Source organism: Dama dama, chromosome 23, assembly GCF_033118175.1.
Source record: "Dama dama isolate Ldn47 chromosome 23, ASM3311817v1, whole genome shotgun sequence".
NCBI classification, from domain to species: Eukaryota; Metazoa; Chordata; class Mammalia; order Artiodactyla; family Cervidae; genus Dama; species Dama dama.
In genome coordinates this window covers 54,140,706-54,402,406 of record NC_083703.1, presented here as the reverse complement: position 1 = coordinate 54,402,406, position 261,701 = coordinate 54,140,706, and the positions used below count along the sequence as shown (strand labels likewise).

Here is a 261,701-nt window from a genome sequence, read left to right as displayed (position 1 = left end):
AAACTGGACAAAACACCTTGACTCACATCTGCACACTCCACGAGGGCTGACCCACCCCATCCTGCTGAGGGGAGGCCTCCCGGCCCCTGGGGTTCCACCTGAGCTAGGCACAGTCCCTCCCTGGGGTTGGATGGGAGAGCAGAGTGGGCTCATGGTTGGGGGGTTCACAGAGGTGCACCTGGGCAGGTGCATCAAGACAGGAGCAAGCTGTGGGCTCTGCGTCTGAGACCCTGAGCAGGAACAGAGACCGGAGGGGCCCAGCTGCCTCCACCACCTCCTGGGGTGCCAAGAGGGAGCACCGCCTCCCAGCTGAAAGGGGACCAGGCTCAAGTGCAGGCCCCTGCTTGCTTGTCTACGGTGGTATTGGTACCAGCAGCTTCACCGCATCTCTCGGAGGTTCTGGAAGGTGAACCCTGTGTTGAGGTTTGAAAACCTCTGCTTCTGCTGTTCAGGGCTCCTTCCTGTAATCATTTGTGTTTTCAGTTTTGTGTCTTGCACAAGTAGACTGCGCACCGTCCAGTGCTCCCACCCCTGCCACCCAGACAAAACAGGTCATTGGAAACAGTCAGTTGGGGTGAATTTCATGCAGGCGACAGGAATTCCATTTATTTAAAAATAGATGGGAAAAGCTTTCAGGCTCAAGCCATCTTTGCCAAGACTGCACTGACAGGATCCAGAGAAGAGGAGTGGAAAAATTCAGATGCACATGATGCCCAGCTTCAGTTTGGGGAGAAAGCTTTCTCCTGCACTCTTGAGCCGGGTGCTGTCCTTTCAGCACCACCTCAGAGCCTCCTGAAACCAATGCACACTTTTGCCCTCTCTCTTGGCTTCCTCCTCCCATCCCCCACATCACTGGCTACACTGAGCTGTCATATTCCCATCGGGGAGCTGGGCACACAGGGCTGTGACCCTGTTTCCTGGCCAGCCTCCCCTGCCTTTGGGTGCGTCTCATCCACCATCATGTCCCTCAGAGCCTGGCACACGTGAGGCCTGCACTGGGAGTGGGGACATCATAGCTGCCAGCGGCAGAGGCCATCTAGAAGCAGGTCTGGATCATCCCCTCTTTGGGAACCTTCATGGTGACCCATACCATGGCTCAGATCACGGCCTCAGCATTTCCCAGGAACCCATTTCTCCACTAGCCTGGGGGTGGTGACTCTAGCTTCACAGACTCAACATCAGACAGTGGGGCCTGAAGACGTCAGAGCATAGGGGAGTGAATGGAGAGGAAGCCGGGTTTCCCCTGGCTGTTCATCCTGGCAAAGGGCCATCAGCACTGAGGTCCTGCAGGACGTCCCCAGGGGAGGTGGCTGTGGTCCCCTGCTGTGGGAGCCCTTTTGTTTGAGCCCCATCTGTTGCTTTGTTGACACCCTGCGGTCACAAAAAACGCATGACCTGAGGGTTCTTGCATTCAGCCCCTGGATCCATGGCCAGTGACCACATAGACATGGGGGGTAGACACTGAAAAGCAGAGCTACCTACTTCACCACCACCCCTTTTCCTCCAGTGGAAAAGGAGCAAGTTCCCTCCCCAACCACAATGCCTTCAGAAAAACAGATGGTTCCTCCGAGGCCCAGAGGGAGAGCTCCACCAGGCCAAGAAGCAAGACTTAATTTGGGAAAACGAGGAGAGACAGGTCCTCAATCATACAACCTGGGCCTGAGCTGCTGTCGTCTCAGCGCCTTGATCTGGGGCAACAGGAAGTGCCTGCCCAGACAGAGTCCATTCCCCCACCCCCACCCCCACCCCCACCACTTGCAAGGAATTTTCCGTTATTCAGAGGAAGGGCTGTGTTATTTCTCCAGCTCATGGAAGGAACAGGGAAGTGAGGAAAAGATTCAAGACATGGAAGAATTGATTTCTTTTTAAACATCTTACACACTAAAGTCAATATAAATTTAATTTATAGGTTCTTTTTAAAGGGTCAGATCTCTCAACAAGCTTCCCTAGCCCCTGGCAACTCAGCTAATTGCATGCAGGAGCTGACTTGCGTTCCTCAGCCACCAATAACACCTTGATGCCAGGAGTCCACAGTCGCCTGTGACAGTGGGGAAAAGATCAGGCAGCAGAGTTGGCCCTGGACACATACAGATGGGCAGAAATCAACATGGAGATTCTGGGAGGGGCTGGTAGGCTGTGCATTTTGCCATCGCCAGCCCATAGTTTCCTTATGAGGCATCCCACATTCCCCTTCTCACACCTCCAGGCAAATGAGCAGTCTATAACCCCCGTCCTCATTCAAGTTCATGTGTTCTTGTTTGGAGGTGTGATCCAGGGCCCCTGGGTTCTCTGCATGTCAACGCTCCCATTGCAAGTCGATCCCCACTTTCCTCGCCATGGCCTTTTCATCTGGGTGATCAACTCGCTCCCTACCCTCTGAGCTCCTCTCCCTGGGCACATGATGCTCCAAGGATGCTCAAGCAGGTGAAGCAGGCTTCAGTATACTGTTCCCTCTGCCAGGAATGCTGTTCCCTCCATTAGCACCAGAAGGTCCCTGCTTGTGGGTCTCCCCTGAGGTGTAACCCCAGCCCCCACTCTCAGCTCTGGTTCACAGTCACAATCGGAAACTGTGCTACTTATTAGCTCATCTCCTGTTCATCCCCCACCCACCCAGACAGGGAGATCAAGAAGAGGGCAGTGCCACACTCACATCCCTGTGTGCGTGTGCACACACACAAACACACACACAAACACACACACAGCTCTGTTCACACACTCACATCCTCCCACCCACACACAGAACCACACACACACACAAAGCCCACTACATACACACAGCCCAGTGCACACACTCACATCCTCCCACACACACTCACATCTTTGTGCATACACACAGACCATTGCATACACATCACAGCCTCTGGCCCCGCCCACAGGAGGTGATGAATGAGTGAACAGTCACTTTTCTCTAGAACTGGAGGTTGCTTGGAGCCTCCAGCCAGGATGCGCCCTTGATGACTGGCCTGGGGCTTGTGTGGCTGGGGGGCAGCCCAGTAGACTGTGGGTGGATGTGCACTGGAGTGCAATGCCGTGGAGACAGGCTCCCTACCAGCAGAGTGGTCAGCCGCCCTGCCTACACACAGGCGTCGGCATCTGGGTCCTGGCTGCCTGCCCACTGTCAGCCCTGGCTCACTTGAGTGCCTGGCTTGATTGGCCAGATGTCCAGTAGGCTTTGGACAGAGCTGTCCAGCCTGGGGCAGGGCCTGTGGGCTGTCAGAGTCCCTCCCCACAGCCCCTCACCCAGGACAAGGTCACCACACTCTTAGCCAGGGAGATGGGACAGAAAGACTGGATTCCTGGACCAGTAAACAAGGACACACCTGCCTAGACAGAGCTGGAGCCCTCAGCCCACACTGAGAGCTCTGGCGGGGTGGCCCTTGATGAATTACTCCACCAGAAATGCAGTCCACCCCATAGCACTGCCAGAGGCAACCTCACGGGTTTCTCTCAGCTGTGTGACCTTGGGCAGATCAAAGGATCCTTGCAGGGGTTCTCACTGATCAAGTGAAGAGACATGGCTCCCACCTTACAGGGCTGTTGGGGATTCTGAACAGAGATGATCCTGTAAAGCATCACCCAGCACAGAGCAGCATCCAGGAAAAAGCAAGGAGATGCATGACAAGCCCAGTCCTGGCTTACAAGCACTCTCTTTCTTGATTTCTTATAGACCCTCCCCTGTGGAGGGTCTCCCAGCTCAGATACACTGATCCTGTCCCCTCCTGGTGTCCACCCACAGAGATAAGATCCAGTTAGGCCAGTCACTCTTAACTAGGGCAGGTGCAACTGGTATCTGGGGGTGGGGGGAGGATAGGACAGGCTCCCCACCCCCACAACAGAGAATTCCCTACCCCCTGATGTTACTAGCACTGAGGTTAAGACACTATGATTTGGGGACTTCCTGGTGATCTGGTGGTTAGGAGACCGTCCTGCAATGCAGGGGACACGGGTTTGATCCCTGGTCCAGGAAGATCCCACATGCTGCAGGGCAAATAAGCCCACAAGCTGCAACTACCAAAGGCCATCCGCTAGAGCCAGTACCCTGCAATAAGAGAAGCCACCACCATAAGCCCATGCACTACAACTAGAGAAAGCCTGTATGCGGCAACGAAGACCCAGCACAGACAAAAATAAATAAATATATATATTTTAAAAAGACACGATGATTTAGGTTAACAAGATTTTCTCTTAAGTTGCAAATATTTCTGGGAAGCTAGCCATTCACTCCTTAGTATGAAATAGTGCCAACAAATGAATTTTCTCCCTAAAGCTCCTAATAATACCTAAGCCAAGGAATGAAAATGCTCATGGCAAAGAGGCAGGAGTCTGGGGTGTTGGGGAGGAGAGCTGCTCTCCCCCAGGAAGGGTTTTGGGTGGGGCAAGCATCTCTGGGGGGCACACTGGCCAAGTGGCCACAGAACAGTCATTATCGGAGTTCCACAAAGTAACCTTGCGTTTTCTACCTGATGACAGTCTCTACCTTCACACCATCACAGAGCACTGCAGTTTTTGCTTCTGTTGCATGGCTCTTGTCTGTAACTGGGCACAGTGCTGGACATCTCTGCCCCTCAGTTTCCCACCCTGTACATGGCGAGTAATCAGAGTAAATACACCATAGGACTGTTATGACCGTGCACAGAGTTAAGGTTTGCAAAGCACTAGAACAATGCCTGGCATGAGTAAGCGTTATATAAGCTTTAAAGTAAAACTAAGTGAATCGATTCCAGGGCTGGCTCTGCAAATTTGCTTTTCCAGTGTGTGTCACCTTCCGCAACATGGGGACGAGGACCCTGGGTGTTGGGAGACACACTGGGAAGAACAGCATGAGAGGATACCAGAGGCACAGGGCGTCCCAGGAGCCCCAGCCCCACCCCAGCAGGGGTAGCTGCAGCCTTCCAAGAGAGCTGAGGTCTGCGGGAGCCCCATCCAACCCAGACCCCAGCGCTTCTGGTGCGTGGAGCACCCTTCCAGGCCTTGCCTACTCTGTGGAACAAGAGGGCTGCTCAGAGGCCAGAGATGGACGAAGAAACTCATGAACTCCAACACGGGATGCAGAAACATGGTCGCGTCCCCTCCCCACCCTGGTTCTGTCCTCCGCCTCCCCATATGCTCAACTTGACCGCCCCATCCCCCCACCCTCTAGGCAGCTGAGCCCTGGAGCCCAGGACGTCAGCCAGCTAGACAGACCTAGCTTCAAACAGCAGCTGGCAACATTCTAGCCACCAGAACCCTGGGTGGACTCTCTGGCTCAGGGAGCTGGCCCTTCAGACACTCCGGGTTGGCATGAGCCCAGCCCCAGCCCAATGCCCCCCAGAGTTGCCAGCATCCCTGATGAGATGGTTTTCAGAGGCTGGGGCCACTTCGCCAAGCCTCTTCAAAGAGACAGTCCAGAAACTGTGATCTGGTCTCTGCCCCGCTGACCCTTCCAGGCCCACCCACTCTGCCAGGGCAGACCCCAGACAGGCAGAGCCTGGATGCCATCATCTCCAGAGACTGTGACCTGGTCTCTGCCACCCTGACCCTTCCAAGCCCACGCACTCTGCCAGGGCAGACCCCAGAGAGGCAGAACCTGGACACTGTCACCTCCCCCAACCCTGCCTCAGGCCCCAATCGGCACACAGTCCAGACCCTGATCTTGGTATGAGCTGACTGGACCTCTGTGCTGCCCAGGTTCCCAGCCACAAGCCCATATCTGAGTGGCCCCCTGGCCTTCCTCTACCTCCTCCCCAGCCGACTTCCACAGAGAGACACCAAAAAGCAGCAGCTCCTCCGGACACAAAGCTCCATTCCTCCATGACACACCCAGACCCACCCCAGCAGAATTGGGAGCAGCCAGCCCAGCCACTTGGCTGGTTTCTCCCTGCATGGCTGCAGGGCCGGGAAAATTGCCCAGCACTGCCGCCATCCAGCCACGCACGGGTGCCCCCAGGAGCTCAGACCTGATTCCAGACAGCCAGCCAGCAGTGCAGGTAGAGCCAAGACATAGCCTGTGTAGGTGTACACGCACATTCATGTACATATGTGTGCATGCACATGCGTGCTCCCTCAAGCATGCACAAGATGCACGCCTGCACACACCCCTGCACACACGCAGGCTTCCGTGGGCTCCAGGACAGGCCACCACGTTCCCCTCACACCCCACACAGCTACACACAGGCCCACAAGCTCCACAACCAGGTCACACTCGCACACGTGTGCACAGCTGGGTACACATACCGGGGACATTCATGCAGTCTGGCACAACCATGGCCCCAGGGCACCCAGGAGGAGACACGCCCACAGCCATCCCCGGGGACAGTCTGAGGCTGCTCCCAGGACTGTCACCACCAGGGTCACCCACATCCCTGGGGGAGAGAGGGAAGGTGCTTCCTGCCTTGAGGGAAGGCATTGGGACCCCTGGGGAGATGAGGGCAGGAGATAGATCAGATTCGGCCAGCTCAGCAGGACCCTGCTGCCTCAAGGACTCATGAATTTTTCAGAGGCATCCAAAGTGCAGACTGAAGCTGCCAGTCAGGTCCTGGTGGTTCCTGCTTTCAATTATTCACCAGCCCACCAGAGGGCAGGAGAGCAGCCCCAGGCCCCAGCTTCAGGGACCACTCACCAAGCCCAGGCTGCAGGCACCAGCCCCATGGCCAGCAGGAAGGCTGCTGTCTGAGTCCCCACATTGTCCGGGGAAGCCTGGGTATCTAGGCCAGGTGTGAGAGCTGGTCTGTGTCCCATCCTTGGGCCCCAGTCCTGAGGCTGTACCACCACCCCCATCCCAGGGTGCACTCTCTGGGCTGTGGTGCCCACCCCGTCCACCCACCCCCTATCCAACCACCCACCGCCTCTGAAGCTGATGCCCTGCCCCACCGACCCAGTGGACTCCACCCCCTCCTCGGCTCCCCTGCCCCAAACTGCGGAGGGAAAGGGCCCACCTACCATTGAAACAAAGGAAGGGCCCTCCATCTCACCCTGCGGCCTCAGCCTGAACTCGGATGGCCGCACCAGGAACTGGACAGCAGAGAAGGCAGGTGTGGAGGCGGCCACATGATGCCCGCAAGCGCCTGACCTTAGGGGGTTGTCCACCCACTGCCTGCTTTCACCCGGCTCCCATCGGGTGGAGAGGGCAGCAACCTGACCCTTGCCAGCTGCACTGCTGCCCAGATTAAAGGTTCTCAAAATTCCATCCAGACACCCCGGGCCCAAGAACCCTCCAGAAGGCCCTCAGGGTTAAACTATTTACTCAGTAACACCACTGCTTGTCTTTGTCCCTCAGGCCCCCCTCCTGCAGTGAGTGGAGTTTTCAGAGCCACGTGCTGTGTGAGGACTGCACCGTGTGACCCTGAGTTTTAAATATTCCTGCTTTCATCTCCAGTGCACTGAGCCCCTGGCTGTGACCTCAGCAGCATCCGACCCTGTGAGGGTCTGAGAACTGACGCCCAGGGTAATGCAGGGGTCAGCCGTCTCACCCAGCCGCCTCTCCTCACTGCCGGTCCCCGGGTGTGGCCAGTGCCTCCCCCTGAAGCCCCTTCCGTTGAGTGGAACAGCCCCAAGATCCAGGCCCCTGCCTACCCCAGCTCTGCAGGGTGCTGACCCACCCCCAAGGTCAGCCAGAAAGTCCTGGGAGATGTGCTGCATGTGCTGCCCTCACGTGGACACTTGGAGGTACTGCACATCCGGATCAGTGAGGTCTGGATTTCTCCTCCTCCGCCTCTCCGCCCCTAACCTGGAGCAGGGCATCAGGGATGCAGAGAGGCATAGGACCCTGCCAGGAATCATACGAGGAGCTGGCACCTTCCTGGGCCTGCCTTAATCTCTGCATCCCCAAGGGAGCCCAAGGCACTGAAACCCTCCGAGAAACCCCACCCTCCACCATGGCAGGGACCCCCGACTGGCTCAGACTCTGTGGGAATGGGATACTGCTTCCACCTCTGTCCTCAAGCCATCCTGAGAGCCCACCAGCCTGGAGCAATCTGTGTCCCCATTCCAGAAACACTCACCTGGGGGGCGAGCAGTGTGGCCCAAGGACAGCCCTCTGGGGAGCAGGACAGGCTTACAGCCCCCAGCCTTGGCATCTGAATGACCAGAATTTGTAACAGCCACTGGGACCAGAAGGTGAGGGTCTCCACAGGGACCACGCTCGGCGGCTTCCTTTGACCCCAGCCAGGGGCTGGTTTCATTCTTAGCCTGTCTCGAGCTGACAGGTTTTTCCTGCTTGACCCCAATTCTAACTGGGCCAAGTGTGTCAGGATACTTCCTGGGACAGACAGCCAGTGGGGTCAGCCCAGGCTGGCCTGAGGGATGGGCCACATCTCAGCAGAGTGGCAGGAGGCATCCACTTTCCTCTGGTAGGGCCTCCAGGTAAAACACACCATCAAGTTTGAATCTCAGGTGAGCAACAAATATTTTTTCGGTGTAAACAGTGTATAGGACATATTCATGTTAAAAATTATCCACCATTTCTCTGAAACCCATATTTGACTAGGGGAGCTGTGTCTGTGGGTTCCCCTAGTGGCTCAGATGGTAAAGAATCTGCCTGCAATGCAGGAGACCCAGGTTTGATCCCTGGGTTGGGAAGATCCCCTGCAGGAGGAGGTGGCTACCCACTCCAGTATTCTTGCCTGGAGAATCCCATGGACAGAGGAGCCTGGTGGGCTACAGTCCATGGGGTCGCAGAGTCAGATGTGACTGAGCAACTAACTCTCTCCTTACTCTCTGTGTCTGAATTTGCCTACTCAGGCTGCCTTCCTTGGAGGCCTCTGGGGGTCAGCCCAGATGGTTCCCGGGAGGTCTGCAGGCTGCCAGCACAGGAAAGTGGGTCCCCATGCAGCCTGACTAATCTGGTCATCCTTTTTCTGGTCCTACTCTCCCTTCATGCCGCTCCGGGGACCCAGCCCCACTTTGGGACTTGGCGAGGAGACACCACAGCCCCTCTGTAGACCCCCATGAACTCCATGCACCGTTCTGTCCCACTGGCCCCTCCTTGGGCTGCATAATTCCCATCCCCACCCAGGGTGGTGGGCTGGATAGGCTCCCAGAGTTCAGGAGCCTCAGGCCTCAGGGAGCCTGGAACCTGTGACATGACAAGTGAGAAGAAAGCATTTTGCAGAGGTGACTAAAGTAAGGATCTTGAGCTGAGATGATCATGGATGATCCGGGAGTGGGGAGGGTCTTCAGTGCGCTTCCTTATAAGCGGGAGGCAGAGGAGGTTTGACTCAGAGAAGAGGAGGCCATGTGACCATGGTGACAGAGGCTGGGGGGATGTGGCCATGGGCCAAGGGACTTCAGCAGCCCCCAGAGGCTTCTAGAGGCCGGACTCTCCCCTTGATCCTCTGGAGCAAGCAGGCCCACGATGGGTCTTGTCCCAGGGGTACTGGACTGTGAGAGAGTCCACGTCTGTGGTTTTAAGCTGCCAGCTTGGGGCCCATTTGTTGCTGCGGCCCCAGGGGACTCCTACACTGGGGGACACTATGGCCCTGCTCACCCTGGAAGGGACAACCCGCAGCCCAGTTCCACTGCAAACGTGCAAGTGTGCACTGCGCCCGTGGTGGGGGATCGGCTCAGCCCTCCTGAGCTCTGTAGGCAGTGCCAACACCCCCTGGGGCTGGGGGCTGCTTTCTGGGGCAGGGCTGGCTGGGCAGGGAGTGATCCTGCCATTCCTCCCCCCTCCCTCCTCACTGACCACGGTCAGGGCTTGCTCTGGGGTTTCTGGGGCCACAGTTCCTGGCTGTTTTATGAGCCCCACTGAGGAGCAGGGTGGATGTGGCACAAGTGACTGGCTTGTGGGCATGGGGTATAAGAGCAGACTTCTAAGAGCTTGAAAACCCAGGAGAAGAACAAGGTGTGTGTGACAATCACTCGTGCAGGAGCCTTCTGCTCATCCCGTTGTCAGAGAGACCCCCCAAAACATTCACCCCCCTTCTGCGGATCCGAAGTGACCCATTCTTTGTCCTGGATGCCCCCATTGGGGGAACGCCAAAGCCCCCTCACCAGCTGGACTCCGAATTCAGCGACCCACCGCCCACCTGGTTAGTGTGGGTGGACGCCTGGGCACATAGCCAGCAGGGGTGATGGCCGCCGGGGTGGACGGGGTGGCAGCTTGGTGGGAGGCCAGGAGGGGTCCTAAGGAGCGCCCTCACGCAGTGCAGGTCCCCCACCCCTCAGCAGCAGACACACACGGTTCTGGGGTCGCTTAGTTTATTGGTAAAACGGGCACTGAGCGTGACAAAGGCTGGACGCGGAAGCCGGGGCGGCGGGGACGCTTTTCCTCTTAAAGAACTTCCACTGGACCTTGATGGCGAGCATCCAGTCGCTGACGGAGAGCCTCTTACAAGCGGAGGTGCAGACATGCGCCTGGCGGGGGGGCGAGGCGCCGGGGCCGCGCCGGGGACGGGGCCGGGGGTAGGGGCGGGGGCGGGGCGCGGCGCCGCCGGGGAGGGTCGCGCCGCGGGCGCCCGCGCTTCACTTGCCCGCCTTCTGCGCCTTCTGCGCCGACTTGGTGACCTTGCCGGCGCCGCCGCTCTTCTTCTCCACGTTCTTGATGACGCCCACGGCCACTGTCTGCCGCATGTCGCGCACGGCGAAGCGGCCTGCGGGGAGGGAGCGTGAGGCGCAGGCCCGGATGCAGCGCGCAGGCGCACTGGCGCCGGCAGCATCCTCCCCCAGCCCCTGGCCCTGGGGCGGGACCCTGGCGCGGAGCTCTGTGAGCCTGTTTGACTGTTTCCGGAGTGGAGGCAGGGGGCAATGAGGTGCTAGGCTCCCTTCTCCTTAGATGGCAGGAATAACATATATGGGACTCCGCCAAGGCGTCGTTGTGGGAATTAAATGGCATGTAAACAGTCCTTAGAGCAGCCTGGTGCAGAATACAGTTCACCCTTAAAGTATTCTGACGGTGGCCAGCAACCTTGCACAGGCAGCTCTCCGATATAGATCTGTGGGTCATCCCTGGGGTATCAGTGGGGCAGGCCAGCTGGAGGCCGGCGGTCAGTCCTCACTCTGCCAAGCTGTGGACCTTGAGTGAGTCCCCTAGGGGACTTCATCTGCAGGGGGGGATACCATCCCCCGCCCACCCAGTGGGGCCACCTATGCTCTGTGAGACAAAGACCAAGGCTGGGTCTCCTCTAAGCTCTAAGCCACAGCAGGAAAGTCCAGGACCCTCCATCCACCCCACCCCCACAGCAGCTCTCTGCCCTTGGCCTGGACTGGCTGCCACCTGATGGCTGCCCCTCCCCCATCACCCAGCTCACCGAGAGGCGGGTACTGGGAGAAGCTCTCCACACACATGGGCTTCCCCGGGACCATCTCCACAATGGCTGCATCACCGGACTTCAGGGACTTGGGGTTGTCCTCCAACTTCTTGCCGGAGCGACGGTCAATCTTCTCCTTCAGCTCAGCAAACTTGCAGGCGATATGGGCTGTGTGGCAGTCAATGACTGGTGAGTAGCCAGCGCTGATCTGCCCAGGGTGGTTCAGAATGATGACCTGTGGGCAGAGGTACACAAGGCCATCAGGCATGCCCAGGTGGGTACTGGGGGAGGGCCCTGAGCTGGAGGAGGCTCTGCCCACCCCAGGTCCCTGGGGCCCAGATGCTGTCCATGGAGGGAGGTCAGGATAGGGAGAATCGAGGCTCCCAGACCTGAACCCCAGGGTCCTCTTTGAGCATCTGAAAGGCCACAAGAGATAAACAATGACAAGGGCATAGTTTGAAAGGGCAGCACCAGAGCAGAGGCCGGGACATGACAACACTACACCTCAATTATCATATTTCAGTTATATCTCAATAAAGCCAATTAAAAAATCTTACTCACCTACATAGGTCACCAAAGAGGGCACAGTAAGCATGTAGAGGACAAAGTACCACAGGCCTGTTCCCAGCAGTAAACTGAGAACAGCCTTTTCAGGACCAGAGCAGGGACTCAGTGAGGCTAGGAGCACCCTGCCTGCTCTTCCTGCCTACAACCCCGCCAGTCCTTGGGGACCTGCTCTGCAAAGTGAGGATCTCGGTCCTCCCTGGCACCCAGCAGCCCCCTCGCTGAGGACAGCCCTGGTACTGCCTGGGGTGGGCCCCGCTGGCCACCGGGCTGCCCACCTGGGACGTGAACTGGGCGGCTTCCTGGGGTGGGTCAGACTTGCTGTCCCCACACACGTTGCCCCGGCGGATGTCCTTGACTGACACGTTCTTCACGTTGAAGCCGACATTGTCCCCGGGCAGGGCCTCACTCAGAGCCTCGTGGTGCATCTCCACTGACTTCACCTCCGTGGTGATGTTCACGGGCGCGAAGGTCACCACCATGCCAGGCCTCAGGATCCCTGTCTCCACTCGGCCCACGGGGACGGTGCCAATGCCTGGGCCGAGAGGAAAGGGGCCGTGAGGGCAGGCTGGGGCCAGGGGTGCCCTGTCCTCCCTAGCAGGCAGGGAGTGGCCATGTGGTGGGAGGGAGGGGATGGGAGACCCTGGGCAAGGCGGACGCTGGGACCTACACAGAGGTGGAGACCTTTCTCCTGCCCCATCTGGAGAAAAAGGGCCTGAGGAAGCAAGTTCCCAGAACACAGGGAACACAGGCACCGAGAGGCCCATCTACCCCCAGGGGCAAGTGTCCCAAGAGGAGGCACCACAGGACCCTCCTTGTGAGACAGCAGCACTAAGTGGGCTGTGGACAGCCCCCCCGGGGTGGCCCACCCGGCACCGGTGCTGCCATCTCAGGTGTGAGTCCCAAAGGGGCATGGTGCCCCCACACTTCTCAGGATCTGCTTACACTGTGTGGCCAAACAGTGGGGGTGTGACGCCCCCCGCAAGACATGGGGCAGGGGGCTCAAGCCTGGCTTCCCTGGCTGTGGCAGAGGCTCCTATGGCATTAAGGAGGCTGATGGCTATGCTCTGTGCCGGGTGAGCGTGATACTCCACCTGCACCCAGGTCCTCAGCATCTCTGGCCACAGCCTCCTGGCTGGGAGTCCCCCACTATGGCCCCCTGTGGGCCTCACGCTTGTTTATGGGTCTGCATCATTGCGTGACCAGCTCTTCTCATTCCTAGAGTGGATGGTGTCTCTTGCAAGTCAGGGATCTCCAGGTGGAGGGTGATAAATGACTCTCCCTGTGCCACTGGTGCTGGCATAGGGCTGGGCACTTGTCTGGAGGGAGGAAGACCCCGGCAGTCTTGGGATAGATGGATGAACAGATGGATGGATGGAGATAGGTGGATGGGTGGTCCCCTAGAAAGTGTGCAGCATGGTGGGAGAGGCAGAAATAACTGGCCCTGGATGCTCCTGGTCTGGGGGCGGTTTTCAGGAGGGGGTCTGAGGGCAGAACTGGCCAGGTGGGCAGGAGCACTGCAGCGGGCAGTGGCCATGGAGCCCTCACTCACCACCAATCTTGTACACGTCTTGCAGCGGCAGACGCAGGGGCTTGTCTGTGGGGCGTGTGGGGGGCAGGATAGTGTCCAAGGCCTCCAGGAGGGACACGCCACTGGCATTCCCTTCCTTCCTCTCCACTTTCCAGCCCTTGAACCAGGGCATCTGGGCAGGAAGAAGAAGGCACCGTCATAGCACCCACCTCCCCCCACCCCATGCACCCCACAGCCAGGAGTGGGCAGATAAGCCTGGGCCTCAGTGGCCACTGCCCCCACAATGTCAATCTGGGGGTGTCCCTGGCCAAAGAAGGGGCTGCAGTGGCTTTGGCCAGCTTCCTGGAGAAACTGAGCTGAGGGCAGAGTGCCTGTACCCAAGGAGGCTGTGGTTCCCACCAGCACAACACCCACAGAGGGCTAGTACCACAGTCATAGGGCTGAGAGCAGCCTGGGGACAGCTCCCTGACCCCCCACTGGCCATCTGTGCTCACCCTGACCCAGGGCCCTTGGGGAGCAGCCCCACCACTGTGGGGCACTTACGTTGGGTGAGGGCTCCAGCATGTTGTCCCCGTGCCAGCCTGAGATGGGCACGAAGGGCACGGTGGCCGGGTTGTAGCCGATCTTCTTGATGTAGGCGCTGACCTCCTTGACAATTTCATCATAGCGCTTCTCGCTGTAGGCGGGTTCCGTGGAGTCCATCTTGTTCACCCCCACGATGAGTTGCTTCACGCCCAGCGTGTAGGCCAGCAGCGCGTGCTCCCGGGTCTGCCCATTCTTGGAGATGCCTGCCTCGAACTCACCCACTCCTGCGGCCACGATCAGTACGGCGCAGTCCGCCTGTCCAGAAGGTCAGGCAGGGTGAGCTCGGGCCCCTCAGGGCAGTGGACAGGGGCCTGGGCAGTCGCCTGGGGATGGAACCTGGGGGTCTCACCCTTAGAGGCAGTGTGTGTCTGTGTGAATGCCCTGGCAATGTTGAATTGTCTGGGGGGGGAGGGGTGCATTTCTGTCTACGTTCAGTGTCCCCATCCTGGCCTCTGCGTCCACTCTCTGTGAAGTCGGCCCTGACAGTGGCCAGCTGTCCTTATAGGCGCTCTTGCCTGGCTGAGATGCTGGGGCGCTTACTCAATTCTTTGAGGGGTGAGTGGTGACAAAGGTGAGGGGTCTCATGCCCTGGCGAGGAAGCAGAGGAAACCCAACCACCACTCACCAATTCCAGGGCCCCCAGAGTCTCCCAAATGGTGCCCTTGCCCCACCTCCAGATCCCCCAGGACCCCGAAGCCCCGCCCACCTGGGATGTGCCTGTGATCATGTTCTTGATGAAGTCGCGGTGGCCTGGGGCGTCGATGATGGTGATGTAGTATTTGGTGGTCTCAAATTTCCAGAGGGAGATGTCGATGGTGATGCCGCGCTCCCGCTCTGCCTTCAGCTTGTCTAGTACCCAGGCATACTTGAAGGAGCCCTTCCCCATCTGGAGGGGCGGGGGGGTGGGGGGGGGGGGGGGCGTGGCTCAGGACGGACCCGGACCCAACGGCCTGGTCACGGGTCCGCCTGAGCCGTGGGAGCAGCATGTCACAGCGGAGAGGGCCCTCGCTCCTGCCGGGACCGGGGACTCTGGACCCAGCTCTGGAACCAAGGACACCCAGACCTCGTCCCTGCCTGCCCAAACCAGCCTCCCTGCAGTCACAACGGGCGCCATCTGAGCATCCACCAGCAGGGGGCGCAAGGGCCTGGGAGCCGCCCTGGGAGAGAAGCCGCGGGCGGTTTCAAGCCCTCCCCCGGCTGAGGGCTCCCCTTTATCTGAAGCCAGGGTCTCCCCTCCCCCAGATAGATCTCTGAGTCAGCCGACGACACCACTGGGTTTCACACTGTCCAACCAAAAAAACCCCTCTGTGATTTTTTTTTTTAAAGAAAGAAAGAAATCAGATGAGGTCGCAAGGAAGGGCCTGGCTTTCCAGCTCTTTCTACAGATAAAGCTCCCCAGTGGCTCCGAGGCTCCTCCCCCCACCCCCGCCTCACCTGAGCAGGGGAAGCAAAGCCGGGCCACCCTCTACCAACACCTGCGCCGCGTGCAGAGCGAGACCCCCAGGCTCAGGGCCAGGGCTGCGGTCAGGACTGTGTATTCACTGTCCAGCTGGGCAAAACCCCCCGCCAGGGCTGCACAAGGACCGAACTCTGCCCTCCGGGGAGGCTACGCAGACAGACACCCTGCGAACACCCTCAGCGCGCCCCCCTACCCCCCCCACCCCCACCCCCGCTCCAGGTACCAGCCCGGCAGGGAAAGAAAGACACAGCTTCGGGGCCCAAGAGCACCCCCACCCACTCTGAGAACAGGGTTCATCCCAGGCCAGCAACTGCCCCCTCCTGAGCCCTGGCACCAGTCATCCAGGTGAGACCCTTGACAGCTTCCCCAGACAGGGGTCTTCTCCCAGAGCTCAGGGGTAAAGGTAGGGGGCACAGAGAGCAGACCCCTACTTCATAGACACCTCCCACCCATGGGTCTCAGAACTCAAGAAGATCAGCCTCCAGAAATGGGGGTCCAGCCATCAGGGCCCCTTAAAAAAGGGTGCCACCCTGGATGACTGGCCTGCCCCAGCCCAGCACGAGAAAATGGAGCTGATGGGCTGGGTGCCCATCAATTGGCTATTAATAGCCACTCTGAGCCCTGGCCCTGCCCTGGGACAAGCGAGGACAGCGCCACCCTCAGCCCCAGACTCAGCCCTGGGGCTACAGGAACCCAACTGTGGGGCTCAGAGACAGTGACCAGTACTGGGAGAAGTGCGCCTCCCCCTGCCCCGGGGCAGGTCCCGCAGGTTGGTCCACCTCCTCCACAGGCACCTTCTCAGAGAGAGGTGCCCCTGCTCCCCTGCCCCCTGCCTCTCCCATCTGGATGCTCTGACACACACATCCTCTTGCCCTGGAGGAGATCATCTGAGCTTCATGCCCCAGGGTCAGGGAAGTGCCAGTCGGGCTGCCACATGGGACCCCAGCCTCACGGTGGAGGCGAAACGGGGAGCTCCCCCAGGGCTCACCTCGGCAGCCTCCTTCTCAAACTTCTCGATGGTCCTCTTGTCGATGCCCCCGCATTTGTAGATGAGGTGGCCAGTCGTGGTGGACTTGCCCGAGTCCACGTGGCCGATGACCACTATGTTGATGTGGGTCTTCTCCTTGCCCATTCTGCCTGGGGCGTGGGGAGGGGCTGGCACGACCTGGGGTGCTCTGGCTCAGGATGAGGGGACGCTGAGCAGTGAGTCTGTGGGTTGAGGCAGGGGCACAGGTGATGGGGGGCCTCCGGGAGTAGCCCAGCAGACACTGCCCTCCCCAGGTTGGGAGCACACCCTGCCCCACAGAACAAGACCCTGAGGCTATAGCCAGGTCTCTGCATTTAGCTGAGCGGAGCCCAGGGGCAAGCCCAAAGGGCCCAACAGCTGGAAATGTCTGAGTGTCGTGGCTACAATCACCCCCCTCCCCCGAGAGAGGTTATCCCCCCTCTGGAGAGACAGAGAAACACCAGGCTGGTGAGCCCCATGACCAGTCAGGAGCCTGTTGATGAGTCACCCTGCCCAGCTCTCCAATGCCCTGTCCCCGGTGTTTGCTCCCCCACCCACGGTCTTGGGCTGGGACACTGCACCCAGTCCCAGCACCCCTCCACCCCCCGCCGAGCTGTCACAGTGGAGAGATGGTCAGGGCTTCCCACTCCCCTCCTGGAGCAGCGACGGCGCCATCTTCCTCTCATCCCTGCCCGGCAGGCTGGCACGGGGAGACAGCCTGGCCCAGACCTCAGGCAGGGTGATGCAGTGCCCAGATCAGGGGCCCAGAATAGCTCAGGCCCTCCCCAGATCTGGACAGGGGGCAGACAGTAGGGCAGGGAAGTGGGGGTCCCTGCTCTGTCCAGAGGGTGAATCTGGCCCTAGCAGCCAAGCTCAGCAAATGACAGACAGATGCCCTCAGCCTGCTGGGGGCAGGGGGCCTTCCCCTCCCCCTCCCCTCTAATCACAGAGTCGCAGCCCCTGCTCCATCCTGGAGGTCAATGGGGAAACCTAGGTAGCCCAGGAGGTGACAGGCAGCTGGGGGAGGGAAAGCTGGAGAAAAAGGTGCACCCTAGGGTGCGGATACCAAGTGGACATCGCCAGCGCGGGTGGGGGCGGGGTGGCAAGGACCCTTCAGGTCTGACCTCCTGCCGCTCTCCCGCTACATGGCAGGTACCCACAGCGCCCACCCTCACCAGCCCCTAGCGCTGACGACCCTTCCTCAATCCGGCAGGGCCCTAGGCGGTCCCAAGGTCACGGCTGCAGGTCGATCGCCACTGTCCAGGAGACTCGTCCCCGCCTCAGCCGCCGCGTAAACAAGCGATACCACCGTGCCCCCACCCCACCCAGGGCCGCCCCGGGGACTGACCCCGGTGCTGGTGCGGGCGCGTTGGGCGGGCGGCAGATCTCCGCAGGGAGGACCGCAGCCTCGCCAGAAGCCGGGACGGGCCCGTCTATGCCCCCAGGATTGGTCCCCCGGGAAGGGGCCCTCTGCGGAAAGCTGGGGGCGGGAATGGGGACCCGGAGGCCCAGCGTCCTTACCCAGAGCCGAGGTCTCAGCCAGAGGGACTGGCGGCTCCGGCGCCGGAGGTTTTATCTCTCCAGGAGGGGGGTCCACCTATCGCCCGAGCAGGCGCAGTGCACCGCGCCCCTGCAGTACGGCAATGCGGTACCGGCGCGGGCGGGGCCGGGGGCGGGGACGCGAGGGATGCAGGGTCCTCGGGCGCGCGCGAGCGCGACAGGGACGCGAGAGGAGGATGCGGCGAGGGAGCGAGCTACAAAGGCGGAGACGAGACGCACCCGAAGAGAGCGCAAGCAACGAGGGAAAAACAGGCGGAGGCGGCGGAGAACCGCGACGAGACGAGAAGGGAAAGGGAGGCAGAAAAGAGGGAGGGCGGAGATGGAGAGAGGGACCAGGAGAGAAAGAGCTGGAGGCAAAAGACAGATAAAGCTAGCCTGAAACGCAGGCTCAGGCCCGCAGGGAGAGAGGATGGGTGCGTCAAGCACAAGACAGGAAGACATTCGAATCATAAGAGGAGGTCCCAGGGACGGGCCCAGTCCTCAGGAACCCGGCAGGCAGGGGCAGGGTGGGAGCACAACAGGTCGAGGGTGGTTGTTGAGGCTGGGGTCTGGGCGGCTGTAGCGTCTGCCCCTTGGTTTACAATGGACCTGTGTTCTGAAGTGTCTCCCCAGGGTGGCCTAAGGGGTGCAGGCCCCCCTGGTGGGACTCTAGAATCTGGCCCCTGTCCCCACATGTCTGCCAGAGAGGTGTGCCCCAGCAGGCCCCCAAAGCCAGACTTCTCCCTGTTGGACCCCGTGGTTCCCTGTGACCTTGGAACTGTGGCCTCCAGGGTCCCCTCAGCTTGGCCAAGTGGCGTAAGGCTCCACCACCAGATTCTGAGGCCCCGGGAAAGAACTGTTCTCCACGCTGGACCCCTCTGTGTAGAGGGTACACTTGAAGTCTGCCCCCAGAGCCCACTGAGACCTTCAAGGGCTGCCCTCGTCTGCATACATGGGCAGGGTTCCTAAGGACGCAGAGCTGACATAAAAACAAGGCTCCCAAAGAGAGTTCCGGGCCGTGGCCCTGGCAGGGTCAGCGTGCCAGGCCGCAGGGAAGTGGGGTGGTCACAGGCCAGGGCAATGACCAGAATGGGTTTCAGGGAGGGGGAGGGGTCAGTGAAGACCACAGTCATGGCCCCTTCTAGGGACCCCCGACCTTGTCAGCTTACCCATGATTATGCCTCCCCAGGGTCATCTCTCCCATCTCCCTCACATCCTGAGGACACTCAGGTTAGGACTGGGTCTGGGAGAAGGTCAGGCAGGGTCTCAGAAACATGTGGTGGGAGCAGAGGCCCAGGGCTCAGCACCTTATGATGGGGCAGTGCCCACGAGGAGCCCCCAGCAATGGGACCCCCGGCAGGCCAGGAAGTAGAGATGGGCTGGGGGCCAAGCAGGTCTCCCTTGCCCTCGGTGAAGGTTTCTCCGGGGAGGGGGGGGAAGGGCCCTTCTTCCATACTGTCCCTGTGTCCTCGGGTAGGCAATAGTTGGCAAGTGACCCAGCACTTCCTCGCGCTGCTGATTCCATCAAACAGGAGCCAGGAATTAAAAATAAACGCCTGCAGGGAAAGCGCAGCCCAGCCCGCCCAGCTGAGCTGGTCTCTAGGCTTAAGGTGTCCCATCCTGCTGAAGGTTAGGCAGCATCTGGGAGACTTTGTGACTGGCCAAGTCTGGGATGGGACAGGCAGGAGGCCCGGGCCCCTGTGGACACCACCCCAACTTCCTCCAGGGGACCTCCAGCTGCCTGCAACCTCAGAGGGTGTTTATCAGACACCCCCACACAGGTCCTCACCTCTCTGCTTCAGGCTCACCCACAGCTGTCAGCTGGCAGGCACCAAACCGCAGTGGGGTGCCCGTGCCAGAGGCCAGCCGGTGCTGGAACCCCATGCTGCTAGGAGCAGTGGCCACCGCTGCTGGAAGGCAACATCCTTCCCAAGGGTCTGCTGGCTGACCCTAGGGAGGAGTCTCCAATGGCTTCACCAAGAGGCCTCTGTGTCCTCGGCAGAACTACCTGCAGGGTCCTGGGAGTCCCCGGAGATTCAGCGTCTGGAGACACTGGGCTCACAGAGTAGTGAGACACAGGGAGGTATGATGCTAAATAACGCCCACCGGCAGAGTGGAGCACTAACCATTGCATGGTACAACTCACTGGCAAACAGCTGCTAACTATTGCTTAGTGTTTGATGCCTACTAACTACTGATTCATACTTAATAACCACGGAATAGTACTGAATAAGTACTAATCACTGACTAGTACTGAATAACCACAAAATACTAAGCAGTACTAAACACTACATGATGTACTAGACAGCCACAGTCACCCAGCCTTGCATGGTGGGGCTCCCAGGCAACCTGAGGGTCCATGGATCAAGAATCAACTGGGCACAGAGAGGCAAAGCACAGTGCCTGAGGTCACACAGCCAGGAGGGCAGAGCTTGCAGATGACTTGGAAGACCTGAGCCAGGTCAGTGCTGCTTCTGGACAAGCCCATCCAGATCCCACCTGTGCTCTGCCCCTCCCAAGTCAGGCTCCGCCCCCGTAGCCTCCCTTTCCCACATCTGTGCCATTGGTCACTGTGGCCCCCAGTAGCAGCCAAGGTTATGGGTGGGGGAGAGCAAGGAAGGGGCTCCAGCTAAGGAGGTTGGTGCTGCCTCCCAAGGCAGCTTCTGGGGAGCAGGCAGAGGGAGGGGTACAGGCCCTGACTCTTCAACGCCCCCCCCCCAGCTCCCAGGCCCAGTGAGCTGTTTGGGGCGACACATGCAGCCCCCTCTTTGGCAGGCGGGGTTTTCACCAGCCTAGGGAAAGAAGATCCAGCTAAAATTAACCGTTATCAAGCTGTCAGCCCTGGAAATAAACCCGCCTCCCATTGGCTGCGGGTGATGTCACCGCCGGGTTAATAATAACCTGCGAATGCAGAGCATTCCACCTGTGCGGTGCGCTTTCCTGGGGGGCCGCGGCCGCAACAGGTGGGGACGGCCACCCGGGTGATGGTCGCGAATAGCGGCCTGGGTGGGTGGGACAGGGAGAGGGAGGGCTGCGCGGTGTCTCAGAATGACTTCACCCCCTGCCCTTGGGCTACACTGGCTGCCCTCTGAGCCCTGGGCATCGGTGAGCATCCTCACGTGAGGGGTCAGTCGCACTTGTCTCCGTCTAGCTGGGCAGTGGGAGCCTGGACGGCCTCGGGGACACGTGCCCCCGCCCTCAGCTCTCAGGCCAGGCACTCAGGAGACCGAGCTACCCTCGAGGCTGCAAATTAAGTGTCTCCATGGCGAGGAGGCGCTCTCGGCAACTAGCTCCCCGCAGAAGAGCAAAGTCACGGCCCCTAATCAGAGAAGGGGCGGGGCTGGGGCGGGGCCAGGGCACGTGTACGCCAGCAAGACCCCCAAGACCGCCGAAGCCCCACCAGCCTGCCAGCCCTGGGCTGGGTCTCCGGGTCTAGTGAAAGAAAGGGGACGGCGGGTGGGGGAGAGTCGGGGTGACTTGCTGGACAATGCAGGCCCCCAAACACATCACCTGCCAAACCGAGAGTGTCTGGAAGGATGGGGCTGGCCTGAGTCAGCCAGAACAGCTTAGAGAGGGGGACACCATCCCTTAGAGAGGGGGAGGGCAGCCAGCCCGCCCCGCCCCCACCCATCCTGGGGCCAAGGGAGCTGTCCGCCCACTGGTACAACGGCAGCAGCAGGGAGCCGTAGCCATGGTGATGGAGCCTTCAGACTCCTCCCCCCAGGCCCTCAGGCTCCTCCCCCCAAGCCCTCACTCCCCAGCAACCAGGGCGGCCCCGCCTGCACTAGAGTAGCACCGCTGCTTCGGGGAAGCAGAAGAGGGGGTTCCAGTAGGCTGGGCCCCCCAGGCTCTGTGTCACTGGGAAGGGGAGTGGGGGCTCCAGCTTGGTGCTAGGAAGAGGGAGTGGCCAGGTCCCCCCATTCAGTTCACTGCAGGTTGAGAGGCCAACTGAGAGATGGAAGGATCAGCCAAATCTTAACTCAGAGTTCTTGGGTTAAGAAGGCGCGGCCCTGCCATGGGCCAGGGAAATAGGGAGAACCAGGCGAGGGTCTGCAGGCCCGACGGCCCCTCACGGACAGTGTTCTCTGGGCCCAGGTGGGCATGTGCTGTGTCATGGACTCCTTTCACACCTGGATGGGTTACCTTGGGCCCCTGCCCTGGCGTGGGGGAGGGAGAGGTCTCAGCCCTAAGCCAGCCTCCCATTCCCAGGTTCAAAAATTTCCCTGGGGAACAGGCAGCTCCTTAGCAACCCTGGAGCCCTCATTTTCTGCTTTTGAATAGAGCTCCCCTCAGTTGCACAGTTGGGAATAACCTGCTGAGGGCGCAGAGGGCCTCGGGAGATGTTAGAATGAGTGATGCAGCAGGGCAGGGAAAGGACTGGGCACTGAGGGAGGCAGGGCTCCAGCCTGTCTTCGAACCACTTCGGGAAACTGCATGAAGCACAGTTGTGCTTGACCACCAGGTCAAGAAATAGAACACTCTGTTGTGCCCTCAAAAGCACCCCTACTTGGGTTTCTCCTACCAGACATCACCTTGCTGGCTCTTAAGCTTTGCATGAATGGCCCACGTAACTTCTCTTCTTTTTTCTGGCCTCTTTCACCTGCCACCACATGTGTGACGTGCACCTGTGCTTCTGCATCTGGGAGGTGTTTGTTTCTTCACTGCTGTGTAGCGTTCCATTTTCACTGCTGTGTAGTATTCCACTCCCAGTTCTGAGTTGCTGAAAATTAAGCTGCTATGAACCTCTCCTGCGTGCCACTTATGTGAGCATTTCTGTCTGCTATAGGCCCCATGGGTGGGGCCTTGAGCTGTGTGTATGTGTGTACATTATTCCAGTCATTTGTGTACTGCCTCCTGGCTGCTAAATTCAATCCCTGGTCAGGGAACAAAGATCTCAAAAGCTTTGTGCTGCAGCCAAAGGGGGGCAAAAATGGTTAAGATGGTAAATTGTTATGTGTATTTTACAGCAGTAAAACAATTTTTTGGGGGGGAAAAAAAGTGCTGATGCATGCTGCAATGTGGATAAACCTTGAAAACAGTATGCTGAGTGAAAGAAGGCATGAGTAAAAGGCCAGGCAAAGACTATGATTCCACTCATATGAAATGTCCAGAACGAGTAAAATCATAGAGACAGAAAATGGATCAGTGGTCACCAGGGACTACGGGAGGGGCAAAGGGAGGGGAGTTGCTTAATGGATAAAATTGGTTTCCTTTTGGGGTGATGAAATGTGGGGGGATGGTTACACAACTGTCAATGTATTAAATGGTTGCTGCTGAGTTGCCCACTTTAAAATGGTTAGTTTATGGGAATTTTACCTCAATAAAAAGATTTGGGTATTGCTATTTCTCTATTCTTATTTTTCAAACATATTTTAGTTATCATAGTTCATCTGTGTTAGTTTTAGGACCTACATCTTCAAAGACCTTGCTGAGATTTTTACTGGAATTGCATTAAATATGTACATCAGTTTGGAGGGAACAGACATCTCTACTGTACTGAATCTCCATTATTTAGTCCTTCACTGGTCTCTGTCATTAGCATTTAATTTTTGGCATACAAGTCCTATACTCATTTTGTCAGGTTTATACCTAAGTGTTTCATGGCAGAGTGTGGCTATTATATACGGTGTTTTTCAACTTTCTGCTTCTAGTTGTAAATCACTAGTAAATCAGGAGTACAACTGGGTTTTGTGTGTTGACTGTGTCTGGCTAAATCTGATTCGCTCATTAGGTTTTTTGGTACATTCCTTGATGACAACCACCATGTTGTCTTGGAGAGGGACAGTTTTATTTCTCACTTTCAATCTGGATGCCTTTTCTTTCTTTTCCTTGCCTCATTGCACCCGCTAAGACTTCTGGTAGACTTCGAATAATCGTGGTGAGAGTGGACATCTTTGCTGCCTGCCTGGTGCTGGGAAAAGACCCTGTCTTTCTCCATCAAGGACCACACTGGCCTACTTGCCAGGAGTTGGTTGGTTGTAAGCGATGCTCTTTATAAGACTGAAGACATTCTTTTCTTTCTTTTTAAAAAATTATTTATGAATTATTTTTGGCTGCACTGGATCTTCATTGCTGCCCCTGGGCTTTTCTCTAGTTGCAGAGAGGAGAGCAGGGGCTACTCTGCAGTTGTAGTGCATGGGCTTCTCTTTGCAGTGACTTATTGCAGAGTAGGGGCTCTGGGGGCGTGGGCTAGGTAGTTGTGATGCACAAGCTTAGTTGCCCTGAGGCATGTGGGATCTTTCCAGACCAGGGATGGAACCTGTGTCCCCCGCATTGGCAGGTGAATTCTTAACCACTGGTCCAGGGAACTCCCAAGGACCTCCTTTTTTTATTTCTTGTATGGTTTCGATCATAACTGGGTTTGTCAACCTCATTCTCCATCACTTGACGTGAATGCTCACAGTTGTGTGTTGGTGCATTTTTACATCAGTTGCTTTACAGCCTTCATTTAAAGATGCTGGGTTGGTCACTACAGCATCTGCCATCCCAGTAAACCTGTTTGCCAGGTGTCATTTCTCATGCCCACTGGGGTTCTCCTGGTGCTTTTTCACTGAGGAATTTTAGATCTTATCCTAACACTTGGTATTCTTGATGAATAAACACTTTGTGGGTTGTTTAATGCCTTGGATGGAATTCCAGGGCATTGCATGCTTGTTCCTCGGTTTGTATTTGCTTTTTAAGGGAGAATCTTTTTGACCTCCTCACTCCTTCATGCTGGAAATCTGTCATGTCTTTAGGTAATTCACCCTTTCATCAGATATATTTCTTAAATGCCTACAACAGGGCCAAGTCTTTCTTAGTTACTGGGGACAGAACAGGTGCAAGCTCAGCCCTCCCAGATTTTACTTAACCAGCAAAAAAAACAATTAGGTTGTTTTCAGTAGCAAAAAGTGCTATAAATAGTGACTTTTAATAAGCACCTGCTATGTGCTAGGTCCTGGTACTTTCCTATTTTATCAACAAGGACACTGAGGACAAGTGGATGAGTGATCAGCTGGCCACACAAAGTGCCCCCCACATAGTAGGCATTCATTACATATTAGTCAGTAGTTTTATTTCTTCTGCAAGTGGTGATGTCACTTACAGAAGCTCCAGCTAGGGCTGAAACCTGGCATAGCTGGGACCCAGGGAAGAGGGTGTTCTGACCTGAAGGGCAGGGGCAGGGCCTGGGCTGGAGTCCTACTGGGGAGCCCGTTCTCCAGGGGCAGGTGGAGAAGCCCTGAGGGCCCCAGCTCTGCTCAGTCTTTGGCAGAGCCCTCACCTCACACCCAAACACCTGCGGCCAGAGCAACGACACCGGGCCTGTGACAGCAGCAACCTGGGGTTTGAGCCAGCCCCTTGCCGCCCTGTCTGGTCTTCACAGAACGCCTGTCAGGAAGGTGAGGCCCCATCAGTCTGCGCAGGAATGGATGGGGCTCAGGAACCCTATGAGGCCCTGTTGCTCAGCTGGCACCCCATCCCCAAGCCCAAGTCTCGCCCCGAACCCAGGGAGCCCATGGCCAACAGCCGTCCTGCTCCCTCTACAGTGAGGACGTCCTGCTTGTGACTGTCTCCAGCCTCCCTACGGCTTTCATGCCACTGCTTCCCCAGGTGACTGGAGGCTCAGGCACTGCGTCCTGACCCCCCACTCAGCCTGCCCACTCTGAACACCGGACTCTGAGCCCCCAAGCACTTCGGCCACTATCCCCAAGGGATGGTGGAAGGCCCGATCCAGCCTCTCCCAAGCCTAGCCCCTGTCACACCCACCCTAAAGTTAGAGCAGCCCCAGCCCAGGCCTCAAGGCCCAGAGCCTGTGTTCCCCCAATGCTGGAGCCGCACCCAGGTGTGTCAGCAACACAAGGACCTTGAAGTCCACTCAGCACCTCTGAGGACCCCAGACAGGGGTGTAGCCCATCTGGGGATCAAGCCATGCTGTCCACAGGCTGGGGCAAGACTAGATGGAGGCCGAGATCCCTACCCCTTTCCCCACTCTAACCAGGACATGCTACCATCCACTCAGAGGTCCCCAAGGCCAGCTATGGGGAGTGCCTGGCAGAACCCCTACCTTCCTGGCTTAGTAAATGCAGCCTTTACATTATTGCTTTAAAAAAAAAAAACAAAAAAAACTACCCTTTTTTTGGATTATCCCACTCTTGAAATCATTGGTGAGGCTGAGACTGGGGTGGATGGCAGCAGGCTGGCCAATGGGCTGCTGAAAGGTGGCCTGGGAAGATGGGGGACGCCCCCACCAGAGATTTTTCAAGGAAGGCCTCAGTGCCTAGCTGGGAGCGGCCCCCACTACCCCCTCCTCTAGGGCTGGCCTGGGCTGCAAAGCTGCCATGCCCAAGGGCTCAATTCGCTGGTTGGCTGCCTGGGGCTCAATGCAGTTCAACCCTAATGATCTCTCCTCACTCCAGGACTCCTGATGGGCCCCATTGCAGCCCCTCTGGGCCAACCATCTGAGCTGACACCACCCCTCACCCAATCCTGCATCCCTCAGCTCCCTCCCAGGGTGCTGGTCACCAACACACATCCTGACCCCACCCTCTGTCTCAGCAGCTGCTCCCAAGACACTCCTACAGGAGGGAGTCCCAAACAGGAGCCAGCCACAGCAAATCACAGCCGAGTGCCCTGCCAGCCCAGGTTCCTAGATCTGGGCTCCCAAGGTGACCCTAGGGCATTGCTGGCCTTGACCTCAGCCCCCCAGGTACAGGCTCAAAGGCTCTGACCAGTGAGGGGTGTCACTGGGCCTGATCAGACTGAGCAGAGCCCTGCTGGCTGGAGCCAGGGGCCGGGGGTGGAGAGAATGGAGCCAAGTTGAGGACCACTGAGCTCTGAATGTGGGAGAGGAGCAACAGCCTCTTGGGGGGTCTCAGCCCTGAGCTGGAAAGAGGGCAGCCTGAGAATTCCTCCCAGTCTCTCCCTTGAGGGTCTGAAGCTTCCCATCACCCTGAGAGCTGAGCTCTGCTTAGGGGTGGGAGCCTCATGGTTTCTTGAGGCCAAGAGGAGGGGTTTCAGGATCCCACCAACCCTGCACATCTTCCCTTCTCCCCTAGCCCTCCAACCCAGCTGCTCAGGCCTAAGCCAGGCCCAGGGAGCCCCAGGGAGGCAGGGGTCTGGGTCCCTCAGGGAACAGATGGGGATGTGGCTGCCTCAGGGCCATCCCAAGGGCCTGGCACTATTTGGGATCCCTGAGAAAGAGAGGCTGCCGAGGTCCCAGGGGCAGGACTGGAAGGCTGTGAGGCCTGCCTGGAGTGACTAAAGTGCCACATGCTCAGCCACCCCTGCGGACTCGCTGGGACATCTCATCCTCTGCTCCCCACCAGGAGGCAGGACTTAACATCAACCTCCCCACCCCCACAAGTCTGGGCTTCCCAGGTGGCACTAGTGGTTAAAAAAACTGCCTGCCAATGCTGGAGACATAAGAGATGCAGGTTCAATCCTGAGTGGGGAAGATCCCTTGGAGGATGAAATGGCAACCCACTCTAGCATTCTTGCTTGAGAATCCCATGGACAGAGGAGCCTGGTGGACTACAGTTCATAGGGTTGCAAAGAGTCAGACATGACTGTAGCAACTTAGCATGCACACACACCCACAGCCCAGTGCACCAGGGCTCCCTCTGGCCCCAGGGCCTCTGCATCTCCCTGCACTGGTGCTAAGGCAGCACTGTCTCATCTTCAGGACACTGAGCCTGAAGAGGGCAGGGTCTCCCACTCACTGCCCCCAGTGCACACGTGGGTTATCCACGAGCTCTGGGTGGTAGAAGCCACAGCAGCAAGGTCAGCACCAGCCTCCAGCTCTGAGCACCTCCCAGCAGAAGCCCTGGTGGCCCCCTGCCCCTAAGCTCTCTCTGCTCAGACCCCACCATGGAATGGGTCTGCCCCAGGGGTTCCACTCCTCACATTGCTGCCCCTCTCCCCCAGGGGTACTCTGTGTCCCTCCCGGGCCCCCAGGAATGGCAGCAGCCCTCAGTTTCCCAGCTGTGCTCCCTCCTGAGTAACCAGCAGGCCCAGGATCCAGAGCAGGCGCCTTGCCAAATCCTAGCCCCACTTCCTGATCACATGAACTGTCCATGGTCCTGGACGGGCCCCTCAGGCTGGCCTCTCCAGCTTTGGTCCCTGGAACCCCAGTCCTGTTGGAGGCACGAGTGACGGGCACCCACGAGATGCCCACACACTTGGACACCAACTACAGGGATGTGAGAGTCCAGGGAAGGGGCAGGGCCCAGGGGCTGAGGGTCCTTCACACCAGATAGAGGGGCTAGACCAGGCCTCCGCCAAAAGCCCTACCTTTTCTCCGCTCTAACCAGGACATGCCACCATCCACTCAGGGGCCCAAGGCCAGCAATGGGGAGTGACTGGCAGAACCTCCACCTTCCTGGCTTAGTAAATGCAGCCTTTACACTATCACTTAAAAAAAAAAAAAAAAACTACCCTTTTATCGGATTATCCACTCTTAAAATCACTGGTGAGGTTGAGACTGGGGTGGATGGGGGCAGGCTGGCCAGCGGGCTGCTTGAAAGGTGGCCTGGGAAGGTAAGCGAGAGCGAGACAAGCCTGGGTCTTGCCCAAACAGTCCACCCTCTTGGTGCCAACTGCACTGACCTTATCAATGATCCCTCAGTGAGCAGGAGGCATGCCTGGCTGCCACTTCCATCACAGGTCTTGCCACGGACCCCTGTCCAGGCCCAGCGGGCCCCCTGCTCTTGCAGCTCTGAGCACTGGGCCCTACCTCACCTCCTCCTTGCTCAGCCCTCAGCTTAAGCCTGACACCCCCTCTCCTGTGGAGAGCAGCAGAAACAGACTGGAAGTGCAGGGGCCACCGTCCAGCACGCTTGCCGCCTCCAATAAGCTGGAAAGGTGGAAACAGGCTGGACTAGCAGGGGTCCTGGGTCCCAAATGATGGCCAGAGCCCAGGAAGCGGGGATGGGAGGTGGGAGAGAGACAGGGCCTGCTTTCAGGCTGGGGCGGCGGTTATTTAACCACCTCAAGCCCAGATGCGCTGCCAGGCAGCCCAAGTCAGACAGACAACAGAGATGGATTTCCTCCGGGGCGGACCAGCTAGGGCCGCGCCACGGGGGCGGGAATGGGCGGGGCCAAGCTGAGCTTGGGGCGGGGCCTAGTTGGCCTCGCAGCCAACTAGGCGGGGCGGGACCGAGCCTAGCTGGGGCGGGGCCGATATCGGGGCGGAGTCTCGCCAGGGCTGGGGCGGGGCCGAGAGCGGGGCTGTACCGCCTTATAAGGGGGGGGGGGGGGGAGCCGCGTCCGCGCGTGCGCGCCCTGCGTGTCTGGTTTCTGGAGCGGCCGTCCGCTTTTTCTTACGCAGATGGGCTCTGTGGCCTAGCGCCCCTGTGCCCACCGTCCGTGATCGCACGCCGAGGCCCGCGAGGGGTCGCCGCCGAGGTGGGGCCCGGGCGGCGCGTGGATGAAGTCGAGCGGCCCGAATGGGCAGCAGGGGGCGGCTGGTGCGCGACGGCTGGCGGGGCTGACCACCGGGCGACCGGGAAGTCGGAAGGGTGCGGGTGGGCAGGGGGCGACGGATAGGACCTGGGGCACGGAGCTGGGGGCCCGCCGGCCACAGGTAGGGCCACTTCCCGGAGCCCCAGGCCGGCGACCCAGCGCACAAAGCGCCTTTATTGTCCCTCGCGGCCGGTTCGGGCTGGTTGGAGCCGCCCGCGAGGAGAGGGCGGGCCGAGAGTTCCGGATCCCCGCCTCGACTTGGTAAACAAACCCGGCCTCCGCCCCTCCCAGGAGCCCACGGGGCTGACCTGACCCTGGGGTCCGAGCGGGTCTACTCAGCCCGGGTGGGGAGCACCCTTCTGCGGAGGCAGCAGTGACCGAAGGGGCTCCCCGACCCCGCGTGCGCAGGTTTCCACCAGCCCGCAAGCAAGAGCATGGCAGCCATCCCCTCCAGCGGCTCGCTCGTAGCCACCCACGACTACTACCGGCGTAAGTCAGCCCCTTGCCCGCGCCCTAGTCCGTCCCGAGCTCCCCCGCCTAGAGCTTGTGGGGTCAACTCACAGGTTGCTTGAGAACCTGTATCCGGGTGGGGAGCGAGCTGCTAAGGACCCTTGGCACCGGCCTGCGCTGCTGGTGAAGCCAGCGCTTGGCCGGGTGGACTGGAGGCCCGGTGCCCCGTGGAGCTGAGTGGGCCTCTTCTCTCCAGGCCGCCTGGGCTCCACTTCCAGTAACAGCTCCTGCGGAAGTGCCGAGTACCCTGGGGAAGCCATCCCCCACCACCCGGGTGAGTGCAGTGTCCCCTCTGTCCCCAGGGCCATGCCCAGGGAGAGACAGCTGCACTCTGACTTTGCCTCGCTCCTCTTAGGTCTCCCCAAAGCAGACCCAGGACACTGGTGGGCTAGCTTTTTCTTCGGGAAGTCCACTCTCCCGTTCATGGCCACAGTGCTGGAGTCCCCAGAGCAGTGAGTGTGCCTTTCTGGGGACCAGTGTGAGGGGAGGGGCGGGGGCAAGTGGAAACAGCCCCTGACTTCCTGCTCTCCCCCAGCTCGGAGTCTGCCCAGGCCTCCACCAGCACGATCACCTGTGACCTGGCTCGGGAAGCTGTGGGGAAGCAGCAGCCCAGCGGCCAGCCTGGCAAAACCAACTGCAGGCCCCCGTCCTGAGTGACCACCACCAGCTGCCAGGCTTCCTTTCAAGGCGCTAGGCTCATCAGAGCCCTCTTGCTCCCCCTGCCCTGTACCCTCCCTTCCCTTCCTCTCCCCAAGACCAAGCAGGCTGCAGTCAAGGGAAGCAGTTCGGTTTTTAATATCAAAACACCAAAAAGGAAGTTGAGAGAATCCCACTCTCTGCTATCCGAGCCACACGAACGCGCCTTCCTCACACCCCGGAACCCTGTGCCTTGTACCAAGTGGACAATAAACTCCAAGAGTGAGCAGCCTGGTGTGTGTGTGTGAGAGAGAGAGAGCTGTGTGCTCCCCCGCCCCTGAGGGAGAAGTCACTAACCCCTCAACCTTCTCATTTCCAGGTGTGAGAGAGCTGGCCATGCTCCTTGGGCCTTCCTGGAACCCCTCCTAGGGGCCTCCTCTGAGGTCTGACCCAGGTTCATGTGGGCAGACAGCTCCAGTGAGTGTGGAGCCTTGCATCTGAGAAGGGGTGGGGTGCCTGGCTATTTTGGGAAACCAGGGAAAGCAGGCAGTCCAAGAAGAAGCTTCCAAGGCAGCTGCTGAGGTCAGAGCCCTCTATTGTGATTCCACCCCTGGTCCCTCTTGCTGCTGCTATAGGAGGCCGGCGGGGTCTCTACCTTGGGGTCAGAGGGATGCCAGTGCCCCCTGGAGGACCTTGAGGAGGCAGTCCTCAAACTTGGCTTGCCCTTTCTCCCATGTGTCTTCTGTTAAGGATGTTGCCTCCTCTCTTCTCTTGTAGGACACACGCTGGACAGGGCCCCCAATCCCCAGAGTGGATCTGAGGCCCCGGCACCCCACTGAGGCAGAGGGGAAGCAAGTGTGGGAGGCTCCTGTGGGTCGCTCTCAGCAGGGAAGCCCAGCTTTGGGCAGAGTCTGACTCAGGAGGCCTGTGTGGTGTTGCGAGGGATAGGTCCTCATCCTCTGCCAGCCTCCTGGGACAGGCCTGAGGGGTGGGCTAGTGGTATCCACATTCAGTGGCCAGCAGAGTTTGACTGGGGTGTGGGGTCAGGAGAGGGCAGTTCAGTGAGGCAGTGGATAGAGCTTTGGTGTGAAGTCAGAGGCTTAGAGGGGTGGCCTCCCCTGCTTGAAGGGCCAGGCTCTGCTGGAGGGGCCCATCCTCCTCTGGCCGCCCCACCTCAACTCTGTTCTAAGTCACATAAGTCATTTGGGTGGCTAGTAGCTCCCAAAGCCTACACTGTCTGTCCTGCCTGCCCTCCATGTGTCCAGGCAGGTTGCAGGCTGGGGGGCAGGCTGTCCTGTGGTCCCAGGGAAGGCTGGTCAGTGCTAAGGCTGGGTGGGCGGGTCCACCTCAAGGATTAGCCTGACCCCCACCCAGTCCTCCTGGCCACAGTGTCCAGATGAGGCCCCCAGACACCCTGGGGCAAGTGTTTGCCAAGGCAGGTGGACAGGAACAGCACTGGCCCCAGGGAGCAGGTGTCAGTGCCCCCTCTCTGCAGAGGACTGGGGGGTCACACCCCCTCAAGTCCGAGGCTCAGGCAGGGCCAGGGGGCAGAGGAGGTGCAGCCAAAGCCTAGGTCCCCACCACACAGCCAGGGAGGCTTGACCCTGGTCCTGCTAGTTGGGCTTCAAGTCAGGACCAGGGACAGGTCCATTCTGAGGAAAGAGGGGTGATCTGGCTCCAGGGAAGACGTTGACTGTAGAGTACCTGGTACTTTGCAGGCGTTGGTATCAGGGGAAGGGACAGCCCCAGCTCCAGGCTGCACTGGGGAAGGGGTAGGCCCAGGTCTGCCAGAGCCCCTTCCCAGGAGTGTCCAGATGGTTCTGGGAGTGGTCCGTACCTTCGGCAAATCCTCAGTGAACTGGGGTGGTCCACAGCCATGATCTGAGGTCCTCAGGCCTTGCTTGACTCATGAGGGCTGACCTGGCCTCTGGGCAGCTGCTGGGAGGCTGTGAGCTCAGAGCGGGTTCTCGTACCTCGTTAGGCTGGAGAGCTTCTCCCACAGCCCTTTGAAGTAGGGTCTCTGCTCAGGGTCCTTGTGCCAGCAGGAGAGCATCAGCTTGTGTGTGGTGGGCGGGCACTCTGGGGGGCAGGGCATGCGGTAGCCGCTCTCCACCCTGAGGAAGGCCTCGTGGTTGGACATGCCTGCGGTGAGTGGTACAAGGGGGCTCTGGAGGCAGGAAGCCAATGCCCTCTGCACCCCTGGCTCTCTTACCGCCCTCTGGCTGGTGGCCCTGAAAGATACTCAGTGAGTGGTGCAAGGGGTGTGACCAGGAAGCAGCCCCCCACTGCCCTGCCGACAGTCTGCAATGCTGGGGCCCAGTACCTGGATAGGGCGTCTGACCCCTGCTGAAAATCTCATGGAGGAGAACCCCGAAGGACCAGATGTCAGACTTGATGGAGTAATGCCCTCGGGAGAGCGCCTCTGGGGCGGTCCACTTGTAAGGGACGTTGTGGTCATAGGAGAGATAGATGTCCTCCTGCAATCAGACACATGCTGGGGGTGGGCCTGGGGGCTGCCCCTGCAGCAGGGACAGGGCAGGGGAGCCTGGCATGTGGTGGGCAACTGTGCGGTCAGGACCCACACCATGTCATGGCTTCCTGGGAGCTGGGCTGGCAGACCCTGCTTGGATACCCACAGGCCGTGCCCCGGAAAACCACAGTCACAGAACCCAGTGGAAAGCCTCCCAGAACAAGGGGCAGAGAATTCTTGAAAGTGAGCTTCAAGAAGACTTTGGCGGGGACAGCAGGTTAGCAGCCAAGCTAGGGGGATGCAGGGTCTGCTTGAGGAGCAGTCAGGAACGGCTGACACTTAGCTCTGGGTGTCATGACTGAAGGAACCCCCTCAACTTCTCAATGTGTTAATGGGAGTCCTGGAAGTGCTTGTGTCGCCAGCCTGCTGGGCCAGGCACCTCCCCCACACCCAACTTGCCTGTGCGCCCTGCCCTGCTGTGCCCCGCTCAGCGGGGACTTCCGTGTTCACAGCTTCTGGGCACAGAGCTGTCCTTCTAGATTCGTCCAAGGGCCTGCACTGCCCTCCCAGGAGCCTCCTGACCCTGTCAAGGGACAGCTTGGGCTCCATAGCCCATATCTCACCTGAGAACGGGAAGGCCACAGGAACTTCTAGTGGCTCGTGCCCTCATTGCCTGTGCCCCGCCCCCTCAGCTCTCCACCCTGCCCCGCCCCTACCTTGATGAGCCTGGCCAGCCCGAAGTCCCCAACTTTGCAGATGTTGTTTTCCCCAACAAGGATGTTCCTGGCAGCCAGGTCCCGGTGTATGTAGTTCTGCGATTCCAGGTAGCACATGCCCTCGGCCACCTGTGCTGCAAAGTCCATCAGCTCCGAGACGGGCAGGGCTTTCTCGTCGGAGTCTGCAGAGGCCAGGGGAGGGCAGGGTGAATGGGACCAGCCAGGGCCAAGTCCTCTGCAGACTCGCATGCTCAGGGGAGGGGTTGGGACAAAGGGCAGATGGCCTGATTTCATATTGGAACTGTGGAGCCACTGCAGGCCTTGTAGAGGCTGATAGAGTCAGCATATAGCCCTTTGGAATTTCCTTCTGGGAATCCACACGAAGCAGAAAGAACTCATATATGTACACAGGTGTTCGGCCCAGCATTATTTACATGAAAACCTCAGAAGGTTTCAATAACAGGCACCTAAGTGGACGTGGTACATCCATGTGGTAGCCCACAGACTATCAGGATTTAATTTCTGATGAACATTTAATGATATGGGAAACTGCTTACAATGATCAAGTGGAAAGTATTCCCAATGTGCTGTATTAAAATAGACCCCCCAATGTGCACACATGCATGTTGGGTGTAGTTTATCCTGCATGCACACTTCTTCCTTTTGCAGCATCTCTGCAGTCAGGCCACATCTGCACACAGTGGCATCTCCGCTCACTTGCTGCGGTTGTCTGGTCTGGGTGTTAAGTGATGGCTCTTTTTGCAGATGATGAGGTCTGTGCGTCAGTGAGATACACGGCATGAGAGTGTGTGCGGGTGTATGGCTGTGTAAGCATGTTCAGAAACACCAGAAGATGGGACAACATCTTCCAGGAAGAGAAGACAGCAGTGAGACCAGGCTGTGTGTCCCAGTAGCAGGAGGGGTGGGCAGCCACACCAAGCCTTTGACTAAAGAGGCCTCCGTTCACTGTGGGTGCAGGAGTGATGGGTGGCTTTTCTTGTCTTTGTTCTTATCTGTATTTTGTCAAATTCCTACGACGAATGGGTGGTACATTCATCATAAGATATTTTAAATCATTTTGTATGCAGAAAAGTGCTGAGGAAGCTCCCAGAACCCCAGGCTGTCCTGTGCATGGTATGGAGTGCACATCTGTGCACGTCTCCCATTCCCTCCAGTGGGCACAAGTCACTCTGGTGGCCCTACTCACCCCGCAGCAGCTCCAGCAGGCTCCCCTTGGGCATGAGCTCCGTGACGATGTACACTGGATCCCCCACGGACGCCACCGCGTACAGAGCCAGGATGTGCTTGTGCCGCAGCTTCTTCATGGCCTGGATCTCTGACTGGAACGTGTGCTGGTGCAGAAGGTCGGCTGCGGGGGTGGGAGGCCTCACTGGGTGTGGCCCCTGGAGAAGCTGGGGGCCCTCTGCCTGCCCCTCCACCCAGCCACACCAGCAGCAGCTCAGGAAAGGTGTGCACCCTTCCAGATACCCCATCTCCCAAGCCAGGATGCCAGGGCAGACACAGCTTTGTCCCCACTGTTCACATGGGGGGGTCCACTGTGTCCACCAGCGGCTCTCCCTACACCCCGGGCACCACAGACACCCCCATGGGGTTTACCCCTGACCCAGCCTGATGTGAAGCTAGAAATCCCCCTAAATGTGCTCCCTTGCAGCCCTGGGTCCCTGGTTCCTGAAGTGGGTGATCCGAACCTCTGGTGGTTCATCTAAGAAGAGTCTAGATGAACCTTTTCAGATATCTGGTGATTACTTAACAGCTTTTCTTCCATTTACATTAAGAATTTAAAATTTCCTGTTAGGATAAGTGCACTTGGGTCGCAGCATGAAAGGAGAAAGCCACCCAGATGCTGCTGCGGGTGCCACACGTGGTCCAGGTTAGGGTGCTGAGTGGTGGGCGGGGAGTCAGGGCGCAGTGCTGCTGGGCCACCTAACGAATGCCTGTAAGCGAGGTTGGAAGTCCCTGGCCTGAGGCCCACTGACCTCGGGCGATCACCTTGATGGCCACTCGGACCTTGTCCTTCCAGAGCCCTTCAAAGACCTCCCCGAAGTAGCCGGAGCCCAGCTTCCTGCAGAGCGTGAACTCCTCCCGTGGCCTCTCCCAATCGTCACAGTGGGGCAGGGGCTGTGGCTCGTGCTGCAGGGACATGGGGCGGGGGCACCCGTCCACGCGAAGTCAGCCTCAGCCACGTCCTGCTTCGGAGGGTCCTGGTGTCCTGCACGTGGCCCGGCTCACAGAGGCTGCCTCCAGCCAGGCTGACCCCTTCTGTGTCCAGCAGACAAAAACTACCCTCCATCTGCTCTGAACCAGTGACACTGGCCTGAGTGCCATTCAGACAAAAGTCCTGTCTGCTGCCAGCCAGGGCATATGGCCAGAGAGCCTTAGGACATGGCAGGAACACAGCTGACCTCTTGCTGGCCCAGGGGTGAGAGTGCCCACCCTCCCCCCATGCCCGGCTCTGTACAACCACAGCTGCCCGGCTGCCAGAATCCCCAGACAGTGTCCCTAAGGGTTCCCAGGCAGTTGAGGCAAGGACCCACACCCATCTCCACTGGAGGGTTTGTGTCCCTGTAAGGGGCAATGGGGAGGCCAGGGTCTGGTGTGGGGGTCAGGAGGCTCTACCTTCCGGCAGGGCGAGGTCAGCCGCAGGCCGTGGGACAGGCTCTGGACCTTGTGGTGGTCCACGAGCTCGGACAGGCCAGGAAAGGACACAGCCTCGTTGAGGTGCAGCCAGCCGGCCCGCCACCAGATCTTGTAGTGGCGCACGGTCTGCTGGTCCCGCACTGGACGGAGGGGGGCACTCGTGAACAGGTGCCAAGAGGGGCCCCCAAGGGGGAAGGTGAGGACCCAGCAGGACCTTGGGACAGGGGCCTAGACAGTGGGGCCCGCGCCCACCAAGGGTCAGAGCTCCCAGGGCAAGGTCTGGACGTCCCAGGGATGGGGAGAGGATAGGCCAGAGGAGCTGAACTCTACATGCACAAAGGGTTTAGGGACCAGGAGTCCAGAAGTCAGGCCCGGGGGTGGGCGGGGGGACTGTGGAGCGGGGAGAGCAGGAAGTAGGTACCTGAGAGGACATAATCGGCGCCTGGCTTCTCACTGATGCGGATCAGGAAGGACCCCTGCTCGTTGCCCATGGCCTGCAGTCGGTGCAGAGCTTCCGAGCGAGAGATTCGGCCAAAGAACCACCTGCAGGATGGGGGCACCCTGAACAGAGCAGATCCCCCCAGTGCCCCTACCTTAAGTCCCAGCCCCCACCTGATCTGACCCTCTGCCTCAGATCCCAACCCAAATGCACAGTTACTCTCTGACACTCACTGATCCAGAGTACCCTTCTTTGCGCACTGCCAACTCCAAATGTCCCAAGTGGCCAATTCTGGATACCAGGAAAGGCCTGGAGATCCAGAAGTGGGAAAGGCCCCCCACCACCCTGCCGGGGGCGTCCCCTGTCTGTGGGGATAGAGCCCCCCATCCTGTGGGTGCAGCGACCCATCCCCAACTTCAGCTGTGACTCTGCAGCCATGCACTTGGACCCATCTTATTTGGATTTTTTGTGGGTTTTTTTTTTTTAGTTTTGGCCTTGCCAGACAACATGCAAGATGTGGGATCTTAGTTCCCTGACCAGGGATGGAACCCACACCTCTGCAATGACAGAGCGGCCTCTTAAACACTGGACCACCAGGAAAGTTCCTGGGCCACACAGTCCTGTGACCCTGTGGCACCTTCTACCCTGGGGCCACAGACACACGGTGCTCCAAAGCCCTGGGACCTGAGGATTCACACACACCAGCACACACCCATTCTTACACCCCAGCCCCCAGCGCCAGGACAGGGACCAGCCTGGACTCTGGAGGGCGGGGTGGGGCCAGTGGGACTCCCCCCAGGGCACCTCTGCTGCCAGCCGCTCTGCCTGCTGCACCCTCGACTCCTCAGGCCCTGTTGAAATGTGAGCCCCCGCACAGAGGACCACTGCCCAGCACTGAGCCCTGTGGGGCTCACAGCCCACTCCCACCCACCCACCCAACACCTCTGGAGTCTCTCCCCTTTGCTCCCTACCCCACCTCCTTGCCTCCTTCCACGTCTCGATGTGCTGTGTTCCCAGGGACTCAAGGCCTTTGCCCTGGCCATGCTGACCCCGCCTGAGGCCGTCCAGTGTGTGCTGTGTCCCTCCGGGAGGACACAGTAGGCACTCCATCAGTGGGGCACATGGGCACCCAGGGACTTCCTCCTCCAGACCCTCCCCCCCCCCCCAGAGCTCACAGAACCTCCTCGGGTCATGTGAGCACGCCCAGGCCAGGCTGCTCCTGTGGCCCAAGCTTCCTGGGCAGCCCCTCAGGACTGTAGTCACCTCCCAGAGCTCCCTTGCCAGTGACAGGCAGCCATGCTGACACAGGAAGCATGTCTGTGGCCCACACCCCGGCCGGCCTGTCGCAACAGCCTTCCCACTCCCTCTGATGAGGCCACATGTCTGGTTTTGGGTATTTGGAAGGGGAGCAAAGCTCCACTCCCCAGAAGGCCCAGACTCTGCCCTCTCTGGGTCCCACACGGTGCATTGACCATCGGGAAGCCCAGGGGAGGGGCCACAGTCTCAAGACCCCCTCCCCAGAAGTCACACACAGATGCCCAGCCAGGGATCCCAAGACCAGGATGGTAGGCCCCACCTCTTGGGGGCGCAGGGGCAGGGAGATGGAGCCATGGATTCCCAATCTGTGGCAGCCCAGGGCTCCTGCCCACATCCAGAGCCCGGCCACAGAGACACAGAGCTCTGTCCCCACAGACCCCTGCCCCAAGCTCATGAGGGGCTGCATGGCCCAGGGATGGGGGTGGCTTGGAGTGACCCACCAGGGCCACAGGGACACTCACGGCTCTGACTCCACTGTCTCCTTCTCAGCCAGATAGTTGTGGGGCACGTAGCCCTCAGCCAGGGCCCGGCCCGCCCCATCCAGGTGCACGGCCCACCACCACTCCTCCTCCTTTCTGGCCACATGGAAGAGGTCCCCTGCCCGGAAGCTCAGCTCCTCAGCAGTCCGAGCCTCAAAGTCCCAGAGGCCCACGTACTTGGGGCCCAGGGGAGCCTGGCCCTCGGACCCCATGGCTGGTGCAGCGGCAAAACTGGGCCGTCCGGCCTTGCCGCCTTCTCCGGTCCAGCTGGGAGCAGCATGTGGGCAGGGCTGTCCCCAGCAGTCCGTCCCTGCCCCACTAAGCCACCACCCATTTCCCTGTGACGAGGTGGCAGGGCCAGCCACACCTGTGCCACCAGGGACGGCCCCTCTCGGGCCTTCTCAGGCAGCCTAGGCTCCACCCTGAGGGCCACCCCCTGGGCCAGGTCAGTCTGGGCACTAACTGATCAGTTAACACCTGCCAAGAAAGCTGCCCACTAAGTCGTCACAGGTGCCACTGGCCACATGGCCAGACCTAAGCGCCAGGAGAAGGGAGAGGGGAGTCACTGATCAGGCAGGAGGTGTGGGACTTGGAGCTGGAGGGGAGGGACAAGGCACGCCCTCCCCAAACCACCCCCACCCCACCGGACTGTTGTTGCTGAGCCTGGACCTCAGGACGACCAGTTCCCAGCAGGGTTCCGACCAGAAGCCCAGGGCTGCTTCTCTGCTTCTCCTCTCGGGGGAGCTCCCCGGAGGCCCAGGCACCTCCTCCCCAGCTGGAGGCTGGGGTGCCAGGGACTCTGCCCAATGGGAGGGCCATGAGGACAATGAGCAAGGGAATCACACACTCATCCTGCTTGTGGGCGGGTTCCCTTTTATTGAGAAGAGACTAGGCACCACCCGCCTCTCTGAGATCAAGAACAAGCCTGCTTGGCTCTGACCAAGGAGGGCCCAGAGGGGAAAGACAGACGGCTGGGCGGTGAGAAGTTCTGAAGCCCCCACCCCCGCACACCTACCCCCTCACCATTGGCCACAACTCTCTGACACTCCTTGGCCTTGGGCCCCGCCCCTGAGCCATGTCCCGGGGCCTCTGGTTCTGCCTGTGTCACACCAGCAAATGGGAGGGATCTGAGGCTGAGGCCCGGGCCCTCCTAAGGCACCAGTGTCAAACCTGTTTAGCTTGTGCTGATGACGTGCTGGTGACCCCCACGCACATCTGCCTCTCCTGTCACCCCACCCAGCATGCTCCCCCCCGCCAGGACGCCTGCCAGCCCCAGTTCCCACACACAGCAGGAAACAAGAAGGTGAGCGCTTCAACGGGGCTGGAGCCCGAGCCCCACAGGCTTCTTGGTCTGGGAACCACCAGAGCCAGAGGAGCCCAGCCCTCACCTTCGGGCCCTCCAGCTCTCCCAGGACAGGATAGAGAGGGGTCAGGGACTGAAGGCCAGGGCAGAGCTGAGGCCCAGCTGCCTGGTGTCCCAAAAGGCTGAGGCCAAACCCTCCTGCCCCCTCCCCCATCTGCCTGGGGAGGGTGGGCTAGGGACTGTGTCTCAGGCTCTGACCCACAACCAAGGTGACTGGGGCACAAGGGGTCCCTCACCCTCCCCACGACCCCCTCCCCTGCCCTCTGGGAAGTTCTCTGCCCCAATTTCTCCAACCCTGCACAGACTGTTTTTCTGAGCATTTGAGCAGCTCCTGGGGAAGGAGGGTCACTTATCTGAACCCTAGGGTCCCATCTTCCTGCCCCATGATGCCTCTGTCCCTTCTGTCCCACAGCTGCCAGCCTGGGGCTCCCACGATGAGAGTCGGGAACCCTGAGGGCAGACCCCACCTGCCCAGTCCCTGTCCGTGTCCATCTCGGAGGACTGGAGCCGGCAGGGTGAGGTGAAGCCAACAGTGCACGTCCTGTGACAAAGCCGTGCTTGAGATCAGCCCCGGGGCAGCAGCTGCACCTGGAAACTGGCTGCTTCCTGTCACAGGAGGGCCAGTGGTCACCGGGTGCCCCTACGCCAGAGCATCCACGTCTGCCCCACCCCGACCCTGCACAGTCAGCCAGCACCCAGGACCCCAGCTCTGAGGCACAATGCCTCCCTGACCTTTGCCGACCCACAGAGAACCGCCCGGAGTGTCACCCAGTCACCTGGTCACCAGTCTGAGCTCCCTGTGGCCTGACAACCCCCTCCCTCCCTCACTCTCTGCTCCAGCCCCAGGGGCATGGGAAAGGCCGTTCACCTGGCCTCTGCAGCCTCCCCCGCCATCCTGTTCCTGCCCACAGCCCAGGGGGTGTGCTGCCTCTGAATCCCCGGATGTGGGCGCCAAGATGCCCTGGGGTGGAGGTGGGCACGTGAGAGCCAGCTCTTCCTCGGGCACGATCCACCAGACGGAGGGCTGAGCCGTCAGCCCCAGGTCCTGTTCTGGTTAGGGGCTCAGGCCCAGGTGGCCCACAGGAGGGAGCGGCTATGCCAGTCTGTGCCACGTGGGGCCAGTGCCACGGGCTTGCCAAAGCCCTAGCACCGACAGCTGCAAGAAGGCCACAGCAACCCACCAAGGCTCCTGACTGTGGGAGGGGGCTCGATGAGGCAGGCACCGGCAGGAGGCCTCTCTGCCCCATGTCTCCCTGAGGTCAGGGCGAATGTGGGCTCTGTCTGGGCTTCTCTGCTGAGACCCTCCCTCTCTGGGGAACACTGGTCACCCTGGTGGAGGACGCTGGTCCCTCTCCTGTCTGAGCGGGTATTCGCATATGTCTGCCTCGTGTGCACAAGCCGTGTGTGCCAGCACGTGTCAGGGTGTGAGGCCCACAGCCAGAGGCTCTGTGGGCTGGCACCAGTTCTGAGCAGCAGGTATTGTTGGCAAACACTGTCCCGTGAGGGGGGTGCCTGGGCAGGGGCCCGGGTCATGTGAGGGCGGGGCGGCGGCGCCTGCTCGTGGCACCCAGCTTCTCCCGCAGTGTGGTGAAGTCCGGCCGCTCTTCCGGGCAGCGCCTCCAGCACCCCAGCATGAGCGTGTAGACCTCAGCCGGGCAGGCGGCTGGGCGCGGGAGCCGGTACCCCCGTGAGATCTGCTGTAGAGTCTCGTGGTTGCTCATCCCTGGAGAGGGGCAAGAAGACAGGCTGGGCAGGTGCTTCCTCCCTTGGCCTGGGAATCACCCTGGAGCCCACCTCCAGCCCTGGGCAGACCCTGCCAAGCAGGCAGCCACCAGGCCTGGTACCCCTTCCAGGCTCAGCGACCCCCGGGCAGAGGGTGCCTCCTCCTCCAGGTTGGCTCCCACGCTTCCTTCCTTGGACTACCCTTCCCTCCTGCCCTGTGCTGCCTGGAGGCCCACCTTCATAGGGACACCGGCCATACGTGAAGACCTCGTAGAGCAGAACCCCGAAGGACCAGACGTCAGACTTGGGTGAGTACACGCAGTAGTTGGCTGCCTCGGGTGCTGTCCACTTGACAGGGATCTTGGAGCCGCTGCGCGGGGAGTAGACGTCATCCTGGGCAAGGGGAGACCAGTGGTGCAATGGGTGGAGAGGCAGTCTCCCCTCAGCGCCTGAGTCGCCCAGCAGCCCGTGGCTAGAGCCCACACTGACCTTGAGCAGCCGGGCCAGGCCAAAGTCGGCCACCTTGCAGGCCAGGTTGTCGCCCACGAGCACATTCCTGGCAGCCAGGTCCCTGTGCACGATGCGCTGCTCCTCCAGGTAGCTCATGCCCTCGGCCACCTGACAGGCAAAGGTCAGCAGGAGGGGTGGGCTCAGGGCCTGGCCTTCGGGGCCTGCAGGCGGGGCCGACAGTCAGGCGGCAGGCGTCTGCGCTAGTCACTGCCCTCCGCGCCTCGGGGTCCCCAGCTCTAAGTTGGGTGAGGACAGCACCGCCTGCCAAGGCCACAGGGGGGCACTGTGTTGTGGTTCCAGGTCAGCCTGGCCCTGGTTCCCAACCAGGAACAGAAACAGACCAGAGTTGGGGAGGGGTGCACTCCGGGTCTGGTGGGGTCCATGCCAGAACGAGTGAAATCATGTAGGATTAGTGACCCAGAGGGGCCCCACCTGGAGCTGCAGTGTCCAGACCCCACCCAACCTCACTCGTGGCCAGAGCCCACCCTGGTCATCTGGGCTTTGGACAATCGGCGTTCAATAAAAAGGCCTGGAGGACCATCAGGAAGGGTGAGGCATCCCCATCCCCACAGCGACACTCACTGCCCAGGAAGGCCTGCAGGCTGCCTTTGCGCATGAGCTCCGTGACGATGTAAACGGGTTCGCCCGCCGAGCACACTGCATGAAGCCGGATGAGGCGCTCATGCCGCAGGCTCTTGAGCGTTTGGATCTCCTGGGCCAGGTCTGTGAGCTTCACATCGCCTGCAGGACAGGGCAGCGTTCCAGGACCTGCCATAACCACCGCCGCCCACCGCTACCGCCCTGGGCTCCGGGGTCCCACCCACCTGGTCTGATGACCTTGACCGCCACGGGCATGGAGCCCAGCCACAGGCCTTCCCACACCTCCCCGAAGTAGCCTTCGCCCAGCTTCCTCCGCAGGGTGAACTCCGAGTGGGGCCGCTCCCACTCGTCCTGCTCAAGGGACTTCTGCAGGGGTGGGAGCACTCAGGGCCTCTGCCTGTGGCTCCCTGAGCAGAGTCCACAGCTTCTCCTGGGGCCCCAGGCCTCCAGCTCTCTGCCCCTGTGCCCCAGCACACACTCGCCTCCGACCCTGCTCAGGGCCAGGGGCACAGGTGCTGACCTCTGGAGGCCTGGCCCTAATTGCTTCCGGACCTAAGTGGCACCTTTGCCAGTGCAGGCATCCACCCACACTCATTAGTGTCCCATCCAGGCTGTCATTAAGAGACCAGAGGAACCAGATGGCTGCTCGGCCCCTGGCAGGACTGCTTGACTGGGATCATCGCAGATACCATGGCTCCAGCACAGGTGTGGCTGTCCTGACAGGCATCTCTTCCCACGGCTTCCACGCTGGCCTGGGGCTGCTGTGGGTGCCCTCCCTGGACGCCTTCCCCAAGCTGCCTCCCTCCCACCCTCCTGGTTGCTCCATGGCAGAGCTGGGCAGGAAGGGAGGGCATCTCACAGGACTCATTCCCCTTCCCCCTCAGAGAAGAGAATGCCATCGGGATGAACCTGTGAGAGCAGACCCAATCCCAGGGCAGGGTCGCAGCCAGAGTGCAGAGGAGTCACAGAAGCTTCACCCAGGGTTGGGCCGGGCCAGCTGGACATGTGCTGGGAAGTGTCACGGGCCTGGTGAGGGGCAGCCTGGCGGAAGGGGTGGGGATGGGCCCACCTGGGGCGGGCAGGGCAGGGGGGAACAGGCGCAGCTGGGGCATGCACAGCAGGGGAAGGGATGGGCCCACCTGGGGTGTGCAGGGCTGCAGCAGTGGGCTCTGGATCAGCTTCCAGTTGGCCTTGTAATATGCCAGCAGCTCATCCAGACTGGGAAAGAGCCGGTCCCTCTGCAGGTAGAGGCTGCCATCGGCCGCCGTGGAGATGCGGTAGTGGCAGACTTTGGTCTGGGCCCGGACTGGGAGGGCGCAGAGATGGAGACCCCGTCTTGGCTGCAGCCCTGACCCTCCCACCATCCCAACCAAGCGACCCATACCATTGGGCCCAAGGTGGGCTGGGGGCTGGCACTGCCTGGGGAAGCCACCACCCCAAGGTCAAGGGCACTCTGGTACCTGACAGTGAGTAGTCCCCATGGCTGCTCTCACTGGGCCGGACAAGGAAGGCCCCCGGTGCATTGGGGGGGGACAGGAGCAGCTGCTGGGCCTGGGTTCGGCTGATGCCACTGAAGTACCAGCTGCAAAGGGCAGACACAGCAGTCCCCATACTGGCCCAGCCCTGAGACACCCATGACTCCCATGGGTTGGGCCCCAGATGCCCACTCCACTCAGGAGGCAAAGAGAGGAACCTGGTGCCTGGCACTGGGGACCCAGTCCAGGGTCTGCACATACCCCAGCCCCAGGGCCCAGTCTCTGCAGTCTGTGGGGACTGGGCACAAGGTGGGGGCCCCCAAAGAAAGGACTGGATAGACAACCTGGGACGGGCTGCTGCTGGAGCCTGGGGTGAGAATGGGGCCTGGAAGAACAGGGGTAGAGACAGGCCTACCCTGGCACAGATAGACATCTGTGCCCACTCTGGTGCTCTGTGGGGAGTGGGCTAGCAAACAACATGGCCAGAGTGAGCAGTGGGGCTGGGCTGAGGCTGAGGCAGGATGGGGGTGGGGCAGGGTGATGGTGGGAGAAGCACAGGTTTGTTAGGAGGTAAAATCAGCGGACATCTGGGGAAGGGTCAGGGACCTGTAGGATGTGGTTCCCCCAGACAGGCCCTGGGTGGACGGCAAGCCAGAGACACACTGATTCGGAAGCAGGAGGCCCAGACCCAGGCGTCTGAGGGCTCCATCCACCAAGGGCCTCCTGCAGTCAGCCCCTGCCTCGGGGACCCTCTACCCAGGAAAGGGGAGGGGCAACAGAGGACAGTCCCAGGGCAGCAGTGCTTCTACCTCCCCCGCCCCTGAACCCACAGCAGGGCCTGGGGGGGCAGGGCTGAACCCCCATGCACACCCAGACTTCTGATATGTTCTTGAACTCTAGGCCCTGGTTGTGGAGCAGTGGGTGAGATAAGCGTGGGGTGTCCTAGCATCTTGTAAAGTTGAGGGGTCTCCTCCTGCCTGGCTGGCCTGGGTGACAGGCAGCCAGGTGTCCGAGTGTAATGACACAGCAAGTGTGGCAGCCCTTTCATGTGCAGCCCAGACAAACAGTCATTAGCTAGTCTTCCAAGCAGCCCTTCCCCTCCCCCAGACTCTGCCCACCTCCAGGAGCTGCTGACCCAGTCTGTCTTCCACCTGGAGGGACTGTGGGCCCCCTTCCCATCAGAATGGCTGGGGGTGGGGCTGGAGTCCCTTCCGAAGGCACCTTCCTGTGACTCAGGCTTTCCCCCAGATGTACATTTCCAGGAGACGGTGGGCGCCCCAGGGGTCCCCAGGATGCCAGAGGTAGCCTGAGTGACATGAGACCTACTTCTGGTCTGCAGAGACACAGCTGGGTGCAGGACCTGGGGCCCATGTCAGGGCAAGGTCTGGGCAGCCTCCCTTTGCTAGCCCTGTTCACCAGCCAGTTTCTGGCCTTTCTCAGCCAGCATGTCACCTCTGTAGCACCAGGACTGGGAAGAAGTGCCTCTGCCCCAAGGGTTCCCCAGGCAACCCCTCCTTCTAGAAGGTAGGGATGACAATGGCCAAGATATTCAGAGGAAAGACAGGTAGGGGCCATGCCCAGAGTTTGGGTCAAAGGCCCATGTACTCTGTCCATAGCCACATGGTGGGGACCAGCCCGGCACCAGCACACACTGTGTCCTGTGGACCCTGAGCCTGGGCCGAGAGGTCACATCCTCTGAGGAGCCTGCTGGGAGAGTGCCCAGCCTCTGCTCCCTGCCATGACCACACAACTGGCATGCAAACAGCCAAGGGTCCATGCGAGCCACTCCCCATCTGTGGACTGCCCTGGCCCTAGGGGCCTCAGACACTAAGGGGAATGGGTGGGCTCTCCCATCTGTACCCACTCCCCAAACGAGCCTCTTTGGGAGCAATCCCAAAGACCAGGGCAGTGTCTGCCCCATGCCTGGCCCAGAGCAGGAGGGAGGAGGCCAGGTGAATGTGGATAGGTGAGGGAGTGAACAAAGGCACAACTCTGACCCAGCTTATCACCCCTTCCACACTGAGGTCACTATCTCACCCCTCACAGCACAAGGACGGCCTCTCTGCTCACTCATGTCCTCACCACCTCACTGCACCCCAGTCCTCAGCCCCCTGCCCCCAAGCAATGACCACTCAGCAAACACTGCAAGACACCAGGTCTGAATCCCCGTGTGCCAGCAGGCAGGAGTGGCGGGCGCAGTAAGCACACACTGTCCAGCATGCACACACCGTCCCGCTGGCTCGCGGCCCCACCTAACCACTCCTGCCAGAGTCCCTGCCCCTTCCTCTCCTAGCGGAATCAGGCGCCTATCTTGCACACCATCCCGGTACCACACCTGCGGAACTTGCTCACCGCTGGATGGCGGGGCCTGAGGAGTGATGCTGGATGTGCGGCCTCAAACTACCCTGCACTTATTACTGACTCCCTAGAGCAGGTGGTACTCACGGCTGGTCCGAGAGCGTCTCAGGGGCCACCTTAGCCACGTAGGTGATGGGCACCAGGCCAGTGCAGGGCCAGCCCGAGAGTTTGCGGGCCAGAATGTAGCCGCCCTCCTCCCTGAGGGCGTGGAGCCTGTCCCCGCGGCTGACGCTCAGCTCCTCCGCGCGCCGCGCCGTGAAGTCGGACAGCGCCCTGAAGAGCTGCGCGGGCGCCGGTGGACTGCAAGGCTCCGCGGTACTGGGTTCCTCTGCGGCGGGCTCCGGTTCCAGGTCAGCGTCGGGGTCCGGGAACCGCGGCGCGTCGGTCGGCCAGATCTTCTCCCAGAAAAAGGACAGGAAGGCCAGCCTCTTCCTGAGGAAGGGCTCCATGCCTGGTTCTGCAGGGGGCGGAGGGAGCGCAGCGGCGGGGCTCCGGGGCCCCGACGGGGAGACACTGGAGGGGCGGTGGGATGGAGAGCGCTGGAGAGGGGTTGAGGGGGGCAGGAGCTCCAGAGGCCACCGTCGGCTCCCTGCGGTGCTCAGAGCAGCGCTGGGTGGCCCTCCAGCGCCGGCCACACGACAGCGGTTGCTCTCCTCGACCTCTAGGCTGTCTCACCGGCAGGACTGGTCCCCAACTGCTGCAAATCTTGTGAAGGTGGGGCGGGCCCAGTCCCGGGACAGGCGTCAGGGCGGGACTATCGGGCGGGGTCCCGAAGTGGGGCCGTGATGGGCGGGGCCTCAAGGGTAGGCCCGTGGTGGGCGGGGTCTCTCGGGTGGGGCCGTGGTGGGCGGGGTCTCGGTGGGGCGTGGTGGGCGCGGTCTCGTGGGCTGCGGAAGGTGAAGCTGGGAGGTCGCTGTGGGGAAGGGGCCGTCTGCGTTTTGACGGTCAAGGTCACTCACGTGGTGTGATCTTGTAGGACAGTTCTGCAAACTGGTCCCCTCAGGAAACGGGCAGAGGATACTTGGGATCTCTGTGTTATTTCTTACATTGCAGCTGAATTGCTGCTGAATCTCAAAATTGAAAGTTTAATTTTAAGAAAATAGCTGAGAACGAGAAAAAAAAAAAAAAGGACGGAGTCAGAGATGGCAGAGGTGAGGACCTGCCTGACCCAGAAGAGGAGGGGAGACTGCTCTGTCCCCCACACTCTCTCTGTGGGTGGGCTGCATGGGTGGACGGTCTTTCTCTCGCTTCTGTTCATTCCTTTCCCCACTTTCCAGCTCCCCGCCTCTCCTTCAACTTTGAGACAGCATCCCCTTTCCAAATAATTCAACTCTTGCTTCTCAGACCCCTAAATAATGACATAACAACAGCTACAACATATAGACTAAGCGCCCAAGGCACCCCCCACCCCCACACGGTGATGGGCGCTTAGCCTGGCAAAGCCTTCTCCCATGAGTGAGGTCACCAGGAGGGGTGGGGGAGGGGCACCGTGGAGAGGGAGGCTCTGCCAGGGGAGGGGAATTCAGAGACAGACACCCTATGCTGGAAGGTACCCACCATTGACCTGCAAGGGGGTGGAGGCAAGGGCCCTCCCTTGACTTCGGGAGGCTTCTGGGTCGCGACCGGGAACGCGCCCCCGCAATCTCCCCGAGTCGAGGGGGCCCGATCCCCACAGTATGGGCTCTCCGCCCACCCCGCCCTCTGGGCGGAGCGTCACAAAGACCCGCGGTCCCCATGGCAACCCGGGAGACGCCGCGGTGCGAGGTTAGGCGCCCCTGGTTCCGTGCACAGTAGACAGCGCTGCTCCGGAAGGCAGGGCAAGTGGGCGCGCCGGGAGGCGGGCGAGGGGGGTGGAGGACGAGGGGAGAGTGGCGGAGGTGGGCAGGCGGGGGCGGGTGGGGATCGGTTGAGGGGAAGTGGGCCCAGGGCCAGGGGCGTGTAGGGGGTCCCTGAGGCGGAGGAGGGTGTAGGTCTGGGTAGCGGGCCAGGGCAGGCAGCTTCTTTCCTGAGTTTACCAGCAACCCCTCCTGGCTTTTTCAACGGAGAAACTGGGGCCGTCTGGAAGCACTTCTGACCTGTAGCCCTACCTGGAGCTAAAGCTCCCTCCAGAGGCGGCTTGAATCTGCCCCAGCCTTGGGGCACTGGGCCACTGAAGGACACAGGCCAGCAATCCTGGTCCTGGTCTGTTGCACCTCAGCCCAGACATTGGTGCTGCTGTGCCCAGGGTTGGATCTGCCGCCTCCATCCCAGGAAGGTCAAGTACTGGCATCTGGGGAGGGAGACCGACTTGGGTCCCAACCTCACTCTGCCCCTTGGGACTCTCACTCAGCCTCTCAGCTCCCATTTGTAACTCATCCAACTTTCTGGGTACTGCACAACCTCAGACCTCCCAGTGAAACCACTGAGTCTGTTTTGCTGTCCTTGGGGGTGGCTGGGACCTGGGTCAGCAGCCAGGAATGCTGACCCCCTTTCTCCAAGGAGCCCCAGCCTTGTGGTCAGGACCTGGCAGGGCTGGGAGCACAGCTATGCCCAGCTCTGGGGCACACTGGACCCTCCTATAGCGGGGAACCTGGGTGGAGGAGGGGTGCAGAAGGAGATAGACTCTGGGGTCTACCGTGGGCTTAAAGCCTGGATTGAGGGCAAGCTACCAAGTGTTCTGGGCTCAGGCACTCCATCTGTGAGCAAGGGGACCGTTCAGGGACTTTTCTTATGGGCTCAGAAACATCCTGAGGCCGCAAGATACAGCAGGACTCCATAACGAGGAACTGGCCTGATTGCTCCTCAGAGCTGAGGCCACCTTGCCTGCTGGGCTGGCCCTGGACCTCTGCTCTGCATCTGCAGTGGGGTGTGGACGGTCTGCAGGACAGTGGGGTCCCCAGCTGGGGTCTGGTGCTATTCAGACAGGATCACTCTGAATCCTGTCAACAGCTCCAGGGCACAGTGTGACCCCATTCCAGATGGGGCTACACAGCTAGGCAGTGGCTGGACTTTCCAAAGCACAGGCCCAATGCCCCCGTCTCAGCCCTTCCCTGAGGGGCTGAGGGGAAGGGTCCCACAAAAGACCATCAGTAGAGTGTCGGCCCTACAGTGTCCACTTTTATCCAGATCTGCAGCCTGCCCACCTGGCCCTCCAAGCAGCCTCTGTCCAGAGAGATGAGCCCACCTCACGAGCTTCCTCCCACTCCCGGAGGCCAGAGGGCCCAGCATGGGGGCCAGTGGGACTGAAGTCACACCACACAAACACTGCCCTGAGTGGGCCCCAGGTGGGCGGCAAAGGCCAGTATGAGCATTCTATTCACTCCCCGCCCTCTGTCTCCTGCTCCTAGACCATGAACTTCCAGGTGACAGGCCTGGGCCTGGACAAAATGAAGCTGGACAGTCCCCAGTCCTTCCTGGACCAGGAGGAGGTGGAAGAGGCCGAGGATGGGCAGCTGCTGGAGCCTGAGGCTTGGCGAACCTATGTGGAGCGCCGCAACGCTCTGCAAGAGTTCCTGACCTCAGACCTGAGCCCCCACCTGCTCAAGCGCCACCACGCCCGTATGGAGCTCCTCAAGAAGTGCTCCTACTACATCGAGATCCTCCCCAAGCACCTGGCTCTGGGCGACCAGAACCCACTGGTGCTGCCCACCACCATGTTCCAGCTCATTGACCCCTGGAAGTTCCAGCGCATGAAGAAGGTGGGCGCCGCCCAGACCAAGATCCAGCTCCTGCTGCTTGGGGACCTGCTAGAGCAGCTGGACCACGGCCGCTCCGAGCTGGATGCCCTGCTCGAGTCGCCGGACCCTCGGCCCTTCCTGGCAGGCTGGGGGCTCGTGGAGCAGCGCCTGGCGGACCTGTCGGCTGTCATGGACAGTTTCCTGGCCATGATGGTGCCGGGGCGCCTACATGTCAAGCACCGCCTAGTGTCTGACATTGGCGCCACCAAGATTCCCCACATCCGGCTCATGCTGAGCACCAAGATGCCCGTCATGTTTGACCGCAAGGAGTCCGTGGCCCACCAGGACTGGGTTAGCCTGCGCTGGTTTGTCACCATCCAGCAGGCTGTGCCGGAGCAGTTTGAGCTGCGCTACAAGCTGCTGGATCCACGGACACAGCAGGAGTGCATGCAGTGTGGCATCATCCCCGTGGCCGCCTGCGCCTTTGACATCCGAAACCTGTTGCCCAACCGTGCCTACAAGTTCACTGTCAAGAGGGCGGAGAGCTACACACTGGTGTATGAGCCCTGGAGGGACAGCCTCACCCTGCACACCCAGCCAGGGCCCCCCGAAGGGCCTGCCTCCAATTGGCTGGGCAAGCTGGGCCCATCCCTGACCGCACCTTCCAAGAGATGATTTTCTAGTATTTATCCACTAATAAAGAGGAGTATAAACACACATACACAATTAAAGAAACAGACTTACTTATGTTTTAGAGGCGGCGGCAGCCACATGAGTGTTTTTCCCTGACTCAGCACAGCCCACCCATGAGTCCCGGCCCCTCCAGCTTCTGCTCCCTTTTCTGGCGGGGAGCCCCAAGGCTGGCCTTTGCCGGACACTGACCCCTGTAACAAGCCTCAGCTTGCCTGGCACATGGCTGCCACCATCAGTGGTGAGAACGGATCCAAGGCTCTGGCATCTCCGCCCCAGCCCCTCCCACGTGCCCCCAGCTCCTTCCCATCACAGTGAGCAGCCATGTGAGCTGGGCACAGGCTCTGGCCACCTTTCTTGCCTTTAGGCTGGGTTCCCCAAGGGGGGTGGATACCCCCAAGTCCTGCCCAAACCTCATTGGGGGCAGTCATGGCCCTGTTACTATCGTGCGTGTCAAGGCCAGGGGACCCAAGGCCAAGAGCACATTTTATTTTGTTTTTAATGAACATAAAAGTATTATCTTCTCCCCAAAAGAAGCTGAAGTTCATCTGCACCTCCATCCTTAGGTGGATGAGGATCCTAGCAAGGGAGACTGGCAGGGTACCCTGCCCAGATCCAGGCCAGTGGGCAACCGAGAGAGTCTGCCCTTGCCTGCCAATGTGGTCAGCTCGGCCAGCAGCTTGCTGCTGCCTGTGCACATACCCACTTCGTGAAGGTGAGGAGGATGCCGGTGGCTACCTGCTCTGGCAACTTGGCCCTGCTCAGGTCTAGGAGGAACGGCACTGTGTACCCTGGCTATGGCTGAAGAAGACTGAAGGCCCACAGCTGCCCCCAGTACATGGCAAACCAGCCTTCCGTCGCCCACCGCTCACACCAGAGCAGTCATTAGGACTTCAGACCCCTGGGAAGATACGGTGTAGCCAGGGCTAGGGGGTCAGAAACAAAGCCCCTGCCTTTTCAGGGGGAGAGGTGGACTTCAACTGGGTTAAGAGGGCCCAGCACCACCCTCCCTCCCCAGATATGGACAGTGTCTTCTGCAGGGTTGGGGTGTCTTCACCTAGGGCTTCCCTCCCAGATCTCTCCAGGCGCCTGCTTGCTGCCGTGTACCAGCCAAGGGTTCAGCCAGACTGTCACGCGGTCTGTGGCATCATGTGGCTATGGCAGGGGGAGGGGGACTCCCTCCTGGGTGTCCTGCAGATGGAGTCACCCCAAGGTTCCCAGGGATCCAGAGCAGTGGAGGGTGGGGCATGGGAATGAGAAGCCTAGAGGGGAGAGGAGCAGGGGCCAGCCAGTGGACCTGAGATGGGGGGTTATGCTGGTCATACTGATCCAGAGCCCAGCACACTGGGGTGAGGGCTCGCCAAGGGAAGAATGCATGGGTTCTGAGTCCTGGCACATCTGGGCGCCTTCCGGGGTCCACGCCTCCTTCCCTTGGCCCCTCCTAGCACCTTCCTTATGGTGCCACTGCAGGTGCCAGTTTGTAAGTGACCTACAGCACCCTCCCAGTGCAGCCCTGGAGGTCAGGGCACAGGTCTGCATCTGCCCCGCCCCTCGTGCCTGAGGCTTTCTGCCTTACCAGCTTCTCTCTCTAGATCTGTTCACTGCCCTGCACTCACAGCCCCAGGCTTCAAACTGCACCTGGGACTTGAAAGCACAGCCCTCACCATGGTGAGGCCCACCGTCCACCCTCTGCCCATGACCCTCTCTCACACCACTTCTGCAAGCAGTTGCCTGACTGCGGAACTGAGGTCCTCGGGGCTGGCAATGCCTCTTCCTCCTGGAAGCCCTCCCTGATTCCAGGCTGAGGAGGGGTTGGCTCCATGCCTCAGTGATCTGGAGGGGCTGCAGCCCCAGCTGACCCAGCCCTCTCTACACCAGGCTTGATGCCCGTGCACCCTGTCGTACTGGGTGTGCCTCAGTCCAGCTGCACATCCCTCCTGACCATGCAGACTGGAGACCAAAGCCAGTGCACACCGTCTGCCGAGACTGGGGTTCCAGTTGGGGCCTCATGGCCAGAGCCCATGTCCTTCCTGGACACACAGGGAGGCTCACTCCTGAAACCAGAGGTTCATGTCCACACTTCTGGCCTCTGGGCCTCGAACCTCCACCTGCAACTTGCCTGCCACCTTCCAGGGGAGGTCCACTCCTGGCTTCATGGCTCAATGGGTGTCCACAGGATCTACGACGTTAGGAGGGGATTGGTCTCTGATGAAACGTTTCCTGCGTGGTGGATGCTGGGCTGCCGGGGAGATGTTCCTGCCTGGAGAACATGTAGAGCACTGGACACAGCCACTGCCAGCTTCAGGAGAGGGCTGGGTGGAGGACAGGGGTCCCAGGATGACCACCCCTGCACCTGAAGTCAACTGGTCTTAAAAGGGCACCAAGACACAGAAAGGACAACCTTCCCAACCGAGGGTCCTCAGACAGATAAACGAAGTCCCTGACTCACCCTCACAAAAATTAACTTGAGAGCATCATCTCAATGTCAAAGCTAAACTATATTTTCTACAAAACAGATGAAATCTTCACAGCCTTGGGGTAGGCAAATGTTTAAGAACATGAAAAGCCCTAAAAAAGTCAATAAACTGGATTTCATAAATATCCAAAATGCCTGCTCTTCAACAGATGTCAGTGAAAATAAAGAAAAGGCAAGGTGTTGACTCAAAGAAAATATTCAAAATACACAAATTTGAGGAAGACCTGTAGTTTCTTAATCTTAAAACTCAGTAACTTGGGACCTCCCTGGCTGCCCAGTGGTTGACTCCGTGCTTCCCCTGTAGGGGGCACTGACTTCGCCCCTGGGTCGGGGGAACTGAGATCCACTATCAGTTTGGAACTGTAAAGAAAGAAGCTGCAGGCGCCCTGAGTCAGGGTCCTCGCCTGGTTCAGGTGCTGGGTGCAGTGGTCCTTGCTGGAAATCCATCCACTCACAGCCCTTCATCACAAGACAGACACAGGTTATGAAAAATGTTTTTATTTGAAATCAAAGTACCAAGCAGATACTTGCAAAACAACGTACAAAGTAGAACTCAGAGGTGTCCCTTGCCCAGGCTGCCTCCGAGCCCCCCAGATCCAATCCTGCCTCCCGGAGCCTGAGCCCAGAACAGCCCCCCGCATGCCTGGTGGGGGGAAGGGTGGGGCGCTGACAGTGAGATGGCCCGATCCCCACACCGGGCTGAAGGTTCCTAGAGGACAGTGGGCCCCTTCCCACACCCGGAGCTCTGCCCCCAGGCACCGTGTCTGGGAGCAGCCATCACGGTTCTGTCTATATGGCTCTGAAACGAACTTTCCACCCAGTGCCCCATGGCCGGCAGGCAGAGGCAGCTTTTCAGGGCATAGCAGGTCTGAATGGTCAAGGTTCCAAGCACAAGATGCCCAGTTTCACTAGCAACATGTTCTGATATGATCTGAGCCGGATGAGGGACTGGCTGGGGTGCCCCGTCCATAGGCTCAACTGCGTGTATCAGAGACGCCCTTGGAAGAGGAGCGTCTAACAAACAAGGAAGTGACACTGCGCTGAAACCATCACGCCCAAAATGGCAGCCGACCAGACATGACAGAAACAAAACAGCCTCAGTGAGGGCGCTGAGGTGGGTCCAGGGGACCTGACGGACGGAAGGACGAATGGACGGAGCCCAGTTCCCTTCAAAGTGCGAGGCGGGCAGAGGCTTCTCTCTGGGTCTCCACAGGTGTCAGATGGACAGGAGGCCCAGGGTGGCCGTGGGTATCCCCAGCTGCAGTGGCTCAAAGCCTGCAGAGCAGCCCCTCCCTGGTCTTTCCAAGTCCAAGACCAGAAAAGCAGAGGGCCAGCCAGCCCACAGACACCCTCCCCACAAGCACCTGGGTGCCACCTCACCCATGCTGGTCCCAGATGCCTTGGGGCACCAGTGTCAGCCAGTGGGATGCAGCCCACCTCTGGGGGGGCCCACCAGCATGGAGCTGAGCCTGGAGTTGAACATCAGACCATGAGCCCCAACCTGAGGCATGTCCCCACTGGACGTGGAGTGACCCCTCCGTGGGCCCTGGTCGTTCTCTCCATGTGTCTTCCCCAGGAAAAGTCACAGGGCACACCTGCCTCTTGCCCCCAGGGCCGTCCCAACCATCCCTGTGTAGAAGACACTCCTGAAACCAGAGCAGATCAGGGAGCCCAGGCACTCTGCCTCATTTAGGTTGAAAACACGATAAACCTGACTCTTTGTTGGAGCCTACTAAGGGGTTCACTTAGAAACACCCACAGAGCATGTGCAATGGCCCCTGAGCATCTGCGGGCAGGGATGGGGGGGTGTTCTGGCCTGTGCTGCTTGGACCCCGGGGTCCCTGTGGCCAGGCGGGTGTCCCAGGGCCTGCACCCCGACCCCCGGGGGCCCTGGAGGCCCCTGAGCCACGTGCAGACCTGCAGCACCACTGATGCTTATGCCAGAGATGGGAGAGCAGAGTGCTGGCCACACTAAACCTACAGAAAACTGTGGGAAGAAACCAAATCCATAGGATCCATGGGTTTCCACACTTGGGGACAGTTCCCAAGACACGTGTTAGTAACGGGCTCCCCAGCTATGGGCCGAGGCCCTGCCCCTGCCCTGCCCCTGCCGCCAGCTGCATTGGGCCCCTGGCCCCCCACCTGGCTCCTCACCAAGGCCCCACGTGTAAACAGTATTAATAAGCAACAGATGGAAAAATATATTTCCCAGGAAAACAGGGGAGGAGGTTCAGAGCTCAGAGCCCCACACCCCAGGCTGCTGCCACGTCCCTTGCCTCTCCTCTCTTCTCCGTCTGTTTTGGCGTTTCCTCTCTTTGGTTCAGCAGCCCCGCGTGGCCCGTGGGCACCGGCGCTGTGCCCTGCAGCCTGAGGAGGGGCGGCCAGCCCAGTGCCCACATGAGGCCTCGCCTTCCACTGGCTGCTACTTGTGCTCATGGCCCTCCGCCATGGTGGCCACCTCGATGGTGGCTGTGTGCTCCTCAGGTCCCGAGGGAGCCACGGCACTCTCGACAGTCCCCGTGGGCACCGTCACGATGGTGCTGCCCCCGGGCGACACCTGGGCCACGTTCTGCAGGGTGGGGCCCAGGCCAGGCAGGGTGAGCAGCTGCAATGGGCTCACCACCTTGACCACAGTGCTGCCGTCCTGCATGGCGGCCGTGCTCAGGACCGTGAGGCTGGACGCGTCCGGGTGGATCTCCACCGTGTTGGGGAAGGTGGTGCCGGAGGAGGCCAGCACCGTGTAGCCGCCAAGCAGTGGCGAGGCGGGGGAGCTGGCTGGAGCGGCCTGGGGCGCTGCCTTGCCCAGCATGGGGGAGGGCAGGGTGGACACCACTTTGCCCAGTGGCACACCGGTGAGCTGGGAGACGGGCACGCCGGGGGTCAGGGCGATCTGGGCAGACTGGGCGAGCACCTGCGAGGCGATGGCGGCCGGCCCGGACGTGGCCCTTGCGAGCCGCGGCCGCTTGACAGGGGGTGGCAGGGAGACCGGCGTGAGCGTCATAAGCACGTTGCTGAGGTGTTGTGACTTGTGCTTGAGCTCTTTGGCCCGCCGGCGGTGCTCGTCACACTGCTGCTCCAGGGCTGCGGGGCAGGCACAGGGTGTCAGACCACCCACCACCGCCAGACAAGGGCCTGCACTGGCCTGGGGCCTGACCTCAAGTGCTCGTGGGGACGCTGTCTGCAGGGCTTCTCTGCAGGGGACCAGCTGCTCTGAGGAAGCAGCAGAGAGCAGCTGGCTCAAGTCCCCTGACTGGGGCAGCCTTCCCTGTTCTGTCACGTACTCTGCTCATGTTAACGTTTGCAGGCAAGCTGCCTGGTTACAGAACCAGCCTGCCTTACATACACCCAGAGGCACCTCCTGGGAAGGCGCCACCTCACAGGCAAAGCGTGGGGTTGAGGGTGAATCCCTCAATTCTGGGGGAGGTCTGGCTGGGGCCATCCCAGTGTCACCCAGCCTGTGCCTGCCTCTGCACACCCAAGCACCTGTGGGCACAGCCGAGGCCAGCGTACCTGCCAGGTCGCGGGCATACTGCTCCCGAGAACGGTCCATCTGACACTTGTGGCTGGCCAGCACCTTCTTCACCAGGTCCAGCATGCCAAAGTTTTGTACAATGTTGTTGAGGAGGACGGCGTCTACATGGGCAGGGCAGGCAAACAGTGAGAATGGGCTGGCCTACAGCAGGTCTGGAGCACTCCATGCCACCTGCTGAGGTGTGGGACCAGGTGCAGCAGGTCTAGGGCTTGGCTTCCTCCCAGCAGCAAGGAGGGATCCAGAGGAAGCAGGCTAACTGCCCACCCCTGCCAATGCTGCTGGGCCAGCTCAGAGCCAGAAGAAGCAGGTTACACTCACCGGCATCCTGAGGCCACCCCCACCACGCCGAGTCAGAAGAGGTCTTGGGGCCCACGGACCAGGGCAGACAGATGGCTCACCTCGGAGCTGCAGGGGCGGGTCCTGCACCCGCTGCTGCAGGCCCTTCATGGTTTCCACCAGCTCCTGGTGGAACTCTTGTATGACCTCGTCCAGCAGGCCTGCGTCCTTCAGCCCCCGCCAGAAGGCGAACGTATCATCTGAGATGGAAGAAGGGGCTCAGAGATCGGGAGTCCTGCACAGGCAGCCCCTCTGGTTCTATCACAGGGAGGAGTAAAGAACTGCCAGGAGGACACAGCTCTGGGGGAGCCGTGTGAATGTTCCCCTCACCCCAACCACAAGTGGGAGTCCAATGGGTCAGCCCTGTGCATCCACCAAGACAATGCCTGGCAACCCACAAGTCCCCAGGGCGAAGCCAGCAGCAGGTGGGAGCCCCAACCCCCAGCGAGAAGCCTAGGGAGGCCCGCACCTCCAACGGCTGTGGTCCAGTCCCCTGGGTCCTCGCAGGTCTCGATGGTGATGGTCGCAGGAGCCCCATTCACTGCAACCAAGATGAGCTTGGTGAGCCTTGCTGGCGACAGGCCAGCACCCCACCCGCCACAGTACCCCCCCTCATACCCCCCACTTTCAAAAAATTAATTAACGTGTATAAGCACAACAGATGATCCACACATTATACATTCACTGCTAAATATGGACAAAGAAGGACCTAGAAAATGTCTCCTCAAAGCTGTGCCCATGTCCTCAATACTCTGCTGTCCTTGTCAGTTATGACGAGTCTTCATGCCTACCGGCCAGGGGCCACAACCCAGCCTTCCTGCCTGGCCCGTTCTCAGCAGCCCCTCAAGTCTCTGTTTCATTGACACTACTGTCTGTCTCAACAGCTACCACGTTTCCTTCTTGTAAATCAGAAGAGGTGGAACTTTGAGAGGTGTAAGCCACCCAGGCTGGTTCACCTATCTCCGGTGTCTTCAGAGTCCTGGACACGGTCTGGATCTGGCCATTTGGGGCTTAGGAACAAGCACAGTATCCTAACTTCTGGCTGAGTTTTCTGATCTCATGCCGGCCTTTTCCACATCCGACAAAGACATCAGGCTGGGGAATGTCAGATGCATGAAATAGCTTTTTCATAGTCTGGACTGATATAGAACCTTTAACTACACAATAGGTGACTCTGGTGGTCTGAGGACTCTGGCTGAAGAAACCACCATGGAGGTAAGTTTAAGTAAAGCAACAGATTGTCCAAACCATCTAGAGATAACAGAATTCTAAGAGCTAAATCCCAAACCCCACGTGGCCTTTACCGGACATGGCACTCTGACTGGAGGCTCAGTGTTCAGAGCCTTCTTGGAGACCAGCCACTGCGGCCACCTTTTACAAGGCAGAGAAGAGTGTGAACTCAATCATCCAGAGGAGGTCCTGTTCCCACAGAAGCCACCAGCCCACCAGGAGTGGTGTCCCCGTTTCTCCTGAGGGCAGGGGCCTTGCCATGACCCAGCCCCTCCCACACTGTGTCATGCTGTCCCAGGGCCAGGCCACCACCCAATAACTGCAAAGAGTGACCAATGGATGAGGAAGAGTCAACAAGGGCCAGTCCCAACTGCTGGCAGCCTGCATGTTCCTGGATCTCCCAGAGGACTCCCCAACTGAGCTGGCTGCCAGTCTGGGCAGGTAGCGTACAGCGACTTATTCAGGGTGAACTCCAGGAGCTCTCTATGCCCCCGAGCCTCCCCTCCAGCTTCCCAAGAGAAGGACAAGGCCTCTCGACCAACCACTGTCTGGTCAGCCGTGAGGACAGTCCCTGGCCACATGGCAGCAGGCCCAGAGTGACCAGTGGAGCAACAGCTGAGGGGCAACCTAATTCCCATCTTGGGAAAGGTAGCACCACCAAGTTACTAGTGGGCAACATGAACAGGGAAACTGGGACCTGATTTCACTCCAACTTGTTTTAAAAAGAATCTCTGTGCTCAAACATCTGGAAATAATCCCAGGGAACACGGAGGCCTTCTACCAGTTAGAGCACTATAAACACATCAGCAACTCAAGTGGCAGGGAGCACACACAAGCCCAGACCGGTGCTGACGGGAGAGGCTCCAGGGCAAGGGCAGAGGGCGCTCCCCAAAACGGGCAAAGCTGGAGGTGGGCACTGGACGCTGACCCTGTTAATCTTCATGCTCTTCTCCACCTATGAATCACTGTATTTTATAATAAGAATGGCTTAAGAAAATAAAGTCCTTCAGTCTTCCCTGTGGGTACAACAGCAATTCAGCTAGATTTCCTCGGTGAGGAAGGAGGAGGTGGGTGCAAACCACTGGGGCCCAGAAGGGACAGCCAAGTTGACTGTAGGCCCCACTCAAGCAGCCAGCAGCAGAGGGAGCCCAGCATGTGGTACCTACCATCAGCGGTGGCCGGCGTGAGCGGGATGTACTCAGTGGGCGTGGGGCTGCCCAGGGACGCGCGCGCCCCAGAGAGGTCGATCTTGGTGCTGCGGCAGGTGTTGGAGCAGACCCTGTCATGCTGGTAGAAGTCCAGCTCCCCAGAGTCCATGATCTTCCTGCATGGAGGAGGATGGGCATCACACAGGGTGACAAGGCTGCGGAGGCTCAGGGTCTGCCTGTGCTCCATCCCAGCACCACTCTCTCAGCAGCGTGGGGATGCCTGTGTGTGGCTCTGTCCACGAGAAGTGCAACCACTGGTACCCAGTGGAGGCAGCTATCCCAGAGACTTCAGTCAGCACCTGAGGGCCACTCTCTCAAAGAGGGCCACAGTACTCCCTGATGGAGGGTCCCTGGCCAGTCCTGTGCAGGCCCCACCCCCTCCACTCCGCCCCACCTCCGCCCCGCCCACCTAAGCATGATGCCGTTCATCCGGATGGCTCGCTTCCAGTCCTTCAGGGTGGACTTGCCGGCCAGGTGCACAAACTCCTTGGGGCTGATGACGTGCTCATCATACTGTGGACAGAAGAGCAGAGCAGGGTCAAGAGCTCCTCCCCGATGCCCTTCTCTCTTGCCTGAAGCCTCTGTCAGGGCCAGCCTGGGAAAGAGGGTGGATGGCAGGGCAGCCACCGTGGAGGCGGACATTTAGGATTTAGCCACTGGCAATCTTGACTGAGGTGGGAGGAAGAACCACCAGCTGAGCCAAGCCTGATGCTTGAGCTGCAGAGCCTGAGTGAGGTGCTGGCCCTATCCTGCTCCAGTGGATGGTCAGGTGCTGCCCCTAGCAGGGAGGGAGCTGGGAGCTCAGTGCTCTCCCTCAACCAGATACCCAGTGCCTGGGACCTAGGGAGCCCACCCAACTCTGAAATGCAGGGCACTCTCTCCCTCCGGACAAGAAGCAGAGAACTTTCTTGTACGTAACTTATTCCACAAATAACATTCACATACAGTCCATCAAGTAACAAGAGATACAATCACAGGGTCAGCTGTGAACACCCCTTCAGCCCGCCTGGCCCAGCCCTAACAGCACCCTTCATGGCACAGGAGCACATGCCCAATTCAAGTCAGGGAACTGCCTTTCCTCCTCGCGCGTCTGCTAGTTTCACCCAAATGTGGCCTGAGAAGGTGAAGTATCCAATTCAGTCTTGTAGAACAAGCATGCACTGGAACCAAAGAACCAACACACAACTGCATTTACTTAGAGCACAAGCAGGGGGTTTGGATATGTCACAGTCGCGGCAGAGGCAGAAACAAAAGCTCCAACATGGCCTAGACACATGGCTGAACCTGGCCAGGGTGCCAGATGCCCCGGGGCCTCCCCTCCCCAGGGCCTCCCCTCCCAGGACAGCTGCCCTGAGGGGCCCTGCAGTCTGTGTCAGGTTGGGCCCAGGTTACCCTGCCACTGGAGCAAAACTGCCTCAGCTCAAGTACAAGCCACACCTGCTCTGTCACGCTCCACAAAGAGTACATACTCCACAAATTGAAGGCTTGCAAACACCCCGTCTCAAGCAAGCCTATCGGTGCTGTTTTTCAACAGCAGTTGCTCAATTCAAGTCTCTGTGTCACATTCTGGTAATTCTCCTAATATTTCAAACATTTTCATTAGTTACGGTGATCTGTGATCAGTGATCTTCAGTGCTACTACCATGACTCCGAGAGCTCAGATGATGGTTACCATTTTTAGCAATAAAGCTAAAGACATGTACACTGTTTTTAGACACAATGCTATGACACCACTAACAGAGCACGGTCCAGTACAAATATAATTTTTATATGTGCCGGGAAAACAAAAAATGTGTGTGAATCTCTATTGCAAGGTGGCCTTCTCCAAGGCTGCCTGCAACCAGCCTGGGAAGCCCTCTTGATGGAAGCGACTGTCCTGACTTCCTGAGCCTGAGCACTGTCCCTCCAAGCCAGGAAGCCACTCTATCCCTTGCCTTGGTTGACTGGGAGCTACCTCTGAGCCCAGGAAGGCAGGGATAGTCAGCACCCTCTCTGGCTACTCCCCGAGCATAGAAAGTCCATGCTGGACCCAAAGTGCCCCCTAACTACATGATGCCTTCTCTGGCGCTGCCCCCACCTGACACTGCAGCACCACCTGATGGCCTGCCTCTCCCTTACATCCTGCCACCACTTTCTGTCCCGCCTCCCTCTGAGGAACTAGGTTCTCCTCTACTGGTTGGGTAGGTGTGCTCCACACTCAGGGTGGGCTAACTGGTCCCACTCACACCTGTCTGACTGTACTGACTGCCCTGTCTCTCCTCTCCTTAATCTGCAGGAGCATCTCAGACTCACCATGCCTTCCTGATCTCAACATCTGGGAAGCATGCAGGTCTGTTTCTACAGACAAAGATAGCATCCCTCAGTTTGTGTCTGTCTGATATCTTCCTGAGCAGAACCAGGTTGTGCGTTTGTGTCAGGAAATGCCACAGAACCCCTGCCCACTCCATCAGGAGGCTGTGGTGGAAACTGGCCCAACACTGACGCCCAATTTAGCGGGTGATCTGCAGGCTTCACCCTCTATAAGCAGCACCTTAGTGATGGGGGTACCTGGAGACCAGCTTCCCCTGACTAGATGCAGCACCTCCTCACGGCGCTCTGGCTCCAGCACCCCATCTATGTTTGCTAGTTGGCATAGTTTTAACTCTTCCTTGTTTGATGTAAATAAACGATATGAAATATACTGCAACAAATATGGGCAGAGAGATTCTTATTTTTACTTGAATTATAATCCATGACCATCATTCATTATTCTGATGCTAAAATGTCCCAGAGCTAGTGCAAGGTCCTTTGCACTGGCACCTAGTGTAGATTTCGAAATGTGAAATTTTGAATGTATTTGTTCATTTTGGGATGTGTTAAGTTTCTTGAACTGCGGGTGGCTGTCTTTGCTGGGTTATGAAAGTTCTCAGACCCTCTCTCCTCTCAGAAGTCAGATAGATACGTTAGACTTTCTTGTGCTTCCATTTTCCCTTGTGATGCTTCGCTAGGTAGTTGTCTCGATAACTTCACTTCTGTCTTCCAGTCCACTGATTATCTCTTCAACTGTATCTAATCAGCTGTAAATCCACCCACTTAGTGTTCGACTTTAATTCTGTTTTTCATTTCTAGTTTTTTTCATATCTGCTTATGCTTTATTCATGTTTGAGTCTCCTTTTTATTTCTTGAAGTAATTAAACATAAATTAAACATCATTATTTTATATTTCGTGTCTCAGAATTCCAACCTGTAGTATTTGTGGGCCTTATTTTGCTCTCTGTGGATTCTGTGTGCATTCACTCAGGTGCTATGGTTTCCTTGTGTGCTCAGGGTTATGTTCTCCGTTACTGTGAACTGCTCCTTTTTTTGGAACTTTGTCTGCCAAAGTTACTTGAAACCTGAGATAAAGGTGAGTTCTTTGAAAAAGGATTTCTCATTTGTTTTTGTCAGATTCCTGGGGGAGCTGTGAGCCAGGAACCACCTGACAACTAAACTCTTAGCTAAAGGTACTCACACTGTACAGGCCACATGTGGCTCCTCAGGAGGGTCCCTACTCCACCTGGTGCTGATGTGGGAGGGGCGTTTTCCTTGTGCTGGGGGTAGGGGGGCTGGGAGAATGTGATCAGCATGTTTTCTAGCCCCCAACATTGAGGGTGGAGACCTCTGGAAGTAGCAGCATCACAGGGACAATCACTATCCCAACAACACACCCCAACTGGGAGCCCTGGGCTTTGGCTCATGTCCTGCCCACAAGGCTGAGAAACCAGTGTCAAGCAGAAGTTGGCTGCCCTCTACAATCCACCTTTACTCAAGCCCCGGGCCTACTTCCTCCTCTTTTGCCAGCTTAAGGAAGCATCTTCTAGATGCCTTAAGTGGCATTTTTAGCTGTTTTCAGCACAAGGTGAGTGGGTACCTAAGCTACCATGCTGCAGGAAAAGCAGACCTCTCGCCTGTCCACCTCACCCATGGCTGCTAATGAGTCTTTGCAAAGCAGCTCCCTTGTTTAAAGTGCCCAACAGAGTCACTCCAGGAAAGGAACTCACTGCCCTGAGGCTCTCTCATGCCCTGGTGATAGCCTGTTTGTCCCTGAAGCCTGCTTGTCTTCTGCTCTCCCAAATATGGGATTTCTGCCTCCTGAACTCCCCACCAAGGTCACAACCCTGCCATTGGGGTCTCCTGTTGTTTGCTTTGTAGCTGCGGCCCTGGGAGCCCCTCCCTGCAGTCTGGCTGCATGGGAACTCTCACCTGCACACACTTCACATTGATGCCGGGGCACACAAACTTCCTCCAGATCAGGTTGGCCCTGCTGTCCCCGCAGGTGATGGGGTACACAATCTCTGCCTCCAGGCTCTCCTCTTCTTCAGCCATCTTCACTTCTCACCAGGTGTGTTGACAGGGAAAGGGGCAACACAGAAAATCAGTTACAACTTCTCCAAAGCATTTCCTGCAAAAGTACAAGGTTAACTACCTTGAAAGAGAAATCAGAATCCAGGAGAGACTGAGACAAGACCAAGGTGGGCAGAGGGCATTTCTCCTCAGCCCAAAGTAAAGATCAACTGATGGAAATAAAACTTCACCCAAACACTTACAGAGAAACCTATTCTTAATATTTGGAAGAGCTCTGAGGCCTTTAATGTTAGGCTACAGAAAAAGGCCAGAGGTGGTAAGAGTCTGCATTGCTGATCACAGACAGCTACACTAACCAAGCTTTTGGACCGCAAACTGAGCTCTCCCTGCTAGCCACGGGCCAACGCCACTGCTGGGGACCCTGGAGCCAGGACCTCTGTGGCGCCTCAGGCCCAGTTCTGGAGAGGAGCCCCAGGAGGGCCTCGGGAACCTTTGCCCCCTTACTGAAGGGAAGACAGTCCCCTCAGGCAAAACCACTTCTGAAGCAACCTGCGGGCGCCACTGCCAAAAGGCAGGCTCCCTACCTAACACGGCCTCCTTGAGCTGCGAGGATGCTGTGAACGCCGCTGCAGCAGCCGCTGCGGCATTTTCCGTCTCCATGTTGTCTTCTGTCAGGTCACCGCTAGGGACAAAAGGGAAGGAGACAGAGGGGACATCAGCACTTCTGCAACAGCCAGCCCCATGCTCCACTACCGTTTCTGCCCCGCTTTCCAGTCTAGCCAGAGGTCATGACCCCACACACTTCTCTCCTCACCTCACCTAGAAAAACCTGGTTCCCAACTGGCCTGACCCTTCAGAGGAGAAGTTACCATGCATTTGGGGACAGGAAGCCACGACCTCGGCAGTGGAAGAAAAGACATAGCCCTCAGCTCGCCTGAGCCTCTCCGCCACCGCCCCCCTGAGCCTGTCCTCACCCGTGTGGGGCGAGGTTGGTGGTGACCAGCACAGTCTTCACCTCCTCCACACCACTGCCATCCGCCGCTGTGTCAGGCGTCGTCACCACCACCACCTCCTCCATGTGGACACTCACATCGGGGGTGGCCATGGCTCAGCGGATAGGAGACGCCAGGGCCCCGGGCCTGCAGGGCAACAGGGCAGGTACAGGATCTGCATGGGGACCTTGCTACCTTCTGACAGTGGAGTGAGCACAGGGCGGAAGCCCCAGCAGAACCGTGGAGCCAGCCGCACCAGGCCCAAAAGCCCTGCGGTCACACTCGGGCGCTGGGGAGGGGTCAGGATGCAGGTGGATGCCTCTGGAGGCGGGTCCCGATGGAATCCAGGGCTTCGCACAGAAAGCCCTTGGAGACCCCCTGTCTCTGGTCTGGGAGACCCTCCCTGGTGTTACTTTGTCTTTGCCTCTTTGCCCTCCGGTGAGCCCCAGCCCTCTAATCTCTGTGACGGTCGCGGTCAGGCAGGCACTGAAAACTCCGGGGACCTGAAGGCAACTGACTGCTCCACTGCTCTCCACCCTCTGATGCTTGGCTCAGGGCAGGCCAGGTACTGAGGTGTCACGGCACAGGGGACACGTCTGAGACCCAGCTTTTAGGCAGAGCACAAGAAAGGCGGCTCTGGGGCTTAGAGCGTGCAAGAGACTGCAGAGAGTGGGGAGGTGGAAAGGGCCTGACCCCAGCCGTGTGTGAAGGCCCCAGTCACTCCTCACCTGTCTGTGTGCAGACCTGGCCTGAAATGGTCAGCCAAAGCTTTCGAGGACTAACCTCCAGGGTCGACCACTGCCCAGGTCTCAGACCAGCCTCGGATGGCACCTGAGGGACAGAGACCCCGGCACAGTCTGAAGGCTGAGCGGACTCAATACCACATCCGCCCACAGGAGGGGCTCAGACCCATAGCCCAGGTCCACTTCTTGCTATAACAAAATGCTCCATCCTCCACAGGGTCTCACAATATTCAAAGGATTCAGATGACAATCCGGAATTACCTACCACACAAAGAAGCAGGAAAGTCTGACCAAAATTAGGGCAAAAATTATCCAAAGAAGCCCAGTCTGAGGTGACCACTGGAACCCCCAGTGGCCTGAGCTGCGGGTGCTCCTACTCCATGAGTGGAGCCTGCTGTCCTGACCGGGTTGGCATAGGAACCAAAGTCACAGCCAAGTGGAAATTTGAAAATAAAAAAATATAATAACAAATAGAAACCCACCTTATGGGCTCAGTATCAGAATGGAGATGAGAGAGGAAAGAGACACAGCAGTGAAAATATACAGCAGTACAAAAGATCTAATGTGAACAACAGAAAGAAGATGGAAAAGAGAATGAACAGAGCTTCTGGGAATGCAGAACAAAAGAAGTTGGCCATCTGTATCACCAGAGTCCCAGAGGAAAGAAGACCGTGTGGTGCTGAAAAACAACTCAGAAGAAATAACAGCTGAACACATCCCAAGGGTAGTGGAAAATATAAACTTACACACTCAAGAAGTCCAACAAACTTCAAGCAGAATAAATTCAAAAGAAATCTATGCCGAGAGCATAATCAAATTGCTGAAAACGGATGACAAAGTAAGAATGTTACAAAAACAGCAGATTAAAAAGGTACGCATTTCCCACAAAAGAACAGCAACCTGAAGGCGTTCGGGACTCTCCCCAGAACCACGGAACCAGAGGCAGGGACTTCCTTAACATACTGAAAGGAAAGAGCCTCAGGCCTGCATTCTGCAACAGGGAGAAGACTCTTCAGAAAGGAAGGCACAATAGAGACATTTTCAGATAAAGGAAACTTAAGACAACTGGCCACAAGCACACCTGCTCTAAAAGCAATGTTAACAGGGTCCTTCAGACAGACGGAGATTATAGCAGAGGGAAGCCTGAAGCTTCAGGAATGGAGGAAGGCAACACATGTGGTAAATATCTGGTAAAACTCAGCAAAGTTTTCCCCTTCAGTTCTTTTTACTTATATATTTAGCTGTGTCAGGTCTGCGGCATGCATGATCTTTCATTGTCACGCACAGACTCTCTAGTTGCAACATGCAGGTTTAGTTGCCCCGAGGCAGGTGGGATCTTAGTTCCCCAACCAGGGACTGAACCTGCTGCTTGCATTGCAAGATGGATTCTTAACTACTGGACCACCAGGGGAATCCCCAAAATTAAGTCTTAGTTTAAAAATATAAAAACATACAGCACCAAAAGTGACCCCAATGTAAACTACAGACTCTGCTTGATGATGAGTCACCTGGGCTTTGTGGACTGCAACAAACGTACTGCTCTGGTGAGGATGCTGACAGGGATGGAGGCCGGGGAGTGGGTATAGGGGAACTCCGGGGGTTCCTGTTCAATTGTGCTGTGAACATAAACCTACCCCAAAAATGAGATATGTACAATGGAATGAATATAGAGAGGACAGTAGAAAATGAAAAAAACAAGCTATAGGTGGAAAATACTTGCAAATCACATCCGACAAAGAACTTGCCTGCAGAATACCCAAAGAACTCAACAACAACACAATTTATTTATTTTTAACAACACAATTTAAAAGTAGGCAGAAGATGTGAACAGACACTTCAGCAAAAGAGAAGTCCAAATGAGCACACAGAAAGCTGCTCGACATCATTAACCCACAAAAAAATGCAAACTAAAACCACAAGAATACTACTGCATGCCTATTAGAACAGCTTAAAAAGCACCAACGAAAAGCTGATGATACAAAGACCAGGAGGATGTGAAGCAACCGGAATTCTCACACACAGCCGTGTGGTGCACCCACACTAAGAAGGGTCTGGATGTTTCCATAAAGTTAAATACACTCCTCCTACATGACCCTGCAAACCCACTCCTAAGTATCTGCTCCAAAGGAATGAAAACCTGTACACACGTTATGACAGCTTTATTCATGACTGTCAGAAACTGGAAGCAACTCCAATGACCTTCAATAGATGGACATAGAAAGACATTCCATGGAGAACAGGGACAGTCTCTTCGAAGCACGGAGCTGGGAAAACCAGACCTCTGCAGGCAACAGAATGAGGCTGGACTTTCATTTACACCACAGACAAAAATTAACGCAAGATAGATCAAAGATCCAAACATAAGAGTTTATACTGTAAAACCCTCAGAAGAAAGCAGAGGCGAAAGTCCTCCTGACACAAAATTTGGTAAAGATTTCTTTCTTTCTTTTTACTTTTTGGCTGCAGCGGTACAATTTGTGGGATTTTAGTTCCCTGACCAGAGACTGAACCCAGGCACTCGGCAGTGAGAGCAGAGTTCTAGCCATTGGACTGCCAGGGGATTCCCTAGCAATATGACACCAAAAGCACAGGCAACAAAAAACAGATCAATTAGCCTCCACTGAAATTAAAAACTATTGTGCACCAAAGGACACTCTTGGGAGACTGAAAAGGCGACCTACACATTGGAAGGCGGTGTCTGCGCAGCACATGCCCACCAAGGGATTCACACCCAGGATGCAACTCAACGACAACAAATCGAACGGAACCACAGGCCAAGTATCATTTGGAGGAGACATTTCTCTGAAGGAAATCTGCAAACAGCCCGTCAGCCATGGAACAGATGCTCAACACCCTTAATCACTGGGGAAATGCACACAAAAACCACAAGGAGATACCACTTCACACCCATCAGGATGGTTATTAAAAATAAACGGAAAGTAAGTGTGGTCAGGATGTGGAGGGACTGGAACCATTCTGCACTGGTGGCAGACCAACAAAATGGTGACGCCCCTGTGGAAAGCAGTCTGGCAGGGCCTCAGAAAGTCACACATACAGGGACTTCCCTGGCGGTCCAGTGGTTAGGACTCCACACTTCCACTGCAGGCAGCACGAGTCCGATCCCTGGTCTTGATCCCTGGTCAGGGAATTAAGATCCCACATGTCATGAGGTTAAAAAAAAAAAAAAAAAAAAATCACTTTAAAATCACCCTTATCACCTGAAAGGAACACAACCTTGTTTGTTAATCGCCTATAGCCCAATAAAAAGTTTTTAAAAAATTTCCCTGAAAGTAATGTTGTTCTGTGGTACCTGGCCCTCATGGAGCCACCTCTGCTTTCAGCAGGTATGATCTGAGAAGCCCAGAAAGCCACGCTTGACCCCAAAGCTGCAGAAAGGCAAGGACCCACCCTCCAAGAGCAGCTGTCCACACCCACATCTCAAAACTGCACAGAGCACTGAACAGTGAAAACCCACAAGCTGGAATTTCTGCCTCTCCAATGGCAACTATATAAGCTCTCAAAATTTCTCTTTCCCAATTAATTTTGAGGTAAAGAAAACATGACAAAATATTTCTAAAACATCATTTTGGGGCATAAATATATAAAAACAGGTTAAAAATGTGTGAGTGCACAGTGAGTACATCAGATTCAGATCTAGCTTTCCACGTCTTCAAAAAAATCAAATATTTTCCTTTGATAAAAATATAATCAGAAACGTAGCAGAGGGCCTAGGTCACACAGCAATGGCCCACAGACACAGTTTCTTTGATCCTCACCTTGTTTCAAAATATTTAATTAGTTGCAACTTTTTCATAGTTTACAAGCTTCACACTTTAGAAATCCAGATTTCCAGTGTCTCTTGAGGAATGTCAGAAGCAGCCATTCCTGGAGGTGGCCCTCTAGCCCTGCTTTTCCTTGAGAATCTGGGCTTCCTCACCCTGCCTTCCTGGGGAGTGAGGGGGGCACAAACACTTGCTGTCCAGTCTTGACCACACCCTGCATTACACTGGCAAGGCGGCATCAGGCTCTTAAGTGAGAAACCTGTATGTGTAAGTTTCTCCCCTGTCCAGTATGTCTTCCCAAAGTCTTAAGATACTTCCTACAAAGAAGTAATTTCTGACCAGTCTGCTTAATGTATCTTTTTACCTTGGGGATTTATTTAATCCACTTGGCTTTATCCTAAACAGACTGGTGCACACTGTTGTACTCAGTTGTGCATGGTTGGTGGGAATGTAAATTGCGCAGCCACTATGAAAACAGTACCAGGTTCCTCAAAAGACTAAAAATAGAACTGTCATATGATCAGCAACCCCACTTCTGGGTGTATATATGAAAGAATATAAATCAGGATCTCCAAGAGACACCTGCACCCCTTGTTCACTGGAGCATTATTTACAACAGTCAAGATATGGGAGTAACCTCACTGTCCATGGACAGATGAATAGATAAAAGTTTGGTATACATACACAATGGAATATAACTTAACCTTTAAAAAAAAAAAGGAAATTCTGCCATTTGTGACAACATGGAAGAATGTGGAGGACATTATTCTATGTGAAATAAGCCAGACACAGGACAAAATACTGCATGATACCACTTCCTGGAAAATCCCATGTATAGAGGAGCCTGGAGTGCTACAGTCCACGGGGTCACAAAAGAATCCAACACGACTTAGTGACTAAACCACCACCACCACTTACATGAGGAGTGTAAAACAGTCAAACTTAGAGAGGCAGAGTGTGGAATGATGGTTGCAAGCATTTGCTGAAGAGGGACCAGGACATGTTGGTCAGAGTACAAAGCCTCAGATACGCAAAATGAGTAAATCCTGGAGGTCTGAGATACTGCATAGTTAACAATATTGTATACCTAAATTTTTGCTAGCTAATCGTTCCTACCACAGAGTAATAATGAGAGCAGGAAATTTTTGGTGACTGACAGTTTAATGATATAGATCGTAGTTTCACAGGCGTACATGTAACTCATAAAGTTGTATACTGGTTATGTCAGCTTTTTTAAAAAATGAATAAAAAGACTGATGTAACTGTAATTTGTATTTGAAGTGTTAGCAAAGAAAGATAACCTCGGCTATCTGAAAGAAAACTAAGTAAATCACAAAGTTAGGCAAGTATGTAACAGGTCATTACTGGCAATGGACCCCTACCAAGAGGTTCACGTGGCTCTGCTTCTCACCAAGGGGTCTGCAAGCCCCCACAGAAAGGGGCGTATCAACGTGGCCCCAAGGGTAGAGGGTTATCCATGAGGCCCTCGTGGGAAGGGGGATTATCTCCAAGACCCCCAGAAGAAAGGGATATCCACGCGGCCCCCACGGGATGAGGGGGCATCCCCGCGAGCCCCACGGGAAGGGGAGTATACACGACACCCCCACGGAAACGGGGCGATCCACGGGCCCCCACAGGAAGGCGGGGCATCCGCGCGGTACCCTCCACGCGGCCCCCGCCCAAAGCCCTCCCTAGCGCCCGCCGCCCGCCGCCCGCCGCCTTCCGGCAAGATGGAGGCCGCGCCGCCGCCGACGCGCCTGACGCGGACCCGTGACGCCCGTGACGCCCGCCGCGCGCCGCCGCCCCTCCCCCGCTCCCCTCCCCCCGCCGTAACGTCCTGACGCTCCGCAGGGACCCCTGACTGGACGGCGGCGCGCGGCGGAGCGAGAGGCCTCGCCGCGGGGGGGCGGCGGGCGCTTACCTGAGCCGCGGCCGGGCCTGCGCGGGCGCCGGCGGGCGGGCGGGGGTGGCGGGCGGCGGCGGCGGGCGGGCGGCGGCGGCGGCCTCGGGCTCCGCTCCTTGTTGGGGATTCGGCGGCGGCGGCGGCGGCGGCAGCCCGGGCGCGCGCTTCCTAGTGACGCAGGCGGCGGGGCCGCGCACGCACGGGCAAGGGCGAGCCCGGGGATTTATTTGGCGCTCGGCGTGGAGGCGGGCGGTGCCGAGAAATAAGGCCCGGCGAGGCCGGGCGCGCGTGCGCGTGGGTGTGGGTTGGGCTGGAGGTGGATGTACCTGCCTTTTCCTGGGTCTGCGGGTTACGCTGCCCAACCCCCCCCCCCCCCCCCCCCCCACCGCCCGCTGGCTCACCTGCCTGGCACGGCGGAAACAAGACCCCGGAAAGGGTCCGTAGGGTTGGCGAGAAATGTGAGTGATCTCCCCGTGTGTGACAGGGTCTCCCCAGAGGCAGGCAGGTGAGAGGGCTGCCCTGGGGGTATATAGTCCGAATCCTGCGATTATCATGTTTTATTTTTGTATTACAGTAAGCCATAAAGACGGCTTTGAACATTCTTTCTTCTGGATCGGCGTGGCGCCCCCCAGTGTTCCTGTGTCGATTCCCAACCGCGCTGTTCTATGCTGTAGTCATTGACCACGTTTGCTCATCTTAATTTGCGTTAACTGAAGTATAAATCCAGTTCCTCCGCTATCACAGAACCTCGAAGGACACCCTGATTAGGGTAGGATTAGGATCGCTGTGAGAACTCCTAAAATTACAGTAACTGGCTGGAGTATAAAGACCCTAGATTTACCAGAACATGAGACGGTTAGCAGCGCTCAGCTTTCATGGGGTTCCTTTGACTTGGGAGTCAGCACAACCAGGCCTTAATGTTTGCTTGAAAGGTGCACTGGGGGCCCCGGGGATGGCAAGTGGGGTTCACCTGCCCTGCCCAGGGCTGAGGCACGTGTGAGACATCCCGGCCAGTTCCTGCTGCAGGACTCCTGGAGGAAGCAGGGCAGCGGTGGGGTTGGCCATTCCCACACCTGCTTGTGTGCCAGGCAGTTGGGGGATCCAGAGGGTGGCCGAGGCTGGCTGTTCTCAGACAAGAGCAGGCAGGTCCCAACTCTCCTCCTGTGTAGTGCTGCTGCTCTGCCTGCTGGCAGCTGCCCATGACTCAGACCCTAGATGGAAGCCTTCTGGGTCCCTGGGTGCTCCCTCTCAGAAGGCCTAGAAGTCTGAAAACAAACGCCTTCTTTAGGACTGAGCTCTGAACGTGTGTTCATACTTGAGTAGGAAGACCACTGAAAGCCATTTCCCAGGCCGGGAAATTTTCAGGCCACCTTCATTTTGGTGATGTTATAATCTGGAGAGTTACACTTTCATTCTATTTTCAGTCACGTAGAGTGTACTGGGGCCAGTGATAAAAAGTCACTGTTTGTAAAGATTAAAACTGTTGAGCCTGTGTCAATGCTGTTTTATCACCTGGTAAATACAGAAGTGGGTGCTCGTGATCTGTATTTGAGTTTCCCTGTCCTCTCGTTTCTAAAGTGGCTGCTAATAAAATGAGAGGGAGGGGTTCAGAAGATGCAGAGGGCAGGGACCAGGCCAGGTCCTGCTGCTGCATGGCCAGGTGAGCTGTGGCTGCCAGCCTTGAAGTCTGTGGGCACCCCAAACTCTCCAGTCTGAATTTGCAGGGCCTTGGTGTATGTCTGCTATAGAACCTGACACCTGACATTTGAACGGAAGTGCTGGGCTCTGCTTGGCTGGCGGGATGGACTAGTTCCTCCTGGCTAGGGGTTGTGGTGGTGCTTTCTCCCCTGGACTCCCATGGGGATGGGAGCTTCCACTCTTGGTTGCCTGCAGCGGAGAATAAACCTATGAAAGAGTGATCAACAGGCCCAAGAATGCTGTGGGGTTGCCAAGCCCTGTGCTTCAGTTCAGCTCCACCATACAGCCCTTGACCAAATGGAAGGCAGGACCATGACGGGCCGGCTAACCCAACAAGTCCTGTCCCCTCCCTCCTCCACTCGGCCAGCCTGCCAGCCCCAGGGTCCAGCACCTCCTGCTTGGGGTAGGGCAGCAATGGGTGTTACAGAACAGTGCGTGGGTGAAAGTTGTCTTCAAGCTCAGTACACACCACTCTATCCAATGTAAGAGTATGAAGTTTACTGATACGGTTTCAGATTCACTCTGCAGCCAACTTTTAAGAAACTATCCCTCATTTAGTATTAAAGACCAAGATGTTAAAATATACTTTTTCCAACTGTGTGGCTATGTGAGGCTAGATTTTCTCATATGCTTCCACCATTCTCACTGATTCTTCTTTTTTTTAGGAAACTGTCATTGTTTTCCATTTTATTTTTTTGTTTTTCATTTTAAGATGTTAATATGTGACAGGTGTATCAGTTCAGTTCAGTCGCTCAGTCGTGTCCGACTCTTTGCGACCCCATGAACCTCAGCACGCCAGGCCTCCCTATCCATCACCAACTGCCAGAGTCTATCCAAACCCATGTCCATTGAGTCGGTGATGCCATCCAACCATCTCATCCAGGTCTTTAGTATAGTTTCTAAATTAATTAGTTTTTTAAATTTCTCGGTTTTAATTCTCAGTGTGGTCCCCATTGACTCATAAAGCCCACATAAACAGCTCTTTGTGGGAGGGGCCCTCTAAATTTGTAAGGTTATAAGAGTTCACTGAAGCCAAAAACTTGGGGAAGTTTTCTCAAAATTCCTAGTGCATCCATGAAATAGATGATTGGCACTTGAAGTGATATGTATGAGGACAGGAAAGGTGCAGACGTCACTGTGGGCATGTCTCAGAGGTCTGAGCTGGGATTCCCTTCAACACTGCTGGCGGGGTAGTCCTCTCCAGGGTAAGGAGTTTAGGGGATCAAGATTTTTGTCTTCATACTTTGCAGTGATACAGGGAACATTATGTTTGTAACCAGAAAAAGACATTGTCATAAGATAATATCTACTCTTATTTTCCCCAAAGTGGACTTTGTGAAGATTAAAAACATGCTTTGCAAAATCATAAATTACCACCTGTATGTCAGGTTTTATTGAATAACATGTAGGTTCTCACAGGGCAGGGGCTGGGTCTTCAAATCCATCACTGTTCTGAAGTCAGACACACACAATAAACACGCACTTAACTCATGTTGAATATACAAATAAGTGCATGGATGTTTTAAAGTTACCAGTTACATAATTACAACTGCTGTCTGGTTGAATTGTGTCCTCCACAGATGTCTTGACATCCCAGGTCTCAGGCCCTCAGAATGTGATCTCATTTGAAACTAAGGTTGTTGCAAGTGTAATTAGTTAAATAATGAGGTCATGTTGAAATCTGTGTGTGTGTGTTCCTGTCTCAGTTGTGTTTGACTCTTTGCCACTCCATGGACTATAGCCTGCCAGACTCCTTGGTCCATGGGACTCTCTAGGCAAGAATACTGGAGTGAGTTGCCATGCCCTTCTCCAGGGGATCTTCGTGACCCAGAGATCAAGCCTGGGTCTGCTGCATTAGCAAGCAGATTCTTTACCGTCTGAGCCACCAGGCAAGCCCCCATCTTGGAGTGGGGGCCCCTAATTCAGACAGTGATGTCCTGTAAGACAGACACCCAGGAAGAGGCAAAGACCTGAGTAATGTATCCATAAGCCAAGGATAGCCGGTGTCCAGCAGAGCCCCAGCTCAAGTTCCCTATCCATAGGGAGTCCCCGGCTCATTAGAGCGCCAGCCACTCGCTGGGGGTGGAAATCCAAACACTTCCTTCCCAGAGTTCGAGTCATCACAGAGAGCTCAAGGCAGCTGGGCTTCACTAGGGAAAAAAGAGGCCAGGCCAGCTGTGCAGGGGAGTTGTCTGCAAGCTGGGTCCTGCCTGCCCGCCAGCCTGCAAGCACCCCTCTTGGACCTGTCCCCTTCCCAACATGCTGAGTGCTGGGGACACAACCGTCTCACAGCAGGAGGGGCCCCCACACAGGCTCTGTGGGCCCCTGTCTGATGACAAGTGGTCCAGGCCCAGGCCTGTTCTTCAGTAGCCCTGCGGGGGTTGGAGAGACTGCGTTTCCCAACAGCCAAGTCTGGGAGCCGGAGGCTGGCCTTGTCCTCTCTTTCCCTCCCCTCCCTGCCAGGCAACAACTGACTTCCACTGAGAGGAGACACTTCTGAGGCTTCAGGCCCCTGGTTGTGGCGCACTGAAGGCATCCTAGAAGACTAACACAGCTGCGAAGAGCACAGTCACTTTTCCTCAGCAGGAAGAGAAGCAGCGTGTAGGTGCCAGCCCCGCCCTCTGTCCTACGCAGCTTGCTGGGCGGGGGGGATGTGTGAGGGGCTGGAGGAAGGCCCACTGGGGATGGCCTCTGCACTTCCAGCCCACGTGGCCTGCTGCACACCCTGTTCTATTGCCGCCCCCAGACACCAGACAGCCCCCGCTGTGTCCAGAACTCACGGGGTCCTGGAGGCAGAGTGTCAGGTGGTTTAGAACCTGTCCGTGGGGTCTTTGACATTCCCACTTCCCAAAGGGGAGCCTAACCCCAACCCCCACCCCAGGGTGGGCTGTTCTTCATGACTCATTTCTGCTTCCACAGCTAGTTCGTGCACCTGTCCCAGGGACCAACTGCCAAGTTGTGAGGCTGCTCAGGCAGGCCGGTGGACAGTCTCAGTGAGGTGAGGTGGCCTCCCGCCAGCACCCATGTGAGCCAGCTGACCTAGAAGTGGGTGCTCCTGCTGCAGGCAGCCTCCAGACAGCCAGGGCCTCCACCCTTGTCCTGACTGCAGCCTCCTGAGAGGCCCCACACCAGAATGACCTGGCTCCTGAATTCCTGACTTGACAAGAGACTGAGGGGATGTTTCTTGTCCTCTGCCACTGCTTGGACTCATTTGTTTCACAGCAATAGGTACTAAGTACAGCTCTAACTCCTCCCCAGAATGAGTCCCACCTATGCTTCTCTGTTAAGAAGTGTGATCGCAAAAAAAAAAAAAAGAAATGTGATCGCTCAGGGAACTCAAACTTGGGCTCATCCCACCTAGAAGGGTGGGATGTGGTGGGAGGCGGGAGGGAGGTTCAAGAGGGAGGGGATATATGCATACTTATAGCTGATTCATGTTGATGTGTGACAGAAACCAACATAATACTATAAAGCAATTATCCTCCAATTAAAAATTTTAAAAGTATGATCGTTCTTCTGGGAAGGCTTCCCCATCATATCCTCATGTCAGAGGTTCCATGTGGTGACTGCCTCTCAATGCCTTACCAGAGCCCCCGAAGGGGTAAGAAACCCTGACCTGTGATCAGCTGCTTCTCTGAGAATTCCAGGGCCGTGTGCTTCTGTGTGGCAAGCATGTGCCTGTGAACCCAGATGACAGGCATGCACAACTCACGCCTCCTAAAAGTATTTTCAACATATTTCTTTCTGCTCCTGCAGATTTCTGATGTCTCCATTTTACTGGAGGCTGTGTGTCCTGGATTCCGACTTCCCCTACCTCTCCCTGGGCAGCGGATGGAGGGGAAATGGTGAGAGCTCCGTGGAGCCTGGGGAAGTAGCAGGACTGCCCCAGGAGAGGGCAGTGGGTGAGGGGAGAGGTGAATGGGTTTCTCTGGGTCCTGGGGAACAGGCATCTCTCCAGAATCTGTGTATTTGGTCCAGTGTGGGCATCTACCAAACATGCCATCTCCTCAGAATTCTGAGGGGTCCCTGCCGGGCACCCCATGTGGCAGTTCAGGTCACAGAGTACACTCATGTCCACCAGTGTGAGTTAGGATATCAACTTGATCCCTTTGTGTCACTCCAGGTCCCCACGTGAGGGCCAGATGTGTCTGTGAACCATAAGTTGCCCAGCAGGGCCCACAGAGCCACGGGGCACACCCTGGGATTCCAGGACCACCCTCCCAGCCTGAGCAAGACCCACAGCCATGGTGAGAAGGCAACTCCGATCCCACGGTGGCAACCTAAGAGCCTGGCCCGCAGGAAGACTCAGCCCTGGGGGAGCCAGGGCAGCCTCCTCGCTCTGCCTCCACCAACTCCTGGGTCTCCAGAGGTGAAAGTTGGCGTGTGTGCTGTTTCTGTGCTTCTTTCTTAAAATCGCCATTGTCACAAGAACGACTCACAGTTGTGATAATACCCAAGGTTGGGGTTTCCAGCAGGAGAGAGCTGGCTTTCTCACTGATGCACAGGCAGCGAGCAACCCCACAGCTGCAGGACACACTGGGACAGTGCAACCATTTCTTAAACACACAGATTTTTTTTTAATTATTCATTTTTAAGTTCACTTTCACTACGTGGATGAGATGGGTGTGTATGACATTAGGGCTTCTGCTACGAGAGAGCTGCTGTGGCTCAGAAATCCCACCCTTAGTCCTCTTTCCGCTCCCCTTTCTGAGTCCACAGAAGCTGCCTGTGGGCACCGATGGGTCCCAACCTGACAGGTTCCGATCCTGCTTGTCACTCCCTCCACGGCTGTCTTGGTGGGAACAGAGGGGTGAGCACAGGTCCCAACTTTCCCCAAGCCCACTGCAGGGGTCACTACCTGCCTGTGCTCTCTGGCTTGGCTCTGGGAGGCCACCAGCAGTGACACTGTAGGTTTCTGTGGAATGAAAGCCAGGGGCACCGAGGGCTGCCATCTGGCCTCTGTGGCACTGGCTCTGGGTCCTTCCTGCAAGAAACTCCTCACACTTTCCACCAAGTGGTTGGCCAGCAGGGACTTGGCCCTCAAGCATCCAACCGTGGGGCTGGGGCTGCATGGAGAAGGGGAGGCTGCTGCCATGTCCTCAAAGGCCAGCACCGGCGGGTCTGGACCAGGCTGAGGGAGGGGAAGGAACCCAGCCAAGGAGGGTCTTGGCAGGAGAGGCCTAGAGTCAGGCCTCCAATCTGCAGGCTAGCCAGAGGGGGCCACCAGCCAGAAATGGAAGGATGGGGCAGGTGGGGAGGCAGCTTGAGGAACCCTGACCCTTGCCCTCCAACATCTGAACCTTCAGACACTGGTCCTCTATCCCCTAATATCTACTTAGGGCTCCCAGAGGGGCACTTGGGGCTGCCAGCCTCCCCCACCTGGCCACCTGAAAGCCTTGTGGCTGGAAACAGATAGGGGCATCTTTTAAACAAAGAAGAGGGCACACAGGAGGGAGCTAGGACTCTAAAGGGCTCTACAGACAGGTCCTCAAAGGGTGCAAAGCCTGGAGAAGGAGAGGAGGGACAGTGGGAGGCCGGCTGTCCCCACAGAAGCGCCGTGCCAGAGAGAAGAAAGCCCTTCTGGGAGAAGGGGCCGGCAGGGGTGGCCATGCTACCTACAGCCCTCTAGACCACAGCAGTTTGCTCACGGTCCCAGTGGAGCCGGCCCACTCCCCTAAAGACTCAGGCCAAACCACACCCCGTGACTTCTCCAGCCAAGTGCAATGAATGAAGGTTCCCAGGACAGCCAAGGGTGCCAACCTCAGGCCAAGGTGTCTCTGAGGACCCTTGTGCACCACATTACAGCACGCTGCAGCTGCTACCCACCAGTTCCAGAAAGCACCGCCGCACACACAGCTCCCAAGGCTGGCCTGTGACTGGATACCCGGTCCCCACTGCCCAGAGTCCTCCTCCATTCAAGTCTTTCTTCCTCTGCCCCCTCCCACGTGCCCAGCCCCTCTTCCAGGGGAGGACGTGCAGGTGATGGTGCCTCTGCCTGCGGGCGGAGCTGGCTCAGAGGACGTGCCCTAAGTGACAAGGTGCTCATAAGGACCCGAGTGTTCCTGCCACCATCGCTGGATTTATTGAGGTCGCCACCACGTCTGCTAAGAGGGTTACCAAGAGGGGACCCAGCCACCGCCCAGCTTGGGCCTGAACTGAGGGACCGTGTGCCACGCCCTGGGGCTCCTCCAGAGAGAGCCTGTGGTCAAAGCCTTGCCACAAGGACCAGACAGCTCAGAGCGCGGAAAGAGAAGCTGAAGCTGGGAGGGCAGGAGGGGAGGGAGAAACGGGAGCAAAAGTTGCATCTAGACAAAGTCGAACAAAACAAAACCGAAACCCAGATGTGTTCCTGTCTCATCTCGGGATCCAGGCGTCGCGGAGTCCAGAAGGCCCCTTAGCCGGACATTTCCTCGCGTTGCTCCTTGTTCCTGCGCACCTCGGCCGCGTGCAGCTCCTGCCAGGACAGGCGGGGTGGGCGGGGCTCTGCAGCCGGGAGGGACGGGGTCCTGCCCCTCCCAATCCTCCTGGGCTCTGCGTGTCCTGCCCTCACCCCAGCTCCCGGCTTGGGGACCCTAGGGTCCTTTCCTCCCTAGACTAGTTTGGTCCGAGGTGCTGCAGATGCGACCAATGAGGACACGCTTAGCGATCAGGAGCAACAGAGGACAGGGAGAGGCCTGAGACACCAACCGAAAGTGTGGCTTGAGGGTGGGGGCTGGCCCTCAGTGAGTCTGGGGTTGTGTCCAGACCACAGGGAAATCAAGGGATTTCCCAGGTGTGCCGGCTGCGGGGCTCCCTGGCACTAACCCAGTCCCACTCGCAGGGAGGGAGCTCCGGCCTGGGCAGGGGTTCCTCTCACCCTAGCCGGCCCCAGCAGGACAGGGAATCATGGGGAGGCCGGACTGTGGGAGTGCTGGTGGTGCAGTGGGCTGGCACCGCCAAAGGAAGGAGCACCTGGGGACCTTCTGCTTCGGGCCCCGCCCCCTGCCCGGATCCACCCGCCTTTCGCCCCGCCCCCTGCTCGGGCCCCACCCACTGCTCGGGCCAGGCCCGGGCGCGCACCTTCTCGCGCAGCCGTTCACGCAGTGCCGCCAGGTGCGCCTCGCGGATCTCCTTGCTGAGCTCCATCTTGTAGTTGAGCTTCTCCTCGGCCAGACGGCTGAAGTTGTTGTTCTCCTCCAGCGCCTTGTGCAGCACCTCGCGTTCGTGCTCGCGCCGCTCCGCCAGCTGCTTCAGCACCTGCGCCTCCTGTGTCTGCGCGGCGGAGGGTTGGGTGGGGGGTGCCGAGCGGGCGAGCGTGAGGGGCGGCCGGGTCCACCCTTCCAGGCACACCCCTCTCCCCGCCGCGCTGCTGTCAGGGACCCGCTGCCCAGCCCGAGCCCACCGGACTCGTCCTCGGTGAGAGCTCAGGCCTACACTGTCCTGCCGTCGGCTAGGGTGATCATCTCATCCCCAGACAAGCCCTTCCTGTCCACCCTTGGCCGCAGAGCTGCCCCTTCCCCGCTGGACTCCAGGAGCCCCCTCTCCATCCCACTCCAAAGTCCGGGCTGCCCTAAGGAATATTGGAGGAGCGGAAGAAGCTCTAAGTTTGTGGGCTGTTACTGAGCTTCACCCACCCGCCACCCCACCCCGTCTCTTCTTCAAAGGTCTGCCCGCTGAGCACAAAGTAGGTGCTTAATACACACCAGGTTCTGAACTCCCTGAGGGGCTGGGGGCGGTGGAGGGGCCCTCAGGGCCGCTGGGGAAGGGAAGAGTCAGAAGGAGGAGGGTGGCGCTGCTGGCAGTCCCAGGGGGAGACCCAAGAGCCCCAGAGGTAATAGCCTCCCTCAGCCTCCTTCAGAAGGCTGCAGGGCTCCACTCAGGAGCCAGTCACTACTAGGTAACCCTGAGAAGCCTGGGCTCCCAAGTCTCACCGGCCCTGCTGTAAGGGGTTGGATAGAGCTGCTACCCCTGCCCAGCGGGCTTGGGCATCAGGACAGCACCCCTGAAAGCATAGGGTTTTCTGTGTGTCTTTCAGTCTGAGAGAGTCTGGTGTGAGAAGGGGAGGAGGGGCCCGCTTCTACCAGGGGCACCCTGAGCTCCCCTGCTCAGGAGGGTGCCCACCCAGCCTCCTCTCCCAGAGCCCCACCTGGGGCTACCTCCTGATCTTCCCATCTGGCCAGTATGGCCGAGGGCACCCCTCCCAACAATGTTGGGTTCTTGTCTCCTCCAGTGGCTGCCACCCAGCAATCCTTCCTCCCTCCCCCGTCTCATTCTGATGGTTCAGAGGGTAGTCCAGGGATGTGAGACTCTCTCTGCTACAGGCCTGCAGCCCAGCAGATGCTTGGAGAACCCTGCACCTTGGGGACTCGGTCTGTGGCTACAAGTCCTCTTGACCATCTTCATCAGGACACAGTGGGGTGGCTCCTGACCTTCCTCCGCTCCTCAGCTGCCTCCAGCCGCTTCTGCAGCTCTTCCAGGGAGGTGTCCTTCCTCTTGGGGGGGGAGGAGAGCACGGGACTCTCCGGGGACAGGTCAGAAGGGGACTTGAGGATGACCTCAAAGCTCTGGCCGGAGGCCCTCTTGTCCAGCTGTTTCACCTCCATGTCTGCAGGGCAAGAGCAGGTGGGGGCTTCAGGAGGGCTGGGTGAGGAGGGGGGAGGCTGAGTACACATCCAAGTCAAGGGCTGAGAGAAGGGGTGAAGCTTCTCACATGGGACTCCAGGATTGGGCCCCCAGAACCAGCCCCTCCCCCAGGGACCCTTCTCCAGAAGCCAGTCAACCAGAAGGGTTCACAGACGCCATGGGAGGGGGGCAGTGAAGTCGGGTGGCAGCAGGCAGTGGCAGGTCAGGGGCCAGGCACTCACCCCCATACTGGTAGACGGTGTTGGGGTGCGGCTGTGAGTAGAAGCAGGAGCAGATGAGCGACAGCACTGACAGCTCCTTCATCTTCTCCTTGTATGCTGTGGGCGTGAGGCCAGGCTGAGCGGGCGCCAGCCCATCGCTCCTCTGGCCCCACCACCCTGGCAGCCCAGGCCTCCCCCCACCCTGCCCCCATCACTCCCTTAAGGCGCCTCTCTGGGAACCCATGGATCATGATCTTTGGGTCCCATATCTCTGACTGCACATCCCTTCCTCCCTCCTGGATGTTAGTTGTCTTTGCCTGGGCACGCCTCCCCATGGGTGCCCTGCATTGTTCTGTCTCTGAGTCCCTGCACCTCAACCCCGGTGTCTCTGTCTCCCTCTCCCTCCTTTTCTCTTTCTTGGCATTTCTGTCTGTCTTCCCTGCCTCATCTATCTGTGTCTCTGCTTCCTTCTGTCTTTCTGGCTCTCCATCTGTCCCCACCTCCCCACCTCTTGCGTCTCGCTGATTCTTTGTCACTGTGTATCTTCCTGACTGTCACCTCCCTCTGCCCCTCCCTGGATTTCCTCCTTCCTTCCCTTCCCCTCTCATGAATACTTGCCCAGTCGGTAGAGAGGTTGACCACCACACTCATGACTGGGCCAGCACAGATGTAGAGCTTCCGCAGGCAGCATTTTCTTGGCCTATGCACTTAGGTGAAGCCCTAAGACCCTCTTGTCCCCGCACCTGCCCTGTAGTTCTGCCACCCTGGGATGAAACCTGGTTCTCACTAGACACACACCGGTGCCTCTCAAAACCCAGAGTGAAGGGAGCTGTCCATTCAGCACCACGCCCCTCCCTCTACCCTTGCAAGGGTGAGTGCCCCCAGCCAATGCCCACAGTACCCAACCAGAAAAGGAGGTAAGCCTGCTGAAGCCCTGGGCCCTGTCAGGGAAGGGGAGATGCCCGCTTTCAGAGTGAAAATACCTGGGTTGTTCGTGGTCTCTTCACACAAACCAGGCCCCAAAGTAGACACATGGGTGTGATGCCTCACTCACTGGTTCTCAACAATCCTTTAAGCCACACTGTCACCCCGCCCCCACTCAACCAAGAGTGGGCCCAGATAGCTAGGATGATTTGTTCAGAGCTCCTCCATGTCAACCCAGGTAGTCTGTGTTCTTTCCACCCCCACAGTAGGTCCCAAAGACTAGGGGCCTCAGACCCCCAGGCCTTCCTCCCTAGCTGGAGAAACTATTAGGGGTCTCCAGAGAGACACTCCAAGGAGAAGGACTCTGGTTCTCAAGAAAGAGCATGCATTGTTACCCACAGCACCCTTCCATGCGGCAGACAGTTTGGACAGAAAACTTTCTGATCAAATTTCATACAAGATAGTGTTTTAAAATTGAATTAACATGAAATTGGGGAAAGCGCTGGCATAGAAATAGGACTCAGGACAGAAGTGACCAGCCCCTGTCTCAGGGAATAGTATGCTGTGAGCAGGGTTTTCCACCAGCCAGTGCATAGAATGATGGTATTGGATCGAAACATCCTGATGACCCAGACTCTTCTGGAGAGAGCCCAAGGAGCCTTGAAAGGAGAATAAAGGAATCCTGGGCAAGCAGCAAGGAGGGCCTTTGGGGTCTCAGAAGGGAAACAGGGCTGAGACATGTGACTTGGTCATTGGCTCAAGAGGCTGAGAAGGAGGGCCAGGTAGAGGCAGGCCTCAAAGGGGAGGGGATTTTGGCCTGACTTATCAATTTTGCTTTTTCAGAAGCAGAATCTAGTTGTGTATTACTTATGTCATTAAAAGGTAACTTTAGGACTTCCCTGGTGGTACAGTGAATAAGAATCTGCCTGCCAGTGCGGGGGATGCTGGTTTGATCCCTGGTCTGGGATGAGTCCACACGCCTCAGAGCAACTAAGCCTGCGCACTTTGAGCCTGTGCTCTGCAACAAGAGAAGCCACCAGTCTGTGCACTGCAGCTAGAGAGTAGCCCCCACCTGCTGTAAATAGAGAAAGCCTGCACGCAGCAACAGAGATCCAGAAAGTCATAAATAAATAAATAAAAAGTTGAAAAGTAGCAGCCCAGTGGGAGGGGCGCTCCCCAGGAGAGGACTTGTGTGTCTGGCTGCTGGTTGGAGGGGACTGCATGGCAGTCGGGAACGGGTAAATTTGGAGAGAATACCTGCAGGGGGAAGCCTGCACCCAGGCTGGAGATCAGGACTGAGCCTAGTCATGTGCAAGATGGGAGAGGCTTCAAGTTCCTCTCATTACAGAGGGGAGAGTGGATGGAGGCTCAGGCCTCTCCACAGATGTAGCTCCAACCAGGAAACCCCTGCAGCAGGAACACTCTTCCTTTGCTGTCTTCACAAGATCCTCTCTTCCTTCCCTATCATTGACTTCAGAAAGTCATTAAAAAACAATCTCTACTATGAACTGGATTACTTTCAGCCACCCCCCCCCATACTAAATGTTAAACATGCAAAAATGCATATTGGCCTTTTGGATGATGATATCCCAGACAAGCAAGAGTTAGAAGGCACTGGGTCAGCATATAGCAGCAGCGTGATAACAGTAATAGTCGTCCAAGGGGCCTGGGGTGGGCATGCTACACCCTTCCTCCAACTGACTCTCAAGACCAGCCACCCCAGGCAGACACCCTCATCAGCCTCATTTCTACAGAGGTGAAGAAGGCTCAGAGAGGGCAAGTGGCCCTCCCAGAGTCACACAGCATGCCAAGATGGGAGCCTGTCAGGAGCCGAGGCCTCTGAACTTTCCTGTTGGGAGCCTCATGGGGGATGGGAAGGTCTCCCAGAACTATGAGGGAAGTGAGCCCATCACAGCTTCTCACTCACCCCTAGAAGGGCCTTGGAGGCTGCTGCTTGCTGCCTCTTGACAGATGGAGCTTGTTGCCACTCAGACTGTCCCTCTCTTGCTAGTCAGAGTCGGGAGCCCAACATGGCAGGTTGTATCCAGTCTGTCCCTCTCTCACTAGTCAGAGTTGGGAGTCCAACATGGCAGGAATTGCCAGCAGCATTCACCTTTTTCTGGGAAATGTGGCTGCAACAGTCACACTGCCTGGCATGGACTGGGCACTCACCTCTTGGCAGGCCCAAGCCCAAGCACTGTTTCCCAAAATAGCTCATTCAACCCTCAGAACAAGCCTAGGGGAGGTGCTGGCACTATCACTGCCAGCCAGATGGGGAAATTGAGCCTCTGACAGGCTAGGTAGCAGGTGCAAAGCCTCATAGCTTGCCAGAGTTGCATAAGAGGATGAATATGAACAAGTCTGCAAAAGTGCCTGAAGAGCTGAGCACTAAGAGGTGGTGTCCTCAGAGTGCAGCCCCCGGGAAGCGCAGGCCAGGGTGAAGGTGACCCTGCAAGGCCACTGAGGCATGGAAGCCTGCTCCAGTCAGAGATATGTTTTCAGGACTCCACAGCTGGTTCACTTTGGCCACAGTTATTGGCAGTGTCACACAGTCACTTCTGGGCCAGACCTCCCTCCTACCAAACTTTGCTGGGAGAAGCTGTGGTGAGCACAGGCACCTGAACACATGGCCCATACTCTACAGAGGGCAGCACTGATGACAGAACAGGAAAGGCCCGGCCCCTTGTGATGTCAGCCAGGGCACTTCTCCAGTGGGCACTGCACCACATCTTTGAAGCGATGGCTAAGCTGGACAAAACTGACCAATTGCACCCATGGTCTCCTTCTGGACACCAGTGGTAACTCAGACACCCAGAAAAATCCTGGGAAGAAGTATGGGTGAGCAGTGCCCCAAAGACTGGCCAAGAAGAGGGTGTGGTGCCATAGGGTCTGAGGTTGGAGGGTCTGGACCCAGCCCTGATGGCGATCGGGGGTAAGTCTTCCTCTTCATCCCTCCCTCACCTAACCTCACTCTGCTCAAGTCCGAAAGATGAGAAGGAGGTCTGTTGAGCAGTGTTTTTACCAACAGGGTGAAAAGCTGATAATTGCTCCCTAGGAGTGGCTGCCCATGTCCCCCAGCTCAGCACAGGTGGTGAGTGAGGCCACTCAGCTCCACCCCAGGGTGGGACTGGGGCAGCACTGGCCACCTTCATTTGCCCAGTGTCATTGGGGATGACAGGGAGAGGGCAGGGGGTGGATGAAGTCCAGATGGACAAGGCCCCCGCCAAGGAGGTTGGGGAGGGGTGTAGTCAATGACGCCTGTGGTCCCCTCCCACGCTCCTGCAGAAGTCACCAGGGGCCAGAACCCTCCGCCCTGAGGGGCGGGGTCAGCGCGTTGCACACGTGGGTGGGCGGAGCTCTGGCGCTTCCGGCCTAAGCGGTAGCTCCCGAGAGTCTAGTTAGCTGGGGAGGGGGGATTGCAGAGACTGGTCGCCAGGGGAGAGGGGAGAATGGGCAGGGTGACCGGGTGGAAGTGGTAGGCCGCCCACCCAACCATCTCCGGCACCGCGTGCAAAGATGAAGCTGGTTTTGGGGAGACTAGACTGGGCAGAGCGTTTCTAGGGAAAGCGACCCTCGCGTCCTTGCGCCGGGGGTTGCCGGGCAGCACCCTCGCGTCCAGTATTTGCCACGCGTTTCCCGCCTTGTCCGGTGCCCGCTCCTCCGCGAGATCCTCGGGCCTGTTGCGGGCGGGGGAGGAGGGGGGTTGTTGCCCTTGAGGGCGGTGGGTCTGCAGCTGGGGAGGCGGGGCGGTAGGGGAGGGAAGGAGGGGCAGACGCCCATCCTCACCGGAACCCGCAGAGTAAAGGGCGGTGGCTTTTTCGAACGGGTCGGGTGGCACCTTGTCACAGAGGGTGGTCCCGAACCCTCAGAGCCGAGGGGAGGGGGCGGCGAGGCGAAGTGCGGGCGCGGCTTTGCTCAGGTTTCCTTCCCCCGTCTTCTCGCAGCGCCCCCTCCCGTCCCCCGGCCGCTCCTTTGGCGCAGGGAGGGTCCAGGCCCCGCCGGCCCCGGGCTGGGACTCCCGCAAAGGGTCCTGTGCTCCTCCCTCCGACCCCCGTGAAGGCGTAGTTCCACCAGGGTCTGCGGGCGCCGGACGCCTCCCAGGACCCTGCCTGCACCCCTCGAGCGCGCCCACCCAGATTCTCGGAGCCACCCCGTGGCACGGCAGTCGCGCCCGGCCTGGCACAGCGGCGCACGAAGGGGCAACGGCACCCCCAGGCCGACGCCCCCACCCCGATCGTGGTCCCTACCCAGCGGCCCAAGCCCGCTAGGCTGGCGCGGCAATCCCTGCCCTACGGGCATCGGGTCTCCCCATCCCCTGGCCCCCCACCCTGTCTCCTGCGGGTTCCACCTGGAGGTTGCCCGCGCCCTTTCAAGGCGCAGGGTCCAAGACGGGAAAACATTCCACATCCTGCCCAGCAGTAGGCGAGGCCAGACAATAGTCTGTGCTCAGACCCGCTGCCCAAGGACGCCGGAGGCCCGGGTGCCTACCGGAGATGGTGCTGGCCATGGTGCTGGCGGCGGCGGGGTTGCGAGAGGCGGGAGAGGCGCGGGCGGCGGCTGGAGCTGCAGTCGGCGAATGCTGCAGTGTCGGGGAGGGGAGGGAGCTAGGGAGGGCGGGAGGCGGGAGCGCAGGGGAGAGGGAGGGAGAGAGAGAAAGCGCCTGGCTGTGGCTTGGGCTGCAGCCGTCGGAGGGAGGGGGTGATGGGAGGGGAAGATGGGAGGGGCTGAGATCTGCCTGGGACACAGAGCCCTGCGCTGCAGCCAGAGGCCCATCCTCCCACCGCTCACTGCTAGGACCCGCTGCCCCCCAACTTGGCTTTGTACGCTCTCAGGGGGCTGGTGGAGACAGCACCCAATTCCCCAGGGGCTGTGCAGGAGGAGTGGGCAAGATTCAACGTCAAGGTGGAGTTGGAGAGCTCTTCTGAGGCCAGTGAAGGCTGGGAGGTGCCTTTTTTGTGCCCAGGCTTGTGCTGAGGGAAAGCAAATCATGGATGGTGTGGGTGGGGGCTGGTCTGGAAGGCCTCTGGGGGCCTTATAGAGGATGAGCAACTTGAGGCAGAGAATAGGGTAAATCATCGTGCAAAGGCCTAGAACAAAGCTTTGGAGGAAAACAGAGATAGGATCCAATCCCTGCTCTGACATCTACTTACTGTGTGACTGAGGGCAAGTTTCTGACCTCTCTGGGCCTCGATTTCTCAGGTGTGAGATGAGATAATGGTGTTAATCCCCAGTGGTGTAGGAGAAGTGTGCACACTTGGTGAGTGGTGTCCTGCCTGCTTCCTCCCCAGACTCAGAGTTCTGATTGATACCCTCAAAGGGAGGGCCTTTTCCGGAGTAAGCATCACCTCTTTGGGGATGGGAAGTCAGGCAGATAGAGTGTTGTTCCCATTTTAGGGACGGAGCCACTAGGCCAAGAGAAGGGCTGACTCCACAAGCAATGGAGCCCTGGAGCCAGTAGGACTCTGGGGAAACCAGGAACATGCAGAGACGAGGAGAGCCAAGAACCTTGATGTGCACACTCAGTGAGCATAATGGGTAACCATCTGTCCTGTGGTCCACATGGGGGCTGGTCCACCATGGGAGTCCCACAAAGCCAACCAGAGCAGACACTCTGCAGGTTCACTGACTTGACTGAGATCTCTGTGCTGGCCTTCTGGAGGCCTGTGTGGCCTCCATGTCCCTTTCTGCTCATCTCTCAGGGTGCAGGACCACAGCACTTACATGTCATAATTTTAGGAGGCTGGGCAGGTGGTCCTGATGCACAATGTGTGACCAGGGTCCTCAGCTCCAGTTCTGGCCCAGGGTTTGCCGAATTTCTAGGTCCTGGACTTCCCTTCCTTGGACTTCTGTGGGAGAAAATGCCACTACTCTTAGAGGGTGGGGGGTGTGGAGGGGAAGGGTAGGACTCCCGGCTCTGGGACTTGGTGCCAACTTTTCACCTGGTGGCTCAGACAGTAAAGAATCTGCCAGCAATGCAGGACACCTGGGTTTGATTCCTGGGTTGGGAAGATCTCCTGGAGAAGGGAATGGCTACCCACTCCAGTATTCTTGCCTGGAAAATCCCATGGACAGAGGAGCCTGGCAGGCTACAGTCCATGGGGTCACAAAGAGTTGGACACAACTGAGCGACTAACACTTTCACTTTGGGAAATCTACTAACCCCTGCCAACAGTGTGCTTCTTTTCCTCACCTGTAAGGAGTGGGTCATAGACGCACTTATCTCAGGGATGGTTTGCTGGATGGACAAATGTGTTAACGCCTGCATAGATGGCACTGGAAAGTGTGCCAGGTAAACATCCAGCAAGTGTATGCCAGGTCTCCTCACCCTCTCCAAACTCCCTGCTGAGATAGACCCTCTGCCATTCCCTTACTGGAACAGGTGGGCATGGGTGGATGCCAGTGTTTGCCAGGGGCTGAGATCATGTCCCAAGCATGATCTCAGACCAAGAGCCTAGACACACAGGTGGCATTAACATGCTACCAGCAGGAAAACCTCTGGACATTAAGCGGCCCACGGGACCCTCTAAAATCAGCCTAGCCAGAGGACTGCGGCTGCCACTGCACCGTCCATTTCTTCCTGGTGCTTTCCGGGGCATACTGGGGTCACCTAGACAAATATTTCTAACCACGGAGAGCTGCGTAGACCTCTGGAACTTCCCTGTTGACTGCCAGCTGGTGCTAGGAGCTGGGGACTCAGAGGGCCCGCCCTGACCAGTTGGGGACATTGACGGAAAAGGCGGCTGAACCCAGAGGACAGTAAGGAGAGGAACGGATGAGGCTCTCAGGAGCCGAGTCACGGGCAAGGGGCAGCCATTTGCGAAATCTGAGAGTGATCAGCTCAGTCAAGTCTTTAAAAGACCTCTGGGCGTTTCAAGAAAAGGTGGAAACCACAGGAAACCTGTCAGAAGGTTTGTACAGTTGTCTGGGCAGTTGTTTGAGAGGACTTGGCCCAGGCCAGGCGGGAAGTGTAACCGAGTCCCCGGTGGGGATGATTTTGAGGAAGGAGCCGTGCGGGATCCTAGGTTCGGGCCCCCGGGCGAGAAGGGGCGGGCCCTGGGCTCAGGGTCTACGGAAGGGGCTGGTGAGACCTGGCCCGCGGCGCGCGAGCAGCGCGCGCACCCTCAGGGGAGCAGTTTCCGGCCGGAACACTGCCCAAGGACTGGGAATGGCGGCGGAAGTGCAGATAGTTCAGGGAAGACGGCGCGCCTAAGCCCGTGTACTCAGACTGGCTGCCGGCTGCGGACACGGTGGTGGTGTGTGAGCCAGCCTGGGGCGAAGTCCTGGGGACCCCGCTCGTGTAAGGCTCCCCTCGGAGACCCGGGCACTGGAACCTGGGCTCCAGCAGCGACTTCCGGCACTGCAACTCCCGACAGGCCCCGCGCCGCCCTCAGGTCGCGCGCTGGAGATTCTGCCGCGCTGGATTGTGGGGCGCGTAGTGCCCAGCTCTACGCTCGCCGAGTGGGCCCGGCCGGCGGGAAGAGCAGCCGGGCGGGGTTTTGGAGCGCGGGCGTTAGTTCCAGTGTCTAGGCGAAACCAGGCCTCGGGAGGTCGGGTGGTTTGCTGGGCGCCGCACGGATTTGCGTCCCAGGTCAGAGCAGCACACGTGTTCTTTCGCTGCCCGCCTGGGAGGGATGGAGATGGCCCAGAGAACCGAGGGTGGGAGCCGCCGGGGTGGGAGGTTCCAAGCCGCCCAGGCTGGGGGGATGGGGGGGAGGCGCTGCTGGGTACTGGCGGAGGTCAGTACAGTGTTATTGCGGGTGGAGCACGTGGAACTGCACCTGCATCTCTTCTGTTGCGTCTCCAGGAGCTCGGTGGAGCTGTGTGGGGCGGGAGAACAGGGCAGGGACGACACCTCTCCGAACCCCCTGTGATGGGATGTCACAGGCTCGCCTTTGGACCTGTCCGCCGGAGGCACTGCCTGCCTGAACTGATGAAGTGGCCTGGCACTCGGGAAAAGCTCGCTAGACACAGGCTTGTTGTCATTTCCGTCTCTGCTGTAGGATCTCGCGTGGAGAGAGGCGCCGTGTCCCCGCAGTGCAGACTGGCATCACTTGCCTGGAGCCGCTGAGACTCTGAGATGTTCAGAGGGGGTTTTGTCTCGCAGACCCACACAGCCTGTACTTCAGCCAACCTCTGTGTCCCCCCAAGAGTAGACCAGTATGCCCAAGATAACCCTGAATGGTGTGACAGTGGACTTCCCTTTCCAGCCATACAAATGCCAAGAGGAGTACATGAGCAAGGTTTTGGAGTGTCTGCAGAAGGTGAGGCTGCAGACTGAGGGGCTTGTACCTGGGGATGGGTCAGCGTGGGTAGAGTCTCTGCAAAGACCTAACGCATCAGTACATGCACCTTCCTGTTAACTCTGGCCAGGTCCTACTTGTAATGCTGCCCTTATGGATGTGGGCCTTAGCCATAAATAGGGCTCATGTTTTAAGTGGGGTAGGAGACATGCTTAACAAATAAATCAAAAAAAGGTAATTCTGGGTGGTGATGAGTGCTATGAAGAAAGGCATAAGGTGGTAGGCTTAAGAGCACCTGGGGGACCTCACTGAGAAGGTGGTGTGTGAACTGAGGCCCAGTGATGAGGAGCACCCAGCCATCTGAGGATCTGAAGGATGTATTTCCACACAGAGGGGCAGCTGGTACCCAGCCCTCATCTGGGGAGGTCATTAAACCTCATGGGGTGCAGCTAGCATCCTGCTGGGTTTCTGGGCATGCCCTTTTGTCTCTGCCCAAGCCCCCAGCCCTCGAGGGCTGCATCTGCATCTGGGCACGTCGTGTCTGCCCAGGCTCCCCACTCAGGCTCCCAGCTGAGAGCTATGTAGGCCATCAGATCTCATCAAGATCGTGTAAATGCTTGGATCCAGAATTGTAGAATGGAACTCTTATTTTGAGGCTTGACACCTAATTAGTCATCTTCCTATTTATAGCATGTTAGAAGATACTGTGGTGTTTGGGGTAATGCTCTGCAAATTGTTTGCTAACCTGTACTGACCTAACCTCCAGCTTTTGGTTTGGGAGTGGAAAGGTCCTGTGGAATTTTATGCCCCCTGCTGGCTGCTGGGCTGGTCTCAGGTGGGCTGTGTGGCCTGCGGTGCCTGCCCCCTGCTCCCCGTTGACCCTGTTCCCCACCCCATTCAGAAAGTGAACGGCATTCTGGAGAGCCCCACAGGCACGGGGAAGACACTGTGCCTTCTCTGCAGCACGCTGGCCTGGCGAGAGCACCTTCGAGATGCGGTCTCTGCCCGCAGGATCGCCGAGAGGGCGTCAGGGGAGCTCTTCCCCGACCGCACCTTGGCGTCCTGGGGGAACGCCATCCCGGAAGGCGATGTCCCAGGTAATGCTTCCTCCGCCCCACTCCTGGACTCCTGGCAGGGAGGTGGGGAAGGAAGGGGGGTTTGTAGGTGCCACTCCATTTTTCATCGTCCTAGCTGTAAACCTAGGGTCAGAGCCTTACAGACAAATGAGGACTCTGCAGAGACCCACTGCTCTGCTTCCTGGTCATGAGTTCAGGCACCTGATGCTTAGCTGTCTGTGGTTGGACTTAGCTGAGTGCCTGTAGCCGTGACCTGTCCTTCCTTGTGCTGGGCAGCCTGCTACACGGACATCCCGAAGATCATCTATGCCTCCAGGACTCACTCGCAGCTCACGCAGGTCATCAGCGAGCTCCGAAACACTTCCTACCGGTGGGTCAGGGGGTGGTCTGCCAGGACTCCACCCTGGGACACCTTTACTGGGCTAGAACCCTGAGCTTGTGGCCATCAGGATGTCAGCTGTAGGCGTGGGTGGGGCAGCAGAGGTAAGGCCCTGTGTCAGAGCTCCCGGCGCTTCTGCAAGAGGGGCTGCCTTCTTCCAGTCTCCCATGAGAGGAACGTGGAGGTGGAGGGGCCTTCCAGAGGCCTGCCCTCATTTCTCAGCCTCACCTCCTCACTCACCCTGGACCCTGACTCAGGCTGGGCTAAGCTGCAGGGAAAGCCCCTCTCAGTCCCGGGGCAGCTTTCTGCCCTGCCTGCCCCCTCTGCCTGGGCGAGTGAGCCAAGCTTCCCAGTACAATTCACGGCTCTTGCCGCTGGATGGCACTGGGGCCCCCCCCGTCTGATACTTGGGCCCCCGCCCTCTCTTCTGCCAGGCCCCGAGTGTGTGTGCTGGGCTCCCGGGAGCAGCTGTGTATCCACCCTGAGGTGAAGAAGCAGGAGAGTAACCACATGCAGGTGCGTTCCTGTCCCTGCCTGTCTTCTGTGGTTCTGCTGCTGCTGCTTTGTGGGGGCTGCCCGGGCTTCAGGACCTCAGCTCTGCCCCTGGGAGAGGGGGTAGGGGAGCAGGGTGAAGAACTGGTGGGGTGCCTGACTGATGGCAAGGGGAGGGCAGGGTGCAGTTGTCACACAAACCCAGACCTCATGTTCCCCCAGGTCCACTTGTGCCGCAGGAAGGTGGCAAGTCGTTCCTGTCACTTCTACAACAACGTGGAAGGTGAGAGGGCTCGTGGCGGCCCTTCAGTGAGCATGCTACACGGTGTGGAGTGTGGGTGCCTCTGAGGATCGAGCTTGGCGGCCTCCTATGTGCAGGGGCGCTTGGGCTCTTCCGTGACGTTGGCAAAGGAGCTCACACGGGCTGAGAGACTGGGCTTTTCGGGAGGGTCCCCGCCATGCCCAGTAGGGGAGGCTCCCCAGGCCTAAACTGTCCCTTCTAGGAGTCTGGAATTGAGGTGCCTGCCAGGTAGGAATGCCAGTGTGAGCAGCCCCCAGGACAGGCTAGGTACTGGGTCTCTGGAGAGCATTTCTCTTGGGGTCTCAGCCGCCTTCCACAGCAGTTTGTGGGTCAGCTTGCTCCTCTGCTGGACCAGCCCTCACCTGCAGCATCCCTCTCCTCACCTGGAAGAACCTTGAGGAGGGGAGGGGCCAGGAGGCCAGGGTGGGGTTGGGAGCTGGGGGGAGCTTTTGGCCTACAGAGGAGGCACCCTTGGAGCTGGTGCCTGCTGGTCCCTGGGCTGCAGACCCCGGCACTGCCACAGGCCCCCTCCCACTGCCCTCGGTCTCCTCCCCCGGATCTCCTGTTGGTGCTCAGCCTCAGCGTGGGGCTGCCTTCTAAAGCACAGAGCAGGGCTCCCTCGGGACTTGCTTGAGGCTTGGTGCCCTCCCTGGGGGTTGCCTGGAACCATTCCATCCCGGGTGACCCCTGTGGTCCAGGGGGACTCAGTGGGCCTGAGAGCCTGTGTTCACTCCCACGCGTGTCCCCAGAGAAGAGCCTGGAGCAGGAGCTGGCCAGCCCCATCCTGGACATCGAGGACTTGGTGAGGAACGGGACCAAGCACAAGTAAGCTCTGCTCTCGGCCGCCCCAGGCTGGGCTTCCTCCACGTGCAGAGGCACATCTGTTTCTTTCCTTTTGAAATCACGAAACTGACGTTGTTCGGTATGACAGTACGTGGCAATTGTGAGGACTGTGAAGTGAGAAGTGAGGCCCTTCTTCCTGGCCCCCAGCCCCCCTCTACTCCCCAGGCATTGAGCTTGTCTTCCACCTGATGTGCCCCCCACCCCCGACATCTGCTGCGACCTCAGGGATTCAGGGCTCTGGTCCTGAGGGCACAGGCCCGCTGTCCCCTTTCCTCCCACCTCATCCACCTGCCCAGGAGTGGGCCTGGGGCTTTTGTAGATTTTACACGAGTAAGTGGTCCACTCACACGGTTGAGGACGGATGTATGAGGGGTGGCAAGCCTCCCTGCCCGTGCAGTGCCCCAGCGCCTCCCCCCCTCCAGGCTGTGCCCCTACTACCTGTCTCGGAACCTGAAGCAGCAGGCGGACATAATCTTCATGCCCTACAACTACCTGTTGGATGCCAAGGTGAGGCCTCAGCCTGTGCAGCTGACAGTGCCTGATGGCAAGAAGGTCCCAGGCTCAGAGGTGCCAGCGAAGAAGCCCTTACTGGTTCTGGTTCCAGTATTAGACCCTCGCTGGGAGCCACAGGCTGGTGCCGGGGGACCAGCCTCCCTCATCGGCACAGCTGGGTGGGTGGCGGGAGTGAGGGACTGCCCGGGGTCCCTGTCCTCCCACTGGACACCACCGGCAGCCCGGGCACATCAGCCCCAGCCCTGCGTCCCACCTCTTGCTGTAGAGTCGTCGTGCACACAGCATTGACCTGAAGGGGACGGTCGTGATCTTTGATGAAGCTCACAATGTGGTGAGTGTCTGGGGGCCTCCTGACATTGCCTTCCTCACACAGAACAGCTGAGCCATCCTGTCCAGACCCCTGTGCCCCACTGTCAGGACCAAGCAAACTTGGGCAAGGTGGGCTTCCAGCCTGTGCCCGCCATTTCCACACAAGACCCCAGACTCCTCGTGCCATCTCTTCCTTCTCTTCCCTTTGTCCCTGTTGGCTGCCTCCGTCACCTGCTTGCTCCGCCCCACCTGTTCTGTGGCCTCTGCCAGGGCCCAGGGACCGTGTCTCCAGGAGTGGTGGGCCTTGACGGGTGCTGGAGGAAGACCACTTGGGGAGCCTGGCATCCTGGGACAGAGGTGGTCACCCTCAGCCCCACTTGAGTCCAAGCAGTTGTTGCCATGTGGGCAGTGGGCCCAGTGGGCTGGTTTTGACTCGAGAGTAGCTAGAAGCCACAGTTTAATGGGAAATATATTAATAATGGCAACTCAAAATAGTTTTTCAATACTGTCTGGACCAGACGTCCACCTCTGGGCCAGTTTGAGAGCTGGCCTTGAGATCACAGGGTGGGGCTTTGGGGGCTCTCACTTCCTCTTCCCTCTGCCCCCCGCCCCACATCTGCCTCCTGGAGCCCAGTGACAGGTGGACTTGGGCTCATAGGAGAAGATGTGCGAGGAGGCCGCGTCCTTCGACTTGACGCCCCACGACGTGGCCTCGGGGCTGGACGTGATTGACCAGGTGTTGGAGGAGCGGACCAAGGTGGCGCAGCAGGCCGAGCTCCACCCGGAGTTCAGTGCAGACTCCGCCGGGTCAGGTGAGCTTGCGATGGGGACCACAAGTGGGACGGGGGCCAGTCTGCCCAGCTCCCTTCTTTCCATTCGGCTTCTGGAAACATCAGTTTGTCATTCTGTGTAAGTAGCTTCTTAGCCTCACAGACTAGGGGGTGGGTAGCCCAACGAGTCAGCAGTTTCTCAAGTCCTTTCTACCATCTTCCTGGGGTATGGATCTACTTCTGTGTAGACATGAAAACCAGGGGTGTTAGCTATAGGGATGTTCAGTAACAACCTGGGAGCATTGTGCACATGAAATGTCCTCTTCTCAGAGTCCTCACCCCCTTTTTCTGTCTCAGTAGTGATCAGGGTGTACGTAGGGGTCTTGGTGGACGCGGTTAGTGTGTGTACGCACTTAGTGTGTGTGGTTAGTATGTGCACGGATTCTGCACGACCTTTGGTAGTTAGTGATCCACGTTTTGCTCACCCGGACCACTTGGTAGCAAGCGTTTCACTCTTGAGTTGTGGGTTTGTTGCATTCACGCCTGCCCTGTGGGCATCTTCCACATCCCGCTGTGTCCTCACACAAGCTGCAGCCGGGTGTGAATAGCCCTTGCTTCCCAAGTCCCTACAAGGGACTGGGACACGTGGACAGACTCCAGAGGGAGCAGAGGCCCCTTCTCCCACCAGGCTGCCTGCTTCTGCCCCACTCTGTGAGGGTCTCGGGTCCTCTCTTGTCACGCTCACAGGCTGTGTTGGGGGGAGAGCGGGTTTGTAAATGGCTTTATGTGTTTAACACAGAAGTGCTCAGACATGTCAGCTTCAGGACCCTTAATGTTCTTAAACTTTCAGTTCTGGAAATTTACTAAGCTTTGTTTTTGTGAGTTACATCTACAGAAAGTTATTGGGTTAGAGGTGGAATCTAAGGAACTAAATGAAAAACTATTCTGTGTTTCCCCATGTTATGTGTCAGTTTCCCAGGCCTGCCCTAACGAAGTACTATACCCAGGCAGTGCTGGGGTCAGGTGTCAGCCAGGCGGTTCCTTCTGTGATTCCTGGGGCATGTGCCCCAGCTCTGGTAGCTGCTGGCAGACCTGGGCTTGTAGACATGTCACTGCAGTCTGGCTCCATCTTCACACTGTGTCCTCCCTCCTTGGGACATCAGTCAGTAGATGAAGGCCCAGCCCAGTCCACTGGGACCTCATCCTAACTGTGTCTGCAGATAAGGTCACGTTCACAGGGATCAGAGTTTAGGATTTGAACACAACTTTCTGGAGGGCACAATTCAATCCAGAACATGTTAAATAGCCGTTTTTAATATAAGGTAATTGAGTCTTGTAACGTGATAGCACATGTCACAGCTGTGTTCATTTCCCAGTGCTGCTAAAGGAAATACCCAGATGTGGCTTGAAGCAGCACATGTATTCTTTCATGGCCCCCGGAAGCCCAGGAGGGTCTTCAGCACCGGCTCCACTGGAGGCTGTGGAGGAGGTTCCGTCTCCTGGCCTTTCCCAGCTTCTCGGGGCAGTGCCCCATCTTCTCTGACCCTTTGATGACCTGCTTTCCTGCTTAGGGTCCCCAGACAATCCAGGGTGATCTCCCCATCTCCGGGTCTCAGCATCATGGCGCCTCCAAGTCCCTTTGCCTCAGAGCTGACATAGTCAATGAAGAGTAGCTCCTACTCGCCACAACTAGAAAAAAACCCACGAGCAACAAAGACACAGCACAGCACAAAAATAAATAAAAAAGAAAACAAAGATATTTCACAGAACAGGAGGAATTTTTTGCAAACAATATATCTGATGAAGGGTTTGTAACTAAAGTATGGAGGAAGCTCTTAACCAAAAGACCACCCAACCCAGTTTAAAAATGGGCAGAAGATATAAACAGACACAGATGGTTAATATGCTCATGAAAAATGGAGCCCATTGGTCGTCAGGGAAATGCAGATCAGAACCATGATTGTTGTGTGTCCCTGGGTCCCTCCGAAGGTGAGCCCCTGCCCCCACCCAGCTCAGGCTGCTGCTTCCTGTCCAATTGGGACAGCATGGGTTTCAGGGCCATCTCTCTTCTGTGGCATCCTGCCCTCCATGCAGCATCCAGGCTCCTTAGGGCAGCCGGTGGAGCTGGAAGTAGGTAGGTTTGTGCATGTGCGCTTTTCCCTCCCCAGGGCTGAACTTGGAGCTGGAAGACCTCGCCAAGCTGAAGAGTAAGTGCCCCTCTTCTCCTGCCTGTGCCCTGGACCCCCACAGCCCCAACCTGATAGCCCCTTCCCGCCACAGTGATTCTGCTTCGCCTGGAGGGGGCCATCGATGCTGTGGAGCTGCCTGGAGGCGACAGCGGTGTCACCAAGCCTGGGAGGTGAGGGCCAGAGTCGGCGGGTGTGCGGGGAAGGTCTTGGGTCACAATGCAGGGAGTCTCCCCATCCCAGAGGCCCTGGAGTGGCTGCCAGCATCTAGTTTGGTCCTTGAGAAAGTTGGCACCACTCGCTTCTCTGGTCCAGCCCTCTGTCTGCGGTTGTCTTTTAGAATGAAGTGCCGCCTTCTGTTGGGAGGAAGAGCAGGTGTAACTCCTTGCGTGCTGCCAGCTGTGCTGGGATGCGGGCCCTGAGCTCCTCCTGCTCTGCTGTGCTGAGACCCTCTAAGGGCCCAGTTGCTCCCCACATGGCCCAGGCGTCTCCTAAGCTCGCGCATTCGCAGGTTTCCTCAGCAGTTTCTACTACCCACCTCCTCCCGACTCTTTTTCCAGAACTGCTCCCTGGATGCCCTGCCCAGAGCCTCCACTCCAGAGAGGCCTCCATCTGAGGCCTGAGCCCCAAACCCAGGTGTTTCTCTGGGTATGCAGGTCTTAGGCCGACTGCTTTCCTCCCCACGGGGGCTTTTGAGGGGAGAGGCCACTCCTCTCCAGCTTTGGGCCTCCCTGGAGGCTCAGAGCTTGTTTGCAAGTGAAGGAAACTTAAAATGCCTTAATGGCTGTCAGGTTCCCAAAGTGCAGCCAAGCCACCTCTTTCTCATAGCTACATCTTCGAGCTGTTTGCTGAGGCCCAGATCACGTTTCAGACAAAGGGCTGCATCCTTGACTCCCTGGACCAGCTCATCCAACACCTGGCAGGACGTGAGTCCCAGCCACACACTGGGGCCGCCCCTTCCTCTGGCCCACTGACTGCTTTCTGATTGGGAGGCTGAGTCCTTAATGTGTCTGATGGCATATGTTCCATAAAGAGCAGTCTTCCTGGTCAGCCCCTTTCAGGAAAGAGCATTGAAGGGCTGGGTGGCCAGTGAACCGTGGGCCCCACCACTTTCTCCTCCAAACCTCCGTGCTGTTTCCACCCAGAGGGTTCCCCGGGACCACTCCCCATTGGTCTCCCTGCTGGTGCCCAGCCTTGCTGTGCTCTTGGCCCCTGGGCAACCCCAGCAGCCTCTCTGCTTGTCCTGCTGACCCAAAGGAGACCCCCTGGGAAGAAGGGAGAACTGTCTTCTGAGGGCATGCCCCTTGCGTTCACCACTGTCCCCCCAGGTGCCGGGCTGTTCACCAACACGGCGGGCCTGCAGAAGCTGGCGGACATCATCCAGGTAGGGACTGACTGCCGCCAGCAGGTGGCGCCTCTTCTCCCCGATGGAAGGTGGGGGCTTTCTTCTGTGGGCCTCTGGTGGTGCTAGACCGCCGGAAGGGCCAGCTGCCCCAGCACATGCTTCAGGTCAGCCCGGTAAAGCAGGGTCCCTCTCACTCTGGGCACCCGCTTCAGGCCGTCAGGATGGGATCAGGCGAACAGCGGGTCCCTCAGATTTTCGGACAGGCCTAGCCAGCTGTTGGCTCTTCTCATTTCTTGCTGACACAGCTCTTCAGAGGAAAGTTAATGATAAGTAGATCCCAGAGTAGGGGGGAGGGGGGCACTGATACTGTCCCCTGTTGTTGCTGGGCCAGCCTCACCCAGAGGGTGTCCAGACATGGATGGGGTGAGTGTGTCCAGGTGACGCCTGTGAGCACTGGTGGGGCCTAGGGCCGGTGTTGGGATCAGTGGTGGGTTGCACATCCCTGGACCAGGCCAGCCTCTCTCTGGGCTTTGGGATCTTCTTGGAGGTGCGGCAGCCGAGGCCCTCTTGGCCACATGCAGACCCCACCTTCCCTAGGCCAGGGGACGTCACGTGCCTCTGGGTCACTGGTGTTCCCACCTCCTGCCCCTGATGTGCCATTCTCCTCCGGCTCGGTGGAGGCACTTCCTCCACTCAAGTGGACAAGCTGGGGCCTGTCTTCTGTTAGCTGGGTAGCTCAGGGCCTTTGTTCCTCCTCGCTGGGCCTTTCAGCAGAGGCCGTTCCCTGGCCATTGCTCTTTGGGACATGAGCACCAGAGGCCCTGTGTGGCATGTGTGTGGCTGCCCAGGCCGCGAGGGGTCACGGTGGCGGGTCCCTGGCTGCGTATAGGCTCAGTGGGTTACCTGCCCAGCAGCACCTCTCACTGTCACCCCACCATGTCCCCCTCCCCAGCCCTTGCTGTGTTTCCAAGACCGCAGGCCCTCTTCCACTCCACTGCATGGGTGGCATCCGCGGGCCCCCTGGCCACACCCACAGGTGCTCGTTATATTGGGATGTAAGATGAGTAACTGCCGGGTCACACTTCCTCCAGCTGGAGGGGACAGGACGTGCCAGCAAAAGAGAATGGCCTACAGGCAGCAGAGGACGCTGAGTCACCCGCGGGGGCCACTTAGAGCAGCTGCCAAAGGAGATTCCAAAGCCACGGGCTTAGTGGTGTTTGGGCTCCAGAGAGTCTGGGGCAGGGAGGAACGCGCTCCATAAATGGGTATCCGGGGAGGGGTGGGGCTGCACAGGCCTGGAACCCAGGGCCCTGCGAGGAGGGGCAGGAGGGGTGGGCAGAGAGTGCCACGAGGGAGGGTCCACTTGGAAGGGCATGGCCAGGGCCCTGTAGTCAGGACTTGGGACTCCCCAGAGACCCAGCAGGCATGATGAGTCACCGCATGGATGGTGGAGGCCTTGGACGCCCGCTACCCTGGCACGGAAGTGCCATGAGGAAGCAGGCAGAGCCCAGGCCTGAAGGACCACACACTAGAGTGTCCTCCTCTGTGAGCCTGACTGCCTTTCCAGCCCCTTTCCTGCCTCACAGACAGGACAGAGCCCCCAGGGTGGAGTGCCAAGCTGCCGGCGGGCTGGCGCCGGAGCCCAGCCAGGAGGGAGCCACACCTGGCTCTCCCCCACCCACCTGTGTCTGCGTCACTCAGCACAGGGCGATGGCTCTGTGGTCTCAAACTTCTCCCATCCCTTGAAGTATAGGAGCTGCTCTGGGGCCACGGCATGGGTTTGCAAAGAAAGCCATGGCCCCAGAGTGGCCTTACCTGCCAGCGTGGCCTCCGCTCTGGGATGGAGTCGTGTGTGAGGACCTGTCCTTACAGGCAGATACTTCGGTAAATTACTAGGCCAGGTGTTTTGCCATCTGGACGATGGAAAAGCTTCTTAAAGCTCCTCTTGCCCTTGGCGCTTACTCCTCACAGGCTGCACTGTGCCCACAGGCCATGCTTCTGGGGTCTCATATAGGGTCGCAGGGTGCCTGCTGCTCCTCTTGGCCCGGGGCCCACGTCCCCTGGGCCCTGTAGGAGTTTGCCGCGAACAGGGTACTGATCCGTTTGTAGGAAGGAGTGGTGGATAAAGCTTCTGCCTCCAGCTGCTGGTGGTGCCAGTCTCCTGTTCTCCTAGGTACCGGGTAGAAGTCGAGGTTCTGTGGTCAGTGTCCAGCCCGGCGTGAGGCCCCTGGGAGTGCGAGGCTATGGAACGCGCTGTTCCTTCTACACGTGTCTTGGCCTTGTCTGTGCCGGCTGGGTGTCCGTCGGCTTGTTCCTTTTCTGTGAGAGCCTTTTGAGCCTTGGCCATGACTCCTGGACCTGTGGGCTGTTTTGGGGCCAGCCGGGGCTCTGTGATGTCCAGCGGGCTTCCCGAGGCTCGGTCTCTGCTCTCCAGGGTGGCTGTACCGTCTCTTCTGGAGGAAGTGACATCTGTGTCTTAAATATTTCCAGTGTTAAATACTTTCTGTTGCTGTTGAGAAAGGGATCTTTTTAATGCACCGGTGCTTGTGTATGAGAAACCTATTGAATTGTATCTGTTGGTTTTGTGTGAAGCTGTCTCACTAAGTTTTCTTTTCACTCTAAATGTTTGTCATTCTGTTTCCTGGGTTTTCTAAGTGGACAGTCATGTTGTTTGTAATGTTTAGTGTTTTGTACTCTCTGTCCCAATATTTATCCCTCCTGTTGTTTTTTCTTGGCTTGTTGCATTCACAAGAGTATAATTCTACTTGTTTTACTTAGGGATTAATTTCATCCTTTTAGTTCTCTGAGTAAACTGAGGTCCTTTGCCCTGGCCCTGAGCCAGCCCTGGGGGAGAGGGAGAGGCGAGCTGCTGACCTGGGCCTGGTGCCCATGAGAGGTGCAGACTGGCTGCCGAGGAGGGGCCAGCAGGACCGCTGTGTCGCATGGGGCAGCTCTCTCCCCTCAGCCTGTTGGCTTGGAGGCAGTGGCGGGTGATGACCATGTCCTGAGTGCCTGTCTCTCCTGCGTGGGAGCAGCATGTCAGGAGAGGCAGTCTCGGGTGTGTCCTGCTTACCTCATCCCTCATCTCTGCCTTCCAGATTGTGTTCAGCGTGGACTCTGCCGAAGGTGACCCTGGTCCCATGGTGGGGCTGGCGTCTCAGTCCTACAAGGTGGGGCTGCCTCCAGGATGGGCTCCTCAGCGGGGCCTGGGATACATGTGCACTCCTGGGATACTTGACCACTCTGGGACACCTGTCCACTCCGCCCCTCCAGGTGCACATCCACCTGGATGCAGGTCACCGGAGGACAGCTCAGCGATCAGATGTCTGGAACACCACAGCGGCCAGAAAGCCAGGTACAGCTCCTCAGGGGCAGGGACACGCTCCCCCTGAACTGGGGTGGCGCCTTGTCCAGCTGTGGGCTCCTGGCCGCCTGTCAGTCCAGCCTTATCTAGGTGCCATCCACCTGTCTTCTGAGAGTCTGAACAGAGAAGCCAGAGTGCCCCAAGGCTGGGCTTCTGGTCCCCTGCATCCTCCATGTCACTCCTGTCATTGCTGGGGCAGACTCACCCAGGACAGTATGGGCCTGGGTCCGCCTCCATCCTCCTCACTGAGGGCAGGTCCCATCCTAAAGGTTGAAAGAGCCTTCTCTGGTTCACTTCTGGAAGTGTCACTGCTGGCCTGTGATGTGGCTGTGACTCCAGAGTCGCAGTGCCAGCATCCGCGTTTGCTGTTTCCATCTCGATTTGTGGAGCACGGAGGGCAGGCAGGCATGTCTGTCCCACAGGCGTCTGTACTGGCTTGCTGCCTCCTGGGGCTGTGAGCCCGCGCCCCTCCCTTTTCTGCAGTCCTACCTGGTGTGTAGGGAGGGGACTAGCTCTTCACACCCTGAGCCACAGGGACCTCTGGGGTTGGAGTGGGCTGATCTTTCTGGAAGTGACCTCAGGGCCCTCCTCCTCTGACCCCGGGGTGCTGAGGGGCTTCTCCGGTGTGCTTGCTGTTCCTGGGCTCCCAAGGAAGCACTCAGCCCCAGGCTCAGCTCCTGACTCAGGCAGGCCCCTGGGCAGACTTGTACACCTGGGCCTCAGGGCCCAGCGCCACGCGTCAGGGAGGCTGGTCGCTGTGTGGCTAGTGGCCGGGCCTCATGTGCACCCCCTGCAGGAAAGGTGCTGAGCTACTGGTGCTTCAGCCCGGGGCACAGCATGCGTGAGCTGGTCCGCCAGGGCGTCCGCACCCTCATCCTCACCAGCGGCACACTGGCCCCCGTGGCCTCCTTCAGCATGGAGATGCAGATGTAAGGGCTTGTGCCCCCGGAGAGGGGTGGGAAGGGTGTGGCACATCCTGAAGCCAGCCCCCTGCCTTGGGCCGGGGTTCAGGATTTCATAGGGGCCACCCCCTGCCTCCCTCCAGCCCTTTCCCAGTCTGCCTGGAGAATCCCCACGTTATCAACCAGCACCAGATCTGGGTGGGGGTCATCCCCAAAGGCCCTGATGGAGCCCAGCTGAGCTCTGCCTTCGACAGACGGTAGGCGGCCTGGTGGGCCAGCTGGGCAAGGCGGGCAGTGAGTGCCAGCCCCTCATGGCAGCAGCCCCCTGGTTCTCTGCAGGTTTTCTGATGAGTGCCTGTCTTCCCTGGGGAAGGTGCTGAGTGAGTGCCCGGGTGCCCCCCCAACTCCCGTCCTGCCTGGTCTTCTAGTGGGGTGGGTGGAGGGGCTCTGTGGACACCTCTCCCGCTGACCCAGGCCATGGCACTTACAGGCAACATCTCCCGCGTGGTCCCACACGGGCTCCTGGTCTTCTTCCCTTCCTACCCGGTCATGGAGAAAAGCCTGGAGTTCTGGCGGGTACGTCCCCCCTCCAGTGTTCTCTCGGACGGGGTGTGGAGGGGGAGCCCCAAACGGCCAAGAGTCTACAGGAGGGCCGGGCGTGCACCTTGTCTTGAGAAGTCTCCTCCCGTAGGCCCATGACTTCGCCAGGAAGCTGGAGGTCCGGAAGCCCCTGTTCGTGGAACCAAGGAGCAAAGGAGGCTTCTCAGAGGTCCGGGTCCCAGGCCCCCCACCCCAGGCTGCCCTGGACTCAGGCCACCCTCAGGCCCTGCATGGCTGAGGTCCTGTTGGCCTTTTAGGAAGTTTGGGCTCAGGGATGACAGCAGCAGACCCCACCCCACCCCTCCCGCCCCAGCCCCAGACCCTGTGTTTTCTGGGAATGGTGAGCAGTTGCTGGGTGTCAGTCCAGGTTGGCCTGGAAGCTGTGCCATGAAGGAGCTGCTTGGGCCTATTGGCCAGCCTCCAGGCTGGGGTGCTTTGTCTTGGAGGGTGATTCCTGGGGCTTGCTCAAGGAGGTGGAGGGGTCAGGGGCTGGGCTGGGCTGATGAGCCTCCCCTTCCAGGTGATGGAGGCTTTCTACGCCAGAGTTGCTGCACCCGAGTCCAGTGGGGCCATCTTCCTGGCTGTGTGCCGGGGTAAGGTAAGGCCTCAGAAGACTGGGTCCCACACGCCTGCCCTTCCTCCCCACCTGAACCCTGTGCCCAAGGGGGTTGAGGGGTCTTGACCTGGGGCTGTACCATGGGCAGGAAAGGCTGGTCACTTTCCTCAAGCCCCAGGTCCAGCGGATACGGGAAGCTGTGGCCCTTTTGGTCCTAGGGGGTGGGCCCTGGGTTCCTGGGGTGTGCAGGAAGGACAGAGGAGGTTCTGGGAATGAGGACGTGGTTGTGGGGTCTTGGGAGCAATGGACTCCAGATCCAGCCTGGTTCAAGGTTGGAGGGTTCTTCCACCCTGCTCTCCTGGGGGCGTGTGGCCATGAGGGTTCAGACCCAGGGGGACCTTTAGGGAACGTCCAGGGCTTGATGGAGACAGACGTGCCTGCTGCCCTCCAGGCTAGTGAGGGGCTGGACTTCGCAGACATGAATGGCCGTGGAGTGATCGTCACAGGCCTCCCGTACCCACCCCGCATGGACCCCAGGGTTCTTCTTAAGATGCAGTTCCTGGATGAGATGAAGGCCCAGAGCGGGGCTGGGGGCCAGGTGAGATTCGGGGCTGGGTGGGGCTGGGGGCCATGTGAGGGGCAGGGTTGGGAGTGGGCTGGTAGTGCTCCAGCTGACGTGACGGAGCCCCTCCCCCCCACAGTTCCTCTCCGGGCATGATTGGTACCGGCAGCAGGCATCCAGGGCTGTGAACCAGGCCATCGGGCGGGTGATCCGGCATCGCCACGACTATGGGGCCGTCTTTCTCTGCGACCACAGGTGCAGCCCCTCCCACTGAGCTCTGGGGCCAGAGCCCCCACCCCCGACACCAGAGGGGTGGGCAGTGGGGGTGCAGGGTTCCTAGACTGAGGCCCCATCACCCTGCAGGTTTGCCCATGCAGACACCAGAGCCCAGCTGCCCTCCTGGGTGCGCCCCCACGTCAAGGTGTATGATAGCTTTGGCCATGTCATCCGAGACGTGGCCCAGTTCTTCCGTGTGGCCCAGAAGACCGTGAGTCCCCAGCCCCAGCTGGATGAGCCCTCATGCCCACCCCGGGGAGGGGCCGGGTGTGACCCCTGACCCTCTGTGACTGTCTAGATGCCTGAGCCAGCCCCCCGGGCTGCTGCCCCAAGTCTGGGCGAAGGAGAAGGCGTTGTCTCAGTGTCTGTGTCACCGGGCCCCCTCCCCACCAGGAAGGCCATGAGTCTGGACGTGCATGTCCCCAGCCTGAGGCAGCAACACACCGGTGTGTGTAACGGTGGCACAGCCGGGTGGGGCCCACAGGGTGGAGGGCGGGCCGCCTCCAGCAGGTGGGTGACCTGCTGGGACTGATGACCCGAGTGCCTGGTGAGCATTGGTGGACTTGACTGCCCACGTGCGTTCCTGCAGGCTCGCCAGTCACCAAGGATACTGAGGGCAGTCTGTGTGTGGAGTACGAGCAGGAGCCCGTCCGTGCCCAGCGGAGGCCTGCAGGGCTGCTGGCCGCCCTGGAACACAGTGAGCAGCTGGTCGAGGGGCCTGGCGACAAGGCCCTCCCTGCGGAGGAGGAGGTGAGGGGCTGGGCTCGCTGGAGAGGACATGAATGGCTTGACCCCTGATTCCATGCAAGGGGGCTGAGGGTGCCCTGCTGCTCAGAGTAGTGTCCATGCTCTAGGGCCCTGAGGCCTGGGTTGGACACAGCTGTGTTGCCTTCAGGCCTGTGGCTGCTCTGCCCTGTTGGGCCCTCGTGAGAAGAGGCCAGCGGAGGAGCAGCGTGGCAGGAGGAGGAAAGTCAGGCTGGTCAGCAGCCCGGTATGTGAGCCTTTGGCAGACGTGGGGTTCTGGAGGGAGCCTCTGGCTGTATGGCTCCAAATGGTGCAAATGGTGCACTGGCCTGACTTGTCTGTCCTTGCTGGGGGGCGGGCTCTGGAGTGGCTGGGGCCCAGGGAAGGAAGCTGGGCAGGCCTGAGGGTGGGTGCAGGGGTAGATGGGGGTGACAGACCTGTGGCATGCACTGCACTCACCCCCATCCCACCTTGGCCTGCTCTGACCCTGTCCCAATTCTACTGTGAGAACATCTCAATCTCCACTCAGCTCTCTGAAGTAGCTCAGAGGCCTGTGTGCCCTTCACTGCTAGTCTCATGTCTCCTCCCAGGATCCCTGGGCAGCCCCCCACTCAGGGCACTCCCACCACACTTTGGAGCCCTGCAGACTTGTCAGATTCAGGCTTTTCATTTTGCATTTGTTTTTGGTAGCGTGGTGAAGTTCACACAGGCCCGTGGGCTCCTTCCCAGAAGTTTCCGTCTTCCCAGCTGGGCAGGAGCCAGGCCTAGCCCTTTGGCAGGTTTGGGGTGGCGCCTATAATTGGGCTGTCTCCCCTGGCCTGGCACGAGCGTTCAGGCTGACGTGCCTGAGTGTGAGGAGTGTGGTGTTCCCTGCCTCGGATAAAAGCCGTTGAAGAACAGCTGAGTTAAGTCCCAGAAGCTCCGGAAAGCCCCAGATGCCACTGCCTCTGTCCATTTTCTTTGATTCTGGGAAAAGCCGGGCGGTGCCCAGGGGACTGACACTGAGGGGGTGGCCTAGGTGCCAGGAGCCTGGGACTCTGCAGGCGGAGCTAGGGGACAGCCTGGGAGCCTAGATGGTCCTGGTCGAGGGTCTGGGGTCAGGACTGGGGTGTGCGGCAGAAGTGGGGCACAGGAATGTTTGAAGTACGGCACATTGAGAAGTGTCCCTTGCTGTGAGCGGACAGTCTAAGCCAAGAGTGCCCACCGCAGCAGCCCCTGCCGTGGGTGCTGGGAGCTCTGCAGAGGAGCAGGAGCTGCCAGCCATGAGGGTGAGCCTGTGCTGTCCCTCCACTGTGCTCGGTAGGCCTGATCACCTCGGCTGAAGCCAACCAGGAGGTTACCTGCTGGCTCCTCCTGGCTGCTCCTGGTGACCACAGCTGGGCCAGGCCAGCCAGGAATCCTCCCCGGCAGCCCCAACAGCAGCTCACTGTCCCTGTGGGTGGGAAGGGTCCGCACCACCTGACAGGTGCCGGGCATGTGTGCGCAGGAGGGGCCAGCAGCCAGCATGGACACGGGCAGGGCCAAGCTGTTCATGGTGGCCGTGAAGCAGGCACTGAGCCAGGCCAGCTTCGACACCTTCACCCAGGCTCTGCGGGACTACAAGAGCTCCGATGACCTTGAGGCCCTGGTTGCTCGCCTCAGCCCCCTATTTGCCGAAGACCCCAAGAAGCACAGCCTGCTCCAAGGTGCCTTGGCCTGCACAGGCTGCCCACTGAGGGTCCTGCCCTGGGTGTTGTGCTGCAGCTGTGGGGTGGGGGCTACCAGGGTCCACGGTTGACCTGCTCCCTGGAAGAGATGCAGGTGGCCCCCCAGTGGTGGCTGCAGCCGCAGGGACCCGCAGGCCCAGAGCCCCACCCCTCCCCTCCCCACAGGCTTCTATCAGTTCGTGCGGCCCCACCACAAGCAGCAGTTTGAGGAGGTCTGCCTCCAACTGACGGGCCAAGGCTGCAGCTCCCCGCATAAGCACGGCCATCCCCAGAGGCAGGGGGCACAACTGACCCTGGACTCCAGTGGTGAGCTGTCCTCTGCCTGGGTGGGACCCTCAGAACCAGGTCCGAGAGGAGGGTTGGTGCCTGGCTCTTGAGGTGGGCCCTCACATGGCCCAGCCTCCCTGTTCCTGAGGTCCAGACAGGTGACCCCAACTTTGGGGGTCATGGGCCCTCGGAGCACACATGGCGTGGGCCTCGTGGAGCCTGGGCCTGGGGAGTCCTGGAGACCCGCCTGCCCCATCTCTACCTGGAGAGGCCCTGCACATCCAGAGCCTAGGAGCTGCTCTCCCTGTGTAAGGAGGTGCCCACCTCTGGATGAGACTTCCCCCAGGATAGTTGTCATGGTGCTCTGAGATCGAAGATTCCAGCCTGAGTCACCCTTTGCACACCCCACCCTGTGCCTGCCCCCCAGGAAAGAAGCCCCACCCTTCCCTGCTGTTGTGGTGACCTGAGAAGAGTTTGAGGCCAGGTCTCCCCTTGGAAAGACCTCGTCCCTCCTGGGGCACCCCTGGACCCTCAGGGACCAATGGGACAGCTGCTTGTCTCTTTGTTTCTTCAGAAAGGAAGGAGTCTGACCCCAAGCTGACTGTGTCCCAGGATGCAGCCAGGCGACTGAACCCTTGCGAGCAGCTGAACCAGGGCTGGCCCCACCTGGCCTCTGGGCCACTCCCCGCAGGTACTGATCTGAAGAGGTTTCAGGTTAGAGTCAGGAGCAGCAGGAAGACCCTGGGGAGGAGTTGCCAGGGGCCACTGTGGCTCTGATCTCCAGAGCAGGGCAGGTTGGTGTGAGCTCCTGGGAAGCTGCTGGACTGAGACGTCACTGTCCCATCAGGAGACTCCAGCTGCCCACTGCACAAGGGATCTAGAGCCCCTGGAGCTGAGAAGCAACACCCATCTACTGTGAGCGCCTACCTGGCCGACGCCCGCCGCGCCCTGGGGGCTGCTGGCTACAGCCAGCTTCTGACGGCACTGACCACATATAAGCAGGATGACGACTTTGAGAAGGTGGTGGCCGTGGTGGCTGCACTCACCACCGAGAAGCCTGAGGACCTACCCCTGCTACAGAGCAAGTGGCTGGAGTGGGGGTGGGAGGGGGCAGGCAGCAGGGCTGGCAGTGGAACCGGCCTGAGCCATGCTCTCTGCAGGGTTTGGCATGTTTGTGCGGCCACACCACAAGCAGCGCTTCCGACAGATGTGTGTGGACCTAAGTGGCCCAGGGACCAAGGCTCCAGGACCCCAGGAGGGGGGCTCTGCCATGCCTTCTGACCTTGTCCGCGAAGCTCCCAGTCCAGGTAGGGCCTCCTGTCTGGTGCTCCTGCTGCCCTGTCATCCAGTCCCCCTCAACCCTCGCAGGGTGGGCAGGTGAGCAGCAGGGAAGTGCCAGGGACCCTCAGACCTGCTTCGTTCTGTCTCTAGGCCCCAAGAAGACCCAGAGCAAGATCTCGTCCTTCCTCATGCAGAGGACGGCTGAGGACACAGGGGCTCCTGGCCCACCCCTCAGTTTCCCCCGAGGGCAGGCGCAGTTGGAGTGGGGTAGGTCTCCTGGGAGGAGCTATAGGGACTCTTGGGAGTGGGGGCTGGGATGCAGCAGGCCCATGGTGCTCACATCAGGCCCCTTGCAGCGGGCGTGGCATGTGCAGGCTGCAGGGCGGAGGATGTGGTCTTCTTCAAGTGCCCCTCCTGTGACTTCCTCCGCTGCCAGGCCTGTTGGCGACAGCACCTCCAGGTTGGTAGCCAGGCCCCGTGGACATGGTGGTGACCCTGTGGACAGTAGGGGTTGCCCCCCATAGTGGGGCTGAAGGGTTGGGGGTAGGGGGTTCCTGGCAGTGTGTCCAGCCCTTTGTCTCCACAGGTCTCTAGGAAGTGCCCTGGCTGCCGTGCTGCCACGAGAAAGCAGACCCTTGCGCAGGTCTTCTGGCCAGAGCCCCAGTGAACAGGGAGCCCCTCTGGGCACTCTGTGGACCCTGAGGCTGCCCCTTGTGGGGCACTGCCTGGACACTTGCCTGTTGGCTGGGGGTGGGTCAAAGAGCCTGCCTGACAGGGAGGCCAGTCCAGTGTCTGTGGTGATGCCCCTGAGATGGCAGTGGGATCTGGGTCCCCTGTGGGAGGCACTGAGGTCATCTTGGGGTTTGGGGTGGGTCCACTGGAAGGTGCTTGCCCAGAACTTGAGTGGATGCCAGCCTCTGGGCAGAGCCCCCATAGGAAGAAAAGGAGCCTTGCCCCTTCTGGGGTAGGGGGGTGCCCTCGGCGGACCAGCTGTTCACCAAGGGACAGAGATGTAATAAAGCTGCTGGCACTGCTGGACGTGTCTGCATGTCCTGGGCTGGTTGGAGGGGTGAGGGTTCCAGGGAGGATGGGGGCATCTGGGCAGTCTCCCTTCCACATGCTTTGTCCAAAGGGGAAACCGCTGCCCCTTCCACCCCGCAGTTGCCAGGCCTGGTAAAGGCATCAGGCCCTGCCCTTTGCCGTTTGTGCTGGGGGCCGTCACAGGACCACCCTGGCACCGGCTCTGGAGGGAGGAGTCAAAGCCTAGGTCCCTAGGTCGCCGACCCCTCCTCCTCGGCGGGCGGGGCTCCACGGGGCGGGGCCAGACCGACCCTTATAGGACGCGGCCAGAGGCCGCCGCAGCTCCACCGAGACCATGAGAGCTCCGCCGATGACTGCCCTGCTGCTGGCGCTCGCGGCGCGCGGGGCGGTAGCAGGCGCGCCCACCTACCCGTGGCGGGACGCAGAGACGGGGGAGTGGCTGGTGTGTGACCAGTGCCCCCCAGGCACCTTTGTGCAGCGGCCTTGCGGCCGGGACAGCCCCACGACGTGCGGCGCGTGCCCGCCGCGCCACTACACGCAGTTTTGGAACTACCTGGAGCGCTGCCGCTACTGCAACGTTATCTGTGGGGAGCGCGAGGAGGAGGCGCGGCCGTGCGGGGCCACCCACAACCGCGCCTGCCGCTGTCGGTCCGGTTTCTTCGAGCACGCTGGCTTCTGCCTGGAGCACGCGCCCTGCCCGCCCGGCGCCGGCGTGGCCGCTCCCGGTGGGTGAGGGGCGGGGCGGACCCTCAGCCGAACAGGGACCACTCGGCTTTCCTGACCGCGGCCTCCCCGTCTCATCCTTAGGCACCCCCAGCCAGAACACGCAGTGCCAACCGTGCCCCCCGGGCACCTTCTCCGCCAGCAGCTCGAGCTCGGAGCGGTGTCAGCCCCACCGCAACTGCACAGCCCTGGGCCTGGCCGTCAATGTGCCTGGCTCTCCGTTCCATGACGCCCAGTGCACCAACTGCACGAGCTTCCTGCTTGGCCCGCTGGAGCCGGGGGCGCCGGGTGAGCAGGGGGCGGGGTGGGGGTGCTCAGGGCTTATTAACTGGTTCCTGGGAAGGGCTTCCGGAAGCGCGGTGGGGGCGGGCCAGGAGACTATCTGGCTGAGGGTTTCAGCACTGGCGGGTGATGCCATTTCCCGCCGGCATTGGGAAACGAGCTTCGAGGGTATAAACGGTTCGCGGGAGGGCACGGCAGCGAGCCGTGGCGGGCCCCCTTCGCGTCGCATCCCATTCTCAGCGTCAGCCCACAAACCACACTCCTTGTCCGACACGTTTCCTGCGGTCGCCCCGGACCCTCCGGCACGGCTCTCGCCTCGCCATTCATGAGCGTACGGAGACCCCTCCACGGTCCTGTCCTCCCGGGGCGCTGGCACCTAAGTACCTCCTCGCTCCACATTCCCGCAGAGACCGAGGAGTGTGAGCGCGCCGTGGTCGACTTCGTGGCTTTCCAGGACATCTCCCTCAAGAGACTGCAGCGGCTGCAGCAGGCGCTCGCGGATCCCGGGACGCGGAGCCTTCCGCCGCTGAGGGAGGGTCGCGCGGCGCTGCAACGGAGGCTGTGGCAGCAGCTCATGGAGCTCCGCGAAGCGCGGCCCGGGGCGCTGGGGGTACGGCTGCTGCGGGCGCTGCGCGTGGCCAGACTGCCTGGGCTGGAGCGCAGCATCCGCGAACACTTCCTTCGGGCACGGTGAGCACCCTTCCTGGTATTTGTTCACTGCAATCCGAGCTCCTCGTGCTGCACCGAAGGAGGCTTCGGAACCGGCCCCTGCAGCGTAAGGTTATTTTTCATAAAGCCGATTGGTAAACGAGTGTCCAGTCTGCCCGTGAGCGCTCTGCACCCCGGGGAGGGACACACCTGGGCGCGCTGCCTAGCAGCAGTGCCCTGTCCACTGCCTTCCCTCCCACTGGGACTGACCCGCTCAGGTGGTAGGGTCGCGGGAGAGGACAGCGGGTGACACCCCTCTCTCAAAGTTTCGCTGAGTGATTAAGGAGGTGTGGAGGGAGGGAGGGCGAGTCAGAGTTCAAGGGTTCCACTGTGGAAAAGGCCAAGTCAGAGGAGTCAGCGCCAGTCTATGTACCCTGAGGTGCCAGGAAGTGTCACCTTCAAGCTGCCCCTCTTTGAGGCTCCACCCTCCTCAAAGCAGCAGGGGATTTCCCAGCAAGGGACTAGCCAAGACCTCCGGGTAGGACAGTGTGTCCCACTCGCTTTCTGGGAAACGACGCTTTTCCCTTCTGGGGCAGGTTCAGATGAGGCCTTGACTCATCAACCTAGGACTCCCAGTCCCGGCAGCCCCCACCAGCCCTGGAGGTTCCTGCCTGACCTCCAGGAAGGGCCCCAGGGAGAGAGGCAAGGTCAAAGCATCCCCTCAATGAGTCACCTCACCTGCAGCTGGTGCCCACCCCCAGCCCTGACTCATCCTTTTCCCAGCATCTCCTCCCCAGCTGCCTGGGGAACCTGACCTGCAGATAAAGCCACTGGGCCTCTGAAGAATGATGGATGGGAGCCACTCCAACTCTTTATTTTGCCCATGGCTAGGCTCAGAGGGTGTCACCAACTTCCACAAAGGGCCATGTGGGAGGGTCCTGAGGACCAGCCTTGCCTGGAGGGCCTCTGCTCCCAGACACAGGACTGGAAAAGGCCCAGACCTGAGAGCAACCCCAGCCCTCACCACCCAGCTGGGAGCACAGGCCCAGCACACTACTAGCCTGGGCTCCCTTGGGACCCTGCTGGCCTTCCTCACACACCGAATTCGTATCTAGGTTATTTTGGGTGGGTGGCAGGCAGGCTGGGGGGTGGGGAGCAGATGCCCACTACCAGCACAACCACCGAGCTTTCCCATTTCCACTGGAGATCAAAACAAGGTGGCTGGGCCAGTGGGTGGGGCTCACAGCCTCCCAGGCAGGTCTCCCTGCCTCCTCCTGAAGCTGCATCAGGACAGGGACTGCAACAAGCCCAGGTCTCCCTCAGGTGACACCAACCCCCCCACCCAACTCCAAGATCAGAGAGCAGAGGCCAAGGATAGTCATAGCTGCCTCCATAGGCATGAGGCACAGAGCAGCCTTGAGGACTATGGAAGGCCCTACAGCTCTGAAAAAACCTATTTCCAAGCAGCTCCCCACCAAGGTCCCATGCAGGGCCAAACCGGCAGGCCTGCTGTGGCAGCAGCTCCAAAAGGAGAGGTGGCCCGCGAGGGCCCCAACCTGGGCCTTGGGCCTGCTAAGTTCTGCTGGTGGCCGGCTGGCATCAGCCGGCCTTAGGGAAGCCCCAGCACCCCTTGCAGAAGCTTCCGGATGCCTACGCTTTTCTGGACACAGAAAAATTTGTCTTAGAGTAAGAAACAAAGCAAATGGGAGAACCAAAAGGCAAAGCCGACCCAGCCCCCAGGATTGGTGGTGTGGAGCGGGCAGGAGCTCTTCAGGACAAGCGGTGGGCGCACAGGCAGGTGTGCCTACGTGATGTCCCGTTGCCGCGGCGGCCGGTGCACATTCCGCACGACGCACTTCACCATCCACTCAATGCCCTCGCGCACCCCCTTGCTGTGGAGACAATGGACATGAGGCAGGGCTGGCCGTGGCCCCCGATGCCCAGGGTGAACCCCACTCACCCCGTGAGGGCCGAGCAGGCCTGGGTCAGGCAATCCCGCCTGCCGATCTTGGAGGCACAGTCGCTGAACGCAGTCTTGATGTCAGGGATGGAGAGGCAAGTCTGGGGGAGGTGAGGCCATGAGGGGCAGGCCTGCCACCCTATTCACCCTCTACCCCTGGAGCAGTTCCCAGAGCTGTGGGGGTAGAGGGCAGGTGGGAAGCTGCATGGCACCTTTCAGGAGGTGCCTCCTGGCTACTGTCTAGGACACCTGCCTGGTGAGCAGCCCCAGGGAGACACACCCTGGCAGCACGACCCAGATGCTACAGGAACACGCCACCTGCCTGTTCAGGGCCTCCTCCACGTGGACGGCTGCCACGATGCCACCTCTCACCAGTGGTTCATGGAGTGGGGCCAGCACAGCTACTGTGCTCAAGGGCGGCAGACAGGTTGGTGTCAGCAGACTCCCACCCTGAGGTGCTTCTACCCTTCTTTCCAGACCTTCACCTGGGTCTGCTCACCTCGGTCTGCCCAGCAGGAGTTCCCTGGCTGCAGAGGTGCCAGCACAGCAGGAAAAACCCAGGGGGTGGGGGTGCTCTGTTCACCTGCGGCAGCCACACTCAGGGTAACTGAGGAAGGCAGCAGCCCTCCCCTGGGAGAGGTACCCCATCTGGTGGGAGCAGGAGCCCATTTGGCCTGGGGGCTCACCTCAACATCCTGCTTATTGGCCAGCACCAGGATAGGGACACCGTCCAGCGCCTCGCTTATGACCATCTTTTCTGGGGCGGGCAGAGAGGCAGCGGTGAGCGCCCTTCATCCGCCTCCACACAGGTCCCCACATCCCTGCCGACCCCACATGGACGCACTTGGCTGGCACCCTCCTGTCCTGGAGTGGCCCAACCTCCCCCCAGCCCAGCTCTGGAATGGGGGCTGTGCCGACGGAACCCTCCCACTCCCCGCATCCCCAGCCTGGCTGGCTGTACCCACCAAACGCCTGTTTGGACTCAGACAGCCGCTCCTCGTCCGTGGAGTCGATGACATAGATGACGCCATGACACTCTGCATAGTACTGGGCAGGAGCAAAACCAGGTGCTGAGCCTCGGGCACCCAGCCATCTCTGGGCAGCCCCCAGCTGGGAGACCCTGCTAGGGTGCTTCCTGGAGGTGGGGCAGAGTGCAGATACACCCCAGACCTGCTGGGACAGGGTGGCCACCTTCCTCACCCACTTCCCAGGTGCTGTGCTCTGAACCCCACTTCAGGATCCACTGCTGAGACCCACCCACACCCCCTGGCCTGAGAGTGGCCAGAGGAGAAAGTATGGGGCTCTGGGTACACCTGGGTAAGGGGACCCAGTGCAGACAGCAAGGCAGTAGGTATACCAATAGGGGGCCACGGAAGGCCTCCAACATGTTCAAGGCAGCTCTGACCCCCACGTGGGACAACAGGGCCAATGACAGAGCCATGCCGGGGAGTTCGGAGCTCTGTAGGCTGGCACCAGCAGGCCAGCCGGTTCTGGGTTCCTGCAGCAGAACCACACAAGAGACGCCCACCCCTCCGACACACACAGACACACAAGCACCAGAGCCCAGGGTACAGGGAGAGCTATGGGGAGACAACAGCAGCACGCCTGGGAAAAGACACATGAAGCAAGGCCTGGTGCGTCCACCTTCTGTCCTGATGTTAAGAGAACAGAAACGCCCACATCGCAGGAGCAGGTGACTACATCCTTGCCCCTTGTCTCCACCCCAGCTCCTGCCCAGCAAGAGCTCAGGAACTGGGAACACCCGCACATCCCCGAACATGGGTGGCCTCCTGGTCCACAGCCCAACCATGAACCCCAAACCTGGGGCCTCTCTGGTTGGCCTGCTTGGCTGATAGGGGACCCAGGAGCTGCAGCCTAACAGTGCAGGCCTCCTAGGCAGACAGGGGCACTGTGGGGTTTACAGCGAGTCAGTGAGGGAATCACTACTGTGGGCCCCAGGCCCCTGTGGTGGTGGAGAACTTCAACTGGTGTGTGACTTGGCCCCGGCAGATGGGGGCTGGGTCCACCAGCGAGGGGTGACCAGGAAGCCATGGCAGCCGTGAACCCATGGTGCCCACCAGGCCCAGATCCTGAGGCTCTCAGGTGCAACCTGGAGAGAGAGAGAGGCCACAGGTCCTCCCTGTGGCACGGTGCCAGAGGGTCCACTGGGTCCACAGACATGGCCTGAAGCCGGCACGTGCAGAGACCTATGGGTACTAGCTCGTGCCACGAGCAGAGCTGCTGGGTGCAGGTGAGGCAGTGGAGGTGGGAGTGAAGGTCCGCCAGATGGTGTCGGACTGCAAGGGGGCAGGGACAGGCCCCAGGACATGGTCTCAGAACAAGGGGAGAGCAGGAGGCCCACTTTACACCCCCCTGGTAACTCACATGGTTGGGGACATGATCACCCCTGTGCAGCCCAGTCACCAGAGCCCAGCAAAGCCCTGGCCTGGCAGGGGCCCTTGATGCCATCAGCAGGAGGCAGGGCACCCACTCCATCTCAGAGTCGGGGAGCATGTGAGAAACCGAGGGCCCATCCTGCCGAGATCGCAGGCTCAGTCCTCTTGAGGAGGCAGTGGCAAGACCATGGCATGAGCAGAAGTGGAAGCTGGGGGCCACCACCAACCACGAAGCTGGCTTCCCCTCAGGAAGAGCCAGTCCCCAGCCAGAGGCGCAAGGGCAGCAGAGAAACTTCACTGCCCATGTCCTGGCTGCCATCGTGGGCAATGCGCCCAGCACAGGGCCCCTTGTTAGCTCCTGGAGGACCCACTCTGACCCACCAGAGCTACCTGAGCATGTCGTAGCTGTCCACCATGGTGACCTGCCAAGGGGACGGGGTCCCAGCCAGCTTGGCCTGACATGGGGCAGCGTCATCGGCTAGGCCTTCATCCCCCCAAAACACTTGCCAGCTGCTAAATTCTGACACACCCTGCCCCTGCTACTCCGAGACCCTGGCCTGTAAAGAATGTCAGGTCCCCATGTGGATAGGAGATTCGAACAAACAGCCCCTGGCTTGGTCCAACTTAAATGGTCACAGAGGGCCTGTCAATGACCTTCTGGTCATGGAATGGAAAGGGTCCTCTTGGCTGGAGGTCAGGACAGGGGGGACACTTTGGGGAGAAGGAGGGGAAAGTGACCAAGGACCTCCTGATGGGGTCAAGCCAGAAACCAAGACTAGGGCGTTAGACATCAGAAACTGCCAGGGTCGTCAGTGCCCCTAGAGCTGGGTGAGCCTGTCTGTGCCCCCGGCAGTCCACCGGGTGGGGGAGGGGAAGAGGCTCGACCCACGCTGCTCTCTGCTGGACCCTGTGCCTGGCAGAGGCTGAGTGAAAGGCTGATTCTGATTCTGAGGTCTCAGAAATGCTTCAAACCCAGGTCTAAAGAAGAGACAGCTGCTGTGAGCCTTGGAGGACATCCTCCCCTCAGTAGGAGGAACCCCATGGGGGAGACTTGGGCCCCGGGGCTGAAGCTGAGAGCCAAACAGGCATTGTGTTGGGCCCCGGGGCTGAAGCTGAGAGCCAAACAGGCATTGTGTCTTCCCTGCTCCTCAGGCATCCTTTGTCTCATCTTGTGCTGATAAGCAACAAAATTTCTAAACCTAAAGGAACCAGTGTGTCCCTGCTCTTGGGGGTGTGACTGGGGAACTGAGATAGGGGTGAACCTCAGGAACCAAGTGGGTCACGGAAGCTGCCAAGAGTAAGGAAAGAAGGGGAATCCTAGGCCTTCTGAGAAAAGGAAGGAAGAGAACAAGGTACCACCCGGATAGAGATGGTGCCAGGGAGCCGACGTGGCACCCACCCATCTTACCTTGTCCCACAGAGACTGCAGCTCCTCTTGCCCCCCCAAGTCCCAGAACATCAGGCGGGCCTTTCCCACGTCCACAGTGCCGACTGCGGAGAAGAAACAGGTGAGGCTGCGGTTTTGGTCCCTGACCCACCAGCTCCCAGCTCTCCTGGGAGAAGCAGGCTGAACCTGCGCTCCACGATGCTGGAATCAACGGTAGCCAGAGCAGAGGCCTCACCCACGGCCTTTGCACACTGCAGCATCCTCAGGGTTCTGCCTCCAACCCACACCCCCCAAAGGACCCTTACTGTTTAGGCCCACGGTGGTAGTGATTTTGGACAGACTCATCCCCTTGTAGTTCTTGTTGAATCGGGTCTTTGACTGCTCCAAGAAGGTCTAAGGGCCGAGAGAAAAAGGCATAAGACAAGAATTGCAATAGTTTTCAAACACTCCTCCTGGGGCTTATTCCTTTACAATAAGGCAAAAGAGAACAACGCTTGCCTTTTAAAGCGGCTGGTGGTAACTACCCTATGACCTTAAGCTGGGTTCAGAGCCTGTCTAGGTGGAGAACACGCAGCTAAAAAAAGCACCGAAAGGACTGTGGGAGTGGGGGGTGGCGCTGACACGGAGCCGCACTCACCGTCTTCCCGGCGTTGTCCAGACCCAGGATCAGGACGCAGTACTCGTCCTTCTGGAACATGTACTTGTATAGGCCCGACAGCAGCGTGTACATCCTGCCGTGGGCACCCGAGATCGGTCACACCGCGGACAGAGGGTCCCGCTGCCCGCACGGCCGCTCACAGCTGGAGCCCAGGGCCCTCCTGACTCCGCCTCCCCTCCCCTCCTCTTCGCCCGCCTTCGCCTCCGCAACTGCTACAGAATCGGTCCGGCGCTCCTCTGGTGCCCACACTTCCACTCCGGCCCGGGCAGGGCTCTCTGCTTTCAGGCAGAGGGCAGCCCGTCCCGCCTCGCTTCTCGCCGCTCCCCCGCCCGGGCTTCCTTCAGGCTTTGCTCCCCTTGGGTCTCCCTAACCAACGCCCGCTTCGCTCCCGGCCCTCCACGAGCGCCTCTCAGAGGCGGGGCGTCTGAGGGCTGGTGACTGCCCCGAGCAGCCGTGAGGCGGGCGGGCGGCGCGGACAGACTGCGGATCGGTCGCCAAGCCTGAGCCCAACTCCGCCCACCCGCCTCGAAGTATCTGCGACCGCCCGGCCGGGCCGCCGAGCCCGGGAACCGCCTCGCGCCTGACCCACCGACCCCGCGCTAACCCCGCGCGGCGCCCGACGGGACGCGCGCAGGTCGGCCGGGGAGGGGCGGAGCCGTCCCGGCAGCCCCCGCGCCAAATACTTCCGCCGGCGGCGGCGCTCGGGCGGAAGCGCCTGTGGGCTGCAAGGGCGGAAGCGGGACACCGGACAGCCGGACGGCTTTGGCCGGTGAGGCCGCCTGGCCGTCTGTGGCGGTGGCCGGGAGACCGCGCGGAGGAAGGCCTGGCCGGGGCGAGGGGGTCTGGGCGACGGGGCCTTGGCCCGAGGTTGCTGGCCGAGCGGAGACGGGCGGCGCGAGGCCGCAGGGGTGGGCCCGGCCGGGGACCCTAGACTTGGACGCATAGACCCCGGAAGAGCTTGAAGGCAGCTCTCGGGAAGGGAATCGAGGCCGTGGGGCCAGCGGCCAAGGGCCAGCTTTGGCTCCTCCTCTCGGAGCTTGAAATCTTTCCAGGTCCAAACGAAGAGACTGCTGTTCACGGTTGTTCAGGCTGTCCACCGAGGGTTGCGGTCGGCCAGCGCTCAGTGCCGGCGTTGCGGGGGCCGTCGGCCCCAGACTCATCTGGCTTCTCTTCTCCGCAGCTCTGGCTCCCACGCCTCTCCTCTGAGGACCCACGGACCCAGCCCCGCAGGCCCGGGAAATCGGCCCCTCCTGGCAGGATGGACGAGGAGAGCCTGCAGACCGCCCTCCGGACCTACGACGCGCAGCTGCAGCAGGTGGAGCTGGCCCTGGGCGCTGGCCTGGATCCCTCGGAGCTGGCCGACCTGCGCCAGCTGCAGGGGGACCTGAAGGAGCTGATCGAGCTCACTGAGGCCAGCCTGGTGTCGGTCAGGAAGAGCAAGCTGCTGGCGGCGCTGGATGGAGAGCACCTAGCCCAGGAGGATGCTGAGCCTTTGGCTTTCCAGAATGCCATCGCGGAGACGGTGGAGGTGCCAGTAGCCCCCGGCGCAGAACTGGAGACTGTTCCTTCGAGAGAGACTGGGCCAGGACCCACGGAGCCTGGGCAGGAGGAGGACGAGGGGGAGGACGAGGAGGGCGGGGCAGCACTGAGTGGAAGAAAGGTGAACGCCCCCTACTACAGTGCCTGGGGCACCCTGGAGTATCACAACGCCATGATCGTGGGCACCGAGGAGGCGGACGACGGCTCCCCGGGCGTGCGCGTACTCTATCTCTACCCCACTCACAAGTCCCTGAAGCCCTGCCCGTTCTTCCTGGAGGGGAAGTGCCGCTTCCAGGAAAACTGCAGGTAAGGCCTGAGTTCCCTAGGCCCCTGGCAATGGTGGGGGGAGGGGTGGGGCGGCGCGGGGGCGCGGGGACTTGCGGACAGAACCTTTGCAATTCTTTGCAGTATTGTTTTTCTTGGCCGAGCAAAACGCTGAGAAGAGAACTTTATAGGGGCAGGGGGTTCTTCTAGCAGTATCCTTGTTTAGGGGTCTTCTTGGCTTTTCCCCAGGTATGTCAGAAGTAACAAGGGCTTGTGTTGAAAAGAATGGAGCCACCCCCCCCAACACACACACCAGTGACCTGTCTTATGCTTCAACGTGAAACTTCTAAAATGTACTTATATTTTAGATATTTTATTAGACAAGTTGTCAAACACACAGGTAACTAGGGAGAGTAGCATAGAGACTGCTCACACTGTCGTGGTAGGTCAGTGTTTTGCTAATCTTATATCCTTTATTCCTGCCCCTGGAGTATTCTAAAGCAGGTTGTAGGACTTAACGGGCATTTTGCCTGTAAGTACTTCAGGATGCCCAGTTACCTAAGAGAAAAGGATGTTAGGTTAAAAATTACCTCTGTGTCACTGTCACACCTCACCAACTTAACAGCAAGACCTTGTTCGTATTTAATCACGAATGTTGTGATGATGTTGCGTTTTCCCTACACACATTAAGTTTAATCTTGCTTCTTTTTCCCTTCCAAGGAATATTTCCTGAGATTTCTAGTAGATTATTTTTTCTTTAGTCAGTTCAGTTCAATTCAGTCACTCAGTCGTGTCCGACTCTTTGCGACCCTGTGAATCGCAGCACGCCAGGCCTTCCTGTCCATCACCAACTCCTGGAGTTTACTCAAACTCATGTCCATGGAGTCGGTGATGCCATCCAGCCATCTCATCCTCTGTCGTCCCCTTCTCCTGCCCCCAATCCCTCCCATCATCAGGGTCTTTTCCAATGAGTCAGCTCTTCCCATGAGGTGGCCAAAGTATTGGGGTTTCAGCTTTAGCATCAGTCCTTCCAGTGAACACCCAGGACTGATCTCTTTTAGGATGGACTGGTTGGATCTCCTTGCAGTCCCTTGCAGTCCAAGGGACTCTCAAGAGTCTTCTCCAACACCACAGTTCAAAAGCATCAATTTTTCAGCGCTCAGCTTTCTTCATAGTCCACCTCTCACATCCATACATGACCACTGGAAAAACCATAGCATTGACTAGATGGACCTTTGTTGGCAAAGTAATGTCTCTGCTTTTTAATATGCTGTCTAGGTTGGTCATAACTTTCCTCCCAAGGAGTAAGCGTCTTTTAATTTCATGGCTGCAGTCACCATCTGCAGTGATTTTGGAGCCCCCAGAAATAAAGTCTGACACTGTTTCCCCATCTATTTCCCATGAAGTGATGGTCCAGGGTAACTATTCAATATCTTCAGTTGTTTGGTTATCTTATTTATAGATTTTTGCTGGGCCCGGAGTCTTATTTGGTGTAGTTCCCCTTTTTTTCCTTTTTCCCCATGAGTTTTGTGAAAAATGTAGTGTACATACAGGACAGTGCATGAATCAGTCATAAGCCTCCTTGAGCTTCCACAGGGTGGGTGATGCCTTGTCCCCTAGCAGACAGTTAAGGAGCAGAGCAGGGAGCCCTCCATCCTTCCTGCCATGGTCCCTCTGGAGGATTCCTCCCCATCCCTGTGCCACGTCCCATGTGGGGATGAGAACTGACGTATCCATGTGCTGCTTCCTCTGGGCAGCTCTGTTCCAAGGGTTTCACGCGTATTCACTCACCTGGCAGCAAGCCCGCCAGGTCGGCCCTACAGCTGCTGTGGTTGCTGGACCCCCGAGGGGCAGCCCGGCTCTGAAATGCTGCTGCCTGCTGTCAGCTTCAGGCCCGACCCATGCAGCCCACCAACCCCACCACCACCCAGGTGTCACAGTTGTTTTGTTGCGTTTACTTTGGATTTTTACTTTAAAATTTACTTAATTAAAATTTTATTGTAAAGATAAAGTAGTGTTGAAGCGCCCTGGGACCCGCCTTTCTATCCTCCCCTCCCGGGAGGCTTGTCACAACTATGATGAGCGTAAGAGTGTGAATCCTTTACAGGCACGTGTGTCTGTGAACAGAATATTCTTGTGCTTTATTTTCTAATTAAACTGTGTTGTATAGCCTGCTTTGTTTTGCAACTTGCTATTCTCAATGACCATGTCTGGGAGAGACGTTCACATTGATATTTATAGGACTGTTTTGTACATTTTAACTGCTATTATTTTTCCTCATTAATATGCCATATTTTATTCTGTCTTTTGGTGCTTCCCATTTTTATTTACTAAAAAGAACACACTGTGAAAATCCTAGTACACATCTTTTGTCTCTGTTGAGAATGTCCCCAGTGTGGATGGCGCCTTTTCTTTCCTTGTGCGCTGTCTGCTTCTAAGTCCCTGATCTGCTCTGTCGTAGTCACCCTAGTCACTCTTGGTCATGTTCTCTGACTTGCGGATTCGTACACACTGGGAGTGAAGAGGTGGTCTTGATTTAACTTGTATTTCCTCAATTATTAGCAAGATTGAACATTTCTTCATATGTCTGTTCTAACTTTATTGCCCTGTGTTTCAGTATCCTTATCCATAAAACAGAGAGGAGCTTGTCTTTCGCAGTTGTTGAGAGGGTGGAATGCATTAATATGCATTAAAAAACAGTACCTGACATGCAATAAGGACACAGTGGACTTAAAATTTTTATCTTGTTGTGAAAAAGGTCAAATCCAGTAAGTAAAGACAGCGCGAGGGATCACTGTAACACTCGAGTACTCAGCTGAAAACTACAAACCTGCCAGTTACCCTGGGGTCCTCTGTGCCTCAGGCCAAACAAAGCTTTCTCCCTCTTCCAAAAAGAACCACCACCCCAGCCTTTATGATAATCGCCTCCTTGTGTTCCTTGTGGCATATCACTCAGATACGGCTGAGGTGTAAATGTTGCAGTTTAATCTTGCTCACGTCTCAAGGCTGCTGTCTGAATCTGACCATGTACCCCCACCCCTGCCTTTCCTGACCTCCCAGTTTCACTGTTGAAGGGCCAGACCCTCTGACTCTGACCATCACCTACCGCCCTGGTGCAGCCCAGCACATTCTTGCGGTGACTGAAGGCTGGAAGCTGGATCCTGGGACCTGCTCACTCTCGGGGCCCCACCTGGGCACGACTCAGCTCTCTGCCGCTTCTCGCAGCACATGATGCTCAGTGCCTGGATCTGCTGGTATGGTGTGGATTGCAACAAGGAGCTTTCAGCTCCATCAGCTCATTTACCAGCTGAGCTGTTTCAGAGACACCTCTCCTCCTGTAGAAGCTGGCTAGGTAGTGGGACAGATTGTATAGAAAAGGCAGGATAATGCCTGATGTTTCTGTCTTGTTTGCTTAGTTTCCAAGATAACAAATTGGTTCTCTTTCATCCTGAGGTAATAAATTCACTTTAAAAAATATTTAATATCCTTGTGAACTGATGGACTTAGATGCATTTGATGAATTTCAATCCACTGAAATACTGATGTTTATTGAAACTCAAGCTGTCTCACCCTTGCCAGGTGCAGCCTCTTCATGTTGGCTCCTCGCCCTCCTGACACGGTCCCAGAAATCAGGATTCCCCACCCTTGCCTGTGCTCTTCCTGCCACAGACCTGAAAGCAGCCAAGTCTCTGAGAAGCCCTGGTTTCTTTTAGTGGCAGATACTATTTCAAGATTCACAGTGGAGGCCTTGGGATGCACTTCGCTGCAGGGGGCTCAATTCTAGGTCTCTTCAGCAGACAGAGCTAGGAAGTGCAGGTGGACACACGCTAATGTCTGTGTTAGTGCATCTGTATGTTCAAGGACAAGTGCCTAATGAGTTCGTACTGATTTCTTAATCTTTTCTGGATTGCATCTGTATATCCTTCTCTCCCTCAGGACTCTGGCCCTCAAGGACCAACGTCCCATAATTAACTTGTTTTGTCCCATTCTGCATACACAGGACGCTCTCAGAACAGCATTCATTCTTTAGTTATGACGACTGAAAACTGTTCAAAGCGTTTTGACGTGTACCTCCCATTCTCCCTGCCATCTGACTGCACTAGACCTGCACAGTTGGCTCTCATGGCTGTCGCAACCCATTGTCTCCCTTCACACTCAGCCTTAGTTCTGGAAGGAACTTAACATCTCCTGCTCCCATCTACCTGTCTGTCAGGGTCTTCTTAGTTGTGTTGGTTGTCTGAGACTCATTTTCTGGTAGGTTCTTTAGGAAGGGCTCACAGGAATAACATCTGTAGAGACCTAGCATGTCTGTTAGGCTCTGGTTGTGTCTTTCATGAAGACACAGTTCAGCAGTTTTGATGAACATGTATATGATTCTTGGTTCACGTTGCTTTCCTTGAATATTTCATATAACTTACTCGATTTTGACATAAAATATTGTTAAAGTTTTTTTTTTTCCCTTGTAAATTACATGCTCTAATGGTATGATGTGAGGATCCAACTTTATTCATTTGCATGTGGGTATCCACTTTCCTGGGGCTTCCCAGGTGGCTCAGTGCTATAGAATCTACCTGCCAATGCAGGAGCCATAGGAGATGCGAGCTCAATCTCTGCATTGGGAAGATCCCCTTGAGAAGGAAATGGTAACCTACTCCAGTATTCTTTCCTGGGAAATGCCATAGACAGAGGAGCATGGCAGGCTACAGTCCTTGGGGGCGCAAAGAATCAGATACGACTGAGCACACTACATATGTACAATTACGTCATTGACGAACAGAGATACTTTTGCCTATTCTCTTCCAATTCGTCTGGCTTTTATTCCTTTTTCTTGTTTAACTGCCCCGCCTAAAACTTCCAGTACTGTACTGAAGGCAAGTGGCGGGAGCACTTCCTGTCTGGTTCCTGATCTTAGGGGAAAGTACCCCTCCTCCCCTTCTTGAGTGTGATGTGAACTGTGGGTTTTCCGTAGATGCTGTTTATCAGGTTGAAGTCGTTGGGTTTTTTCTAGGTGTCTTTTCTATATCAGTTGATATGCTGGTGTTCTGTTGATGGGCTGTGTTTCATTGAATGGCTTTCACCTGTTGAACCACCCTTGCACTCCTGGGATAAACCACAGTTATGATGTGTACTTATCCTAAATGCTTGTTTTCTCATTTATGTGTTTACTTATTATTCTAGAGGGTGTTATTCATAAATAATTATAATTATTCACAAATAATTATAATTATTCATAAATCATAAGCACTATTCATAAATGTTGTGAGGTAGATGATTAAGTGGGGGTGTTTCTGGGGGGTTTGAGTCTGGGAAACATTTAAAATTTTTTCCTTATGAAATCTGTAGTCTGTCTTTTCCTGCCTCTTTAGTAACACCTCTGTCCTACGTGGATTTTATCATGTGAGAGGCTTTTCCTGGGTGCCCTTCATTCCATTGGTCAGTCTGCCTGTGCTCTTAGTTGACGCTGATTTCATGCACATGCCGTTAACTACTCCCATGGTTGGGAACTTCGGTTATTTCTGAGTCTTCCATGTTTGGTTCATACCCTTCTAGCTCAATCTTTGCATATGTCCACCATACTTTTTTAGGGTCATTTCATAGAAGCATTTGCTGGCTTAAGGAGGACACCAAAATTTAGAGCTTCTAAGAGTACTGAAGATTCTTTTTTTTTTTTTTTTTTTTTTAGTACTGAAGATTCTTACAGGGAGGTTTATTGGCGGTGTCTGGGTGTGTCAAGGAGGAGTTTGGCCAAATTCCCCCTGGGTCTGGGTCTCATTCCTTGGTTGAACAGGACTCTTCAACCACCGTGCCCGCCAAAAGACATGTGGACTGGTCTTGCATCTGCTGGTGCCACTGGTCACTGGCAGTACCCTGGGTGCCTGAGGACGGGCAGGGGTGAGAAGGAACTGCTCAGAACCCCACCCAGGAAGATGACTGAAATGCCTTCTCTCCCCTCCTTTCTCCCCACAGTCTCTCCACGCGAGACTGGCTGTGTGTCGGAGCCAGGGCCTGTCTTTGCTTGCTCTTGTGGGTTAGAACGCTTCCTCCCTGAAATGGGGGCACTGCAGGAGATGTGTGTCTGGTGCCTTCATGTCTTTATTTGGCCAAGTTCAAAGTTGCAGCCCTCTGTTCCCATACTTCCTGTCCCACCTCCTCTCTCCTGGTTTTCGTTTTGGTTTCACTATTTCAGTGACACCTAGAAGACAAGGCAGCACCATTACAACCAGGTCCTCCTAGTTGGTTGGGGAGGACTCAGTCCTGCAAGTGAAGCAAGCAGACCCCCTGTCTTGATGACCTGTTGTGTCCAGTGGAGAGGTGCTGGGGAACTGTCGTCACAAGTGTGTCTCCCAGCCACGTGTGCCTGTGTGTGCGTGACTCCAGCCCAGGAGGCTGGAGAGTAACCAGAAGCATTTAGTCCTTAGGGCACCCAGGTCCATCTGAAAGTGAGAGCACAAGCACAGTATGTGTGTCCATACATGTGCATGTGTACACACATGTGCATACACGTGTTTGTGTGCTTGTGTGTGCCTGTGTATGGTGCATGTGTGAATGTATGTGCCCCTTTGTGTCCATGCATGTGTGTACATACATGTGTGCATGAGTGCATGCATATGTTTGCATGCATGTATAGGTATGGGTGTGTGTGCATATTTATACACATGTTCAGTGTATACATCTGGGTGTGTATACATGTGTGGGTGTGTTTCATGTGTATACATGTGTTCAGTGTATTTGTGTGTAGGCGTGTGTACGTGTATGTGGGTGTGATGTGTGTGTATACATGTTGAGTGTATATGTGTGGGCCTGTGTACGTGTATGTGTGTGTGTTGCATGTGTCTGTATACGTTGTGTTCAGTGTATATGTGTGGGCCTGTGTGTGTGGGTGTGTTGCATGTGTTTGTGTACATGTTGTGTTCAGTGTATATGTGTGGGCCTGTGTACGTGTGTGGGGGGGTGTTGCATGTGTCTGTATACGTTGTGTTCAGTGTATATGTGTGGGCCTGTGTACGTGTGTGTGGGTGTTGCATGTGTCTGTATACGTTGTGTTCAGTGCGGATGCACATGATTGTGTGTCACGTGCGTGTCTGTGGATGTCCGTGTGGACACGTGTGTCCCTCTGCATCCATCTCCCCACCGGGTGGTGTCCAGGCAGCTAGACTGGAGTCTCTGGGCTTGTGGGACCCTGATGGCCGTACCTGAGCTATGCGGCCCTCTCTGCAGGTTCTCGCACGGGCAGGTAGTCTCAGTGGACGAGCTGCGCCCCTTCCAGGACCCGGACCTGAGCTCCCTGCAGGCCGGCTCTGCATGTCTGGCCAAGCGGCAGGATGGTCTGTGGTACCCAGCACAGATCACTGGTGAGGCTGCCCCGGGGCCTCCCTGATGGGCCCTTCCCAGGAAGCCCTCTCCATGTGTTACATGTGTTAGTCCTGCATGACTACTCCTCTGGGTGGGTGTTGGGGTCCCACCCCACACATGAGAAGAGCAAGGCCCCCTTGGTCTTGGCCCCACCCTGCTCCCACCTTCCAGAGCGGCTGCTTCCATGTGCTGCCCTGCTGCCTCTGTGCCCCTCCAGATGTAGACAGCGGTTACTACACGGTCAAGTTTGACTCTCTGCTGTTGAAAGAGGCCGTGGTGGAGGGGGACAGCATCCTGCCCCCACTGCGCACAGAGCCTGCAGGGTCCTCTGACTCGGACGGCAGTGATGCAGACGACCCCAGCTATGCTCGAGGTATGGCTGCTGCCACCCCCAAGAGGCTCCCGGCTGGCAGGGCCCACACTGTGGTCAGTACAAGGACGCACTCCCGGGGAGACGAGGGTGTGTGATGGATCTGGGTCACATCCAGAGACCCACAAACGCAGAAACCATAGTCCCACGCGAGCCACAGGAGGGAATGGGACGCACAGGGACAGCTTCCTGCAAGGTGCTGGGACCTGTTGGCTGGATGAAGGATCAACTGTCAGTGTCTGGCCTCCCCCCAGGGGTGGGGGTGCCCTCATGGGGTCTGTTAGCCACATTGTCCATACTGATGGCAAGGAGGACTGTTCTCCACAAAGAAACAGAGAGCGTGGAAGGGAGCCATCCTGTGACCAGGTCATGGAGACAGCCGGGCTCTGCCTTCTGCTTGTGCCACACATCCTGGGCAGGGAGCTGGGGATGCGGGGGGGCGGCCATGCAGAGCTGTGCAGAGCTGAGCTCTTGGGTTAGCCTTGGCTGGAGCCCAGGATTCCCTGCATCTCTCTGGGTTAAGCCACTGCCCTCTGATGCCTGCAGTGGTGGAACCTGGTGCTGCCAACCCCGGGACCTGCAGCTCCGCTTTTGCCGGCTGGGAGGTGCACACGCGGGGCATTGGCTCCAGGCTCCTCGCCAAGATGGGCTACGAGTTTGGCAAGGGTGAGTGCACGTGTGCTGCATGGGGACAGGAGGGACTCCCCATCATGGCCCAGGGGTCCAGTGGCAATGCCAGCCTGGTGTTCCCCTAGGTCTGGGCCGGCATGCAGAGGGCCGGGTGGAGCCCGTCCATGCTGTGGTGCTGCCGCGCGGGAAGTCGCTGGACCAGTGTGCAGAGATCCTGCAGAAGAGAACCCGGGGTGGCCAGGCTGGCGTTAGCAAGCCCCCAAAGTGCCGGGGCAGAGGGGGTGGAGCCGGGGGCCGCCCACCTCCTCGCAGTGTGTTTGACTTCCTGAATGAAAAGCTGAAAGGCGAGGCTCCAGGGGCCCCGGAGGTGGGGGCAGCGCCCCCCGGGAGGAGCGGCAAGGAGGTGTACCATGCCAGCAGGAGTACCAAACGGGCCCTGAGCCTGCGGCTCCTCCAGACTGAGGAGAAGATTGAGCAGACCCAGCGAGCCATCCGTGGCATCCAGGAGGCCCTTGCCCGCAACGCTGGCCGGTACGTGTGGCCCTGCCCCAGGCGCCTCACCCCTGCCCAGATTCCCCTGAGAGAGTTCGGGGGCAGTGGGCCAGGTCTGAGGAGGGGCTGGAGGGGGACAGCAGTGCTGAATGTGGGTCCCTCCCCAGGCACAGTGTGACAACGGCCCAGCTGCAGGAGAAGCTGGCAGGAGCCCAGCGGCAGCTGGGGCAGCTCCGGGCCCAGGAGGCGGGCCTGCAGCGGGAACAGAGGAAGGCCGACACCCACAAGAAGATGACTGAGTTCTAGACCCCTGCACGTGTCGCAGACAGAACTGAGGGGCCTCAGCTCCTGCTGCCCTCGGGCAGACAGCGGGGATGCCACCAGAAGGGCCAGCCTGCTCTGTGGCTACACCCCACAGAGGGCCTTCTTGCTGGCCTCAGGCATGTGGACACTGCTGAGCAGAGACGGGCTGCAGGGGCCCCTTCCTGATGCTTCCCTGCCCACTGAGTCCACCTGCCAGTGTCCTAGGGCATCTCGTGAGCAAAGACATTAAAGTGACTTTGTCGCACTGTCTGATTTCATCGGAGGCTCAACTGGCTGTGGGGTCCTTGGGGAGTAGGGGTCTTTGTGCCAGGTCACAGGGCTGGGCTGGAGGGGTCCTGAGTGAGCTTGCTGCCCCTGCCCAAGCTCAGAGGACCAGGAGGATGGGCCTCCTTGCTGCTCTCCCAGATGTGGGTCACAGCCTAGGATGCGCCCCCACAGTGCCTGACACCCACAAATGGGTGGAACTGGTGCTGCAGTGGTGGGAGGAGCCCTTGGCCGTGCTGTGCCCGGGGCAGCGCTGGTAACAGGGCAGGAGGACCCAGCGGGCTGAGGGTGTCGTGCAAGTCTCCTCGCCCGCGCACCCACCACATCATGGGTGGAGGCAGTGCCGACTCGCCCCACCAAGTGCCATCTGGGCCACAGCAGGTGGGGGTGGCTGCCATGGCGGGGAGATGAGGTGAGGCGCACAGGAAGTGAAGTGGGGAGCTGGGCTGCGGGCGACAAAGGCACTGTGCCTCAAGGTGCCCAAGCTGCCTGCCACCACAGACAGTGGAGCCGCACTACAGCCCGGTCTCGGTGAGTGCCACTCTGGCCTCCAGACGGCGGAGGAGCCACACCACGTCGTGGCCTCGGTGAGTGCCCACTCGCCTCCAACCTGGCCAGGGCCCCAAGCTCCTTAGTGCCTTCCTAGGATAGCTGAGGGCTGGAGTCTGGGAGGACTGGGCCCTCTGGTGAGGAAAGCCCACTTGCTGGGCCTGGGCAGGCTGGCCCCCACCTCCAGAGACTCCCCACCCCATAGCTCTGTGCGACTGGATACCTGCTTCCCCCCTGTCCCTGAGCAGCTCTGCCAAGATTCCAGGAAGTGGACATCCAATGGCAGGGGCAGTGGGAGGGGAGGGGTGGCAAGCCAGGGGGAGAGGGGGAGTCCATGTTCAGAGCAGCCCCTCCAGCCTGCTTGACCCCCCAGCTTCCCAGTCCCTGAGGGGGCCAGTCTTTAGTGGATGGCCAGGGGGCACCACCTGGACAGGAGCCATTCCTGGGCAGGACGTGGCTGTAGGTGAGTCTGTGGCCTGTGGCTTGCCTTCCTGGGGTGTGACCTGGGTCTCAGGTTCTGCCTCTGACCACAGGAGGTCCTTGGTCAGGTCCCAGCTGCCCTGCCCCTTCTCACTGGCCCCATGCTCAGCCATCACTTGGGTCATCCTTGCCAACTCAGGTCCTTGTGGGGGCCAGTCAGAACACACCTCACACCAACACCCCCCAGGCAGAGGTGGGAAGGTGGGCGCCAAGGCTGTGTCCCCTCGGCCTCCGTAGGAGGGAGGGGCTACCGAGACTGGGGTTTCCTGTGTGCTGAGTCACAGCGCACGGCGGGGAGGGGACCTCCTGGCAGCATGAGACACAGAAGTGGGGCTGTCAGGTGGGTTCCCAGTCCCGCAGCCTCCAGCACCAGTCTTCAGCTTGCAGGCTCGTCCACATCTTCATAGAATGAGGCAACAGGGGTCCTCGGTCCCTCCTGCTCTCTGGGTCCTAGGGTGCCTCACGCTGCTGCTCTGGCTGTGGGTGTTGTGCACAGCCTGCAACAGGTATGTCCATCCCTGTCTGGCCTGGGTGGGGCCTGGCTCAGCTCTACAGCCAGAGGGGGCGGGACTCAGGCAGGCCCAGCATGGCTCTGTACACATACTTCCTGACGGGCCTTGGACCGGAGGTTGACATCTCTGACCCGTGTCTCTGCCTCCCCGGGCTGATGACCCTCTGGCACCCAGGAAGCAGGCACGGAGGCAGCTGTCCAGGTTGCAGGGCAGTGCGATGCCAGCAGAAGTGGTGAGTGCCAGAGTGTCCCTGGGGCCAGACTTTTCCTGGGGCTAGGGTTCCCTGGGGCCAGGGTGGGGCCATCTGGAGGCCGACCAGCCTTCCTTGCCCCCAGTCACTGCTAAGACGACCCCACCACTGCTCCCTCAGCAAGTCCGACACCAGGCTGCATGAACTGCACCGCAGCCGGCCCTGTAGCAGAGGTGAGCTGGTGGGAGGGCTGGGTCCTAGAGGTGGGCAGGCATCCCCAGATCCCCCAATAACCTCTGCCCTCCCCCCACCCACAGCCCCACGGCCTGCCAGCATGGATCTCCTACGTCCACAGTACCTGGAGGCATCCAGAGGCATGACCAGGCCCCCGGCACCCTTCTCACACCAGGAGCTGCCCCTGGCTGCACCCTCCACTGGCCTGGAGGCCACCTATTCCAACGTGGGGCTGGCAACAATCCCCAGGGCTAGGCTGGCAGTTAGCTCTGGGGTGTGGGCAGGGGCACGGCTGACCAGCAGCTATGCCAGGCCTGGGCCTGAGGCCAGACCTGTGGTAGCTGAGTATGCTTGTGTCCAGAAGCTCAGGGGAACAGATCGGGGCCCCCAAGGCCTGGGGCAGGGGAAGGTCGAGGCAACCCCAGCCACTCAGGTAACCCAAAGGATGTGAGATAGGGTGGGTGGGACTGGGCAGGTCCTTCACTGAGTGGATGGCACTGACCCTCCCTGGGCTGGCTTCCTTTCTCCAGGTGGACATCCTGTATTCCAGGGTCAACAAACCTAAAAGGAGGGACCCAGGACCTGCCACAGACCAGCCAGACCCCAAAGGTGGGGGAGCAATTTTGGCTCTGGGGAGTGACCCGGCCTATGAGGTCCTCCCTCTTGGGGGCCTGGGTATGGACAAGAGCCTCCTGGAAAATGTGTATGAGAGCATCCAGGAGATGGGAGCAACTCTGGAGCCCCCCAGCTCCAGCTCCTATCAGGAAAGGACGTGTTCAGGGCACAGAGACACTTCGCTTCCAGTCTAAGCCTGGGGAGGGGTCTTTATTGCCTCCCTGCCCTGAACACCCAGTTACAGGTGATCCTTCCTCCAGAGTGGGCTGCGAACCCTCGTTTCCCCCACAGTCTCTCCCCTACACGCAACTGACAACACAAATTCCAGACAGCAGCGCTGCCAGCCTGTGGGGTCCCCCGGATCCTGACTGCCATGTCCTCTGCAGGGCAGGGTCTCAATAAAGCCCCAGATCCCTATACCTCAGCCTGCTCTTCCTCACCCTGGGAGCCTTGGGGGTGGGGTTTGGTTCCGCTGGGCGTGCCAGGTACTTGGGCCAGGTCAGCTGGGACTGCCTCTGGTCGGGCTCTGAAGACCTAGTGGGGAGGGGGGCAAGCTTGGGGGGCGGTCGTCAGGCCGAAGGGTTCCTCGGAGCGGTGAGCTGGGCCGCACGGTGGCCGCCGCAGGGTGGGACCTGGACCCTGATCGCCAGGGAAGGCTCCGCCACAGTCCCTGGAGTTACATAAGGGACGGGGGAGATAGGCAGTCAGTCGTACGTTAAAGAATAACCTGTTCCAGGGAGGACCGCCCAAGTGACGAGCAGAGACTCCCCTCGAGGAAGCCGGCCAGCCCTGGGACCCGGGCGCACGGACGCGGGGGCGGGAGCCCGGCGGGCGGGCGGTGCCAGCCGGGACCCCTCCTAGACCGGCGCGGGAGGCGGCCAGCGCGGGAGCAGCCTGCCTGGGACGGGGCGTGACTGCGGAGCGGGCCAATGGGCGCGGGGCGGGGGCGGGACCTCGGCCCGCGCGGAGGGGGCGGAGCCGGGCGGCAGCCTCCCGGCGGCGCGGCGCGGGCGGCGGCCGATCCAGGGCGGGGGTCGGCGCCCCGGCCAGCCCGGCCCGGCCCGGCCCGGGGCCGCGTCCCGAGCGTCCGCCCTAGCCGCTGCAGCCTTGGTGTCCGGCCGGCCAGCTATGGAGGCCGAGCGCCCTCCGGCGTCCGGCCCGGGCTGCGGGCGTCCCCCACTCCGCACCGCCGGCCGGGACCCCGCGACCGCGCCCGTGTCGGTACCCGCGCCGCCGCAGGTACCGGGCGTGGGGCGCCGACAAAGTTCCCGCTGCGAAGATGGCGTCGGGCTGCACGAACTTTGGGCCCCCGGGCGGGGCGGGCGGGGGCGGCGCGTCGCCGCGCGTGTCCGTGGGTCCGGCGGGGCTGGGCCGGCGCCCGGAGTGCTTCCCGCCGCGACGGCCGGGGGCGGGGCCGGGGCGGGGCCACACCGGCCGCAGCCGGTTTGGGGGCGGGCACCAGTGGGTCTGGGTGGCGGTGGCGGTGGCGGTGGCGGTGGCGGTGGGGGTGGGGACCCGGCCGCTCCCCGCGCTGAGCCGGCCGCGTCCTCAGGGCCCTGCTGTGGAGTTCGCGCTGCCCCAAGAGCCGGAGCCGCGAGCCGCGGACCTCGGAGCCCCAGGGGCGGGGGCGGCGGGGCCCCCAACGCCGTCAGCGCACATCCCAGTGCCAGCGCATAGGTGAGACAGGGCCCGACTGCCAGGCCAATGGGGGCGTGTGCACACGTGCGCCTGTGTGCAGGGGTAGTGGATGGGCGCAGGCTGGATCCTTCTCGACCTCAGTCCCGCAGGGAGGCCTCGATGGAGGGCAGGTCAGCGTCCTGAACTGGGTTTCTGTCACTGCCTCCTGGCTCCCCTGCCCTGGAGGAGTTGAGTAGAAATGACCAATGTATTAGTATGCTTTGTTCACCCCCTCCCCAAACCCCTGGGATTCAAAACGCAGATCATGGAGGGGTGCATGTCCCTGTCTGTGCAGAAGAGGCAGTGAGGCCAGTGTGAAATTGACTGTCCAGGAATCCTGGGCCCAAATGACCATCTCCCCATCCCTATCTGCAGAGAAACCCTCCCTGGTGCCTGACCCCCTGGGCTGGTGGTGGAGGCAAGGGCCTGGCCTGGCCTGGCCCCCTGGGGCCCCAGGACCCGCTTGTTCTTACAGCCCAGTCTCCCTTGGCTGCTGCTGACTGCTGGCTGCTCCCGCCCTCCCAGGCCTGGCTCTAGGCCCACAGCTGCTGTTGCACAACCCTGGTTAATGTGTGATTGGGGGGAGGGCTGGGCCTGGCCAGGCCTGGCGGCACTGGTCGGTGGCCTCAGACCCCCTGCCCAGCACCAGGGTCTGAAGAAGGCACGGTGGAACAAAGGCCAGGCTGCAGAGAAGTCAGGCCTTGGGAGGAAGACCCCAGCCCGAGCCTGTTCCTGGTGGTTCCTGGGGATTTGGGACTTGGCAACTCGAGCTGGGGGTGGGGCTGGGCATCTTGCCCAGCCGGCTCCTGGAGTGAGGGAGCCGGGTGCACACACGTGCCCAGGCCTGCACGTGTGTCGGGCCAGGGGGCGGGCCTGGAGTACTTCTTGGGCCCCACCTGCCCCCTACCCCCATCTCCTCCAGAAGCCCCCCAGGAAAAGCCCGACTGGACGAAGTCATGGCTGCCACAGCCCTCACAAGCCTGTCCACCAGCCCCCTCCTGTTGGGGGCCCCAGGTGTGACCTTCAGCACAGGTGAGCTGAGAGACCTGGCTTGGGCTGGGGGTGGTGGCGGGGCTCAGGATCCTACGAGCTGTCAAGCCCGGTGGGGCAGGCAGACTGCAGCTGGAATACCATCTTCCAAGTGCATCTCCTGAGTCCTGAAGTGGACATCAAGACATCCATTGCCCCTCCCTGCGGCCCCGGGACCTGTCTGTCTCCACCCGACAGGCCAGGCATCTCCCCACCTCGATTCTTCTTTGTTTCCTTCTCTGTGCTGGAAAGCCTTGTCCCCAGGCTGTAGCGGCCACCTTCTCCCTGCCACTGCCACCTCAGGAGGTTCTTTGTCCTCCAAGCTCACCCAGGGACAGGTGAACAGACAGAGGCTGTGCATTCAGGAACTTGTAGCCAGCAGCATCTGCAGCATAGCGTGGGCCCCAAAGTCCTGACCTGGGAGCCTGTGTGTGTCCACAGAACCGTGCCTGGAGCCCTGGAGGGAAGCCCCGGTGCAGCCACTGGGCTGCGGCGGGGGCTGGGACCCTTCCAGTGACCAGTCCTCTCCGTCTACACCGTCGCCACCGCTGCCCCCTGAGGCAGCCCACTTCCTGTTCGGGGAGTCCACGCTGAGGAAGAGGAAGGTGAGCTAGGGTGGTCCTTGGGGCGGGGTGGATGTTGGGGGTGCCCAGCCTGACCGCCCCCTGTTGCCCAGAGCTCGCTGCAGGGGCTGTTCCAGTGCCTGTGGAAGCGCTGCGGGAAGGTGCTGAGCTCCGCGTCGGGGATGCAGAGACACATCCGCCTGGTGCACCTGGGGTGCGGCGGGGCTGGGACGGGGGAGGGGCGGGGTGCCAGGCAGGCTTCTGCTTCAACCCCACCTCCATCCCCGGTTACTCCCCCGACCTTGCAGGCGGCAGGCTGAACTGGAGCAGAGTGATGGCGAGGAGGACTTCTATTACACAGAGCTGGACAGCGGCCTGGACTCTCTGACTGATGGGCTGTCTGGCCTGACCCCAGGGTCCCCCACAGCCTCGGTGCCACCCGCCTTTCCCCGCCTGGAGCCGCCGGAGCCCCTGGCCCTGCCCAGCCTTCTGCGCCTGCCTGCCCTGCCCCCACCCTCGGTGCTGAGCACCACATCCCCCTCCCAGGTGTGCCCCAGTGACCATGCCCACCTGGTGGGTGAGGCCGCGGGCGGCTCCCAAGGAGCACGAGGCCATAGCGGTACCTCCTCTCAGGGCTGCCTGGCACCCATCCGTCTGGAGCCACAGCCCACTCCTGTCAGGGCCTGTGCACCAGCCCTGCTCGCCAAACCCAGTGCCAACCCAAGGTGCGTGTGTGTAGAGGGACCAGGGTGGGCGCCAGGCAGGGAGGGGCCCAGCCCCAGTAGCACCCTGTGCATCTGTGTGTTCCCCTAGGAAGCCCCGGGGTGATGCCAAGAAGTGCCGGAAAGTGTACGGCATGGACCACCGGGACCTGTGGTGCACGGCCTGCCGCTGGAAGAAGGCCTGCCAGCGTTTCCTGGACTGAGCCTGCCCAGGGCTTCTCCGAGCTGCAGGGTCTTCTTTTTAAGAGGGGAGGTCCCCACCACTCAGAAGTGCCTCTGAAGAAACCAGCCTTTGGCCTTTTGCACTAAAGCCAAACCTCACCGCTGTCCCCTCGGCCCGTGGTGGCCGCCCCTCATTTGGCCCTGGACTTGTCAGGAGTGTGACGGAGCCACGCAGGGCGTCCTCGATGCACTTTGAGGGGTGTTGGGGGGGGGGGGGGCGCCCCCTGCCCGCACTTCACCTGACTGAGGGCCCAGGCGCATGTCTGTGCCGTGTTTGCTCAGGTGTCTCACGTCTGGGCTGAACCAGGCGAAGAGTAAAATTAAAGATTCGGGACTTTTCCAAAAGCTGTGTCTGTCTCCTGGGTGGGAAGGGACATGGAATTGGGACCCTGCCACAGGCAGGGGTAGCAGATGGGCAGTGAGGAGGCCAGTAGCCAGGCCACAAAGGGCTGGGGGGTAGGCGCCCTCTGGCCACCTCTACCCAGGGCAAGGCCGAAGGAGGGGACGCTGTCTGTAACACACACAAGGCGATGGCTCAAGCAGCAATTTCCCGATTTATTGAAAGTGATCGCTTTGCAAGAATATCTAACTAATCCCGTCACAGAGATGAGACCCACAGGGGTCCCAGAGCGCACCCAGCAGATAAGAAATCTCAAGACCACTAGGGAGGAGGTGCTGTTGGCATCGATGGCTCCAGGGAAACAGGCAATAGCCCTGTTGTTCCACCGACCGATTACAAAAGACCCCCCACAAATGTGAAACACATTTCCAATACAAACACAGGTTTATAGTCGTTAATATAAAGTTGATATAATATAGATTATCCCCAGAAAAAAAAAATCAACAATCTTCAAACACTGCCCTTTTTTTGTCTGTTTTGTTTTTGTTGACAGGTTGAAAGCATGTTGAAAAAATAAATATTTAAGAAAAGCACACACACAGCGCCCTCACTACAAGGAGTTCTAAAAAGGGCCGGGTACAAAACACAATATAGGATCTAAAAATAAAAACACCATAAAGTATGGCTTTCTTAAGAGTTGCACATGTCACAGAATGAGCGAAAATAAGATTATCTTTCATATAATATTGCAAAAAGTTCCAGTTTTTGCATTTTCTCAAGAGTTCTCTTTTCTAAAAAGGAAGATGTGCAAAGTTGGAAGCAGTAGCTGTGTCCTTTCAATCGAGGTCCCTATCCAGTCCTGGCAGTGTTGTGACTGTTCCCCAAACCCAGAGTCCAAACATACAACCCCGTCAGGATCCAGAGCTTGATACAAAATCTTGGTTCCCCGCCCCTCCCCTACCCCAAAGAACAAGCCGCCTGATGGCCCACCTTCCACGTTGGTGATGCAGACGCCGAACACAGACGCATACACGGGAAGGTACAAAAATGTGAGATGTGATCTACACGCTTTCCACTTCATAAAAAAATATTTATTAGTTTAAACATTGCTTTGGGAAAAAAAAAGACCACGGTAAAAAAAAAAAAAATCTTCATTACATGTCTTTCCCTTCATGTTTGCCTCCATCTCTGAAATCCAGCTCACACAAGAATTAACACAGGGGCTCAGGGGTGGGAGGTGAGTATCCCAGTGAAGTATCGTTTTGAGGGAGAAAATGCCCCTGTGGCACCGAGGGCCCCAGAGGGGTCAGCCAGGGTGGTCCAGAGTGGGAGTGGGCAGGCCCTGAGAGTGGCGCAGAGGTGGCCTTGTACAAAACCCAGAGATGCTTGGTAGCAAAGGTCTGGTTTCCAAATACATCTGATAAGAAAGTAAGTCTTGTTTACAAAAGGGGTTAGAAAGTAGGGGCAAGGTACACAATGGGGAGCCCCTCCGAGTGGCTCAGGCAGGCCCCACTATGAAAGGCAGAAGGGGGCGCGGGCCCTGGAGCCCCCTCACCCTGGGCTCCTGCCCCCGCTGTCCGGCCCTTCCCTCAAGAATGCCGACAGTTGAGGATGGGAGCACAGTCCTCTTCTGAGAAAAACGTGGCTGATGGTGTTCAAAACAAAACATGAAGCTGTGACTTCTCCCCTGGGCAGGGATTCAAGGACAGCACCATCCAGGTGCCTGCAGCCAGCCCTGACTGCCTCCCGCCGCCCCCACAGCAGCCACCTGGGAGGGGTTGGTGGAATTGGCCTTTCTCCGTCTAGAAAGAGGAGAGGGAACCCGGCAGGAACACAGGGAAGCCATTTGGTGCAGGCTAAGTGGAGAGAGAAAACCCAGCCCAGCTCTCCTCCAGTCCCAGCTCAGCACCACAGGGCCCTGACTCGGGGCCCCACAGGGGTTCCCAAGAAAGGTGGGTGCAGGGGATGGAATGCATGTGCCACGAGCCTTAAGGAAGACAGGCTGGCGCTGGACCGGCAGCCAGATGGGGACGGGCAGCGGGCAGTGTCCTCACGGCACGAGGTGGGACCCCAGCCCCTCGAGAAGGGTGGATGAGTTCGTTTACAAGACGGCGAGGCTCGGGAAGGAGCCAAAGGAAAGACAACTCTGAAGATAATGCCGAACAAAACCATTTCACGTGCCGGCCTCAGTTCCCTTAGCAACTCATGGAACTGGGGCCCAGAGCACCTGGGGAGTGGGGTGGCCCCCGCGGGCGGCGTGAGCAGCATGGGCGTCAGGGACACCCTCCGGCGTTAGCAGCAAGGAAGGCAAGCCGCCCGGGAGGGTCAGCAGGAGTGGCCTAGGCGCAGCAGGACGGCGGGGCTGAGGGGCAGGCCGGCCCGGCCCTCAGAGAAGTGCACACGGAGAAAGAGGAGGTGCCTGCAGTGGGAGCACCTGGGCCCGCCCGCCCGGCTGCCTCCGTGGGGAGATAGCACCTGGGCGCCCTGGCCGAGGTCGGCAGCTGCTGTGTGTTGAGCACCAAAGCCCAGAGGTGGGAGGGCCGCAGGCCTTTGTGGACGCCCGACCTGGATCCCACAGGCTGCCACCGCAGGCACAGCCCTCAAGCCGCCAGCAGTCCCTCTGCTGCTGACAAGGGGCGGGGGAACTCAGCCCTGGATGGCCAGGATTGGTGGAACTCTCCTAACAGCCCCTGGACCCGGGTCTCAGGGCCACAGAGGAGGCCCTGGCCAGGGCTGACCCCTTCCTGGCCGCCAGCCTCCTGGGCTCCCCTGAGGCCCACCACACACCCCAGCTGGGGGAGATGCTGCGGGCTCTCTCAAGGCTCAAATCCACTCTGTGCCCCCACCCTGTGTGTGTCCCCAGCCCCGCTAGCCGGGGCGGCGGCCGCCTCAGAGCCCCAGGTTGCTGTCCACGAGGGGTGGGGGGTAGCAGGGGAAGGGGCCCGGGGCACACACAGGTGAGGGCGGCTGCAGCCCATTGCCCGCCTGGCCTAGGAGATCCAGGCGAAGTCCTTGTCCGCACCCCCATTGGGGCTGTGGGGCCCCCGCGGCGAGTCCTCGTCCTCCTTGTCCCCCAGCAGCGCGTCTTCGGGGGCTAGGCCCACGTCGTCCTCATCCTCGCCCAGCTCCTCCTCGCCCTCACCGCGTGGGTCCTCGGGGTCCTCCAGGAATGGCCCGTCTCCCGAGAACAGCTCGGGGGAGCCCTCTGCGCCACCACCATCCAGGGACCCGGCCCCGCTGCCACCTGCGCAGTCGGCACACACGCCATGGCGCCGTGAGCCGTGCTTGATGCCCACGCTGGCGGCTGACATGAACACACGGCTACATAGCTTGCACACGTACTTCTTGTCCTTGCTGTGCACCTGTGGGGGCACGGCTGTCAGTGTGGGGGGCGGTCAGTGCCGGGGGATGACAGTCAGTGTGGGAGGACAGAGGTCAGTGGGCAGGGTGCTGGCAGTCAGTGCAGGGGTAGACGGGATGACTGGAGGGCCCAGAGGGTGAGGTCTGGGTGGGGGGTGGAGACTCAGTCCACTAGGCTGCTCACACCCCTAACCCTGGCCAGGGGTCAAGGCACAAAGCCAGGACATACAGAATTGCAGGTGCCACCAAAACTTGTTTCCATTCAGAGGTGTGGTGGGCACCAGGCTGGTCATGTCCCCCAGCAGGACTGGCCCCAGGCTCAGATCTCACTGGAGGCTGTGCTGCTCCCCACACCTCCCAGCAAAAATGGCAGAGCAGTCACCTCCGCCACACCCAAGCTTTTGCCCCACAAGGGGATGGATGGGACTCCGGTGGCCCCCAGTGGCTGGGGCATGGGGGTATGGATGATGGGAGCCTCAGGACAGCAGTGGCCAGGGGTGACTCGACCACCTGACTTCTGAGAAGCCATCAGGACAGCCCAGAGCTAGGCTGAATGCCCACCCACAGGACAGGCAGGGCTGGGGGCTCGGAGGGGAACAGTGAAGCCTTTCTGAATTCTCTGACCGACAGGCCTACAGAGGGACCCGTCCATGTGCCTGGCTGAGTGCCCTGGACTTCTCAGCTAAGAGGTCCCGCAGACCACCTTGAAGATCTGCCCTACTGTGCCCTTACACTAAACCTCAACCATGAGGACCGAGGACTGCTGCCAGCCAGCCTGGGCAGGCGGGAGGCCAGACACAGCCTGAGATGGACGTCAGGAGGAACTGGGCCTCCTCACAGAATCTGATTTCAGAACAGAGCCTCAGATCATTAGATCCAGGGGCTCTTCCTGCTTCTTTTCATTTGCCACATTTTAAATCCAGGACTTATGCAACCCTCTCCCAACCAGAGAGCTAAGACTTCAGTCTGGTCACAGCAGGGTTGGGCAGTGGGGGCAGCTCCTGGGGAGTCATGGGAGCCTGTCCACCAGCACCAGATGGCCAGACACTTGTCTGAATGGATGCAAGGATGGGCAAGGAAGGATGCGGGTGCTAGGGCGGTGGGCTTGGACTCACTCCCTCACTTGGCTTACTCCCTCAGGGTCATGCCTGAGATCTCGCCTTGGCCCTCCTGGATGGCCAGCCCTGTGCCAGGACGCACCTGGGCCCCTCACCACAGAGATGTGGTCCCTTTATGCCTCCTGGTGGTTTGCTCTGCTGGCCAGCCCATGCGGCCCTGAGGTCCCTTCACTCACACCACCCGACGTTCTCTCCTGCCCCCGCCCCGAGTCGCCTGACCTCCCTGTTTTCTCACACACCCAAGGGTTCCTCGCTTGCTTTTTGGTGACTCTGCCTGCCTCGCAGTTTCAAGCACGACCTTCTCCATCACTTCCTGGCCAAGCAAATACATCCACACAGCACCTGCTCCTGAGCTGCGAGCCAGGCTGTCAGACCTTCCAGGGGCCATGGGTTCCCATGGCGACTGCAGGGCGGGAGTGGGAGGGCCACGCAGGAAGTGGCTGCGTGGTAGGAGACCCGGGTGGGGGCAGGGTCCTGGCAGGGAAGGAGGCGCCTGCAGAAGCCGGCCTGGAGCAGAGGCGGTCTCAAGGGAAACCTGAGGGGTGGGGCCGGGGCGATGTGCCCATCTGCCTTCTGCACCTGGGGCTGGGGGCAGAGCCGGTTAGGAGGGATGTGGGGGTCCCTGCTGTCCTGGTCTTGCCCACGGCAGATTGGACCCCACTTCAGGGCTTCCCTTGGCACCCTGACACCCCACATCCTCATCCTGCCTGGACAAAGCGTGCCCGGGACCGACCCCTGCTCCCCACACTGACCCCATGATGACCCCACGCCGCCCTGGCGTGGCCCCGCCCCCAGCGCCGCTCACCAGCGTGTGCCGCTTCATGTGCTCGCGCCTAGTGAACTTCTTCCCGCAGATCTCGCAGGGGTAGGGCCGCTCGCCAGTGTGCGAGCGCATGTGCCGCTTGAGGATGCACTGGTGCATGGCCGAGAAGCTGCAGTAGGGGCAGCGGAACTTCTTCCTGATGACCGTGAACTCGTTCACTGCAAGACAGACAAGACAGACGACTGCCGGTCAGCCCCAAGTCCTGCTCAGCCCACCCGCCAGGCCTGGGCCCGGGCCAGAGCGGGCTGTGTCCATGCTCTGAGAAAGTGCGCTTCTCAGATCAGCCGGTACCTCCTACATCACCCCTGAAACACACGAGTCCACACGCGCGGCATCAACAGACCCATCTCCACACGGTCCACACCTCCACATGGCCGCAACAGGGTATGGGTGCTGCCTGGTGGATACAGCCTAGTGACAGGCCGCCAGCCCCCGACACACAGCAAGCAGCCAGCCCCCAGCAGGCCCCAAAGCAAGTGGTCCAGGGCACGCTTTGTCCAGGCAGGATGGGGATGTGGGGTGTCAGGGTGCCCACATTTCAGGGAGTGACACTGTGGGCCCCAGGCTGGGGCCACATTCTTGGGGGCTCATGGGGGACAGTACCACTGTGTGAGGCCCACCGGGCACTAGGGCAGCTCATCCTGAGTGACGCCCCCTGTGCTGGGCAGTCACGGACACCACAGTCACTTCGCTGAGCCAAGGGAGGTACAAGGGGCACCCCGTACCCAGACCCATGGCTCCTGGGTCGGTCACCCAAGCTCACGAGGGTTGCTGGGAGGCCCTCCCAAGTGCTTGGTGGCACTTCCTCCCAGGAGGGGAGCCCAGGACGGACATCTGTCTCAGGCGTCTGGAATCAGCCCCCGGCCCTCATGCCACCCACAACACTCACCAACTGCACCCCAACACCCACACCCAAGGGACAGACCAAGTTTCCTGACCATCAGGCCAAAGGCAGGCAGGTGGAATGAATACCAGCAGCAGGAGGACCCCTTGTCAGACCCCGCCAAACATCCGCACCCAGCAGGGCCCAGCCGTGGTCACGGCTGCCCCTGGAGGCACCAGAGGGAAGCAGACAAGAAACCAGTGGCCACAGCATGACACAGCTAGCAGGGCGAGGAGAAGCTGGGGAAACTACGGTGACTGAAGCTGGCCTCTCTCACCCAAGAGAGCCGGCCAGGCTGCTGGACGTGTGACAGGATGGCTCCGTCCAGCCCAGTTTCCCCAACCCCAGGCCACCTAGCACATCACATGGATCAGGGCCCTCGCCACCCATCCGTTCTGCTTCTCAGGCCCCAGCCCCAGGCAGGTTGCCATAGAAATGATGCCCAGGGGATGGTGCAGTACGTCAACACTGAGTCCAGAGGCCCTGGACATGCCTATGTCTCCACAAGCATAGAGAAGTGGGTGTTCACTCTGCACCTCTGACCCTGAAACACACCAGGCAACAGGGAGAAAGACATTTTATTTTGCTTCTTAAACAAGCTGTTACTTTTCTGACAAAGGTCTGTATAGTCAAAGCTATGGTTTTTCCAGTAGTCAGGTATGGATGTAAGAGACGGACCATAAAGAAGGCCAAGCACAGAAGTGATGCTTTCAAACTGTAGTGTTGGAGAAGACTCTTGAGAGTTCCTTGGACTGCAAGGAGACCAAACCAGTCAATCCTAAAGGAAATCAATCCTGAATATCATTAGAAGGGCTGATGCTGAAGCTGAAGCTCCAATACTCTGGCCACCTGATGCGAAGAGCCAACTCATTGGAAAAGACCCTGATGCTGGGCAAGACTGAAGGCAGGAGGAGAAGGGGACGACAGAGGATGAGATGGTTGGATGGCATTGCTGATTCAATGGACATGAGTTTGAACAAGCTCCAGGAGACGGTGAAGGACAGGGAAGCCTGGTGTGCCGCAGTTCATGGGGTTGCAAAGAGTCGGACACGACTGAGCGACTGAACAACAACAAAAATCAAGCCATAGGTTTTCTCCTGAGACATCTTAAAGGGCATCTAAATAATCAAGCGGCCAGACCCCTTTATTTCCCAGAACACTGTCAATGAGACTGTCCACAGGGCCTGCCGGGAGCCTGGCTGACCTCATGGACCCGCACTCTCCCTCTGTCATCTCCCGCACCCCATGGAGTCAGACACCAGGGACACACTGCCCAGGATGACCCCTGTCCACGCACAGGCCAATGGCTTCACCAGGGGAGGCCATCACAGCCCCAAGATGGGCTGTGTGGACGTCATCACAGCTCAGAATCCATGCCACCCCCAGGCCCGCCGCCTGCCCATGTCTGTACACATAGAGGGGCTCCATGTCCCCACCAAACCTGGGCCTGGCCACCAGGCCTCTCTCAGCATCCAAGCCTGTCCTAAGAAGTAAGGCATTTTCTCACATCTAGAAACTTCCGACATGCGTGTGGCTGGGAGCCAGGGTGGGCGGGAAGGTGCCGGGAGGGAAGTGGGTGAGACCAGGTGGTGAGAGGCGTGAACAGTCACCATTCACTGTCCCTTCACAGAGGGGGCCACAATAACATCTGTGAATTACATTTTCACAGCATGATTCTTAAATGTAAGTTCTTAAGTGTGCGGCTACATCACTATTTATTCAACAAACATGGAAGCTGTTTCCATTTTTTTTTTTACCCTCGCAAACAGTGCCTCAATAAGATGCCTACTAGAGAACCTTTGCCCCTGGAGAGAAGTCCTGAGAAGCGGCCGTGCTGGCTGTCAGGCCCTGTGTGCACCAAGGGCCAAGGCCATGGTCTCTACTGGTTCACAGGGCCAAGGCTACCCTCTGTATGTGGGACACAGACTGTGGTTACCACTGTGAGCAGGACTGCTCCCTGCAAAGCTGTAGGCCTGGGTCTCAGATGTAGGCACAGCCAGAGCATTCGGCAGCTCTTGTACCCTAGAGGAAGCAGCCCTTCCTGAGCAGGGCTCCAGCCCCCCACTGAGGGCCACTGGACAGGTGGGTCCAGGTGAGGGTCCAAGTCAGGACAGAGGGGAGGGCACCCAGCCTGGCACATCTGGACAGGCCACACCTGGTAGCTCCCAAGGAGGAAAACCTCCCCTCCATATCTCTCTTCCCATCTGAGCACCAGGCCCAGCCTAACCCGGCCTTCGATGAGGCAGTAGCAACACAGCCACCCACACCGGCCTCCGGGCTGTTCCCCCAGCACCAACCCAGTTTTCACATCGCACGGAACACAGAAAGTGTGCCACCTGCTCTGAGATGGAAAAGCAGCGCAAGGAGACAGCTTTTAGGTTGTTTTATTTCAAATAGCCTTTCTGAGTTACTTTAGACTTTCTATTCTGCTTCTGCAAACATAAAAATTAAAATTTGAATTATTTATTCTAGCTTGCATTTAACAATCCAGACCTACATGTTAGAAATACTTATCTCTGTACACAAGTGTTGTATTTTTCCCCTAGAAAAACAATTTAGTTGCACAAACCTGAGTGTGACCCCCATCCCCAGGCACACTGAGCCTATCCACAATGATGCATTTTGTGTTTTCTTTACCTATTAGTTTCCTGCTAATATAAATGTCAACAATCTGGGCATCTTAAAGCATCACACACCTGTCATCTCTATCTTGGAGGACAGACACCTGAGGTCAGGGTGTTGCTGGGCTGCAGTCCCTCCCAAGGCTCCATGGGAGGGTCCTTCCTGCCTCTTCCAGCTTCTGGGGCTCCAGGAGTTCCCTGGGCTTGCAGCACCTCCCTCCCGTCTCTGCCTCCATTTTCTTGTGGCAGCTCCTCTGTGTCTGTCTCCTCATCTGTCTCTTATAAGGACACTGGTCACTGGGTTTAGGACCGACTGGATATTCCACGGAGAGCTTATCTTAAGATCCTTAATTAGGTCTAGAAGACCTTTTCCCAAATAGGATCACATTCACAGATCTCAGGAATTAGGACACGCACGTGTCTTTGGGAGGGGGCACCATGCAACTACTTTCATGAACAGTATTGAGGAAAGTTTTCATTGACTGCTATAATTAAAAGAACTTTGTCAGGGAAAGAAGCTAACACTTCCATAACTTGTGGTTTACAGTCTATATATCTTAGAACACCTTTATACATCATGAAGTTTGATTCTCATAAATACCAATAAAGTCTTAAAAATCCAACCAGTGAAAAAGTAATCAAAATAAATGAAAAAGCACAGATAGCATCAAATTGAAACAGACAATCTCTACCAATCCACCCTGAAAACAGAGCCCTTTTGCCTGGAATTAAGCGGACAAGACGAATGGCAAGCTTGAAAATGAGGAAGCGAGGTCAGAACTTGGCACCAGATTATCTAAAGTATGAAGTTCAGTAACAGGGACCTACAGTTTTGCAGGAATGTATCTACAAGAGTACCACTCAGTGAAGCAGTGTTAGAGGAAGCAACGTCTCCACCCAGCCCTGCAGAGAATCAGATTTACAGTAAGCTCACTGACCAGGGAACATCCAGAACCATTTCAGATATCAAACTCGCGCCCCCTGCATTGGAAGTGCAGTCTTAACCACTGGACCACCAGGGAAGTGCCCAGAACCACATATTGAGAACTCCACCCACCTCAGCATCCCCATCATAGTCTGCTCAGACCCTCATCCATGGCCTCCTTGCCTCTTCCTCTTAGCTGCTGCGAGGCTGGGCATCTGCTGTCTCCTCCTCTGATCTCCACTGTCTGTGTTAATCCCGCCCCCAGTTTCTGTATTCTGCAGCATCTGGGGCCCTGTGACTTGGCCAGGGCTGCCCTCTTCATGAGGGAGGGATTTCAAGAGAAGGTAAATAACATGGCTGTGAGCACAGCTTTCATACCGACCACCCCAGAGCCACCCCGTTCTCCTCTATCAGCTCTCACATCTGGGTCATGGTCCCCTCCATGTTCACCCCATGGCCAGACCAGGGCCAGCCCTGTGGCCCAGCATCTCTGATTCGGTTCAGAGCAGCCAGTCTAAGCCTACTCCCTCCACCCACCCACGGCCCTGGGGCATCCTAAAATGCTCCGTTTGATATACTGTGTTTGTTCAGGAAATTTGCCCATTTCCTCCAATTTGTCAAATGTATTAGCACGAAATTGTTCACGATGTTCCCTTATTATCATTCTAACATCTATAGTATCTTTGTAATGACTCTTATTTACCTATTATTGACAATCAGCTTTCCTCTCCTCTTTTCTTACTGATAACCGTGATAGGAGTTTGTTTTACTAATCTTTCAATGTATCGGTGTTTGATTTTGTTCATTTTTCTGTTGTCCATCTGCTTTTTATTTCATTGACATCTGCTCTCTGTTTCACTCCCCCTGCTTTCTGTGGGTTTAATTTGCTATTCTTTTCTCGCTTCTTGACTTCTCAAGTTAAACTTACCTTCTTTTCTAGTAAGTGCAAGAGCTATAAATTTCCCTTAAATAGGACTTTAGATGTAACCTACAAGTTTCAATGTGTCATATTTTCATTATCATTCAGTTCAAAATATTTTGTAATTTCCATTGTGACTTACTCTACATATCTTTCTGTTGCTGATTTTTAAAATTTAACTTCACAGAGATTAGAGGACACACTCTGTATGAGTTCACTGTTTGACATTTGCTTAGATCTCCATTACATTCCTGCTTGGTCTATCTGTAAATGTTTCCTGTGCACTTGAAATGTTTATGCATTTGTTTGGTGTGATGTATGACTGGGTTGACCATGTTGTTACAAGCCAATACTTCTCTGAACAAAGATGCAAAAATCCTAAACAAAATAGCAAGCTGAGTCCAACATATAGGAAAAGAGCAGCATCTTGTGACTCAGTGGGTTTATTCCAGGTTAATATTTGAAAATTGTGTTCAAATCTTCTCCATCCTTGCAGATATTCTGTCTGCTGATCTATCAGTTACCAAGGAAATCTGTTAAAAATCCCCAACTCTAACTGTGGACTTCTTTCTTCCTCCTTTCAATGCTGTCAGCTTTCACTCCATATATCTAAAATCCCAGCCTGTGTATCTAGTATTTGCATTTCCCTCTGAACTCTCTTGTCCTGTGTAGCAGCCTCTGGAGCAACACTCCTCCGCGGTTCACTTTGTCTGATACCGATGACCCTTTTTATGCTGGTGTTTCCTTGGTTTCTCTTTTTTATCTTTTTGTTGTTCAGTCACTCAGTTGTGTTCAACTCTTTGCGACGCCATGGACTCCAGCAAGCCAGGCTCCTCTGTCCTCTATCTCCTGGAGTTTACTCAAACTCATGTCCATTGAGTTGGTGATGCCATTCAACCATCTCATCCTGTCTCTCCCATCCCCTCCTGCCCTCAATCTTTCCCAGCATCAGGGTCTTTTCCAATGAATAGGCTCTTCACATCAGGTGGCCAAAGTATTGGAACTTCAGCTTCAGTATCAGTCCTTCCAATGAATATTCAGGACTAATTTCCTGTAGGATTGACTGGTCAGATCTCCTTGCAATCCAAGGGACTCTCAGGAGTCTCCTCCAGTACCATAATTCGAAAGCATCAATTCTTCGGTGCTCAGCCTTCTTTAAATTCTTTGCTTTAAACCTTTCTGTGTTCTTATCTATAATACATGTTATCTACAAACAATAGATTGTCTTTGAAAAGTAGGCTGATAACCCTTTCTTTTTCCTGTAGTGTTCAGTATGTTGGTAATAATAGGACTATTGGAATATCTGGGTGCTGTCTGCCATCTTGCTACATGGGTTCTATTTGTCCTTTTATGCTTTTTGTTCCTTTAACCTTCCCTCCTTGCCTTCTTTTGAAATTAATCAAGTACCATCCCACTTTTCTCTTCATAAGTCTTTGAGCTGTACACGATGATTTTTGTCACTGTTAGTTGTGACTTCGTAGAGAAGGTGAGACCCATTCAATCCCCACACTTGCCTACCCTCCCACCCTCTGAGCTGTTTGTGCCATGTGTTACTCTCCTACTGGAGTCAAAACCCCCACAAAAAGCCATAAACTTTGCTTTAAATGCTCAGTCTTTCTACAGAGGCTGTTTTCCAGTCTTTCCTGTTGGGTGACAGTGCAGCCCCCCCTTTCTGTTTCTCTGGCAGACGTTGTCTTCACGTGGCCCTGGTCCGTAAGGGGTACTTCTGCTGGCTATAGGATTCTGGTCTCAGAGTTTCTGCAGTGCCCTAGAGACTAGCAGCATTGTTTCTGTTGCAAAGTCAGACATCAATCTTGATGTTGTTCCTTTTAATGTCTCTTTTCTCAGGTTGCTTCCAAGGTTTCTATTTTTGTCTTTGGTTTTCAATAGTTTGACAGCAATGTGCCCAGTTTTGGTGTTTGGTTGTTGTTTTATTTTGGTGTCATTCTGCTTTGGTTCACTGAGCTTCCTGAATCTGTGCAAGGATGTCTTCCATCAGTTTGGGAACACTCTCTGTTGCTGTCTCTCCTGACACTGCTCCACTCTATTTTCTCTCCTCTGGACCCCAGCGCACAAGCACTGGACATTCTTACTGTTCCTAATTGTGTCTTTGCTTGTCCCAATGCCTTTTTTCCAAGTTTCAGCTGGATCTTCTCCATCACTCTCTTCCAGTCCCTGTGCTCTGTCTCGAGTGGTACCCAGACTGCTCTGCATTACTCAGCGCATCCTCAGCCTCACACTTTGTATTTTCAGTTCCAGCAGATTCACTGCATTCTTTTCTACAGATTTTTCTGTCCCTCAAGGACTGTAGCCTTCAAGTCCCACCTGCGCCAATGACTCCCCAGGATGTGTGTGTATGTGTGTGAATGTGTGTCTATGTGTGGCTCTGCCATCACTGCTGGCCACCTGGACCCAATGCCAGGCTGCCTGCATCAGAGAGGCCCATACCCAGGTCCACCGCCATGTACCAAATGCCCATTCTGGTCTGGCAGCCTCAAAAACCATCGTCCACAGGTGTCCATCTCTTGGGGCTCCTTATCTGACTTCAGGGTGGAGCCCTGGGCAAGTCCATCCAGACCGTGAAAGTGCTCCTGGCCATACAACGAGCCAAAAGGACACCCTGGTCACCCTGGCCAGGCCGGCAGAGTCCGTGGAAACCCCAGGACCCAGCTGGAGTCACCTCCGGAGGGGCCAGTCTCTCAGCCCAGGCCTCCAGGTCCGGGGGTGTCGGCCTAGGAGAGACAGACGAATTATGGGCTGTGAGGATGCGACTGACTCAGGGAGACGGTAGCACAGAGGTATGTACCTACTCACTGGGTCCCCAACCAGCCACCATGGGATGACCGTCACACCTCCAGAAAGGAAGCCTGAGCGGACACGTGAAAAATCCACATCAGCACAGCACCAGCCCCTCCCACTGAAACACCCCGGTTTCAAACGCACGGAAATAGCATTTGATTTATTTCAAATTACAAAACATGTGCTCAAACTCTCCCTCCTTGAAGATTTTTTTCTTCAGGGAAATAATGGAACCTAACAGACCTGTCTTTAAATAACTACCTGAGACACAGGAAGTGGATCTCAGATGCCTGGTAACAAACACACAGCCGCCAGCACCGCAGCAAAACCCGCTTGAGACCGACCAGCACCGTTCAGGGCTTTTAACCCACTGCTGTAGGAGTCTCTACACTGGGGAAAATTGCCCCTTAGAAGCATTGTAATTTAAATATCAAAGCTGATTTAATGTCACAGATGTTGCAACTATTACTGCAAAGCCGACACCTGCATCACCCTGAGTGACACGGGGCCAAGGGGATTGTGGGGCAGAGGGTGGATGGAAAGCAGCCACGACCACACAGGCTCACCCAGGACACGCTGAGCATGTGGGTTCTGGGCACTGGGCCCAGTGGACAGGCGTCTGGCCGGCAGCCCTCGCGTCTTACCTGGGCTGGGGAGGCGGCCGGCTCCCTGGGCTCCGTCTGGCCGGTCACCAGAGCGGGCATCCGGGGCTCTGAGTGCAGGAGGGCGAAGGGGCCGGAGGGAGGTGACTTGGGCTGGTGCCAGGTCCTGGGGACACAGGAAACGAGTCTCACCCGCGTGAACGGACGCCAGCTGGCGGGCTGTGGAGAGTTCGGGGAGCGTTGTCTTTGGCCATCCTGCAGTGAGCTGCACGCTGCCATGTCATGAGGCCTGAGTCTCGCTGGATGAGGTTTCTATCTGCTTGCCACTCCCAAGCATCTGGGTCTCCGCACATGCTTTGTCTGGGGGGTGGTCTGGCTACGACAGGGTAGTCTACCCAGAAAGTCAGAACGCGCAGCAAGGATACAGCACATGCCCAACCATGCCTGGAGGAAGGATCTTCTAGAAAGTCCTTCTAGGTGTGTCAACCTGGCTATTTACCTGTAAGGGTGGTAATACCTAAGTCAAATGCCCTTTCATAGGAGAGTGTTTAAGGTCCCATATCAAGCCAGACTCAAGTGAAGGTCCTTAATTCATGTAAACACCAGAAGGAAATATTCTTTAAACCACAATCAGAACAAAACCCAGCTGCTTCCCTGACAGACATCGGGGGCAGTGCATGGAGAAATGTGGGCAGGGGGGCCTGTGACTGGCGGCCCCATCCAGGGCAGACCCCGCCTGCTGCCAACCCAGGTCTGCGTTCTCTCCTGTAGGAGCACATCCTTCCACAGAGACAGGACAGCACTGCCACTGCTGTGAGATAGATCCTCGTGTGTTCCCAGCAGCCACGACGGCGACACGCACAGGACGTCGGGGTTTCTGGGAGGTTGGGGACGCACTGCCCTCAGGCCTCGGCCTCCAGTGACCAGGGCAACCGCTTCATCTCCAGTTTGTTCCCAAGAAATAAAGGTTACTTGTATTCTCATGGCATTTTTCAAAGTCCCTCCCGGATCAACACACACCCACAAACATGGCTCGGGAAACAGCACGTTTGGCACCACAGAGGTGCTTGCCATGGTTTCTATTCAGTGAACAGAGACTTTTAACCAGTGGGATGTCAGCCTCCTACTGCAAATGTAATAAAAGCAAAAAAAAAAAAACTTAAACTGAAGCAAAACGAAAAGTACGCAAGTCCTCTCACGGAGAAATCAGTTAAACACTGGAGATCCACCAACAAAACCATCTGTGGAGCTTAACTGCCAAGCCAGACGTGATCAGACCTGGGAGAACAACTGAACACGGTTTTCTTGGAGGCTCCAGAACTGTCCAGGAAGGACCTTCAGTTACTGCTAGGCACTGTCTGCAGATCTGATGGTTCTCTTAATTAAACATGTGCTGATACCACCCCTTGCTTCTGCAACACTGTGTGCCTGGCCGGCCATGCTGACCACAGGGCTCTCCTCTGGAGATTGGGATGACCTGACAGGGCCCAGGAGTCCCACTCAGCACACCGCACACCATGGAGCCACCCTCGTCAGACAGCATGATGAAGAGTGCCCTTCCCCCACTGCTCCAGCCACGAGCTATGGCTGCTGGGATGTCAGCCCAACAAATCCCCCAACATCACAAAAGGCTTAGGCCCAGAAAAATCTCATCAACAAGCACCTCGAGGAACCTGAGGGTTAGAGTTGGGAAAGAGACCCTACAGCCCCCTCATACCAGACCAGGAGTGAGGGACTCCCAGCACCTCGGCACAGGGCCCCACTTTCCTTCCGGGTCTCCCTGGAGGAAGCGTGGCAGCCTCTGTGCCCATGAGCTTGGAGGGGTCTCCACCTGGGACCTCGGGTGGCAGAGCCTCTGCATTGCTATCAGTGGTGCCCAGTGTGAAGCCATGCTTCCCTTCCAATGTGTTTTTAGGTCCTCAGCTCACACTCCATCCCATGCTCCCCAGGATGGTGAGCTCTCTGGGGGTGCAGGCCCATGCTGGGCGGCACCCAGGAGGGACTCCCCATCCGCACAGAGGACAGGACCATCCCTCCTGTGACCACATGGTTCAGTACAGAAGGGCTGCCCCCACCTCCTGGGGCCTCTGACACACAAGGTTCACGCACCAACTAGGAGAACCCCAAAAAAAGCCAGAACAACTGTTCTGCTCTGCAGGGGATGCCCCCATCTCCCCACACCCTACCCTAAGCTGCTCCTGCCACGACACCCACAAAGCTGCCCAGCTGTCCCTTCAGCTCCTGTGGACTTGCCAACTCTAAACCCCAGATGCTGCAGACGCCCTGGGACCACTTCCTTAACTACGGGTTTTTGTGAACACGTTCAGGGTTTGATCTGAGTGGTAAACGGAATGACATTGGGGAGCGTTTGTCACACGGACTTGGCTTACACATCCACATTTTATACTCACAACAGCTGTGTAAACGACACTATTCCCATTTCTCAGATGCAAAGAAGTGAGACCTAAACATGTTTTCAAAAGTGTGTTCATCAGCCTTGAGGGATTCAGCCCTGGGTCTGACTTCACAGCCAGGTTCTTCGACAGCCCCAACGGCCACCTCCCTCGGACTCTGGTAGGAGAAGCAATGAGAACGGGCACGCTGCTCTCCACGTTGGCCTTTATTAGCCACAAGCAATTTCCATCACAGACACTCAGGATATTTTAGTGCTCGTGAAAGCAAAGTTGTGAAGATATTGTTTTTAAGATTAGAGTGAAAATTAAAGACACTCTTCCCAGATGCCCAAAACCGGCTGTAGCTTTTCCTTTGTTTCCTTCAGTGGTGCTCAGGGACCACACAAAGCCCTGCCAGCCACACACGCTGGACTGTAGAACCCTGGACCGGCCCATTCCCCACACCCTCTGCACTCAGCACTGCCCTTTCTGGGGTGTGTCATACTGCCCCGAAAAGGGAAACGGGGCCACACCTGGCTCTTCCTTACGGACACCAACCTGCCAGGGTGTCTGGAGACATAGTCACGACGGTCCCCTGCGCACCCAGGACAAGGGATGTACAGAACACCTGAGCCTAGGGGGAGCAGCTCCCGCCCAGGGTGGCCCCCCCGGGGACTCAGCCAGCACCGCTGTACCTTATGGGCTTCTTGGGTCACTCCGTCATTTGCTTCCGAGCAACTGGAACTCAGCAGGAGACATTTAAGGTGTAAGCACAACACCCAAATCCTTTTCACATCTGAGGCGGGGGCAGCAGCACTGCCCGGTAAGGGCGGATCCGCACGCTGGCCACGCCCCAGGCAGGACGAGGCGGTGCCGGCGGGGCGTGGCCAGCAGAGGGAGCCCGAGTTCGGCCGTCCGGAGGCCGCCCAGGCGCCAGTCCTCCGCAAGGCACAGAGGTGCACTCGTCAGCTGATCAGGGCTTAGGGTTAGATGCATGATTTCAGGGCTTCCCAGGCGGCGCAAGTGGTAAAGAACCTGCTTGCCAATTCAGGAGACATAAGAGACGCGGGTTCAATCTCTGCCATGGCAACTCACTGCGGTATCCTTGCCTGGAGAATCCCATGGACAGAGGCGCCGGGCAGGCTACGGTCCACGGGGTCGCAAAGAGTCGGACACGACTGAAGCAACTTAGCAAGCACGAACGCACGCCTCGACTTCAAGTATGAAACATTCGGATAAGCACACTGCTGCTTCCCTCCCAGTGCCCCCGACAGCCCCCCATCACAGGCCCCGCGACCCATCGCGACCCCCACGTTCGCACAGCACCCTCAGCACCGCATCATGGGCTGAGGCTCCTCACTCCCGCCGAAAGTGGGCGCCGCGGCACTTACGGGACAGGGAATGGGCACCCTTGGGCAGGTACTCCAGCAGCAGGGAGCTGTCTTCCCCGAGCACGTCCGCCTTCAGAGCCAGCAGGCTGTTCTTACTCATGAGCGCCGCCCGCAGGTTGGCCACGGCGGTAGCCTGGTGCAACGCGTCGTCCTTCTCGGGGGTGAGGGGCGCGCCTAGGTAGCTGCCTTCTCCTCCCAGGAGCCCCTCGTCCACATGCGCGAGGAACTCTGGCCTCTCCCCTCGGCTGTCCGAGCTGCTGGCTTCAGCAATGGTCAAGTCCGCGTCTGGGGAGGAAAACACACGTTAGAGACGTTGCAGGCGACTCGAGAACCTTCTGAACAGCCAGCAGGCAAAGCTGGAGCCAGGAGCTTCCCGGCCCCCAGCTGCTTGTCATCAAGCCTGATCCCGTCCTGCCATGAGGTCTCAGGACAGCAGTGATGTCACAGCCAAGACTTCGGATGGGGTTCAACCCACAACACGGCGGGTGGGGGAGAGGGGAGCCCACCCAGGATAAGGGGTGTGCTCTGAGTATCTGGGTAATTTCATCTCTCAGAGAAGGGGTGACCGTCAGAATGGATCAAAGAGCCTAAAGGACACAACCCTTAGGAAAGCTCCAGCCTCAGACTGGGCCACAGTCTCAGTGGTGACACCAAGGTGAGCACTGAAACAGATTAAATTGAACTTTGTCAAAACCAAACCTTCGGAGGCCTCCAAGGACACCGTCAAGCAAAACACGAGGACAGATCAGGAATAAATCCCTGCAAACTGTGCCCAGACATGAGATTCCACCCAGACTCCGCAAAGGAACCTCAGAGCTCAGTAAGAAGAGAGACACCCCAGTTTCAAAGATATTTGAACAGATACTTGTCCAGAGAAAATGCATAAATGGCCAATGGGGGTGCTCAATGTCATCTGTCATCAAGGAAATACAGCTTGGCACCAGGAGGCCCTTCACTCCTACCAGTGCCCACCGGGCGTGGGGTCCTGGAGCCCCCCAGGCTGCTGTAAGAATATAAAGTGATGTAGCCTCAGTGTAGGAGCTCAGGTCCTCAAAAGGCTGGATATGGAGTGGCCTCACGGCCGGCATTCCCATTGGTAGGAGGATGTCCATGCTCAGAGTGACAGCACCCGTCAGGGTCAGAGGTAGAGCAGCCCGAGTGCCCGCCTACAGGTGAGGGACAAACAGGGTGTGGTCCATCTATGCAGTGGAATGTGATTGAGCATAAACAGGAATGACGCTCCGGCACAGGCCACAAGGTGGATGAATCTCGACATGTTATATTCAGTGAAAGCGAAACAAACACTGTCCTCTGATTCTGCTCATGTGAAATACTCAGAGAGGGAAACCCATGGAGAATGAAGAAGACTGGGAGTTGCCAGGGGCTGGGGGAGATGGGGGGATCTTGGGTGACTGCAGATGCCCGAAGATGGGCCGGTGCCAGACGGACCCCAGGGAGAGCTGCTGCCTGGCCAGGGCTCCCCAGGAACAAGTGGACACTGGAGAAATCAAAATAGAAACAGGAAAGCAAGCTCCTTCCCGAGACAGAGGCAAGTAGGGGAGGAGGGATGGGCCGGGTTCTCCCACCCCTGCACTGTCTTGGGGGGTGGCGCTGGTGGTTGGAGGGAGACCGGGTCACCTCAAATGTGAAGTCGTGGGACAGAAACGCAAGCTGGTCCCTGAAATGACAGGTCCCTCCTCAGACCTGGGAAGCAGGGGCCGAGTGGAAATCAGAGACTTGGACCAACTTAAGCATTATGCCCCTGATATGGACACGGCCTCACACACCTGGGAAGTGGGGGCAGCAGGCACCAGGCTGTACCACAGGGGACCTCCACCTGGACAGGTCTAGCCCAGGGATCCAGACGCTCGGAGCCACAATCCAGGGACCCTTCCAGCTACTGCCAACAGAGGTTTCTGGAGGATATTTTATTTTTTTCAAACTATACACCTTTTTAATATTTTTTTTTGCCAGCTCTTCAATTTTATATCAGCACTGACTTTGCACTGCTAGCCACTAACTGTAGGGATTAAGTAAATTGAAATGAAGGCTTTGCCTCTCTTGGCCTGGCTCCTGGAAGAGACTTAGGTGGTTCTGATTCCCGGGGCTGGAAGGGCCAGGATCCAGGACTGACAGGGTGGTGGGGGCCTGCTTCCAGCTTGCAGACAGCCTCCTCCCCACTCTCCTTGCCCCAGCCAGTGTGTGGAGGGCCTCTGATTACCCCAAGGACTTGCTTGCTGGCCCCACCTCCAAACACAAGGATTCAAGATATGGATTCTGGGGACAGAAACATTCAGCCCACAACAGGCTGAAAACTAAAAAAACACCAGATTTAAAAAGCAAAATTTATTGAAATTATATTAACAATTTAAGTTCAAAAGCTTGTCAAAGAAATCAAGATAAGCTGAGAGATTCCTGCCACATGTGAAAAGCTAAAGGCTGGGTTTTGGGGAAGGATATCTGGCAAGTGAGAACTGCAATGAAACAGTGAACCGGCTTCCAGCTGCAGTGCAGTCGTTGGTGGGGGGCAGGGCGGGAGGGGCTGGTGAGCTCTAGCCAGACACACCCCCAGGGTGACCACCCTAGGTGCTTGCAGTGAGCGGTGAGGGTCCACAGGGTGTAGGGTGACAGTGAAGGAGATTAAAGCCATCAATGGAGGATTTCTCTCACGAATGCTTAAGACTCAGAAAAGGCACCACAAGGCCAGGAACTCAGTCAGCCCCCCTGTGGCGGCTCGATGACCTCACCTAGAGTCCTTGCAGGAACACTAAGGAACCCACAGCCCCCAGCAGTGTGACTGGTTGAGCAGAAATGCCTACCTCCCAAGTCCTTCAGTCTTTCTGCTGGGCACCTACCCAGGACATCTCCTAATATAAGGACCAGGTGGCGCTAGTGGTAAAGAACCCACCTGTCAATGCAGGTTAGACATAAGAGACATGGGTTTGATCCCTGGTTTGGGAAGATCCCCTGGAGGAGGGCATGGCAACCCATTCCAGTATTCTTACCTGGAGAATCCCATGGACAGAGGAGCCTGGTGGGTTATAGTCCATGGGGTCATAAAGAATTGAACACGACGGAGCAACTTAACACGCATGCAAGTACCATACAGTGAAACATGGAAGGAATGGGTCTACTATGAAGACGGGAGTCATGAAGGAGACCGGGGAGGACCAAGGGTCCCTAACTGTCCAACATCACCTCGACAGTCGAGGCTCACGGACAGCACGGCCTAGGATGTATTGTTCAAGTGAGAAAGCAGAGCAAAGTGCCCAGAAGGCAGCATATGAGGCCTACCCTGGGTCCGGATCCTGAGCCTCCTGCTGGACAGATGGGCCAGGAGCCTGGCAAGGGGACAGGGGGCCGGAGGTGGAGGCTCAGGCCCGAGGGCAATGCACTTATGCCTACAGGGCTGAGCCTGACACCAGGAGAAAGGGCAGAGCCCCTTCCAAGGCCCTTCTAGACCACAGCTGGATTTCAAAAAGAGAGCTTTAAGATGAGGTCAAAGTGAAATTCTACAAACAGAACAGGAAGTTGAAAGCAGTGTTTACATTGCAACAAATCCTTTCATAGATAAAGAGTCTGTCTGATGTCACTTAAACCCACTGAAGCAGGCTCTTACTGTTATCAAAAAGCTAAAATCATCCCCAGTGTCCCGGGGGTGGAGGGTGGGGACCTGTGAGGAGGCATGGCTTCTATGGTAACTTGATATTCATGGGTTAGACTCAGAACGTGTTTCATGCTGCTCTGAGGAGGATCCCAGTTGGAGCCAGGAGAGCTGGGGCACCAGGCTCTGACCCAAGCTTCAGGGAAGGCCTCCAGCCCAAGCCACTAGCCACCATGCATGACAGGACTGTCTCCAAGTGCCCTCTGGGCAGGGACATCTCCTGAGCAAGGACATGAGGACCCTGGGGGTCCTTCCTTCAGCTGCTGGAGCTCATCCACCAAGTGATGGCCCTGGAAACCCCTCACCTCACATTTCTCCTCTGAAGAGTCTTTTGTGGCAAACTTAGACTTGGTGACTCAGAAAAAAGCTTTAAATGGTGACGTTAAAAAACTGACAAGCCAGGAGCCAGACATGTGATGACCGCCTAGGCCTTGCTGTTAGTCGTGGGCAGTGGACCCCATCCGGGCCGCCTGGAGACACTGCAGCACCATTCTTGGATACAGCAGACCACAGCAGCACTGCCCGGAGCTGGACAGGGAGATCAGCCGCCTAGACGAGGGCCAGAGTGCGTCCAGCCTTTTCACACACCTGTGATGGCAGGAAATGTCCCCATGCCAACCTCCAGGCCAGCAGAAAGCCACTCAGGGCTTCTTCCCCAGCCAACCTCTCTCTGATAAACAAGGCAACCAGAAGAGAAAATATCAACGTTTAACTGTAAAAGGACAAGTGTTAAATGTAAAGATGAATTCAAGAGCAGAAAACAGGGGCAGGGTTGTTCCTTCTTCCTATAAGTGATACACTGTAAACATTGGACATTTTCACTCAACCTTTAGCTGAAACAGAAAAGCGATCATAATTAAAACAAGCAGAATTTCTAGACAATTAAACTAGATGATGCAGTATGAACTGCAAATATATGCAAATATATATGAACTACATATATATCTATACGCATAGACACATATAAACATATATACGTATATATGTGTAAAGTGTTGTCACCACCAACTACCTCTCATTGGTGTGTGGTTTAACTTCCCACATAATGGAATACTGTAACCTGTTTTAAAAAAGATAAGGAAGGCTTCTGTGCACTGATGCTGCAAATCTAGCAATAATAAAATAAGTACGATGGTGTGTACAATATGCTACTTCCAATGTAAACAGGAAAAAATAATATATTAGTTTCTTTTCATTCACAAATTCTTGAAAAACCCAAGAATAACTAACAGTGATTTTTGATCTGATAGGTTGGCCTCCAGGCAGATGAATGTCAAGGACAGCTGGAAGATACTCATGATATACATTTTTATACTTTTTGGTTTTTGAATCACTCCATTAAATTAGAAAATAAGAAACATCTTTTGAAAGACAGTGCTGAAAATGTATGGACATAATACCAATAAAGATACCTCTCAAAAAAAAAAAAAAAAACAAACAGATGATGAAGTAGAGGGCACATGTCCAGGGCCTGGGGTGGGGGCAGGGCCGCCCTGCCACTGGGGCCTGGGCACACAGCAGGCATTAGGTTGCTAAGATTTCCCCAAATCTCACACTTCACAATTCTCAGGGCTGCTCCCCCGCTGCCTGTCACAGTCCTTCTGCAGATGCCCAGCCCCACCCAGCCCAACCTGGCACCTCTTGTCCAGGGAACAGGCGCCTGCGTCCGCAGCTGTGCACACAGCAAAACGCAGCAGAACCTTCAGGACAAGTGAAAACGGCCAAGACCAGGCCCTGGGAGACTCCACCCCCAACTTACAGCTCAAACCAGACCTCAGTCCTAACACTCGCTAGATCTCACAAACAATGTAAAAACAAAGTTCAAAAAACAAATTATGCACCTTGTCCAAAATTTACATTCTTACTTTATGTGTCTAAGGTGTATTATTTCTCAAGTGTCATGCTTTTTATCCATGTTAAAATCAAGTTATTTCATTTTCTATCACTAACCAAAAGTTTTCACTTCATAAAAGAAACTCTCTTTAATTAAGAAAAAAAAAAAAAAACCTATATAGTCAGCAAGGTAGTTCCACAGGCAGATGATATCAGAACAGCTGGACACCACATGGAGAAGGTAACTGTGAAGGCTAACCCATCACATGCAAAGAATAGTGTACGGCCCACGCCAGTGGTCACACTCAATCCTCTGGGAAAACCACAGGAGAAATCTTTGTGACCTAAGGCAGAGGTTCCTTGGAGAACCTCTGAACCACAAAAACAACAACAAAAATTCACACACCAGACTTCATCAAAATTTAAAATGTGTGCGTGTGTGCTCAGTTACGTTGGACCTTGAAACATTGTGGCCTTACAGGCTCCTCTGTCCATGGGATTCTCCAGGCAAGAATACTAGAGTGGGTAGCCATTACCTTCTCCAGGGGATCTTCCTGACCCAGGGGTCAAACCCAAGTCTTATGTTCTCCTGCATTGCAGGCAGGTTCTTTACCACTAGCGTCACCTGGGAAGCCCCTTTCCAAATGTGTATGCTTTTCAAAAGACTCTGTTACGGGAAAACACGAGTCAGAGACTGAGAGAATGTTTTCAGAACACATGCCTGGCAGGCGAACAGACACCTGGAGGACGGTCCGCTCAGCCAAAACGCTTCCCCAGGAGGAGAGTTGATGTCAACTCGGATGCTCATCTTTGGGGTAGGACCCCGGCCAGTGGGATCCCTGGAGTGCAGGGTGCCGGATGGCCCAGCACTCAGACCTGCCACTAGGCACAGCCCTGAGCAGATGCCACTCAAAGGCAGATGGGGAGGCTAGTAGACCCTGAGAAGACGCTCACTGAAACCATGAGGAGACCCCCACCCCCACGCCCTCCAGAATGGCTAAGGTTTAAACATGAACCCAAACCACTGTCTGCGTGACACTGGCACAAGTATGCCTCACATCACCACCTGGTTCCTCGCACACACCACCTGACAGCCCAGTCCGGGAGGCATCAAGGCAAATCACACCAAGACTCATCTGGGACGTTCAAGGCAGCTTGACCATCACAGCTGGAAACCACACAAACTACGTGTCCATCGGCAGCTGTGTTACAGCTGAGAACAGAATACCGCTTGGCAGTGAAGGAATGATCTGAGGTCTCATGGTGGCTGGAGCAACTCCGAGAGCAGGTTAGCAACCACCTGGACAGACAGAGGTTCCCTAGGCTGTGGAGGGAAGCAGCCCAGGGTCCTCTGGTGGTGACTGAGCGGGACCAGGTCGGTGAACACGTCACTGTGTGACATGCTCGCTTGTAGCTCCCAAGTTGGCATGAGATGGGTGGAAGGGTCCAGAGACTGAGGGGATGTTTTGTCCTCAAAAGGCACATGAAAGGTGTGGGTCCCAGCCTCAGAAATGCGGGCTCTGGTAAGAAGCTGGCCACGTTGAGCTGGGGCCCTGCTGTCTGCTGCTCCCTCTGAAATGCGCAAACGAGGTGAGATTGGATGATCAGATAAACATGTAAACACAGCAAAACATTAGCAGGTAGAGAATCTCAGATGGCAGGTGGGCTCACGGTCCATTTTTTTCAACTTTTCTCTGAGTGTGAGTATCTCCCCAATAAAATGGCCAGGAGAGAGACAATAAATTATTCAAACCTTACAGTTAGAATCTGTGCAGCTTACTGAATGTATACCATCACTAAAACAATAGGAAAGGGGTGGTGGTTTTCTTCAAACACCTTGTTATTGTTTGTCCCCCAACTGTCCCCAGGTGTCTGGGGCCTCACCTCCGAGACCATTAATGTGTCGCCTCATATGGCAAAAGGGACTCATCAGGTCCTTGAGATGGGAGATCACCCTGACCCTCCCTGTCCACACAAGCGTCCATCTCAGAGGAAGAGGGAGGTGGGAGGGCCAGAGCCAGCGAAGGGGACACGGCACCAGAGCTGAGATCTGAGGGATGTGGGGCCCCCAGCCAGGGGTCGAGGAACCTTTGGAAGCTGGAAAAGGCTGGGATTCTCCCCTGAGCCCAGAAGGTCCAGCCCTGGGGACCCACGGTTGCCATCTGAGGGCGAGAGAGGCTATGGCAGGGCTGCCTCCACCACTAAGTTCGTGGTCAGCTGTCACAGCAGCAGCAGGGAGCAGCCCCCACAAACACCTCGAGGTCGGCTTCAAACACACAGGCACCAGCACCGAGGGTGGCAGCAGAGGGTCCCTCACGTTCCCCTGGTCAGGACAGGGCCCACGGCTCAGGAAGGGGCCCCCCACGGACTCCACCAACAGCAGACTGATCGGGAGAAACCAGCACCCGGAGGCTGAGTCAGGACGCACCATCCGGGGAGGGGTCCCCAGGACAGGTGTGGGGGTGGGCATGGGGGTGTCTGGGGGTGGGTGTGGGGATGTCTGAGGCTGTGGGGGGTGTATAGGGGGTGGTGTAGGGGTGTCTAAGGGGGTGTGGGGGTATCTGGGTGTGAGTGTGGGGGTGTCTTGGGGCCTGGGTGTGGGGATGTCTGGGACTGTGGGGGGTGTCTGGGGGATGGTGTAAGGATGTCTAAGGGGGTGTGGAAGTGTCTGGATGTGAGTGTGGAGGTGTCTGCGGGCTGGGTGTGGGTGTGTCTAGGGCTGTGGGGGGTGTCTGCGGGGTGGTGTAGGGGTGTCTGGGGGTGGTATGGGGTGTCTGCAGAGGTGTGGGGGTCTCTGGGAGTGGGTATGGGGGTGTCTGAGGGTGGGGGTGTCTGGGGGAGGTCAGGCCTCTGCCAGCTGAATAGCTGTGATATGGCCTTTCTGGTGTGTATGTTCTGCCTCTGTTTTTAAAAAATTTTTTAAATGCAGTAGCATGAAACTTTTCAAATGAACAGTTAAAAAAAATAACACTCACAACTCCTTTTAAAATCTTCATTTAAATGTAAGCTTCCAAGCTGTGCTTTTAAGTGCGTATATATAAATGCACATATACACCACTGGGCATTTCAACACAACCAGAGCCCCTTTGTCTCCGGGGGGGCAAGGGCAGTGGGCTCAGGCCCCACCCTTGTCGGCACCTAGGAGCGTCGCCGTCAGTGTCCAAATACCAGAAGAAAACACACATATGGTAAAAAGGACAAAACGCCTCAAGTTCAAATCAAAACAGGACTCACTGAGGCGGCAAAAAAGGCAGGTGGCGTTCCTATCAGGCCAGCGGTGGTGCTGCCCGAGGGTGAGGTGACCTGAGAGCAGGGAGAGCAGAAACGCACCCTTGGAAGCTCCCAGCCAGCGCTGGCCATGGAGGGGCCCCAGCCCAACCCCCGCACGTCTGTCCCGAGTGGAACCCCATGGGTCCCGAGAGGGACCACTGGCCTTGCTCACCTGTCACCCCCAGGGGCCCTGCCATGTCCTGACCACCCAGATCGAGACCCTGCAGCTCAGCTCTTCACGGGGGCAGCGGCCCTGGGAGGACCAGCCTCCACTTCCACGTCTGGAAAGATGAGAAGCCTCAGGGCCTCTGGCTTCATGAACTGAATCTTCTAGAAAGTCCAGGAACTTCCATTTTGGCAGAAACGAAGCTTTGTTGGCCTCTCAGTAAAGCCATGCCCACGGTGATGAAGGCTTAAGTCCAGGTGGTAACTCAGAAGTGTGGCCTTGGGCCAGGGTGAGGCAGCAAGTGGGGCACAGGCCGGGGATCTCAGGGCTGAGCCCTGCCCCCCTCAGGCCCCTTCCACAGTGCCCCGCTCTGCTGGGTCAGCACTGGATCCCTCACCTCCCTTCTCAACAGCATGTCTTCCCCCACGTTCCCAACCGAATGACCTGACGAAGCCCACTGCTGAGGTGTCCAGGCACTGGCAGCCCCCTGACCACAGCTCTGAGGTCAAGCAGACGGATTCCAAGCAATTCTGCTCATTCCTGCAGGGAAAACGTCTGGGGGCCCAGCCGAGGGAGAGGCCACCAGCTTGGAGTTCCGAGGGGCTAAGAAGCGACCCCTCTGACCTGGCCAGGGCAGGCCGGGCCCTGGTCCCAAGCGTCTGCTCCCACCCTGAGCTGGACAGCAGCCCTGGGCTCAGAGCAGCCACAACAACCTCGGGAGGCCACCTGCACCCCTGAACCTGCTCTGCAGTTCTGACACACCCTTCACAATCCCGGGATGCCAGGTCCACCCTTACCAAGGTCCAGACATGAAGAAGTCCCTCACGAGACACACACACTTTACTTCAGCTCAGAAATTTGTATCTGCAGATCCTCTTGGGAATCAGTGTGGGATGTTGGGATGAGCTGGCCAGGCTCTCCTGCCTGGCACAACCTTTGAACTAGCAGCTACAAAACCACCATACTGAAGGCTTACAACCTGGGGATCGCAGACAAAGGGGTGAGACAGGAGCCTGGCCTGTACACCTCGTACTAGCATGTTTAAACGCTGCTCCCCACAAGCCATCACACAGACAGGCTGTGACCTGGAGGCACATTTCAATGGATGTTTTCTTGGAAGCTGCTGAGTTACAAAGCCTGCTTGGAAAAATCACTCTTAAACGCTAACAGGCCCCAGGGTCCCCAAAGCCGAGGGGGGACACACAGAGGACAAGGTGGTGGCCCTGCTGCAGGGCTGGGCATCTGAGCATCTTCATCAAGGGCCTTGAACCATCAGCAGGAACCTCCTGACACGTTCCTTGGAAAAGGCCTGTTCTCCTATAAATGGGGTGAGAATAAACAAAAATACTCTCTTCTAAGATGTAATAAATCTTTAATGAAAGCAAACCCTCCTCCATGAGGGATCATGATTTAGACTTCCAAGCCCCAGCCCAGGGAGGGCGGAGGAATAAATGGCCACCATGATGGGCAGAGCCATCCCACGCAGCCCACACCTCAGGTCCTCATCTTAGCAACTCGGGGGAAATCTGGCAGTTGCCTTGGTAACCCGAGGGATTTCAGACAGCAGCAAGAGTACATGAGCCGAAATCACTTGTTGGATTCCAAAAACACCTTCTGCTCGACAACTGCTTTTAAAACATCAAACCCACGGGCTCATAGAGCGCCCTCATTCTTAACTTGTTGAGGGACTCTTCAATCTAGAGGCCTCCATCCCTGCTGCCCACCAGTGTAGGACCAGGAGGGGAAGGCTCTTCAGCCCTGACCCCAACAAGGTTCCCTAAGTCAGTCCCTGTGGACGCTCCTCTCAAGGCTTCAGTCAGAGCTAAGGGACATTTACTTGTCACGGAGGGAGCCGACACAACCGCCAGCAGGGCGATAGGTGGCCTTTCCAGCAGCTCAGAAACTTAACCTTCTTCTGATTTAGTTCAGGTAAACTCCAGCGGTTCTGGAGGGCTGCCCATCATGGACACAACCAGGGGGTGGGCACTGCTGGCATCCTACAGACCCCAGGACGCCACCTCGCACGGAGCCAACCCTTTGAGGTTGCAACAGGCTGAACCTGTAGATGCCTGGCCCAGCACTCAGGGCTGTAAGAGAATGAGAACCAGGGAGACAGGCCACAGTGTGTCTGGGGGTGATGAGAAAGTTCTGAAGACGATACTAGTGATGTATTTAATGCCAATATACTTAAAAGTGTTAAAGGGGTAACATCTATGATACATGTGTTTTACCACAATAACAAAGCCAGTGTATCAGGAGCTCCAAGGGTTGCCCTTCTTCTGGGGTGGCAGCAGCTAGCTCCCCCACGATGCCCCTACCCCCCCACCCCCAGCACAGGCCTAGCATTGGTGACATCTTTCAGGGCTTATGTCCACATTTTTCTGCTTTCAGTCCACCTCTGTCCAGTCATGAGGCCCCTTCCTGGAGGGGCCTCCCCAGTTGAGAAGCCTCCATCCTGCCCTGCTCCACCAGGGCCCCTCCGCACCCTGAACACAGCCCTTGTGGCCTAATGTGCCACTCGGGAAAGCTCAGTGAAGCTGTAGTTATCATGAGCTCCACACCAGGAAGAGCACCCGGCATCTAGTAAACATTTAATTTGTTTACTAGCCTGTCCATGCTAAGTCACTTCAATCGTGTCTGATTCTTTGTGACCCCATGGACTGTATCCTCCCAGGCTCCTTTGTCCGTGCGATTCTCCAGGCAAGAACACTGGAGTGGGTTGCCATGCTCTCCTCCAGCGGATGTTCGTGACCCAGGAAATTGAACACATGTCTCTTAAGGCTCCTGCATTGGCAGGAGGGGTCTTTACCACTAGCACCAACTGGGAAGCAGGTGGGAGACACCTGGCCTGGAAGACAAATAAAACCACCCTCCAGAGGGTGAGGACAGTGTGAAGAGAGCTAAGCTATGAGCCCTCACCACTGATAGACTGGGGTCCAGGAGAGCCCCACCCCCAATGCAGTAACATCCTGCCCCCACTGCTCTGAGTGTGGACCACCAAGCCCACACTTTTTTTTTTTTTAAGCCCACACTTGTTAGCAAAGAGGAAATACCCTTCGTTGGGATGGGAGCTGGTGGCCTCAAGCCGTCACATCCTCCAGCACAAAACTCATGCACGTGGGTTACAGCCCACAAGCCTGGCCTGGCCTTTCCTTCCACCTATGCCACTTCACTTCAAGGACTTTTTCATCTCTTTAATGCTGTAATGTTTCCATCTTTAAAAATTAAGGTATCCCAGCCACTGCTTATGAGGGTCCCCGTGTGAGGAAAGCAGCCCCACACCCCACAGTGGGCTCCTAGGTGTCACCCCACTTCTCCAGCTGCAGACCCCCTGCTTCATAGAAGCCCCACCCCAGCTCCCTCTGTGTGTAGGTGGCCCGGGCGCGGCACTGATGGAGACACCAGGAGGTCATCACGGCCGTATTCTTGCTCTCATACTGATTGATTGCAGTAATTGGGGAAGCCACCTGTGTGAGCCTGGAAAAGTGCCACTTTGTGGACAAAACGAGTGGCCCCAGGGTCACCGACATGGCCAGCACATGTCTTTGTGCCGCCATGGCCCCAGGGTGCCTGAGCCCCACCTGTAACAAAGGAAAGGCTTACTTGAGTCGCGGCTGCTGAATGGCCACCCGGACGTCGGGAGGAAAGACGGCAGTGGGGAGCCGGCCTGGCTGTCCTCCTCTACCTGCTGTGTGATGTGTCGGACCGTGTCTTTGTTTTTCCGATTCTTCCTCCGGCCCGTGGGCTGCCAGCCATCCCCAGCAGTCTGCTCCGAGAAGGAGTTCTGGATGGTGCCGTCCGCAGCAGAAGGCGGCTCGCTGCCCCCGTAGTGGGCCGGTGAGAGCGGCTCCTCCTTGACGTGCAGGGGCCCGCAGCCCACGTCGCCAGGCCACAGTGGCTGCGAGGCAAGGTCGTCAGGGCCGTCAGCCTTGGGCTCCTGATCCTCCTTCCCATAGCTGCTCCCACCCTCGTGGCAGCTGGCGATGGCTGAGTCCCCGGAGGAGTTGGCGGGGCTCGTGCGCCGGGCCAGCCAAGGGGAGATGCTCCTCCCAGCCATCACAGCGGAGATGAGGGCGTCCGCGCCACCACCGGGCGGGGCGCCCACCTCAAACGCCTCGAGCTCATCTGAGGCGTCTGGCTTGATGCTGATGTCCAGCGCGGCCTTGATGAAGTCATGGCAGGCCTGCACGATGTCCGTCATCTGCAGGAAGCTGGCCGCGGACATCACCTCGATGACGTTCCTGCTGGTGAGGGCCAGGTGGGCAGAGTACATGAAGTCGATGATGGCCTTGAAGCCCTGGGCTGTGACGATGTCCAGGTGCGTGACCGTGGCCTGCTCAGAAGTCTTCTGCACCTGGCAGTAGAGCGTCTTGAAGTAGCGGCTGCTGCCGAGCAGAACGTTCTTGTGGGCCTTGAAAACCTTGCCCTCCACCACCACACACACGTCACACAGCACTCCGTGCTGTCTCTGCTCATTCAGCTCACGCAGCAGGTGTCGGTAGTGGGACGCGATTTCCATATCTTCCTTCCGGTTGTTCATCTGGGATCCTGGGGTGGCCTCCTCTATGGACTCTGTGGGGTGAGAACGGAAGGGTTACCCACACAGTCACACATGCACCAAGGGCTGAAGAGTGCAGAGGAAGGCCGCTGGGCACAGGGCACCCAAGGACGGCACCTGAGCCAGCTCCGTCCTCCTGCACACAGCGCCCTAGATAGAACCCTACATCCTGCAGCCGACCCTCCAACCAAGCAAATATTCCAGAAAGGACCAGAAGGCCCATCCGCAGTCGAAGAGACTTCTTTACACAAACAGAAAGTCTAGGTGAAGAGAACCAGGTGCACCTTCACCCCCACCCTTGAAGAAGCGTCTTTAATGGCAAAACAACAGCAATATCCTACACAGTCCAGCCCGCGGGGCAGGAAGGGCCGAGGCTGGATGCCCACAGTCCAGTCCAAACCAGTCCAAACCATGCTGCTTCCCCCAGGCTCTGTTTCCCAGCTCTCTGCTGCCCCCAAAGTTTCTGGGGCCACCAGACCACATGGCCAAGGTATGAGCACTTCGGTGCTGCCTTGTCAGGAGGCCACAGCCCGAGGGTGCGGCGTGGGCAGGGCTCCCTCTGAATACCGCGCAGGGGATGTGTCCCGGCCTTTGCTGCTGACCAGCAACCCTCGGTGTCCTTGGCCCGTGCGGCATCATCCCCCAGCCTGCGCAGTGTCACTGTGCATGTCGGTCCCAACACCCCCCACGAGGACATGGTCATACTGGACGAGGCCCCTCCCACTTCAGTACAAGTCCCAGCCCAACCAGGTCAGGTTCTGAGATGCGGGGGGTGAGGACCTCAATACACGAATTCTGGGGCCACCGTCACCACATGAAACCCCCCGAGGAAGACAGATCTTCCTTTTAAACTCACCCTTTCCCAGGGGTCAGAGGTGGGGTCATCGTCCACCTTCCCCACGGGGAGCAGACAGAGGGCAGGCAAGGGAGGGGAGGGTGCGGGACACCTCATGGTGGAACAGCTTTCCCTGGACTTCCAACACATTTCCCAATGTCACTTGGGCTCACCTGCAGATGGCTGCAGTCCTCAGGCTGGGAGAACAAGGCCGGGGAGAGTCCAAGTCTTTCGCTCCCTCCTATCTCTCAACAGCCCACTGGGCACTGTCCCCGCCAGACCCCACCCCACCCCAAGACCAGAAGTAAACAGGCTACTTCGATCGTGAGACCAGTGGGACCTGACCCCAAGGATGGACCCTGAGGAGGAGGGGGAGTGGTCAGAACTGGCCATGGCAGGGGGGTCCCCACACTCACAGCTGATACTGGGGTGCTCAATCCTGGGTGCATGGGGGCCCCCCAAGGGCAGTCATCACCCAATCTGCTCTTCCTCCAGGGCATGCGAGGAGGGTAGGAGGACAGACAGACCATCCAGGTTGGCTTCACCCCACAGCTGGCATCACACTCAGGTTAACCAGACACCGAGGGAGGAACTGGAACACATGTCAAGTCAGGAAATCAACCATCTGAGTGCAAAACATCGGCTTCGTGCCTGAGTCCACGAGGAGCTCCTGGCCATGTGCAGGGGATGGGGGTGGGGTGGAGGGAGGTACTCAGGTACCTAAGGACCCTGTATTCAAATTAGGAAGATGCAGGTTTCATTACCTGACTTCCTGTATGAATAATAAATCTCTTTATTCACCAGTGAAGCAGATCCTCTAAGAATCAGGAAGAAAACTGAAAAGGGGGAAACAACACAGCCGTTTACAGAAGCAGCAACTACCTCACAGGGTTTGCATTTCTAAAATAATTTCAACTCATATGGGAAGTTCTAAAATAAATTATTATTCAATCAGCGCAGCTTAAAAATCAGTTATGTATTTCACAGAAAATCTGTTGTAAGAAAATACAATTTTCATTAGGGAAAAAAGCTACCTGTATGCTAAAAAGAAGAGGAATCTAAAGAATGATAATCAAAAATAGATTAGTCAGGGTCTTCCCTGGGGGGGGGGCCAGTGGTTAGGACTCCACCCTCCCACTGCAGAGAGCATGGGTTCAATCCCTGGTCAGGGAATTAAAACCCCGAGGGCCACGTGGTACAGCCAAAAACAAACAAACAACAGATTAGTCTGCTATGGAAACCTTAGGCATACACCTAATTTATCCAAGCCTACTGAAACTTTAGGGGAATGACTGAATTTGCATTACAAAGTTGCTAATGTCTGAACATCAGTGAGACATTCATGGGGGTCCTGCCCACCTGACGGCAGCAGAAGAGCTGCTGCCCGGTGGCCATGACCCTAAAAACCGAAGCATCCTAGTAGTCACATCACACAGCAGTCTGACCAGAAAGACACAGGCTTCACACTCAAGTATGCTCACAGAGGTTTTTCTTTGAGGGCTAGGACAGCAAAGCATCTGCCCTGCCCCAAAGGCGGGTACTGCCTAGTGGAGATGCACCTGGCCATGGGACACACACCCGCTCAGGGAGCACACACCAGTGGACCCACACTTGTTCATGGGACACACATGCTAAGTCGCTTCAGCCCTGTCCAACTCTTTGCACCCCTATGGACTGTAGCCCACCAGGCTCCTCTGTCCAGATTCTCCAAGCAGGAATACTAGAGAGGGTTGCCATGCCCTCCTCCAGGGGATCTTCCTGACCCGGAACTAAAACTGTGTCTCTTATGTCCCCTGCATTGGCAGGCATGTTCTTTACCACCAGAGTCACCTAGGAAGCCCCATAGCACACACACCTGTGGACAGATAACCTGACTGTCATTCTGAATTACCTGTGCTGCTGCATGGACCACAGGGCGCTGTCATGCATTCCAAGGTCCACATGGGCAGTCCTGGGAGGAAGGGACCCTCAAAGAGGACCCTGTGGCCCTGAAGGGTCCCAGATGCCACTCTGTCAAGAGAAACTCAGGCTGGTGAGAACAAGGGGCAGACAGGTTACCTGCTGCCATAACCAGCACCTGCAACTTTGTTAAAGTAACCCACGTGCCACCTGGAAGCCACTCCGTCTCTACATGGGTTTCATGTCTCCTGGGGTCACTACTCTCTGTTTTATTTATAGCTCGCTAATCTCAAAACACTTCAGCCTCAGACAGAATCACTTATGACCACCTTGGTGCAAATACAAGTTGAATCCATGTTCCAGACTAGACTCCAAAAGTGTGCCGATCTGCACCATGCAGATTTCAGAGCCACCCCCACAGACATAACCCAGGACACGGGGACCATGCAGGTGGTGGCATGGCAAGTGATGGAGGGGGCAGCGAAGGCCCCGTCCTGCCTGGTGGCAAACTTGCCTGATGCTGTCAGAGCCATTTCTAATACCGATGCCTCTGGGAAAGGTGGAGGTGGTCTCCAAGCTACCTGGTAGGGAAACTGAGTCCAGCCATCCAGAGCCACTGAGCTTGTGTTGGGTGCCACAGACCTGCCCTGCCCGGAGTCTCGCAGTCCCGAGCCAGCTCCCACGACACAAGAGACCCAAGTCTCGACTCTTCAGTATGGTAACCTGGAGTCAAGGCGGGGTTGAGGTCTCCCCTAAACAAGCTGCACTCAGACATGAGCACAGACCTGCTGTGCCAACCTCCTTTTTGAGCATCAGGGGCAGATGTGGTGTCAGGGCACCCCCGTCTGTCACTTCCGGGGTACAGAGCCCGCAGTACTCCAACCCCAGGGCACCTCACGAACCTTCTCCTCACAGCATCTGAAGGTAAGGAGGCTGCAACCAAGAACCATCTTCACAAATTACCAGCAGGAGGCCCATCTCTTATTCATCCAGCTTGCCCACGAAACCATGGATGCTTCACTGGTAAAAGCCAAATAAATTCCCAAGTCTCAAAAATCACAAGAAACATGAAACATGAAGACTGCTCTTCTGAGTTTATTTCATTTGCTGCACTGTAGGTTCAGATTAGTAATTCTGTGAGCAGGAGGGGGTATTCATGTTTTCTCTCTGGTCCCTAAAGAGCTCCACCTTGAAGACAATTAATTCTAATAATAAGGATGCAAAATAGTGAATGGATTTGGACTTTATATCCAGCTGCACTCAAAGAAACTCCGGGTGTGGGCAAGGATCAGGAGGCCTGGCCGACTGGTCCCTCCCCAGGGCCGGTCACCAAGTCCCAGTACAGAAAAGCCCAACACTAAGAGGTGAGCACCTCAAACACCCATGGAGCCTCCTCACCAATCCCACTTCACCTCTTCTCACTGTGTTTCCACTATGCTCCATTTACACTCTCTTGAAATTTTCCTGGAAACGTGACCTAACAGGTGAATACTGTTTTAAGGTGGAAGCAACGTACTTTTAGTGCTAGAACCAGACCACCCACTCCTGGTCTGCAGAGGCCAAGCTGCTGCCTGCAGGCCCCATGAAGGCCCACCTCTGCCTTTGCCCGGCTGGCCGAGCGCATCTAAAAGGCTCTTCCAGATGGATCGCTAGACCACACAGGTGAATCTCTAGATAATTACACTGCGTGAAAGCAACTGGACAAAGGAGACAGTGCAGGAATCCCTCCCATGAAACGAACCTGCAGAGAGACCTACACGGGAAGGGACAGGGGCTGCCTGGCCTGGGGACAGCGAGGGTCAGAGACACCGCTGTGTGCAAACCCACCCATTTACCCTCTTCCAGTGAGCAGCTTGTTGTACGCGAATTATGACAATGTCGACTACAAAACTACTTTTATGGAAATATCCTTGCTCGACAACAAACCAGTGCGTACCCATCACCATTTGCCGTGGGTTGAACCACGTCCCAGACTCACTTGTTGCATGTGACCTTTTTTGGAAATGGGGTCCCTGTAGATAGAACTGGTTAAAATAAGGTCGCTAGGGTGAGCCCTGCTCCAACGTGACTGGTGTCCTTAGGGAAGGGGACCCTGGGACACAGACCTTCATGGGGAGACAGCTGTGTGACAGAAGAGATGAGGCCATGGCCAAGGAAGCACCAGAAGCTGGAGGGATGCCTGGGACAGGTCCTCCATCCTGCCCAGCACCTTCAGAGCAGGTGTGGCCCTTGTTCTCTGACCTCTGCCCTCCAGGGCTTCGATGGGATAAATCTCAGTCATTTAAGACACTCAGCCCAGGGTTCTGCTAGGAGCCCGGGACACAGATGTCTCTTATCTACCAAAGAACCCACCAACACCAGTGGGTGATACAGTCCATATGGGAAGTGCTTGGCTTCTTCCCACCGAGGCCTCTGCCTGATGTCCCATGGGCAGAACCCAGCCAGCCCCAGGCCCCTCCCTGTGTGGACACCACGTCCCACATCCCAAGGTTCTGAAAAAACCCAGGATCCAAGACACTGACAACAGGAAACCATTTTATAACCCACACTTTATACACATTGTTTTCTCAGGGTTCCTTGTTGCCTTTTAAAATTTAAAACTGGGCTCCTGACTAGGAAGAAATACTCCACATATAATAACAGAAATCATCTTTAGGTGCCCAGCGGGGTCAGCTCTGCCTGAAGTTTCTCCAATGACTCATAGCCTGACCCTTGGGTGCTGCAGACCAGGGTGATCTCAGAATGCAAACCCGTGTGGGCCAGGGTGGGTCCCCGCTCCGGGCCCCACCCCACCACCACCCTCTTCCCTGTCACAGCCTCTTTCGGTTCCCTCACCTCCATAGTACCAAGAGCCTCCTCTGCCCCCCCGCCCCCGGACTCTCCTACCTGTCTAGATGTCACTTCCTCTCAGGATGCACACACCCTGACCACATAGGGCCAGATGCGCCCTGTCCCCGCCTGCCTGGCTCTGGCTCTCAGTGAGGAATGACCCACAGAATTCCAAGGTCTTAGCTGAGGCCCAGACTTAGTCCCAGTGCAATTCCATATCAGCTCCTGAGGGTGTCCAGGAGCCTGGAGCTGTGCCGGGCACTGGGCTAAGGCTGAGGATAAGCACCCCCCGCCAAGTCCACAGCCAGAGCAGCACAGAGGTGCTATGAGGGCTCTCAGGGAGAGTCCAGGGTGGGGGCACAAACAGCGAGACTGAGTGAGTCGGGGCTGGGCATGGCCACCCCAGAGACCTGGCCGAGGCTGACCCTCAAGGTTCCAAAGCACGGAGCCACCCGCGCTGGCGTCCCAGCCCAGCCTGGAGGACTGCGGCCCAACCAGCATCACGTGGACAGAAGAACCACAGAAGTTGGCCCAGCACCTTGGGACACAAGAGGCCTGTGTTTCAGGACGGTCGAGGGCATCAAGCTATGGCCAACACACAGGCGGCCCAGGGAAGACACAGCACCTTGGCATCTGACAGGAGAGCTTGTGGGACACAGACGGGGTGGGGCCAGTGAGAGAACCACAAGCAGCCGGGGTGGTGCCGGCCCGGACCTCAGGTGGTTGGGGCACCAGCCACCAAGATGGGGAAGCCAGGGGCTAGTACGTCAAGGGGAGACACGGGCTCCCAAGGGAGAGCAACCCCCTGGGGGTCCCAGATGTCCTGATTGGTAGGGTGCCCGGGGCCCCAGAAACAATTGCAGGGGCAGGGAGAGAACAGAAGAGACCAGACAGGGAGCCCTCCTACAAAGCCGAAGCAGCATCGTGGCCCCAGCCAGGCATCCACCCAAGAGCTCTGTTGCTTCTGCTGGTGAGAAGCAGGTCCACAAATTTGTTTTGTGGGGTTGGGGAGAGCAAGGGGAAGAGGTTATGGCTTTACCTGTGCCACCAGGCACCTCCTGCTACACTCGACCCTCACTGTGGCTCTTTCCTCTCTAAACCACGCATGACTATAATGGGCAGCTACCAGCTCCCTTAGGCTGTGATAAGTCACTGGGCAATACAAACGTGCTCTTTTTAACAGGTGGATCGAAAGGCAAATCCTGCTGTGGATGCAATCCCCTCAGCTGCTGACAAACCGCCTCTTCCTGGAAGCCTCCAGGGGCTCTTCCTACAATAGCACGCGTGGTGCCTCTGTCAAAGAAGAGATACTGTTTAAATGTCCCAGCTTAGCTCCTGGTAGAAGTAGCAGTGGACAGCACCTTCCTGATCCTGGGTGGGCCTGAAGGTCCCACCTTTACCTCACTGAAGGACATGACAGTGAGGCCATGGACAAAGAGCCTCTGACCAGCCCCACAACATCCCAGGACCACAATTCAGAGCTGACACCACAGGTGTGGCTGAGAGGTGGGCTCTGTTGTTCTGTGTCAGTCACAGCTCACAGCAAAGGTGGAGGATGGATACAGAGTTACTTGCTTTTGTGGGGTGAATTGTGTCCCCAGAAGATAGTACCTACGAATGCGACCTTATTTAGAAACAGGATCCTGGTAGATTTAACCAACTTAAGATGAGGTCATAACCCAGTGGGATGGGTGTGTCACAAAAAGGGGAAATCTGGACACAGACATACAGAGGGGGATGGAGGCAGAGGTGGAGGTACCTGGCCACAGCCCAGAGGTGCCTGGGTCACAAGAGCTGAAGAGGTGGGAAGGACCCTCTCCCAGAGCCCTTGGAGGGAGTACAGCCCCACGACCCCTGCTGCGGAAATATGTTTCTGTCCTGTTTCTGCTGTGTTTGCCACTAGTCTGTGGCACTTTGTTACAAAAGCCACAGGAAAAAGCCACACATCCACTTAAAATTTTTGTTTTTCTTAAAAAGAAAACTGATCAGCTTAACAAGGCAGAAAAATTATATCCAAGGGTTTTAAATCTGAGCTATACTGTGACTTGAAATGTTAACTCTTAACACTTGTACTCCCTCTGCCAAGGAAAAGCATCAAATCTAAACAGGAAAGGGGAAAAAAGCAGCACCTAGTTCTCAAGCAACCTGATGGAATCCTCTGTAGTCTTTCAACTTTTGACTTTGAAACATTTTCCAACAGAAGGAAAAGTAGCAAGAATGATTCTTGAGAGAACTCCCACCTAACCCTTAACCAGATACACCAGTTCTTTAATATTTTGCAACATTTGTTCACATCAAGCAAATGCTGGAATCTTCAATCACCATCTTTTCTATTCAAAGTTGCATTTCTTGAAAACAAAAGGATCCAGCCAACAATCTAACAATCATCTACCTAGGAAACCCCATGGTACAGGTCACTGGGCTTGGACTGGGGCAGAAACGTGGTGCGCGACTCCCCGGCTGGTGGTGGGAGAGCCCCACACAGGCTCAGATCAGCACAAACCTTTGTTCTGGCATCTGACACAATTTTAGCTGCTAATCGGACGTTTCAAGTCCCCACTGTCATTCTGCACAGGTCTTACAGACAGTAAACACTCATTAGATGCTGAATAAATGCAGGCTGGGTGGACGGTTGCCGAGTGAATGAAGAGTGTGTGTCTGCAGTGGCAGACGGGCACACACCTGAGAGAGACTCTCACCTTCTCAGGATGCAGAAACCAGGCAACAGTGAAGAGTGAATCCCACTTCCCTCACCAGCTCGGCCAGAGTCCCAGTGTTCTCCTCACAAGAATCAAGCCCCCTGACCCTCAGCCATGCACCTATTTCATCAGCTGCCATTGGAACAGAGGGGCACACACTCCAGACCCTGGGTTGGCTGTGGATGAAAACAACTTACCTAGAAAAGAACTAAGTAAAAATAGCTCATGGCTCCAAACAAACACTAAAATATTCGAAAGAAATGATCTTGCCAAAAAATTATGCTTAAAAAATTCCAAGATGATACTATACTTTATTAAATCTAGAATTTTTCAAATAAAACTTACATAGGTGATAATCATTTGGAACATTTTATGTACAGATCCTTAATAGAAGGTACAAGTATCTTTAAAAGCAGGCACAAAATATAAAAACAATTCATTTTATAAGTCAGAAATTCCGATGCAGACATCACTGTCACACCGCGGACACTGAGTACCAGACACACGGTCCCGGCTGCCTGGTCCTCGAAACAGGGTGGGGCTCCTGACGGTCAGAGGATGCCACGAGTCAGACCACCGTGTGGGACCAACATGTCCGACTTTCCCGCCCCCCGCCCCCTTCCTCAAGGTCTGACTTTTTAACGAACAGCCCAAAACAGAATAAAGCAGATTTCAGAACCTCCACCCCAAGCGCAACTTCTCCAAGTGCAACTCCTGGGTCTGTCGTGACTGCAGCTCAAATCAACCAGTAGTAAAAACTTGGACGATGCCATCCCCAAGCCTGAGCCCCAATTGGGGGCCCCAGGAGGTACTCACGGAGCCACCTACATGAAGGAAAGCACAGGACAGTGAGATAAAATGTCTGTGATTTGTCTTAAAATAATTCAGAGCAAAAACAGAGGAACTCAAATGTGAGAAGAAAAGGGAATTACTAAAGCTGGTGAAGGAAACACACTCGCTAATTCTGTGTGTGTTTGAAAACTTCCAAAGTAGGGATCTGAAAATACAATGAGGCTACCAAAGAACAAGATCACTTTTACAGAATCAAGGGAGTTTGTGATTAAGGGAGGCGGGTGCTAAGAGACAAGGCTTCTCAGGTGGCGCTAGTGGTAAAGAACCCGCCTGCCAGTGCAAGAGATGGGAGTTTGATTCCTGGGTTGGGAAGATCTTCTGGAGGAGGGCATGGCAACCCACTCCAGTATTCTTGCCTGGAGAATGCCAAGGACAGAGGAGCCTGGCAGGCTACAAGCAACTTAGCACACACACACACACACACACACAAACACACACACGTATGTGCTAAGAGACAAGGCTGGTGCCTGGCCTGCAGACCTGAGTCCAGGACTATGCAAGCCAACACAGTGGTGGGGGGTGGTGGTGTGTGTGGCACAGCCTGTCTGCTACAAGAGTCACAAGGGTGTGCGCAGGGACCCGGCCCCTCCCACCCCGGCAGGGGAGGGTCCTTATTCAGGAGGTGACCGTGGGAGGGAATCAAAGTGACAGTCATGACCTTGGCCTCCAGAGGGTTTGAGTCCCATGGATCAACAACAGGGGGACTTCACCTGTGAACATGGATGACATGTCAGGCATACAACAGCCCTGTCCATACCCACAGCCTTTATAACCACCATGGGACACTTCCACACTGGTCACTGTAAGAATTAGGACTTTCAAACCAGTCACTCAATGAATCTATTCGATGTTATGTAAGGCTCCTCATGTTACTCTTGCATGAAAGGTTTTCTAAATTTTGAAGGCTACATTTTGTTTTCCTGCATCTCCTACAAGAAGTAATAAAAATGCTGTCTAGAAAACGGGCCCCTCCAGCTGCCCAGGGGCAAGAAAGGCCTGGGTCTACCTGGGGGGCAGACGGGCACATGGGTACCCAGTCCTGCAGGGGCGCCAAAGGAGGGGCCGTGTCCTGCTATAGAGCAACGGCACTAAATACCCACCCCAATGGCCCTACCGGACACCCTGGGCTCTGCCTCTGCCCCCACCACAACCTCCCTCCAGGCCCAGCTGCATCTCCTCTCCTCTGCAGGCATCGACGTCTGTCTGCTCTGTCACTTCCCCTCTAGGGACATGCGAACCAACACAGCCAGGACCTTGTTGGCGCCTGCGTCCCTGGACCAAGAGCCCCCCCACCACCTCACAGAGAGCGTGGGGCTGAGTGAAGGTCTGTGGGGCAAACTCACTAACACTGTGGTCACTGGCCTCATTCACTCAACCATCAAGGGAAGGGTAGGTATGAGCGGTGATTGCTAGAGATGAATGGGGAGGCCTCAGGAAACCCTGGCATTGAGAAATAAATGAGGCAACATGTCAGGAGAACACAAGCTGTGACGGTGGAGAAGGTTGAATCCTTTCCCCCAGAATGATCTGCTCACGTCTTAACCACAGGGGAATATAGCCTCACTTAGAAACAGGGCCTCTGCAGGTGTAATTGAGTTAAGATTAGATCATCATGGTGGACACTAATTCAAGGTGACTGGCATCCTAATAAGTAGAGGCAAATCTGACACCGGGGTGACAGCCATAACGGCAGGACAGGAGGCAGGAGGGACATGTCTTGGCTGTGAGCACCCAGGACTGCCAGCAGCCACCAGAGACTCAAAGAGGCAGGAAGTGTGTCCTTCCCTGGAGCCTCTGGAGAGAGGGTGGCCCTGCCCACACCTTGATTTAGGACTTCTGGCCTCCAGGTTGTGAGAGAATAAACCTCTGTTGTTTTAAGCTCCCAGATTAGTGGTCCTTTGCTCTGACAGCCCCAGAGAACTCACACAAACAGCAGGCTAACTTACACAGATTGCTCCCTAGTCAGACGGTAGGAAGGCCCTCTGAGATGGGCCATGAAGGGTTCCCAACCAGGATCCACACAGTCCAGTCCACTAACCTCCCCCATACCCGACTCAGCAGCTTGTGGAGGGGCTGGAAGTTGTATCTGGATGAAGCTCACCCCATCAAGCCAGAAACACAGTCCACCCCTTCCTCCAAGGAAGCCATGTGGCAAAGCCGCTCATGTCCAGAGTCTGGAACATGGACAGGTTTCACAGCAGCTCAGCCTCACCCCTGCACCCTGGGCCTGGTGCTGGCCCCCTCCCAGCAGGTGGCAGAGGGGTATGTGGGGAGTGCCCTCAAGACAAAGGGACAATCATTGTCTGCCCTAATAGTCACATATTCACTTCAGTGAGTATCAAGAAAAACATAACTGAGATGCCTGACTCATGACTTCATGGATATTCTTGCTTCTTAAGATGAGGCAAAACAAAGGTAAGTAGATGTGAGGTCGGTGTGACCCTCAGGCAGTGCATGGGCAGCATCGAGTTGTGCTTGCCCTGCGTGCTCCTCCAAGGCTCAGCGCATCTGCTGAGCTCAGAGGAAGACACTCTGTCTTTGAGGGACCACCTGAGCCTCAGTGAAGCAGATCTGCTGGACGCAGTGCATGTGGGTCCCCTGGCACTGACCCTTCTGACCCTTTTCTCAGGCTCTCAAGGGCACAGGTACACCTGGAAGTGCTCCCGGCTCCCTGGCCTCCTGAGTGCCCTGCTTATCACAGAGGAACCACAGTCACTGCAGCCACGCGGTGGCTGATTGAAACTTCTGCCTTCTCTCTGCTCCCAAGTCCGGGCGCTGGGATTTCCACACCACAACCGAGTCAAAAGCAGCAGATGACAGAGAAGCCAGAAGAGAAGAGGTTTAAAAGACCCCCACCCACACCCCAGTGTTTTTCACATCGTCCAGTGGAGCTCAGTGACTTTAATGGTAAGGTGGTCCAACGACAGTGTCACCTTATCACTCCCTGTTCTGATCTCATTCTGTCAACAATGTAAGAAAGAATAGGAGGACTTCCCCAGTTGTCCAGTAGTTAGGACTCTGATTTCATTGCCGCGGGTGCACATTTAATCCTAGCTGGGGAACTAAGATCCTGCAAGCCACATGGTGCAGCCAGAAAAAAAGAAAAATAGGAAAAGTCAACATACCCAATATTAAAGACCTCTTTTCTCAAGTGCCCAGCAGGCCGGTCATGATACATGGTCACTGCCCCCTTGAAGGGTGTGTCTGCTACTAACTTATGAAAAGTTCTTCAAAACACTCTGAAGTTGAGGGGGTAAGTCTTCATATAAAATAATAGCAATGAAATAACAATGTCTCTATATTACCAGAGGCAATGGAAAAACACCATGTTTTCATGGAAAAACCTGGAAACTTCCTGCTTATGGAGTTATCCATATATAACCAAAAACGAAAGCAAAAGTGACAACACATGGTAACACACACACTTCAATAACATAATCCTGAACAGAACTCTGAAAGTGCCAGGAGGGAGCTGACCGGAGAGGTTCCACTCGCCCCAGACGAGATGCTCAGTTCTTGGCCAGTTAGTGCCCAAGTGGTGTTAAATGTCCTGCCTCCTTTAGTCTCCATTTGGAAATTAAACATTACTCATGGACATAGCATCAGCAGCAATCGCCTCTCATGAGAGGAATGAGACCCTGTGAGACATTGCTGAGAATATTCAGAAGGTAAGGCGACCACAGTCAGAAGCTCGGGTCTCTTCCTCATCAGCAGGGACACATGTCCTCAGCTTTCTCTCACCTCAGGAGCTTTGTAAGGGGAATTGCCACTTTTAACTTTCCCCTCTTTGCCAGTTCTTACTAGTAACACTTTAGAGGCAGATGGAGACTGCTGGTCAGCGGAGAGGGATCTGAGACGGGCAGTGGAGGCTGCAGTCAGACCACTAGCCACAGAAGTCATGCTAAGGTGGTTTTCATGGGACAGGACAGGGACAAAAAGAATAGCTCTGTCCACTCTTCTTAAACAACCCCCTGGCCCTGCCAGTGGGGCCTCACCTTGTCTAATTGACAGGCTCCAAATGAGACCATGTTGGAAGCTCTGGGACCCTCCCCCCAGGGATGACGAGCCTTCCCCAGTGTCCAGGGGTCCCAGGGTTCTTGGCCCCAGAGAGGAGAACGCAGAAGGCTTCCTGCACTTTGATCACAGGAGTTCCTAGGCCAGCCACCGACATGGGGCCCCGTTCCACTGGACCGGCAGCCTCCCAACCCTGGTCTGGATGCGAAGACCCACTGGCAAGTCAAGGGCTGCTGTTTAGGAGAAGCCAGAGTGGCGAGGACGCACACAAGCCGGGCGTGGCCCCCTGCTGAGAAGTGTGAGCCGGTGCGGGGACAGCTGGGGGGGTGGGGGGTGGTCACAGACTCCGGGTCACAGCCCCGAAGCTCTGCCACCTGAGGCCGCTCCACGCTCATCCCAGATCAAGCATTTCACTCTGCGTCCCGCTTCCCCATGTGACCTTTCCCCTGGGGACCTGGGACGTGTGGCCCGCCAGCCTGCTCCACTTTTCGTGTGAGAGGATGTGGGCCACGGCACTGGCTGCCAGGGGCTGGCAGGAAGGACGGGGTTTCAAGTGCTGATGAACAGCTTCTTCAGAGACCAGGGGTCAGGGTGGAGCCTAGGCCAAGGGGCCCGATTCCCTGGAAAAGGTGATGGCCACCTGTGTGCGAGACTCTGAGCATCAGGCATCTGTGACTCAACCTCATCTGGAGCACAGGGGACGTCGCTGGTTCAGGAACTGAATGTAGAGGACCTGGCCTGAGCAGTCAGCCGGCTCTGCAATTCTGAGAATGTTCCCCACAGGGTCAGCCCTCTCCTGCCCCTGAAGGAAACAGTCGTGTCTGAGCCATCTTCAAACTTCCTAAAGAAGAGGAAACTCCAGCCCTGAAGCTGCACTGCTTAGAATGGAATGGGATGAGAAAACAAAACACACCTGTTCCGGACACGACATGGGCAGCCCATTTGCCCACAGCCCTGAGCTCCTCCAGCGACCTGGCCCCTCCCCTGGGTCTACAACATACCTGAACCCGACACCCAGACGTCATCCTGCCCGCCCCACCCTGGGCTTCTAGGCCACCCTCCTGATGGTGTTTTCCATCACCCTGTCCACCCTCTCACTGAAATCAACAATCCAGTGCACTGGTGCTACCCCTCTGACCAGCGGGCCCAGCCGGGAGTCCCTGAGTGGGCTTCAAGAAGACCATCTCTGTGCACCCTTACACAGTTCCTGTGAACCTCGGCACCACCACCTCTAACTGAGGGCAAATCAGCACCAGGATGTCAGCCTGGAGAACAGCGAACCCAACCTTTAGACAGGTGAGGGGTGAGTGGCCAGCCTGAGGGTCCTTGCTCCCCAAGCCGAGTCCTTGCTGGGCTCTCCGGCCCCAGGTTCAGCAGAGGGACAGTGTTCAGAGTGACAAAAAAAAACCCTGGGTCAGACCCTCTGCGTGCCAGGTGACCCACAGAGAGTGTGATGTGCCCAAAGCCGCCTGGCCCCACCCGCCACTCATCCATCTTCACAGCAGCTCTGGTTGCTTCAGGTTTTCAAATCCTCTCTCGAAGACAGAGGCATCTTCTTTCTGCTCCACAAAGAAGGGGTCCGACCCCAGGTCCACTCAGACAAGCACGGCTGGGCTGCCACTTGGGGGCCAGGAAAAGGAGAGCTTCCCTGAGACTTTCCCCCTGTAAGTGTGACATTTAGGAAGGGATTTATGTGCTGAAACGCAGGCTTTGAAAGGCATCATTTGAAACTACATCGCCTCTCACCCCCAACCCCACAGCCAATCAGCCCCCAAAGCTACCTGGCCCCAAAGTTTCTGCCCTCTCCTTGGCTATCCACTCTCTGTGAAGTGGAAGTTAGAAAATAATTTGCCACATAGGTACTGGAACCAGGGGCTGGCACCAAAGGCCCAACCTAGGCCAGGGGAGGGGTCTGCATGGACACCCTTTCCTCCAATAGTCTTCAGAAAGCCCACCAGGTGGGCCACACCCATCCTTCTCTGAGCTCTCACTAGCATCTGTCACTCACACCGGTGGTTCCTGTAGGGCCCCCACCCTGACCCATCCCAACAGGTCAACAGCCCCACTGCAGGAATTCTGTCTCCAATCTGGCCCACAGCAAGCTCTCAATACAGTCAAAAATCATTGTGAATAAGAAACTCTGGGAATGTCTCTTTAATGTGACTCAAAAAACACACCTGTCAAAACACAGAACCTCTATAAATGCTGTTGAAAAACACACTAACACTGTTTCTCAACTTTCTAAAGTACCTAAATCGCTAGTTTTTAAAATCCAAATAATGACATTTAAAAAGACTTAGTCATTTCACAATCTAAATAAGAGTTAAACGGCAGTGTTGAGAGACACTAAACGGAAAACTTTGCATCAATCACCCTAAGGTCAGACCTGACTGGTTGAGTTTGTCCTTATCCTTCACTAGAACAACTTTTCAGCTTGTTAGAAGAAGTTATTTTTCTTTTCCGTGACTTCTCCATCTACAAGCATCTGTCATCACCAGAAAACCAGAACCCAGAGCCCAAGTACACATGTGTCAGGCACATACCATACCAAAGCTCGAAAGGCAGAAAAGAGGGAAAACGCTGGTGAACCCAGGGCTGAAGACCCCAGCTGTACTAGCCATTCCAAAGTCAGAGGCAATGGCAGAGGACACAGGGGCCGGGGTAGGACAAGACAACTGCATTGCAAAGACTGAAATGAGTCTTGTGGTCTCAACAGAGATTTTCAAGCATTGCTTATTCTCAGGAGTTGGGCCATTCAAGCACACTTGTAGCAAAAAGAAGAATCTTTTTTGTTCAGGGGAGCAGGCAGGTTCACAAGGGAATTCTTGATAGCCTACCATCACTCAACAGATTTTAAAGTAGAATATGTTCTACCAGAGAGAAGGAAAAGCCTCTGTTTTTATGAGGACACGAAACCCCCAGAACAGGGCACAAGAACCCTCCGCCCATATTAACACAGCAGTCAACAGGGCACCTGGGCACAGGAAGCACCAGCAAAGTGAGGCACAAATTCAAGTTCAAGTTCACAGCTCCAGGCTCCCGGAAGATGTTCTGTGGGGCCTTCGCCGCTGGTCCGAGACCTCTGGTAGAGCAGAGCAGGCACACAGCTGGCCCAGAAACACAGACCACAGGGACGCAGTGGCCCAATTTCGCTTAATTTGAAAAACCCCACATAAGGACAATGTTGAAAAGTTTGTAATATTCAGTTTAACATGTTTGCAAATAATACATCATCTGACTGTAAAAGAGTGTCCTTCCAGGCCTCCAGTGGAGTCTCACCCATCCTCAGTGTTGACCTCACCTTCCAAGTGCTCACGTGTGACTGAGGAGTGGGGCAGCCCCCTCCCGCTGGATGATCCAGTGGGGACACAGAGCACCCAAGAGGGTTGGCGCCCCTGCAGCCGACACTCCACCAGTTCTGAACACCAGAAACTGGACGTGGAAAAACAGCTCCTTTTCAAATCCTAAACAGCTAGATCTGAACAAAACTCATCTCATCCAAACAAAATTCTTTCATCTAGGGTAATGTCAATGAGGCCTAATGAGATCCTGTCCTGAGGCTGACCTCCAAGAAAGGCTGACCTTGGGGCTTAGCCTAGAGGTGAGGCTGGCCTCCCATAAAGGTTGATCTTGGGGGTTAGCCTAGAGGTATCCATTCCATACCCCCTAAACAGAACTCTCCCCATAAACACCCACATACACCTCCTTCCCTTCAGTAAAGGAGATAAAAATAATTACTAGTTTTCTAGGGGAACATAGTGTCTAAGTCAGACTTACACCTAGTAACTTCTGCCTCAGCAACCTCTCACTTAGTCCTTTCTGAAACAGCAAGGAGTCTCAAAGTTTCAGTTCAGAGTATTTATCATGAAACACACCAACTAGAAGGAGTGCACTATAATAAAATTCTATTGTTTACTTCATCATTCATGTGAAAAACCCTTCCATAAGTTTCCCTTTGGGGAACAAACTATTTCCCCCTCCCGATGAGTGAAAACACTGCCTTCACAGGCAACACGCAGGCCAGCGATAGACCGAATCTACAGTCTACTACCCAAAGGGAAGTTAGCTTTGATGATAAATCCAGTATGAAAGATTCTACAACTGATACAATTAAAACGCACTCAAGGACTCCACACAGGTGTCTGAGCCCAGCGGCTCGCCAATGTGTTGCCTAATTAGCATTTCTTTAAACAATGCTGATAACAATCTTGCCTCCGCAATCCGCGACAAACGCTTCGCTGAGATTGGAGCAAGGAAAGCGTAAGGAAATTCACGGAGAATCTCAGTCAAACTTTCTTTTGTTTGTATTTCCTCGGTATCAGAAAATACCAGTTCTTCGCCCCTTTGGGTTGTACCCAGGCTCCTCGGTCCAGCCCTATTGTGCGTGGTCCGTTAAACCTACAAATAATGAATTTGTCAGCAGGGCGAGAGGAACCCCAACTAGCCTGAGCCCTCCTCCTGGTGCAGAAAATCGCCCATTTGCCATCCAGATTGAGTTGTCAGACATTGACTCGTGCTACCCTGCGAAACTGACATGTCTATTTACAGAGAAACAAAGACGCGGCTCGCGGCGGACCCCTCTCCCTCCGCGCGCCCCGTCCGCTCCGCGCGCCCCTCGTCGCTCTGCGCGCCCCGTCTCCTCCGCGCTCCTCTAGTTGCCCGGCCTCGAGGCCCCTGCGCCCTGGTTTAGCCAGTAATTAAAATGGAGACGAGGCCAGTGCTGGGCTTCAGGGGGAGACAATGACCCCCAAGGCCCGGGGGAGAGCCGGGACCCGCCGCGCCCACCTCCCGCAGTTCCGACTCTTGGCAAACTCGGCGCGGGCGGGTCCGGGTGCGGCTCGGAGGCGCGGGCGGGGGGCGCGCGGGGCGGTGCGGGCGGGGGGCGCCAGGACGCCCCCGGGCTGCCTCCTGGGGCCGGGCGTTGACGCAGCAGAAATTACCAGCTGGAAAATTCCCCTTTCGGAGGTAACGGGGGAGGGACCGCGGCGGCGGCGGCAGGAGGCGCCGAGGACTAGGGGCGCGGGGCAACCCCGTCGCCGCCTCCGCCTCCGCGCGCAGCCCCGCGGGGACCCCGCGTCGCCCTAGCCCGCCCCGCCCCGCCGGCGCCACCGGAGCTCAGGGACCAGCGGGGACCGGGCGGGGGTCTCTATCGCCGCCCCCAGAGCTGCAGCCGGGCGCGCCGATCGCCACCGGGAGGGCGCCCCCGCGGGGCGGGGCGCGGCGGGGCGCGAGGGGCAGGCGGCGGGGGCGCGCCCCGACTCGGAGCGGCTCCGGCCCGGAGCGGTCCGGCCGGCCTGAGCCCTGGCCCGGCCGCGATGCGCCGGCCCGGCCGCGGACAATGAGCCGGCGCCGCTTACCTGTGACCCCATGGGGCGCAGGCGAGGGCGGGCGCCGCGGCCGCCGGACCAGCGCCGGTGATCGCCGCGGCCGCCGGGCGAGCGCTTAGTCCGGGTGGGTCCGAGCTGCGCGCTCGCCTTGGCCGCTGTGTCCGTCTGTCCGTCCGTCTGTCCGTCAGGCCGGCGCGCGCCCCCGCGCCGCTCCAACCCCGCGGCCCCCGCCGCCCGCGCGCGCGCCCCGCCTGCGGACCCTGACCCCGCCCCCCGGCGCGCGCCCGGCCGCTGCTGATTGGCCCGCGCCCCGGCCCCGGCCCCGGCCACCGCCCCGGGCCCCGCCCCGCCGGCCCGGCCGCCGCCCCGCCCCTCTGTCGGCCGGCTCCGCTAGCCGGGCGGAGGGGGCCGCGGCGAGGGTCGGTGCGCCTCCGCCCCCCCGTGGGCGGCTGGACAGCGGAAGTGCGGGCTGGAGCTCGCTGGGCATTGTGGGAAGCCCCCTCCGCGGGGCTGGCGGGGGGCGGGGGTGGCGCGGCGTGGGGTCTCCGGGTGCCCGCGCCCCTTCCCACGGGGACCCAGCACTCAGCAGACCATCCGGTCGTACACGCGGGTCTGGACGAGAGCACCCCAACTCTTGCCTGACCGCGCACCTGGCGCTGCCCACGCGCCTGTCCCCCGGACTACAGGCTGTCCGCGTCCCCCGACGCGCAGTCGCGCCGCACGGGTCTCGCAAACTTCGCGCCTTCCAGGCGGTTTGTGCCGCCGCGCGCGGTGAAGCGAAACAGCGCTCCCACAGTGCCCAGGACCTCGGGGCCGCGCCGTCGGGGACCTCGGCGTCCCCGGGGAGAGGCGCACCTCAGGGCGGGGGCCACGGGACAGTGCGTGCCACAGGGGCTTGGATTTGGCCAATGGAGGCATCGGCGGCCGCGCGCGCGTCAGTCCTTCCAGCCGCGTGGTATGCCCAGGGCTTTGCCGCGCTTCCCCCGCAAGCGATCTCGAGTCCCGCTGCCCGAGAGCAGCCCAGGGTGTCCCTTCTCGCCCCCGCTGTCCCTGAGTCCTCGGGCAGACTGAATGGGAAGCGTGGCCCCGCATTCCTGGCTGGCCTGTGCAGGGGCAAAGGCCACCTCGCTTCCTCTCCCGGCCGCGACGGTGGGAAGGGAGGTGAGCCTGTGGCTGGCCAGCCGCGCAGGGGAGTTGAGCACGACCTGGCCATCCAATGGGAAGGCGCCGCGGGCCGTCTGCGCCCTACCTCCCTGCGGGCCCAACGCCGCGGAATTCCTCGGGAGGTGGGAGGCGGCGGGCCATTATGGATGCTTTCTCAGGATGTGTAAGGAGGCATTCACTGGGCTGCTGGGGGAGGGCAGCCTGGGGTTGGGGTGTGGGGGGAGGCGGGAATTCTCCTTGAGTGAACAAGGGCGGCCGCGGTCTGGCAGCCAGCGATGAAAAGGCTGGGACACTCCCTCGCTGCAGCCGGCGCCTGAAAATGGCTGCAGACACCCGCACCCCACTCCCTTCCCGCTGCCTGCGCAGGAGCAACCCCCTTCCCCGCAAGACTTACTCCTGGAGGACCCAGGCCTGGAACCACAGGCCCAAGTTTCCTGGGCCCTCTCAGATGCGGACTGGGCACAGTCAACCTTTGAAGTGTCTCCTCTAGGCCTCCAGAAGGTTCTGGCTGGTCTTTCTGTCCTCCCTTTGAGGGGACGAAGGGCACTGTCTCGGGGTCCTCCCCCCTCACCTGCCTGTCTGCCTGGAGTGCAGTTGTAGCCCATGGAGCAAAAGATGTGGGGGAGATGGAGACGTGCGTCTGTCAGACTGGGGAGGACCACTTGCCTGTCCTCCCCAGACACTCTCTGAGGAGAGCAGCATTGCTGGAATGCTGCGGAGGCTTCCTGGCTGGGGCACACAGTGGTGCTGAGCCACTGCCCAGGAAGCCTGCCCAGGAGAACCTAGCCTCTCTCATCAGCACCAGGGTGCACCCCACCTACTAGCCCAGGTCTTCTGGTCTTGGTAGAAAGTCTCACTGAGTCCTGGAATGAGTCCCTGGGGCCCTGGAACTCTCCACACTCCCCTCCCCAGCATGATGATGAATCAACGCCCCCCTTCCCAGCATCCCTGCCAGTGACTGGGGACTGAGACACCCATCCTTTCTGTTCCAAGAACCAACAGAAGGATGAGCAGCCTGAATGAAGCTGGTAGACCAAAAAGGCAGCACCAAGGAGTGTCTCAGAGAGCTCTAATCAAGCCATGCCTAAGACCGGAGACAGTGATGCTTCTGGGAGTTAATCAGCCCATATCATAGGAAGGAAAGAAGGAAAGAAAAAAAGAAGAAACAAAGGGAAAATGAAAGAGGAAAAGAGCCAATAGCAGCAGTGGTGGTCTCTCAGCTGAGCTGGGAGGACAAGGGTTGTGTGGCTGGACTCCCCAGGGCCACCTTGGTGCATCTGCTCTTACGGGGAGAGGTGGCAGCACCCCCAGGGGCCCCATGTTCATCAGTGCCCAGGCTGCTACTCACAGCAGGCAGACGCCAGGCTCAGAAAACCTCCACTCTTGCTGGGGTCCCCTGAGCCCTGGTGCAGATGCCATGCACTGCACCTCACCCCTGATGCTGGCACAGACCCTGGAGGGATCTGCTTTGACCACCAGTGGCTCCTTCAACGTTGGTAGAAGAGCGGGCTCCATGAGGCAGCTCTACCCAGGGGTGGCACTGGGAACAGGTGAGGGCTAAGGGTGTGGGGTTGGCCTCAGTGGCACTCTTCAGCCTTGGAACCCAGTGTCCAGAGGCAGGGAGGCCAGCAGGTGGGAGGGCCCCGGGAATGAGGGGCCTGAGATGCCACCATGACCCAGACCTGGTTCCTGCTCTCACTTGGCTGGAGGACAAGACGGATAAACAAATGGGTGGTCAGCACTCTGCACTGGTCCCAGCCACACGCTGGTCCTTCTGGAAGTTCACCGCCAGCCACATGTGAGAGTGCATCTGAAGCCTGCCCAAGAGACACCTTGAGGCAGTGAGGATCTGGGGGCCTGGAGAGAATGAGCAGTCCTGAGGCCAGGGCTGGGGACCCCGGGTCCAAAGTACAAAAGCTGGCCAGGCCCACAGGTATACTTGCCGATGGCCACCCCTCAGAGCACACTGCCCCCACTCCCACCGGCAGACCTTGGGACCCTGAAGGGCAGTTCAGTTTTAAGAGCTGCCTGACTGGCAGGGCCCCTGCACCACATGCTCAGCCCTCCCTCCACCTGCCCCCACCCCCACCATATGGCTTCAGGGGGCAAGGTGGTTGGGAGGGGATCCAGCCCCACTCCAGGTCTGCTCCTGTGAAGCAGAGCCCCAGAGGTGCTTTGGGAAGAAGACAGAGGAACAATGAATATCCCTTCTCGTCTCCTTTCCCAGCACCCCCCTGGACCAGTCCCCTCGCCAGGGCCTGCAACCCCCAGGTAGCACCTCCCCATTCACCCCAGCCGAGTCCTCTATGCTGTCTTCACGGCAATCACTGGTCAGGAAACCTGCCTGTTTATCCTCCAGCCAGTGGTGTTGCTCAGCGTCCCTATGGCAACAGCCCCGGGAGTCCTGCCCCTCTCGGGAAACTGCCCAGAACCTGTTCCTGCCCTCTCCAAGCCTCTGCTGGATGCGGATGGATGGCCGGATGGGGAGGGGGGGAAGCTGAGGACAGGGTGGGAGATGCGCAGCTGGTGGGCCTGAGGGTGCTGGACTTCGCAGCAGGAACCGCCCTGTGCGCGTCATCCCAGGCCCTGCGGGTGGACCGGAGGCCGGCCCTAGACTGCAGCAGCCCCACCCTGGGCTGGGGGCCGCCTGGCCGAGGCTGCAGCTTGCTCCCAGGCCTGGCTCAGCCAAGTCTGCTGCCAGCTGGCCCTGCCCTCCTGCTGGGCCTCCCCAAGACCTCCCTCCAGAGCCAGAGGCTACCTGCCAACCCCATGGCTGCCCCACCCCAACTGTCCTCCAGGCCCGCGCCCCTGCCAAGCCCCACTGCCGCTCCAGCTGCCACCGCCAACTGTCGCCCCGTTCCATTCCAAGCACTCACCCCCAACCGTCCTTCCAAAACGCCACTGCCAAATGCCAGCCCCTTCCTTCCTGAGCCCCCGCCCCCTCACCCCCAGGCCGGGCACCAGGGCCCTGCATTCCAGACCTTCCCTCCAGACAGAAGCTGGGCCACACCTGCTATGTGCCCGGGAGGGGCTGGTGTCAGAGGGCAGGGGCAGAGAGCTGGGGTGGAGGTGGGGGCTAACAGAGTGAGAACGGGGCAGCACAGTTTGGGGGGGGGGGGGGGCAAGGGCAGAGCACTGCCCCAGTGTCAGCTGCACAGCCAGGCTGGCACAGGGTGGGAGGCAGCCAGGGCCACTCCCGTGCAAGCTGCGGGCTATAGATGAGCAGGGGTCTGTCCCTGTGGGTCTGACCATCGACCTTGGCCTCTCCTGGCAATGGTTAGGAGGCCACTTCGCCTCCTGCCCCACCAGCCCATCCCAGTCCCAGGTGGGCCCTGAGGCCAGCTTAAGTGTGGAGGGTGGCACTGGGCTCCCTCCTGTCTCACTCCCCCTGCTCCCTGGACCAGCCCCAATCCCTTTACAATCTGACCCCATCCTCCTTCTCCTTGCTGCCCACCCCCACCCCAAGCCCTCTCTCCCTGTTCATCCTGTGGTCCCTGTGGTGGCGTTGTTCCATGAGGGTGCTTCTGTGCCCCCACCCCACGGGGATCTCCACAGCCCCTGCTTTCTCTGGGCACACAGCAGGCACCCTACCCGACTGGGACCTCCCTCGGGCCCCAGGTGGGAGGAGAGGGAAAGACAGGGCCCTGGGAGCCGGGTGGCACCGCTGTGCCGCAGGTGCAGACCTGGGGCTGTAATTCCATCTCTGGCGGGCTCTGGAAACTGGGAGGCCCTGGGGAGCAGCCAGTCAGCGCTGGAACAGGGTGAGGGGGCTGGGGGCCTCAGTCCCCGCTAGAGCAACGCAGCTGCTCCCTGGGGGCCACAGCCACTGAGGCTCGCATTGCAAAAGCTGGTGATGGCTGCAGATAGCGACAGGGCAGGATGGGGGGGCAGAAGGTGAGAAGGGTGCATTTTCTGAGCCAGGAGTCTCCCTGCATGCGTCACCTGGCCCAGCTCCCATGCTAGGGGCTGGGGGCGAGGAGGAAAAGGAGATAATGAGGGGCCCTGTCCCGACCTTCCCATCAGAGAAGGGGGTTCTGGGTCCCCTTGGTGGACTCAGGAAGGCCCCAACCCCGTGCAGTGCCAGCCATTGTCTTGGCCTCCTCCATCCACTCATTCATGAGCTTATTCGGCATCATTCATGGAGTACATCGATCCTGCCGCGTGCCGGGGACATCCCAAGATTGGAAAGTGAGACAGGATGCCTTGTCTTCTGGGAAAGAGCCAGGCAAACAGGTCACCCAAGAGGCTGGCTACAGCAGACCTGAAAAAGGGGTTCCTTGGAGAAACGGCCAGTGTGAGGACGGTGGGGAAAACAGGGAAGTGTGTGGCAGTGCTGGCAGGACAGAAGGGCTCAGAAAGTAAAGGACAGGGGCGCATGGAGCCGATGGGAAAAGTGGCCAGAGCCAGAGCCATCTGAGCATCAAATAACATCCTGCTGAATACAACACAAAGCACGATGTGACCCGGCCGACATACGTGCAGGGGGAAGGGTCTGGCACCCTCCCTGAGATGGAAGTTAACTCCCACACAGCCTGAATGCGGTCGCCCTTTGAAGGCGGCACATAAGGGAATGTGAGGGGCTTTAATCTGGAGACCCAGCAGGCAGCCCCCCGACCAGGTGATCAGGGACATCAAGGGACATCAGGCTTCTGACCTGAGGTGACGGGAAGGGTACCTCACCTCTGCTGCTGTCGGCCCCAGCTCATCAGCCTCCCTGACTCCATCATGTCCGACTCGATAACCTTGGTGTCTTCATAAGAAGACACATCAGATCAACCCTAACTGAGGGACGTGCTACAAAACACTGAGCGGCCACCTCAGGATGGTCTTGGTCGTCAAGGGCTGTGGAGAAGTGGTCCCAGCCCAGAGGAGCTGGGGAGTCGTGCGCATGTGCCCTGGATGGGGTCCTGGATCAGAAGAGGAGTGCAATGGAAAAACGTGTGGATGAAATCCAGGTAGGGTCTGAGCTGTGCTGAGAGAGGCAGGCTCAGTGACATTTGGTGGTAACTTTGGGGGAAGCTGAGTCAGGGGGGCAGTGCACACAGGAGCTCCAGGATTTCTGAATGCCCCTGCTCTTCCATAGACCTGAAATCATTCCAAAACATAAAGACCTGATCAATCATTAGACAAAACTACCTCCTTTGGGCCTGGGGCTCGTTTTCACTTTTGGATCTGAAAGCTCCACAGATGCCCAGCTCGGCCCACCCTCAGGGCACAGGGACAGAGGGGTTTAAACCCTGGACTCATGAAGGACTGGCCTTGCTGCCCTGCTGAGAGACTCAACCCACCTCAGCCCAGCCTCTACCTGCACCCGCCATGTCTCCAAAGGTGACCCCAACCCCTACACTGTCTTTGCTCAAAAAGTCCCAATGTTGGGAACTCCTTGGCTGTCCATTGGTCAAGACACTACTTCCACTGCAGTGGGCCCAGGTCTGATCCCTCGTCATGGAACGAAGATGCCTGCATACAGTGCAGTGTGACCCCCCCAGAAAATCCCAGTGCTGCCAAACCGGAGTGTGCTGTGTCCCAGCAAGTGTTTTGCTGTTCCACTCGGCCCTCTGTGACTTCCCTCCTTCCGCCTCTTCTCCCAAGACCCAGCCTTCTGCATGTTGTCTCAGCTGGAGGGGAGCCCCCCTCCATAATAGTTACGTGAAATCCATCTCTCTGCTTTGAGGCCTGTCCAGTGCGGTTCTCTGGACAGCTGCCATGAGTCTTTGTCACATCTGTGTGCTTGCACACATCTGTGGGCTCCTCCGTGTGTGTGTGTTGGTGCACGAGTGTCCATGTGTGTCTGGGTTGTGTGTTTGCTCATTCCCAAGTGGCTGCTCAGGCTTGTACAAGAGCGTCTGGGAGTGTGTGTCCTGCTTTGCTCTCTGCAGAGGGAACCAGGCCCAACTCTGGACACTGGGCAAGAGCTGGTCCTGCCCAAGTCTGGGGGACTTCCCTGGCAGTCCAGTGGTTGAAAGTCTGCCTTCCAGTGCAGGGGATGAGAGCTCAATCCCTGGTCGAGGAACTAAGATCCCACATGCTGCAGGGCAGCTAAGCCACGTGCCACAACTAAGACCCAACACAGCCAAACAAACAAACACAGAGAAATGGAATAGAAACACACTCTGGGTGGGGAGGGTGGGAGAGGCAGCTGCAGAGATGGACAGGGTGTGGATTGAGTCAGGCAGAGGAAATCTTCGCTGGGCCGAGCCCAGGTGCTCCTTCTGGGAGATGACCTCCAAGACCACCTGGGGCCACGTGGTGACCACGGGCTATCAGGTGCTGTCGCAGACTTTTGAAGAAGAGATGGGCTGAATCCAGAGAGGTTTTTAGGATGAGAGCTGATGAACTCTGGGTGGAACAGACATGGTAGATGGGGCGGCTGAGGGGAGGGGGGCGGCGGTGGTTTGCTGCCTCTCCGATTGACAGCAGAGTGTTGGGTCCCTGTTTAGGACAGGAGGCCAAGAACAGATGTGGACATGACAGACATGTGGGTTTGCGGAGTGAGGCCAAGGCTGCAGGTGCCCCATGAAGGCAGGGAGACCTTGAAGGATAGAAGCTGGCTAGGGTGCCTGTGGCATCTGGACTGGGGTCAGAGAAGGCCGTGTGGCAGAAGGGTGACTGCAGGGCACTCCTATTTCCTGCTCACTGGAGTTTCAGAGGTCACTTGGGCAGGGGCTTGGGCAGAGCCACACCCTCAGGACACCTGGTGGTGGTGGGGTTCCCACAGCTGTGCCTGGAGAGCCACCCTGGCTAGAACCCCCTTCTCCTACCAGCCTCAATCTCAGATTCTGAGAGCCCACCCAGGACCCTCTCCCCATCTCAGCTGAGGGATGGGACACCAGGGTCCATTCTCTGGTCTTGCCCAATGCCAGCTGTACTCACCGGTACCCAGACATGATGGCTCTTCTCCCCCAGGCCTTTGCACCTGCTGTTCCCTCAGCCTGGAATGCCCCTCCTGTTCCTACCCACCTGATGGCCCTCAGCTGTCCTGAGGACCCACTTCCAACCCTGCCCCCCACTGCCCACTCTTGATCAGGGAGAGGATCCGCCATGATGGGGCCCCACTTTGGCCCTAATACCTGCACTTTCTGATTGTCCTTTGCCCCCTCCCTGTGCTCGTTGAGGGTATGGCCATGTCTGATTCCCTTGTATGTCCTCGGTTCTAAGGGGCCAGCCTGGCCAGAATCTGTACCTGCAGTGTGATTTGGGGTAAATCTCTTAATTCTCTGGGCAACCAGTCCACACCTCAGGAACCCCCCTGACATTGCTAAGTGGGCTGAGCAAGATGGCGGGACACAGAGCAGCCCAGAAGGTGGGGCCTCTCTTGTCGGCACTGTTAGCACAGAAGTTTGACTGTCACCAGTGCCAGCTGGGTGCTGAGAGTGGGCTCCTGGCTTTCTGTCGCAGTTTCCAGTCTTGAGTGTCCTGTGGGCATCTTCTTCCTGACCAGATTTGGGCTAACGTCACTCGGGGATGCCTCTGGAACCCCAGGCAGAGCGGACAGGCCCCTGGAAGTGGCTGGGTTTGCCTGAGTTGGGATGTGAGAACTGTGGAGTGGTTTTCCTCCTCTGGGTCCTCAGCCCCACACACCCAGGATGGAGGAAGGGTAGGGGAAAGCCTGGGGAGGGGCCTGGAGGGGGCTTGGGGCTTTGGAAAAAGGGGCTGCCCTGCCTGGGTGGAGTTGTTGGAGGAAACAGGAGGAGCTTGCATCCCACCTGGTCTGACCACCCCTGCCTCACAGCCCCCACACCTGGCCAGGACCCTCAGAGCCTGTCCCTGTGGCCACGCGGGTGTCTGTGTTTCAGGAGCTGTCTTGGAATGTGACAGCCTGGTTCCCCGGCCCCCAGCCATCGTGGGCTGTGTGGAGCTCTGCTCTCTCCTCCCCTGGGGGTCCTGGTGCCGGGGTGGTTTGAAAAGCAGAGCCTGGAGGCCTTATCAGACCACAGGCTTTCCTGAGGAAGGAAGGGTGGGTGTGGGCCTCCGGGATGGGGCGCCTCCTCTGGGCGTGCCCGGCCAAGTGGAGGGTGCGCGGGCGCTGCCCTCCTGGGGGGAGGACAACTTCAGCCCAGGAGACCCCAGCCTAAGGCCCAGCCCAGTCAAGGACAAACAGACTCCAAGATGGAGAGGTCCTAGGCCGGGGCTCAAGTATCAGGAGCCCTGGGGGCCCACCCCCTGAAATCAGGGGCAAATTCGAACATTTCTGGGAGTGTCCACAGGGCTCCTGTCAGACCCTCAGACAGAACCATGGCCATCAAAACCACAACTCCAGTCCTGGGGGCCTGAGGAAATACGTGCTCAGATTCACAAAAAAGATTTACCAGAGTGTTCAAAGCCGTCCTCTTTCAATAGCCCCAAACTGGACAACCCACTGCCCACCAGTGGCCGAGTATATAAGCAAAATGTAGGGTGTCACACAGGGGACACTGGATGGCCACCTGTGACTCCCAGAGCCACTGTAGCCTCACTTCCAAAAGAAGCCACATTCAGAAATGGGCAGGACAGGTGGAGCCAACAGTATTAAAGAGAGATGGCTTCAAAGTGGGTCCAAGGGTACCTCCTGGGCTGGCTGAGTCCCGTCTTGCTCCAGGTCCTGGTGACAAGATGCGTTAAATATTTACTTAAGATATGAGCTCATTTTGGTATGTATATGGTACATCAACAAAAAGTTATACGAAACCCCCCAAATCCTCACTGACCTCTCTGTGAGGGGAAGATGTTTCCCTGGGGCTGTTGGTCTTCATTCCTCCCTGCCCCAGCCTCCCACCTGGGCCTCCAAGGAAGTGGCGGCCAGGAGAGGGTATGAAGGCAGAGAAAGCAGCCCTGGCAGGTGCTGGGTAGGCCCCGGGGGCCCTTCCTGCCTGTGGAGACTGAGGCTGGCCAGGCTGACTGTCCCAGGCCTCCTCAGCCTTTCTCAAAGGCCGGGCCCGAGAAGCCCCAGGTTAGGGGTCCCGAAGCCTCGCAGGTGGGGAGGGAGGATGTGGGGCCCGCCCTGCTGGAGCCAGGCTGGCTGGCCTTGAAGCGCTGGCAGGGGCCGGGGGTGCCTCCAGCCCTGCACCCTCCCCCTGCGGGTGCCTCTACCCCTTCTGCTTCCAGAGGCCCCAGGGCTATTTTTAACTCTCCTGAGCTGCTGAAGGTGGACAGAACCTTGGGGGTGGGAGAGAAGACCCAACACCCTTTCTGGGGTCCAGGCTTCCTGGGGGAACTGGTCATTCTTGACCTTAGAGGAGAAACAGCACTCCACCCCAGAAATATAGACATAGAGGAAGGCCATGTAGATACCCCAAGGTTCACACATATGCCTGGGATACTGTCAAACACACACAGATGTGCATACACACATACACATGCAAGTGCAAGCACATGCTACAGCCCAGGAACATCCTTAGAAACATACCAGATGCACAGAGACTCGAGGGACAAATAGAGGGTCTCTCAGCCTCCCCAGACCCCTGAAAACACACACAGGCAGACACACGCACAGACAGACACACACGTGTAGACACATAGGCAGACACACACACAGGCACACACACATATGGGCACACACACACATGGGCAGACACACGTGCAGATACACACATAGGCAGACACAGACACATGGGCACACACACACATATGGGCACCACACAGGCAGACACACATGTGCAGACACACACACAGGCACATACACATGCAGATACACATGTGCACATACACACACAGGCAGACACACACACACACGGACACACACGGGCAGACACAGAACAGATGCTGGGGTGCAGGAGGACCTGCAAGCCACATTCTAGACTGATGGGGGTGGGCCCTGCAGGAGGGCTGCTCAGCCCCCATGTACCAGCCACTTTCCCCGCAGCTGGCTGGGCCTGAGCTCCAGGGGCCTCTTGGCACCTTCCCACCCAAGGGGCCCCACTCCACCTCATCCTCCCCCAGGATGGGGAGCGGGCCTGTGACTGGAGCCATGAGCAGACTTGCTCCCTCTTCCCCCACACTCTGGCCCTCACGCTGCTCAGGACAGGAAACCCGAGAGCGGGAAGGGGGCGTTAGCCCACGGAGCTGTGGTCTCAGAGCCTCCTCTTCCTAGCCCTGCTCCCCACTTCCCCTCTCCTCCCCGGGCCTTTGTTCCCTGGAGCAGCCATCCCCCCACCCCTCGGGTGAACTGGAGTGTGTCCTGGAAAACCCCAGGTGCTGGACTGGGGGCCTCTGTCCCCTGCATCCGGGTCCAGGGGAGGAGGGAGCCAGGAGGACAGACGGGGCTCGGGACCCACTAGTGGGGGCGCAGCTGGCTGGCTTCCAAGTCCCCTCCACCCCCGCACCCCCACTGCTGCCCCTGGAGGCCCCGGAGGGATGGAGGAGGGCGGAGAGCCGGCCTGGAGGACAGGACATCCTCTTGGCAGGACACAGGACGCCAGGCCGGAGGTTCCCAGCCCCAGTCAAGGCCACGGGGGGAAAAGGTCACTGGGGCCTGGGTCTCACCAGTTCCAAGATGGGCCAGCGCCCTGATGGCCAGTCCAAGTTGCTGCATAAGTGAAGACAGCAGACCCAGCACCAATGAAACACACTGGTCCCTGATCCCCCCCGCCCAGGGCCCTCTGGGCCAGGCAGGATGTGAACCTGCCCCCACCCCCATCCCCGGTGGCTCCAGGCCCAGGGCCCCTCCTCACGGAGCCCCACAGGGCACAGGAGAGAGGAGCAGGCCTGGGGGGCACTGTTACTTGCACTGTGGGGAGCCCACCCCCACGGAGGAACCGACTCCTCCAGGTGAATCTGGGGCCCACTGCCCTAGAGGCCAAATTTCAGGCTGGCCCAGCCCTCCCATCTCAGGACAAGAAGCTCATAGACAGTTGAGTGGGGGTGAAGGCCACAGAGACCCCTTGCTCCTGCACCCCTCCCCCTCCTACAGCAAAGCAGCAGACCATGGCCCCCAAACTGGCACCATCGGCCAGTGGCTGGCAGTCAACCCGTCTGGGAGCTGAGGATTCCAGGAGGTCACCACATCCAGGCTGGCTAGGGTGAGTCCAACACAAGTGCTGGCTGGCCATTCCCTAACTCACCTGCCAGCAGGTTCTGATTCCCTGGGTGGGAAGCAGGTAAAACAGTCTATGAAAATGAGTCTCCTCAACACACAGTTTGAGTTTGGATCTGACTCTGCTCCGCTGAATTAAAATCACCAACGAGACTTCGCTCAGGACCCAAGAGGAATGGCCCCTCTGCCAAGGAGCCAAGGCCAAAAGCAGCTCTTACCACCCCCGCCCTTGGCACCTTCCCTATCACCTGCCTTAGGTTCCCTTGATTCTGATTCAACTCAGTCTTTACCTCTTTGTAAAAAATTAGGCTTTATTGGAGTATTATTTATATGCAACGATATTCCCCCATATGAAGTGTACAATTTGATGAGTTTTGACAAAACTATCATCATGTAACCACCCACACTATTACAGTATAGAACATTCCCACCACCCGCTACACCTCAGCCTCTTGGTGCTCACTCTGCCCCCGCCAGCCCTGCCCACCACTGGTCTGCTGTCACTGTAGTTTTGTCTTTCCCGGGATTTCACATAAACAAAGCCACGCAGGATGGGGTCTTCCAGACCCGGCTCCTTTCTCGTTCTGTGCATCAGCCATACACTCCTCCTCTTTCCACTCACCAGCTGACAGACATCTGGGGTTTTCCTGTGTGGGGCATATGACCAATGCTGCTGCGAATCTGAAGACAGCCCTAAGTGTGAGCATGTTGTATTGCTTTGGGGTAAATGCCCAGGAGTGGGACTGTGGGATCCTTCTGATGCTGGTTTTCTAAATCTTTGTGTCTGTTTTCGCTCTGCCCCACCAGGCTGTGTGCTCCCCAGGGGGAGAAATGTCACCTGTGTTGCTCACTGCCATGATCAGAGCCCAGTGCAACTCTGTGCCAAGACTGTATTCACCATGGGTATTTGTCCACCATGTGAGTGAATGAAGCAGTAACGGTGGTGCCTGGGATGGTGGGTTTGGTGATGCTGACGGGAAGTGATGATAGCATTGAAGGTGGTGGAGGAGACAATGGGGATGGAGGTGACCAGTTGGGGACAGTGACAGACTGCTGGCGCTGATGGGAGTGGTGTTTCTAATGGTGATGCTTAGAACAGCTTCCTTCACCCTCCTTGGAGATGCAATGTCCCTCTTTGAATGTCTCCTCCACCTCCTCACCTCCAAGACCTCCAGTCCCCTATGCCAGAGTCACGTCTTGGAGCAGGCTGTCAGGCAAATGCACACCCATCCTGAAGTGACTCTTCCCACTGGCTCCCAGTATGGCCACACCCGGACTGCCCACAGCTGCGACATCTCACCAGGAGCAACCCTCCTTTCTTCCAAACACTCGGCCTCCCCCTTCTTTGGTTTCCTTCTTATCCTATTTAGATTTTATATTTTCTCTCAAAAATACCACAAGTGTTAGCATCCCCATCCTCTCCTGGCTTCTCTCTCTCCTTGCCTACACCTAAGCGGCTGCTCTCTACCAGAGAATCTACCAGCAGACCTTGGACACACCTGGTCCGCCTGCATTCCTCCCAGGTCACTGTGCCCTGCCTACTCCCCACCCTCCTTGCTGGCCTCCCTTGCCTTCTGGAGCCTTCCTCCAGCTCGAGCCCCACGCCTGCCTCCAGGACTCCTCCACAAAGCAGTGACCGCTCAGAAATGCAAACCTGAGTCTGGAACATTCCTGCTGAATCTCATTGGCTTCTGAGTAGTGGCTTCCTCTCAAACCCCTCTCCCAAGTCAACCACACCCTACATGATCTCCATGAGCTCCCCGCCCCCCCTTTCCTGTCCTCATTTCTGCCCCTGCTCCTGGGTTCCAGCCACACTGGTCTCACTTTTATTCCTCCAAGATGCCAAGTTCCTTTCAGCCCTAAGCCCCTCCCCAGGCCAGGCCCCCGCACCACAGTCTAACTCACAGTGAACTCACCACTTTCCTGGTCTCAGCGCCTGCCCGCTGTCCTGCCCTTCCCACTCCAGGTAGGCGACTACTGGGTGTTCCCTGCTGAAAAGCCCTTCTTCATGCTAAGTCCTTATTCTCCCCAGCAAGCACCATGGGGGCAGAGGTAGACTGCCCTGTCCCCAGCCACTTTGCAGCAGACGCTTCGTGAATAGTTAAGAAAGTGAGGGGGGGATTGGAGGCCAGTGATTCAGTTCATCACCAGGCGCACAGGAGGTGACTGAGGAGGAAGAACTAGCTTCCTCTGGGCCTCCTGGAATCCAAGGCAGGACACCAGGCCAGGCCCAGGCAGTGGTCATCACAGCCCAAGGGATTTGGGAGACTCCGGCCTGCTTGGGTCCCAGGCACTGCCTCGGACTTTCCAGGGGGCTTTGCCATGGAGGGCGCCGGGGCATTTCCTGCCCAGTCTCACTCCCTGAGGCCCCAGCCCTGTGGCCCTGCTCCTTCCTCCCCCGCCAGGGGGGTTTCCACCCAGCCCGAGCCCCGCTATTTTTAGCTCAGGGAGCAGGACCAATCCTGGCCCCATCACTTCCCCCAGGGAGCCTGGGCAAAATGGGGGCTGGGCGCCAGAGGCTGGAGAGGTGGCGGCCTGGCAGCCCCTCCCTTTCTTGGCCCCCAACTCCCCAAGTCACCAGCATACTTCTTGGCAGCCCAGGTGGCTAGTGCAAGGGCCCCATGGGCAGGGGCTCCAGTCCTTCCTTGGGTCGGGTGGGCCCAGGGCCTGGGTGGGCTACCGCCCACTTCCTGCAGCCTCGCCCCAGCACTTCAAAGGCCGCTGGCGGCCCTGTGGTCACTCCCGGCTCCCACGCAGCCCAGCCGGAGGGGCGGGCCGGGCGCAGGAGCCCCGGCAGCCGAGTCCTGCCCCGGCAGCTTCAAAGCGCTGGGTGGGCAGCCCTGCGGTTATATCCCCGGGACAGGCGGTGTGAGTGGGGGGACAGGAAGGGGGAATAAGGGGCCCCTCTGCTTCTGTGTCCTCCCCACCCCACTGCCTTCCTGGGTGGGCTTGGGGCAAAGGCCCAGACACTCTCCTGGCCCCAGATCCTGTCCTGGGGCCTGGACGCCTGGGGTGGAGATGCCCTGGTGGTGTATGTTGTGTGTGGGGTCCAAGTGGGCTCACCCTGGAGTGCAGCCCCCCTAGAGAAACCTCAGAAACCAAAGTGGGGGCACCCCTCCTGGACTCCTCAGGGCCCTGGCTGAGCTGAAGGGGTGCGACCGACAGCCTTTCCTTTCTCCCCCATCCCCCCTCCCTTCTCGCCCCACTTTCCTGCCTGAAGCGGGGGCAGCTGGGAGGGGAGGGGACAGAGGGAAGAAGGGCCTGCCTGTCTGGGCCCTGGAGCGGCCCTGCCCCCACCCTCCACGGAGGTGGGCTGGACGGGCTGCGGTGGGCTTGACCTCGAGCCAGCTCCCCAGGGACCCGAGAAGTGAGAGGGGTGGGGGAGCCAGAGCCGGGAGCAGCAGACTTTGAGAACAGAGAGTGCCTGTGCGCAAGTGGGGGAGGAAACTTCCAGGGTCCCCTGGGGTCAGCTCCAGGACAGTTGCCATTTTTAATCTGCACAAGAGACTTAGAAGGAGCCGCGAGGGCTGTAACCTAGATCCGCTCCAGCCGCTCCCAGCAGTGCAGCCCAAGAACAGCCCCCTCCCCCTGCCATGTGCCCAGACAGGCTGAGTGGACCCTTGTGGAGACCCCATCCAGGGGCCTCGGGGGCCTTGTGGGGTCCTGCCTACTCTGGACTGGATTTGTGCCCCACTCCCAGTCTCCAGACTCTTCCTCTCCTCCTCCATCTGGGGTGTAGGTGGAGGGCTCATGAAGGAGCCCCACTAGTGAGCCCCCAGGCCTGACACCTGACCTAAGCAGAAGTCGGCTTCAGCCCACCCACTCAGGCAGGTGGGAGACCCACACCCCAGGAAGGATGGCCTAAGGCCACTCTTGGGCCTAAGGACAGCTACCCCTACCCAGTCCACACCCAGGCTGTCTCCTGCTCTCCAGAGGAGAGCTGAGGGCTCAGCTCCTGAGACCCCACCCCTCCCACCACCCTTCCAGCTTCTTTACTCTTGGGGTGACTGCCGAGACCCAGGCTGCTGGGGGTGGAATGGGGGCTTCCCAGTAACAGTTTCCAAAGAGGAACTACCACACCCCTGGGCAGCAGGAGGAGGTGACCAGTGCTGGGGTGGGGACTCCAGCTCCCTCCAGTTCTCAAGGACCTCTGTGTGGGCCACCTCTTTGGAGACACCGCCCCCATTCTGTCTCACCACCAGGAGAAAAATGTTGATAGTTCTGTGTGGAGGAACCAGGAAGGAGAGGCAACTTCTGTGCCCTCTGGGGACCTGGGTCCACCCCTGCCACGGAGTCTGAGTCCCCAGGAGAGATTCTATGGGTGGGGACCAGGGCTCCACCTGGGGAGGCGGCTGGGGCAAGTGGATGAGAAGCCATCTCAGGTCCTCCACTCTGGTCCCCTTTCCCACCACCACCACTGGTTTTCAGGGACCCATGCTGAAAACGTACCATGCCAACCCCCAAAACCTGCCTCCCAGGCCAAGTGTATCCCCATCTTTTCCATCACCCCCAACCTGCATAATCTCCCCTTGCCAGAGCCATGGCTGGCTGAGATCCAGGCCATGGTTTCCATCTGGCCACCATGAGAGAGGCTGGCCAGTCTGGGGGTCCCACAGGTGAGGGGCCTCCCAGGGGCAGTGGGCAAAAAGCAGGGCTGGATTGCCTGACTGAGGGAATGGCTCCTGGTGCCTGGTCAACTGGTCAGGATCAGTCAACATTCATTAAACTTATAGATACACAGACCAGCAAATACTGAACCACCACACTCCTAGCCATGCTGGGGAGCTCCCTACATGACTCAGGCCAGCACAAGCCTTTGGAAAAGCAATCTGGCATCCCCCACTACCCCGGAGCACACTTAGGACTCTGGTGAGGAAGCCCTGAGAGGGAGGGTCCTTGGGCAAGGGTGCTGCTGGCAGCCACGGCTGAAGGGAAAGATCTGGAAACCTGGGTCCCCACCAGCAGAGGGGGCACTGGGGCATTAGTGTATCATGTGGAGAGGAGTGACTGCTGGCATCTGCAGGCATGCAGTGATGCTCATGAGAAAGGCCAACTGCCCAGCAACGTGCACATGATAAAATACCCCACTAGCCGGGCCTGTGGGTGGGCATGTCTGTGGGCAAGAAGAGAAGGTTATGGTCTCTGGGTACAAGAGAGGAGCCTGGTAAGGACTGTTAGCTTTCCTGCGCCCTGCATGACTCATGGCAGGGAGCCCATGTGACACTGTGAATAACATCATGTAGCCAGCACCTTACATCAAAGCCTGGGGGGTGGCTGCAGCACTGGGAAGGATGAGCCCACCTCCAGGGGCTCCTAGCCAGCAGTGTACCTGGAGTGTGCGGTAACGTTCCCAGTCGTGCAGGGGACCCTGGGGACCATCTCAGGAGCTGGGCTGCGTGTGGCCTGTGCACAGTGCAGCCCCCAGGGGTGGCTTCTTTACCCTGACAGGGGGGCAGTGGGACGGGAGGCTGAGACTGACCTGCAGGAAGGCAGGAGAGGGTGTAGGCGTGCATGGCTCCCCACAAACCCCGCCATCCGTGAGGGCGCCGGTAACTCTGTGACTCCAGATGTTCAGCAGCTGTCTTGGCCATTTCCGCCCTCCTCTGACCCCGCATCCGCCAGGAAGCGTCCCCTCCTGGCCTCAGGCTCCCAGCCACCCCCCACCTTCCCTGCACCCCATTTCCTGAGCAGAGGCGTTTGTGCAGACTCAGCTCCCCTCCCGTGGGGCAGCGGCAGCTTTCCCAAGGACAGCACTGCCTCAGAGCCTGGACGCCCCTGTGAGGGCTCTGATTCCACCCCCGCCGCTCCAGCCTCTGGGACTGGTTTTCTCTCTCTCCTTCCTTCCTTCCCTGAGGTTGGCAGCCTACATCAGGGCCTCTGGGGAAGCTGAGCAGAACTGGCCAGGAGGGAACCCTGCTCAGCGGGGGAGGGTGGGAGCCCTGCAGGACGGAGGCCAGAGGTCAGAGAGCCCAGCCGACCCAGGCTGCGGGGGTGGGGGGGAGTGCATGCTCAGATGTCGCCTGGTGGACACTGCTGGGTGGCCTCTGGGCCACTGCTGGGTGGACACTGCTGGGTTCACAACTCCACCTTCCCTGAGCAACCGGGTCCAGTCTAGTGGGGTCTCCTGGAGAGGAGACAGCTGGAGGAGGGCTCCTTTCTTGTCATGGGCCTTCCTGTCTTAACAGAGCTGATGGTTCTGGGGCATTTGGGCTCCCGTGGGCTGGGGGCAGGGCTGGGGGTCAGGGCTCAGGCCAGACACAGGTTAAGGGCTCTGGGGACGGGGTCAGCAGCCCCAACCTGCTGACCTCTGCTCCCTCTCCTCCAAGCTTCCTGCTCCTCCAGGGGAGCCAAGGGCAGGTAGGTGGGCCTGGCCAAAGGAAAACCTCTATTTCCAACCGAGATGGGAGGCTGCCCCCAGGAGGGCGCTGCTCCTCCGCACCACACCTGTCTTTGCGGGACCATCCTGCAGTATGCCCCACTGCATCCTCTGTGTCTGCCGGGACTCGGACTGAGGACGCCACAGGGCCTCTGCTCTGCTGCTGGGGTTGCTCTTGAGGGCTCACAAGATGAACCTGGAGCCTCTGAGTCTGCACTTTCCCCCCACCCCCCATGCTAGGATATGAGTTTATGAAAGAGGTTCCTAGGAGAGGAAATGCCCACATCCTCCCCAAGGTCCCATCTCTACCTCTGACCTTAGGGCTGGGTGGACAGCTCAGGAGGGCCAGGACCACCCACTCCCCTAGATAGCTGTGCCCATCACCTGACCCAGGTCCCCCTACTGCCTCTGCTGCCACTCAAGATGCAGGAGAGAGGTGAGGTGGTTACAGGGCAGAAGAAATAGGAGTAGAGCCCTTGTCCAGGGGGACAGTGGACCCTGGGCCACCCTCTCGGGTCTCAGGACCTAACTGATGAGTGAAACAGCCCAGAGTGGAACAAGAGCTGGATGATCAGGAATATCTGGACCTTAGGGCCTGGGGGGAGGTGTCCTGGGGGTCGAGTTTCCAGATTTAGCAAAAAATCAGGATATCCAGTTAGAGCTGAACTTCAGATAAGCAATATTTTCATATGAGTATGTTCCATGAAATGTTTAGGACATACTTATACTCAGAAAGCTTCAGTTGTTTGCTTGAAATTGAACTTTAACTGGATTTTCTGTATTTTACGTGGCAATGGAGGTGGAGGATGGACATTCAACCCTCTCAGCTCACTCACGGCCCATTGACCCCTCCTGCCCACAAACCCCAAAGGACAGCAGTGATCTTCAGCTCTGCTTCCTAAGCCAGGTGGGGGCTGACTGGGCCAGCAATGCCTCCAACTCAGCTGCACAGAGCATTAGAGCAGAGCAAACTTGGGCCTGGAGCCCCTCCCCAGAGGGCTGGACTCCAGGCCTCCTGGGTTCCAAGGAGTGGGCTGGGTTTGCCAAATTCCCTTTTAGGTCCATGCAACTGTTGAAGGCGCCCCAGGAGCCTGGCTCTTCCCTGCCTCCCTGCCCCTGGGGACTCTGTCTCGCCCTCATCAGGTGGGCCAGCTCTCACTGGTGCAGGACAGAAAGGAGAACCCAATAAAGCCCTCCAGAAAAGAGGAAGGGACAGCTTGTGGGGTGGTTTCTGGGGGAGGAGAGCTCAACCAGGGGCTCAAAATGAGGAACACTGGCCAGGAAGGACCCACCTGGAGAAGGTCATTGCCTCTGCAGGCGCCAGTGGAAAGAGGATCCAGAACAGGCGGGGGTTTCCAGCCTGTGCTCACCCCTTCCTGGGAAAGAAGGTGCGGAGGGCCAGGGCACAGGCAGTGAGCAAAGAGCCCCAGCAGCTAGCCTCCACTGCTCCCCCAGGGACTTCCTGAGCTTTGCCCCTGCCCCTGGAGTGCTGGGCAGAGAACCGCTCCCCCAACCCACTCCCCTCTCCCTCACCCTGCCTGTGGGGGAGCCGGGGCCCATGTAGCCTTTTCAGACTCTCACAGCCTGATCCCCAGGGCTGCTTCCCCCTGCCTCTGGTCCCTCTCTCACCAGGGCGGGTATTTTGGAAGGTGGGCGGGTGGTTCTCACCGCAAGCTGGTTCAAGGTGGTGGGCGGCCCTGCATTTTTCTCAGTGAGACCCAGTAAGAGGTCAGCACTGTTGATTTCCGACCTGTGTGTCCACCTACAGCTCAGGGAGGAGGGGGCGGGGCGCTGCTCGGGCTTGGGTGGAGGTGGGCTTGCCCTTAGGCGAGAGGCTAATGAAATCTCGAGGATTCGGGTCAGAGAAGGCCTGTTGAGGGTGTGGCTGCGCCGAGGTCCTGAGGCTGTGTCCTGGGGGGTGGGGCAGAACTGGGTCCACCACGCCTGCGAATCCTTTGTGCGCCCATCACGGGTCTCTCCCCAGGCAACGGTGACTCACAAAGCCGGCCCGAGCCAGGCAAAGGCCGACTACCCTGGGCCCCAGCTGGCCCAGGTCACAAAAGCCTCGAGGGCCAAGCCCCAAAGAGACATGTCCTGAGGCGGCCTAGCGCGCGCCCACCCCTGCCGCCGCCCGCTGGGCCGGGCCTGGGCCTCCCACCACCACCGCGACCCCGGGCCGGCGACTGGGTCTTAGGGCTCGGTCAGCACTCAGGGCCTCGTGCCCATGTGCGTGGTCTGCTTTGTGAAAGCGCTGGTGCACGTGTTCAAGATATACCTGACAGCCAACTACACCTACAACTTCCGCGGCTGGCCGGTGGACTTCCGCTGGGATGACGTGCGCGCCGCCGCTGGGAGCGGCAGCAGTCACCGCGCGCTGACGTGCGCGGCGGCCGCGGCGGGCGTGTGGCTATTGCGGGGCGCAGCGCTGGGCGAGGACTCGCCGGTTCGGCCGCCGCGCGCGGTGCGCAGCCAGGCGCAGTGCCTCCTGCAGCAGATCCGCGAGCTGCCCAGCCAGCTCGCCAGCTACGCGCTGGCCCACTCGCTGGGCCGTTGGCTTGTGTACCCTGGCTCCATGTTCCTGATGACGCGCGCGCTGCTGCCGCTGCTGCAGCAAGGCCAGGAGCGCCTGGTGGAGCGCTACCGCGGCCGGCGCGCCAAGCTGGTGGCCTGTGACGGCAACGAGATCGACACCATGTTCATGGACCGCCGCCAGCACCCGGGCAGCCACGGCCGCGGCCTGCGCCTGGTCATCTGCTGCGAGGGCAACGCCGGCTTCTACGAGATGGGCTGCCTATCAGCGCCGCTGGAGGCTGGCTACTCGGTGCTGGGCTGGAACCACCCGGGCTTCGGGGGCAGCACAGGCGCGCCGTTCCCTCAGCATGATGCCAATGCCATGGACGTGGTGGTCAAGTACGCGCTGCACCGCCTGCACTTCCCGCCCGCACACGTGGTGGTCTATGGCTGGTCTATTGGCGGCTTCACGGCCACGTGGGCCACCATGACGTACCCGGAGCTGGGAGCGCTGGTGCTCGATGCCACCTTCGACGATCTCGTGCCGCTGGCCCTGAAGGTCATGCCCCACAGCTGGAAAGGGCTGGTGGTGCGCACGGTTCGTGAGCACTTCAATCTCAACGTGGCCGAGCAGCTGTGTCACTACCCTGGGCCGGTGCTGCTGCTCCGGCGCACACAGGACGACGTGGTCAGCACGTCGGGCCACCTGCGCCCCCTGCCGTCGGGCGTCGTGGAGGGCAACCGCGGCAACGAGCTGCTCCTGCGCCTGCTGCAGCACCGCTACCCAACTGTGATGGCGCGCGAGGGCCTCGCCATCGTGACCCGCTGGCTGCGCGCAAGCAGCCTGGCGCAAGAGGCCGCTTTCTATGCACGCTACCGCGTGGACGACGAGTGGTGCCTATCCCTGCTGCGCTCCTACCTCACGCGCTGCGAGGACCAGCAGGAGGACGAGGAGGCCTGGGGGTCGCATGGGCTAGCCTTCCCCTGGCTAGTGGGCCAGGGCTTGAGCCCGCGGCGGCGGCGGCAGCTCGCGCTGTTCTTGGCACGCAAGCACCTCAAAAACGTGGAGGCGACCCATTGCAGTCCGCTGGAACCCGAGGACTTTCAGTTGCCCTGGAGGCTGTAGACCGTGCTTCTGCAGGTCCCTTTCCCACCCCCACCCCAAACCAGTAAAGCTGGCCCTGCCCTGGATCCCAACCTGGTGTCTGGTGGAGGATGGGGGAGTGCAAAGGGATCTTGCACTCTCTCCCGCACTGGGGTGTCCCCTCTCTCCTGTCTCTTTTTCTCTCCAACACTTGTGAACCGTTCCAATCTGCTCCCAGCTGGTAAAGGGAATGCAAAGATTAACCTGACCCAGTTTATGGGAACCCTGTGTGATGGATGCCTTGGCACCTGGAGAGGATGGTGGGAACACAGGCTATGGGGCGCCAGGAGGCATCCTTCACCTGGCCTGGGTTACAGGATGACTGAGAAAGATGCATGTTGAAGGGTCTGTGAAAGTCACTCGTAACTATGAAAGGACATTGGCTTTGGAAGGGCTGTGACCTCCTCAGGAGTGCAAGTGCAATGCTGCTGCTTCATAGGGTTCCTCCACCCCACTCCTGGCTTCTATAGGATGGGGTTCACCTTGCAACCACAGATTCAGAGTAAGTGGCATGTCCTGGTGGCAACCACAGATTCAGAGTAAGTGGCATGTCCTGGTGGGACTACAGACACACCTGACTGACCACTCATTGCTTTGTTCCTGACTCAGGGATGCCATACAGAATGAAAGACAGGCCCTCTGCCCACCACCATCTGTAATACAGTTGCTTCCTTACCACCTCCCCTAAACTGAATGAAGCAGGGACTACCAGATGTTCCCAACCGCTGGGGATAGGAGCTGGCCAGCGTGGGTTCAGCTAGAAACTGGAAAAACTGAAAGAAGGTAAGTGGGGCAGGCATGTAATAGACAACAGCAGAGCAGGCCCTGGCCTGGATGCACCTGGGCCAGTGCAGGCAGAGGCAGGTAACTAGGGTGACCTGAAGTACCAGGAAGACCTGTGGGTAGGTGAGCTTTGAACTGAGAGAGTTACCCAGGTAAAGGAAGGTGCTTCCTTCCTAGGGATCAGTACATGCAGAGTGACTTGGCTGTTAGGTGGAATGCTGTCCAGAAAGGTCAGATCCTTGAGGGTTTGAATACCACTAAATGGTTGCTTGCAGAGGCAACTAGGTAGCCAAAGAAGGGTAGTTGTGGGACTTGTTTTAGTGGGACCGGGTTGCCTAATGGCTACATACCTCTTATTTGACAAATCTAGGAAACTCTTCTCCAGAGTCATCTGGAAGCAACTCAACTAGCTGAGTGATGGCAAGTAACTCTGGCCTCAGTTTCCTCATCTGTAACGGTGAGGGCCCCACCTGGCTCACCAGGTTGCTGTCAAAAGGAAGAGAACACAGTGCCGAGGGTGGGCGCCTCCAGCCCGGAGAGGGAACCGGTGGTCATGCCTTTTTCCGCGCAATCCCCATACGCTTAAAAATCTCTACAAAAAGGAAGGGCTCAAAAAGAAAAAGAATCCCAAAGTCAGGGGGTCAGGCCTCAGAGCGGCCTCAGTCTGACCCGCGAAAGTAAGTGAGCTGGCAGTGGCAAACACGCTGGGGATCTCCAGCACGCCCAGCTCCAAACTCGCATAGCCCGATGAAACACGGTCCTCCCACTTCCCACCTTCCTCGAGCTCCTCAAGACCGTTCTACCTGTGTTTCTCGCTGGTGGGCCGGCCTCTGTTTCCGACTTCGTCCGCAGCCTCGGCCAATCAGGTTTAAGAGGAACAGGGCCAAAACACTCTCTCGTTGGACACTGCTCGTAGGGGGCGGGGCGAGGGCGGAGCGCACGTTAAAGCGGAAGTGGGTCGTCGCGCTGCTGATTTCGTAAGCCGCGGCTGCTGAGGAGGTTCCGCTGGCTGCTGTGTACGCGGCGAGTTACACCTGGTGCGGCCCACTCGGCTCCCACTGCACCCCTCGAACCGGGTCTCAACGCCAACTGCGGCCGGGTAGCCATCTAAACATGGACTCCGCCGGCCAAGGTACCTGTGGGCCTCGCGTCGCGTGCTGGGCTCTGGGCCTCTCCGCCTGCGCCCTCCTACCCCGCTGTCCCTCTTCAGCTCCCAGGCGCCTGGCCTAGAAGCTGCAGGCAGACGTTCCGCCTCCGGCTGGGACTGCTCCGAGCACTGGTTACCCGGCGCCCTTCCGTCGCCCCAGAGTCTTGGGGTTCGTTACTACACCCCCGCCCAACGCTTGCCCGGCGGGCCGCCCTCAGATCCTGCGTAGGGCCCTTGGGGACACTCCATCCGGCCCTGGACGCGGGCCGAGGTGCCGAGCGGCGCCGGGCGGGGGGGAAGGGAGGGGAGGCAACGCCGCCCTCGCGTTGGGCGCAGCGCCCCTTGGGAGGCAACACTGCTCGGAGGCCAGCCTACCTCGGAGTTGTCTCCAGGAGGACGGGTGCAGTGAGTCAGGGGCACACCCAGCATACCAGGCCTCTTTCTGGAACAGACATCCCAGACCAGTTTGAGGTGGCCGCGGCGGGTGTGGAGCGGGCCCAGAAGCTTGAGATTTTGAGGACGTGATACAAGTGTGTCTTCCATTCTGTGGTTCTAGAGGATGTGGTGATTAAAACTACGTTAATGTAACTTCACTGGATAATTTCAGGATGTTCTTCTATTGTTTGATCTGTATGGGCATATTAATTAAACATCAGAATTCGTCATATGCACTGGATTCTGGTCATAGGAATGACAGAAAACACTGAGCACTTGCTGTGTGCCAGACACCGTACCAAGTCTGTTTCTGAGATATTTTTTCCATTTTCAGAATAACCTGTTTAGATTGGTCCTTGTATTACCCACATTTTGCAGATAATTATACAAGCTGAACTGTGACTCACCCAGGTGAGGGGCTAGCCCCCAGTGTTGCCTACTGAACCAGCCAGTGCTTGTTCTCTGTAGGTCCTTTGGTAAGACACTTTCCTGCCTTGGTCTTCTGTAAGTCAGGGGGTCTTCCCCAGTGACTGGGCAGTGCCCAGCATGATTGGTGAGTGTACAGTTTCATCTGGGGGTGATTTCCGTGGGATCCAGTTTTAGCTTTATAGGTAGACACTACCAGTCTGTGAGGGTTGGTTTTTAAAAATAGAAAAGTTGTAAAGACTTTAAAGCATTTAATGAATTTAAGTATTAAGTAGGTTCAACATAGCAGATACAAACGATGTAAGTAAAACCACATTGGTTGATCTAAGTTAAAAATTTGGATCAATTGATTTAAGAGAACAAAACATGCTTCATTTAGTGAGCATCTCTAGAGCACCATAGAAGTGCCTGACTCGAACTGTGTGGACATGTGAAAAGAATGACACAGCCAGCTAAGTAGAGCTTCTTTGCTTTTAAGTGCGTTTTATTTTTAGCAGACTAGGATTTCTAAAGTAGATAGGCATATCTGCAATTTAAGACACTTTTATTTCTTTGCAGCCTTTATGCCTTTTTATTTATTTAGTTATGTGGCCAAGCCAATTGACTTGTATCTTAGTTCATCAACCAGGGATTGAACCCAGACCCTCTGCAGTGAAAGCACAGAGTCCTAACCACTGGACCACCAGAGAATTCCCTTTAGTTTACTTTTAAGTGTGCCAAATACCATACAGAGCTTGTTTGTTCACAGAATGTGCTGATCAAAAAGGAAGATGTTTTCAGTGTTTGACTGTACAACATACTAAATGATGGTCATGTGTTTGAATTGAAAAGAACTGATATAGACCTATTCTTGTAAACTTCTAGCTCATACAGGAAAATGCATTTAATATGAAAAAAACATTTGATGCAGGGATTGAACCTGATTTGGATGTAGCGAGGTGTGTGAGGTAGTGTTCCCCCTGTGTCTTGCTGCAGCCTCCATGCTAAGGAATGTGCATTGAGGATGAATTAAACTGGTTTTGTTTTGGTGACTCCCTACAGGGCCTGGATGACTGTGTTCCTGTGTGTCATCTTAGCCTGTGCCCTGGCAGAGCAGCTGATTAGAAAATGGTGCTGACTGTGTTTACAGCTGTATTAAGTTCCTTCTCTAAAAAAAAAAAGGAAGATCTGTTAGCTCCAGCTGCTTTGTTTGTAGCAAAGATTTTCTGCCCATGAAGAGAGTATTCTACAGGAGAAACCAGATTTAGGGAATGGCTGCCTTGTGCCAGCATTTCTGGAACCTTAAGAAGCAACTTATGTCGTCTGAGATGTGGCTGCTATTTGTTTGGTGGCCATAGCCATCATTGTAGAACCTTTCAGAGAAAAGGCATTTTCTCCACATCCTGTCTTGCCCCTCTCCCCAGGGTGGGGCGGAATCTCTGCCCACTTTATTCGTCTGTGACTTCTTACTTGATGCACTCTGACCACGTTTTTTTTTTTTTTTCTGACCACATTTTGTCTCTGGCAGATATCAACCTGAATTCTCCTAACAAAGGTCTGCTCTCCGACTCCATGACGGATGTCCCTGTGGACACAGCGGTGGCTGCCCAGGCTCCTGCTGTCGAGGGTCTGACAGAGACCGAGGCCGAGGAGCTCAGGGCGGAGCTTGCAAAGGTGCTGTGTCTTGGCTGTATGCTCGGGGGTGCTGTGAGGTCCTCTCTGCCTAAAAATGAGCTGGAGTGCTGGCTGTGCTCCAGGAAAATTGCCCTGGGAGCCCCACAGAATCTGTCCTCTGCAGCCTTGGCTTGTGTGTGTCTGGCACTTTGCAGGCTCTCTGTGAGGGGAGTGTCCACGGCTGCTCTGAGCACTCCATCTGTTGCGGGTTTCCCTTTTGGAATAAACATGACATTTTCAAGATCCCACAGATGTATCTGCCCCTGGATCTTCATTTTCCTTCTTTTTTCACGTGATCTTTTCAAAGTGAGAGTTACTTAAGAAGAAATAGGAATTAAGAATAAAAGTCTCTGCATATAATTTTTATTCAAACCAACTGCCAAGAGTGTTTCTTTTTATGATGTGATACAGAGCCTGATAGTGATTCACTTGAGATTCCAGAATCTGGGGCAGTGCACTTGTCAGCATCAGTCAGGCGGGGGTTGGAGCACACTTGTCGCAGTTCTCTGCTTCATCTTGGGAGACAAGCCTATCCTGATAACATCCTGGATCCCGGCTCGGGTCTGAGCAGAACTGGTTGTGTGAATGAACCTGACCCCAGGACCAGGTTTTAGAATGCAGAGGAAGCCATCCTTTCTGAATTGAGCAGAGGTTAAAGGAGAAGCAGCAAGAAGTCCCAGGAAGCCTGTGTTTTGCTCTTTATTTCAGGACATACTGGTTTAGAAAATAAAACCACAATGTCTTTTTCAGAGGTGAATTGTAAACTGAAGACGCTCTCACGTTAAAATGTCAGCCTGTGTGTTCATAGGCTGTTAAACCCATGTGCCCACGACACCATAAACGGAAAGTTAATGTCACCAAGTGTCACTGCTGGAGTGACTGGTAATAGTTTGGCCTTGGGTGATCATTGATTTTGAATTGTTTCTTCAGTATTTTCTAAAGCAAAATCTAGTGATTAGCCAGATAGGGCTCTAAGCGGCTATTAATGCCTTAATCCAAACAATCACTTTTTAAAGAAAGGATGGTTTTTTAGAGTAGCTGTTCACATAGAAGCTGAAACTATTGAGAATCTAAAGCAGAATGGCTCTAAAGGATGCTTCTTTTTGTTGTCTACTCTTTAAGACAAGAAAACATTCTGGTCTTTTTTGTCAAGATTTTTCCTGTTGTCCAACTCAAACTACACTAAGCAAAAAAAATTTTCTTTGGACTTGTGTAAGTGGCTTTTGCCAAGGCTTGCAGCTGACCTTGGGAACACAGATGTCCTAAGGGTTGTTTCTTTGTCATGTGTGTCTCTGGCCATCCATCCGTCCGTCAGCTCTGCTTCCTTCCCTCTGTGTATGGAATTCCCCCTGGGTGCAGATGCGGCTTGCCTGCCCACCTTCCACCTTTTGTTACCCATGCCCAGACCCGGAGCCCAGACAGAAAGGGGCTGCTGTCTTCACATACCCAGTCCGGACTTCTGACAGGCCTGACTTGCCATCTGTGGGTAGACACTCAGCTGAGGGGAGCAGGACAGTTCTCCAGAGAAAGTTGAGGTGCTGGTACCAAATACAAACAGAAGCGATGGCCACTGTAGACTATTCCTAAGACAAGTTATGTTTCTATAAATGGAGAATTCTCATGTGATTCTGAGAAACCCTCTTTGTAGCATGTATAAGGATGTCAGTCACTTCCTGCCATAGTGGTGGTTGAAGCCTGGTAACTGCATGCTTTCGCAGGTGGAAGAGGAAATTGTCACTCTGCGCCAGGTGCTGGCAGCCAAGGAGAGGCACTGTGGCGAGCTGAAGAGGAAGCTGGGCCTTTCCGCCTTGGAGGGCCTGAAGCAAAATCTCTCCAGGAGTTGGCATGACGTGCAGGTCTCCAATGCGTGAGTGTCCGCTCCGCCTGCTTGAGGGGGCCTTGAGTCCTGGGGGTGAGGTGTTCCCCCTGGAAGCTGCCAGCTCATGGCCCTGAATCCTTGCCAGCAACCAAATCTGAATTTGGTTTACTCAGAGTTTAGAGTCTGCATGTATGGTTTTAAAAGGTGGTGAACATGCTAGTTGTCCCAGCAGAAATTGACAAGACTATGTCTCAGGGTCTAAATTGGAGAGAATACAAATTAGGTGCTTAATGAGACTGGCTTTCCAGTGGTCCCCATAGGTCAGTGTCTGCTGAAGTGGGCATGAGTCCTTCTTGTGAGCGTGACATGATCATGGCCCCAGAACCCCTGACCCAGCTCTGGATTTGGGGAGTGCAGATGTGTGGCTCCTCTGAAACATATTCTCCAAGGAGGCGGGGTGGGGTGGGTGGGAAATGTTTCACATTGTCTGAGAAGTTGTGTCCCACTGAAAGACCAAATTGAATTTCATAAATCTCACTTATGAAAAACCTAGTTCCCTGTCTTAGAAACTTGTAGGCTTTAAACCCAAAAGGTGGCTGTCAGAGTTGCGTTTGGGGCCATGGCAGTGCCCTTCATGCTCCTCACAGCTGTTCCCCGAGAGACAACTTCTGCTGATTGGGCAGGCCTGTCCATGCCTCTCTGGCCTCACCCGGCCCACTGACAAGGTCCTGAGCAGAAGCAGGCTGGAGAGCCAGTCTTCCTGCCAGCTGGTCCTTCTGTTTTCCTTGGAATTTCATCTGCAGTTTGAAACCTGCATTGAAGTAGTTTTTCTAAATAATTTACCACAGACTTTCTGTTTTTAGCTACATGAAAACTTCTGAGAAACTCGGAGAGTGGAATGAGAAAGTGACCCAGTCAGACCTGTGAGTGCCTCCTCCCCTCCCGACACGGCTTTCAGGGATAGGAAGGCCAAGCACACTCAGTTCAGCTTATTAGCTGTGGCGTGTCTTGGCTGTTTTATTTTTCATATAATTTTATTTTTCTCAAACACAAAATATCTTTTTAAACTCTACTGAAGAGTGCAGGCGCAGAAGGAAGTTCAGCCAGCAGATGGCACTGGGAACCCTCTCCTGACGTGTGTTCCTCAGATAAGAGGCCAGAGCGAGGGTCAGTCTGGTGACGGACTGATGGTGCTCCCCTCCTGCAGACCTGGCTCTCGCTGTGGTGCTCTGGGGCTTCACCTGCACTGAGGGGTGGCTCCGGAGTCAGCGCAGCATGGGCTGTGCGGGTCAGATCTTGAAGTAGCTCCTTTGGCCTGAGAGGCGAGCATAGAAACAGCCACACAGCAAAGAAGCGGGGCATGGAACCCTCATGGTGGCTCTGTCTGTCAGAGCTTAGGCTCAGAAGGACTCCTGGCATTTTACTTGAAGTCCGTGAAATAGATAATGGCACTTCATTTATACTCTAGTCTGATTATATCCTTTGAACTGGGTGGTGCAGTGTTTTAAAATCGTTTTCTGGGATGTCTTGCTTAGAAGGAAGAACTGTGGTTGCCAGAAGGCATGGGCAGAAAGCCCTTCTGCGTTGGGCTAAAAGGAAACAGTTGCCACACAGCTTGTCTTGGAGGTGCCTAGAAGCCCAGGTTGGCCGGCTGGCCATGGAGCCTTTGCAGCCTAGGATCGTGAGGGCAGCCGGGCGCCAGGTGGGTCTGGCAGTTGGAGTTTCCACGCTGTTGGTGTGGCTTGGTAGGGTGGCCCCTGGCTGGAGGCAGGCTCACAGTGCTGACTGAGGCTGAGAATCGCCTTGGGAGGTCTTGGTGCTGTTCTGGAAAGCCAGCTGCCAGGGAGCTGCTGGGGCACTGCTTCCCCAGATCACAGTTCTGACTCCTCTGAATGGACTCCATGGCTCTGGGCCTGTAAGTGTGGCTGGCAGGATTGGCTCTTTTCACGTGCTTCATCAGGCAGTGGCTGTGGCCATGAGGTCTCAGCCCCAGATCTGTTGGGAGAGTTGTCAGGCCTGGAGAAGTCTCTGCAGTGACAGCGCAGGAAGCGGACAGCATGAGACAGCTGTTCTGCTGTCTCGGGGTGCCTGGCTGGTGGCTGCAGGAGGCCATTACCGGGATTCCTTGCCCACAGCCTCTGGAGGGGAAGGTGTGGCTGAAGCCAGTGCCCTGTCTTCCCTAATTCTTGTGGTTGTGGATCCCTTTCAGTGAATGAGAGTGTGGCCGGAAGGGAGGAAGTGAGGTGTTTGCAGCCTGAGTGCTCGGCTCTGGTGCAGTGGTGCTGTCGTGAGCAGGTTGATGCCATTCGGGGGTTTCAACCCAGCTGTTGATTCAGCAGCCATGCCCTCTATTGGTCATGAAGCGATCACCTCATGGGATCCTTTCTTAGGTAGATCAGAATTAAAATCGTGCTTAGAGTGAACATCAATGAATCTCACAGTCACTTATTGGCATATCAACCTATATGGTCGCAGGTGACAGAAGGTACGGCTACAGATAGTGTCAGCTTAGGAGGGAGGGGTAGACCTCGCCTGGTGAGAAACCCCCACTCTAGGCCACCCGCGTGGGGCTCTGACCAGCACTCCCAGTGTGTATCACCCCCCCCTTCAGCTCTCCCCACAGCGAATTTGTTCGCAAGCAGCTCCTCTATGGTTAAGGGGGCCTGGTGAGGCAGGACCGTATCTTCCCATCCTTGTAGCCCAACAACAAGGTGGCTCAGTATGGGAGTCATTGGGCTTTCACTGGGGTCAGGGAGCTCACCTCCGGCCAGTCTGGGATCACGTGTCCCCACTAGTGGGAGGTGGGGACAGATCCCCAACCCGCATGGGTCTGCAGGAGGTCTTCTCCCCGGAGAAGGAGCATCCCGCTGGCCCCTCCCTCTCACCGACAGTCAAGCAGCATGGCATAGCCTGGTGCTCTCAAGCACAGGTTGGGCTGAGTTATTGGATGCAGACACATCCTGGCCTCTGCACCACATCTGTCCCAGCGGGGTGCTGCCCTACGGAGTAGCCCAGAGTGGCCTAGTGCCTGAGCACCCTTCTGAGTTGCCCTCTGGACGCTCCACTTCTGTTGCCATGTCTTGTGAGACGCCAAGACAAGCCGTGGTTTAGGGGGCAGCTCCGGGTGAAGGCACCATCAGGTCAGAGGGTGCCGGAGGGAACTGCAGCACAGTCCATCTGGAAACCCTCTGAGAGGAGGGTGTGGACTGTGGGTTTTAGTGTGAATCATCTGGAGCCTAAAACAGACGTGTTCCTCCACTGGGGGAAGCTTGTCCAGGACCCTGTTGTCCAGATCCTTGGGTCACTGGACAGGTTGGTTGGATGTTGAGTTCCTGTTCATTTTAGTTCTGAGATTGTGTCAGACTGTCACTGGGGGGGGGAGGAATTTTTGGTTGTCAGGTTTTTTAAGGCCTGGAGTGAGAATTAGACACCTTATTAGTTATTGAATTCAAAAAACCCAGAAGCATAGTCTTCAGCAAGGATTTTGGAACTTGTTTTCTACCTGCTGTTAACAGTATGTTCAAGAATTACTGATCTTCCTGGAAACTAAGATAAACTCTATGCCTTAGTGACTTCAAGGTATTTCCAGACTTGATGGGAAGCAGTTCATGCTTTGAGGGCCAGGCCCCCTGTGCTGTGAGGGGCCACTGCCCAGAAGAGGAGGCCCTCCAGGGTGCTCGGACCAGGCTGTCCCCACAGAATGGGGAGTGCAAGGGGTTGAGGCACAAGGCCGGCCTGAGGGGTGTGGTCCCCAGGTGCTCACACAGGGGCTCTTGCAGGCAACGGTTGGGGGTAGATGTGGAAGGGGGCCGAGAAACCCCAGCCATTGCCATCCAAGCCCACCCCTGTGACCTGGGATGCCAGGAAGGCTGGAGTTGGTGGGCACCTCTGCCATGTTGAGCTCTCTTTTCCTTGGGGTGCCAAGTTGGCTCGGTAGGAACCTCTGGGTTTAGGCTGCTGTGTCTTCTGTTTGTGGTGGGGGCTGGCGGCTCAGGGTTGGCCCAGGGGTGTCCTTGCCGTCCCTGTGGCCCAGGCAGCCCATTGGTGCCTGTCTCACTGCTGTCAAGGTCACAAGCTATCTTGTGGGTGGGTGGGTCAAGAGATCTCCACAGGGTGCCAAGACCACCTCCTTGAGCCAGAACAGTGGCATGAGGTGGAGCTAGGTCTCCCCGTTCTCAAAGGACATGGTAGACACAGAACAAGAGGGCTGGAGGGGCTGCTCGGGGTCTGAAGGCCAGCCGGGCACCGCCCATTTGAGCTGCCAGGCTTAAACCCTGTGGGTGTAGTTGAACTGTTCTGTCCTCAGAGGACTGCCTTGGATAAGAGAAAAGAGAAGCCATGTGAGGCCCCTAGGGGCTTGTGTGCCTGAGCTCTGTGGACTTGTTTGCTATGGAAGTCGGGAAGGTAGAGAAGTGAGTTTCCACAGGGGGAGGAGGAAAGCTTGAGTTATAGGAAGAACAGAAGACAGGGTTATTGCAGGGTGGGGGCAGTCATGACCTGGCAGTGCTGCTTTGTCCATATGCAAGTCCCCTCCCTGGGGGCCCGGGTTACCGGCCCAACCGCCCCCTCTTCTCTGGTCGCCTTGTCTGTGGCATACGGGCTATGACTGCACCTTCTGTATGATTCATTTAACCACTGTTTCTCCTTCCAGCTACAAGAAAACCCAGGAAACCCTGTCTCAGGCGGGACAGAAGACCTCAGCGGCCCTGTCCACCGTGGGCTCTGCCATCAGCCGGAAGCTTGGGGACATGAGGTGAGACTCCCTGGTCCGACACCTCTGCCCTGAGACCTGGGCTGAGCAGGTGGGGTTCTAGGGTGTTTAGATCCATTGGAGGGTCTGGTCTGCAGGAAGCCTGCTGGAGTAGGCAGATGAACCTACCTCAGGTGCTTCTCAATACCCACAGGTGTGGCCACACCAGCCCCAGACCGGGTGGTTCACAAACCTGCCTATACTGGCTGCTCTTTGCCATTCCTTTTTCTCGTGGTGAGGCGTGTGGGGGGGTCCCTGTGCCCATGGGTGACTGTACTTGGGGTTGGTGAAGGCTGTGGTTCTTGATGATGTTCATGGAGGACAGATGATTCTGGCCTGGGGGCAGTGGCAGCATGGACAAGTCAAGGACAAGCATGGTGTGTTTGCCTGGCTTGCTCTTGAGAGTGTGTGGCTGTACACTGGGGCCCCCAACCAAGCAGTCTGTCTTGGAAGTGGATAAGACCCTGGGGGCTGCCTGAGTGCCTCTGAAGCAGGCCAGGGGAACTGGAGGCCAGCACACAGCAGTGCCTGCCCCAGCCTGATGGCCATGACACTCCCACACCAGACTCCACCCTGAGTTTCCTGCTCTGGGCTCTGCTGCTGCCCCTCAGGCCTTCCTCTGGGTTGTTGGGGTGAATCAGTGAGAGCAGCGGGCAGCATGGGTCAGCCCCCTCGCCAGAACCCTGGACTTGGCCCTGGGTTCTGCTGCCGGCCCTGCCCTGTCCCCTCACAGCTGATAATCCCATGGGGTTGCTGTGGGCCTGGCCTGCTGAACTTTGTGTTGAGGGTCCGCCCAGCCCTGTCCCTTTACTTCTCACCCTTCCTGCCTGTGTATAGTACGCATTTCCCCACCTCATGGCCTGAGGTCGCCTCCTGGGCCTCAAGGTGGGAGCCCTGCCCTGGCCACTGGGCCACAGGCACTCACCAGCCCCGGGACTCACCCAGTTGTGCAGAGGACAGCTGGTGCCCAGAGCCATGATTACCTTTTATTCTTGATCGTTTGGTATCATTATACCTCTTCACTCCCTCACCCTCAGCTTTTTATTTTGAAAAAATTTAAACCTTTGGAGAAGCTGAACAGTCAGGAGGCATCCATGCCTCAGGGGTACTCCCCCTGCACTAGGGGTCCTTGCAGACTGCCCTCAGATGCAAGCCTGGCCCATGGTGACCGTGACTTGGACACAAGAGGGACCCCCAAGTGGGGCTTTGCATAGCGGCCAGGAGGGCCTGTGGCCATCGCTCCCCCAGGCTTTGCACTGCTCAACATGTCCTCCTGGATGAGTCTCAATTGGTTCTGGGTGGGATGCCCATTGTGGCCACCTGAGCTGGGCGGAGGAATGCCTGGCAGTGAGCTGGTCACGTGCCCCTCGTGGCCTGGCCTCGCTCCCAGGGCCTGTCACCAGGTGGGGGGCGCTCCTGCTGACGCCTGTTCTTTGCTCTAGAGGCCAGGCTGGTGATAGAGCATCTGAAGCAGGTGACAGGATTGCCTCGTCCTCTTCTAGGAATGTTCTCTTTGACTTGTGGTGTCGTGCCCTCGTGTTCAGTGTTCTCACTGTCGCACATGTTCAGAGCGTCCTAGGTGGACGTCAGGCGAGAGGGTAGAACCCCTGGTGCAGGCGAGCCCGCTGGGCAGTTCTCACACACGTGGCTTCGCTCTGGGAGGACAGAGCTCAGTGTGCCCCATTCTGCTTAGAACCCAGGGTGGCCCTGTTGTGGCTGGTGCTGTGCCTGCCATGTGTGAGCCCTGCTAGTGGAGGAACCGGCCCCTGGTCACGGTTCCTGTTGGCTGGGGTCTCATCCTGAGGCCCCATGTGCCTGCTGCTGGCTTTGCTCTTGTGATCCCAGTGCTGCTGTGAACTGAATCTGAGGGGCCTATCCATGTGTCCCCATTGCCTCACACATGGTCTCGGGTGGCTTGAGGTCGAGGCCCATTGACCTCTGTGGTTTGGAGCTCGAAGCTGACAGAGTTCTCCACTTCTTGACACAGAGAACCAGGCCCAGGGGATTTCCCTCGCAAGTTGAGGGTCAGGCGCTGCTCTGTCCTTCAGGACAGCAGTCCCCCGGGTGTCTAGAGGGGCCCATCCAGGAGCAGGCCGTTGAGGGGGCTTGCTGCGTCCCTAGGGAAATGGATTAGCGTCAAAGGCCCAGTTAGAGTGAGGTCAGGCCTCCATCCGGCTAGGTGACCTTTGATAGGACATGCACCTCTTCTCACTATCAGGCTTGTTCTCCTGCCGAGCGGAGTAGGTCCTGCCGCCCAGCAGAGCACGACAGGTGCCTCAGGCCATGTGACTGTCACTTCTGAAATGATTTTCATGTTGGGGTGGCCGCCAGGGTGGAGAGGGGAGCCGTGGCCCCTTCCCCCCGACCCCAGCAGCTGCCCTTGCGTATGTTCTGGTTATCTTCTGTTATCTGTGTTGATGCAGCCAAAGCGTGGAGTGCTTGGGGGTGTTGCAGGCCCTGTCGAGGTGGCAGGGGGCACACTGGCCCAGCTGGAGTGTAGGCTGATGGGGTCCTGGGTCCTGGGTGAGGTATGACCCTGGGGGCAGAGGAGTACCTCACGCCGTTGCTCTGCTTGTTTCACCGGGTTCCTTCTCTCCAGCCTGTGGTGGAGTCAGACGAAAGGTCCCTCATATGTGACTGTGTGAGCGAGAGTGGGGCAGAGGCTGGACGGGGGCACGTGTCCTCCCCCGGCAGGGTGGTATCGAACATGGGGCCGGGGTGGGACGGGACGCCCCTCCTAACGCTGCCTGTCTTCTCTCTTCCTGCTGCTGCCCCTCAGGGCTCGGCCCTTCTCACACTCCTTTAGGTAAGACTGACATGATGTACCAGGCAGGGCTGTCTATGCTTCAGGGCTGGGAGGCTCTAGCCGGCCCTAGGGGGCTGTGTGGATGGTGGGGGCAGCACAGCAAGGTGGTCACCAGCGGCGGGATGGGTGCAGGGCTCCTCCCCTGGTTGTGTAGCTGGCTGGGCGCTGTTGCTGCCCGCTCTAACTCGGCCTCACAGGGTAGCCGTTGGCCCGCCCTGACTCGTCCTGGGAGGGACTGTGCTGGCCCTTGAGCCATTGTGTCCCCGGGTCTTCTTCCCCCAGGAGTGGTCCTGCCCTTGACAGGGAGCTGGTCTCCTTTCCATCCTTGGGCTCTTGGTCCCCGGTCAGACAGCCTTCTGAGTGTCCTTTAGCTCATGTTGATCAAGCCGCTCCTCCTGCTTGGAGGCCAGGAACTCCAGAACAGTCGTGACTTTTGATATTCATACTTGGCCTGCTTGTTTTTCTGGGACTTGCTGTGAAATCACATGGGTTGCTTGGTGGCTCTTTGCACCAGAAATGTTTTTAATGCCTAATTTGAGGGCATCCTGTCCTGGTTCCTTCCCCCTACAGTGCCACACTTCTGGGGCCATGCAAGGGGTACCAGGGTCAGTTTTCCTGGTTGGAGGCGGGGCTTGTGAGGCTTCTCTGTTCTTCCCTGGTACTGGGGGTGGGGCTCAGCTTCCTGCACGGGAGCCGGTCCTATCCTTGCCTTAACTCTTCCTTCTCTGCTCCTCCCATGCTTCCAAGCAGCAGCCACTCCATCCGCCACTCCATAAGTATGCCGGCCATGAGGTAACGTGCTCCTGTGCCCCACAGTTGCCCGAGCCTGCTGGGACCCCACTGGGAGGCCGGTGGGAGGGGGTGGCTCTGGCTGGTTCATTGCACATCCCCCACACCCCCGACCAGGAACCACCTTCCCCTGTCAGTCTCTGGCTCAGATTTGGGAGACACCCCTTCTAGGCTGCAGAGCTGGTGGGGGTGAGGCCCAAACTGGGCTCTACCTGGGATTCTCCAGGGCTACCCTCAGGTTGGGCTGGAAGGGGCAGGGAGGCTTGCACACACCAGAACCCAGGAGGCTGCCAGGGGTCTCCAAGCTTTTTACGGAGACTGTTTATCTTGAGAACAGCCAGAGCCATGGCCTGTTCCTCCTCGAAGCCTCCACCCATGCTCTCCTGCTCTGTAGTGCAGCCTGGGTCCCCACAGAGCTGTCTTCATCCCAGAAGAATCTGCTCCAGCTGCTACCTCCCCTCCCTGAGCATGCCTGGGGGTCACTGGCAGGCTGCCTCTGGTGGCCTGGGCCTGGGGAAGGGGTAGGGCGGGGGACCTGGGTCTGGCCTACTTGCTTCTCTGCCTCCTCACCTCTCTCTGCTCTTAAAATGGGCCTTAGTTTTCCTCTTGCTCGACTTCTGTGAGAGATCTGTGTGAAGAACATGCAGAACTTTCAGTAACCCCAGGATGTGTGCACTTAAGGTGCAGCAGAATCATGTGCTCAGCATCCTCCTCCGTCCAGTCGAGGGGTCTGCTCTTCGCCCACATGAAGTCTGGGTCTCACCAGCTGCTGGCATGCAGTTCCTCTGTCCTGCACTTGGTGGGTGTGGCTGATCTCAGTTCTGTCTTAGGGGAGCCTCCAGAACGTGTGTGTCCCCTCACCTTCTTTTGGCTTGTCACGTTTTTGCAGTGAGACCTGGGGATCTCTCTAGGGTCTCTCCAAAGGATGACCCTAACCCCAAGGCCCTTCACATTTAGGAGGGCACACAACCACATGTTCCTTACAGTACTGACATCTTTTTCTCTCTTTAAAGGAATTCTGCTACCTTCAAGTCATTTGAGGACCGAGTTGGGACCATCAAGGTAACTGACCTGGACCTGGGCTACCCAGTATGCTGGCTCAGGGCCTGTCACTCGTCACGTGGGTTCACGTGCAGTCACAGGAACTGATACTGAGAGCCCTTGTACCCTGTGTGGTCTCCCGTGGTGACATCCAGCAGCATCACAACCAGGAGAGAACGCTATTGCAGTCATGACAGAGCACAGTTCATCCCCACGGAGACCACAGCCTGCCTTCCCCCACCCTACCCTGGGCAACCCCTAATCTGCTCTTCATTTCTGTCGTCTTGAGAAAGTCATATAATACATGACTGCACGCATCAGTGTGCAGACTTTGGGGCCTGGCTTTTTCTACTCTTAGTCCTCAGAGTGACATCCAGTCTATTGCCTGTGGCGGTGGTTTGTTCCTTTTGTTGCTGAGTGGCGTTCACATTACATACATTCCCATAGAAATTGACTCTTTGAACTCCTAGGAGGGGCATAGGTAGGATCTGTCATGTATGTGTCCTGTCTCATGCCTTTCTCTCTTTGTCTTTCCCCATCTGTAGTCTAAAGTTGTCGGTGGCAGAGAGAATGGTGGTGACAACCTTCCCTCTCCAACGGGGAGTGGTGACAGACCGTTGCCTGATCACATACCTTTCTAAGACTGTAGCGACTTTGCCTGGCCATGGAATAAGCACACCCTCATCGCCACAACTGCAACTTCGAGTGGTGGGTGTGGAGGACAATTATGCCATCCCCATGGAGACGTGGTCGCCGCACTCGCATGGGTCAGAGAACACGCCTTGTCCACAGATGCCTCCCCCTCTGTCAGATCAGCAGGTCATTTCGCCATCCTGCCTTAGGGCAGGGAGTGGGCAGGATGGTGGGTCCCAGGGTGACTGAGCCAAAGCCAGGCTTCTGTTGGGAATCTCTTAGTTGGTCAGCATGTTTAAAGGGGGGAATGTGATAAGTGTAAAATGCGCTGTGTTTTACGAAGTCTTTCCGTAAGTCACAGAAGGACGAGTCATCCAGAAAGCCCTGCCTGATCTGCAGTTTAATTTCAAAATGCTAAACAGGAAAACTATCCATTTTTTGAGACCTTCCAGAAAGAAGCTGATTATCAGCAGCTGCCTAATTGTTACACTAACAATCTAGCTTTAACAAAAGCAAATTCTTTATTTTCTATAAATGCAGTGGGTTTTTCAAAAAGTAAAACTAAGCGAAGCAGCTTTAGCCTCATAGTTAGAAAGTATTTCTTTGGACTCAAGCTGAAATGCACGCCTTACATCGCCTTATGCTTTGTTTATAATGTTTTTATATACAAACGAGGATTCTTCAGTGGGTTTTGAGCATTATGTAAAACCCTGCATCCAGCCAAGGGGCAGCACGGCTGTGCCAGTGCTGTATTTTATTTCATGAGTGCACTCCATCCCTGTGTAGAAACTGGCTTCTCTCCTCTTGGTGACCACAGCAGCACCTGCTGGCCAGTGGGGATGGAGGCAGGAGAAAGACCAGCCCCTCCATGGAGGGCCAGCGCTGCCCTTGCGCAAGCCAGCCCTGGCTGGCTCCTCCCTGGTCAGCAGCTGCAGCCTGTGGGTATGCCACATGCCGGGGCTGGCAAGCAGCAGGCAGACCCTGCAGGTAGGTCAGGGCTGGGGCTTCGGGTCAGCTGGGACTCTGCTGTTGCCTTTTCTCAGGAGCTACAAAGATCTCTTTCTCCTCTGATGCTGCCACAGCCCAGCAGCCTCACCCCTGGCCCCATGTCTGGTGCATCTGGAGGGGCAGCTCTGTGCCTTACAGGCTCTTGGTGGGCAGAGACCTCGACCACCTGTGTGTGCTTTCGGGGGGAGGAGCCATCGGCTTAGTGTCCTCTCTGCTGGACTGTGATGTGCTGCCTGGTACCTGCATGTGCTGGTCACTTCAGACACTTGGGGGGCGGGGGGCTGCAGTCCACGCTGTGCCTTGGGAGGAACGCTGCTCCATGCTCTTTCCCTGGGGTTGGAGTCTCGGATGGGGTGTGGTGGGAAGGCAGGATGCAGGGATAATGACTGCATCCTGGGTTTCTCTTTTCCATAAAGTAAATAATGGTGATTTGTCAATAAAGCATTTCTTTGGGGGAAAACAGACTTCAGCTCATGTGATGTGTCTTCATTCGGGAAGGTGGCGAAAGAGTGGCCAGGTAACCGACCATATCCCCAACCGACCATAACCCCAACCATATCCTGTTGTCAGGAGCCTGCACCTTGGGGAGAGGCAGGCAGGAGAATGACGGTCTCAAATGCAAATTTCAGATCTTCAGTGCCATGAGAGGGTGTGTTGATAAAGCTGGGGGGGGGTCTCTGGGGAAGGGGTATGGAGGATGGGGAGGAGCCAGCGAAGCTACAGTGAGTCCAGGCCAAGCTTCCAGAGCCATGCAGGTGGGCACTGTAGCAAGAGGGTGGCAGGCCAGCCAGCATTCACACACTGAAGGACTTGGGCCTGAACTCCTGAGGTTGTCCACTTGCAACTCTTAACAGCCGTGGTGGTATAGGAAGGGCATATGCATCCTCGACAGGTTGGATACCAGGCCGGCTCAAACCTGTTCCCTGCCAGACCCCACCTATCTTCCAATAACTCTTCACCCTCCTAGTGCTTTCTTCATGCAGAAACAAACACATGTGAATGTGTATTCTCATTCTCTTGCCATTCTTAACACTTCCCTGTTCTCTGCTTTTCCCTCTTAATGCTGTGCCCTGGATTGCTGGCTGCACCTCCCCGAAACTTCTGGGAGAGCCTCCGTTTGCACTGCCCTGGGGCACCGTGCAATGCCCCTTCTTCTGTCTTGGATGTGCCCAGTGGGAAATCCTTTTACTGAGAGCACTGGACTTCCTTTGGGTTAGAGAGCACGACTTGCCCCAGATGCAAAGGCAGGGAAAGTGAATGACTTCAAATTGTATGTGAATTGTATATGACAGCACGGCAGTCCACACCACACAGCGTGAGGTGTGAGGCTGTGCCAAGTGGGGTAAGCACCTTCCTCCACTGCCTGTGGTCAGCATTTACCCTTGCTGACGATGAAATGGGTTCGAAGTGGTCTTCATTTATTTAGTATTTAAATGTCTTGTGGGTAAGAGTTTGCTAGGCCTTGTGGGGGACAAGGAAGACCTTGACATGGACCTAGCCCTCAGATGGCTCCCCTAAATAATTGACCCATGAGATGAGCTTTGAGAGCTTGAAGGGCTGTAGCAAGTGGTGGGACTGGCATTGGAGGGCAGCTGTGGCAGTCGCTTCCATGAAGTCCCAGTTTCCTGTCAGGGTGAGGATAAGAGTGCCCCCCTGACCTCACTAAAGGGCCTGTGAAGGGCAGGACTGGACTACAGCCACTGTCCACAGTTGACGGTATTCCTGTCATATTATCTCCAAACAGGCTGACTTATAAACATATTTGGCATGTGAGAATTCTACCACTGAACCACCCATGCACCTTATTTTATAAACATTTGTAATAGTGTACTTTTAACATATGCGTTTTGCTCATTTTACTTTCAGGAGCTCTTAAAAGAATTTTCAATGTTATTAAGTAACTTTGTATACATTTATAACTATATTGTTCCATTTGAATGTCTTTTAGGTTTCCATTTTTACTATTATAAGAGCAGCTTAGTGATGTACCTTTTTCTGTATTTGGGAATATTTTCTTAGACTATTCCTAAAGAGGAATTAGTAGGTCAAGGAAAAACTCACTAAGGCCTGCTTCATTCATTTGTGCGGTGCCGAACTCAGCTTCACTCTGAAATTGGGACCGGGTCCATTTGATTCTCTCATTCCTTCTGTGATTGTGCCTGGAATCTTTCATCCTCTTGAATCAAAGGACATAGATATGAATCTGGCCCTTCTGCTTCTCGGTTTTCATAGGCCTTTTCTTTTTGCCTGTTTGATGTTGCACAATTTAACGACTGCCAGGCGACTTCCTGAGCTCTCTGCCACTTACAGGCCCCAAGCCTGGGACAGACTGAGCAGTTTAGAGCCAGCATGATGGCAGAGATGTAAGAGGACAGAGGTAGAGGGGGCTGGAGCTTGTTGGCAAAGAGTCTGGATTGTACTCAATGTGTCATCAGAGGAGCCTGGTGGACTACAATTCATGGGGTCACAAGAGTCGGACATGACTGAGCAACTAACACACAATGTGTCACAGGGAGCCCTGGATATCATAAAATTTCTGTGTTAAGAATATGACTCCGCTGAGTGGAAAATGGCCAATAGGCAAGTGTGGGGGTGAGGAGGCAGAGGAGTACTGACCAGTCTGTTGAATGGCTTCTAGGATGAAAACTAACATATAGCAGTGTACCAGGTACAAAGCAGGCACTCAGTAAATGGTAGAACTGTTTCTGACATAGGAGCGATAGGGAAGGGTAGAGAGCAGGTCTCCCCTTCCACAAGGGGTCAGTGAGATGAGCAGGGGTCGTATCTTGGGTGGCAGGGGAGTGAGTGGAAGTTGGTTCAACTGCCCTTTTGAGTCATTGTTTGCGGGTGGTTCTGGGAGGGGCTGGACAATGGCGGTGGCACTTCGGTGATTGGGCAGGCAGGCAGGAAGTCGCATCTCTGCGCTGCAGGGATGAGCAAACGTCAGTCCCTAACAGTGGCTCAGGGACCGTCGGCCTCCGGGACATCTCCCACCAGCTCCTTCTCCAGTTCTTTGACGAGATCAATTACGATTTCTCAGTCTTACGTAAAGTACGGGGCAAACTCAACTGCAAGACAAGTCCCCCCACCTCCCGCCTTTGGCGAATCTGGCCTCAGCACCTGCGGGCGCACGGGAGAGCACCTGACACTCCGGCGAGCAGGCCCCGCCCCCGCCCCTTGGCCCGGCCTCTCGGCCCCGCCCGTGCGGGGCGGTGGAAGCTTCCGACTCAGCTGTGCGAGCTCCGCCCACAGGTCCTGGGGCCCCGCCCATGGGCTGTCCGGGGTTCGCTCGGGAGCCTTGGTCCACTCCTGTCACTCGGGGCTCCGCCCCATGGGGCGGAGCCTCCGCCCAGCACTCTGGGCGCACGCGCCGCCTGCCCAGCCCGCGGCTCCGATCCGCTGGCGACCACGTCCTCCCGGGAGCGCGCGCGCCGGTGCGGGTGCGTGCGTGAGCGTGCGCGCCCCCGCCGCTTCTGCCGGTGCTGCTCCCGCGCCCTCTGCCGCTACCCCCGCCGCAGCTGCTGCCGCCGCCGCCGCCGCCGCCGGGTCCGGAAGCGCAGCCCCGGCTGAAGAGCGCGTCGGCCGGCTGCCCAGGAGCGCCGCGCAGGGAAGAGCGGAGCCGCGGAGTCGGCGGGCGGGCGGGCGCGCGGACAGGTGAGCTCGCGGCGGGCCGGCGGCCTCGCGTCAGGCCGGGCGGCCCGGCAGGCGGGCGGGAGTCGGGGTGACGGGGGCGGGTTAAGTGAGCGGGGGCGGGGCGCGAGGTGAGGGTGACGCGGGGCCGGGTGAGGGGGTGCGGGGTGGCGCGGCGCAGGGCGTCGGGGCCGCGCGCCCGCAGCCGGAAATGGCGGCGACCCCCTCTCCCCTTTCCTAGCCCTCAGGGCGGGCTGGGGTCGGCGGTGCGGCCGCAGAAGCGGCGGGAAGGCCTAGGCCGTGCGCCGCGGTCGTGCCGCCGGGCCCGCACTGGGGGCGGCCAAAGACCTGACCTGCGGCCGCCGGGCGTCCCCGGGGCAGCTCGCGCTCCGGGACTGGGGTCTGTGCAGGGCGCCCACGCCTCGGGGAGGGTCTTTCCTGTCCTGCGGGCGAGAGGGGGAACGCCACCGGTTCTGGAGCCACGTAACCTGTGTCTGGGTCATTATGTTTATAGCTCACGGAATTGAGCTTTGTTCCTTGACGCGGTGTAAATTAATCTTCTGGGTGAAAATCATCCAGTTTGTAAGAAAAAAAACGTTTTTTCTACCTCGCCAGGGCATCATTTGAAGCAGTGCCTGTGTTGCAGTCATAGAAGAGAGGGTCAGGATCTCATCCCTGCGGGTTCGAACTTGTTTGCGTTGAGGGGCTGGATTAAGGACTCGCCTTTTCTTGTGCCTGAGAGATGAGTTCTCAATATTTGCTCGGTTGTGCTATGCAGGGAAAGGAAGCGAAAGTTTCCGTTTTATTTTGGTTTCCAGGTTTAGGCTTGATAGGGGTCATAACTTGAGAGGTTGCTCTGCTGGATACCTTTGTCCTTGCTAGTTGTCTGTTTAAAAGCTATCTGCTAACCTAACAGTTATTCTGCCCCATCTGTAATCTGGTTGCCTGAAGGCGGAACTTCAGCCAAAGCTCCTGAGATTTTATGTTCATTTATTTGCTTCTGTCTTGTTAAACGTGGTGATGAATTTCAGGATCAAGGCACCTGCCAAACTTTGAGGGATGAAATTATGAGGCAGGACTCACAGGCTTTGAGAAACTTACTGCCTGAGAGCTGTGCAGTTCTTCTTCCACCTCTGTGAAGGTTGCAGAACTTGGGTCGCCTCTGAGCCCGAGAGCTGTGCAGTTCTTCTTCCACCTGTGTCAAGGTTGCAGAACTTGGGTCGCCTCTGATGGCACCTCTGATGGCATGTGGCCAAGCCAGGGGCTGGGTGGCTGTTGTTTCCAGCAGCACGGGGCTGTGAGGGGCACACATGCTGCTGGAGCCCCTTGCCTGGACCTCTTAAACGTGGTGAAGGCAGAGCCTCCAGGGGTTATCTGATGAGCAGACACTTGGGAGGCGCATGGAGGAGACTCGGCTTTGCTGAGGGGGCCCCAACTGTGGAACCATTGTGGCCTGGGATGGAGACCCTTGTGGGCAGAGATGCCTGTCAGTCCACTCCCAGCCTCTGTAACCAGTCTCCTCCCTCTGGCCCCTGTCTCATTCTGATCCCTTCCAAAGTGGCCTCTCAGCCTGTCTCTTGGCAGACTTCCTTGCTCCTTCCTGGCTCTACCTAGATCACTGGTGTCCTTACCTTTAGTCTCAGGGCAGGTAGCCCTTCCCTGACTGCCTGCCTGCTGTTTCAACTCAGTTCAGTTCAGTTGCTCAGTGACGTCCGACTCTTTGCAGCCCCGTGAACTGCAGCACACCAGGCCTCCCTGTACATCACCAACTCCCGGAGCTTGCTCAAACTCATGTCCATCAAGTTGGTGATGCCATCCAACCATCATTCTCTGTCATCCTGTTCTCCTCCTGCCTTCAATCTTTCTCAGCATCAGGGTCTTTTCCACTGAGTCAGTTCTTGGCATCAGGTGGCCAAAGTAGTGGAGCTTCAGCATTAGTCCTTCCAATGAATATTCAGGACTGATTTCCTTTAGGATTGACTGGTTTGATCTCCTTGCAGTCCAAGGGACTCTGAAACGTCTTCTCCAACACCACAGTTCAAAAGCAACTCACCACCTCCTGTTCCCTGTTTCTCTTCCCTGCTTAGGTTTCCCACCACACTTCATTTTTCTAATGTCCTACTTAATATATTTATTATAACTGAATCTTTTACTGTGAGGTAAAGTCCACAGGGAGCCTGTTTGTGCAGAGAACAGGGGCTGGCACGTGCTGCATGCCCGGGAAATACTGACAGAGAAAGTGGAGGTGATGAGCTTAGCAGCAGCACAGCAGCCCGCGTCTCTGGGAAGTCACTGTGGTGAGTGCCGAGTCCTTGAGCCTGCTGGCTTCTGAGGGAGGTCTGGCAAGTTACTTCCCCTTTGGGAAAGCACAACCAGTTAGAGGTGGGTCAGAAAGGTCTTTGGACCTCCTTGTAAACCTTTGTGCAACTTTTAGTCTATAGTTAGTCCAAAATAAAAAGGTTTTTGTCAGCTTTTGTCTTCAGTTAACTTCCCTAAAAGTAAATCCCACACATTAGCCTCAGATACTCATGACATGTGTTGATAAAATGAGTGAGGTGGAGTAATCCGTTAAAACCACATGAAAATGAGCTGTTCCTCAGGCCTGCTCTGAATCCTTCTACGTGACGGAAGAACTCAAGTCATTTCCAGAACCTTCACTCAGTGAGTTTATGTTCTTGGTTTTCATTCACTGTGTTACCATGGTGCCGGGACTGAACAGATACCATGCATCTCTTGGCTCTTTGTGTTCTTGAGCCCCCTTGCTCTCAGAGGGCTGGTGCTCTGTGCTCCAGGCTGAGCTACCCTAAAGACTAGTGCTTAAAAAAAAAAAAAAGGACTAGTGCTTTGCTCCATCTCAGTCCTGGACTTGGAGTCAGGCCTGTGTGTTGGTTCCTGTGCTGACTTCCCTGCCACCACCAGGCAGAATTGCTGGCACGCTGCTGATGGCGCATCTCAGAGCCTAGGCATGACGTGCTTGCCTTGGTCATGGGCTGTAGTCGAAGCTCAATGGATATCAAATGAATGACTAAAGTGCTGTGCAGCAGCTGTGCAGAGGGTAAGGGAACAAGGTGGAGTTTTATCCAAGGTGAGAGTTTGCTTCTAAGGTTCAGGGAATAACATGAGCGTGATTTGTACAAAAAACTTATTGGGGTGTAATTGGTTCTACAAATGATTTTTTTTTTTTTTTTGGCTATACCACAGGGTACATGGGATCTTAGTTACCCGACCAGGGACTGAACCCACATTCCCTACAGTAGAATCTCAACCCCTAGACCCCTAGGGAAGTCTGCAAATAAACACAGATATAATCACCCTTGAAAAAAGTTCCCTAACTCCTTTTGAAAGTACTTTGTACAAGGTTTGGAGTGTATAGTGCTGTAGGTGAACCATATCTCAGCCAATGAGGTCAGCCAGTTTTCCAGGAAGGAGACAGATTCCTGTGTCTTCAGGGGACAGGTGTAGCACGTGACAGCCAGCTCTTGCACACGCAGTGTGGAAGAGACTCTGAGCTCTTGATGGCGCCCTTGTGGGTCTCCCGGTGCTCCCCACACAGCAGTTAAGACTGCAGTGCTTCCCAGTGGAGCTCCTTTTTATGTTCTTGTTGGCTGGGCAGAGCAGAGCATTATCGAACTGCAGACTGCCTCCTGCTCCGTCACAGTCCTTCCCTGTCTGTGTTGACAGGGCCTGTGCTTGAATTTCCTTCCTGAAAGAGGACGAGACTCAAGCTCAAGTGCTTGACCACTGAGATGAGGGTCATGAACCTGCCCTTACTGCCTGTTGGGGAGTACAGGAGATATAAGTAGGAAGCTGTGTCCTCAGCTGCTTCCTAAATACAAGTGACAAAGATGCTAAAAAATGAGACTATTCATATTTTATGAAGATGCTTCCCCTTATTTAAGAGAGGGGATGAGGGAACTTGGCTGTCCATGGTTAAGACTCCACGCTTCCAGTGCAGAGGGCATGGGTTCCATCCCTGGTTGGAGAACTAAGATCCTGTATGTCAAGAGGGGTGGCCAAAAAAGAAAAGAAGGAACTGTTAGGCCTAATGTCCTGATGGCAGGGCCACGCTCAGATAGTGACATCGCCCGAAGAGGATTAATAGCGGTCTGTTACTGGTCAGTCGAAATTCAACCCAGAAGATTTAAGGATTAGATTACCAAAACAGCCTTTAGTTTCAATTTTGTCTTTTGTCACCTTTGCATCAGTTTTGTTTGAGGATGTTGTATCAGTGAAATGGTACGTTCTGCCTTAGTTCTTGGCACTGGCAGACATTTAATAGATTTTGTCTTTAGCAGGTAAGAATTGTTTCCAATTCCAAGAGTTTTGCAGACATATTGGTAATTCATATTGGTGAGATCATGCAGTCAGTGGCTGTCATGAAAATGCCCTCATGTTTCCTTTTCAGAGGTTGTCTATGTACTTCAAAGGTCCACTTTACTCATGAATCTTTCACCTTTGTAGGTGTGTCCATGTGACTGGTTTTTAAAACTTGGTTCTGTGACAGAAACCGTAGTCTTTTATTCGTGACACATTAAACCCAAGTAATATTTTAAATTGTGTGATACCTTATGAGTGATCAGTGAATATTCCTTGACTGTATGAGTATAAATGAGCCTTATTCATTATGAGTTACTTACAATTTTATTGTCCTTTTAATTTTTCTACATTGAACACAGAGCACTGGAAAACATGGTGGTTTACAAAGTGGGATGTACAGTCTCAGTTGCTGTGTTCTAAGGAATTCTATGCCAATTGGTTATAAAGTTGCAGTCCTGAGAGTCAGAGGATTGGAATGCTGACTTGCTACCCCTATGGGCTCTGCCCCGCCCTGGCTATCTCTGGGATGACCAGCCTCATTCTTAGAGAGCTCTCCCTAGGGCCCTGTGCCTCTGTTCTCTGGGCCGGTGGAGTGGAAATGTGCTAGACTGAACTCACCTGTCCTGTCCTGGCCTGTGGTGCCTCAGAGGTAATGAATTGGGGGCTGGGGGCCAAGACCTTGAGCCCCTGTCACAGCCTCAACTCAGCCAGACTGGGCTCTGCACAGGGAGTGTGTGCCACCCGCCTGGCTTTTAGTTTCCCTTCTATTATTGGAAGGGATTAGCAGCATAGCAAATGTTTGATTTTTAGCTAGGCGGTCCCATTGAATTTTCCTTTATTAAGTAGTGACTTTCATCATGAGAGGGTATCTCGAAGATAAATAATGAAAAATTCTGTGTCAGGGAATACAAACTTTATTGTTTTTGCCACATATTACCAGATTTGTATACCCTCTGGCAGGTACAAAGGATTTTAACACTTTTAATATTTTATATTTTGCTGCTCACTTAGGTACTGCTGTAGGGTTTGATAGTAAAATGTGAGGATCTTTTTTGACCAGTTGTAATAAATTTTGCTATGTCCTTTAAGTTAAGATTTTTAAATAAAAAAGACTGATAGTTTTGTGATAGACTTTTTCTGAAGCATGAAACCTAGCCACATCTGTTTTCTTGTTTTGTTTTGTTTTTAATTAACTGAAAAAAGAAATTGTATTCCAGGTAATCATTTTTACTGTGCTGTGTTTTTTTCAAATTATTTATTTATTTTGGGCTCTGCTGGATCTTTGTTGCTGCACAGGCTTTTCTCTAGTTGTGGTGAGCGAGAGATACTCTAGTTGCAGTGCAGGGGCTTCTCATTGCAGTGGCTTCTCTTGTTGCAGAACATGGGCTCTAGGAGCACAGGATTTGGTAGCTGTGGCACATGGGCTTAGTTCCTCTGAGGCCTGTGGGATCTTCCTGGACCAGGGATCGAACCTGTGTCTCCTGCATTGGCAGGCAGAGTCTTTACCACCAAGCCACCAGGGAAGCCATTTACTGGACTGTATTTACTTTTGAATCATGAGGCTCATCACATGTAAAGTTAAAATTTTTAGTGCAGTTTAATGACTGAGTTTCATTTTTAAGATGAAACTAGAATGTCTGTACTTTAAAGATTATCTTTGGAGTATTTTTTAACTGTCTAGTTGTAGTTGTCTTCAGTTTGAAGCAGTTTGTTCTCCTCTACAGTTCACGTGGAGGAGGCTTACCCCCTCCACCCCGCACTCCCCAGTTGCAAGCCCTCTGAAGCGATCCGCTTGAGAGGCTGCCAGGCTCCTTACTGTGCATCTGCCTTAATCCCCGGGACAGCTTGCATGGGTAGCTGTTATCCAATTGTATAGATAAGGAGACACATTGCCGTGCTTGGTGTTGGGGGTTAAGCACAATCAGTGTTGTCACACACCTTACCATGACAGCATGGGATTTCCTTCTTAAAATGCTGTTTCTGTTGGTGCCATTTTCTCTTGCATCTTCCTGCCTGGTTGGGTGATTCTAGCTGACTGTTAGCAGCAGCATCCTACTCCCTGGTGTGTAGTACCAGTGTGACGCCCACACTTGTTTCATCTGCCCCTGCCCTTTCTTTTATAAAAATTGATCCATGACAAGGATAACTGAGGGGGCTGTCCTGGCAGCCGAGTAGGCCAGCTGTCCAGCCATCTCATCCTCACTCAGGCTGGCGGATTGCAGTGCACATAGGTGTTAGGGGCACTCTTGGACCTACTGGCCTCTGGGGGTGCTGTGCAAACCTTCATAAGCATCTGTGATCTACCTTTTTCCTTCTTTTTTTCCCAAGGCTGGACTGTGCAGCCTGTGGGATCTTAGTTCCCTGACCAGGGGTCAAAGCCATGCCCCCTGCATTGGGAGCAGAGTCTTAACCACTTGACCACCAGTGAAGTTTTTATGATCTTCCTTTTATTGTAGCATTCCTTAAACTGCTCACAGAACTGCAGTGTCATGAGGTAAACCTGTCATTTCATCAGACCCCCATGCTGCCCTCTGGAGTGGGCAGCGGTCTTTGTCCTGTCCCTACCCCAGAATGACCATCCAGCTGATGAACAGCGTACCTCTTTGTGGTGATCACAGGGGCAGAATGGGTTTCAGTGAGCAGTAGCTCGATACAGCCTTACCTGGTCACAGGCTAGCCCCCTAAAGTCTTGAAGGCAGGTCTTTTCCTGTATTTTTAAAAGGCAGATGACAAGAAGGCAAATTAGTGAACTTTGGTTTGTTTTTTTTTTTAATTTTGGTTTTTATATCAAAAATACATGTAACAGCAACAAAAAAATGGATGTAACAATAGTGTTCAAGCTGAGAGTTTAAGTATAACCTACATAACTTTAATTCACCATTATGAACTTTGTCTGTTTGTGTAGTCTTCTCATCTGTAAATTGGAGGCCAAAGTAGTAATTGCTCATGTTTATCATGTACCGAGCACTGTTTTCCTCAGTTTGCAGGAGCTTGCTTACAGATACTTCATGCCAGGCCATCTCTAGCCCCACTGGATGAAAAGGAGGTGGAGGTGTTGAGTAACTGCTTGGGTCTCTGAGCCCATAAGTGGCAGAACTGGGCTCCAGCCCAGGCAAGTGACCTGAGAGCTGCCCTTCCACCCCTCCTAGACTAGGTACCTGCCCCACAGACCTCTTGGTCTAGAGCATGTGTGCCCCAAATGCCTGTACATGGTGAGCACGTCTAGACTGTAACTGCTGTGTTGGTGAAATTTCCATGATAGTCACGAGGCCTGTCACCAGTATAACTGCACCAGCACGTGCATGTGTCTTGACGCTCACCTCTGACATCAGACATCTCTTTATAGATGGCTTGTCACCGGGTGGTCGGTGTAGCTCATGCTTGGTTTCGTGCTGGATTTGACAGAATTGTTGGTTTTGGTTCTGGCTTCAGGGAGCTGGCCCACTGCTTCATCAGAGACAGTCAGCCCACAGTGGGAACCCTGGGCTGGCATGCCCCAGGGGGCGGCCCTGACTGGTGAGACGCAGAAGGCATCATGGCTGCATCTGCCACGTTTTATGGACTTTCACCCACCGTGTGCGTCTTAAGCTTCCGTTCATTCTGTAGTTGGAGCGTCCAGTCCACTCGCTAGGGGTGGCGCTGCCCCCAGGGTGATGGATCGTTGGGTTGTCAGTGTCATATCCTGCACTGCTCAGAGCCCCCAGGCTCTCTTGAAGCCTTAAGTAGGTCTCTTAGCCTGCGCACTTCTGAGTGACTGTGATTTCGGTCACAAGCATTTTCATGTGATGTTCACAGTTGAGGATTTGAGTGTTGTGTTGATCCTTCCTGGTAGTCATTCATGAGAGTGGACTTGTACCTGAGCCTGTCGCATCTGCCTTTTCTGTCATAGAACACATCCCTCCTGTTCTTGAGTCTGTTCGCTGAAAGCCAGGGGCAGTGGATGGCTCCCTGGGTGAAAGGGGCCTGTGACTTCAGTCCTCTGAGATTGTCGGCGTTCTGAGTGTAGAACACCAGCACCCAGAAAGCTCTGCCGCCCATTACTTTTATAAGAAACACTTTTGCCTTCCACTGTCTAGTTTCACATTCAGCTTTGGGATTACGTTAAAGTTTTCTGGAAATGTTTGGTCATAGCATGGTCCACCTAGAATCTCTTGCTGCCGCCTTGCACATAGGTGAGCACCTGTTAGCTCCAGTGCTGAGTTGGTGGGTATGTCACTGTGTCTGTCGGTCATGTTCTGGCTGTGAGGGTTCTAGCTTGCTTTAGGCCCCTTTACACTGAGGCAGTGTCGCCCTGCTGTTTGCGCCCCAGGGATGCTGACCAGGAGGGCCAGGGCAAGAGTGAGGCACTGCCATCCACATTGGGCCATCGGCAGCCTCCTCTCGGAGTCATAGGCTTTTGAGAATGTTCAATTCGACTCTCCTTGTATTCAAACATGTAAGTTAACTTTGATCAACTTCTGACCTTTTCCTTTTGACTGAAAGCATTAGGTTATGAAAGAAAATCCTTATTTGGTTTCTGGACATAAGTCACAACTGATAAAATTAATTCCACAGATGTGCTGACCGCTCTGCCAGGACTGAGGCAGCATTTGGTTTATTCCTCAGAAAGGCTTTGAGTGTGGCCCTGCTGGGGCCTTTCAGTTTCCCCCCGGGGTGTTGCTGAGCCCGTGCCTGTCAGCCTGTCGCTCCCTCTGTGGGCAGAGTGCCCACTCTCTTCAGTATAGGAGCACGCTCTCTCAGTGAGCAGGCGTGGCTTAGCTGCTGCTCTCTGATGGGTTGGTCCTCCCTTGGACGCTGATGATGACGGCGAGTCCTTCTTAAAGAGGAACCTCTTTTACTCACTTAATTGTCTCTTTATTTTAAGGCTTGGCATCACTGTCGCTTTTTATTATCCTTAGAATGAAGGAAGAAACGTGTCATCTTTAGGAGTTCCTCTGTTTTCTTAGAGGAAAAAATTCTGTACATTTGTAGAAATTCTGTACATTTGACATTCATTTTAAGTTAGGAGCAAAGGTAGCAGATGACCATGATACTCGGCAGCAACCCTTCCACATCTCCCATGTTTGCTGATTCTGCTTATAATTGCTTTGATGCACCTGTGGTCATCGATGGCCATTTCCTCTTGCTCTGCAGTGTACTAACGTTTTCCTGCTGGAATAGATGATGAGCTCAGGGTTAAACATGCAGACCATGGGTGTTCCCGTGTATCTGTCCCTGCTCTGGGGAAAGCTGGCCCTCGCCTGCCTGAGGAGGTGCCCCAGGTCCTTTTTTCCAGGTCCATCATGGATTGCAAAGGAAGATCCCTTCAGAGAAGAGAGGTCAGCGGTCTTTGGGACACCAGTTGTGTCTCAGCTTTAGTATTTTTGTTTTCAGTGAAGTTTTTCTTCTGAGGGTCAGGCCCCGAGTGTGGGGGCAAAGCAGCTGTCCCTGAAGTGCTGTCTGGTGGTCCCTGGCGTCCCCTGACGGACCCTTGCTCCTGCTGTCCTGACTCGAGCCGCAGCATCCTTGTCGTCCTGCCCAGTGTAGTGTGCTCCTGTCCCCGTGTGACAGACTTTGTCCTGCACTGTCATCTTACAACCTGAAGGGTATTGGCCTCTATTCCCTCCTCCTCCCTGTGACTTTTCTTTGTCCATTTACCTTTATGTTGTCAAGGCAGACATTTGCATCGTGTTTTGTAACCATAAAGTTGTTGGTTTGTAAGTTTACTGTTGAAAATCCATGTTATTCCCACTTGTGGAAACATTGTTTAAGCAGAGCCTGGTCCCTGCCCTGCTGACGTTTTCTCTGAGAGCAGTGCCTCTCTCTCCCCAGATTCCTAGCAGCCATTCTTCACTGTTAGCCTGTTTCTTACTCCTCTGTGTTCAGATTGCCCATGATATGATGTGTTATTTTTGTGGCCTGGAACTTGCCTCTGGGCACTCCGTCCTCCTGCCCCTGGCAACACAATGGCTTTCCAGGCTGCTTGTCCAGCCACACTTCTGGGATGACCAGTGGTGGGTGGGGAGGCTGCAGTGCCCATGGCAGCCCTAGAAACTGCATCTCAGAGGAGCAGAGACAGTGAGTGGCCCGTATGGCCTTGCACCACTGCCTCCCCCGGAGGATCATAGAGCACACCTGTCTGCACACCGGGAGGTGTTACTCTGGGGATTACCTGCTCAAGGCTTTTTTTTTTTTTTTTTTTTAATTTTTGGCTGTGCTGGGTCTTTGTTGCTGTGCAGGCTTTTCTCTGGTTATGGCTAGAGGAGGCTACTATTGTGCGTGGGCTTCTTCCTGTAGTGGCTTTTCTTGTTGTGGGGCACGGGCTCTAGGACTTCAGTAGTTGTGGCGCACAGGCTTAGCTCCTCTGAGGTATGTGGGCTTTTCCTGGATCAGGGATCCAACCTGTGTCTCCTACATTGATAGGTGGATTCTTTACCACTGAGCTACCAGGGAAGCCTGGCCCTGCTCTTTTTTAAAGACAATTGTTTTAGAGCCACCAGGAAAGGCATTCTCAAGGCTTTTAAATCTACCTTGTTTTCATAGTAGGTGTTTGTGTTAAAACATGATTGTTTTAATTATTATGTAATGGTATGTGTAGAAGTAACAAAGAATTTGTAGCTCTTGTAGAAATTTTTGAACCTCAGGTAATTTTGAAGGTTTTTGAATACCGTATACTTGGAATGAAACCTAATAGAGAGTGTCCCCACCCCCGCTCCCAAGACCTCTCAGAGAGAAATGCTGGTGCACCTGCTGGGCCCAGGGTGAGATGGGCCGTTCTTCAGGGCTTCTGGGACTGACTGGCATCACTTGGACGAGCGGAGCTGGTCTGTCTCGCCCAGGTTAACTCCAGATGGAGAGGTTACCTGTGGGCAAGGCGACAGAGCTTTAGAGTGCAGTGTAGGAGAAGTCACTGTGGATTAGGGGATGGAAAAGGATTTATTTAACAAAAATGGGGGAAAATAGATTGATACATTTACAGAGATTTGATATATTCAGTTACATAAAAATTAAGAGGGAATTTCCTGGTGGTCCTCTGGTTAGGGCTCCGCACCTCCACTGCCTGGGGTGAGGATTCAGTCCTTGGTTGGGGAACCAAGATCCCACATGGCTCGGCCAAAAAATAAAAAGTGAGAGATATGTTACAGGATAACGTGCAAACAGGTAACATTACTGAATGGTTCGTGTAGGAATGGGTAAGGTGAGCAGTCTTACAACTTTTACCACAATTGACAAATGTGTGAACTTGAATTCATGATAAATAAAAAGAGAGGGGTGGGAATTGGGAACCCTGGGGTGCCCACCATTGTGGGGTGTGGTCGGCCCTTCTCTCAGACCCTAAAGTCCCACTTGTAGGTACACACCCTGCAATAGTTCTTCCTTACCTGTTTTTGGTGAAGGACCAGATTATATTTTTTGTAATTTCCAATGTGTTACAGGCTGATACTTCTTGTGAACTACAACAAAAATGACTAGCTAGAGGAATAAGTTGCAAACCAAACAAGAAATCCAAGTCCAGATTTTTTTTTTTTTAATTTTTAAAAATAAACACACAGTAAAATGGACCTTTTCTTGATGTACGGTTGTCTTGAGTTTTATTTTATTTTTATAGTTTATTTATTTATTTTTGGTTGTGCTGGGTCTTTGTTGCTGCACAGGCTTTCTCTAGCTGCGGTGATCAGGGGTGTTCTGTAGTTGCAATGTGCAGGCTTCTAATTGCGGTGGCGTCTTTAGTTATGGTGCACAGGCCCAGTTGCTCCATGCCATGTGGGATCTTCCCAGATCAGGGACCAAACCCATGTCTGCAGCAGGTGGACTCTTAATCACTGAGCCATGAGGGAGTTTTGATCCATAGAGATTTTTGTGACCATCACCCTACTCAGGGTGTGGACCATGCTCATCTGTAGCCTCCCCGGCGTCCACTGTTCTCTCTATAGATGTAGCTTTCTCTTTTGGAGAATATCATGTTGGTGGCATCGCAGAGAGTACAGTGTCACCGAGAACGCTCTTTGTCATATGGCAGCTGCTGCATTCCTTTCTGCTGCCCAGTGATGTCCATGGTGTTCATCTTCCAGTTTGTTACCCTTTCACAGGGATGTATATGTTATTCTGGGTTTAGTTACTATAAATATTCATGTACACGTTTTCTGTGTGAACATCAGTTCCCGTTTCTCTTAAATAAATGCTTAGGAGTGGGATTGCTGGGTCATGTGAAAGCCTATTTTTACCTTTATAGGAAACTTGCAAAGTCTCTTCCAGAGCGGCTGCCCCATTTCCTGTGCTGCCAGTAGTGTTCGAGTCTAGCCTCTGTCACCCTCACCAGCCCTCGGTGTTGTTGGGTTATTTTTAATCTCTCTTGGTAGGTGTGTGTGTAAGTGTGTGTGTGTGAAGTGACTAAGTCACTTCAGTCGTGTCTGACTCTTTGCAACCCTGTGGACTGTAGCTTTCCAGATTCCTCTGTTGGTGGGATTCTCCAGGCAAGATTACTGGAGTGGGTTGCCATGCCCTCCTTCAGGGGATCTTCCCGACCCAGGAATCCAGCCCCCGTCTCTTATGTCTGCTGCATTGACAGGTGAATTCTTTACCGCTAACACCACCTAGGAAGCCCTGACAGGTGTATGATGGTACCCCATTGTAGTTTTAATGCATTTCCCAAATGGATAGAGAGGGTGTCTCCTCCTGTAGTTAACCTGCTGCTGTTCTGACAGTTGGGAAGTCTTGCTGTCGTGACCTGAGCCAGCAGGGCATCACCCTGTGCCTGGTGCTGCCCTAGGGAGACCTGCCGGCAGGAATTGTTCAGCAGGTTGAGAACCCAGTAATAGCAAGACCTGGGAATGGCCGGGCATCCTCCAGTAGAGGAATGGGTTGATAAGTTGTGGTTTGCCCCCAAATGGGATTTGTCCAGTACTGGGAATGCGTGAATTATAACTACATTTAACAAAAACAAGTCACAGAAGGCTGCATATACCGTATCAAGACCGTTTTTTAAAACTCGAAGAATTAAAACTAAATAGTTTTTAGGGGAGAAATTATGAGCTAAATTTCTTTAAGCAAGAGATTGTAATGAACGTTGCTTCAGGCTACAGTATATGGGGAGAATTCAGGATGTTTCAGTTACTGGTGATTTTCTAGGTTTTAAATTGAAAGGTGAGATGGTGGTGGTTTTTTTTTCACAATACATCATGGCTTCGATGTGGCATATCTTCCTTTCTGTGTATCATAAAACATCTAAAACAGAACCAAAATAGCCTTCCTTTTAAGATGTTTTCATATCTGTTCTTTCAAAGTATTGCTTTTTCCTCCAGTAGTAGGTTGAATTCAATAACGACACCTCATGAACAGTCAGCACTTGCTGAGATCACACGTGGGGATCAGGAGTGTATGCCCTTCTCCCCTGAAGATGTGTATGTCTTCCCAGAGCTTGGTTGTGGCTGTGAGGATGGGGCTTTTTGTCCATTCATTTGTTCTGTTCACTGCTACCTCCCCAGCTCTGAGAACAGGTGCTTCATAAACATTTGTTGAACAAACAAACAACACAGACATATGCTCAAGACCCAGGACGGCTCCAGAGGACTCAGTAGGCTCTGCTGCACATTGTGCGGGTGCCAGGACAGGCTTCCGGGACCTGGGTGTCACTGCAGGGTTGGGAATCTAAGGAGAGGCTCCATGTAGGAGGGGGCAGGGCATTAGAAGACCCTGGGTGCTCAGGGTTAGCAGAACGTGCTGTCAGGCTATGAGGCCCAGTGGGTGCAGTGGCAGGAAGAGGCTGGTGTCAGGCTGGGCCTGTGTCCAGAAGGGCCTTATGGGACAGGCCGGGGTCTGGGCTCTGACACTGCAGCCCCTGAGCTGGTAGGGAGGACCTGAGCGGGATATAACAGGAGCAGAGCCATGCTTCACACACCATCCTGGTGACAGCTTGGGAAGACTGGATGTAGCCTCCAGAAAGCCTTACCAGACCCTGCCACTTGGGGTTGACGAGCTTGGACTAACTAGAACGCTAACTTTTGAAAAGTGTGTGAAAATGGTGAGAAATTTGCATTTAATAGTTTTTATGCTTGGACAACATTTATTCCATTAAAACATCTGTTCAAATCATGTTCATAGCAGCTGTTTTTTTCTTAAAGGGCCAGACAGTATTTTCAGCTTTCTGGTGACAGTGTCTGCTGAGAGTAGCCACAGAATGGAATGACAGGCACTTGGATGTTTTTCTGTGTCTCCATGAAAGTTGTGAAGACAAGCACCTGCTCTGGCAGATTGGAGACCTTCATGTTTCATTCAGTTTTCTGGTACTGTCTAATTTATGTTGAGTCACCTTTCTTACTGCAGGTAAAAGTTGACCACAGCAAGAGGCACACATCTCAGCCGGATCTCAGTGAGTCTGGGTGTGTACACTTCTGAGATCACAACAGATTGTTTTTCCTGTTCTTAATTTTTGTATAAATGGAGTCATTTTGTATGTAGCTTGTTTGTGTAACACATTGTGTTTGAGATTTTATTGCTTGTGTCAGTATGTCCTCCTTTTTTACTGATGAGTAGTGTTCTGTATAGATTAGACCAGAAATGGTCATTTCCCCTGTTGATGGGCCTGTGTGTGGTTTACTTTTCTTAGAGCTGATGTTGTCCACTTCACACAAGACATCCGCTCTGCCCCACCCCACTGCTCCTCTGTGCAAAGGGCCACATAAACCCCACCAGCCAAGCCTGAGAATTCTGCTCCCAACAGTCCTGTGTGGTGGTGGTGGTGGTTTTATTTTTTAACAAAAAGGAAAAAATATCATCTACTACCTACATGCTTCCCGAAATGGGAAGCCTGTGGCCTTTGTTCCTTCTAAAGATACTGGTTTCTCTCTGGTGTTTGCCCTCTATCCAAGTAGCTCTCACTGGTGTTTCTTGTATTTTAGGTTTTGTTATGGGTTTTGTCATGGGTTCTCTTAGTCTCTGTTGGAAAATGATTTCATTTCAGCCTTTGCTTCTGAGTGATGTTTTTGCTGGAAACAGAATTGTGGCCTGACAGGTGTTTCATCTCTGCACCTTCACTTTGGGTGCCACTGCCTTCTGGTTCCTGTGACCTCCGGTGAGAAGAGTTGAGATCATGGCCCACTGCTCTGTAACATGTCCGTTTACTCTTGAGCTCTGGTTTTCAGCAATACAACTAGTGGGTCTTGGCATGTTCTCTCCATATTAATTTGTGCTCTGCAGCCAGGGGATCTTACAGTGGGCCTGTGTTGCCTGTTCCTCTCACACTGCTCCAGGGCATCTGAGCTCATCTGCCTCAGCCACCGCTCCCAGTGTGCATGTGAATACTTTTGAACCCTGTGATCCTGGAGAAGGGTAAATACCCTTTGCCCTTCGAGACAGATGTGTGTCCTGTGAGCAGAGTCCCTGTCATTGGCACCCAAGCAGAGCGCATTGGAATTGGTCTTTGTCAGTAGGGCATAGGGCTGCACTGTTGCTGTGCCAGAGTCCATACCCACCAAGGTGATGGAAGAGACTTCTTCCTCTGGGCCAGTTTGTACTTCGTCTCAGGGGAGAAGCTTGTAAAGGAGGGGTCTCACTTCCCTGTCCTTTGGTAGACACTGAGGCTGGTGATTGGGGGCAGGTGTGTGGTGCTGAACTGTGGCTTTTTTTGACATGCCCATCCTCTGCCCATCCAAATGCCTGGTACCCTGAACATGCTGAGCGAGTGGCGTCTGGAGCTTGGGAGACCTGAGAACAGTCACATGCTCCCAGCTGGGGTGCTGTGCCCCCTGGGAGTCCTGGGACTGCATGGTGACAGTGGCATTGGATTTGTCTTGTTGGTTTAAATTTTCCCGCTTGCCGGCTGGTGGCTTTCCAGGCAAGTTGCCAGAGCTGACAGTGCGTAAACCATGATTGGAAGTAAGCAGGCAGGATGGCAGCGAGCACTCTAGATGGTTTCTGTAAAAAATGCTGTCACCTAGTCCACAGCTTTTCCAGCAATTTTTTTGTGGGAGAGTAGGGGTGGGGATGCAATGCTCTTGCTGCTGTCTGGCCTAATTGCTTCGTGTTGTGACGAATTTCTTTGAATTTCACTGTCTCAGTTGGAAATGCATATTCATAATGTTTCTTGCCCACGTCTTCATTTTGCATTTATGCCAAGTTAACTTTGAGGACTAAAAAAGAGTCACAGTGACTACGCCTACAGTTGCTCACAGCACACAAATGTAAGCCCATTCACAAAACCCAACTTCCCTAAAATGACTCTCAAGAGAGCCATGACTTGACCCCTGGGGCAAGAGGTATGCCTGTTGCTGTCCTTAGATCTGGTATCTGGGTGCACACTTGTGCCCGTTCTCTTAGACACAGTGTGTTTTCATGCCTCAGAGGCAGAAACTTGCAACATGATGGTGGAGACTGTAGATTTCAGGCCCATAAGACAAGTATTTACTGTCTTGCCCTTTACAAAAAAGCTCGCATGCCAACTCTAGAGTGATGATAATCCTTTGACAAATAGCACTGAGCAAGCCTTGATGTTCCAGTCTATTCTGACTTTTACTGTACCCAGCTCGCTCTTTTCTGGTGTTTGACTACTTGGCTGAGACAATTAAATTAGGCTTGAGCTGTCCAGACTGATTGCTGTGCTGTCAGTGATTTTATTCAAATATAAGGTTGTTTAGTCCCTTACTCTCATTGTTTGTGATGCCAACTCTAATGATTCAAAATTGAGTCGGAGGGAGTCCATGCAAGGACGTTCTTGGGTTCTTAGGAGGATTTGCAGTTGACTGGACCCTGGTTGTCAGGATCCTTCATTTACGGCCCTTTGATTGGCTCACAGCCAAAAACACATCCCCAAATGGATAGCTTGCTCTTGAGCGTGGATCAGAAAGGGCACTGTAGGGACTGTTGGAGCCTTGCTTATTGTTAGCACACGGAGACAGGCCCACACCCCTAGGGCTGAAGGCCCTGAGAACCGAGAAGGCTGAGTGCTCAGTGCGCGCGTCAGCCCGGCACGCAGAAGTTGTGTGTCCTGGAAGTGAGTCATGACAGGCGCCTCAAGTTCGTGCAGTGCAGAAAAGCCTACAGAAGAACATGATTTCAAAAAACAATAGTATGGGAATAGTGGTAGACAACGAAGTCTTTTATTTTTTAAAGTATTTATTTACTTTTTATTTTTGGCTATGCTGGGTCTTCATGGCTGTGCATGGGCTTTTTCTAGTTGCGGTGCGCAAGGGCTACTCTTCTTATCAGAGCACAGGCTCTAGACACACGGGCTTCAGTCATTGTGGCTCTTGGTCTCTAGAGTGAGGGCTCAATAGCTGCGGCTCACCGGTTTAGTTGCTCCACAGTATGTAGAATCTGCCCGGATCAGGGATTGAACCTGTGTCCCTTGCATTGGCAGGTGGATTCCCATACATTGTACCCACTGGGAGAGTCCAGGAAGAAATATTTTAACCTCTGCTCCCTGGTGCTTCTGAGAAACAACCAGATCACCAAACACATTCTGAAGATATTCACATCATCTTTTAAGCAGAAGTGTTTGTTCCAGTTTGCCTTGAATTTGGCAAATGAGATGGAGGTGATACCAATGAAATTGCTGCTCCCTCACCTTTATCCAGGGGCAACCATGGGGCTGCCGCACTGTATCCTCACCCACCATGCGGTCCAGGAGGTTCACAGTAGGCCTGTTGCTGCTCCTCAGTTGGGTTCTTGCATTTCTGTGCATTTGTCACTTGGCCTGCAGACCTATCACCCTGGCTTCCCATCTTGACTGGCTGGGTTTTATCACCAACTCGTTTTTTTGAAAGCTCTTGGTTCCTAACAGTCTTGATCTGTGTGAGCATGAGCCTGCTCTTCTGTGGGGAGAACCTGCCTGGTGGTGCCAGTGTCTACTCTGAAGGTCCTGCCCTGCCCCAACACACTCTGGTGCCGAGCATCACAGGGGTTCCAGCTCCCGGTTGGGGAGGGGAAGCTGTGGGTACCAGGGACTGAGAACGTGGAACCTGGTTTTTAATCCCTGGGTTTGAAGAGATGTGTTTTTTTTTTTTTTAATAATATTTTTATTTAATTATTTATTTGGCTGGGTTTCAAGAGGTGTATTTATTATTAAACAAATATTGGCCTTTAAAATTTGGATATAGTTGCTGGCAGTTCATTGAAGTTAAGAAATCTAATTCTAAGGTTTTAAAAGTCAGTGGTTGGTCTGTATGTGTGAAGAGGCAGGTGATGAACCACAGAGACTGGCTTACCCTGACTAATCCACATGTGTGTTGTGTTTCCTTGGGTGGTTTTGTCGTAGACCAGGAAATGCTGCCACTTGGTACAGGAACATGGAGGTCTCAGGCATAAGTGGTGCTGGGGAGTCTTGACTTAGAAGCTAAAGTTTCACAGGGAGTTCTTGTCAGTCACATTAAGTAGCTGGCACCTCTTAAAACTCAACACTCAAAAAACTATCATGGCTTCCGGTCCCATCACTTCATGGCAAATAAATGGGAAAAAAATGAAAACAGTGACAGACTTTATTTTCTTGGGCTCCAAAATCACTGTGAATGGTGACTGCAACCATGAAATTAAAAGATGCTTGCTTCTTGGAAGAAAAGCTGTGACAAACCTAGATGGCATATTCAAAAGCAGAGACATCACTTTGCCAACAAAGGTCTGTCTAGTCAAAGCTATGGTTTTTCTAATAGTTATGTATGGATGTGAGAGTTGGGCCATAAAGAAGGCTGAGCACTGAAGAATTGACGCTTTCCAATTGCAGTGCTGGAGAAGACTTTTGAGAGTCCCTTGGACAGCAGGGAGAGCAAACCAGTCAATCCTAAAAGAAATCAACCCTGAATATTCATTGGGAAGACTGATGCTGAAACTGAAGCTGCAATACTTTGGCTACCTGATGTGAACAGCCAGCTCATTGGAAAAGACCCTAATGCTGGGAAAGATCAAGGGCAGGAGGAGAAGGGGGCTACTGAGGACGAGATGGTTGGATGGCATCACCAATACAATGAACATGAGTTTTAGCAAACTCCGGGAGATGGTGAAGGACAGGGAAGCCTGGTGTGCTGCAGCTGCAGTCCATGGGGTCACAGAGTTGGACATGATTTAATGACTGAACAACAACACAGTTGATGATATAGTTAACTTCTATGGAGCAGATACAAAAGTATCAGTTATTGATATTTTTCTGTGGGTAGGCTGTAAAAGGGTTATTCAATAGGAACTGAGTAACTGATAATAAGAAGTAATTTGTCGAAGTTGTATTTTCTAGAACAGTTACTCAGGACCAAAAAAATTACTTAGCAAAGTAGTAAATAAACTTGACACAGTCATGTTACTTCTGCTGTAGAGTAAATTGTTAGTAATGGAGACTTGACGAGAATATGCTGTCATCAACGTCATTGAGGGTCCTGAGCTCCCTGCAGGCCCTGCCCTGGCAGTGGGGAGGTATGTCCTTGTTTCTAATCCAGGTGAGGAGGTAAACGCCAAGTGCTGCAGTGACCTGGCCACGTCGACAGCTGGAAGCTGTTAGAACGGGGCTTACCCTGGTTCCAGAGCCCATCAGCTCTGGGGTGGCAGTGAGGCTCGACAGTGACACACCGACATCACAGCGTTCTTTGTGCCCTTCGGTTTGGCTTGGGTCCTGACTTCACCTCTGTGCTTCTGTCTGTGCCTCTGACAGTTGTCGTTGTGCCTGGGGGAGCCCGGCTCCTGAGGAACCCAGTTTGGAGGGAGTTCGCGTGCTTGTGTCCTGGTTGTGATCAGAAGTGACCCTTCTCTGAAGCAGCTGCCGCCACTCTTCTTAACCACATGTTTTCCTTTTCCTTTTTCTTGATTTCCTTCCTCATTTTGCTGAAATGCTGTCCAGATCGTTGGTTCGTTCAGGATACACAAGCTGTGCTTTTCCCGAACTCCTGCATTTAAACATTTTTCTGACTTACGTCTTGTTGATGATGGACTCCTGGGACGAAACTCCTTTCTCCTTAGAACCGGAAGCATGTTTTTTGGGGGGAAGTTCTCAGTGCCCAGGATGTGGACGTTTGACCTTGCTCGGCAGGGCTGCAGTTTGCACACTTGTGTTTTCTGTCAGCACTAATTTTGTTTTCGGTTGACTATTTCTGTCTCAGTTGGCTGTATTCTTTGCCTTTCAAATTCCCATTAAATGGGGTTTCTCGTTTTCTATTTTCCATATGCTGGTTCTCTCCTCATGCTCCTTGAATCGTGCCTCCTCTGTGCTCTGGTCTCCAGCCGTTACAGGCAGTTGTGCCCTCTGCTTTGTTGACAGCTTCCCTGCTCAGATGGTGATTTCCGGAGCCTGCGTTCTTTCTGTGCTCCTTGTGGTCATAGCTTGCTGTAATTTCAGTCTCTGAGGACAGTATAACTGTTTGGGGGCAGTTTTAGGTTTACACAAAAATTGAGTAGACTGTTCAGAGAGTTGCCTTGTACTTCCTGCCCCCAGTCCCAGTGTTTTGGCATTGAGGGGTACATTGTTTAGAGTGATGGTCTAACATTGATACAGATTAACTCAAATCCACAGTTTACAACAGGGCTCACTCTTGGTGTTGCACATTCTTCCAATTCTGACAAATGTATGATGATGTGTGTGTAGCATTGTGGTATCAGAATAGTTTCACTGCTGTAAAAACCCTCTGTGCTCTGACTGTTTATCGTCCCTGCCCCCAGCCCCTGGCAAACACCAGTCTTTCTACTGTCTCCATAGGTTTGTCTTCTCCAGAGTGTTAGAGTGGTAGAATCCTACAGTGTGTGTGTAGCTCTTTCTGATTGACTTCTTTCACTGAGTTAAATGCATTTAGGCTCCTCCGTGTCTTTTCATGGTTTGGTAGCTCGTTTCAGTCAGTGCTAAGTAATACTCCACCATCTGGATGTACCACAGTTTTTTATCCATCACCAGCTGAAGTTGCTTCTGAGTTTTGGCAACTATGATTTATATATACCAACTTATTTTTAAGTAGTAGCTTATAATCACACAGAGATTATGACATCAGTAATGAATTTAGAAATTATGTCTGTCCCCTTTTCTTTGAACTACATGTTATTTCGAAGTGTATTGTTTTAATAGTAAACACCGAGGTTTTCCTGGATACTTCCCTTTTGGGTCTCTAATCTGTTCGTGTTGGGGACATACTGTATATGATTTCAGTCCATTTAATTTTTTTTTTTTTAAATTTTGGCTGTGCTGGGTCTTCGTTGCTGCACACAGACTACTCTCTAGTTGCGGTGCACAGGCTTCTTATTGCAGTGGCTTCTCTTGTAGCAGAGCACAAGCTCTAAGCTGCAGCTCAGCCGTCGTGGCGCATGGGCTTAGTTGCTCCACAGCATGTGAAATCCTCCCGGACCAGAGATTGAACTGTGTCCCCTGCATGAGCAGGCAGATTCTTTACTGCTGAGCCACCAGGGAAGTCCTCTGTCCATTTAGATTTTTGGAAGCTTGTTTTAAGGCCCATCATGTAAAAGTGTAAGTTCTATGGATGTGGGTGTCATACAGGTAATTAGGTAATGTTGGTTGACAGTGTTCTTCAGATTGTTGGCATTTTTCCTAACTTTGTATTTGTTTCTGTTCTGTCAGTTTCTGCGAAAGGGGTGTTAAGATTTTTGTGAGTGTGAAATTGTCTGCTTCTCCCCTTATTTGTCAATATTTGCCTTATATATTTTGAGACCCTGTTTTTAAAGTGTGTCTCTTGCATTTTTACCTATTTGACAGTGTCTTCGTTTTACTGGAGGTTTTCATCTGTAGAGTTTCCTTTTCATTTTTCTTGGAGCTTTCTAGCTAGGCCCCCTTATATCTTTACCTAGAGGTTGCTCAAGGGATTGTGGTAAACACACTTAAATTTAATAGCCTGCTTAGGGTGACAATATTGTAGCAGTCAGAAACTGCCCTTTACCCTAACGTGGGACCACTTGTCACTTTTTTCTGCTGTAGATGAATGTGTTATGTTTGTGTATGTTGTGACCCCACAAAGCGCTGTAATTTTTGCCTAAAATAGAGTCAAGCCTGTCCGCTCGGCACTGGGGATTTTAACCTGCGCTGTCTGCTGTTTCCCTGCGCTCTCCTTGTAGACAGCGTGCCATGGCAGACCAGAGACAGCGCTCGCTCTCTACCTCTGGGGAGTCCCTGTATCATGTGCTGGGGCTGGACAAGAACGCAACCTCGGATGACATCAAGAAGTCCTATCGGTAGGAGGCCTCCTCCCCAGCAGCTCCTGCATGGCTCTTGCATCTCCCTGCTTCCCTGGCCTACTTGCAGGGTCACAGTAGCAGTTCTCTTGCATCTCATGAGTGTTACCTTAATGCTTTCTGGGCAACAGAAAACAGCCCCCTGTATTAAAAAAAAAAAAAAGAAAAAGCCCCTTACATAAATAAGTTAACAAAACAAAACTAAACAGCTCCTTGCCAGTCATTTGAACTCCCTGCCCTGGAGCAGAGACCTGGCGGGCAGGTCGAGTGTGCTGAGCTGTGACTGTGGGTTATTCTCCACACCCTGGGGAAGGGGGCAGCCTTCCCTCCGAGCTTGCCCCACCCCCATCCTGTGCAGTGTCTCTAAGACACTGTCATTGATGCAACCACCTGACACAGTCCTTTATGGTCTCCCTTATCTCCTTATCAGACACATTTAAAAAGCCTTTGCTCCCCAGTCCCTGCCCTTGCCTCCATTTGACAGATGTTCAGTGAGCGTCCAGGACACTAGAGGGCGGCAGCGGGGTTGGCAGCTCCTGGGGGAGATCAGAGCAGGCCCGCTCAGGCCAGCTGCTTGCAGGTCAGCTCCCACAGGGCACCTGCTTCTATGTGGATGGCTCTGGACAATTGCAGAAATTTCTGTTGACCCTGGCGTTCTTGAGTTCTGTGGAAATAAAGGGAGCTGGTGACAGGTAGATGTGTCTCTGCTAGCCCTCCATCCAGTGGGTGAGTACAAAATGCATGACCAGCAGATGGTTTTGGTTTGCAGGAAGCTGGCCTTGAAATACCACCCTGACAAGAACCCTGATAACCCGGAGGCTGCGGACAAGTTTAAGGAGATCAACAACGCCCACGCCATCTTGACGGACGCCACAAAAAGAAACATCTACGACAAGTACGGCTCACTGGGGCTCTACGTGGCCGAGCAGTTCGGGGAGGAGAACGTGAACACCTACTTTGTGCTCTCCAGCTGGTGGGCCAAGGTGAGGCTGCGACTCCCACACTTGCATCCTGGTGGGTGGGTCTAGGCATGCGGCAGGCTCCTCATCCCTGTGTATACAGGCAAAGGTCACATCCCAGCAGCTTTCGCGGGCCTCGTGGCCTGCCTGCAGCTGACCTGGATGCACAGAGCAGGGCCTGTGCTGAGGGGTGGCATCCACAGCATTTTCTTTTATGAGTTGCTGTAATAGAAACAGGAAACAAACTTTTGTCATCACAATGTGAAGAGATTTGTTTTTGTGATTGAGAAGATGTGTTTGAAATGTCTAGCTTGAGAAACTTGAAAAGATAGTATTGTTTTATCTGTTAACATTACTTGGTTTCCTGATTTTATTCGAAGCATCTGCCGTGTAAGGCCCGAGAGCGTGGCTCACTGTTGGGCACTGCGCTGTTGGAAGCCAATCCGGCGGCTGCCAGTCCCCCTTCCCACCTCCCCCCCTTCAGAATTTACTCTGCCTTATGCAGCTGGTCTTTTTTCTGCCTTTCCTGTCTTCCTGTCTTAATGTTCTTTATTCTTCTTGATCTGGGGAAGAACCCACTGTTGGTTGAGGACCCCTCTATAGCTGGGGTGGGCGGGGGTGAGGGCCAGGCCCCGGCTTCCTAACAGCCCTGTCCCCCTCCCCCCAGGCCCTGTTCATCTTCTGTGGGCTCCTCACCTGCTGCTACTGCTGCTGCTGCCTCTGCTGCTGCTTCAACTGCTGCTGTGGCAAGTGCAAGCCCAAGGCGCCGGAGGGTGAAGAGACCGAGTTCTATGTGTCCCCCGAGGACCTGGAGGCGCAGCTGCAGTCCGACGAGAGGGGTGAGTGCGCCCACCACCCGGGTGGCGCGCGAGGGGCGGGGCCGGAGCGGGCCCTGAACGTGTCGCCCTGTCTCGTCAAACAGGAGGGCACTGACACTGTGCGGGAGTGTTTGTGGTGGCAGCGGGACGGTTGAGGTGTGAACGTGGACACTGGAGGTAAAGGAGGCTCGGAGGGCTGTCCCCGCCGCGGACTGTGGTGGCCGAGTAGGCGGGGAGGGCCGAGGGCCGAGGCCACTGAGGAAGGTTGTGTGGGGCAGAGGTCCAGGCAGCCTCACCTTTCCGAGTGCTTGTCCTACGACCTCTGACCCCACTTGAGCCACCAGACGGCCAAGCGTGTCACACAGTGTCGGGGGCCGTGAAGCTCACCAGCCTGACCTCACACCATGTGCGTCGCTTGCTTGCAGAGGCCGCAGACACGCCGATCGTCATCCAGCCAGCATCTGCCACGGAGACCACTCAGCTCACGGCTGACTCCCACCCCAGCTACCACACTGACGGGTTCAACTAAGTCCAGGATCAGTCAGCACCCGGCCACTCAACCTTAGAATCATGAACTGTAGTCACAGAGATGGCGTGGGAGCCGCCCTGGCCCCAGGAGGGCCGCGCCGACCCGCCTCTGTGCCCGCCCATCCACCCCCGACACATGAAGTGCGTAGCATGCAGTATTTAAAGCAGTTTAGCTACGGTCTTCTTCATCTTCTGTTGTTTCCTTTTTTAATAGCATGTATGGGTTATGTCCATGTCTGTCTGTGTTGTGGGCGTGTTGCAGCCAGACTGCATTCACCAGACGTAGGGCTGCCTCAGGACTCTCAGGCAGGTTGACGTGGCAGGTGGATGGCCCTTGTGGTCCCCCATGGCCAGGTGGGCTCAGGCAGGATGGGCACTCCGTTTCCTGTTTTCATGGGGGCCTGAGGCAGGTGCTGCCTGATGGAAGCTGTGGGGTCTGCTCCCTGCCCTGTCTGCCTACCTTGTGGCCACAGGCAGAGCCTCTGAACTCACTTGACAGGAAGGCACTGGGCCTGACTCCCAGTCCCGGGGTGTTGCCCTGTGGTACTCATGCTCACCTTGTCTGCTTCGCCTCATGGCAGGTATTCCCGTATCTGACCTGAGGCCCCTGTGCTTCGAGTGTGCTCCCTACCCGGATGGACCGTCCCTGCAGCCTTCATGCTCCCCTTCCCTGCACTGCCCTCCACATTCCTTCAGGCCCACCTGGCCTTTTCGTAATCCTTTCTTGGACTTCCAAGAACCACAGATGGTATCAGTGGCCCAATTAGTGGTAGTCAGAGGGGCTGAGTCCAGGCTGCCGGTGGTGAGTGGGCTGCATAGCCCTCCTGCTTCCCGCCCCCCCCCCCCGCCCCCCCCCCCCGCCCCCAACCCACTTTCCTCCAACTGCTCCCTTTGGCCATTGTGGATGGTTTGGGCAGTTAGAGACGTTGAGCTTATGGAGGAAGGACCAGCTGGACCAAAGGCACGCTCCGGGCAGAGAGTCAGTCCCCAGGAGGCCTCGGTACCCTTGGCTCATTCACCTGCAGCCAGACCACAGAAGCTCTCTCACCTCTGTCTCAGCACCACCACCTATGGACTGTCGGAAGCCAGTCTGTCTTGTCTGTGTCCAGCCCTGGGGATAGTCCACCACTGTGAGGACTTGGAGACGTGCTTGTGCTGGGCCTGTGTCAGACCTGCACCTCCAGACCTGTGTGGCCCAAGCAGGCCTGCCTGGTTTCTGCAGAATGAACCTAGTGACCACTGGACTCCTCCTCAGTGTCCAATGGGGGAGGCTGTGGGCAGGGGCTGCACGTGAGGAGGTCAGACGCACCAGGACACCCTCCCAGAGCCACTGTCCCCCACCCCACCTGCCCACCCATAGCCCCAGCTCACTTGCTGTGCTGTGCTCTGCAATCACCAGGTCCAGAGGCACGTAATGGTACTGTTTTATTTGGGGTTTTGCCTGTGAAAATGATCATGAAGACGTTCAGTGAGAGTTGAGATAAATGCACTGGTATTAAATTAGAAATAACCTGCTAAAATCAGACTTCTTAAAAGAACAAGGAATCGGTTATTTGACCTGTCCTGGACCAGGGAGGAGGCTGGCCGTTGGTGCCAGCCCCAGGCAGACAGAAAGAATTCAGCTTGAGAGCAGGCCCTAGTTAGCCATCCTGTTTCTGGAAATAGCTTAGGAAATGAGTTGTTTTTCTCCAGAATGGCCAAAAAACAAGTTCAAAGCTTGGACTCCAGCAGGCAGGCTGCCACCCCTTCTGCAGTGGCTGTATTGTTGCTTTGTGGGTGGAAAGTTCCAAGACCCACCCCACACACGTCAGGGTGAGCCCCTTGTCAGGTGTGTCTCAGTTCCGGAATCTTACTGCTCATCTGCTAGAAACGTGATGATCCCCTGGAGACCAGGGTGCCGTGGAAAAGGGGCAGGTCTGCAAGTTTGTTGAACCCAGTCTCCCACAGAATTGCAAAAACCTAATAAATCATGATGACAATGACAAGAATTCTCCTGGTGATGGTAACGATTGCATGAGGCCCAGGTCCCCAAGGAGCCAGCACCTGCTGGGTCTAGACCATGCCCCCTCACCTGACCCTGACTCAGACCCTCCTGTGTGTCCACTTTCTTGATCTGGAAGCAGAAAAAGTCTTCTCGGCACCTTCAGATGCTCCCCCTGACTGGAGACCTAGGCCCCTGGCTGTGTTTCCCTGTTTCCTGTGGCCCGTGTTTCCCTGGTGAGCAGGGTGTTGTGTCTGGAGCATCCCCTGTTTGTGTGTTCAGAGGGGACGACCCTCTGCCTGCTGTGGTGGTAAAGCAGAAGTGCTGTGGCTAGTGTGGGGTGCCCTGAGGTCCTGCAGGGGCATGGGAGTGGCTGGGGGCTGGTCAGAGGCTGGTGGCCTGTAGATTGCTGTTTCCGCTTGGTGACGTGGTCTCTTGTCTTCCTTGGGTGTTATTCTGTTTTCAAACTGCTTCAGACGTTACTGCTCGTGCGTGAGCCTTCCTGCTTCTCTGATCAGTCGAGCAGCCAGCACCACGAGGAACCCACTAGGGAACATGGACATGGCGCTCCTGCTCCGGGTGGGGCGGAGGACCTGTTCCAGGGGAGATGGGCAGCCTCCCTGGCACCTGGTGTGAGACCTTCAGTGAGTGGGTGGGTGCCCAGAGCCTGGGGGCCCTGTCTACCCTTCCCTGGCTCTCAGCAAGCCCTGCCAGGGACACAGCTTGCTTGCGGGGTGTGGTGAAGGGGTGTGAAAAGTGACTGATCTCATTCCTTTCCCAGTATTCTGAGCTGTGAACCCATGTGACACAGGACTCCTGTTCTGCTCTTTTGGTTGTGACTCCTTCTCCTGTGGAATTGGCAAAAGCTACATTTTAACTGTCCTTTCAAGCACGGTTGGCGTCGTCTCTGCTGTAGGTGTGGGCAGTGTGTGTACATATGTGTATATGTATATATCACCCAGCAGCGTGACTGCTGCCGTCCAGGGCGAAGCGACAGTACAATAAACGTTGGCTCCAAAACTGCCTCTGGTTTCTTGATCAGTGGGCAGGAGCAGGGGTCTGAGCAAGCTGGCCCGCTGTGCACAGAAGGAAACCCCAACCCTGCTGTGTCCTGGGATAGGTGTGGGTGGCAGGCCAGGTGTCAGTCTCTTGGGGTGGGGGACAGGGCTGCCTTCCCATCCCTGGGGACTCACCTGACCCCCGAGGTGAGTGTCTCATGACACTCAGATGTGGCTGGAAACCCCTCCCTCCTTTGAAACATTAAAACCCATTTTGTAGGCATCAGATAGAACCAATGACAAAGCCGCATTCCAAGCGGTCTCTGTCCTGACCCCAGATCCACCCAGAGGGTCCCTGTGAGGTAGGAGATAGATGGGCTCCAGCTTGCACATTTACTCTCCTACGTCACCTGGGGGAAGAGGCTGGGCCTGGGTCCTGTGCGCAGCAACTTCCGGTCGATTTTGTCTCCTTGGAGATGGGATGGTGTTTCGGGTGGGCAAGGGAAGCAGTTTACACTGAAACCTGTATACATTGTGGTTAGAAGCTAAATGCAGGTGCATGGACCACGGTCGTCCGTGTGCTGGTTTGTCCTGCTGCTGGGGTCCGACCTCTGCCCTGAGCCCGTGCACACACCTGGGGCTGGGCTGGGGGGTCATGGAGGTTTCCCATGGTGATGGTCTCTATGTCTGAATGTTGACCTATAATAAAGATTACTTGTAAAAAATAAATGTTTTCACTTCAGACCAGGTGTGTGTCTTATTTAATGATCCCTGCATAATCCTATTTTGGGGGGAGTCTTACACTTGGGGGGCAGCTGACCTCCTTGACCCTCCTGAGGTTGACGGCAGGGAGAGAGGGGCAGGTGACACCCTGTGCCCCACCAGGCACCCCTGGACACAGTATAGGCAGCTGCCTTTGTGCCTGTCTCCTCACTCCAAGATAAGCATCCAGTCTTGGGCTCTTGCAGGAGGCTCCATCTCTGCCCTGTGGTGTGGATGTCTGGGTATTCACATCCACCATGTGTGCCTTCTCACATCAGGATGGTTCAGGCCCTGGGGACCCTGGCATTAGGTGGGAGAGGCCACCCTAACCCACATGGTTCCTGGGTCTGACTCCCTAGCCCTACAGCATGGTAGGGGGCAGCTGCCTCCAGAAACACCAGTCTTGGGGCTGCAGGTGCCACCTTCCACATCCCAGGGGGTATTGGCCCTTCTTGGCTGTGCTTCTCAGGTGGGGGTGCTGGTCTTCCTTCTGTGTCTTTGGTCTTAGCGAAGAGCAAGGCAGAAGTGATTTGAAAAAAATTAAAACATAAAAATAATATAACACCTTGAAGCACTATTTGGACATAACAAACATGAAGTAATTCAATTTACATTTTCCACAAAAAGATATGACAGAGACTTCCCTGGTGGGCCAGTGGAATTTTTTAAAATTCTGTCAAAAAGGATTTCCTTGGTGGCACAGTGGATAAGAATCCACATGCCAAAGTAGAGGACACGGGTTCAGTCCATGGTCCAGGAAGATTTCACATGCCATTCAGCTACTAAGACTGGGTGCCACAACTGAAGCCCGCACACCCTGGAGCCTGCACTATGAAACTACTGTGCCTGAGTGCTGCAACTACTGAAACCTGTGCGCCTGGAGCCTGTGCTCCACACGAGAAGCCACTGCAATGAGAAGCCCATGCACCTCAATAAAGAGCAGCCCCCACCCACCACAGCTAGAGAGAGCCTGTGCAAAGCAAGGGAGATCCAGAACAGCTAAAAATTAAAGGGAAAACATAATAAAGACCCCTTTGTACTTCTCTCCCGGGGGTCCAGAGGTGGCCACTAGGCACTTAAGCCCACTTCGATTTATGGTTTTAAACCCTGCCTACTAGTGTCAGGGTAGCTGAAGTTCCAACACTTTGGCCACCTGATACAAAGATATGGCTCACTGGGAAAGACCCTGATACTAGGGAAACACAGGGCAAGAGGAGAAGGAAGTGATGAGGATGAGATAGTTGGATGGCGTCACTGACTCAATAAACATGAGTTTGAGCAAACTCAGGGGGATAGTGATGGACAGAGAAGGTGCTGCAGTTCATGTGGTGGCAAAGAATCAGACACGACTTAGCTACTTACTGAACAACCAGTATCAGCATCTATAAAATGTACCACTGATTTCAAAGATTTATATAAATTGTACAGCACTAAATCACTGTGAGTGTTCATTCAATGTAGGTTTTTTTTCTTTTTAAATCCATGTGGCTACATCTAGTTGTGGTTAATTTCTATACAGCATATATCATATGAATCAACCTCAAGTGGTTGGTGGTCGTGTCACTTGAGGACACAGGTGATTTTAGTTCCTGGCTGATAAAGCAGAGCTGCGCTGCCCTGGCCAGGGACTACCACTGGGCAGGGTCTGGAAACTTCCCCATGATTGGTGGCCCCAAATGCCCTGCACCTCCACAGAGAGGAAGGGCCCTTCCTATCTCCCTGAGAGCCTTAGCATCCTCAGACGTTTTTCCTCATTTTCAGTATTTTCTACCTGAGATACTGACAGAAACAGGACGTGACAACACGAAACCAATGTTTAATGATGGGCATTCAGAGTGGTGGGCAACGGGACCTCCGCCCCTCCTGGCCCTTGTTTAGGAGGACTGAGGGCCCCGGGCGTGGATGAAGTCCTCCGGTGCCCTTTGCTCTTCTGTGCCCAGTCCTAGGACCCTGGGCTCTTAGCAGAAGTCGCGGTCGCAGCGTGTGGGTACGGTCCTAGGTACACCTCCAGCCTCCCTTCCCTGTCCTACCTCTCACACCCCCGGGAAGTACCGAGAGGCAGCCCCGCCCAGCAGGCGTCTGGTATGTGGGGCGTGGCCACGAGGAGGGGCGGGTCTGCCACGGGGATGTGGGCGGTGGCGGCGGCTCACGTCTCCCCACCCCCTCCCGTCAGACCTGGCGCAGGTAATCTGCGTCCAGGTAGGTTGACCGCGGGGCCGTATCGCGTGGGCTCCCCTGCGCTGGCTCCCAGGCAGCCCGCCCCCTCCCTCGCCTACGTTGCCTTCGACGTCACCGCGTGAAGCGCTTTATTCCAGGAACCCAAGCGGCAGCCGCAGACGAAGGCCCCGCGGCGGGCCAGCGGTTCCGGGAGTTCTCCTGGTTCAAGGGAAACCCGGCAACAACTCGGTAAGACGCGACCCGGAGGGGAGCGCGGGCCACGTGGGCGCCGGACGCTCCCGCAGTCACCTGCCCTCTTGGAGTAGCGTCTCCCGTGTCGGTCGGGCTCGGGGCCCCAAGGACCCCTCGCGGCCCATCCCGGCGGGAAGACTCCATCGCTATGCGGTAACCCCTGTCCCTGGCGCGACCGGTCACCCATCCTCTCCAAGTCCTGAGGACTGGGCTTCCACGGTCTCAGGGAGGCCCCCTGCTCAGGCTCCCCAGAACTTCGGGGGGCCCCGAGGCAGCACCCGCGGCGCCCTGGACCGCGGCTCCTTCCAGTCCTGTCCGCTCTCTTTCCGTCCGGGAGCGCAGTCCCCAGCAGGCCGGTTCCGGGATACACGGCTCGCGCTGGGTCTAGGGGGCGTGGTGGCGGTTGGGGAGGGTCCAAGCCATCGCCAGGCCCACCCCGACACGTGACGCCGGGGCGGTTCTCGGCCTGCAGTTGGAAGCCAGTCTCGCCCGGGAACTAGGCCCACCCACCTGTCCGCCGCCCCAGCGGATGTATCCTCACTCTGCTCGCCAGGGCTCCCAACTCGGGCCCTCCTCGGGGTCACACACCTGGGAACCCCGCGAACACCGTTGCTAGTTGCCCTTTTCTCACCCTTCTAAGCACAGCTAAAACCCACCGGCTGCCCCCTGCCCTGTTCTTTCAGAAGTGAATCCACGGCCCCCTCCCTTCCTGCCCCCGCCCCAGCTGTCAGCTTGACCTTGGAGGGTCTGGAAGTCTCCCAGCACCGAGCAGCCTGCCCTGCAACGTCTCTGGCTGCCTCGTGCAGGGGCT

General features: G+C 56.5%; 17 protein-coding genes and 1 long non-coding RNA gene across 38 annotated transcripts; 11 read left to right on the top strand and 7 right to left on the bottom strand.

The window, feature by feature from the left end:
* Positions 1–10,426: 10,426 nt before the first annotated feature.
* EEF1A2 (eukaryotic translation elongation factor 1 alpha 2) lies at positions 10,427–18,019 on the bottom strand. The gene is made up of 8 exons (XM_061125788.1): positions 17,892–18,019; positions 16,353–16,573; positions 14,612–14,791; positions 13,864–14,160; positions 13,342–13,492; positions 12,068–12,324; positions 11,226–11,460; positions 10,427–10,568 (listed from the first exon to the last, which is right to left on the bottom strand). The coding sequence occupies exons 2-8, from the start codon at positions 16,494–16,496 to the stop codon at positions 10,441–10,443; spliced, it is 1,392 nt and encodes a 463-aa protein (XP_060981771.1). The 5' UTR covers positions 16,497–16,573; positions 17,892–18,019; the 3' UTR covers positions 10,427–10,440.
* Positions 18,020–29,142: 11,123 nt separating this feature from the next.
* Positions 29,143–30,783, top strand: PPDPF (pancreatic progenitor cell differentiation and proliferation factor). Of its 4 annotated transcripts, none has more exons than XM_061126838.1 (5): positions 29,143–29,291; positions 29,757–29,837; positions 30,055–30,132; positions 30,214–30,310; positions 30,394–30,783. In XM_061126838.1, exons 2-5 carry the CDS (start codon positions 29,783–29,785, stop codon positions 30,509–30,511), a joined length of 348 nt encoding a protein of 115 aa, XP_060982821.1. In that variant the 5' UTR covers positions 29,143–29,291; positions 29,757–29,782; the 3' UTR covers positions 30,512–30,783. The 4 variants fall into 4 exon arrangements, with proteins under 4 accessions (XP_060982821.1, XP_060982820.1, XP_060982819.1 ...); XM_061126837.1 differs by having other exon boundaries at positions 29,640–29,837; XM_061126836.1 differs by lacking the exon at positions 29,143–29,291 and adding an exon at positions 29,335–29,353.
* On the bottom strand, positions 30,756–38,909 carry PTK6 (protein tyrosine kinase 6). Of its 3 annotated transcripts, none has more exons than XM_061126833.1 (8): positions 38,556–38,899; positions 36,760–36,881; positions 36,318–36,478; positions 35,678–35,831; positions 34,888–35,049; positions 33,681–33,862; positions 32,818–32,971; positions 30,756–32,636 (listed from the first exon to the last, which is right to left on the bottom strand). In XM_061126833.1, the coding sequence occupies exons 1-8, from the start codon at positions 38,783–38,785 to the stop codon at positions 32,449–32,451; spliced, it is 1,353 nt and encodes a 450-aa protein (XP_060982816.1). In that variant the 5' UTR covers positions 38,786–38,899; the 3' UTR covers positions 30,756–32,448. The 3 variants fall into 3 exon arrangements, with proteins under 3 accessions (XP_060982816.1, XP_060982817.1, XP_060982818.1); XM_061126834.1 differs by having other exon boundaries at positions 38,751–38,894; XM_061126835.1 differs by lacking the exon at positions 32,818–32,971 and having other exon boundaries at positions 38,556–38,909.
* Positions 38,910–40,778: 1,869 nt separating this feature from the next.
* Positions 40,779–47,050, bottom strand: SRMS (src-related kinase lacking C-terminal regulatory tyrosine and N-terminal myristylation sites). Its single transcript, XM_061125786.1, has 8 exons — positions 46,689–47,050; positions 44,229–44,350; positions 43,908–44,074; positions 42,993–43,134; positions 42,751–42,909; positions 42,148–42,329; positions 41,895–42,051; positions 40,779–41,659 (listed from the first exon to the last, which is right to left on the bottom strand). Exons 1-8 carry the CDS (start codon positions 47,048–47,050, stop codon positions 41,466–41,468), a joined length of 1,485 nt encoding a protein of 494 aa, XP_060981769.1. The 3' UTR covers positions 40,779–41,465.
* A 163-nt stretch (positions 47,051–47,213) lies between these two features.
* FNDC11 (fibronectin type III domain containing 11) lies at positions 47,214–50,932 on the top strand. The gene is made up of 2 exons (XM_061125785.1): positions 47,214–47,315; positions 49,928–50,932. Exon 2 carries the CDS (start codon positions 49,931–49,933, stop codon positions 50,930–50,932), a length of 1,002 nt encoding a protein of 333 aa, XP_060981768.1. The 5' UTR covers positions 47,214–47,315; positions 49,928–49,930.
* Positions 50,933–53,905: 2,973 nt separating this feature from the next.
* Positions 53,906–71,513, bottom strand: GMEB2 (glucocorticoid modulatory element binding protein 2). 6 transcript variants are annotated; one of them, XM_061126828.1, is made up of 10 exons: positions 71,491–71,513; positions 65,027–65,191; positions 64,637–64,734; positions 63,951–64,078; positions 60,139–60,242; positions 59,688–59,845; positions 57,761–57,832; positions 57,354–57,491; positions 56,934–57,056; positions 53,906–56,504 (listed from the first exon to the last, which is right to left on the bottom strand). In XM_061126828.1, exons 2-10 carry the CDS (start codon positions 65,155–65,157, stop codon positions 55,846–55,848), a joined length of 1,611 nt encoding a protein of 536 aa, XP_060982811.1. In that variant the 5' UTR covers positions 65,158–65,191; positions 71,491–71,513; the 3' UTR covers positions 53,906–55,845. The 6 variants fall into 6 exon arrangements, with proteins under 6 accessions (XP_060982811.1, XP_060982810.1, XP_060982809.1 ...); XM_061126827.1 differs by lacking the exon at positions 71,491–71,513 and adding an exon at positions 66,534–68,117; XM_061126826.1 differs by lacking the exon at positions 71,491–71,513 and adding an exon at positions 65,773–66,237.
* A 350-nt stretch (positions 71,514–71,863) lies between these two features.
* On the top strand, positions 71,864–77,612 carry LOC133044917 (uncharacterized). Of its 4 annotated transcripts, none has more exons than XR_009690088.1 (6): positions 71,864–71,930; positions 72,047–72,241; positions 75,634–75,771; positions 76,090–76,398; positions 76,927–77,015; positions 77,294–77,600. It is a non-coding gene; the product is annotated as an uncharacterized LOC133044917 (long non-coding RNA). The 4 variants fall into 4 exon arrangements; XR_009690089.1 differs by having other exon boundaries at positions 71,868–72,241; positions 76,090–76,168; positions 76,280–76,398; positions 77,294–77,599; XR_009690087.1 differs by having other exon boundaries at positions 71,868–72,241; positions 73,051–75,771; positions 77,294–77,612.
* Positions 77,613–77,831: 219 nt separating this feature from the next.
* On the bottom strand, positions 77,832–87,500 carry STMN3 (stathmin 3). Its single transcript, XM_061126825.1, has 5 exons — positions 87,405–87,500; positions 82,014–82,109; positions 81,579–81,754; positions 80,230–80,421; positions 77,832–79,624 (listed from the first exon to the last, which is right to left on the bottom strand). Exons 1-5 carry the CDS (start codon positions 87,421–87,423, stop codon positions 79,565–79,567), a joined length of 543 nt encoding a protein of 180 aa, XP_060982808.1. The 5' UTR covers positions 87,424–87,500; the 3' UTR covers positions 77,832–79,564.
* A 2,554-nt stretch (positions 87,501–90,054) lies between these two features.
* On the top strand, positions 90,055–110,664 carry RTEL1 (regulator of telomere elongation helicase 1). The gene is made up of 36 exons (XM_061126816.1): positions 90,055–90,213; positions 90,917–91,177; positions 92,058–92,253; positions 92,509–92,602; positions 93,046–93,127; positions 93,326–93,386; positions 94,154–94,229; positions 94,670–94,754; positions 95,026–95,091; positions 95,728–95,881; positions 98,008–98,046; positions 98,120–98,198; positions 98,854–98,951; positions 99,354–99,409; positions 102,469–102,540; positions 102,644–102,725; positions 103,531–103,663; positions 103,780–103,893; positions 103,976–104,016; positions 104,127–104,212; positions 104,328–104,405; positions 104,757–104,834; positions 105,244–105,390; positions 105,494–105,609; positions 105,718–105,841; positions 105,929–106,076; positions 106,220–106,380; positions 106,526–106,621; positions 107,861–108,059; positions 108,246–108,386; positions 108,922–109,038; positions 109,195–109,428; positions 109,508–109,654; positions 109,779–109,895; positions 109,985–110,088; positions 110,215–110,664. Exons 2-36 carry the CDS (start codon positions 91,076–91,078, stop codon positions 110,293–110,295), a joined length of 3,804 nt encoding a protein of 1,267 aa, XP_060982799.1. The 5' UTR covers positions 90,055–90,213; positions 90,917–91,075; the 3' UTR covers positions 110,296–110,664.
* A 126-nt stretch (positions 110,665–110,790) lies between these two features.
* On the top strand, positions 110,791–112,486 carry TNFRSF6B (TNF receptor superfamily member 6b). Its single transcript, XM_061126820.1, has 3 exons — positions 110,791–111,394; positions 111,477–111,680; positions 112,082–112,486. The coding sequence occupies exons 1-3, from the start codon at positions 111,004–111,006 to the stop codon at positions 112,366–112,368; spliced, it is 882 nt and encodes a 293-aa protein (XP_060982803.1). The 5' UTR covers positions 110,791–111,003; the 3' UTR covers positions 112,369–112,486.
* A 675-nt stretch (positions 112,487–113,161) lies between these two features.
* Positions 113,162–119,347, bottom strand: ARFRP1 (ADP ribosylation factor related protein 1). 3 transcript variants are annotated; one of them, XM_061126821.1, is made up of 7 exons: positions 118,703–119,347; positions 118,371–118,458; positions 118,087–118,169; positions 115,248–115,329; positions 114,969–115,039; positions 114,283–114,383; positions 113,162–114,214 (listed from the first exon to the last, which is right to left on the bottom strand). In XM_061126821.1, exons 1-7 carry the CDS (start codon positions 118,793–118,795, stop codon positions 114,127–114,129), a joined length of 606 nt encoding a protein of 201 aa, XP_060982804.1. In that variant the 5' UTR covers positions 118,796–119,347; the 3' UTR covers positions 113,162–114,126. The 3 variants fall into 3 exon arrangements, 2 of the variants coding, with proteins under 2 accessions (XP_060982804.1, XP_060982805.1); XR_009690085.1 differs by having other exon boundaries at positions 114,178–114,214; positions 114,969–115,034; XM_061126822.1 differs by lacking the exon at positions 114,283–114,383 and having other exon boundaries at positions 114,969–115,034.
* A 16-nt stretch (positions 119,348–119,363) lies between these two features.
* ZGPAT (zinc finger CCCH-type and G-patch domain containing) lies at positions 119,364–129,952 on the top strand. 2 transcript variants are annotated; one of them, XM_061126817.1, is made up of 7 exons: positions 119,364–119,492; positions 119,904–120,568; positions 127,745–127,878; positions 128,097–128,252; positions 128,796–128,915; positions 129,005–129,410; positions 129,539–129,952. In XM_061126817.1, the coding sequence occupies exons 2-7, from the start codon at positions 119,982–119,984 to the stop codon at positions 129,675–129,677; spliced, it is 1,542 nt and encodes a 513-aa protein (XP_060982800.1). In that variant the 5' UTR covers positions 119,364–119,492; positions 119,904–119,981; the 3' UTR covers positions 129,678–129,952. The 2 variants fall into 2 exon arrangements, with proteins under 2 accessions (XP_060982800.1, XP_060982801.1); XM_061126818.1 differs by lacking the exon at positions 119,364–119,492 and adding an exon at positions 119,537–119,802.
* A 554-nt stretch (positions 129,953–130,506) lies between these two features.
* Positions 130,507–132,958, top strand: LIME1 (Lck interacting transmembrane adaptor 1). The gene is made up of 6 exons (XM_061126823.1): positions 130,507–130,546; positions 131,443–131,494; positions 131,675–131,732; positions 131,836–131,923; positions 132,008–132,357; positions 132,455–132,958. The coding sequence occupies exons 3-6, from the start codon at positions 131,718–131,720 to the stop codon at positions 132,731–132,733; spliced, it is 732 nt and encodes a 243-aa protein (XP_060982806.1). The 5' UTR covers positions 130,507–130,546; positions 131,443–131,494; positions 131,675–131,717; the 3' UTR covers positions 132,734–132,958.
* SLC2A4RG (SLC2A4 regulator) lies at positions 132,913–137,091 on the top strand. Its single transcript, XM_061125674.1, has 8 exons — positions 132,913–132,921; positions 133,401–133,778; positions 134,092–134,216; positions 135,139–135,248; positions 135,687–135,850; positions 135,922–136,022; positions 136,117–136,533; positions 136,622–137,091. Exons 1-8 carry the CDS (start codon positions 132,913–132,915, stop codon positions 136,731–136,733), a joined length of 1,416 nt encoding a protein of 471 aa, XP_060981657.1. The 3' UTR covers positions 136,734–137,091.
* Positions 137,092–137,287: 196 nt separating this feature from the next.
* ZBTB46 (zinc finger and BTB domain containing 46) lies at positions 137,288–186,991 on the bottom strand. Of its 2 annotated transcripts, none has more exons than XM_061126814.1 (5): positions 186,903–186,991; positions 167,463–168,431; positions 154,927–155,211; positions 142,376–142,551; positions 137,288–140,454 (listed from the first exon to the last, which is right to left on the bottom strand). In XM_061126814.1, exons 2-5 carry the CDS (start codon positions 168,397–168,399, stop codon positions 140,083–140,085), a joined length of 1,770 nt encoding a protein of 589 aa, XP_060982797.1. In that variant the 5' UTR covers positions 168,400–168,431; positions 186,903–186,991; the 3' UTR covers positions 137,288–140,082. The 2 variants fall into 2 exon arrangements, with proteins under 2 accessions (XP_060982797.1, XP_060982798.1); XM_061126815.1 differs by lacking the exon at positions 186,903–186,991 and adding an exon at positions 169,669–169,756.
* Positions 186,992–207,647: 20,656 nt separating this feature from the next.
* ABHD16B (abhydrolase domain containing 16B) lies at positions 207,648–209,060 on the top strand. Its single transcript, XM_061125784.1, has one exon. It carries the CDS (start codon positions 207,648–207,650, stop codon positions 209,058–209,060), a length of 1,413 nt encoding a protein of 470 aa, XP_060981767.1.
* Positions 209,061–210,827: 1,767 nt separating this feature from the next.
* TPD52L2 (TPD52 like 2) lies at positions 210,828–225,516 on the top strand. 2 transcript variants are annotated; one of them, XM_061126812.1, is made up of 7 exons: positions 210,828–210,993; positions 213,377–213,522; positions 215,241–215,389; positions 216,205–216,264; positions 219,993–220,094; positions 224,700–224,748; positions 225,273–225,516. In XM_061126812.1, exons 1-7 carry the CDS (start codon positions 210,975–210,977, stop codon positions 225,366–225,368), a joined length of 621 nt encoding a protein of 206 aa, XP_060982795.1. In that variant the 5' UTR covers positions 210,828–210,974; the 3' UTR covers positions 225,369–225,516. The 2 variants fall into 2 exon arrangements, with proteins under 2 accessions (XP_060982795.1, XP_060982796.1); XM_061126813.1 differs by lacking the exon at positions 216,205–216,264.
* Positions 225,517–229,884: 4,368 nt separating this feature from the next.
* On the top strand, positions 229,885–258,461 carry DNAJC5 (DnaJ heat shock protein family (Hsp40) member C5). 3 transcript variants are annotated; one of them, XR_009690084.1, is made up of 6 exons: positions 229,885–230,022; positions 252,319–252,435; positions 253,205–253,418; positions 254,062–254,233; positions 254,317–254,389; positions 254,638–258,461. XR_009690084.1 is itself a non-coding variant. In XM_061126810.1 (6 exons), the coding sequence occupies exons 3-6, from the start codon at positions 252,329–252,331 to the stop codon at positions 254,739–254,741; spliced, it is 597 nt and encodes a 198-aa protein (XP_060982793.1). In that variant the 5' UTR covers positions 229,895–230,022; positions 244,618–244,673; positions 252,319–252,328; the 3' UTR covers positions 254,742–258,461. The 3 variants fall into 3 exon arrangements, 2 of the variants coding, with proteins under 2 accessions (XP_060982792.1, XP_060982793.1); XM_061126810.1 differs by lacking the exon at positions 254,317–254,389 and adding an exon at positions 244,618–244,673 and having other exon boundaries at positions 229,895–230,022; XM_061126809.1 differs by lacking the exon at positions 254,317–254,389.
* Positions 258,462–261,701: the final 3,240 nt, after the last annotated feature.

What these genes read in the sequence shown, in the direction of transcription:
- SLC2A4RG (XM_061125674.1), top strand. An exon ending in ATCCCAGTGCCAGCGCATAG is followed by an intron (nt 134,217 to 135,138) that starts GTGAGACAGGGC and finishes CATCTCCTCCAG; the next exon opens with AAGCCCCCCAGGAAAAGCCC. An exon ending in CCACGCTGAGGAAGAGGAAG is followed by an intron (nt 135,851 to 135,921) that starts GTGAGCTAGGGT and finishes CCTGTTGCCCAG; the next exon opens with AGCTCGCTGCAGGGGCTGTT.
- SRMS (XM_061125786.1), bottom strand. Translation starts at nt 47,050, where the DNA reads ATGGAGCCCTTCCTCAGGAAGAGGCTGGCCTTCCTGTCCTTTTTCTGG. An exon ending in GAGACGCTCTCGGACCAGCC is followed by an intron (nt 44,351 to 46,688) that starts GTGAGTACCACC and finishes TGCCCTTTGCAG; the next exon opens with CTGGTACTTCAGTGGCATCA. An exon ending in GGTCAAGGTCATCAGACCAG is followed by an intron (nt 42,910 to 42,992) that starts GTGGGTGGGACC and finishes CCTGTCCTGCAG; the next exon opens with GCGATGTGAAGCTCACAGAC.
- PTK6 (XM_061126833.1), bottom strand. Translation starts at nt 38,785, where the DNA reads ATGGGGTCCGAGGGCCAGGCTCCCCTGGGCCCCAAGTACGTGGGCCTC. An exon ending in GGCTGGCCAGGCTCATCAAG is followed by an intron (nt 32,972 to 33,680) that starts GTAGGGGCGGGG and finishes GTCTGATTGCAG; the next exon opens with GAGGACATCTATCTCTCCTA. An exon ending in GGGTCAGACGCCCTATCCAG is followed by an intron (nt 32,637 to 32,817) that starts GTACTGGGCCCC and finishes CACTCACCGCAG; the next exon opens with GCATGTCCAACCACGAGGCC.
- GMEB2 (XM_061126828.1), bottom strand. Translation starts at nt 65,157, where the DNA reads ATGGCCACCCCCGATGTGAGTGTCCACATGGAGGAGGTGGTGGTGGTG. An exon ending in GCTCAAGGAGGCCGTGTTAG is followed by an intron (nt 64,079 to 64,636) that starts GTAGGGAGCCTG and finishes CCTGGTGAGAAG; the next exon opens with TGAAGATGGCTGAAGAAGAG. An exon ending in GTATGCCCGCGACCTGGCAG is followed by an intron (nt 56,505 to 56,933) that starts GTACGCTGGCCT and finishes CCTGCCCCGCAG; the next exon opens with CCCTGGAGCAGCAGTGTGAC.
- LIME1 (XM_061126823.1), top strand. An exon ending in CAGCCGGCCCTGTAGCAGAG is followed by an intron (nt 131,924 to 132,007) that starts GTGAGCTGGTGG and finishes CCCCACCCACAG; the next exon opens with CCCCACGGCCTGCCAGCATG. An exon ending in AGGCAACCCCAGCCACTCAG is followed by an intron (nt 132,358 to 132,454) that starts GTAACCCAAAGG and finishes TCCTTTCTCCAG; the next exon opens with GTGGACATCCTGTATTCCAG.
- ABHD16B (XM_061125784.1), top strand. Translation starts at nt 207,648, where the DNA reads ATGTGCGTGGTCTGCTTTGTGAAAGCGCTGGTGCACGTGTTCAAGATA.
- DNAJC5 (XM_061126809.1), top strand. Translation starts at nt 252,329, where the DNA reads ATGGCAGACCAGAGACAGCGCTCGCTCTCTACCTCTGGGGAGTCCCTG. An exon ending in GACATCAAGAAGTCCTATCG is followed by an intron (nt 252,436 to 253,204) that starts GTAGGAGGCCTC and finishes TTTGGTTTGCAG; the next exon opens with GAAGCTGGCCTTGAAATACC. An exon ending in GCTGCAGTCCGACGAGAGGG is followed by an intron (nt 254,234 to 254,637) that starts GTGAGTGCGCCC and finishes GCTTGCTTGCAG; the next exon opens with AGGCCGCAGACACGCCGATC.
- TNFRSF6B (XM_061126820.1), top strand. Translation starts at nt 111,004, where the DNA reads ATGAGAGCTCCGCCGATGACTGCCCTGCTGCTGGCGCTCGCGGCGCGC. An exon ending in CGCCGGCGTGGCCGCTCCCG is followed by an intron (nt 111,395 to 111,476) that starts GTGGGTGAGGGG and finishes TCTCATCCTTAG; the next exon opens with GCACCCCCAGCCAGAACACG. An exon ending in GCTGGAGCCGGGGGCGCCGG is followed by an intron (nt 111,681 to 112,081) that starts GTGAGCAGGGGG and finishes ACATTCCCGCAG; the next exon opens with AGACCGAGGAGTGTGAGCGC.
- EEF1A2 (XM_061125788.1), bottom strand. Translation starts at nt 16,496, where the DNA reads ATGGGCAAGGAGAAGACCCACATCAACATAGTGGTCATCGGCCACGTG. An exon ending in TTGAGAAGGAGGCTGCCGAG is followed by an intron (nt 14,792 to 16,352) that starts GTGAGCCCTGGG and finishes CCGCCCCTCCAG; the next exon opens with ATGGGGAAGGGCTCCTTCAA. An exon ending in TGCTGGAGCCCTCACCCAAC is followed by an intron (nt 13,493 to 13,863) that starts GTAAGTGCCCCA and finishes CTTCCTGCCCAG; the next exon opens with ATGCCCTGGTTCAAGGGCTG.
- ZGPAT (XM_061126817.1), top strand. Translation starts at nt 119,982, where the DNA reads ATGGACGAGGAGAGCCTGCAGACCGCCCTCCGGACCTACGACGCGCAG. An exon ending in GTACCCAGCACAGATCACTG is followed by an intron (nt 127,879 to 128,096) that starts GTGAGGCTGCCC and finishes GTGCCCCTCCAG; the next exon opens with ATGTAGACAGCGGTTACTAC. An exon ending in GGGCTACGAGTTTGGCAAGG is followed by an intron (nt 128,916 to 129,004) that starts GTGAGTGCACGT and finishes GTGTTCCCCTAG; the next exon opens with GTCTGGGCCGGCATGCAGAG.
- STMN3 (XM_061126825.1), bottom strand. An exon ending in CAGCTGAGGAGCGGAGGAAG is followed by an intron (nt 80,422 to 81,578) that starts GTCAGGAGCCAC and finishes TCCGCCGCGCAG; the next exon opens with ACACAGGAGGCGCAGGTGCT. An exon ending in GTGAACGGCTGCGCGAGAAG is followed by an intron (nt 79,625 to 80,229) that starts GTGCGCGCCCGG and finishes CTGTCCTGGCAG; the next exon opens with GAGCTGCACGCGGCCGAGGT.
- ARFRP1 (XM_061126821.1), bottom strand. Translation starts at nt 118,795, where the DNA reads ATGTACACGCTGCTGTCGGGCCTATACAAGTACATGTTCCAGAAGGAC. An exon ending in TGCAGTCTCTGTGGGACAAG is followed by an intron (nt 115,330 to 118,086) that starts GTAAGATGGGTG and finishes GCTCCTGCCCAG; the next exon opens with TACTATGCAGAGTGTCATGG. An exon ending in TGAGTCCAAACAGGCGTTTG is followed by an intron (nt 115,040 to 115,247) that starts GTGGGTACAGCC and finishes TGCCCGCCCCAG; the next exon opens with AAAAGATGGTCATAAGCGAG.
- TPD52L2 (XM_061126812.1), top strand. An exon ending in CGGAAGCTTGGGGACATGAG is followed by an intron (nt 220,095 to 224,699) that starts GTGAGACTCCCT and finishes CTCTCTTTAAAG; the next exon opens with GAATTCTGCTACCTTCAAGT. An exon ending in ACCGAGTTGGGACCATCAAG is followed by an intron (nt 224,749 to 225,272) that starts GTAACTGACCTG and finishes CCCCATCTGTAG; the next exon opens with TCTAAAGTTGTCGGTGGCAG.
- RTEL1 (XM_061126816.1), top strand. Translation starts at nt 91,076, where the DNA reads ATGCCCAAGATAACCCTGAATGGTGTGACAGTGGACTTCCCTTTCCAG. An exon ending in TCAGGCTGGTCAGCAGCCCG is followed by an intron (nt 106,622 to 107,860) that starts GTATGTGAGCCT and finishes ATGTGTGCGCAG; the next exon opens with GAGGGGCCAGCAGCCAGCAT. An exon ending in GTTGGCGACAGCACCTCCAG is followed by an intron (nt 110,089 to 110,214) that starts GTTGGTAGCCAG and finishes TTGTCTCCACAG; the next exon opens with GTCTCTAGGAAGTGCCCTGG.
- FNDC11 (XM_061125785.1), top strand. Translation starts at nt 49,931, where the DNA reads ATGAACTTCCAGGTGACAGGCCTGGGCCTGGACAAAATGAAGCTGGAC.
- PPDPF (XM_061126838.1), top strand. Translation starts at nt 29,783, where the DNA reads ATGGCAGCCATCCCCTCCAGCGGCTCGCTCGTAGCCACCCACGACTAC. An exon ending in CACCCACGACTACTACCGGC is followed by an intron (nt 29,838 to 30,054) that starts GTAAGTCAGCCC and finishes TCTTCTCTCCAG; the next exon opens with GCCGCCTGGGCTCCACTTCC. An exon ending in AGCCATCCCCCACCACCCGG is followed by an intron (nt 30,133 to 30,213) that starts GTGAGTGCAGTG and finishes CGCTCCTCTTAG; the next exon opens with GTCTCCCCAAAGCAGACCCA.
- ZBTB46 (XM_061126814.1), bottom strand. Translation starts at nt 168,399, where the DNA reads ATGAACAACCGGAAGGAAGATATGGAAATCGCGTCCCACTACCGACAC. An exon ending in GGGTGCCCATTCCCTGTCCC is followed by an intron (nt 142,552 to 154,926) that starts GTAAGTGCCGCG and finishes TCTGTCTTGCAG; the next exon opens with TGAACGAGTTCACGGTCATC. An exon ending in ACATGAAGCGGCACACGCTG is followed by an intron (nt 140,455 to 142,375) that starts GTGAGCGGCGCT and finishes GTGCCCCCACAG; the next exon opens with GTGCACAGCAAGGACAAGAA.